The sequence below is a fragment of the Ambystoma mexicanum genome, chromosome 5p (assembly GCF_040938575.1).
Source record: "Ambystoma mexicanum isolate Mex_15411 chromosome 5p, UKY_AmexF1_1, whole genome shotgun sequence".
NCBI classification, from domain to species: domain Eukaryota; kingdom Metazoa; phylum Chordata; class Amphibia; order Caudata; family Ambystomatidae; genus Ambystoma; species Ambystoma mexicanum.
In genome coordinates this window covers 50,925,577-51,171,700 of record NC_090930.1, presented here as the reverse complement: position 1 = coordinate 51,171,700, position 246,124 = coordinate 50,925,577, and the positions used below count along the sequence as shown (strand labels likewise).

General features: G+C 48.0%; 1 protein-coding gene across 1 annotated transcript; it reads left to right on the top strand.

Moving 5' to 3' along the window:
- The first annotated feature begins 3,009 nt into the window (after positions 1 to 3,009).
- SLC7A3 (solute carrier family 7 member 3) lies at positions 3,010 to 121,931 on the top strand. The gene is made up of 12 exons (XM_069612422.1): positions 3,010 to 3,253; positions 57,271 to 57,673; positions 59,276 to 59,434; positions 66,213 to 66,387; positions 69,111 to 69,223; positions 77,488 to 77,710; positions 85,781 to 85,920; positions 87,171 to 87,273; positions 95,837 to 96,042; positions 120,251 to 120,417; positions 121,037 to 121,145; positions 121,303 to 121,931. Exons 2-12 carry the CDS (start codon positions 57,295 to 57,297, stop codon positions 121,440 to 121,442), a joined length of 1,914 nt encoding a protein of 637 aa, XP_069468523.1. The 5' UTR covers positions 3,010 to 3,253; positions 57,271 to 57,294; the 3' UTR covers positions 121,443 to 121,931.
- The last annotated feature ends 124,193 nt before the right edge of the window (positions 121,932 to 246,124 follow it).

The window sequence follows — 246,124 nt, the reverse complement described above, 5'->3', positions numbered from 1 at the left end:
GAGGGGAAAGAGTTGGGTGTGGTAGATGTTGAGGTGAAGGGGGGAGGGGAAAGAGTTGGGTGTTGTAGATGTTGAGGTGAAGGGGGAGGGGAAAGAGTTGGGTGTGCTAGATGTTGAGGTGAAGGGGGTGGGGAAAGAGTTGGGTGTGGGTAGATGTATGAGGTGAAGGGGGAGGGGAAAGAGTTGGGTGAGGTAGATGTTGAGGTGAAGGGGGAGGGGAAAGAGTTGGGTGAGGTAGATGTTGAGGTGAAGGGGAGGGGAAAGAGTTGGGTGAGGTAGATGTTGAGTTGAAGGGGGAGGGGAAAGAGTTGGGTGAGGTAGATGTTGGGGTGAAGGGGAGGGAAAGAGTGCCTAGGGAGTGGGTAGATGGGTAGAGTTGAGGTGAAGGGGGAGGGGAAAGAGTTGGGTGTGGTAGATGTTGAGGTGAAGGGGGAGGGGAAAGAGTTGGGTGAGGTAGATGTTGCGGTGAAGGGGAGGGGAAAGAGTTGGGTGGGGTAGAAGTTGAGGTGAAGGGGAGGGGAAAGAGTTGGGTGTGGTAGATGTTGAGGTGAAGGGGGAGTGGAAAGAGTTGGGTGAGGTAGATGTTGAGGTGAAGGGGGAGGGGAAAGAGTTGGGTGTGGTAGATGTTGAGGTGAAGGGGATAGGGGAAAGAGTTGGGTGTGGTAGATGTTGAGGTGAAGGGGGAGGGGAAAGAGTTGGGTGTGGTAGATTTTTAGGTGAAGGGGGAGGGGAAAGAGTTGGGTGAGGTAGAGGAGGTGAAAGGGGAGGGGAAAAGAGTTGTGAGGTAGATGTTGAGGTGAAGGGGAAAGAGTTGGGTGAGGTAGATGTTGTGGTGAGGGGGAGGGGAAAGAGTTGGGTGTGGTAGATGTTGAGGTGAAGGTGGGATGGGGAAAGAGTTGGGTGTGGTAGATGTTGATGTGAAGGGGGGAGGGGAAAGAGTTGGGTGAGGTAGATGTTGCGTTGAAGGGAGAAGGTGAGTCGGGTGAGGTAGATGTTGAGGTGAAGGGGGGAGGTGAAAGAGTCGGGTGAGGTAGATGTTGAGGGGAAGGGGAGGGGAAAGAGTTGGGTGAGGTAGATGTTGAGGTGATGGGGGAGGGGAAATAGTTGGATGAGGTAGATGTTGAGGTGAAGGGGAGGGGGAAAGAGTTGGGTGAGGTAGATGTTGAGGTGAAGGGGGGAGGGGAAAGTGTTGGGTGAGGTAGATTTTCAGGTGAAGGGAGGGGAAAGAGTTGGGTGTGGTAGATGTTGGGGTGAAGGGGGGAGGGGAAGAGTTGGGTGTTGAGGTGAAGGGGGAGGGGAAAGAGTTGGGTGGGGTAGATGTTGGGGTGAAGGGGGAGGGAAAGAGTTGGGTGGGGTAGATGTTGGGGTGAAGGGGGAGGGGAAAGAGTTGGGTGGGGTAGATGTTGGGGTGAAGGGGGAGGGGAAAGAGTTGGGTGGGGTAGATGTTGGGGAGAAGGGGGAGGGGGAAAGAGTTGGGTGGGGTAGATGTTGGGGTGAAGGGGGGAGGTGAAAGAGTCGGGTGAGGTAGATGTTGAGGTGAAGGGGAAAGAGTTGGGTGAGGTAGATGTTGAGGTGAAGGGGGAGGGGAAATAGTTGGATGAGGTAGATGTTGAGGTGAAGGGGGAGGGGAAAGAGTTGGGTGAGGTAGATGTTGAGGTGAAGGGGGAGGGGAAAGTGTTGGGTGAGGTAGATTTTCAGGTGAAGGGGAGGGGAAAGAGTTGGGTGTGGTAGATGTTGGGGTGAAGGGGGGAGGGGAAAGAGTTGGGTGTTGAGGTGAAGGGGGAGGGGAAAGAGTTGGGTGGGGTAGATGTTGGGGTGAAGGGGGAGGGGAAAGAGTTGGGTGAGGTAGATGTTGGGGTGAAGGGGGAGGGGAAAGAGTTGGGTGGGGTAGATGTTGGGGTGTAGGGGGAGGGGAAAGAGTTGGGTGGGGTAGATGTTGGGGAGAAGGGGGAGGGGAAAGAGTTGGGTGGGGTAGATGTTGGGGTGAAGGGGGGGAGGTGAAAGAGTCGGGTGAGGTAGATGTTGAGGTGAAGGGGGAGGGGAAATAGTTGGATGAGGTAGATGTTGAGGTGAAGGGGGAGGGGAAATAGTTGGATGAGGTAGATGTTGAGGTGAAAGGGGAGGGGAAAGAGTTGGGTGTGGTAGATTTTGAGGTGAAGGGGGAGGGGAAAGAGTTGGGTGAGGTAGATGTTGAGGTGAAAGGGGAAGGGAAAGAGTTGGGTGAGGTAGATGTTGAGTTGAAGGGGGAGGGGAAAGAGTTGGGTGGGGTAGATGTTGGGGTGAAGGGGGAGGGGAAAGAGTTGGGTGGGGTAGATGTTGAGGTGAAGGGGGGGAGGTGAAAGAGTCGGGTGAGGTAGATGTTGAGGTGAAGGGGAAAGAGTTGGGTGAGGTAGATGTTGAGGTGAAGGGGGAGGGGAAATAGTTGGATGAGGTAGATGTTGAGGTGAAGGGGGAGGGGAAATAGTTGGATGAGGTAGATGTTGAGGTGAAGGGGGAGGGGAAATAGTTGGGTGAGGTAGATGTTGAGGTGAAGGGGAAAGTGTTGGGTGGGGTAGATGTTGAGGTGAAGGGGAAAGAGTTGGGTGAGGTAGATGTTGAGGTGAAGGGGGAGGGGAAATAGTTGGATGAGGTAGATGTTGAGGTGAAGGGGAGGGGAAATAGTTGGATGAGGTAGATGTTGAGGTGAAGGGGGAGGGGAAATAGTTGGGTGAGGTAGATGTTGAGGTGAAGGGGGAAAGAGTTGGGTGGGGTAGATGTCGGGTGTTAGTGGGGCTGGGGAGGGGCAGGGGGTTGAGGGCGTGCGAGTGGGGGATGGTGTGTACTGTGTCACGTATGGACGGAATCTGGTGGAGGAAGGCCGGGCACTCTGTGTATTATTTGTTAGGGAGCTTAAGCTACGTTCCACACCACCCCCCCTCCCCACCCCCTGCGTCACTGAGAGTCTTACGTCACGTGTTCTCCGAATACTTCCCGCTCACAGCGTCACAGGCCACGCCCCCCGCCCCCTCGGTATGAAAGACTGTACTGGGCGCTGGGGCGTTAGAAGTGGCGGGACGGGGAAGAGCGCGCGCAGAAGGCAACCGTCACCAGCAGCAGCAGCACGCGAGCAGCCCGGGCTCGCGCAGAGTCTCTCGCCTCGCGCTCCTGCTGTCCACGCGCCGCTCGCCCGCCCGCCCGTCACCCGTCAGAGCCAGCGGCGCGCGCCACTTCCGCCGCCCGCGAGACCCACGCCCGCACGCACGCACACACTCCGGTGAGTGAAGGGAGCAAAGGGGCGCCCTCCGCGCAGTAGCCTTACTGGGGGGCGCGCTGTGATGAAAGTGTGACGCCGGGGAGGGAGGGCAATCCGGGGACGGGGGGACCGGCCCCCACGTGCGCGATATAGCGTAAACTGCCACCTGGAAGGGGCGGGGCAACATGTGGGGACCGCATCGTGGCGCTATATATAGTGCTTCTCAAGGCCCCCCTACTGGGACAAGCCCACAGAGACCAAGGAGAGTCCCAGTCCACGACTACGCACTGTCTCCACCCCAGTGGATGGGGTAACGAGGCTCCAGCCTCGGCTGATGGATAAAATATCCCAGCCTGAACAAGACGGGCAGCTCGGGGCATGGCATGGTGCATGCATGTAAGAAGACGGGCAGCTCGGGGCATGGCATGGTGCATGCATGTAAGAAGACTCGGGGGCATGGCATGGTGCGTGCATGTAAGAAGACTCGGGGCATGGCATGGTGCATGCCTGTGGCATGGTGCATGTAAGAAGACTGGCAGCTCGGGGCATGGCATGGTGCATGCATGTAAGAAGACTCGGGGCATGGCATGGTGCGTGCATGTAAGAAGACTCGGGGCATGGCATGGTGCATGCCTGTGGCATGGTGCATGTAAGAAGACTGGCAGCTCGGGCATGGTGCATGCATGTAAGAAGACTCGGGGCATGGCATGGTGCATGCCTGTGGCATGGTGCATGTAAGAAGACGGGCAGCTCGGGGCATGGCATGGTGCATGCATGTAAGAAGACTCGGGGCATGGCATGGTGCATGCATGTAAGAAGACGGGCAGCTCGGGGCATGGCATGGTGCATGCATGTAAGAAGACTCGGGGCATGGCATGGTGCGTGCATGTAAGAAGACTCGGGGCATGGCATGGTGCATGCCTGTGGCATGGTGCATGTAAGAAGACTGGCAGCTCGGGGCATGGCATGGTGCATGCATGTAAGAAGACTCGGGGCATGGCATGGTGCGTGCATGTAAGAAGACGGGCAGCTCGGGGCATGGCATGGTGCATGCATGTAAGAAGACTCGGGGCATGGCATGATGCATGCATGTAAGAAGACGGGCAGCTCGGGGCATGGCATGGTGCATGCATGTAAGAAGACTCGGGGCATGGCATGGTGCGTGCATGTAAGAAGACTCGGGGCATGGCATGGTGCATGCCTGTGGCATGGTGCATGTAAGAAGACGGGCAGCTCGGGGCATGGCATGGTGCATGCATGTAAGAAGACTCGGGGCATGGCATGGTGCGTGCATGTAAGAAGACGGGCAGCTCGGGGCATGGCATGGTGCATGCATGGTGCGTGCATGTAAGAAGACGGGCAGCTCGGGGCATGGCATGGTGCATGCATGTAAGAAGACTCGGGGCATGGCATGGTGCGTGCATGTAAGAAGACGGGCAGCTCGGGGCATGGCACGGTGCATGCATGTAAGAAGACTCGGGGCATGGTGCGTGCATGTAAGAAGACTGGCAGCTCAGGGCATGGCATGGTGCATGCATGGTGCATGCATGTAAGAAGACGGGCAGCTCGGGGCATGGCATGGTGCATGCATGTAAGAAGACCCGGGGCATGGCATGGTGCGTGCATGTAAGAAGACGGGCAGCTCGGGGCATGGCATGGTGCATGCATGTAAGAGGACGGGCAGCTCGGGGCATGGCATGGTGCATGCATGTAAGAGGACGGGCAGCTCGGGGCATGGCATGGTGCATGCATGTAAGAAGACGGGCAGCTCGGGGCATGGCATGGTGCATGCATGTAAGAGGACGGGCAGCTCGGGGCATGGCATGATGCATGCATGTAAGAGGACGGGCAGCTCGGGGCATGGCATGGTGCATGCATGTAAGAGGACGGGCAGCTCGGGGCATGGCATGGTGCATGCATGTTAGAAGACGGGCAGCTCGGGGCATGGCATGGTGCATGCATGTAAGAGGACGGGCAGCTCGGGGCATGGCATGGTGCATGCATGCCTCCGTTAGTTGCCCGGGCCCCCTGCCCATGTGGCAGGCTCATGCTGCCAGCGCTGGGACTCTTGCGTCAGCTTTTACAGCTTCCTGGCACTAAAGCGCTGGTGTAACCCGCCCGCCTCTTGCATCAGCCGTGGAGGAGGGTGGCTGCACCCCCACTCTCCTGCACACCCTTTAATCCGGCCGGACTCTGCCTGCTCCGCGCACCCGGATGGGCGCTGTTCGGGGTTTCCGGCTCCCAGTCGCCAGATCTGCTTTCTTAGTTTTGCAGCAACAGCTTTAGGAACTCTGCAGATGGAATATATATATATATATATGGCGAGCCAGCGAACTAATGCCGCGGGGTTCTTACTGGTGCTTTGGGTCGTGCCCCCCTGCTTCTGTGGCGCGTGTCCTGGGGTCCATCTGGAAGCGGCGTCTTCTGAAGTTCCAGTGGTAGAGGCCCGGGCTCGCCCTCGGCATGTGGGGGGGAGGAGGGGGCATGTACGCGCCCTATAATGCCCGCCGTGTCCTCGGGGGAGCAGAGAGTGGGTGCTGAAGTGTATCCCCTCATCAAATCAAATGGCCTTTCAGACCCCGGGGAGGCAGGGGGGGGGGGCGAATAACCATGTGGACTTCATTATCACATCGGATGATGATTACCCACGTACAAGCTCAGTGGGCTAACGCGTCGGTTGCTGAGGTCTTCCTCTTTTCCAACGTTTCCTAAAGTGGAGGACTGGCTGTTCTAACATGGACTAAGCACAGCCTGTATATTGCGATGGTCGCAGGGTTGCTTGCATGCCGGTAGTGTGATGGTTGCAGGGCTGCCTGGATACTGATGGTTGCCTGGATACTGATAGTGCGATGGTTGCGGGGTTGCCTGGATACTGATGGTGTGATGGTTGTGGGGCTGCCTGGATACTGATGGTTGTGGGGCTGCCTGGATACTGATGGTTGTGGGGCTGCCTGGATACTGATGGTTGTGGGGCTGCCTGGATACTGATGGTGTGATGGTTGCGGGGTTGCCTGCATGCCGATAGTGCGATGGTTGCAGGGTTAGCCTGGATACTGATAGTGAGATGGTTGCAGGGTGGCTTGGATACTGATGGTGTGATGGTTTGCGGGGCTGCCTGGATACTGATGGTGTGATGGGTGTGGGACTGCCTGGATACTGATGGTGTGAGGGTTTGTGGGGTTGCCTGGATACTGATGGTTGCGGGGTTGCCTGGATACTGATGGTGTGAGGGTTTGTGGGGTTGCCTGGATACTGATAGTTGCGGGGTTGCCTGGATACTGATGGTGTGATGGGTGTGGGACTGCCTGGATACTGATGGTGTGAGGGTTTGTGGGGTTGCCTGGATACTGATGGTTGCGGGGTTGCCTGGATACTGATGGTGTGAGGGTTTGTGGGGTTGCCTGGATACTGATAGTTGCGGGGTTGCCTGCATGCCGATAGTGCGATGGTTGCAGGGTTTGCCTAGATACTGATCGTGAGATGGCTGCAGGGTGGCTTGGATACTGATGGTGTGATGGTTTGCGGGGCTGCCTGGATACTGATGGTGTGATGGTTGTGGGGCTGCCTGGATACTGATGGTTGCAGGGTTTGCTTGGATACTGATAGTACGAAGGTTACGGGGCTGCCTGGATACTGATGGTGTGATGGTTGCAGGGTTGCCTGGATGATGATAGTGCGATGGTTGCGGGGTTGCCAGGATACTTATAGTGCAATGGTTGTGGGGCTGCCTGGATACGGATAGTGCGATGGTTGCGGGGTTGCCTGGATACTGATGGTGTGATGGTTGTGGGGCTGCCTGGATACTGATGGTTGTGGGGCTGCCTGGATACTGATGGTTGTGGGGCTGCCTGGATACTGATGGTTGTGGGGTTGCCTGCATGCCGATAGTGCGATGGTTGCAGGGTTTGCCTAGATACTGATCGTGAGATGGCTGCAGGGTGGCTTGGATACTGATGGTGTGATGGTTTGCGGGGCTGCCTGGATACTGATGGTGTGATGGTTGTGGGGCTGCCTGGATACTGATGGTTGCAGGGTTTGCTTGGATACTGATAGTACGAAGGTTACGGGGCTGCCTGGATACTGATGGTGTGATGGTTGCGGGGTTGCCTGGATGATGATAGTGGGATGGTTGCAGGGTTTGCCTGGATACTGATGGTGTGATGGTTTGCGGGGCTGCCTGGATACTGATGGTGTGATGGTTGCGGGGTTGCCTGGATACTGATAGTGCAATTGTTGCAGGGTTGCCTGGATACTGATGGTGTGATGGTTTGCGGGGCTGCCTGGATACTGATGGTTGCGGGGTTTGCTTGGATACTGATATTACGGGGCTGCCTGAATACTGATAGTGCGATGGTTACTGGGCTGCCTGGATACTGATGGTGTGATGGTTGTGGGGCTGTCTGGATACTGATGGTGTGATGGTTTGCGGGGCTGCCTGGATACTGATGGTGTGATGGTTTGCGGGGCTGCCTGGATACTGATGGTGTGATGGTTACGGGGCTGCCTGGATACTGATGGTGTGATGGTTGTGGGGCTGCCTGGATACTGATGGTTGCAGGGTTTGCTTGGATACTGATAGTACGAAGGTTACGGGGCTGCCTGGATACTGATGGTGTGATGGTTGCGGGGTTGCCTGGATGATGATAGTGGGGTGGTTGCAGGGTTTGCCTGGATACTGATGGTGTGATGGTTTGCGGGGCTGCCTGGATACTGATGGTGTGATGGTTGCGGGGTTGCCTGGATACTGATAGTGCAATTGTTGCAGGGTTGCCTGGATACTGATGGTGTGATGGTTTGCGGGGCTGCCTGGATACTGATGGTTGCGGGGTTTGCTTGGATACTGATATTACGGGGCTGCCTGAATACTGATGGTGTGATGGTTGTGGGGCTGTCTGGATACTGATGGTGTGATGGTTTGCGGGGCTGCCTGGATACTGATGGTGTGATGGTTTGCGGGGCTGCCTGGATACTGATGGTGTGATGGTTACGGGGCTGCCTGGATACTGATGGTGTGATGGTTTGTGGGGTTGCCTGGATACTGATGGTGTGATGGTTGTGGGGCTGCCAGGATACTGATGGTTACGGGGCTGCCTGGATACTGATGGTGTGATGGTTGTGGGGCTGCCTGGATACTGATGGTTGTGGGGCTGCCTGGATACTGATGGTGTGATGGTTGCGGGGTTGCCTGCATGCCGATAGTGCGATGGTGGCAGGGTTAGCCTGGATACTGATAGTGAGATGGTTGCAGGGTGGCTTGGATACTGATGGTGTGATGGTTTGCGGGGCTGCCTGGATACTGATGGTGTGATGGTTGGGGGCTGCCTGGATACTGATGGTTGCAGGGTTTGCTTGGATACTGATAGTACGATGGTTACGGGGATGCCTGGATACTGATGGTGTGATAGTTGCAGGGTTGCCTGGATGATGATAGTGCGATGGTTGCGGGGTTGCCAGGATACTGATAGTACGATGGTTGCGGGGTTGCCTGCATGATGATAGTGGGATGGTTGCAGGGTTTGCCTGGATACTGATGGTGTGATGGTTTGCGGGGCTGCCTGGATACTGATGGTGTGATGGTTGCGGGGTTGCCTGGATACTGATGGTGTGATGGTTTGCGGGGCTGCCTGGATACTGATGTTGTGATGGTTACGGGGCTGCCTGGATACTGATGGTGTGATGGTTGTGGGGCTGCCAGGATACTGATGGTGTGATGGTTGCGGGGCTGCCTGGATACTGATGGTGTGATGGTTGTGGGGCTGCCTGGATACTGATGGTTACGGGGCTGCCTGGATTGTGATGGTTGCGGGGTTGCCTGCATGCCGATAGTGCGATGCTTGCAGGGCTGCCTGGATACCGGAAGGGTATGTATAGGTGCTCAGCCGTGAATTGTTACCCGGGCATCCAGAGGGTAAGCTGGAGAGCTGTGCAAAGGGTGACGTCCTGATGTGTTGTGGCTAGCAGGACAAGCAGACGGGTAGCGTGACTGTCGCGGCCATGCACCCTGTGTACGCGGGGTACACAGGGTGCACAGCACTGATGGCCAGTTTGCGGGTGCCAATCCTCGGGTCCTCCGGTTCCTGTCACTCCTTGCGTTGAGGGGAGGGGAGGGGGATAGTGTATGCTTCCCTATCTGCTGATGAGGTCACCTGGCAGCCGTTTCCTGCTCCTGGTGATGCGTGCCATCACCTTTGCCTTCCAGCTGCAGGCGTTTAAACTCGTAGCTTGGGTGGGGGGCAATGCGATGCCATCGCGGGCGTTACCTTTGAGGGACGCTGTCTAGTAGGCCATGCGTGTTATTAATGACCGTCTCTTTCCACCAGCATTGACGGTGGTGCTTGAATCTAACCGAATGCTTTGTCTGGGACAGTTCCCTTCGCTATTGGTTTGGCTGCTCTAAGCCTTTAAAGAAGGGGACCAGCCATTTGCAAACACGTTTATGTTCTGGCTGAGCCAGCCACGTGTTTCATCCTTTCCAGGCGGTGCAGCCTTGAGTTGGCGTGTGCTCTCTTGTCGGTGGGGCAAGCAGACCTGAGCTGCAGCACTATTCAACCCCGTGGGAGCAGGGGCCTTTCTGGGTGAGTGTAGTGCACACCTGGTATAGTTGCTTCTAGGTGATCCCAGGTGTGACAGCCAAACACAATAGGTTAAGCGGTGCGCCCAAGATCACAGTGGCGAGGCCTGGCTGTGATTCCAGGTTTTCGCATTGCACAGCTTGCCATCTATTCGCTTGCCTCTTTAGTCTTGCACGCAGTGTTGTCTGCATGGATGTTTGGCAGGTGTTCTGCCCTTTGCATGGGTGCAAACAATTGCATTTTCTATATTGTGGGTTGAGTGTTAAACTGTGAGAAGCGTTTGACTGAGTCACTAGCGACCTCACTTAAAGTGAAAGGTAGGAGTAACTGGGGAGGGTGGGTAGCTCGGGGGTAGATGGGTCAAACGTTTCAATCTTACAGCATGGCCAAACTTAGCCCTTTATTCTTCTGAGGTGCATAAAGTCAGTGGCATGACTTGGGGCAATACTACCTGTTATTACAGCGCTTAGAAGCTAGCGGAATCCGGAAGGAAGTGGGAAATGTCAACAAGCTATTGGTATCGGAAGAAAGTCGGACTAGAGGCTGCATTTTAAGTTAATTCGTTTTTGGCGCATTTGATGTCTTTTTATTTGACACACCAAAGCGTTTTGTGTGTGTGCAAGTCACTGTTTAGTTACATATGGCGCATGCCTGGGAAGTTTAATTGGCATTTTCTGTCTAGTTTCTGCTTTGGGACAAGCACTAAATGCACTCGCTCAGTATCAGCGGTTTCTTTATTTTCTTAAGGAGCATCCACTGCTTAGTGCACCTCAATGTGACTTGGCACCTTGACCTGGAAAACAGGGTTCATTATGTGTCACCATGCACAAAGCACTCCGAAGTTAATCGGTGCGCTGCCCAACTCAGCACCCTGTTGCTCAATGGCGTCTATGTGGTGCTCCTCTATGTAACTGCACATATGTCTGTTTTTCTCCGATGTGTCCCATGTCCATTCAATAGCACACAGGAATGTTTTATGTATGTGGCTCTGACGAGTGCCATACTGTGCTCACTCTTAAACACATAAAGCAATCCAAGAAGTTTCCTCAAATTGCTCATCCCCTCGAACAAACACCCTTTGTCAACTGCCACACCATAATGTTCACTAGCTGCAGGCTTGTCAACTGCCACACCATAATGTTCACTAGCTGCAGGCTTGTCAACTGCCACACCATAATGTTCACTAGCTGCAGGCTTGTAGACCGCCGCACCATAATGTTCACTAGCTGCAGGCTTGTATACTGCCACACCATAATGTTCACTAGCTGCAGGCTTGTCAACTGCCACACCATAATGTTCACTAGCTGCAGGCTTGTAGACCGCCACACCATAATGTTCACTAGCTGCAGGCTTGTCAACTGCCACACCATAATGTTCACTAGCTGCAGGCTTGTAGACCGCCGCACCATAATGTTCACTAGCTGCAGGCTTGTATACTGCCACACCATAATGTTCACTAGCTGCAGGCTTGTCAACTGCCACACCATAATGTTCACTAGCTGCAGGCTTGTAGACCGCCGCACCATAATGTTCACTAGCTGCAGGCTTGTCAACTGCCACACCATAATGTTCACTAGCTGCAGGCTTGTCAACTGCCACACCATAATGTTCACTAGCTGCAGGCTTGTAGACCGCCGCACCATAATGTTCACTAGCTGCAGGCTTGTATACTGCCACACCATAATGTTCACTAGCTGCAGGCTTGTCAACTGCCACACCATAATGTTCACTAGCTGCAGGCTTGTAGACCGCCGCACCATAATGTTCACTAGCTGCAGGCTTGTATACTGCCACACCATAATGTTCACTAGCTGCAGGCTTGTCAACTGCCACACCATAATGTTCACTAGCTGCAGGCTTGTAGACCGCCACACCATAATGTTCACTAGCTGCAGGCTTGTCAACTGCCACACCATAATGTTCACTAGCTGCAGGCTTGTAGACCGCCGCACCATAATGTTCACTAGCTGCAGGCTTGTATACTGCCACACCATAATGTTCACTAGCTGCAGGCTTGTCAACTGCCACACCATAATGTTCACTAGCTGCAGGCTTGTAGACCGCCACACCATAATGTTCACTAGCTGCAGGCTTGTAGACCGCCGCACCATAATGTTCACTAGCTGCAGGCTTGTCAACTGCCACACCATAATGTTCACTAGCTGCAGGCTTGTCAACTGCCACACCATAATGTTCACTAGCTGCAGGCTTGTAGACCGCCGCACCATAATGTTCACTAGCTGCAGGCTTGTATACTGCCGCACCATAATGTTCACTAGCTGCAGGCTTGTCAACTGCCGCACCATAATGTTCACTAGCTGCAGGCTTGTCGCCGCACCATAATGTTCACTAGCTGCAGGCTTGTCAACTGCCACACCATAATGTTCACTAGCTGCAGGCTTGTATACTGCCACACCATAATGTTCACTAGCTGCAGGCTTGTCAACTGCCACACCATAATGTTCACTAGCTGCAGGCTTGTAGACCGCCACACCATAATGTTCACTAGCTGCAGGCTTGTCAACTGCCACACCATAATGTTCACTAGCTGCAGGCTTGTAGACCGCCGCACCATAATGTTCACTAGCTGCAGGCTTGTATACTGCCACACCATAATGTTCACTAGCTGCAGGCTTGTCAACTGCCACACCATAATGTTCACTAGCTGCAGGCTTGTAGACCGCCACACCATAATGTTCACTAGCTGCAGGCTTGTAGACCGCCGCACCATAATGTTCACTAGCTGCAGGCTTGTCAACTGCCACACCATAATGTTCACTAGCTGCAGGCTTGTCAACTGCCACACCATAATGTTCACTAGCTGCAGGCTTGTAGACCGCCGCACCATAATGTTCACTAGCTGCAGGCTTGTATACTGCCGCACCATAATGTTCACTAGCTGCAGGCTTGTCAACTGCCGCACCATAATGTTCACTAGCTGCAGGCTTGTCGCCGCACCATAATGTTCACTAGCTGCAGGCTTGTCAACTGCCACACCATAATGTTCACCAGCTGCAGGCTTGTATACTGCCACACCATAATGTTCACTAGCTGCAGGCTTGTATGCTGCCACACCAGCTGCAGGCTTGTAAACAGTTCATTAGCTGCAGGCTAGCACTAATAAGAAATGGTAATGCCTGCTCTGTTAGGTAAAGCATTGGCCTGCTCTTCTGTTTTTGCAGAAATAACCCCGGAGGCCTGCCTAATGGTGAGGAAGTAGTTGCTGAGGAACTGTGGACCCTTTACCATGCGTTAGAAGTAGTTATTATTAAAACGGTTCATCAGCTCATTACTGGTCAGGCTGAAGTTAGTAACTGGTACAATAATTTCCGTGTATCCTTTTTGTGCTGCTCCTCATCTAAAATTCTCCAGAAACAAGAAGCAACAGAGCCCTTGAGTGTCCGATGTTGCAGCCATTTAAGATGTCTGAAATGAGTGTATTGTTCATGGTTACAAACCTTTTAATCTTAGGCTGAGTGATCTGAGCACCAAGCCATGTGTCTGTTATGCCTTTAGAGATTCACATATACAACCCTTTGATCACAGGCTTGTTTATCAAGTATAGAGATCTCTTATCACTGTTATATTTATGAAATGCTCTGATTTAATGCAAAGCAGATATGAACACTCATTGGTGCTATTTTTCCCCGTTCCACTCTGCGGCAAGGCCTTTCCTAAAAGTAAGTGACAGAAGAACCATTTACTTGTGCAGCAACAGCAGTGTTTTCGCATTATATATAATTTCTAAAGTACTTCTAGTAGTACAATGTAATGAAACAAGCTTCATTGTATAGCAATGATGTATTGATATTGAGGAGGAGAGTTTGTCATGCAACAGAATAGTTTGAGAGTGACGTGTGCCAGTAAGAGGGCACATTCTAGTGTTTCTTCTTGTGCACCAAGTTGGCTAGAAACTGCCATGAGTGTGCCACAAGGCATACATTCGTTTTCAAAAATAAATTTGCAGAGTTTGCTAATTAAAATTGTCTTGATTAGCAAACACACTCATTTGATTAGCAATGTTCTACTAATGTTATCAGAAGAATTTGTACCCAGCACATAAAACGAGCAACAGTGCAGCAGTTGTGTGTACCACTGTAGACATTAGTGAGATGAGTCAGGCCTTGCAAGTTTGTTAAAATTGTGCTGGTCCTGATGGTCAAGTAACTTAGTTTACCTACTCGACTTAAGAGAAATGCACACGGCCCATGGGTGACATAAAATGTAAATGCACTTTCTGTAAAATGATACATGTCACCACAACTCCACTTTGTTTGGCGCAGCCACACAGAGGTCATCCATGCACAGTGAAGCATGTATTCGACATTTACTGCAAACAATGTAAATGTTTTTCAAAGATCCCCTGCAAATGGTACTCACCCCTCATAAAATCTACCCGACTATTTGAGTGGGTGAAAAGACTGCGCGAGCACTGGTTGAGAGCCTGTAAAATGTAAACAATTAGCTTCATGAATGGATGCAAATAGATATTGGCTCTGTGTGGCCAGCGCTCTCCCACAGGTGCTAATAAATAATTCAATCATAAAGTAATGCAGGCTCTAGAGGCTTAGGGTAGTACAGTAAGTCTGTAGATGTACAGACTGGATGGAACTATTCATCACTACTTTGCGCAAACATCTGGTTAGCTTTGTGTGTCCATTATGTGAGAAGAAATAAAGTCGGAGACTAAGCAGAGTGAATGGTGTAGCGGGCAGAGAACTGGGGAAACTAGGTGGAATATTTTAGTTTGCTGCCAGCCCCCTTTCAGGATAGCTGGTATAAAGCAACAAGGTCTTAAGATAGAATGTCAAGGAGTTTAGGATCAGCTCACGGATTGAGCACCATTTGCCCCAATGTATGCAACTAGCAGGTTACAGAACCATGTATGCAACCAGCAGGTTACAGAACCATGTATGCAACCAGCGGGTTACAGAACCATGTATGCAACCAGCGGGTTACAGAACCATGTATACAAGTAGCGGGTTACAGAACCATGTATGCAACTGGCGGGTTACAGAACCATGTATGCAACTAGCGGGTTACAGAGCCAGGTTTACCATCAAAAGCATTGGACAGTTATCATGTACATTCAAAACTGTTCACTCTGCAATATAATGTGTCTTCTCAAACAAAATGAAATATAGTTAACACTGAGATTTGGATACACTAACCTAAACTTTCCTGTGACGCATGGAGACAATGCAGTGTTACAGTAGCAATACTGTAATTATGCATTAGCAACAACTTAACATTTTAGGTACTGAATCGCATGGCTGTCTTAAAAAAAATAAAAGAAGTAAACACACCACATTCTGTTCTATCACCCCAATTACTTCTGGTCTGCACTCTCTCCATTATCCCTTTGAACTTGCAGAGAAAGGATGGTGGAGAGATCCATGTGGGCAAGAGAGGTATGCAGGGCGAGCTGTGCTTTAATAGAACGGGATAAATGAAATAGCTAGATTTGCTAACTACAGAATTGCATAGCAAATTGCTATGCAACACTGCTTATTTTGTGCCTTGTGTGTCCCATTTTAAAATCACTTGATTTCTTCCTATTCGGACACCATAGTGATCCTTCCACTGCTGATTGGTCACCCCGTCCCATGGCATTCAAAAGACTTATGGTGTTGTGAGGTGAGCTGTATCCGCACAGGACCTTTTACGGCCTAGTACACTTCGATCGCCATCATGGCATGTATGGGAGTGTTGAGGGGATGGAGCTGGGTTGTGATATAAAGTCTAAGCAGATTGGGACCGTTCATTCCACTTGTAAAGCGTGTGAATGTGAACAGTTTTCCTTTTGGTTTGGCTTCACTTGCCGCCTGGGTAACGTGGGCTTTGTAATGCAGCACTAGTTAGATTAGAAACAGGCATACTTTGTTTGGCTGTCGACGGATTTTTGAATTAGACCTAGCATTTGGTTTGGCAATAGGCTCAAACGTTTTTTACACTGAAATTCGAGAAGTTCAGTGTAATTGAATTAATTAATAACTTTGGAGAAGGTGTGGGGTAGTAGCCTTGCGGGATCACAGGCCTGCTGAGATCTTGCGAGACTACAGCCACCGAGACGCGCACGGCACAAACAACGTGCCAGACTCGGACCGGGAGACAAGCAGACGCTGCCCGGCACTCCTCTAAGTTCATGCAAGCGACCTGATTCCATATGAACTTTCCACAATAGTGACATTACAATGGAGTATAATTCCACAGCAGTGAAGTAACTGCAGTGGTTGCTCACAGGACTAACGTGTAACAAATTATCCATCTGTGTTGCCTTATACAATAAAGCCCTTCCCTTAACAATCTGGTCTTCAGCGCTTCATAAGCTACAAGCTAATTGGCGACGATGACCAGGGAATACGTTCCACGCTGCCGTCTTGCAAGGAGCTATGCCGCTTCCTGCGTTTCTCCAGTCACCAGGTAGGCCTGGGATACCTTGGCTGCAATGGGAACCATTATTCAATACTTATCTGGAAGCCTTGGGAGGCACGGGTTATACCGCAGGAAGAAAGGAGGACATGTTACTTAATGCCATGGGTGTCGAAGGACAGCATGTATTTGCAGGCCTCAAGCCAGAGCCCGCTGAATGTGACAGGGACAATGTGTTCAAGGAGGCGGTTCGTTGCATCGTAAAACGATTTGCCAACAAAGAAAATGTGGTCCTGCACCAATTGAAGTTCTACACCAGGAAACCGGAGAACGGTATTTGTGTTTTTTTAATTTGTATAGCGCACCAGGCCCAGGGGCAACCGGGCGCATCACTTAGTTACAACATAAGAAAATCAGAACCATAATTACAAAGTTTACAAGTATAATACAGAATTTACAGGTATAATAATAGCAATGATGAACCTGAACTGGTGGATGAGAGAGTGAGCAGCTCAGTGTGGATTTGGAGATAATGCTGAGAATGTCATCTGCGACATGTTGGTGGTACACACACATTGCAGAAAAGTCCAGAACTAATTCATACTGGAAAAAGAGTTTACCTTGGACAAAGCCATCCAGATTTCAAGAGCGGAAGAAGAAACCTCATGCAGTCAGAAAGAAATGGCGGGAGCTGCGTTGGCCTCCGAGGTCTCTGTGGTACTGTGGAAAGTACACCATGAAAAGCCCAGCACGGGATGCTCACAATGATGCAGGCGTGAAAAGTGGAGAGCCCCTGAGCAGTCATAGGTGCACCCAACATCTGTCGAATGACAAGGAATGTCCCGTAAGGAACAAAGACTGCTCCAGCTGTAGGAGGTTCGGTCACATCGCAGTTGCATGCAGATGGAAGCTGATCACGATCATCGGAGTGGAAAGATGCACAAGCGAAGATGAGGAGGAAGACGTCAGACCGACCGTCATCCTGGTGAATTCCTCCTGAGTGAGAATGGAACAACCCTATTGCGTAATAAGTGGACGGCAAGGAGACCCGAGTGATGGCTATCTCAGGCTCTGGCTTGACGACCATTCCTATCCAGACGTATAAGAGTATGGTGGGATAACAAGCTGTAGGGTGACCAGATTTTAGAGAAAAAAAAACCCGGACTGGCCATTGAAATAGAAGTAGGACTAAACTAAATACACATATATAACTTTAGTCCTACTTCTATGTCGCTGGCCCGTGGCGGGAGGCGCGGAGGGGGTGTGCTAACCTGCACACTCCTCTCATTGGAGGAGAGCGCTGGGGAGGGGAAGAAATGGGGGCGTGCATTCGCGCAGGAAGAGGGGCGCCGGGACCCGATTTCGGGATTCCGAAATCGGGTCCCGACAAAAAATTGCACAGTGACCAAAACCCCGGACGGGGTTTATAAAATAAAAAAACTATTGGGACCCCGGGACGGAGGGTGATTTCCCCGGACTGTCCCAGGAAAACCCAGACGTCTGGTCACCCTAACAAGCAGGGGAGCCGACTTGTGAATTTCCCGGGGGGGGAGGGGCCAAATACAGGAAGTGACATCACTGGCAGTTATATGACTGCAAATTTGCATGTAGTCACCAACTTGGTGCAAAGGCGCGCGGGGGGGTGTTGGCGCGCAGCGCAGAACAGTGGAAACATTGGCTAGCATGCACTGCATATACTAAAGTCAAGAAAGAAGGAGATTTAAGCCTTCGAGTTGCATTCCACTAAGACATCACTGCCCCTAGTCCACCGCTCTATAATCGTCCAGCAACACAACTAGGATGGGAGAATGAAATGCTTGCTAAACAGAAGGTACAGCTGCAAGGTGGAGTACCACCACCACCACCAAAAAAAAAGTTCCCAATTCAAGGGAAACGAGAAGTAAAGACGTTTTCCGATTAAAAACTACCAAGCAATACGTGTGTGGTGCCATAGTTCAGTAAAACATCAACAATTCAAACTTACAATAGTGCTGCTGTAGATTGGCCAGCCACAAGTTAAATTTGCTAAGATGTTACCTCTGGGTAACCAGATAGAGTTAGGGATGTAGCTTAATCTTAAACCTTTCAGTGGACACATCAGATGTGCTGCTGAAGTATAATGCAATCCTGGCTGAAGTATAATGCAATCAAGTGTGGTTTCAGACTTGGGGGGGGGGGGGAAGAGTTTTAACTGCTTTTAACATTGTAGTTTACTAGAAATTCTGGTAAAGTAGTGTACAATGTTAAAAAGCAGTTACCCAAGCTCACCCTGCACCCAGGTGATGTTTGGGACTGATGGAAGCACTTGCGTCTAAATGTTGTAGCCATGGTTGTCTCCATGTTTTAAAAACTCCTGCTTTCCGGGTTTTCAACATTCATTTAAAACACCCCTTATTCAAAAAATGAAGGAGTCAGTAAAAAAAGCCAATGCTGAAAAGCCTATTTCGCACAAGTAGTAAGACCCAAAGGGTAAGAACGACTGTATAGCAGACCATGCCAATGTAGGATACTCCAGGATTACCCTGAGTCAAAATTCACCCACTGCAATGTTCCTAAATTCAGATTGCAGAGTAGTGTCCGACTGAACCTCAATCAGCTCTTCCTGGGCATCAAATGGATGATGCACCACCTCCTCTGCCAGAAAAGTCTGCATCACCCAGTCATTAATGCCAGCATTTACTTCAGGGAAGTATTCATCAAAGCTGGACCTTAATGTTGCTAGGTGGCTTGCCCAGCTCCGACTGTTCTTTTGCAAACGTCTAGCTTCCTCTTGAAGGCAAATACTTTTTTATTCATTCTTTCCTCTGTGTTCTCATATCCACAGGAATGCCCCCAAAGGTGGGATTGGGAGTGTGTGGGTGGTGAGTTCTAGTGGTCTTAGTTTCCTTTATAAAATACACAAATCACATAGTATGTCAACCAGACAATGTATCATTGTGTACAGCTTAAAGGGGGCCACCTGACCCAAAGCAGCACACTAGGAGATGTATTTTGGAACAATCAACATTGTAAACACACCTCTAGTTTAGATTGTAAAGAGTGCTTGTGCTGCAATTACAAGCACCCAGTTAATAAAGTCCAGACTTAAAACACTTGATCAGCATTCAGTGAGTAAAATAACCTTATAAAAATAAAATGCAGTTTTGCATAAAATTACAGAGAATTTTGGGATTATCAGGCACTGGCAAGCGGGCTCTGCTGTTGCTGTGGGAGAAGTGAGACTTGCAATGGCGACAAATTTCAGGTTAATAGTTGCCGTTTATCACAAGATGGCAGGCCAGAATAGATCTTAACCACTGAATGCCCACTGAACAGCTATAAACCCTTCTATGTCAGCAAGAGGCTGATGTAGAGGAACCAGTGATAGAAAGCAATGAGGTAATTATACTGTACAATATCCCGTGGGAGGTGATGACCCCCAAGACTCAGTGAAGGCCCCTCGTGTCAAAAGGTTGAAAAGTCCTGCCGTCTCAGTCCCCACAGTCCTAACTTCTCCTCCGCTTAGAGTGGAAGCAGTCTGCGGCGCACAGCTTGTAATGCAAATCGCACATTTTAAGCGTCAGGACAAAAAACAGAACTAAATACATTACTGAGGTAAATGAGTTCTGACTGGCAACACTGGTAATACCGTATAGATCCACATTATCGCACCGCCCAACTATGAGTTTGAGGGCAAAGGTGGAGGAAAATCCTCCAGCAAGAAGCTGGAGGTATTTCCTCCACCATACCGCCCAAAATAGAACAATTTGGGATATTACCACCAGCAAAATTACTACCAGCACTAATACCGCTGAAATCCACCATGGAGTCCTCTGGACTCCAATTAATGGGGACTAACACTGCCTACCACCACTTGTAATCCGGCAGTAATACCGCCAGACCAAGTGGCAGTAATGGTAGTACAGTTTGGTGGTATCTCGGCAGATTTACAGGCCACACAGAGACATCACCTCTCTCCATGTTGTCTTTTATTGTAAAGTGGATTACCAGGTTTTAGACCTGTAAGATACCCCTGTCTCCTCAGGTGACTAAGACCCCCCACCATTCCATCCTACATAAACTTGATGCCCCCAGGCTTTTCTTCTAGTCTACTTTTATTCTACCCATGTAGATCCAGGAACGTCATACTCCTGTTACTTTCATGGATTATTTTACTTCCTGTTCCTTAAAGCCAGGGGTCTTAAACATGTGGCTCTCCAGATGTTTTGGACTGCGACTCCTATGATCCATCACCATTGACTATGCTGGCTGGGGCTGATGAGCATTTTAGTCCAACACATCTGCAGAGCTAAAGGTTGCAGAACCCGGCATCCAAGCAGAGGCCTGGAACACCATACTGCCACAAGCACCTTATCATTTGACTCTGGCTCTGAAATAGAGACTTTATGCCGGCCCTTTACCCCAAACACAGGTTGTTAATATTAAATCTTGGAGCTGCACGCATTAATAGCACTAGTGCAAGAAATGTTCAGGACGGGCGGTAAAAAGACTTCTGTGGTTATTATGCGGCCTTTGAGTTCAAAGGGTTTGATTGGCCAGGGAATAGCACACGAGGCATGGAGTTGGGACAGGATGGCAGGTTAGCTGCTGGCAACCTTTCAGGTGGCAACCGTAAACCCATGAAGAGGGAGCGGAGATGTGCAGTGCTTCTTTGCCCCACTGATTTGTCAGAGCTACATTTTCAAAGCCTCTCTCTGAATGGAGCATGAGTGCATTCATCTCTCAGTTGACTCACCCAGTTATTGTTCTGTCTGCGTCTTCAATTTGTTATAAAACAGCACCCAAGGTTGGTGGCTCTCAGGGGGTAGGAAGCCTGGGACACTCCAAGGACAATGAACTGGCAGCCAGGGGGTTTTAGCAATGTGCTACTTTTGTAAACAAAATGAACCCCCCAAAAATCTTTTTTTTGTGACTGCACCAGTAAATCATCAAGAATCGATGACTGGGAGAGGCTGCAGGAGAGCGATTTCCCCCTAATTTGTATGGTACAGTAGCACAGATAGGAGAAAGAGGTTGGTTGGCTCTCGACTTACATCTACCTGTTCAGTAGCACACCTGGTAGTGGGTAGTTGAACTAGCTTTGGGGTCCCCGTTTCTCTGTGATAGCATTCTCTTGAGGGCATACTTTTTTAATGAACATTTAATTGCAACTGCATGTGTATACCAAGTGCTTAATTTGTAAAACAGTAGGTGCCTGTGCCTAAATATGTTCTAGCACTTCTGTGACACTTGGCCAGTTCCACACCACTGCTGCCACCCAGGGTCGGACTGGCACAAGAAATCGGCCCGGTCACCCCAAAAAAAGTGGCCCACCTCACGACACTTGACCTCTGATATCACCGGAAGTGATGTAATTTGACCCCACACCAAAGTGACATCCCGGGAAGCGATGAAACACAACCTTTCACCCCTTGACAAAATAGGAAGTGGCATCAAATAGCATTGTTCCTAAGTAAACTACACTACGAAAAATATGGTTATGATTTCACTAAGGTGATATACATTTCATACAAGAATGGATCACCATAAGTATCATTAATATCTGTGTGTATAGATCCATATTGTCAAAATACTGTGACTCCAAGCAGACGTCCAAGGCCACATGATAATATGGTATTATATAGCACTTACCCTTAAGCTCTTTTTTTATAGAACAAATATGCATACAATATAACCCAACCTGTGTTGGTACTCATATCGACCCAAGAAGGATGAAAGGTTTTTGAAGAATAAAAAATGAATTTTTCCCAAAAAATGTTTTCAAACCGGCCCAAGCATGGCCTGAAACCGGCCCTTGCTCCCCAGGGACGTTTTCAGCCCGGCCAGGGGCCTATCCGACCCTGCTGCCACCACCCATAGTGCGACAGAGGCCGGGCCTTTGTGGGGCCTCAGGCTCCATTAGGAGCCTATTCATGAGGACAAAAAAAAGCACACACCTTCTTTTGCCGCAATGACCATCATCAAGGCAAAAGAAGGTGTGCACTTTTTCTTTTGTCTTTATAAATAGGCTCCTAATGGAGCCTGAGACCTCACAAAGGCCCTGGCCCTGTCGCACTAAGCATGTGTGGCAGGGGCAGTGGATCGGGCTGCTGCTTGTTAACGAAGCAACAGCCCAACCCTTTGGTCATTTATCCTTTTTTTTTTCTTTTTCAAACTGTGGATGCGCGCCCCTCCTGGGCGTGAGGCTGCGGCCCACCAGAGGGGCGCGCCCCACAGTTTGAATACCGCTGCGCCTAAGCCCTCCCCTCCAGGACCATACACCAATGAGTCCGAGAGGGGAGGGCTTAATCGCACATTTTCCCGATTCTACCCGACCGGAGAGAAATGATGCAGTGATGGAAAGGGCCATCGATGCTGCATCACTTCTCTCCGGCCGGGGGGATGAGGGGGGCTCAGCCCCGACTTGATTTTGCCGGGGGGGGGCTCGGGCCCCGGAGCCCCCCCCCTGTACTCGGCGCCCCTGCTAACAAGCTGTGAAGGTCAGAAGGACTAAACTCAAGCTTACTGTCTTTGGGGGAGCGTCAGTGGATCTCTTAGGCTACATTAATGCCATGGTAGACACAACAAGACAAAGTGTATTTTTCAGATGAAGTGCCAACTGTGTTGGTGTTTGGTGATCAGCACGAGTTAAACATACTTTTAGTCAAAATAGGAGAAGCGGACGGATGTCAAGGAAGGAGACCCAGTGAAAATAAAACTGCCCCTCAAGGATCAATTGACAGGGTCCAAATACAGCCAGCCAGTAGAAGTCGCACAAAAAAGGCACCAGATCTACACACAGGATGGGAAAAGATGGAATTTAGAGAGAGTGGCTGTCTCCCCAAGAGGTGAGAATCAATCGGATTGAAACCACCAGCAGAACCTACATGGAGACCTAAGTGAGGAACTAGAGACTGAGGGCTAGCTTAGATGGGAGTCGAGTAGGATGCATTCTCAAGCAAGAAGAAGGTAAACATCATAATGCTAGGATACGTCAATCACAAGGCCTAGAAGGAGACCACCCCACGAGATCCTCACCCAGCGGGAGTTGACCCCAGCGAGAGAAGACCCGCCATGCACAGAGACCTTGTGATGGAGTAGGACCCAGCTGCTTGACAAAAGGAGGTATGTGGGGAAGTCTCCTCGAGAGAATCACGGGCCAGCCGAGATCTCGCGAGACTAGAGCCCCAGCAGCGCGCCAGACTCTGAGCGGCCCAGGAGACAAGCAGATGCTCCCTGGTGTTCCTCCTAAGGTCAGGCAAGCGGCCTAACATGAACTTTCCCAATAGTGACATTACAAGTATAATCCCACAGCAGTGAAGTAACCGCAGTGGTTGCACACAGGACTAACCTGTATGAAATTACCCATCTGTGTTAAAATAAAGCCCTTCCCATGACCATCTTGCCTCCAGCGCTTTGTGAGTCACAACCGAAGGGCCATAGTGTATGAACTGGGCAACACTTGACCCAGGCGGATAAACTCTTTGGATTGTATTTACCTGCACTTTCCCTTCCCGGGGGGAAGTTGAAGTTGTGCCCGTGTTATGCGGGAGCCAGCCATGCCCCTTTGTTAGAAGGAAGAGAGATTTGAACGCCCTGAGGCTGTTCATTGGTTCATTCGCCCAGCGTTTCAGACGGGGTTTTCTGTACGACAGATTAACTCGGCTGCAAATAGGCACCGTAACCAGCACAGGTCTTGTTGTTAACACCCCGAACGCGGTTCATTTTATCATTCCTATTGCATAGGTGCCCCGAGGTGCCTGCTCCACGCCAGGAAGTGGGGTACACATGCAGAGGCGCTCCCTAATAGCCCCACGTATAACTTCAAAGCCAAGAGGGCTGAACCACAGGCCTGTGAGCCCACAACACGCACCTGCCCCAAGATGAAGAGGTGATGTGCAGAGATGGGAGGGATGGAGAGCACATAGTGTCAACGGCAACCTCCCCAGGGAGCGGGGGAGCGAAGCTCAGCCATGAGCCCCCACCGTGGGGGCAGGGGCAAGAACCACAGCCCACAATTCCACCGTAATCCTGCCCTAGAATTCAGCATACATGGTTCTTTGGCGACACTGGGCCCCGAATGGACACTGGCTGGAGCGCCAGAGGCAGTAGACCATGCGCACAAGAAAACGCGACTCCTCTTCTATGTGGGCAGCGACATGCACACACTACTGAAGACTACCCCAGGCGAGGGCTCCTCCTATCATGATACAGACAGAGCCCAAATCAGCGGCTCCACTCCAGGGGTTCTCCGGCAAAACGTGACACTGCTTCGCAGAACAGAGTTACCGGCGGCCGTGTGCGGCTGAGCACACATGGGCATTACTGGCGGCTTTGCGTGTGCCCTTTAAGAAAGCCAGGGCGGAACTCCTTGTGAAGGAGGGTAGGGAGGGCCCTACTGCCATCCCGTGTTTCTCAAAAAGGTACAACTTGGCTTGAGTTGAAAGAAGGCTGCAGCCAGTCCCGGCCTTACAAGGTCCAATACATGAGGCAGAAATGCACGCCAAGGTGCACCCTGCTGATTTATTTCAAGGCCTGTTCTTCCTGGCACACCTTGGGTAGCCTTTGTTACTTACAAACGCTGCTCTTGAGACCTCCCGTTGGTGATGGACCTCTTGGTTCCAGAAGTTCAATGCTCCCCGCCCTGGTACTTGGGTAGGCAAGAGCTTGGGAGAAGCTGGTGTGGCTAGTACCTCCACATCCTCCTCGCCACAGAGAATACCCTCCTGGGAGGGTGCTTGTTCCCCACCACCACCAAAAAGATCCTAATGGCTCGAGGCCAGGCCGTCCTTGAGACAGACCGATTTACGCAATCCCACCTCGTGTGACAGGAATTAAAGCTCTGAGAAGGGCGAAGGACTCCCATCCTCCCACTTGCTCACCCTAGAGTTCCACATTTGGAGGGGGCAGTTTGTCTTCTTTGATGCGCTCCTGGTTCTGGCGACGCAGAATGTCCATAGAGTGGTAATGCCCATGTATGGACCCGGGCTCTCTGAAATGGGATCAGCGCTGTTTCATACATGGCTTGGCTGCACCACGGCCTGCCCAGCCCCTTTTTGAAGTTACTTGGTTGACCTGATGTGCTCATAAAATGAGCTAGTGTACTGTTCCCGAGGGGGGCGAGATTCTGAGCCTCGCCGCACTGCCCTGTCGCCGTGGACACTCTTCTTGTGCGGATGAGTATGGGAACGGAAGGGTTTGTGCCTCGCAGGGAGACAGACGATGTAATTTTTGTGAGGCGGACCTTGGGCTACGAACATGGCACATTCAGCGAAGTGGGAGCTCCTATGCCTGTTGCTGCCGGCTCTTTTTTTAATTATGGTATTTATTGAGCGTGCACCTAGCTCCGAGATGCAATGGAGTGCTTTACAGAGGTATACACCAATACAGATACATAACAGTATTTACAGAGGTGTACAACATTACAGATGCATAACTGAGAGGGTAGGATACAGAGGGGACAGAGGAGGGGTAGAGCTATACCGGGAGACGAGGGAGACGGGGCGATGTGATGGCCTAGGTGTTGAGGAGGAGAGACCTCCTTGAAGATGTGGTCTTGAGTTCTTTTCTGAATTGTAGGAGCGAGTTTGATGCCGACGTAAAGGAGGTTCCATAGTCTTGGGGAGTAAGCGGAGAAGGCTTGTTTTCTGGTCCTTTCCTTTTTGCAGCAGTGGATTTTGTGTCCTGACGCCTGGTGGTGCGCTGTCCACCGGAGATGCAGAGTTACTCTGCGAGGTAGCTGGGCGACTTGAGGGTGACTGCCTTATAGATGATGCAGCAAGACTTGAAGTTGATTTGTGCGTGCAGTGGGAGCCAGTGAAGGCTGATGAGGGCCGGGGTGATGTGGTTGTATCTGCGTAGACCCTTGATGAGTTGTGTGCGGCCACATGTAGGACACTTCTCAGGGGTACCGAGGGAGGATGACGGGAGGCCTTCGGGGAGTGCATTGCCCCCATCCAGGCGGGATAGGACCACTGCTTGAACGGTGGCTCTAAAGCTGTCCGCAGTGAGAGCTGAGTTTTCTTAGCTATGTGTGTCTTGAAGGAGAGGTGTATGTCGATGTGGAACCCCAGGGACTTGGCACAGGAGGTGAGCTCGCATGTGAAGCCCTCATAGTTCATGGTTGATAGGCAGGTCTGTAGGTCTGGGTGTTCAGTGTTGTTGGTGAGGAGTAGGAATTCGGTCTTGTGTGTGTGGGGGGGGGTTGAGCTTCAAGTATGCTCTGGACATCCAAGACTGGATCAGCGAGAGGCAGGTTTTGTGGCTGTCCTTGATGGAGTTGATCTTGAGGTATACCTGTGTGTCGTCAACGTATTGGCAGATGTGGATATTGTGTTTTTATAACCTTTGTTATACGCCCAAACCTGTGGGTATCACGGCGTAGGTTACAGGATGCTTCAATTCTGGTTACAGTGGAGTAATAGTTGTAGGTTACAAGAGGGGGAATGAGGGTACAAGTACATAGCACATCATGATTAACAGCATTGAATCATTTGTTACAACAAAGGACTCTGAGTTGCATTAAGTACTGATTTCCACATTATAGGAACTGGACAGTCCAAGTACAGTTGTCTTGATATCTGTTGAAGAGCCAGGTTTTCAATATCTTTTTGAATCTCTGGTGGGATGGCTCATTTCTGGTAGTATAGAGGAGGGAGTTCCAGGTTTTTGGGGCCACTACTGGGAAACTGGTCCCTCCCGACCTTGTACATTTGAAATGTGGGATGAAGAGGTGGGTACTGTTGTTGGATCTCAGAGTTCTAATGGCTTTGTTGTGGATAATGGCATTGTGTGTAGCTTGGAGGACTCCCATCTGCTCCATGTATAGATTGTAGATCACTGCGGAGAGGATGGAACACTGTGGTACTCCACAGGTAAAGGGTAGCATTGGCGATCTAGAGGAGTCCATCTGAACAAACAGTTAGCGGTTGGCGAGGTAGGAGTTTAACCAGCATAAGACAAGGTTGCTGATGCATGCACCGATGTAGGGTGTCCATAAGCGCATGGTGGTCTACTGTGTAGAAAGTGGTAGAGTAGAACCTGGAGGCAGGGGTGGCTGTCGTCCATGATGTTGAGGGTGTCGTCGAATACCTTTATGTTTGCTGTCTCCATGCAGCATCTGGGTCTGAATCCAGTTGGTAGGTTTGGAGGAGATTGTTGGTGTTGATGTGTTGCTGCCGTTGTGCAGCTTCCACTTTCTCAATTATCTTCTCTAGGAAGGGAAAATGGGTGATGGGCGATAGTTACCTAGCTTGTCGGCAACCGAGTGGGTTTCTTTAGTGGAGGGAGGATTTGTCCTGTTTTTAGGGTCGATAGGAAGGTGCCTTGAGTTAGGGAGATGTTGATGATCTCCAGGTAGGGAAGGAAAACTTGTGGGGAGGTTCTTGAGGATGGATGCTGGGAGGATGTCATCTGTATACAGTGTGGCTTTGAGGGCAGCCTGGGTTTCCCCCAGGTCCTCTGTAGAGAGTGTCTTGATTGTTCTCCATGTGAGGTGTATCTGTGGATGCACAGCTGGTATCTATGTGCTAGCAAATCTTGCTGATTTTGTTGAATGGTGAGAGGGTGCCCCTACTACCACGAGAGGATTCTTATCTCTAGACCAAACCTGGCTGCCTGCCACAATCGGCACCTTTAAACCAGCCTTTTGATTCTTCCAGTAGGAAGAAATTTCTAGCAGTGAAGGCCGGGAAGGAGGACTCCCCTCGTAGAATAAATAAGGACTGTGATGAGGAAGACTTGGACTTGCCTCTGCTAAGCACTGCAGCCTATTCTATATCCAAATTCTTGACCTGTCCTCTGCCTTTGACACTGCTGATCACTTGGATCGCCTTAATACTCTTTCTTCTTGGGATTTGCAATCAGGCCCTTGCCTGGATTGAATCATACCATGCACCTCTAATTCTGTCTCCTGGAACAACACCTCTCAACTCTTCTAACTGTTGTGTTCCACAAGGCTTTGTCTTGGTTCCGCTACGCTTTACGCTCTACACCTATGCACGTGTGGGGGGGGGGGGGAGAATTCACTTTGAGGAAGAAAGAAAATGGCTATTTTTTATTGTATTTATTTAAACCCATTTAGCTGCATATATATGCAGGGTGAGACATATCCCCACATGTATTATCACCCTAAGCCACCCATATGTATATCCAGCATTATAAATTTGGCATTTTGGGCGTTGGTATTTTCGCCCGTGCAGTACTGGGGCGGTACTCTATTGGGGGCACTATTCTCCTCCTTTGTAGTCTCATACCAACTCTTTTTCGGACAACGTCCACATCTTCTCTTTTTCGGAACTCTATGCCGTTAAATATTGGATTGCTTTTCACACTCTGATATTAAAGTCTACCAAAACGAAGGTGCTCTTCATCCCTGCCAAAAGCTCTCTCTTATCTCTCCTCTGCCTATCCAGTTCCCACCCGACCCTCTCCCTTACTCTTCAGCTAGAAACCTGTCATCTATGACACTTCTCTACTCATCTCCAAAATGGAAACAGCAACTAGCCACAACCTCCTAAATATTAGAAAACTCGGGCACCTCCTTGCTTCAACACTGCCAAGCATATCTTAACTACTCTTCTCTTTTCTAAACTGGACTATTGTGCCAGAATACTCTTTGATCTCCCCAACTATGCTTTATGTCCTGTCGACAAGATCGTTAACTTTGCTACCAGGACCCTTTGAACTCAACACCTACTTCGTTGTACCGTCACCAGGCTGGATGGCTGACGATGCAAAATAGGACAAGATTTAAATGTCTTCTCCTGGTTCACAAATCTACCCTCCTCTGTCCATCACTACAAGCCTCGTAATCTCCGATACGGCATGCGCAACTCCCCTTGTGCTTCCTTGCCCTCTTTGTGCTTCTGCCCTTTCTCTCTTCTTGCTCCACTTGCATGGAATTCTTTCCCCAGACATCGGAGAAACAGTCCACTTGGATTTGTTCAAAACCAAACTAAAAGCCTACCCTCTGCCTTCGAGTTACCTCTTACCTTGCCTTTCATCTTCTTGCTTGCTAACAGTTTTCCCTTGCCTCTGTCCGTCACTTCCTCTCCCCCACACCCCTACTCCAGCACTTCACCCATCATGGTCACATCCCAAGCACAGCTGTCCGTACCGCCTACCTAAACATTTTGTATTGTTCTTATTGTCCCTAGTGACTGTTCTTCCACAACCTGCTCAGAATGTCCCTCAAGCTCACCCCATTGTAAGAAGCCCACTGCTTCCCTTCAAATCTGATTTCTTGTCTATTGTATGTTCTTTTGTGATCAAGAGCTTTGCTTATCCTGCATATAAATAGAGTATATTACCAGCAGGTAATAGTGCCATTTGCCAAAAATGAGAGGGCCGCCACTGAACACAGCAAAATAGCCTGCAGGCATGGTGCAACCAAGTTTGAGCTCATTGTACTTGGCTCGCTCCCACCTAACCTGAGGCAGGGCTAGTATGGTCGCTGAAGAGAATTTACTTTTCATGCTGGCGCTTTGGTGCATAGGTTGGTCTGAATGGTACACAGATTAGCAGCTTTGGGGCTCTGATCCAGAATGTTGTGGTTGTAAGCAACTATCCATATGAAATTGGCTCACACTCCCAATAGAGAAAAACATTGGCAATGCCAACGGTTTGGGCTTTTGAGTAGGCATGAGAAAGGCATTTGCCACACATTTAGTGGAGTATCACAACATTTGGGGCCCCCCTGCGAGCCATGCTGTGCCCCCCCTTAATAAAGCACAGGGCACTCTACTTCGGGCCGGTCCAGACCATGTGCGCAATGTCCATGATGATTAGGCTGCCGCAGGGGCACGCACTGCCTCAGCTGAAAGACGTTTTTTAATCGAAGCTTAAATGGTTCACCTGCCGTAGAAAGATGGGGATGGTGCCTGGTCCCCAAATATACCAGACACCATTCGAGGGTGTAAATATTTGCCACAAGTATCCGATTGCGACCAAGCAAAGCGAAGGAGCCCAAAACAACAAGTATGCAATTGCGACCATGCAAAGCGAAGGAGCCCAAAACAACAAGTATGCGATTGCGACCATGCAAAGCGAAGGAGCCCAAATCAACAAGTATGCGATTGCGACCATGCAAAACGAAGGAGCCCAAAACAAGTATGCGATTGCGACCATGCAAAGCGAAGGAGCCCAAAACAACAAGTATGCGATTGCGACCATGCAAAGCGAAGGAGCCCAAAACAACAGGTATGCGATTGCGACCATGCAAAGCGAAGGAGCCCAAAACAACAGGTATGCGATTGCAACCAAGCACAGCGAAGGAGCCCAAAACAACAGGTATGCGATTGCGACCATGCAAAGCGAAGGAGCCCAAATCAACAAGTATGCGATTGCGACCATGCAAAGGAGCCCAAAACAACAAGTATGCGATTGCGACCATGCAAAGCGAAGGAGCCCAAAACAACAAGTATCCGATTGCGACCAAGCACAGCGAAGGAGTCCAAAACAACAAGTATGTGATCGCGACCATGCACAGCGAAGGAGCCTAAAACAACAAGTATGCGATTGCGACCATGCACAGCGAAGGAGCCCAAAACAACAAGTATGCGATTGCGACCATGCACAGCGAAGGAGCCCAAAACAACAAGTATGCGATCGCGACCATGCAAAGCGAAGGAGCCCAAAACAACAAGTATGCGATTGCGACCATGCAAAGCGAAGGAGCCCAAAACAACAAGTATGCAATTGCGACCATGCAAAGCAAAGGAGCCCAAAACAACAAGTATGCGATTGCGACCATGCAAAGCGAAGGAGCCCAAAACAAAAAGTATGCGATTGCGACCAAGCAAAGCGAAGGAGCCCAAAACAACAAGTATGCGATTGCGACCAAGCACAGCGAAGGATCCCAAAACAACAAGTATGCAATTGCGACCAAGCACAGCGAAGGAGCCCGAACCAACAATTATGCGATTGCGACCAAGCAAAGCGAAGGAGCCCAAAACAACAAGTATGCGATTGCGACCAAGCACAGCGAAGGATCCCAAAACAACAAGTATGCAATTGCGACCAAGCACAGCGAAGGAGCCCGAACCAACAAGTATGCAATTGCGACCAAGCAAAGCGAAGGAGCCCGAACCAACAAGTATGCGATTGCGACCAAGTACAGCGAAGGAGCCCAAAACAACAAGTATCCAATTGCGACCAAGCACAGTGAAGGAGCCCAAAACAACAAGTATGCGATTGCGACCATGCAAAGCGAAGGAGCCCAAAACAACAAGTATGCGATTGCGACCATATACAGCGAAGGAGCCCAAAACAACAAGTATCTGATTGCGACCATGCAAAGCGAAGGAGCCCAAAACAGCAAGTATCCGATTGCGACCATGCAAAGCGAAGGATCCCAAAACAACAAGTATGCGATTGCAACCAAGCACAGCGAAGGAGCCCGAACCAAGGAAAATGGGTTAAGAAAACATGTCGACACTGATTCCAATGTAGTCCAGTCTAGACAGGAAACAACACTTATCATGCCTGCATTATCATAGATTCACAGTAAAAAAAAAGTCATGCCACAGTAAGAAATAGCTAGGCTGGCTGCACCAAAATGGTAGTCTCTAGCAATGGCATACTTGCTTGCATAGTCATAGATGCTGAAAATAAAATGTAATGCACAGTAAGCAATGGCTAGACTGGCTGTACAAAAATGCCAACTTAGCCAAGTAATAACACATGAAGTTGGCTTTGACCGAAAATGCCAGTAAATCATGCCATGTCACTGAAAGAAATGTCCAAAATGCTTCAGTGATCCCTGGCCTCCCGGAACCCTACAAACACACACCTAGTCACTCACCCATATACCTTTGCTCACTGCATTTTCAAGACACCCACCCGCACCCATTCACACTAACACCCACATCCATTCACACAAACGCACCCCCTATTCAAAATCACCCCCTATTCAAACACCCCTTTCTCACCCCCATTCTCACACACACACCCACATTGCCAATACATACAGCCACATTCCCAATCCATTCACCCACCATAAGTCACTCATGCACCTATCGTGTTCGACAATGGTACTCCCTTCCATAAACATGACTTCAAGATCTTCCTATCTCGTTTGGACATAGCCCACCAAGGAACCATCTCCTGCTGGACATATGTACATGGATACAGGAGGAGACATGGCGCATAATGCATCAACTGTAATAATACATAACATTGGCGATGTCGTACTTCATCTGTGAATACTGTACCATGCTTCACTTTTCAAGCTGAGGCAGACAGGCAAGTGCAGCTGAGTTGGATGGTGGTCTCTCCAAGAGAGCCATGCAGCAAGCTCTATAGCAGGGGTCGCCAAATGGTTGATTGCGCGCGACCAGTAACTCGCCTGAACCTTTGAAGTAGCTTGTGCTCGACATTCAGGAAACAAAACCTACTGTTTGATGCAAAGAAGTGCTCTGACCAATCACAGGGCTGCAAATCTCTATAGCATATCGAAAGGGTCAATAACTCAAGGGTGGAGGTGAGCATCTGAGGCCCTCCAAGGTGCCATGTGTAAGGTTTCTGTCCAGAGAGAGTCAATGAGCACGTGGATGAAAGCTTCCTATTTCAAGTACGCCCCTGATTCACTTAGCCTTGTACTGGGAAATGTGGGAAAGCAGCGATATTTATGAGTGCATTCAAGTTGGAGCGTAAAGGCCGGCCTGTTGCGCTCCATACCACTTACCCATTCTGATACCATCGCTATAATCGCATCAGCTGCTCTCCTAGAAGAGGGGCCTGGGGGTGGGGGCACTCTGGATCCATGATACAACGTGCTAGCCATGGTCTGCCGCTCTGAAAACATGTGATGTGCAATACAACTCTGATTTCCCTTCAATGACAAACTGTACCTCGCCGTACAACAAACAAAACCAAACGTATCTGCACCAAAGCACAGTTTCTCACATCTTGCTCTACTTTACCCCATTAACCACCCCACTTTTGTGGGATACAAATTGCCGGGGGCGCTGCTCAAATGGCAAAAATTAGAACCGTCCCCATTCGGTGGGGGAAGGGGGCAGACCTGATACAGAGTTTGAAATTAAGATTTGATGAGCAGGAGATAAAACCAATTCCTGGGTGTCGACCAATACCCAGTAGGCAGAAGCTACCATTGGGGAACCAGGGCTGAGTACCCAATGCACTGCAAATTTAACTGTCAAACTTGATGCACACTTTCACTTTTTGCTCATTATGCATGATTCATTTTCTTTAAATGTGTCCTAAATATTCTTTATTTACATTGTGAAACACTCATATGTATGTGTGTAAGGCAACAGTTGGCCTGGGGAGCCAAAAGTAGCTGTTGGTTTTAAGCTAACAAGGCTTTCCTAGGCTAGAAGCAGGAGCTAAATATCTCCTAGCAATTTGGAACCCTGTTGTACAGGCTGTGGTTGTTTTGTCGTTGAGCCTACCTGTATAATAGCCCCCCTCCCTCTCAACGAACACTCTCAATTCCGTTTTGCAAAACTGCTCAGCACTGGTAGATTAGTATAAGGGTGCCCTGTGCACACCTAGGTTATGGATTTCCTATATCATTGCCGTCAGACACCGCCCCCTTCTGATCTGAAAAATCAAGGTGCCCTTTCCTTAAGAAGAAGGTAGTGATCTTACATTGGCTTCCTGATCTTACATTGGCTTTAGTTTCCAGGGAGTGTCTGTGAGTTCCTACCCATCAGAAGTCCTGATCTTACATGAGAGAGAGAGAGAGAGAGAGAGAGAGAGAGAGAGAGAGAGAGAGAGAGAGAGAGAGAGAGAGAGAGAGAGAGAGAGAGAGAGAGAGAGAGAGAGAGAGAGAGAGAGAGAGAGAGAGAGAGAGAGAGAGAGAGAGAGAGAGAGAGAGAGAGAGAGAGAGAGAGAGAGGAGAGAGAGAGAGAGAGAGAGAGAGAGAGAGAGAGAGAGAGAGAGAGAGAGAGGTTACTTTGTTCGTATAAAATGCCAAATGATGCATTAAACAATGGGATCTTTGCATATTCAGTGTAGGAATGTGCTTTGCCGCGATTCCTTTAGTTTGAAACGTAATCATTGCGTTTTATCTGCATGCCTGTGAAGTTACTCCTTGTGCCAGACTCTTGGCCAGCTTGCAACATCATATGCTGGCACGTGTACCCTGCTTTCCCTGACTCTATTAACCCTACGCTGTCTCTGATATCGCTCTGTACCCCGTAGCCCTTCCCTGCTCTCACGGCTAGAGGCCTGCCTTTCTCCCTCAATGACCCACAATGCAGGGGCATATACAGTGAGGATGCAGCTACAAGGCAGAGACTAGGGAGACGAGTCAGTGGAGTCCATATAGTGGAGGAATGGGCGACCAGACAGGGCTGGGCGGGTGTCATATAGGTGATAAGGCAGAAATTAGGGATATGGTTAATGGAGTCCATATGGTGTCTCCTATTTCTTCACTATATGGACTTCTACATGCGTCCTCATTCTCCCAGTCCTGCTGTGTCTCCTTCGCTATAGGGACTCCAGTGACCCCCTCTACCCGTGCCATGCGTCCTCGTTCTCCCAGTCCTCCCTTTTATCCTTCGCTATATGGACTCCAGTGACCCCTCTTCCCATACCATGCTTCCTGGTTCTCCTAGTCCTCCCTTTTCTCTTCGCTATATAGACTCCAGTGACCCCTCTACCAGTGCCATGCGTCCTTGTTCTCCCAGTCCTGCCTCGTCTTCGCTATATAGACTCCAGTGACCCCTCTACCAGTGCCATGCGTCCTCGTTCTCCCAGTCCTGCCTCGTCTCCACTATATGGACTCCAGTGACCCCTCTTCCGTGCCATGCGTCCTCGTTCTCCCAGTCCTGCCTCGTCTCCACTATATGGACTCCAGTGACCCCTCTTCCCGTACCATGCGTCCTCGTTCTCCTAGTCCTGCCTTGTGTCCTTCGCTATATGGACCTCCAGTGACTCCTCTATCAGTGCCATGCGTCCTCCCAGTCCTGCCTTGTGTCCTTCGCTATATGGACTCCAGTGACTCCTCTACCAGAGCCATGCGTCCTCCCAGTCCTGCCTTGTGTCCTTCCCTATATGGACTCCAGTGACTCCTCTATCAGTACCATGCATCCTCCCAGTCCTGCCTTGTGTCCTTTGCTATATGGACTCCAGTGACTCCTCTACCAGAGCCATGCATCCTCCCAGTCCTGCCTTGTATCCTTCGCTATATGGACTCCAGTGACCCCTCTACCAGAGCCATGCGTCCTCCCATTCCTGCCTTGTGTCCTTCCCTATATGGACTCCAGTGACTCCTCTATCAGTGCCATGCGTCCTCCCAGTCCTGCCTTGTGTCCTTCGCTATATAGACTCCAGTGACCCCTCTACCCAAGCCATGCGTCCTCCCAGTCCTGCCTTGTGTCCTTCGCTATATGGACTCCAGTGACCCCTCTACCAGAGCCATGCGTCCTCCCAGTCCTGCCTTGTGTCCTTCGCTATATGCTATATGGACTCCAGTGACCCCTCTACCAGAGCCATGCGTCCTCCCAGTCCTGCCTTGTGTCCTTCGCTATATGCTATATGGACTCCAGTGACTCCTCTATCAGTGCCATGCGTCCTCCCAGTCCTGCCCCTGTGTCCTTCGCTATATGGACTCCAGTGACCCCTCTACCAGAGCCATGCGTCCTCCCAGTCCTGCCTTTTATCCTTCGCTATGTGACTCCTGGGCCCCCCCTCTACCAGTGCCATGTTCATGCGTCCTCCTTCTTCTAGTCCTGCCTTTTTATCCTTCGCTATGTGGACTCCTGGGCCCCCCCTCTACCAGTGCCATGTTCATGCTCCTTCTTCTAGTCCTGCCTTGTGTCCTTTGCTATATGGACTCCCAGTGACCCCTCTACCAGAGCCATGCGTCCTCCCAGTCCTGCCCTTGTGTCCTTCGCTATATGGACTCCAGTGACCCCTCTACCAGAGCCATGCGTCTCCCAGTCCTGCCTTGTGTCCTTCGCTATATAGACTCCAGTGACCCCTCTACCAGAGCCATGCGTCCTCCCAGTCCTGCCTTGTGTCCTTCGCTATATGGACTCCAGTGACCCTCTACCAGAGCCATGCGTCCTCCCAGTCCTGCCTTGTGTCCTTCGCTATATGGACTCCAGTGACCCCTCTACCAGAGCCATGCGTCCTCCCAGTCCTGCCTTGTATCCTTCGCTATGTGACTCCAGGGCCCCCCCTCTACCAGTGGCCATGTTCATGCGTCCTCGTTCTCCTAGTCCTGCCTTGTCTCCTTCGCTATGTGGAGTCCAGTGACCCCTCTACCCGTGCCATGCGTCCTCCCAGTCCTGCCTTGTGTCCTTCGCTATATGGACTCCAGTGACCCCTCTACCAGAGCCATGCGTCCTCCCAGTCCTGCCTTGTATCCTTCGCTATGTAGACTCCTGGGCCCCCCCTCTACCAGTGCCATGTTCATGCGTCCTCGTTCTCCTAGTCCTGCTGTGTCTCCTTCGCTATATGGACTCCAGTGACCCCTCTACCAGAGCCATGCGTCCTCCCAGTCCTGCCTTGTGTCCTTCGCTATATGGACTCCAGTGACTCCTCTATCAGTACCATGCGTCCTCCCAGTCCTGCTGTGTCTCCTTCGCTATATGGACTCCAGTGACCCCTCTACCAGGAGCCATGCGTCCTCCCAGTCCTGCTGTGTCTCCTTCGCTATATGGACTCCAGTGACCCCTCTACCCGTGCCATGCGTCCTCCCAGTCCTGCCTTGTGTCCTTCGCTATGTGGACTCCAGTGACTCCTCTATCAGTACCATGCCTCCTCCCAGTCCTGCCTTGTGTCCTTCGCTATGTGGACTCCAGTGACCCCTGTACCAGAGCCATGCGTCCTCCCAGTCCTGCCTTGTGTCCTTCGCTATATGGACTCCAGTGACCCCCTCTACCCGTGCCATGCGTCCTCACAGTCCTGCCTTGTGTCCTTCGCTATATGGACTCCAGTGACTCCTCTATCAGTACCATGCGTCCTCCCAGGTCCTGCCTTTTGTCCTTCGCTATATGGACTCCAGTGACCCCTCTACCAGAGCCATGCGTCCTCCCAGTCCTGCCTTGTGTCCTTCGCTATATAGACTTCAGTGACCCCTCTACCCAAGCCATGCGTCCTCCCAGTCCTGCCTTGTGTCCTTCGCTATATGGACTCCAGTGACCCCTCTACCAGAGCCATGCGTCCTCCCAGTCCTGCCTTGTGTCCTTCGCTATATGGACTCCAGTGACCCCTCTACCCGAGCCATGCGTCCTCCCAGTCCTGCCTTGTGTCCTTCGCTATATAGACTCCAGTGACCCCTCTACCCAAGCCATGCGTCCTCCCAGTCCTGCCTTGTGTCCTTCGCTATATGGACTCCAGTGACCCCTCTATCAGTGCCATGCGTCCTCCCAGTCCTGCCTTGTGTCCTTCGCTATATGGACTCCAGTGACCCCTCTACCAGAGCCATGCGTCCTCCCAGTCCTGCCTTGTGTCCTTCGCTATATGGACTCCAGTGACCCCTCTACCAGAGCCATGCGTCCTCCCAGTCCTGCCTTGTGTCCTTCGCTATAATGGACTCCAGTGACCCCTCTACCAGAGCCATGCGTCTCCCAGTCCTGCCTTGTGTCCTTCGCTATATGGACTCCAGTGACCCCTCTACCAGAGCCATGCGTCCTCCCAGTCCTGCCTTGTATCCTTCGCTATGTGGACTCCAGGGCCCCCCCTCTACCAGTGCCATGTTCATGTGTCCTCGTTCTCCTAGTCCTGCCTTGTCTCCTTCGCTATGTGGAGTCCAGTGACCCCTCTACCCGTGCCATGCGTCCTCCCAGTCCTGCCTTGTGTCCTTCGCTATGTGGACTCCAGTGACCCCTCTACCAGAGCCATGCGTCCTCCCAGTCCTGCCTTGTGTCCTTCGCTATGTGGACTCCAGTGACCCCTCTACCAGAGCCATGCGTCCTCCCAGTCCTGCCTTGTATCCTTCGCTATGTGGACTCCTGGGCCCCCCCTCTACCAGTGCCATGTTCATGCGTCTCGTTCTCCTAGTCCTGCTGTGTCTCCTTCGCTATATGGACTCCAGTGACCCCTCTACCAGAGCCATGCGTCCTCCCAGTCCTGCCTTGTGTCCTTCCCTATATGGACTCCAGTGACTCCTCTATCAGTGCCATGCGTCCTCCCAGTCCTGCTGTGTCTCCTTCGCTATATGGACTCCAGTGACCCCTCTACCAGAGCCATGCGTCCTCCCAGTCCCTGCCTTGTGTCCTTCGCTATATGGACTCCAGTGACCCCTCTACCCGTGCCATGCGTCCTCACAGTCCTGCCTGTGTCCTTCGCTATATGGGACTCCAGTGACCCCTCTACCAGAGCCATGCGTCCTCCCAGTCCTGCCTTGTGTCCTTCGCTATATGGACTCCAGTGACCCCTCTACCAGAGCCATGCGTCCTCCCAGTCCTGCCTTGTGTCCTTCCCTATATGGACTCCAGTGACTCCTCTATCAGTACCATGCGTCCTCCCAGTCCTGCCTTTTGTCCTTCGCTATATGGACTCCCAGTGACCCCTCTACCAGAGCCATGCGTCCTCCCAGTCCTGCCTTGTGTCCTTCGCTATATGGACTCCAGTGACCCCGCTACCAGAGCCATGCGTCCTCCCAGTCCTGCCTTGTGTCCTTCGCTATATGGACTCCAGTGACCCCTCTACCAGAGCCATGCGTCCTCCCAGTCCTGCCTTGTGTCCTTCGCTATATGGACTCCAGTGACCCCTCTACCAGAGCCATGCGTCCTCCCAGTCCTGCCTTGTGTCCTTCGCTATATGGACTCCAGTGACCCCTCTACCCGAGCCATGCGTCCTCCCAGTCCTGCCTTGTGTCCTTCGCTATATGGACTCCAGTGATCCCTCTATCAGTGCCATGCGTCCTCCCAGTCCTGCCTTGTGTCCTTCGCTATATGGACTCCAGTGACCCCTCTACCAGAGCCATGCGTCCTGCCTTGTGTCCTTCGCTATATGGACTCCAGTGACCCCTCTACCAGAGCCATGCGTCCTCCCAGTCCTGCCTTGTGTCCTTCGCTATGTGGACTCCAGTGACCCCTCTACCAGAGCCATGCGTCCTCCCAGTCCTGCCTTGTGTCCTTCGCTATGTGGACTCCAGTGACCCCTCTACCAGAGCCATGCGTCCTCCCAGTCCTGCCTTGTATCCTTCGCTATGTGGACTCCAGGGCCCCCCCTCTACCAGTGCCATGTTCATGCGTCCTCGTTCTCCTAGTCCTGCCTTGTCTCCTTCGCTATGTGGCGTCCAGTGGCCCTTCTCCCCGCACCTTGTTTCCTGCTCCCTGGCCCTTCTGGGCTCCGCACTGGAGGTCGTCGCGGGAGACCTCTGAATTGCTGTCCTGCCCATCAGCTGCGACGCGGGACTGACAGGGGATGGTTGGCCGCCTTCCGGGGGCAGCCGTGATTGACAGCGGGAATATGAACATTGTGCGCCTCCGCTTGGATGTGCAGCTGGAATGGAAATTGTGGGCTCTGCCGTGCCCTGCTGCCATGCCCTGCTGCTCTGCCCTGCCTGGAGACGAGCAAGCGCCGCTGGAGATTGCCATCAGCCCTTTCGGGAAGCTGTCTGATCTGCTCAGGAAGTCAATTAACCACCATAACATATCTAGACATTCAAGCCGGAAGAAACGATCTCTTCCTTCACATGGGAGATTTTAATCTAACAAGCTGCTGGATTCAGTGTTAAATGTGAGACCAGTGCAAATATGTGTTCTAACGATGACATCATTAAACTCAGGAAAGTGAACATAAAGTTTGGAAAAGCCGCCCCCTGAGTCTTGGTTTACCCAAGGAATATAAGCAGGCAGACTATAACGTGAATACGTCTAAAGAAAGAACTGTCTGCAATTCTCAGGGAGCTCGAAGGAACAACAGGTCAAAAGTCTAATATTGACAATGCCTGGTGCCAAGACATACAAATGAATTCATGAATACAATCTCTAAACCTCAAGCGGTGATGACGGCGGCACACTGCTTGACGTCAGCGCCTCCTGTTCTTGGAACGTCTTCTGTGTCATATCCGCTCATGGCTTCTCTTTTTCTTCCGGGACCCGGAAAATGAAGTCCGTGCCCTAATTAACGATATGAGATCTACTGCGTGCCTGAGTGCTGTCTGCCTGGCACATATTTTGAAAGATTACTTACATTTTCTTCTGCCTTCAATCACTCCAATCGCTAACACCTTTTTCCTGGTGTTAAGTGTTCCTGTCTGCCTCAAGGAAACCTGGATCACACCCCCCTTCTCAAGAAGGACAACCCAGACCCTGCAGTTGCTAGTAACTACAAGCCTATAATGAAAGCTCCTTTTTTGATGAAGATCTTGGATCGCATCGCTATGTGCAACTGCAGAAGTTCATTGAGACTCGCAGTCTTCCGGGGGCCCGTCAGTCAGGCTTCCAGGCTAGACATGGAACCGAAACTGCGCTGCTCGAAGTGAAATCTATGATCAATATGATTGACATGGTCAGTACTGCTCTGTTGATGTTAGATCTCTCAGCAGCTTTCGACTTAGTTGACCACTCAAGAGACTGATCGAGGTAGACGGACGCTCGGAGAGTGCAGCAAGGTAGATTAAGTCCTACTTGGGACCCCGTTTGGCAAGCATCGCTTTGAATGATTCCGAAGCTGGCCCTGTTAACTGAATTGATGTGTTCCACACGGTCATGGTAGCCAACTGCCCTTTTTCATATTAACAGTATACCTCTGTACGACCTACTGGACAGTGATAGCATTGCTTTTATGAATTATGCCGACGAAACACACATTTTAGAAGAGTTCTTGGGCAACTATGACCAGAATTCTCTGGCAATTAACCTGATCTATTCCTTGGTGCTATCTTGGATGTCAGCCAATTCATTGGCGTTAAATGATCACAAGACTGAGCCACTTATTGTTGGGTCTGGACATAGGTTAAGGGATATGGTCCTCCGATATAAGTCATTTGTGATTGCAGGTTGTCCCATCTTAGTGGCCCCCTGTGTAAAAACTCTGGGAGTTTACTTTAGTGGACCCCTAATGACCTCAACGCAAGCAGGCCCATCACCTGAGGAACACGTGCATGTTTTGTACGCAACGCAAGTTTATTGTACAGTCGTCTAAGGAGCCGTTGGATGGTGGCGTCTGGAGTCTTAACAAACTACATACATTGACTCTCATTACGAGTCCGAAATTGTAACATCGCGCCCAGTTTGCTGCACCACCAGTCACAAATATGGCGTGCGTAACAAAAAACCCTCTTGATGGTGGTGACCTTTCCTGACCACCCCAACACTCCCAGTTGTCTTTTTCCAAACATGTTGATCAGTTGCGTTCATCTTGGTTTGTATATCAAAAGTTGACGTTTGTCTAGACATCACCTTGGAGAATAGAGCTCTCGTGGGAACGGCATTGGTGAATTCCCAGATAGACTATTGCAATAGCCTTTTGGCTTGGACATCAAGACCAATTTGAACAAAATGCAGCTCATACAAAATGGGACTGTTTGGGCCATCCATGGGCTCCACAGACGCAAACTTGTAACGGTGGCCAGACTCTCAGACACACTGGATGCCTGTTAAGCACAGGCTTATGCGCAAAGTCCTAACTCCAATGCAGAAATGCATTCAGGGTACCCCACCCTGTTATCTCCCCGACCGCCTGCAACTTAAGCAGCACATGAGAATATTACGTTCCAATGACAGCACCTTGCTATGTCAGCATCTCTTTAAATTAGTAAGTTTGGTGGCATCTGCTTTGACTCCTGGCCACCAAGTGCGTGGAATGCTCTTCCATCGTCGCTTCGGGACATTATTTGCCCGTCCTCTTTAAAATAAGCTCTAAAGACCTATCTTTTTGATAAAGGTTTTGAGTGATATTCTGATATTTCTAAAAAATATATTTGTTCATGTTTTCTAAACCTTTTTGTCCCTTAGATGTTCCATCTGAGTGTTCTGAGGCCGTTGGGCGTGTAGCTGCGTTTATTAGAATATATAAATGGACCTAATATGTGCCCCTGTTAGCACAAGTTCTCGGGAGTCTCCTGTTTCCCCCTCACTCCACCACACGCCCCTCTCCGCAGCAATTTGCTCTGCCTGTAGCGCTTCTCTTGTAGGGGTCACCTTGAGGCCCAGTGTATGCGGGGCCCTTTTGATTCTGTGAGATGACAGCCCACGGCCACCGTTCAGCATGTTCAGGTCACCACCCCTTTCCCCCCGGCTCTCCGCTGGCCCCTGAGCGCTGCTGTTTTTCTTAAGGTCCTGTCCCAGAGGCCCGATAAGCAGCGACCCAGTGTGTTGCTTGTTGGACGCTTGTTACATCCTACACTGAATGAGTCTGCGCGGGCTGCCGTGTTGCTGCTAAGTCAAAGCTTTGCATTTGCCTCGTGCACACTATAACAGGGAAACTAACCGGGCTGTGAGGCTATAGGAATACTAAGGCAGCTCCTTGCTTGCAAAGCATATTTAGGAAATGTACAGCCTGAAGGAGAACCCTACGAATGTGGTGCCCTGAAGCATTCTTTACGAGGATTGTTGCAGTGCAAGCAGAGAAGCGTGTCATGTGACCCTGGTAAAGTGTGTGCTTCTCTTATTGGTGATTATGCCAGACGCGTTCTGTTGCTTTACACAAGATTCAAGCCACTACTAAACTGCTATGGATCCCACGGAAGAAAGTGGGCAGAAACTGGGCACACCTCCATTCCTTCGTGGCACGGTCGCATGTTTTCAGCAATGATGGCCTAATGCATGGAAACCAGAGGACTGCTGAGGCGCCACCCTTGCCACAGCAGCGCTGCTGGGTTACTTCTCTTCATTGGCAGGGCTGGCTGTATCCGACAAACATTGCATACATAAATGTACAGGGATCCGACAAGCATTGCATAAATAAATGTACAGGCAGCCAACAAACATTGTGTGAATAAATAAATACCCCTATTAACATGGAAATGATCACACACGATGCAGCCACCCAACTCCTTTTGGAGGGGAGCTGCAGGAGCTGTGCCGGGTGGGGTCAAGTTAAAAAAATCACACTGTTTGGAATAATACCGAAAAGGAATTTTGTAAAATATAAAATGGGAAACAAATTGTGAATTTTAAAGAATATTTACTGGGCAACACTGGTCAAAACTATTATCCGCAGAGTGAAGGAACTCATCACCAGGGCCATGGAAGTGGCTTAAAGTGGAATAGATACATATATATATTTTTTTAAATTTGTTTATGGTTAAAAAAAACCTTTACAAAGAGGTCAAATATATACAACAAATCAACATACAGCTTTCTCTGAGAAAGTATATGAAAACCTTTACATATTATCTAAAAACATTTCATATTACATATTTCATCATCATCTGAGTTCATGCATTTCTTTCACAATGAAGTTATGGGGTGTTTATCTCGTGATCGATTATATATTCCAGGAAAGGTTTTTGTACATCATTGGCGTTTCCAATGCTTTATGATAGTGCTAATCTAGTACGATTATTGCTGCAGTTTGATATATGCCCCACAGTCTGTTTGCAAATTCGCCAAATATAAAGACTTTTAAGACCAGTCAGGTCTAGTTAATATACACCACCTCTGGTGCCTTAATAATCTATTCGTTTTAAAATGTTCAATAATACCAATTTAAAAGCAAGTTTCCTGTTCCATTAGATCTAAGTGCAAGGTAAGATTCTTTCTACACTGTATTCATACATCGAATACAAAGCACATTTACAGAGCAGATATTACATCCACTACACTGGGTTATTATTGATCTATTACTGGGGTTATCTTTAAAGATTCGTGACTTTCCAATTCACTTTCAATATGTTTTAGCATCTGGACCAATGCAAAAGATAAGAGTCTATGGTCGCCAAGCATCCTCCTTATCCATAGGGATTCAAGGCAATCTTTCAAGTCAGTATTGGCAAATCTCATTAACAAATTTGTTCTCACGACTTTGAAATAACAACATTCCAACACTAGGGGCCTCATTACGAGTCTGTCGTTCCGGCTCGGTTACCGCCAGACTCGTATTACCATTCCTCATCCGTGATTCCCGAATTACCGGGGCATTACAACCCCGGTGACCCGGGAATTCCGGAGGCGGAATTCGGTAAATCACCACTCCCATTGAGACCCGTAGGACTCAATGGGAATGGGGACCATGGAAACACCGGCACCATCTCGTGATGGTGCCGGTGTTTCCACTTCCGCCTGCAGGCGGGCGGTGTTAAACCAGCCTGCCCTGGTGGGATTGACGCCTCCGCCTGCAGGAGTCGTGATCACCCGGTATGGAAACAACAGTGGCGGCGGGTTTACCGCCACTGTTATTTCCATACCGGGTGACTCGTAATGAAGCCCTAGGTGTTTAAGGGTTTCGCTTGGTTCACTACAGACTGAAAAGCGACATTTCACTACATATTCCTCCCCTTTTAGTCTTTCCCAGTGTCTTGTCCTTTCTTTTGTATAATATCTGCGTGTGATATTGCATGGAAATACACCAAGATAACTACATTGCAGAACTCTTATTCTAGTGCACTTAGCATATCCTTTATAAGTGCTGTAACTGCTTATTTCATCTATTGTTCTGGACCAATCTCGTTCAAATATTTTATTTTTTAGATATCTAATTTTGAAAAAGAAGCAGCATGAACGAAATTGTGCCATTTTAACTTATTTTGGACATTTCCTTTGATCGGAGGTGAACTGCCAGCTCTGTCCCCCTAAACCCCGCCTCCTCGGCAGCGCCCCCAAACTCCGCCCCTTGTGGTATCCCCCACCAGTTATTTTCCATTTCCACCACTGTTCATTGGTCAGTCCTTTGCAGGTTCCTGCGAGTATTAGCTATACAAATGAGCGGAGACACCAACGGCTGGGCATGCCTCTTTGCCCTTGTAAGGTAGGCCATGACTTGGCACCTGGTTCTGATGGCCTTTCTTCTGGGTAGGTCCCAATGATTGGCCCAGCTGCCCCTGTAAAGTCTTCCCGGTTACCCCCCACATCCAGCCAAATCCCAGATAAATGCAGATGATGTAGCGTAGTGCCTAGTAATTAGAAGGGTCTATAAACTGTGGGCTGAACAAGCTCTTGGATATTGAGGGGGCTATGACTTACTACAAGAATTTACTGGTGTCTTTCACCTAGACTGGGCTCAGGCTGGGTGGGGAAGGCTACCTCTGGCAACTGTATGGCACTCTGCCACTAGTTTTAAAGAGAATTTGAAAAAAACAAATATTTTAGAAAGAGCATGGAATTGCAACCAACCTTTAAGACTTCTTTTTGCACTAATCCCTAAACCTGTGTGCATGTGGATTAGGAACCAATGAGAAGTGTTTCAGACCTCCTGGGCCACTTAGGTACACCACCTGCAATTTGACCCCTAAATTGGGCGTAGCTGTCATATGCTGACTGTCTTGCAGTCTTTGACACCACCTGAGCGTGTCTCCTCGCTGTCTTTTACTCCCCCCTTCTTCTTGTAAGCTGAGAGTTGACATAAAGGAAAGGTTCTAAGTTCCACCTGAGCGGGTCTACTCGCTGTCGTTTACTCCTGCCTTCTTCTTGTAAGCTGATAGCTGACATAAAGGAAAGGTTCGGATTACCACCTGAGCGGGTCTACTCGCTGTCTTTTACTCCCACCTTCTTTTAAGCTGAGAGCTGACATAAAGAAAAGGTTCGGATTACCACCTGAGTGGGTCTACTCGCTGTTTTTTACTCCCACCTTCTTCTTTTAAGCTGAGAGCTGGCCTAAAGGAAAGGTTCGGATTTCCACCTGAGCGGGTCTACTTGCTGTCGTTTACTCACTCCTTCTTCTTGTAAGCTGATAGCTGACATAAAGGAAAGGTTTAGATTTCCACCTGAGCGGGTCTACTCGCTGTCGTTTACTCACGCCTTCTTCTTGTAAACTCAGAGCTGACATAAAGGAAAGGTTTGGATTTCCACCTGAGCGGGTCTACTCGCTGTCGTTTACTCACACCTTCTTCTTGTAAGCTTATAGCTGACATAAAGGAAAGGTTCGGATTTCCACCTGAGCGGGTCTACTCGCTGTCGTTTACTCACGCCTTCTTCTTGTAAGCTGATAGCTGACATAAAGGAAAGGTTCGAATTTCCACCTGAGCGGGTCTACTCGCTGTCGTTTACTCACACCTTCTTGTAAGCTGATAGCTGACATAAAGGAAAGGTTCGGATTTCCACCTGAGCGGGTCTATTCGATGTCGTTTCCTCCCGCCTTCTTCTTGTAAACTGAGAACTGACCTAAAGGAAATGTTTGGATGTCCCTTCTTATTTAAAGGGAAACAACATCCCGAGTGTGGTTCTTCGAAACCCATCAAGTATATCATTTTCAACCGAGATGTAGTTTTGGATCGCCGTACACCCTGAAAGTCAGGAAGCCAATTCCGAGTGTGCCAAACCAGAAGAGACTGTTTAATTCTTGCAGGGAAAGGTCCCCTTGCAGTGAATCTGCCTTGACTGGGCTCCCTGCTTCACTTTGGCTGAACAGGCTACTCCCTTTTGACCCCTCTTAGCCATCAGATGATGAAGTCCAAGTGAAAGGACCCCTAAATGAGGCAAGTAGGGGGTGCTTCTCGCCATTCCTGGTTTCTCCAACCCAGAATACCAGAGATGCCATCCTATTCAAACCAAGGGATTGTGGATCTCGGTAGGATAGCTCAGCGGCAACGTGCTTGCCTTGGAAGCAAGACGACACGGAATAACACAGGTTTGATCCCCGGGTCCACGCTTAGAAACCTCTGGGTATTAAGGGTGTTATAAATAACCTAACAACCTATCATATCATCCGTCTGGTTGTATCCATCCCCACCCTTTCATTGGCCAATCTCCCTCCCCCGCACCCCACGATGCTGTTTTGCTGGGGAACATGACCTGCTTTGATCTACATACGAGGGAAGCTTGACATTCCCGAAGCTTCCAGACTGTTTATACCATACCATAGATAATTGGAAACTATGTTTTATTTGCATGTCCTTGTTTTAAAGGCATTTCAACATACAAACACAGCCTTAGGTCAGAATCTTATATGGGCCAGGTGCATGTGGGGAACAAGCAATGCCATCATTTTGGCAACTGTTAGACTCTTGCGGACCTTAGAAATAGCCCCCTCTGCAACATTGGCAGAATGAAGATGACAGAAAAAATCAATGCCCTGAAATCTTAATTCAAACGCAGCTTTCTCTTTGCATGCTACAGTGATGTACAATCTATATGGTGCAGACAACAGCAACTCTTGTTGAGGAATTAGAGAAGTGTCATTGTTAGATCTAATATTATTCTTTCTCTTTTTCTTAATGTGCACAGATTAATGAAGTTTTGTAAAGATGTTATGCACCTTTATTAATTTTTAATTGGTATGTATATTGATATATTTTAAACACTTCTTTTGATGTGGCAAAACAAACATATGTTTTACTTTGTAACATTTTTTGCTTTTTTTTGTAAAGGTGCGTAAGCACCAAAAACAAAAATAAAAAGGGCCTCCGTCCTGTGTTTTATTAGCCCCCCCCCACCATTTGAGGGTCGGTGCAGCCAGACAGCTGGAGACACACTTGTGTAATAGACTCCACCACTCTCCCCCCATTTCCATCTTCCTTTGGTCTAAGCCTGTTCAATGTATTGGAAAGTTTGATGGACTGGAGCGCCATGCCCCTTGCCACCCACGTCACGGGTATGTGTGGTGGTGGCGGCACACTGTGACGCAGAGCGCACTGTAGTCGTTTTGCAGAGGTTATTCTGACTGATTCATCCAGGTTTAGTTCAACCTTTATCTCCACATCCTGTTTCTGCGAGCAGCAGCTGCCTGGCACTGGGTCACAGTCTGCGACATCCCGAGTGGACGCTACTTGGCTGCTTTATGTCTCGAGTCCGGCAGGGTGGCAGCTTGCAGGCACTCGGGCTGAAGCCTGAAGAGTACCCACTGGGCCTCACCAGCCTTCACTCTCCCACCCCCCAAGTGCTCTCCAGTCTCCCCTTCTCCGAATTACACCAGTATGACGGGTGATTTCCAAATGAGCCTTGAGCAAGCTTGAAAGGACTTCCTTTTCTTAACTGCTGTTTTAAAATTTTATATTTTATTTTTAGTCTCTTAGGCCCAGCTAGCCCATTACTTTTGCATGCCGTGCAGAGAGACTGCTACAGGTGGGATCTGAAGACCTAGAAGCGACAGAGCTTCCGCAGGCTAACTTGATCTGTGTGCTGGCATGACCAGCAGAAGGCCCAGCACTGTCACCTTCTGGCACATAACTGATGAACCCATATGCATGCATCATTTTCGGCCGACCCCGAACCCTCACCTGAAATAATTTGTCTCACAACATTTGTCAAGTGTTGGCAATAAAAGGCAGTAGGATTTTATTGTACAGATATGGTTATGCAGATAACAGTAATCACATATCATCATAATATACTTTTGGGCACCGGGTCCTGAGGTTACCCCCTCAGGCCCGTGCCGCCTTCTCATGTCCCACGACTCGTTGTGGACACTGTACAGTGCCATGTACTTCTTTTCCTTTGTCTTCTCCCTTGTTTGTAGGGTGGGAGGGTTTTGTGGTAAAGAAGCAAAGTGTGGAAGACGCTGAGTGAACAGTGATCCTCCTGTTAGTTTGGGTCCCCGTTCATGGTCCACAAACCAATTGTGTTCTCTTAGAGCAGTCTGCTCTTATTTATAAGACCCAGGGGAGCCCTGGATGTTTGATGTGTATAGTAGTGGGGGCTGTGTGCCAGCCCCCGGCCGGATAGGCGACATGTCTGGTCCCCTGAGGAGGGGGCAGGTCTTTGAACCTGGGACCTGCCTGACAGTTGGTTTTCCTTAGGTGCTTAGGACCTTGTTTTGAGGAAGGGTGCGGCGATTGTTCGCACCTCTCCCTTCCTCGGCTTTGTGTGACAGAGACTGCGTGTCTTCGTGGCTTGTGGGGAGAGGAGCCGGCGTTGCGGCGGGAGTTGCCCCTCTCCTGGCCTGCCGGATGGTAACATCTGTTACTCTGCCTAGCCTTGGGAGGCCCTGCGGCATTGCCCAGAGTTGTGCGCGTAGCTTAAACTGCTCGTTGTGTCTTGAATACTGCATGACAGTTCAAGAAAATGGAACTGATTCGGAGACAGTAAGCATTGATGCTGTGGGGTTTAGCCCTGCCAACACTCCCACAAATGAAGCACTGCCCCACTGTCATGCAATTCAGGAAAGGAATGCAAACTCTCCTTCAAGGAGAACCTTGTTCTCTCCATGTAAGAAACACCCCTTTCCCTGCTAACCCAGCTGGCATTTCATGTTCTGTTGGCGGGCAGATGAATACTTCATTCAAAGCTACTGCCACTCCCCCACCCCAATATAGCATAGGTGAGAAACGTCACTCACTAAGGCGACCATACCGCCCTCATCGCAGGCAGGTGCAGCAGGAAATGGACCTAACGTAACTAAAGATGGCGACAATAAGCAAACTGACACGTGCATGCAATAGACACGAAGCAACAGCTGAATGCAACATGAACAACTCGTATATAGCTCACTAACATAGCAACGCGAAAGTACTGAGCAGCCATTTCTTTCAAAATGGAAGCAGTAGCACGCATTGAAGTAAACTAGCGGCCTCAGGGCTTCATGAAAACCCAAAATGCTAGCTAGACGCACACAGCCTAGGTTTCTGAGAAATTAGGGAAGGTCTGGACGATCAGAGAGAACACCAGATAATAATTCCCAAGGCACATGCATTACATTCTTATATTCATTAAAAGAACAAACAGTGTTGGAAGGCCAGGTGCAGAATATTGTAAGCCAACAACCTCATAGGGAACTGATCAAGCAGGTCTAGTGGTAGTGAAAACCCTGGCACTCATAATAAAATTGGCTAGAATCCCATAAATGCAGGGTAAAATAAATCAAAATGCAGTCTCCTCACACGTGGCCCAAATAGAAGAGCACTGTCTATTCATTGCCCCCTGGTGGCCCAACTAGAAGAGCACTGTCTATTCATTGCCCCCAGGCACAGATGGAGCACCTGCCTTACTCGTCACACGTTTGCCCCCAGGCACAGATAGAGCACCTGCCTTACTCGTCACACGTGACCAAACTAGAAGACCACTGTCTATTCATTGCCCCCAGGCACAGATGGAGCACCTGCCTTACTCCGATAGAGCACCTGCCTTACTCCTCACACGTGACCCAGCTAGAAGAGCACTGTCTATTCATTGCCCCCAGGCACAGATAGAGCACCTGCATTACTCCTCACACGTGACCCAACTAGAAGAGCACTGTCTATTCATTGCCCCCAGGCACAGATAGAGCACCTGCCTTACTCCTCACACGTGACCCAACTAGAAGAGCACTGTCTATTCATTGCCCCCAAGCACAGATAGAGAACCTGCCCTACTCCCCACACGTGACCCAACTAGAAGAGCACTGTCTATTCATTGCCCCCAGGAGAGCACTGTCTATTCATTGCCCCTAGGCACAGATAGAGCACCTGCATTCCTCCTCACATGTGACCCAACCTGCATTCCTCCTCACATGTGACCCAACTAGAAGAGCACTGTCTATTCATTGCCCCCAAGCACAGATAGAGCACCTGCATTACTCCTCACACGTGACCCAACCAGAAGAGCGCTGTCTATTCATTGCCCCCAAGCACAGATAGAGCACCTGCCTTACTCCTCACACGTGACCCAACCAGAAGAGCGCTGTCTATTCATTGCCCCCAGGCACAGATTGAGCACCTGCCTTACTCCTCACACGTGACCCAACCAGAAGAGCGCTGTCTATTCATTGCCCCCAAGCACCGATAGAGCACCTGCATTACTCCTCACACGTGACCTTACCCCCAGGCACAGATAGAGCACCTGCATTACTCCTCACACGTGACCCAACTAGAAGAGCACTGTCTATTCGTTGCCCCCAGGCACAGATAGAGCACCTGCATTACTCCTCACACGTGACCCAACTAGAAGAGCACTGTCTATTCGTTGCCCCCAGGCACAGATAGAGCACTTGCATTACTCCTCACACGTGACCCAACTAGAAGAGCACTGTCAATTCGTTGCCCCCAGGCACAGATAGAGCACCTGCATTACTCCTCACACGTGACCCAACTAGAAGAGCACTGTCTATTCGTTACCCCCCAAGCACAGATAGAGCACCTGCCTTACTCCTCACACGTGACCCGGCACAGATAGAGCACCTGCCTTACTCCTCACACGTGACCCAACTAGAAGAGCACTGTCTATTCATTGCCCCCAGGCACAGATAGAACACCTGCCTTACTCCTCACACGTGACCCAACTAGAAGAGCACTGTCTATTCATTGGCCCCAGGCACAGATATAGCACCTGCCTTACTCCTCACACGTGACCCAACTAGAAGAGCACTGTCTATTCATTAGCCCCAGGCACAGATAGAGCACCTGCCTTACTCCTCACACTTGACCCAACTAGAAGAGCACTGTCTATTCATTGCACCCAGGCACAGATAGAGCACCTGCCTTACTCCTCACACGTGACCCAACTAGAAGATCACTGTCCATTCATTGCACCCAGGCACAGATAGAGCACCTTTCATTGCCCCCAGGCACAGATAGAGCACCTGCCTTACTCCTCACCCGTGACCCAACTAGAAGAGCACTGTCTATTCATTAGCCCCCAGCCACAGATAGAGCACCTGCATTACTCCTCACAGGTGACCCAACTAGAAGAGCACTGTCTATTCATTAGCCCCCAGGCACAGATAGAGCACCTGCCTTACTCCTCACACGTGACCAACTAGAAGAGCACTGTCTATTCATTGCCCCCAAGCACAGATCCCCACACGTGACCCAACTAGAAGATCACTGTCTATTCATTAGCCCCCAAGCATAGATAGAGCACCTGCCCTACTCCTCAAACGTGACCCAACTAGAAGAGCACTGTCTATTCATTGCCCCCAGGAACAGACAGAGCACCTGCCTTACTCCTCACCCGTGACCCAACTAGAAGAGCACTGTCTATTCATTAGCCCCCAAGCACAGATAGAGCACCTGCATTACTCCCCACACGTGACCCAACTAGAAGAGCACTGTCTATTCATTGCCCCCAGGAACAGATAGAGCACCTGCCTTACTCCTCACCCGTGACCCAACCAGAAGAGCACTGTCTATTCATTGCCCCCAAGCACAGATAGAGCACCTGCCCTACTCCTCACCCGTGACCCAACCAGAAGAGCACTGCCTATTCATTGCCCCCAAGCACAGATAGAGCACCTGCCTTACTCCTCACCCGTGACCCAACCAGAAGAGCACTGTCTATTCATTAGCCCCCAAGCACAGATGGAGCACCTGCCTTACTCCTCACACGTGACTCAACTAGACCAGCACTGTCTATTCATTGCCCCCAGGCACAGATAGAGCACCTGCATTACTCCTCACACGTGACCCAACTAGAAGAGCACTGTCTATTCATTGCCCCCAAGCACAGATAGAGCACCTGCATTACTCCTCACACGTGACCCAACTAGAAGAGCACTGTCTATTCATTAGCCCCCAGCCACAGATAGAGCACCTGCCTTACTCCTCACGCATATGCCCAGACTTGAGGTGCCATGCAAGGCCAACTATGAAGGAATCGCCCGGGCTCATGGCCTAGGAATAAGGGATAGTATCTTGCCAAGGTTGGTCAGTAGAAGCCAACCAATCAGCCGTCAATTTCAAGCCGCCCCTTGCATGTTGCGTTAACCAATCGTATATTGTAGAGATGACATGTATTTAGTATTATCAATTTAGAGGTGGCCCCAGGGGGAGCCAGAAGATAGGTGTCACCCAATTAGAAAGCCAACCCCTATAGCGATGCATATGTATACCCTAACCAATCCTGTACCCTGTAGGTTTTTGTAACCAAGATAGTGGTATGACGTCAGTAATGATGACAATTGGCTCGAGCCTTTGAGAGTTATGAGGTTCTTGATGCTTGTCTGCTGTCCCTGCTTTATGATGGATTGTTCATAAAGTGGGTTTTTCTCTTTCATTTCCACTGTCTGTTATTAAGTGCGGGTTTTCCGGTGCTCTCATTTCTGCTTGAACTGGGGTTTCCAGACCATCTTCATCTTAGCAGCTCAAGGTCTGCATCACTGTGCCCTCGTAACTAATTTGTTCCTGTAACCGCAAGTGCTGCCAGACAGCACAGCAAGCAATCTTGTGGTGTTCCTTCCTCGCCTATTAACCAAATCAAAAAGACTATGAAAATGGTAGTATTAAAAAACCCAATAACCTACCATAAATTCCCAAAAGTAGCGACTGCAGTGCCCCTTTCCAGCCGAACACTCCTGCCTGGCCACCGGAACACGCCAGAGCCACCTTTGCACAATCGTGGGAGCCGCACCTGGGGAGACTGCGGCGCTGCCAACCGAGGCGTCGTGGCTGCAGGTGTTACTTGTGCACCAGAGCGGACTATTCTGCCCAGTGCGGAAGCTGCACCCAGGCCCGGTCACGGGGATTCGCGGGGCCCTTCGATTTAGTGACGGAGTGCCAGAAATTGCTATATGGCGGGTAGTAATCCGCTCACTCGCTGCACAGTTTGTTTTTGGGGGGAAGTGGGGAGAAATAAGTAGGTTTCATCAGTAACTGCATAATCGCCATTAGGTGACCACAGCGGGGGCTGCGGGGCGGATTGAGCTGCATAATGGCTGTTATTTTATTTATTTATCTCAGGGTTCCGCCCCAAGCACTGGTAGCGCGTGGGGCGCACGTCGGCAATATTCCATATACTTCACTCCTGTTTAACGTGCTCTTGTATATTCTCTAAAAGTCTGGGACAGCCCCTCTGCTTATGGCATTGCTGCTTCTCGCATAGGGCACCAGCTGCGACGCTCTTACCTAGGCGAATGCGTGTGCGTGGGAGACATCAAAGGCAATATTCCCCTAGATATTGGAAATGGAGCGCGCAGCTGGGCCGCGCCAGCTTTGGCACCCAGTGATAAATGGACTTCGACATTCGATTTCCCAGTCTATTAAAACCCCATCAGGTGTGATCTAGATGGCGCTTCAGTCAGGCCCTGACAGCCCATTTATAACCCCCCCCCCCTCTTGCATCAGGGCGTCTAAATATCCGTTAGTGTATTGATCCAGGTGCCAAGGAGGAACATTACATGTGCCTTGCAGAACTTCCAGAGAGGGACGTTGGCAGGATCCCTGGGCACCCGCCCAATGTTTCCTATTTATGTGCCACTTGTGTTTAGAGCAAAGTTTGCAGCATGGTGTATTGGGCAGAGTTTCAATCACTGTTGGTCGGGCAGGAGGATCCCTGGTCAAGGTGGCACCAGGACAGCGGGCAAATCCCACTGTGCAGGTGGTCTGGCTCAAGATCCTGTGTGATCTGGGTAGTTGGCATCTGGCACTACTGCACGCAGCCCGTTTCTCGGTCACCCCGTCCTTTACAAACCATGGCTCCCTCTGGTTGGTCTGGGTTGGCCTTTGTGTGTGTGTCTCTCCCCCCGATCCTATAATGAGACTGGGTTACCTGGGCAACGCATGCTCCATGTTCCTCATGCAGTCCCAGGGTGACTGGCTAGGTGGAAGGGCACGGGGCATTCAATCCATACTAGAGGAGGCCCACTTGCTTAAGCCAGGAGTTGTAACTGCTTCCATTAAGTATCCACTAGGAAAGTGTTTTAAAGAAAAGCAAATGTACAGTGGGTAGGAGACCCAAAGCTTTGCTCTCCCTCCCGCAGACCGTGCATTGGCAGAATGTGGTGCATGTGACTGTATTCAGGAAGGGGCGTGCTGTGCCTGCAAAGGTTTCCATTGCTCTTGACTCCCCTGGAGCCCTGCTTGTATTCCTCTGATCCGAATCGAATTCTCATTGCATGGCTTATGTATTTCTTTTAAACATTTCCATCCCTACAAAAACGGCGCAATGTGAAAAATGCCCTTACCATGTCCACCCCTTTTTGGCTTTTCGCTGGAAATGTGCATCCTACCTGGTGCGCACTGGAGGACAATGGGTATGTACCAGGACCGCACCCAACACTTGCATGTACCTGGACGGCCTGGCTGAGAGTCCTCAAGGTACTTTCAGGAATCGTGGAATTGTGCGCAGGGAGATGCGTGGGCAGAACGTGAGATTGCGTACCTTTGTGAACAGTTTCCAGAATGTGTGCACTAGTGGTTTGCAAGAAAGGAGACCCTTTGCAGTTCCTGGTCACAGAAATGAATGGTGTAAGTGTGCTGTTCAGGTGCTGAGCCCTGTGTCATCACGCCTGCCTGTTGTGTTATATAATTTATAGGGCTTAATGTGTTGGTCTTTTCAGCTCCCACATCCCATCACATCCCTAGTGAAGAAGGAGGATGCTGCCAAGTAACTAAGGCGATGCTGGGCAGTCGGCTGCCTGGAGTAACTCCTCAGTACATGGCAATGAAGAGCTAGAGCTTGTGGCTCCCCGCTCCAATGTTTTGTTTGCACACTGAGTTTTCCATGGCAACTTCTCCAAGGAGCCCTGCTCTGGTTGGTTGAGCTCTAGCCCCAGATCATCTTAAGAGTTTAATTTCCATTCAGCGCTGTCCTGGACCTTCACTCGGGTGCTGTTGAAGATTAGGCCAGTTCCTCCTCTTATATAGTGGGTCTATAGTACTGTGTTTAGACTCTCAAGAGTTAGTCAACCTGTCATTCCCTTCACCCACCCCCCCCCCCCCCCCCCAAGTTGCTTTGGTCTATAACTCACATTATGGTGATCTGGAAAGGTCCACACGATCAAGAGGGGCTTATGTTGCGAGTGCCATAGCTGTGACTGGTGATGCAGCGACAGGGGCACAATGTTGCAATTTCATATGTATCAAGTGTAGTTAATTATGAACGGAGTATGTTACATTAGTGTCACTTTTTTGTTAAAGTTGATACATATTAGATTGCACGTGCATAGAAAGATAAAATGCTGAAACCCCACAATGAAATATAAACACAATTTGCGTGCACAGAAGCACGCAATGCAGAGTTTTTATAATGCACATGCGAGAAAGGGGGCCTGTCCTGCAAGAATCTACTGTAAAGGAAAGATAGTATTTATCAAACATGCATGCACACTGAGAAAAGAGCACACATATAAAGGGGATTTATAAATCTGTATGTAGTGGGTTTTTATTCATTCAGACTCTGGGGGCAGGGAAGGGTGTTGTCTGAGTCATTGAGCTGGACAGGGTTTATGGGTTAGTGGTTCCGCAGGGAACAGGTTAGTGGTTCCGCAGGGAACAGATGGAATCTCGTTCAGTGCATTCTTTTCTCAGTGGAACTGGAGGGGCCATGCGTGATTGGATTGGTAGTCTTATAAATTAGAATGTTTCAATGGCGTTGGTAAGCCGGGGCGGATGAGATAGCCATTGCTAGTTCCCAGAGAACCGGTTTACTCTGCATTCTTCACATCACCTGAAGTATCCACGCAAACCATGTGCAATTAGGGTTATGGTTGAAAGGCTCAGGCCAGTTGTTACTAGTAATGATTTATGTTTGCACACACATGGTCTGTTTGATGATGTCATGATCTACCACAGACAAATCCTAAAAGGAGGTGTGATTTACACATGAGCTGAAGATGGCAGTTAAGATAACGGCCACCAATGAGAGTGTAGGAATTGGAGAAAGATGGGATTTCTTTGAGCTTTTGTCCAATCACATGTGGGGGGAGGATTGTAATAAAATATATGGGAGTGTTTTAATTGTTGCAAAACGTATTTGGTTCATTGAGACGTGGGTTAGTTTGATCAATAGTCATCTAGCTGCTTCCCGGACGATTGTACAGTAAACTTGCTTTACGTACAAAACGTGCACTCGCTTTGGGTTAAGGTGAGTAGGCGCCCGCCGTTATGAATTCTCTGCTCTAACGGAGTATGGCTGGGGCTGATTATAGGGTGAATTGCAGGCGGTTGGGGCTGGTACTGTTACCCTCTACAATATTCAGTCCTGAGCTGCCAATGCGGGCTGGTGGCTCTCAGAACCACGTCTGATCATGGGGATTCCATGCAGCCACACTAACCTGCCTCCTTGAAAGGGAAGTATGAGGGTGCTACAGGCCATATGCCCAACTTGACTAACCTCAGTAAACAATGTGATGACCCTCCAGAACCGTTCCAATGCAAAATTCAGCGTTTCCATAGCACCAGCTTCTGTTTCAGACACTGTGCCAAACCGATACCTGACTCGTATGTCTTCTTTCTTTCAGACACTGTAGCCAATCCGTCAGAAAATGACCACAATGTTGAAGGAGACCTTGTCTGAATTTGGGAACAAACTGATCCGCCGGAGGGTGGTGGACCTCAGCACGCAAGATACCCGCTTCTCTCGATGTCTCGGCACCCTGGACCTCATTGCCCTGGGGGTGGGCAGCACTTTGGGGGCTGGCGTCTATGTCCTGGCTGGTGGAGTTGCCAAGGAGAAGGCCGGGCCTTCCATCGTTCTTTGTTTCCTGATTGCTGCTCTTTCCTCTGTACTGGCCGGACTCTGCTATGCAGAGTTTGGTGCCAGGGTCCCCAAAACCGGATCCGCCTACCTCTACAGCTACGTGACGGTGGGAGAGATCTGGGCCTTCACCACAGGCTGGAACCTCATACTGTCCTATGTTTTAGGTAGGCTGGCACGGGCAGAGCACCCTTCTTCTTGCCCATCCACATTACTTCGTATGATTGTTGTATGTTTAAGGTAGGCCGGCACCTGGCACGGGCAGAGCACCCTTCTTCTTGCCCATCCACATTACGTCGTATGAGTGTTGTATGTTTTAGGTAGGCCGGCACCTGGCACGGGCAGAGCACCCTTCTTCTCGCCCATCCACATTACTTCGTATGAGTGTTGTATGTTTTAGGTAGGCCGGGACCTGGCACGGGCAGAGCACCCTTCTTCTTGCCCATGCATATTACTTCGTATGAGTTTTGTATGTTTTAGGTAGGCCGGCACGTGGCACGGGCAGAGCACCCTTCTTCTTTCTTGCACATGCATATTACTTCGTATGACTGTTGTATGTTTTAGGTAGGCCGTCACCTGGCACGGGCAGAGCACCCTTCTTGCCCATCCACATTACTTTGTATGAGTGTTGTATGTTTTAGGTAGGCCGGCACCTGGCACGGGCAGAGCACCCTTCTTCTTGCCCATGCATATTACTTCGTATGAGTGTTGTATGTTTTAGGTAGGCCGGCACGTGGCACGGGCTGAGCACCCTTCTTCTTGCACATGCATATTACTTCGTATGAGTGTTGTATGTTTTAGGTAGGCCGGCATCTGGCACGGGCAGAGCACCCTTCTTCTTGGCCATGCACATTACTTCGTATGAGTGTTGTATGTTTTAGGTAGGCTGTCACCTGGCACGGGCAGAGCACCCTTCTTCTTGCCCATGCATATTACTTCGTATGAGTGTTGTATGTTTTAGGTAGGCTGGCACGGGCAGAGCACCCTTCTTCTTGGCCATGCACATTACTTCGCATGAGTGTTGTATGTTTTAGGTAGGCCGGCATCTGGCATGGGCAGAGCACCCTTCTTCTTGCCCATACATATTACTTCGTATGAGTGTTGTATGTTTTAGGTAGGCCGGCATCTGGCACGGGCAGAGCACCCTTCTTCTTGCCCATCCACATTACTTCGTATGATTGTTGTATGTTTAAGGTAGGCCGGCGGCACCTGGCACGGGCAGAGCACCCTTCTTCTCGCCCATCCACATTACTTCGTATGAGTGTTGTATGTTTTAGGTAGGCCGGGACATGGCCCGGGCAGAGCACCCTTCTTCTTGGCCATGCACATTACTTCGCATGAGTGTTGTATGTTTTAGGTAGACCGGCATCTGGCACGGGCAGAGCACCCTTCTTCTCGCCCATACACATTACTTCGTATGATTGGAACTCCTTTAGTCCCGAGACTCGTGCGGCTGTAGCTTCCCAGAGAGGCGCTGCTCCGGTGTGACGCGGGCCCACACAGCCGTGTTCCTCATGCACTGGGGAACCCACAGCTTATTGTATGAGGCTTGGAGTGAAATGGCCTCCATGAATGTAATGTTCCTTCAGATCCGAGAATGCCTTCTGCTATGCTGGTTCATGCCCTTTTCCGCGCCACAGCTCCACCCACGTGCCTGTTGGTGCTCCCACTGATCACGGTTCGTGCTTGGATGCCCCCAGCAGAGGGAGTGAGCTATTGAAGCTGGCATGGGCTTCTGAATGTCTCTAATCCTACTTCTCTCCACGCAGGTACGGCCAGCGTTGCCCGGGCCTGGAGCTCCACATTTGACAATCTCATTGGGAACCAGATCTCTACGTTTTTCAAAGAGCGGGTTAACATCAAAGTGGAGCACGTGCTGGCAGATTACCCCGACATCTTCGCCCTGATTATTGTTTGCTTGCTGACCGGTGAGGAGGGGCATGGGGGGACATATCATGCATTATTCGACAACTGATACTGTGGCGCTCTGAATGGGCAGCTTTACTCTGCAGTGCACCCCAGGAAAGTGAGCAGATCTTTTTAAACATGCAGTTCCTTTCCCTCACACTATAGTGCTTGGCCAGTATACAAGCGGCGAAGCGCCTGCGGGCTGTTATGGGCTCGTGTTGCCCCTTGTGCTCTTAATCTGAAGAGCGGGGGATCCGGCAGTGCAGGCAATTGCACGGTTTGAGCACATTCTCATGTGTATCCACTGGGAAAGTGTTTATTTTTTATTTTTTAGGTTTGATTAGTCCATTGGCTTTGCATTGGATCCTCGCACACGCGCTGCATCTGAAGCAGTGCCTGTGGGAGGAATGCAGTCTTTCCCCCTTCTCATTCAAGAGTGTGGCTACACATGGAAAGAGCTATCAGAGACCTAGGATTCCTCAATGCTCTTTAAACTGAAACCCATAGCTTCGACTTTCCTCTTAAGACCTGTAAGAACTGTAAATAGCCCTGCTGGCCACTGGTCTGACTTTCTGAATTCCCGAGTGTTACAACACACACGCCTTACAGGGCGGTCAATTTGTGTCAGCCATTTTTGCTGTGCACTGTCTGCATTGCCCTCTGGAGGTTAAACATAGGCACTGAGTCATTTGCACAGCCCTGCTGTGTTGGGCAGAGTATGGTTTTCACCACTCTTGCAGTTGCTCATTCAGTTCCATTGACACATTGTTGCAGTTGAGTGTGGCCATTGCTCTATATAATCTTCCACTTTACCCCCCCAGCCCCCCGTCCCACTAGCAGTGATGTTGATAATCTTCCGCTTTCCCTCCCTCTCTCCCTCTGTGTTGTCCATGGCCTACCTGTGTAATCCCAGTAGCAGTGATGTTGATAATCTTCCGCTTTCCCTCCCTCTCTCCCTCTGTGTTGTCCATGGCCTACCTGTGTAATCCCATTAGCAGTGATGTTGATCCCTCCCTCTGTGTTGTCCATGGCCTACCTGTATAATCCCAGTAGCAGTGATGTTGATAATCTTCCGCTTTCCCTCCCTCTCTCCCTCTGTGTTGTCCATGGCCTACCTGTGTAATCCCATTAGCAGTGATGTTGATCCCTCCCTCTGTGTTGTCCATGGCCTACCTGTGTAATCCCAGTAGCAGTGATGTTGATAATCTTCCGCTTTCCCTCTCTCTCTCCCTCTGTGTTGTCTATGGCCTTCCTGTGTAATCCCATTAGCAGTGATGTTGATAATCTTCCGCTTTCCCTCCCTCTCTCCCTCTGTGTTGTCCATGGCCTACCTGTGTAATCCCAGTAGCAGTGGTGTTGATAATTTTCTGCTTTCCCTCCCTCTCTCCCTCTGTGTTGTCCATGGCCTACCTGTGTAATCCCAGTAGCAGTGATGTTGATAATCTTCTTCTTTCCCTCCCTCTCTCCCTCTGTGTTGTCCATGGCCTACCTGTGTAATCCCAGTAGCAGTGATGTTGATAATCCTCCACTTTCCCTCTCTCTCTCCCTCTGTGTTGTCCATGGCCTACCTGTGTAATCCCAGTAGCAGTGATGTTGATAATCTTCCGCTTTCCCTCCCTCTCTCCCTCTGTGTTGTCTATGGCCTTCCTGTGTAATCCCATTAGCAGTGATGTTGATAATCTTCCGCTTTCCCTCCCTCTCTCCCTCTGTGTTGTCCATGGCCTACCTGTGTAATCCCAGTAGCAGTGGTGTTGATAATTTTCTGCTTTCCCTCCCTCTCTCCCTCTGTGTTGTCCATGGCCTACCTGTGTAATCCCAGTAGCAGTGATGTTGATAATCTTCTTCTTTCCCTCCCTCTCTCCCTCTGTGTTGTCCATGGCCTACCTGTGTAATCCCAGTAGCAGTGATGTTGATAATCCTCCACTTTCCCTCTCTCTCTCCCTCTGTGTTGTCCATGGCCTACCTGTGTAATCCCAGTAGCAGTGATGTTGATAATCTTCCGCTTTCCCTCCCTCTCTCCCTCTGTGTTGTCCATGGCCTTCCTGTATAATCCCAGTAGCAGTGATGTTGATCCCTCCCTCTGTGTTGTCCATGGCCTACCTGTGTAATCCCAGTAGCAGTGATGTTGATAATCTTCCGCGTTCCCTCCCTCTCTCCCTCTGTGTTGTCCATGGCCTTCCTGTATAATCCCAGTAGCAGTGATGTTGATAATCCTCCACTTTCCCTCTCTCTCTCCCTCTGTGTTGTCCATGGCCTACCTGTGTAATCCCATTAGCAGTGATGTTGATCCCTCCCTCTGTGTTGTCCATGGCCTACCTGTGTAATCCCAGTAGCAGTGATGTTGATAATCTTCCGCTTTCCCTCCCTCTCTCTGTGTTGTCCATGGCCTACCTGTGTAATCCCAGTAGCAGTGATGTTGATAATCTTCCGCTTTCCCTCCCTCTCTCCCTCTGTGTTGTCCATGGCCTTCCTGTATAATCCCAGTAGCAGTGATGTTGATAATCCTCCACTTTCCCTCTCTCTCTCCCTCTGTGTTGTCCATGGCCTACCTGTGTAATCCCATTAGCAGTGATGTTGATCCCTCCCTCTGTGTTGTCCATGGCCTACCTGTATAATCCCAGTAGCAGTGATGTTGATAATCTTCCGCTTTCCCTCCCTCTCTCCCTCTGTGTTGTCCATGGCCTACCTGTGTAATCCCAGTAGCAGTGATGTTGATAATCTTCCGCTTTCCCTCCCTCTCTCCCTCTGTGTTGTCCATGGCCTACCTGTGTAATCCCAGTAGCAGTGATGTTGATAATCTTGCGCTTTCCCTCCCTCTCTCCCTCTGTGTTGTCCATGGCCTACCTGTGTAATCCCAGTAGCAGTGATGTTGATAATCTTCCGCTTTCCCTCCCTCTCTCCCTCTGTGTTGTCCATGGCCTACCTGTGTAATCCCAGTAGCAGTGATGTTGATAATCTTCCGCTTTCCCTCCCTCTCTCCCTCTGTGTTGTCCATGGCCTACCTGTGTAATCCCAGTAGCAGTGATGTTGATAATCCTCCACTTTGCCTCCCTCTCTCCCTCTGTGTTGTCCATGGCCTTCCTGTGTAATCCCATTAGCAGTGATGTTGATAATCTTCCGCTTTCCCTCCCTCTCTCCCTCTGTGTTGTCCATGGCCTACCTGTATAATCCCAGTAGCAGTGATGTTGATAATCTTCCGCTTTCCCTCTCTCTCTCCCTCTGTGTTGTCCATGGCCTACCTGTGTAATCCCACTAGCAGTGATATTGATAATCTTCCGCTTTTCCTCCCTCTCTCCCTCTGTGTTGTCCATGGCCTACCTGTGTAATCCCATTAGCAGTGATGTTGATCCCTCCCTCTGTGTTGTCCATGGCCTACCTGTATAATCCCAGTAGCAGTGATGTTGATAATCTTCCGCTTTCCCTCCCTCTCTCCCTCTGTGTTGTCCATGGCCTACCTGTGTAATCCCAGTAGCAGTGATGTTGATAATCTTCCGCTTTCCCTCCCTCTCTCCCTCTGTGTTGTCCATGGCCTACCTGTGTAATCCCAGTAGCAGTGATGTTGATAATCTTCCGCTTTCCCTCCCTCTCTCCCTCTGTGTTGTCCATGGCCTACCTGTGTAATCCCAGTAGCAGTGATGTTGATAATCTTCCGCTTTCCCTCTCTCTCTCCCTCTGTGTTGTCTATGGCCTTCCTGTGTAATCCCATTAGCAGTGATGTTGATAATCTTCCGCTTTCCCTCCCTCTCTCCCTCTGTGTTGTCCATGGCCTACCTGTATAATCCCAGTAGCAGTGATGTTGATAATCTTCCGCTTTCCCTCTCTCTCTCCCTCTGTGTTGTCCATGGCCTACCTGTGTAATCCCACTAGCAGTGATATTGATAATCTTCCGCTTTTCCTCCCTCTCTCCCTCCGTGTTGTCCATGGCCTACCTGTGTAATCCCAGTAGCAGTGATGTTGATAATCTTCTGCTTTCCCTCCCTCTCTCCCTCTGTGTTGTCCATGGCCTACCTGTGTAATCCCACTAGCAGTGATATTGATAATCTTCCGCTTTTCCTCCCTCTCTCCCTCCGTGTTGTCCATGGCCTACCTGTGTAATCCCAGTAGCAGTGATGTTGATAACTTTCTGCTTTCTCTGCCTCCCTGTGTCCATGGCCTACCTGTGTAATCCCAGTAGCAATAATGTTGATAATCTTCCGCTTTTCCTCCCTCTCTCCCTCTGTGTTGTCCATGGCCTACCTGTGTAATCCCAGTAGCAGAGATGTTGATAACGTTCTGCTTTCTCTGCCTCCCTGTGTCCTTGGCCTACCTGTGTAATCCCAGTAGCAGTGATGTTGATAACTTTCTGCTTTCTCTGCCTCCCTGTGTCCATGGCCTACCTGTGTAATCCCAGTAGCAATAATGTTGATAATCTTCCGCTTTTCCTCCCTCTCTCCCTCTGTGTTGTCCATGGCCTACCTGTGTAATCCCAGTAGCAGTGATGTTGATAACTTTCTGCTTTCTCTGCCTCCCTGTGTGTTGTCCATGGCCTACCTGTGTAATCCCAGTAGCAGTGATGTTGATAACTTTCTGCTTTCTCTGCCTCCCTGTGTCCATGGCCTACCTGTGTAATCCCAGTAGCAGTGATGTTGATAACTTTCTGCTTTCTCTGCCTCCCTGTGTCCATGGCCTACCTGTGTAATCCCAGTAGCAATAATGTTGATAATCTTCCGCTTTTCCTCCCTCTCTCCCTCTCTCCCTCTGTGTTGTCCATGGCCTACCTGTGTAATCCCAGTAGCAGTGATGTTGATAACTTTCTGCTTTCTCTGCCTCCCTGTGTCCATGGCCTACCTGTGTAATCCCAGTAGCAGTGATGTTGATAACTTTCTGCTTTCTCTGCCTCCCTGTGTGTTGTCCATGGCCTACCTGTGTAATCCCAGTAGCAGTGATGTTGATAACTTTCTGCTTTCTCTGCCTCCCTGTGTGTTGTCCATGGCCTACCTGTGTAATCCCAGTAGCAGTGATGTTGATAACTTTCTGCTTTCTCTGCCTCCCTGTGTGTTGTCCATGGCCTACCTGTGTAATCCCAGTAGCAGTGATGTTGATAACTTTCTGCTTTCTCTGCCTCCCTGTGTGTTGTCCATGGCGTACCTGTGTAATCCCAGTAGCAGTGATGTTGATAACATTCTGCTTTCTCTGCCTCCCTATGTGTTGTCCATGGCCTACCAGTGTACTCCCAGTAGCAGTGATGTTGATAACTTTCTGCTTTCTCTGCCTCCCTGTGTGTTGTCCATGGCCTACCTGTGTAATCCCAGTAGCAGTGATGTTGATAACTTTCTGCTTTCTCTGCCTCCCTGTGTCCATGGCCTACCTGTGTAATCCCAGTAGCAGTGATGTTGATAACTTTCTGCTTTCTCTGCCTCCCTGTGTCCATGGCCTACCTGTGTAATCCCAGTAGCAGTGATGTTGATAACTTTCTGCTTTCTCTGCCTCCCTGTGTGTTGTCCATGGCCTACCTGTGTAATCCCAGTAGCAGTGATGTTGATAACTTTCTGCTTTCTCTGCCTCCCTGTGTGTTGTCCATGGCCTACCTGTGTAATCCCAGTAGCAGTGATGTTGATAACTTTCTGCTTTCTCTGCCTCCCTGTGTGTTGTCCATGGCCTACCTGTGTAATCCCAGTAGCAGTGATGTTGATAACTTTCTGCTTTCTCTGCCTCCCTGTGTGTTGTCCATGGCCTACCTGTGTAATCCCAGTAGCAGTGATGTTGATAACTTTCTGCTTTCTCTGCCTCCCTGTGTGTTGTCCATGGCCTACCTGTGTAATCCCAGTAGCAGTGATGTTGATAACTTTCTGCTTTCTCTGCCTCCCTGTGTGTTGTCCATGGCGTACCTGTGTAATCCCAGTAGCAGTGATGTTGATAACATTCTGCTTTCTCTGCCTCCCTATGTGTTGTCCATGGCCTACCTGTGTACTCCCAGTAGCAGTGATGTTGATAACTTTCTGCTTTCTCTGCCTCCCTGTGTGTTGTCCATGGCCTACCTGTGTAATCCCAGTAGCAGTGATGTTGATAACTTTCTGCTTTCTCTGCCTCCCTGTGTCCATGGCCTACCTGTGTAATCCCAGTAGCAGTGATGTTGATAACTTTCTGCTTTCTCTGCCTCCCTGTGTCCATGGCCTACCTGTGTAATCCCAGTAGCAATAATGTTGATAATCTTCCGCTTTTCCTCCCTCTCTCCCTGTGTGTTGTCCATGGCCTACCTGTGTAATCCCAGTAGCAGTGATGTTGATAACTTTCTGCTTTCTCTGCCTCCCTGTGTGTTGTCCATGGCCTACCTGTGTAATCACAGTAGCAGTGATGTTGATAACTTTCTGCTTTCTCTGCCTCCCTGTGTGTTGTCCATGGCCTACCTGTGTAATCCCAGTAGCAGTGATGTTGATAACTTTCTGCTTTCTCTGCCTCCCTGTGTCCATGGCCTACCTGTGTAATCCCAGTAGCAGTGATGTTGATAACTTTCTGCTTTCTCTGCCTCCCTGTGTCCATGGCCTACCTGTGTAATCCCCGTAGCAGTGATGTTGATAATCTTCCGCTTTTCCTCCCTCTCTCCCTGTGTGTTGTCCATGGCCTACCTGTGTACTCCCAGTAGCAGTGATGTTGATATTTGCCTGATTCCACTTTCTGCAATGATGCTGAATATAATTGTTCCTGCATTGGTGGCTGCCTGTGTTCCAGGGGGTCCAGAAGGAGCTGCATCTGTTCCCTTGTTTGTTGACAACAGTTTGCGCTAGGCCAGACCCTAATCCTGACATTTTGTCCCCAAAGCGCTCTTGTCGTTCGGTGTGAGCGAGTCGGCACTCGTGAACAAAATCTTCACTGCAGTGAATCTAATGGTGCTGGCCTTCGTCATTATTGCCGGCTTTGTCAAAGGAGACTCCAAGAATTGGAGCCTCACCGAAGAAGACTTCAAGAACAGCTCTGATGCAGCGAACGGTTCCAGGTTAGAACAGTCTGTTATTTGTGCTGTTCTATTGTAGAGAGTTGTGCACTGTGCTGATTTCTGCATGGACGCCTTATTGCACAGTCCTAACTCTTCATCAGTTTGTTTCGGCTTATTGAACTGTCTTAAGTGAGGCCGCCTTTAACTGGACTCCATGTTTCATACATAATGGCATTGATTGTATTTCTGTGTACTTGGTTATTCATTTCAGACCTCCCCCTCACCACTCCTCTCTCCTGGAGTGATCACTTTCTCCTTTCCTTCCTCTCTATGCCTCAGGCGAAACCAACTCCAGCACTGCCACCTACCTTCTCGGTCATCCGACCCATGAAGCTTGTGTCAGTTGAGGCTTTCGACTACACTTTCTCTCCCCCTCCTCCTTCTCTGGCTGACTCACACCCTGACACTGCCCGTTCCATGCTCCACTCTTCTATCTCTGATACTCTTGATATTCTTGCCCCTGACATGAGGATCCGCTTGAAAACCAAAGCCAAGTGCATCTGACTCTGACCTTGTCCCCCATAACACAAGTGCAGGGTGGCTGAGAGGAAATGGTTAGCTTTTTGCACATCCTCTGACAATGGCCTGCCGCCTGCTCCAAAGGTAATACAGTCTCTGTCCGCACTAAGAAGAGAGCCCACATCCAAGCCTGTGTCTCTGCGGCATCTTAGCAACTCGGCCAAACTCTTTAAAATCTGCAAGGAGCTGGCCAATCCTGCTGCAGTCTCTACCTCTCGTGTCACCTTCCATGCCCTCTGCACGGCCCTGGCTTCTCATTTCATCACTAAAACCCAGGCCATCCTGCCCACCCTTTGTCCTCTCCTCCTCCTCCCTCTACTGTCTCTACCTCCGCCCCCCCTGTGGCCACCTCTCCTCCCTCTTTCTATTCCTTTCCTCTGTTCTCCCCTGATGAGGTTATTAGACAAGTCCAATCTATGAAAGTCTCGTCAAAACAGGTTCTTCCAAAACCATCAAGGACCACAGTGACACCCTCCCTCCTGCCCTGGCTGACTTCTGCAACCACTCCTTCGCTAATGGAGCCTCCCTTGGCCCTCTTCCTGCTCCCACCTGTGAGGCTAAGACCGTCAGGGTCATCTTCGACTCCACACTCTCCTTTTCTCCTCACGTCTCTAACAAGTCAAACTACCAACAGCACTTCCTCAGGGGTATTATTCCTTTCCTCTCCTTCCTCCAGAAGCTCACTTTCTCTAGAGCTCTGGTTCTCTCAAGGCTGGACTAGTCCAACAGCTTCTTTCTAAATCTGCCTGCTTCTCCTCTCTGCCCTCTGCAACTCATCCAGAACAGGACTGTGAGACTTGTCCTTGGCCTCAAGCCCAGGGATTGTTTCCCTCCAGTACTGAAATCTCTTCATTTGCTCCCAGTGGCTGCAAGGAGTAAGTTCAAGACCCTCTGCATTGTCCACAAGGCCTTCTGGGGCCTGTGTCCTCAATACCTCCAACTCTATCTTCGTAAATACCTTCCTACTCGAGCTCTTCGCTTCTCCACCTCCCTCAGGGTCAGTCACTTCTCCAAGCAACGAGTTGGTGGTAGATCTCTTTCTTCGACTGGGGCCTCTTCTGGAACAGCCTCCCTGCCTTTCTGAAACTTGAGGAGAACCATCTCCAGTTCCGGAAGCACCTCAAGACCTTCCTCTTTGCTTCTGCCTTCTCTCTTCCTCTCCCCTGCTTATTTCCTGTCTGATACTGCACTGGTCACCTGGCTATCCTCGGCCCAGGTCCCTTCCTGCCCAGTTGCACACCCGCATTGCCTCCCGGAAACCCTTGCACTTGGGTCTGTATCTGTAACCCTCCCGACCCCCTACCTGCACTTTTGGACACCTGCTGTCTGCACTTACCCTCGCACCTGGTGGCCGCACTTGTTTTGATCCCATGTACAGCACTGCCCTTTCCCCTGGCACTTTTCCCTTCCCCTCTCCCCTAACTTGCTTAATCTCCATGTCATTTGGCCTAATAAGATCGTTGTCTCTGTCCTCCCTCTGTTCCCCCTTCCTTGCCTCGTTGCGCCTTGAAACACTTGAGTAGAGGCATGTTACAGAAGCCATATCATATAACTCGATCCCGATAGGGTATTGAGCACAAACTTACCACACTGGGCTCTTGAGTTGAAGGCTTAACACATAACTGGATGTGGATCTCCTTTTTCTGCCTTCTAGACGCACCAGCCTGATATGTAGATGATAGTGCCACCACTGACATACCGAGTTTCAACTGGACTGACCTTACCATGACTGGCGCTTTCCCACCCCTTCTACCTTCCTGAGAGCACTAGGTGTGACATTCCACGAAAGCTCACATAATTAACGTATCGACTTGTTTTCTTTTGGATCTTCACTATATATAATCCTCGAACAGTCAGGACTCTTTCTTCTCTCCCTGCAATCCACATCCTCTCGCTTCCTCGCCCTAATCCTGTTTATCGTTTTCATTCCCAGTAGTCATGAGCTCTGGTACCTCCCAAATGTTTACACCCTTCCCCCCACAAGAACTCGTTTTTCACTTGTCCATGCCGCTGATTTGGTAGTCATTTACGCCTCCACGGAATGTCCTGCACATTTTCACAGTTACTCCGTGTCTCTTGCTCTTTCTCACCCTTCAACGTTTGTTCTGTCGCTTCCTTTTCCACACCTGCTTCTTTACTTACTATCAGAACACTTAATAAATGTTCTCTTAAGCTAAGCGTAACTGTGTTTTTCTTATTTTCAGCCTTGTGGGGTTTGGCTCTGGAGGTTTTGCACCCTTTGGATTCAGGGGCATCGTTTCGGGGGCTGCCACATGTTTTTATGCCTTTGTGGGATTTGACTGTATTGCCACAACAGGTAAGCTGGCACATGCCACTCCCTTCATTTCAACTGTACTAATGGGTAAGCTGGCACATGCCACTCCCTTCATTTTAACTGTACTAATGGGTAAGCTGGCACATGCCACTCCCTTCATTTCAACTGTACTAATGGGTAAGCTGGCACATGCCACTCCCTTCATTTTAACTGTACTAATGGGTAAGCTGGCACATGCCACTCCCTTCATTTCAACTGTACTAATGGGTAAGCTGGCACATGCCACTCCCTTCATTTCAACTGTACTAATGGGTAAGCTGGCACATGCCACTCCCTTCATTTCAACTGTACTAATGGGTAAGCTGGCACATGCCACTCCCTTCATTTCAACTGTACTAATGTAACACTGTAGGAGATATTTAAGCCGCAACCACCAATACAGGGCGTTCAGTCCTCCCCACCCCCCGACCCCCAATCAAAAGCAGCGCACCAATGAAGTGTGCCAGAGGCATCAGGGGTTTGCAATTACAAAGTTCTCAATCAGCAGAGTAACTTAGGCCCATTATAACTAAAAAACAGAAGATTCAGCCATGGGGCAAAGTTCACTGGCTTTATTTCTCCAGTAGACCGGGAATCATACAGTAGAACACAATTCTCCAGGAACATATGTCCTAATAACGTCATAAACATCAGGTCCACCTCAAAAACCTACCAGGTTTCCCCATTGGTTAGTTTGTGCTAATCACCTTTATAAGTCCCGTATATTCATTTATCCCATTGGTCCGCCATGTCAGGTGGCTCCGCCTGAGACTACCCCAAAAGCTGCCCACTACATTGTTTCAGGGTGGCATGAAGACCATTCGCCCATGCAACATTTTATACCATCTTACAAATGGAGCTTCTGGATTGACTAGAGCGGGTCCTCCCAGGCATGGGACCCTTTTCTGGTCACAGAGCTCCGTGTACCTTTTCAAGCTAATGGAAATGGCTCTGTAGTGCTGTGTGTTCCATATTCTTGCTACTGGTCTGATCCCCTAGCCTTAGAGAGTGCCTGCGGGTCACAGGGCAACACTTGTCTTATTTCTGTCTGACTTGCTGGGAACAGCTTCTCTTCCCACCACGAGTAAATAGGCATTGTCTTTCTTGGGTCACGTGGGAAGGGACCGCAAAACAGAGCTCTTCTGTCTGCAATTATGAGGGTTTGATTCTGAATTCTTGCAAATCGCTTGCTGCCTCGGGAATCCATCCGCTCTTGTCCTTGGCTGTGAACACCATCTCAGTGGCTCGTGCTGTAGGAACCGTACCTCCCCTTCCATGTACCTGAGGCGTGTTTCCAGCCTCATTCACTTCAGTGACCCTATAGGTTCCCTCTGTGTTTCTATGGTTAGTTGCAACAAAGTGCATGCAAGCTTGGTCCACGTATACTTTGCTGTCTGGCGATTCTGCTTCGGCGAAAGAATGAAAAGGTTCTTGGCATTATGTAAATGTATCTGTCCTCTACCTACAGGAGTTATATGCATGTTTTTCATGTCTGCAAGCAATATAGTCTATGTCTGTGTAGCTCCATGCATGTTTGCAGATTTATGATATGGCATTTATAACGCGCCTATACACAAGTGTTTCTAGGCGCGATGAGGCAAGGGAGGGGGACATAGGGAGGACTGAGACAACGATCTTTCTAGGCCAGGTGACATTGAGATCGGGCAAGTGCAGGAGAGGGGGAAAGTGCAAGGGGAGGGGGCAGTGCAGTACATAAGATAACAGTAAAATAAAGACAATAAATAAAAAGTGCAGCCAGCTGATGGCAAGTGCAGGGTAAGTGCAGACATCGGGTGTCAGGTGCTGGTAGGGGGCTGCAGGGGATACAGAAACAGTCCCAGAGTGCAAGAGTTGCCAGAGGGGCAGCGCAGGTATGCAACTGGCAGGGGGGGGGGCTGGGCCCGAGATCAGATGGTAGCCAGGTGACCAGTGCAGTTTCTGTTTTAGCCAGGAGATCAGCAGGGGAGAGGAGGAGAGAAAGCAGAAGCAAAGGGGAAGGTCTTGAGGTGCTTTTGGAACCAGAGATGGTTCTCCTCAAGTTTCAGGGAGGCTATTCCAGAGGGAGGCCACGGCCGAAGAAAGAGATCTACCACCAACTCGTTGCTTGGAAAAGCAACTGACCATGAGGGAGCTGGAAGCGGATGAGCGAATAGCTCGGGAAGGAAGACATTTAGGAAGAGAAAGTTGAAGGTATTGAGGCCCCAGAAGGCCTTTTGGACAATGGAGAGGGTTTTGAACTTTCACCGCCACTGGGAGCCAGTGCAGAGATTTCAGTCCTGGAGAGATACGATCCCTGGGCTCGAGGCCAAGGACAAGTCTCGCCGTCCTGTTTTGGATGAGTTGCAGAGGGCGGAGAGTAGAGGCAGGCAGATTTAGAAAGAGGCTGTTGTAGCAGTCCAGCCTAGAGAGAAACAGAGCCCTGGAGACAGTGAGCTTCTGAGGGAAGGAGAGGAAAGGAAGAATACCTCTGAGAAGGTGAAGCTGGTAGTGTGACTTCTTAGAGACGTCAGAGATGTGAGGAGAGAAGGAAAGTGTGGAGTCGAAGATGACCCAAAGGTTTTACACTCACAGGTGGGAGCATGAAGAGGGCCAAGAGAGGCTGGCCAGAGTGACAGGAAAGGAGGGAGCAGGAGTGCTGATGAGGAGAATCTCAGTCTTACTGGCATTAAGGCAGATATCATTGGCGGCACACCACTCATGGATAGCAGACACACAGTAAGAGATGAGAGAAAGAGAGGAGGTGGCGGGGAGAGCCTGAAAATGATTGTCATCCGCATAGCACTGACAGTTGGGGCAGAGAGCGGCAATGCGGAGCGAAAGAAGTGCCAGGTATTGGTTGAACAGCCAGGGAGAGAGGTTAGACCCCTGGGGAACACCATAGGTAGAGATAGAGGAGAGGAAGGACCCAAGTTGGACCAGGGATGGTCGATCACAGAGCAAAGAGGTCAGCCATGCCAGGGCCTGACCTGTGATACCCAGGTCATTCACGGAGACGGTTGAACAGGATGGCATGGTTGACCGTGTCAACGGCAGAAGAGAGATCAAATAAGATGAGGACACAGGGGGTGTTGGAGTCAAGGTTGGAGAGCAGGTCTTCACGGATGTTCAGGAGAACATATGTTCAGAGCAGTTTCCTTGCTTCCTTTGCCGAGGAAAGGAGTGATGGAGATTGGGCGACAGTTAGCCGGCAGGAAGGGTCGTCAGAGGGTTTCTTAAGAAGAGGGTGCACAAGGGAGTGCTTCAGTGGGAAAGGGAAGACTCCAGTGATGGAGTGATTGCAGAAGTCAGCCAGAGCAGGAGCCAGGGTGTCAATGTGGTCCTTGATGATTTTGGAGGAACAGGGGTGAACCTCTTTTGACTAACCTTTCATAGATCAGGCTTGTCTAGAAATCTTGTCTGGGGAGAACAGAGGTAAGGCAGAGAATGAGGGGGTAGAGGTGGCCGAAGAAGGGCCAGGGGAAGAGCAGGGAGTAGAGGGAGGAGAGGGAGAAGAGAGAGAGGACAGGATGTTCTTGAGTTTTAGAGATGAAATGAGAAGCCAGGGCCGTACAGAGGGCATCGGAGGCGACAGTAAAGGTAGAGACTGCAGCAGGATTGGCAAGCTCCTTGCAGATTTTAAAGAGTTCAGCCGAGTTGTTAGATACAGCAGAGACACAGGCTTGGATGTGGGCTCTCTTTTTGGTGCGGCCAGAGAGCCGGTATAGCTTTTGGAGCAGGCGGCAGGCCAATTTGTCAGAGGATGTACCGGAAGCATGCCATTTCCTCTCAGCCACCCTGCACTTGCTTTTAAGGGTATGAGTTGTACCAAGAGTTGCACCTGGCTTTGGGCTTCAAGCGGATCCTCATGACCGGGGCAAGAACATCGAGAGTATCCGGTATAGCAGAGTGGAGCATGGGATGGGCTGTGTCAGGATGTGAGTCAGCCAAGGGGGGAGGGGGATCAAAAGTGGCGGCAAAAGCCTCAACTGACACACGCCTCATGGGTCGGATAACCGAGAAGGTAGGTGGCAATGCTGTGGTTGGCTTGGCCTGAGGGGGTAGAGAGGGTGAGCGGGGAAGAAAGGAGAAAGTGATCACTCCAGGAGAGAGGAGTGGTGAGAGCGATCGAGAGGGTAAGGTCTGAAAAGCGCAAAACATCCAGAGTGTGCCCTGCAGAGTGAGTCAGGCCAGAGGGGAGAATAGAGAATCACAGAGGTTGTGAAAGAGTCCAGATGAAGCACAGGAAGCATCCAGGTGGATATTGAAGTCTCCAAGAAGGAGGAGTTGAATGGTCAAGACCAGAGGAGAGGTCCGTCCACTCAGAGAGGAAGGAGGAGATCTGACCAGGTGGCTGATAGATGGTAGCCACAGTAAGGGAATGGCCAGGAGAGGGAGAGAGCATGCAGACCAGGCATTCGAAAGATGAGTAGGCCTGCGTAGGAATGACAGAGGCAGGAATACACTCGGGGAAGATCAGGGATACACCCCAACTGGAACGGTTGGATCTGGGTGCGGAGAGGTTCTTGTAGCCATCAAGGAGAAGAGTGTCAAAGCTTGTGACAGAGCTGGCCATGAACCATGTCTCTGTGAGACTGAGGACATTGAGGTCAAGTTCCTCAAGGAGGAGGAAGATGTCAGGAGTGTTTGACAGTTGAGCAAGAGTTTAGAGTGGCAATATAGAGAAGGCTGCCATCCTTGAAACCCCTCCGGGGAGGGGTACAAATTAGAGGTACGGCCAGTGGAGGTGTAGAAGAAGCCAGGGGAGGGCGGGGGGCAGAAGAGTGGGCAAGGTAGCCAAAGAGGAGACATCAGGGGGAGGCAAGGAAGCCGTGGAGGAAGGAGAGGGGACAGCAGGAGATGAAAGGAAATGGATGAAACGCGGGAAGCGTCTATCAAAGGGGAGAAAGTTGTCTTGAGGGCCTTGGACCAAGACGGTACCATTCAAGTAAACATTAAGGATGACCTTAGAGGAGTGGAAGGAGCCCAGGAGGGCCTCCCACCGGGTACCACCATTTATGGGAGAAGAAAAGAAAGAAACGAGCACAGAGACCATTTGTAGAGTCCATAGGTCTGGCGAGGGAACGACAAAGAATGTTGGTAAGGTTTTGCCTGGAGGAGGCACTGTATAGGTGTCAGCGATAGGGAGGCCTGGGTTGGCGACCAGGATGTCCTTTTTAAACTTCCTCTTACCATATTTAGTCAGGAGGGCAGGATGGCCGATAGAGAAGCAGTTAGAAAAGATAGGAGAGACAGAGAGCACCGTAGAGTAGGTAGGGAGAGAGGAAGAGGAAGGGGCGGGGGGGAGGGGGAACACTAGGGAAGGACACACGGAGGAGCGCAAGCAGACGAGACAAGTAGACAGTTTGGACCAGACGACAGAAGCTTAGACAATGGTAGAGAAGTTTGCTAGATGAATGCTTTGCTAGGAGGCAAAACCATAGGACAGCACTACTTTCACAATGCAATTTAAATGCTGGAGAAAAACACACTTGAGTCTGAGTCTGCTATGTGGCCAGGCTATTAGGGTAGAATGATGGCTCTATTCCTAACTCGGGCCACTCCTACCATACTAGTCGCTGATGGTTGACGGCTGGTCGCTGGCTTCCCCTGCTGACACTTGGAGACACGATCAGGAGCCGCCCTTTGCCTTTGGGGCCCTTAGCCGCAGGGGCTGCCGGGCAGAAGGATGCTCTGGAAGGGTCTGTTAAGACCAGAGAACTGGCCAATCACGTGTGGAGGGCGGGAGGAGAGAAGGAAGTGGAAGGAATAGAAGAGCGGTATCCGGGATGGGAGTCGCTGCACGCAGGGCCTAGGGTGGGGGTCACAAAACGTGCAAGTCACCAGAAAATTGTCCCAGGAGGGTCACAGAGTCAGGGCAGCTAACCTGGGTACGCCGGATTAGAAAAGTGTGAGACCACAGTGCCGGCGTATAGGCCAGGCAGGGAGAACACAATCAACCAATCACTGATGGAGGGCGGCCTGGAAGACGGGAGGGAAGTGGAAGGAATGGAACAGTGGGGTCGGGATGAGAGCCGTTGCACGCGGGGCCTGGGTGGCGCACAGCGTGGAAGGCACCAGATAATTAGAGGCCCAGGAGGGTCAGTCAGGGCAGCTCACCTGGGTATGCCGCAGTAGAAAAGGCGCAGACCCACAGTGCCAGCGACTAGGCCAGGCAGCGGGAAACACAATCAATCAATCACTGGTTTGCTTCATGACCAACGCTGCTATGTCGTGATGGCTGTAATGACATCATCAATGCATGTTTTTTCTGTCAGTCGACTTGGTCCATTGATGAGACCCTGTCTGCTCAACCATCATCTGGATATGGCTGTCTGAGAGAATATCTCTTTCCGTATCTTTGATACATTGGTGCAGTCGGTGACAGGCCAAACAACGAGGTACACCTTTCATTCTGCGGGTTGACAGTCTTATTGGGGACATGAGGGCCATGCCAGAGACCCTCTCTTCACCATCATTCCTTTTAAGCTCAGTCTAGCCTTGTCTGTGATTCATATAGAATCACGCAGGTCCCTTATCCCTGTGCCACAGATAAGCCAAGAACCAGGCCGGTGTACAGAAAGAATATATATTCATTACAGAATTGGAAAATGTATATTTGTACAAAATCACAGATCACGCCCTCTCACTCTGTGCCTCAAATGGTTTTCTTTCCTAATAATTCTTTGCTCCACAAATTGAAAACACAAGTTGGTTCAAGATAACAAAGATCGCAAACTCTTTATCCCCACAACAAATACAGTCAAAACACTTTTCCTGGGCTTCACTTTTAACAGCTTGTATGTAGCACCTTGAAACATGACAAGATCAGAAGCTGGACACTCTACTTTATGTGAAGTTTAATAGAAATAATCTGCAACACTTTTTATTGGCAAAAACCTCTTCAAACATACAGCGCTCTTTTTATCTCCCTGCACACTTGGAAATGCTAGCAGTTTTATTTAACAATCACATGTAAAATGAATTTTGACTGGCGCTGAAATCATAGCAATGCTGGAAGTCTTATAGCACAACAAACCTTTCAGTACAAACACTTTCCATTTACATTTTAAACGCTTTTTCTTTCACCACTTTGCAAGGCAAAATCTCCTTTCTCTCAGGAGCCACTTACTCACTTTCAGTAGAGGTTGTGCTTTTAAATCAGTGACTCAACTCTGTTTAACTTTGGGAAGACACTGTACTGTCACAACACACAAAAACCTGGGTATTGAGTGGAACGTTTGGAACCCCTCTGCATTAAGGTAGGGTTCAGGGGAATGGGAAGCTGTAGGGAATTTCGTTTTTAATGCACCCCTCCCTTTAGGGAATTTTGGTCGTGGCAAAAATAAATAGGAGTACCCAATTACTGTACAGACTATTTTTATCCGCACCAGAAGGGATGTTGTTAACTTCCTTATCACCCTGTGTAATTTGGCTATGCGGTAATTAATTAAATAGATGTTTAGTACAAATACTAAGGATCTACTTTGTGTGAAACCCACCCAACCCAATCAATGATGAGAACACTATTGCCCCTACAAGATTTGGTTTTGTTGGACACGTTAATTTACATAAACCTCTCTGGGTTTGCTGAAACGGTCTCCCATGCCATGCTGGACCCAAGTCCTGTGACTGCACAAGGTTGTAGATTCGAGCAGGCCTTAACCCCCCTTCCCCACCCCCTCAATGTGTTCCTGTTTTCACCTTAAAATATGGGACCCGGCCTGGATTTGGGGACTGCAGGATGAACTGTAGGTGTACGTATGACAGTGGGCACGAAGGGCTGAGCAATATTTACATTACTGTGCTGGCAGTGAAGGGTTTTAGTGGTACCTTTTTGTTATTTAATTGTGATTAAGGTGAATATTCCTGAATGTCTGTTTGGGGCCTGTTTTCTATTTGTTTTTCTTTTTCTGGGCCATGCCCCACTAGCACTCAAGCCCTGAACATATTCATATAGTGGGGATGCTGGTGGAAGATTGCTTAATTATTTTGGGATCAAAACATAAAAAGCAAGATGTTGGTGCGTTAGCTGGAGCCTCCATCTTTACAGTTCCCTGTTATTTGTGTGTGAATTGTGTTCTTCACGCGTTTTGTGATAATTGTGTGTTTTGTCCTGTGGCCTTTGTGAGTAAATGTGATGTGCAGACTAGATTTTCTTCACTGGAAAGCAGGAGAGCTTTGATCTTGTATGTTGCAGGTCTGTGCTTTTGGTGTTTTGGATGAGACGGTGTGAGGCAGGGTAACCTGTTTAAGCCAATTCCTCACCGCCAGTTCTTTCTTTTTTGTAGGTGAAGAAGCCAAAAACCCAAAGCGATCCATTCCTATTGGCATCATAGTGTCCCTCCTCATCTGCTTTGTGGCATACTTTGGGGTTTCTGCCTCCCTCACCCTCATGATGCCTTACTACCTGCTCAGCAAGGAGAGCCCCCTCCCGGAGGCCTTTTCTTATGTGGACTGGCACCCGGCCCGCTATGTTGTTGCCATTGGGTCCCTCTGTGCCCTCTCCACCAGGTAAGAACTGCACCGGGACACAACCTTTCAGAGCTGGATGCGGAGTGGCAGGGCCCTGGCTCCTTGAATTGGATTTAATCAAAGTGGTACATAAAAACCCCAAAGGTTTTAAATTGCAGCCTGCCCTTTCTTTCCAGGAGATGGGTCTTTCGACAGAACTGCATGGTATGGAGATCAGTAGTGTTTGCTGGTTAGTGTTTTAGCCTTACTGCTGTCTTTGTGTCTGGGTTGCGAGTTGTGATACCGAGTCTTCCTCTTACATTATGCTACATGGTTTTGAGAAGTACCCCTTCTATGCCAACCTCATGGTACTGATGATTTTGTGTGATTGCTGAATCCTGAACTTTTTTGGGAAGTTAAGCTGCGTCCGCGAGTTTGGGCCAGGGATTGTGGAAACCTAGCCTCTGCCCTCCTTTTTGCCAGTTTAGGTTAGATGAGTAATTTGTGAGATGGCTGCCTGGGTGAGCGGGGGATGAGAACTCATCTGTGGTGCACAGGTATGTTAGTAGTGCAACCGGTTTACAAATAATTACTGCAGACTCTTTAAAAAAAAAGTAGAACAGACTTTTTTCCTCACCCCACAATAGTCCCTTTTAATTGGACCTCTTGGCCCCCAAGGTGTACACAGGATCTTTGGAGATCTTATTCAGAATAAGGCTCTTTCTGGCTTTGGTTGCTTTAGATTTTCTCACCAAGGTTTAAGTTATTGCCACTATGCCTCATTGGTTCATGTCGTTGAGTCTGTACTAGGTCCTGGGAGTATCGGGGCCAAATCCCCCGAGCAAGCAAGTTTCAACGACGTCTATTCCGTGAGTAGTGTCATCACTTTGTCTGTATGACATGTTTTCCACAATTATCAGTCGGTTGTCTTCTGTGGCTCTTCCCTGATCGTTGCTGCTCAATTCCCACTCCCAACAGTTCAGGGGAGATGGGGTATCTGCTTCTCTTGGCATTACCAGTCACAAGGGCCCAGAGTGCGACTGTCTCTGTTCATGGCACTTTGCAAGGGACTTTGGAGTGTTGGAACCACAATGCAATGTATCTGTTGGGTTTTCCACCTAACTTCTCCATGATCAGTCGGGTACCTCATCCTTGTCCGCTGCTCTGCGAAGAGCCTTTCTCCTTTTTTATTTATTTATTTTATTGTGATTTTGGTCAGCAAGCAACCTACACAAAAATACATTATTTATACAATAAAATAAAAAATAGTCTAAAACCACAGAAATCACATCTTTAAAAAAACAATTAAGCATATCCCATTTGCAAAGCCTAGTAATTCATAGTAATTGTGAAGTAATTAGATTTTAGAATCAAAAGTATATAGTGTGAACTCCTTCAAAGCTGTCACATTATAATTACTAAGTACTGAATTACTCAGTGAATTCATCATTTACACCGATCTTTTGACTGTCCATGTGCACTTTGATTACAGTTATGATACTTTACCATCTTTCATAAATTCACAGCCTCAGATAGCAGACTTAAATCAAAATAGGTAGGGCATACTCATTGCATAACTGTAGATTCAATAGAAATTTGATTGCTGGAATATTGAAAGAAATAGGGTTAGCATTAAACATCATACTCTGCACCTTGCATGGTTAAAGTTTGAAGTGGACAATATTTATAAAAGTATTCTGTCCTGCGGTGGGCAAGACTTTTGCAGCTAGTCCTAAGATGCTCCGACGATTCTTTTGCAGTTGAGTGCTTACAGAATCTACGTGGTATCTCATCATTTAGTTGTTTGTTCTAAGGGGCACAGACCTCTCTTGTGGGCCACAAGTTAAAGCTTAGCCTCATGATTTGAGCTCTATACTGATTATCAGGTGCATAGGAATATGATCCCTTTCTTTCATTTTAGAATCACCCATTTGAAATGCTTTATACACACGACATGCGTCCCATTGGACTATCCATTCATAGTCTCTGAGCTTCTTCTTAGCCTGCTCCAGCTTCTCTAAGAGTTGTACTACATCGATATCTGCTCTTTTAAACAAAGTGTCACATTCTGCTTACCAGCTTTTTAAAGAGACATCTTGGTTAGATTGCATGGCTACAGCCAAGGCTGGGAGCACTGATGCCCCCATGGGATCTGACATTAAGCATTTTCTATAGAGAGCCATCATTTGCCATGTTATCGCCACTTGGATAGGCAAACGTCCTAGTTCCAATCTTATTATTTGTATTGGAAACCTTTAGGAAGAAGTGACAAGGATTTCCAAAATATTCCCTCTAAGAGATTAATTAGGCTGATTAGCTGAGACTTTCACCTGAGTGCCATAGGTTACTATAGACACTACTTTTTGGTTGTAAAACATGATCATCGGTTTAAATGAAAATTTGCAATACTTGGTTTGAATAATTTTGGCTTGAGATGTTAGACTCCATCTTATGTTGTGCTTTGTTTTTGTAAGCTAAATCTTTTGCATGCTTAACTTTTGACCCAGATATTTATCTTCTTGTATATTTTCTAAGAACATTCCTCCTATGCTCCATTTATCGATAGCCTTACTTTTTCTCCCTCTAGCAATAGTTTACGTGTTTGATTTTTGAATATTTATTGGTTAAGAGGTTCTGTTTCGCATATAATTGGAGGGCCGATCTGAGGGCCGATCTGGTTTCCAACTTTAGGGGGAAATTATCTAATTGCTTCAAATGCCTTATTGATATCGCTTATATAGAAATTAAAAAGGGTAGCCGCAAGGATACGCACTTGTTTAAGGCCCCTATATGTTGCAATGTTTTTTGAGAGCAAGCCAGCCTGTTTCTGTTTTATTTGTATAGAGGTGTTGGTATAAAACTGTTCAATTAAACTAAGGAGATATTCCGTGCATTGTGCTTTGGCTGGTTCTTCCAAAGTAGTTCCTGTGAAATCGAATCAAATGCCTGCCTGAAATCAATAAATACAAGATAGACCAGCCGATTTTTGGCAATGGCCTGACTTTTTAACGCTGATATGGTTAGTAAATTGATTGTCGTACCAAGTCCTGCAACAAACCCTGATTGAAATGTGTCAGTTAATACTTGCTCTTTCAACCAGATCTGAAAGTCCCGTAGAATGAAACCCGTAACTATTAACCCCGGCACATGAAGCAGTGCAATTGGTCATTAATTGACCAGATCTTCTCTATTGCCTTTTTTAAAAATAGGAATCAAAATAGACTTCTTCCATGTAGCAGGATTAGCTTGATTTCTTTTTTTTAGTTTTAGTATGTATTTATTTTTATGATTTCTTGCAATACTGCTAAAAGTATGGTAGCCCAGGTCTCAGAGTTGGCCTTCAAGGTCGTATTAGTGAGCCCATCCGGGCCAGGGGCTCGTGAGGAACTTTATTTTTGAATGAGTAGAAATATATCTAAATTATCACATTTTAGATCTTTTCAGTTGCCTTAGAGACATGAGTCATTGGGACATGTTCGGGTTTAGTAAATAGCGCTATAATATGGCTGCACCAAATGGCTTCTGTGATTATACTGATCATGCTTGTCATGGTTACATTGAATTTAACCCACCTTTAGACATTTCCAAATTTCGCCACTAGATTTGTTTTTAATTGCCCTTAGCATATATTCCGCGTCGGATTGCTCTTTTTGCTTTCTGTACTGTTTTATTCCGTTTTTATATTTGTTTCTTAATTTACTGTGATCTATATTAGTCAGTTTGCACATACTTCTAATTTGACTCCGCATTTGTGTTTACATCTTCTGAATAGTTACATCATAAGAAACTTTTTCCACTGTTACTCGCACCCCTTTAGGTTTGTGATCAACAGAAACATGTAGTACTTCATTATATGGTAAATTCCCCGACTTCCTAGAGTGCGGCGTTGCCCAGGGGACCTAAGCTGCACGAGTGGACAATTTAATTGCTCTTATCATACCAGCAGCAGCTCTACTTTTAGATGCTTGATGGCTGGTAGCCTGGCCAAGCAGGCTGATTCAATATCCAAGTTTCCTGTAGAATCAGTATATCATAATCAGACAGCAACAGTTGAGAGTTTGTCAACATCAGCTGTTTGAAGCCTCGCGTATTCCAAATGTACATTCTCAGTTTTGCGCGCTTGCGGGACAGGTCGCTCTAGTGCCTATTTGTCTGCTTTGTATCAGTAGGTGCTTTAGAAATCCATGCCCATTTTGATTTATTATGAGCTGGGGGGGTGGTAGTTACTTCTCTATTCAACTGACTTGTGTTCCCCAAGTAGTTAATTGTCAACAGTTTATAATGTGGAAAGTTATTGGTCATAACTGGCTCTCTTGCAGTAAGTTTGTATTTTCTATTTTCAAAATCCCTAGGCTTGTGTAAATACTAATTTTCAGGCCTATATCACACAGGGTATCTTTAGCATCCCATATTATCTCCTTAACAATTAAAGCTGGAATCATTATATCAACTGAGTCCATATATTTATTGTTGGTATTTTTGAGATCCTGACTGCCTCTTGATTGGATGAGCTGTAAACTGGGTATTAATTTAAACACTAGTATTGTTGTTCTGTTCGGGTATGGGCCGTGTTCTTTTTCCTATGAGGAGTACTTTGTGGCAAGCTGAGATCAGTCTGAGGCCTGCCAGCCTTTGTTTGGTGATTTCTTCAGCACCCTAATGCACTGTGAGTGGATTTAGCATGCAGCACTTTTGTTCTTTTTTGTTCTAATGTAAGAAAATGCCTCTCCTAGGACGCAGCATGTGCTCTGTTAAGAATGTCTGTAATTACTGAAAGATCACCATGCGCTTCCCGAGGTGATTTTGAATCGTTTCTTTAGGGTCGTAATAGAAGAAGTAGACAATTCATAAGTTCATCCAAATCAACAGGGCCCTTAGTTGCTGTCGGGGAAAATCGAGGTTAGTTGGATTATTTAATTAAACCTCTTTAGTTGGCTGCTCGTCTCTGCATGGGATAGATGACCTCTCGATGCAAGCTTTCTTCACTTTCCCATAGAGTTAATTAGTTTGAGTTGGGGTTGTCAGGTTACTTATACATGTTTTAGTCTTACTTTTTGCAACAATAATTAGATTTTTCGGTTTGTTTTTTGTTGCAACTAGCTTTGCGCCTGTTGTTGAGCTGTTAGAATTTGATTACCTCTTCTTTTTTTTTATCAACATTATAAAGACTTCATACATTCAGGCTCTTCATCTTCCGATGGAATTATTGCTTTTTCAACAATTGAGTCTATACGGAACTATACATGGAACATCATTCGCAGCCATGGGCTCTGATGTGCAAGTTTCCCCCATGGCGATTCTCCCTTGGGAGTCATCCACAATTTGGATGGTTTGATTGTGAGTACTTTGGCTAGGGCAGGAAGTACATCTAAATTCGATGGAGGGGAGCAATTGACGCGGTGCAATTCAGTCGCAACCCAATGGACTTTACCATCTAGTAGAGTTAGCATAGTGCTCTGACTCTACGCTTTTTTTTTTCAAGGATTTCAAACATTTTCAGAAAACTATACAAACGGGTGGTGATAGCATTTAAAGCTATTTCCCAGGACACCAGAGGATGTGGTTGGGTCTTGCCATGGGTTTACTCTATGACATTGGTGTGGAGCTGGTGTTGTTAGGCCAGGATTCTGGTGATGCTGGGTGAAGTATCAGAGTTTGTGATAATGAAATCAGCAGACTTTTGGATTTTGCCCTCCCTTAATCCCCTGACATACTATGAGCTTTCTCACAAGAGTCATCACAGCTATGAGCGGGCATGATGCAGTCTTGTCTGGAAAAGCTTGTTCCGCCCGCCATTAGCAAGGGCTCCATTACTACGTTTTGCAGGGAATCGCCTGCATCTGCCAATTAAGCTGCTGCTTGAGCATAGGACAGCGAGTGGCTGAAGAGTGGCTGCTTCTTTGGAAATGACTCGCAGATGGAAGTTTCATTCTATGGAATGTTACTCTTTTGGTTTCCCTTTGTAGCAATTAAGGCAGAGAGGATTTACGCCGGTAACGTGTGTAAGAATTGTGGGCATTTGTTATTTTCAAAGAGCTCACTTTGAGAAGCCTTTTCAAGGTCTTCTCTTTGAGTACTCGTGTGTGATGCTTTAGCAGGACCCGCTAAGGTCGCAGGGGCCCACAAGGCTCGAATGTGCCTAGATATTGATTTTGAGCGTGTTTTCAATATTGCTTTCTGTTTTGAGACAGACATTCCTGCCTGACCTGTGGAGTCGTAAGTGAGGTAAGATACGGCAGATGTCGCACCTTCATCCATTAACTTGACCGCCCCCACGGGCATCACTGATGTCAGCGTATATGCGGCCATCCAGCTGTCAAGCCGCTAAACAGGTTACTTGCTACGCATGCAACTGGATTCAAGTCGAGGGCTGCCCGCTGTACAGCTACACAGCTAACAGCAAACTGCACTCGACGCACGCAGCCCCTTAAGGGAGATTGCGTTGTAAGTGGGCGTGGCCACACTCAATCTGCAAATGAAGGACTACCATTTGCAGATAAGTTAGAAGATGAATTCAGAATTAGAATAATCAGTCAATGTTCCTGAAAGAGTAAATCAGCAGAGTAGCAGAATAGCAGTGGTCGAGTGTAGCTTCAGCTGAGGGGACTTGCAGCAAACAGCACTTGGCGCACTCCACAATGCCTTTCTCCTTCATTTCCAGCTCTCTGCCTGTCTACCACTGTGACCACCCTGGTTGCTTCTCTCGCGTCACGTGGAGACCAAAGTGCGGGATTACTTTGTCCTGGCATATTCCAGCTCTACCCCTTGGCTGGGGCAGAAGCTGTCTTGCTTGCTATGCTTTGAAGGCGACTCTAAAAAGGTTTGTCTGTGGTTCGAAGTACAGGAAGAGGAGAGTGTCTCAGCTTGGTGCTTGTGCCTGGGGGGGTAGGAAGGTGGTACCTAACGGGCAGCTTGTCGTTGCCAGATACCTCTGGAGTTGGTATGCACATCTTTTGTGTTCTGATGTCCTGAACAGACATTGAACCAGCCGTTGAACTTGCCCATTTTGGAAAAGTTCCCTCTTGCTCTCTGTGTTCACTTTGAAACCGCAGGGCTTGAGGCTTGAGGCAAGTGCTGCTTTTGTACTACGGTCAAGTATCAGAACCACATACTTAGTACAATCCTTTAGTAAATTGTATGATCAATTACATACTAAACATGGTCATCACTTGCACAAGACAGCCCTAGAATCGTTCATCTATCCTTCCAGCATGCCACACTTTTCCCCCAAATCCCGTAAAAGGCTTTTGCACCAGAACAGACAGTGCATCAAAGCACACAACCTGAACGCTCATCCGCTACATACCACGTGCAGGGCCTCTGCTCTGGAACGCAAAGCAATCGCATGGAGTCCAAGATGTATTCCTATGTGTGTGTAATTGTTCATTCTTCCAGCACAGCATCCTAATGTAACATAAGCAGGTAAATGCAGCATCTCTGGACGTGGAGCAATAGGATAGTACCTGTGCCTGATATGCCCTGAGCTTACTGCCTGCACTACCTACAAGGCAACCACTGTTTGCCATCTATCAACCCAGCTGCAAAACCGTGTAGCTCTGGTGGGTTGTCCTCCTCCAGAATCCAGGCCCACGCAGTGCTTGGCCTCTGTGAACACTACTCTTAGCATTCCGGACCTTGTCAACATTCTTAAAGTTCAGCAAGGAACGCTAGACCATACTCTTCAATCAATACCTAGACTCATTGTGTTCCTGCACACCATCCTACCCCCATACCAGGAACATATTGCAAATGACTCCCCACCCCCCAAATCTCATATGTGCTCTGCATTACACGCACAACGCGCTGTTGCTTTATCCCTATGTCTGCTCTATGTAAAAACCCAAATCTAAATACTAGTTGTAGAATAATGTGGTCTGATACCCTGTAGTGACTCTTGTCATGGTGTCCCTGTTTCACATGTGCTGCTAGCGGTAGGAATGGCTTCATAGCCTGATGTACTGGAGTGATTGGTCGCTGCCTGAAGTGGCTTAGTGTGTGACACGTTGTGGGGGAGGAAGGGTGTGCCTCAATTCGTGGCATAGCACAGTCAGCTTGATGCAGTTTTTGGTTGGGCGGATGTTTCCCTGATGTGGCTCTGCCTTCTGTAACCCTTTCATGTCTTCTGTTTAGTTTGTTGGGCTCCATGTTTCCGATGCCACGTGTCATCTATGCCATGGCTGAGGACGGCCTTCTGTTCAAGTTCCTTGCCAATGTAGACAAGAGGACGAAGACTCCCCTGGTTGCCACCATTGTGTCTGGTATCATCGCTGGTAAGTGCTGACTGAGTTGCTTGGTTGGCATTCAGATGGGTTGGTTGCTGTTTATACAGTGCACGATTGTAGCTGCTTCCACGGTATGGAACAGGGCGGACTGAGTTATGATTGTCACACTGGAGCTTAAGCTTTGCTGAAGAGTCGGCTCTGTGATTCTAAGTTCAGTTTGTACCTGAGAAGGCAAGCTGGAGCTACAACCATGAATGGTGAAGCGGACCACATCCAGACCTATGTAGCCATGGGTTTTAAGACTAAAGAGCATTCTGGGCAGGGGGAGACGGTGGAAGAAAGGAAGCGGCTTGCAAGAAAGGGTGCTCTTTGCAAAGCTGGGATGTGAGAAGGGCAGGCTTTAGAGCAAGATGAAGTAATGGGTTTTATGTTCTTGGATGCAGCACTGTGAACAGTCTCCCTGGCCTTTTGAAGAACTTGCATTTTGTAATGGCTTCAAAATCGCTTGTCCTCTGGCATCTAGTGCGTTCTTTTTTTGGCACTTCATCCTGCCTGGGACTGGTAACCTGTGGAGACAACTTCTGTTTTACTAAGACGATTCCTATTGCGAAAACAAATACGGTCAGACTGGCTCCCGCATTCTGTGAGTTTGCCACTTGGAGTTTGAATATATATATTGATTGACTGGCCTTGCAGGATCATTTGGCAACTGGAATTGTTCACCGCTGACTTACTTTGGCCGTGACTTGTCATTGACCTGGATTGCCTCCACAGGCTATGGTAGTGTTTGGGTACAAGAAAGGTGAGGAGGACCATTAAGTTGGTAAGCAGCTTCTTTTCAGCTGCTATGAAAGTACGAAAGCAAGTGCTATGTGTTAAGTGGGGTGAAACGGGGAAAGATTTGGACTCCTAACTGAGCATTTGTGACTTTTATAATTCTATATCCCCTCTCGCCCAATGGTTCATTACCATAAGGAACCAGTTGATGAGCATGTTTTTTTATTTGTGGTGCTTGTGATATATTTCAGCCACTTGGTGATGGCAGTGAGCATCTCCTCGTTGCCTGCAGTGTTCTTCGTTACCCTGCCATTGCAATGCTCAGCTACCTTCTCTGAAGACCTAGACTCCAATCACTTATGCTTCCAGACCTTCTGTGCTTTGCCTTGTATTGTGTAGGAGTGACCGACTGTGTCGAATGTGACTGTCCCAAAGCCCAGAATAATTGTGTGCCATTCTGGAGTATTGCATGCAACACTGATACTTTGTGAGCCAGTGCTGAATGCTTCTTTCTTTTTCAGCACTGATGGCTTTCCTCTTTGAACTGAAAGACCTCATCGACTTGATGTCCATTGGCACTTTGTTGGCGTACTCCCTGGTTGCTGTCTGTGTGCTGATCCTCCGGTAGGTGCTGTATGCATTGCAGTGGTTAATGCTTCTGCAGGGACTTAGGGGCTCATTCTGAGTATGCCGGTATCCTGGCAGTAGAGGATACCAGCATCTGGTACTTACCTTTACCAGCACCTGGTCCGGTGGCATCCATGAGGAGATTTGCTGCAACAAGGGCTTTTTTGGCCAGTAGGGCACTTGGCTTACCTCCAGCATGTAGCTGGAGATAATCCAGATGCCCCACCACACTCCTATAGTCGGGCGGTCCAGTAAAGTGCTGGTATCCTCGGGTACCGGCACTTCTTTACCGGACCGCCTGACTCGGAAAGAGGCCCTTAGTGTCTTATCTAACGTGCTCTTGGTATGTGGGTGGAATCGCCTGTAGCTGCCGGCCTTTAACTTTTGAGTACTGCTAAGTAGTAGCCAGAATAGTCCATGGAGAGAGATCATGCCCAAAACACCTGGACAGCTGCAGGTTGCAGATCCCCCTTCCCATGTCCATTGGAAAATATGGAAGCCATTATGGACTAATAACTGCCCAGAATGGCTTCCCGCGTGTGAGACTTAGTGCTTGATGCAGTAGCTGTAATTCATAACTTCACGTTCCCAGGCAAATATGCGTTGCGTCCCAGGGATCCTGGCCCTCGGACTGCAGGTTCTAGGTCTGTCGGATGCTATGATTCCTGAGCTGACGCTGGCATTTCTGTTTCTCCAGCATGGGGTCTGGCGTGGATTCACATGCTCATGAATATTCCGCGTCGTCAGGCTGGGAATCCTCGGTAAAGAAAAAATCAGTTTCAGTTTAGTTTCTAAACTGTCTTTCTACTAATAACCAATCACTGGTCTCTGGGTCGTACGGCCCCCAGCCAATGACTGCCCGCTACCCTAGCCCCTCCTCTGGCAGCCATCTTCAGATTTTTACCACACGTTGAAGTGTTGGGAGTCCTCGTGCTATAGCTCTCGAGCTTCTACTGCGTTTTGCGATTTTTCAAGGAGTTTACTCTCATTTTTTTAGTCAATCGAGCCTCAAGCTCCACCGATTCTACTTCCGATCATCGGGGACCTGTTTTGGAAATTTCTACGCCCCTCAAGGGTGGGTTTTCGTCGAGTTTCGCTTCTTGGAGGATTCCGGAAGATCTTTGAGGCCTACCTCGCATGGACATGGCCCAAGACAAAGGAAACGCAACGCCCGGATACAAGCTTTTTGGCTGAAGGGGAAGAGCCGAGCAGCAGGTGCAAAGAAGAAGTCTGAGCGGTCTTCTAAGACCTTTGAGGGTGCTCCGGCGACAGGGGCCCAACAAAAGGCAAAGCACCGGGAGCACCGATCGGTCGGGCTCCTCGGCTGCCAGGCAGGGTGCATTATCACCGAAGCCATCAACCACAAGCCAACGCTCTGGCTCGGTGAAGAGGAAGTCGGAGAACACGGGTAAGCTTCGGGAGAAGCCCCGGTCGATCCCGACGGAGACAGCTGAAGGGGAGCGTGGCGGTGACCCTCCCCCCAAGGTGAAGGCCTCAGGCACGCCTAAGGTCGTGAAGGCCCTGATTCACCCGACTAAAGCCTCGATTGAAGGAGTCATGGCCCTGGCGAAGCCTGCGGAGGCTATCCCAGTGGAGATGACCTCCGGGCCTAGAGTTTCCCTGCCACCATGGAGGGAATCCTCTTTTCAGCCTAATGATAAGACCCCCGTGAAGCCCCGGGCGGAGAAAAGGGGGGGGGGCACGGTAGCCATTACGGACACAGATACCACCTATGAAGAGGAGCTGGCTGGTGTCGCAAAGATCCTGGACAAGAAGTTTGAGGAGGTCCGGTCCTACGGGCGGGATCTCGACGAGGCGGATGAAGAAAGCGACAGTGGTGCCGACAAGGAGCAGCAGGCCGTGGATGAGATGGAGGATCCTACTCCCCAACCGTCACTCCTGTCGCAACTGGTGCCTATGCCACAAGATAACTCAGGAGCGATCTTGATGGCTATTCAGACCTTGTGTACGGAGACAAGGACAAGGTTGCCCTTCGACCCAGCGGAGCCTGGACCATCGGGAAGCCCACCGAGCAAGCAAAGGCGAGTCCCCCAGCCCCCTCCCTTCCAGCCTTCTCATCCCTCACCTCCTTCCCCTCCACCGAGGGATGAGACAGGAACGGAGACGACGGGGACGGACGACGACGGTGGTGACGATGGAATGGACCCCCCTTCACCACCTCCTCGGGCCTCTCCCCGACCCCCCGACGAGATTGGCTCTTTACACGCCATGATCGCCAGGGCATCTGAGCTCTTCCAGCTCTGCCCCGAAGAACAGAAGAAGGAAGGTTTTCTCTACCAATGGCAGGAGGCCAAGAGGAAAACTCTCCTCTCAGTCCTGTTACTGGATGACATCTGGGACGAGTGGCTAGCGCTCCTGAAGAACCCGTCCACGGCCCCTGCTAACAGAGACCGGTACGAGAAGAAGTACCAGGTCCCAGACTCCGCCCTTATGTGTGTTGAGTTGTGTTTCAACAACGGCGGCCAACCTTTCGAAACGCCGGAGGCAAGCAAGGTGCCTCCAAAGGATTCGGCGGCGGTTCCCCGTCGTATCGCCAAGCGGCCCGCTCCTCGTCACAGGAGGCCTACAGAGGAATCGGCAAGACAGGAGGATTCCGTCGTCGGCGGCAAGGCCGCGACGAAACCGGATTGAACCAGCCGTGGCATCAGGCCCCCACCTGAACACCCTGGTGGGAGGCCGGCTGGCGAAATTCGTCAGTGTGTGTGAGTCCATCTCCACTGACAGCTGGGTGCTGGATGCCCTGGCCCGCGGGCACACTCTGGAATTCCAAAAGAGGTGTCCCCATATTCCACCCGTGGCCAGGAAGAAAAACCACGTCCCTCAGCTGCTGCTGGAGGTACAGGCGATGCTAAGAAAGGGAGGCATCGAGCTCATCCCAAAGAAGCTCCGGGGCTCCGGGATATACTCTCGGTACTTCCTCATCTGGAAGAAGACCGGCGGTTGGCGACCCATCCGGGACCTTCTTCGTCTAAACAAGTACATCAAGTCCCAGAAGTTCTGGATGGTCACCCTCCAGTACATGCTGAGACAGCTGGAGGAAGGCGACTTCCTATCTTCGCTGGACTTGGAAGATGCCTACTTCCACATCCCCATTTTAAGGGGACATCGAAAATTCCTACGATTTGTGGTCCAAGGGCGAAACTATCAGTTCAAGACCATTCCCTTTGGATTGAAGTCGGCGCCCAGGTTATTCACAAGTGCCTGGCACAAGTGGTGGCACGGCTGCTCTTGCATGGGATCCACATCTACCCCTACCTGGACGATTGGCTCATCCGAGCAAGGTCAAGAGAACTCGCCGTCGATCACACAGCGAAGACCGTCCAACTGCTCATGGATTTGGGATTCCCACTTGGTACCGTTGCAAGTCGCCCTGTTTCTGGGAGCCAGGCTGTAACGCTCACCTTGTATCCACAGGGACGCCACCCGACTGGTCTGGAGCGCTTGTGGGACGGATGCACCCCCCCCCCCAGGGACTCGCGCTGCCGTGGGCTTAGTCTGGAAGACAGGAGTTCAGTTTTAGCCACAAACACCTTCTCTCGAGGCCCACCTCCCAAGTGTCTCTCACCTTGTATTTTGATTAGGTGCGCTCTCCGTCCTGCCGTTTTGTGCAGGGGCACGTCGTGGTTGGGCACCTTTCCGCCGAGTTACTTCACTGGCGTGGGCCCGGGAGTCCAGGCCGGCTGTGACTCCTCTCTTGAGGTAAGTTTTTACTCTTTTTAAGAATAAGTGTCCGCAATAGTTGTCGCCCTGTTGACCTTCTCCTTCTCTCGTTGATGCCGAAGGCGTGATTGAGACGTCGAGCAGATGGAGAGGACAGTGCTCGAGTAGGTAAGAGAATACGCGAATCGCGGCGCTATGAGCGTCTTTGAAATAGGATAACCTGTGCTATCCTTCCTTGCAGGTTGCCGAGAAGTTCTGGAAGAAATGTGGCCAGATGGAAGCAGAACATAGAATGGAAGATGTCCGGTCGGCGATGGAGTTCGAGGAGAGCTTTGGTAAGTAAGCGGAGCCTGGAGGCGATGGAATCGGAAGATGAAGGCTTACTAACTGTCCTTTTCTTGGCTCTCCTCTAGGATGTTACTAGTGGAAGAAGATGAGTACCAGGAAGGTTCCGGATTGATCGAGGAGCTGGAAGCAGAACAGGTAAGGATGAATAACAGTGTTCTTCTTCACCCTGGAGATGCAGGCCAAGGATTCTGCGAGCAGGTCTCCGTGAACGTCACGCTGCAAATGCAGAACAACGCAAAGCGCGTGCCTCAGTTCGGGCGTTGCTTAAATAGCCAGCAGGTACCACGCCCTGGATGCTAGACTGCATGATGCAGTTCCACGTTGATCCTTGTGGGTGCAGCCATGTTGGTCCATTGCCCAATGGAAACTCTACCAGCTGTATGAGCCTGGCTCCAGGACAGCCAAGAGGGGAATGATTGGGCCTTTGGGGCCATGCAGGAATACTGTGGCGAGGGCCAGAGGCCCTGAGGTCCCAGGCCAGGGGTTAAGGTTGTGACACAGGCTCGACACAGTGGTGCGACTGGCTTCGCCGTTGGAGGAAAGAGCGAAGGCCATCGTGGGCATGGTACAACAGCTGTTGACCATGGACGTGGCCAGGGTGAGGTCCATCAAGTCCCTACCCGGCATGATGTCCTTGTGCATCTACCTCGTGTGCCTATGCAGACTGCGGATGCGACCACTGCAGGAGTTCCTCGACGCCCGTTGGAGGCAAGCGGCGGGCAGCTTCGAAGACAGGATCTCACTCAACAAGACTTTCCGCCAGGCGATCCGGTGGTGGGGCACCCGCGTGCATCTGGTGGCGGGCATGGCCTTCCAGACCCCGGCACATCAGGAAACGGTGATGACGGATTCCTCCCTGGAAGGATGGGGAGCTCACACCAGAGTTCTCCACGCAAGAGGCCCTTGGCTCCCGGAGGAGAAGTCACTACACATCAATGTCATGGAGCTCCGAGCCATGTTCTGGGCCCTCTGGTCGTTCCTTCCGTCCCTCAAGGGCAAGGTGGTAAGAGTTTTCACCGACAACACCACCACGATGTTCTACATCCGGAAACAGGGGGGGGCACCAGATCTCCAGCCCTATCCAAGGAAGCGCAGAATCTGTGGCACTGGGCCGTCGCCCAAGGGATGCTTCTGGTACCCTTCCATCTGGCAGGAATCAAGAACACTATCGCCGACTCACTCAGCAGAGAGCTGCGCTCGTGCCACGAGTGGGAGCTGCGGCAGGATCAAGTGGATCTCCTATTCCGACGATGGGCAATCCCCAGATCGACCTATTCGCGACGGCGATGAACACCAAGTGCCGGAGGTTCGCCAACAGGTTTCCCCAGCCGGGAAGCATGGGCGATGCCTTCTCATTCCCCTGGGACGGCCTGTTCCTGTATGCGATCCCACCTTTGCCGTTGCTGCTGCGACTCATCAGTCAACTCAGACGGTCCCGGTGCAAGATGATCCTCGTCGCACCTGCGTGGCCGAGGCAGATTTGGTTCCTGGACCTTCTGGACATGTCAGCGTCCCCACACCCCCCAGTCAAACTGCCGGCGGATGCGGATCTTCTCGCCGGGGAAGGAGGCGCCATCCTCCACCAAGACCCGGGGTCGCTGAACCTGCAGGCCTGGCTCCTGCAGCACTGAGTCTGGAGGATACGATATCCCGGCGGACTGCAAGGAGGTGCTTGCAAAGGCCAGGGCATCCTCGACTCTCAAGTGCTATGGACACAAATGGAAGAGATTCTCTCTCTGGTGCCGTGCACAGAAGATTAACCCTCTGCGGATTACGGCCCCTCAAGTGCTGCCCTACTTGCTGTCGCTGGCCAAGGCGGGGCTGGCACATGCCTCCATCAAGATCCATCTGGCGGCTATCTCCCGCTACACCAGAACTCCGGGGTGGCCATCACTGTGGTCTCATCACCTGGTGAAGGAGTTACTTGAAGGGACTGTTCCGATCGTTCCCGCTGGTGAAGGCTCCGGCATGGGAGCTCAACGTGGTGCTGACCAGGCTCATGGGGCCGCCATTCGAGCCTCTGCATTCGGCACCGTTGAAGTTCCTGTCGTGGAAGACAGCGTTTCTTGTGGCCATCACCTCTGCACGACGAGTGGGAGAGATCCAGGACCTCTCCTGTAAACCTCCATACCTGACATTCCACGAGACAAGGGTGGTGCTGAGGATGCACCCCTCCTTCATGCCCAAGGTGCCATCTGACTTCCATCTCAACGAGCCCTTGGTGTTAACCTGTTTTCTTCCCGTCGCCGGTTGAGAGGACTTTACACTCTCTGGATGTGGCTAGAGCGCTGAAGTTCTACGTGGACCTCACAAAGAGTCTTCGGAAGACATCACAGCTGTTTGTGAACTTTGGACCTGTGAACCAAGGGAAGGCCCTCTCGAAGGCTGCATCATGCACTGTCATGGGTTGGCAAACCGACCCTTGCCCGGCCGTCCGAGAGCCCATTTGACCAGAGCGATCGCTGCTACCACGGCGTTCTTGTCTGGTGTACCCCTGCTGGACATCTGCTGGGTGGCTACGTGGAGGTTGAAGCACATCTTCACGAGATTCTACTGCATCAACTGGGATGCCAGGGAGGAGTCCAGAGTTAGCCAGGCAGTGTGCGCAACCTGTTTGCCTGAAGGTGGGCCTGGTGAGGAGGTAAGAGATGCTTAATGTTGAGTTTTGTAATGCTTAATGTTGAGACTTGCCACCTCCCGCGGTTGTGCATGTGTGTACTGCTGTGTATTCTTGTATTCATGAGCATGTAAATCCAAGCCAGACCCCATGCTGGAGAAGGAACAAGTTACTTACCTGGTAGTAACTTGTTCCTTCTCTACCAGCTGGTAGAGTTTTCATTGGGCAATGGACCAACATACCTTACCTGTAACTTGTTCTCCAGCATGGGTCTGGCATGGATTCACATGCGAACCCTCCCACCTACCCCTCTACGGCTCTTCTCTAGGTCCTACTGCCACTTTACATGCTATCTGAAGATGGCTGCCAGAGGAGGGGGCAGTACGACCCAGAGACCAGTGATTGGTTATTAGTAGAAAGACAGTTCAGAAACGAAACTGAAACTGATTTCTTCTTTACCGAGGATTCCCAGCCTGACGACGGGGAATATTCATGAGCATGTGAATCCATGCCAGACCCATGCTGGAGAACAACAGTTACAGGTAAGCAACTTGTTCATTCTAGTGTCTCTTCCTTCAAGAGGAAGAACAGCAACTTCATTTGACCTGGGTCAGTTAGTGCTTCGCCTTGAACCGGTTGTGCTGTCAGGGCATCTGCTCCATATTGCTGCCCACATAGCAATGTATATACCCAAAGGTGAACAGACTACACTATTAACAATTGGGGACCAAACCACCAAGTAGGTTAGTCTGGGACGTTGGCGCCAGCATTATCTGGGGGAGGATACAATATGCTTCATTAGGCTAACTAGGCCTGTGGCAAATAAATATTACTACCAGGAAAAGCTGTGCACCTCCTAATCTCTAAGATTTATAGTAGATTATAGAGGAGTATTGAAACCCAAAAGCCATGAAGTACATCCCCCCAAAACCGTCGCCCCACCTTCAGCATTAGGAATGTGCACACTCATTGATGGCTACTTTCAAACCTTTGGATCTCTCCAATGGACCATAATGCAAGAATAGCAAATCACCATGGTGACCTGCAAACTGCGCCTGGCAAAGCTATTCTAAGAATTGTTCTCCCCACTGCCCATATCTTACGTTTTGAGAGCAGTCTGTAACTGAGCCTTGACCTCTGGCTGGGGGTCGTACCTATGTATGCCAACCTTCTTAAGGCCTCTCCAGTGGACCCCCTCTGTTTGGCAATTGTAGATACACCCCCTACAACCCTCCTCCCCACCCCCAGGAGCACCGTTATGCCCATCAAGTTCTTGTTTCCAGCAATACTTTGGCGAGGCCAGTGAGTCAACAGTTGTAATCCTTAAATAATCAATATAATAACTTACTCTGCACAGACAGGCCGTTGCCTCATGGACAGCACCTATGTAGTCGTCCCTCTCCCCCAAGCTATGAGGTGGGTATTTGATGCAGACAGAGGTGGGCACTGGTCCTACTCTATTGACTGCTTCGCGTACCAGCACTTGGATCTACAAAAGGCGGTAGGGGTCTTCGATCTGTGACTGGTGGCTCCTGACTCTTCATTCTTTGGATGGTGTTGCTCTACTTTCACCCATCAAACAAGTTGCCTCTTGTTGGCTTCCATGAGCTTGCCATCAAAATATCTATTTTTTACACGCCTCAACCTGAGACTTCACAGTCAACAAGTTGAGGATTATGCATGAGAGGGGTTGAGATTGTCTGTCTCTTATGTTTTACATCATTTTCCCCTAGGATGTTTCCAGCATATAGTTAAAGTGCTAATCTGCATGAAATTACCATCTAGGGGGCGAAGCAGGGTTGCTTATTCTTGTTGCTTTTGTACCATGCTGCAGTGATCTGCTTGTTTTATTTAACTCTGGAATTGTAATGGGTTTACTAATCTGTTTTTTCCATTCCTTCTGACGCTGCCTAGGTATCAGCCAGGCCAGGTGACCTCTTACAAAGCTGCAGATCTGGACATCAACTGCCCGGAGACAGAGAAAATTGCCATGCACACTAGCAACCATTCTGAAGCGAGTGTGCCATCAAAGTACACCCTCGAGCAGCTTTTTGTGCCCCACAAAAGTATCCCCACAGATGTCTCCGGGCAGATTGTATATAGCTGTGTCTCTTTGCTTGGTACGTGTACTTGGTGTGTTAAAGGACCTCTTTTTCTGAACTGGTTGGTTTGAGGTGATCACTTGGCTGGCGACTGAGGCATGGTGCACTTCAGACCTCTGGTGGAATGCATTGTTCTAGGTAGTAGCCAAGCTTGGTCACAGAAGGCTTAAAAAAAAGAACAGGTCTTAGATGTGGGCTTTAATGTTGGATATTAGTTGGGTGTGCACAATATTCTGAGTTGGGCCATGAGCATTCAGGGCTCGCAAAATGAAGGTTATGAACGTTGAGGACCATTTACATCATCTTTGACCTTCATGTCGAGTACATGAATGTGTTTTTCAAAACTTTAATTTACTACACATAAATATCCTTTTTTTTTTTTTTTTTCTCCTCCCACGCACTCTGTTCACATCAGGAACATGCTCTTCATTTTGTTGATTGCCCAACCCTACTAAGGCCTTGCGCAATTTGGGGCTGACAGACGTTGATATTTGTCTGTACTGCCTGGGGGAGAAACCTTACATCCACAAATGTGGCTTGAGTCCATCCATGCACCCCAACGCCCTCTCGGAAAGGGCTGGGAAAGGGCAGCAAAACTCTTCATGTACTTGCACAACAAAAGGATTGAAGGGGCTTGGTAATGTGGTAGAGAGTGTCAATCCGAGGACAGGAACCCCGCGCGTAAAGATAGAAAAATAAAAAAGCACTGCAATAGGTCTTGCTACCGCGTGGCTCTTCTCATTACCATTCTTTGTCATCGAAGGGGGAGTCCTCATTCTAATGACTCATGAGTCGGCACCACAGGTACAGTTTACTACCCAGCCCTCCACCCCAAAATAAATGGCAGGCTTTTCGTTTGAAGATGCTAGACATCTTCTGCCCTAGTGCTATTTGCTCCAGTAGGACCCACCGTGTTCTCAGCTGGCATGGACTCCATAGGGGAATACTCAGACGCCTGTGATCTGGATCCCAAGGGTGATGATCTATACCTGGTGCCGACAGGCACCACCTTCAGGTATCGAGGCTTTGGTTCCAGCCCTACCCTCTGGAATATTCCCCATTCCCGATGAGGCCATTTATGTCAAAAATGAGCAAATATTTGATAATGGGGAACTTGTTCCCTTCAGAATGTAACGTGTGGGAGCTCCAGAGAACAGAGGGACTTCCTGGAGGAATTTGTATGGGAATGTTGAAGGCCTGCAAGGACTGGCCTCATTCCTTCAAGAAGCCAGTGGGCTTCACACTTCCAGAACTGTATATTTTACTATCTCTGTTCAGGGAAACCTCGGGCATCATTCCAGAGGATAATGGCCCAGGTTTCTGGCTCTGTCCTGACCAAGGTCCTTTTTGACCTAACATGCCTCCTGGGTGAAGGACCGGAGAAGGAGACCTTGCTGCTATTTACTGCAGGTTTGGAAGCTTCAGTGCTAGAGGTGTTGGAGGTCCGCCTCTGCAATTGACTGGAAGCTCACATCAAAACACTGCCTAGTCCTCTCGGATCTGACTTTCTTGTCCACTCATTCCTTCCCCGAGAGCTTGGTGCAGGCTACGGCAGCAAATTTGGAGACGTCCACCTCTCACTAACCCGACTGGATCAGACAGGGCATGTGCGCATGAAAGTGTCCACCTTGGGCAGCGGGTAGACTGTTCCATAGCCACTAGTGCAGTGGTATGGCGTCGCTCTTGGGTGACGTCTGACTTTGCTCAGGATGTGTAGACAAAGCTCCTGGGAGTGCCCTGTGATGTGCATAAACATTTTGGAGCAAAGGCTGACCATGCCTTGCAGGTTTGTCCTTCAGCGTGATGGCTAACTCTTTGGGTTTGCCCCACTCCTTCCTACAGTGGTAAAAGGTTTTTGCCCTCTGCTACATATGCTGCCCCTGGGAGAGGTAAGACTGTAAGGCAGACTCCTCCTGAGAGGTAAAGCAGATGTGTTATTAAGAGTGGCCTCTCAGCAGCCAGTGTCCTCTGACACCCAGGATGCAAAGCCTGTTTGAAAGGACCTTCTACCACGAGTCCCCAGTGGGGAGAGGATTTCCCAGTTCGGCTCGGAATGGTTTTGCACCACCTCCGATGCTTGGAGCTTGTAGGTTGCTCTCCAGATCCTTCCCGTCATCATGCTGCTCTTCTTCCGTACTCTTTGGAGGAGGTCTGTCGGCTTCTGATCAAGAATGTGGTGGATCTAGTACTGTGCTCAGAATGAGGGGATGGGTGGTACTTATTTTCTGGCCTTGACAGACGGAGGAATCTTGCGTCCTGTGACTGCTGATCTGTTCCTGTGAAAGGACAAATTTAAATGGTCTCTCTAGGTGATATTCACAAACTCCTTCCATGTGCCCATCCACGTGATACACAGGAAGTACCTGAGGTTTGTTGAGGGCCAGCATCAAAGTCCTGCCATTCAGTGTTGCTTCACCACCCAGGGTTTTCACCCTCTGGCATGATTCCAGAGGCCAATGTCCATGGGTTGTGGGCCCTGTCGAGATGAAGGGCCAATTTGACGTTCCTACCTGCATGACTGGCTTGTACGAGCGCACACCCGGACCAGGCGTCCGCACATACAGTCGTTGCACATCTTAGACTTTTACCTGAACTTCTAAAAGTCTATGATTTCGCCAACCCTGTCCCTCTGATTTATCAGGCGGTCTTAGCTTGGGTAGTGCTTTACTGCTCGAGGATAGGGTGGCAAACATTTCTCAGATGGTGCATGTCCTCCAATTCCTGGTATGAATTCCAGCCTCAGCTGTCCTCCGTCTGCTGGATCGCATGGCTGCCTCATTCTAGAGGTCCTGGGTGCTTTGTTGTTAAGGAGGGTGCGTCAGTGACTCCTCTGTTGCCAGTGGTCTCAATTTCAAGGGAACATGTAAAATCTGCAGAAATGCAGTTTCTCGAGACCTTGCTTGGTGCTCCCTTTGAGACAATCTGATCAGGGTGTGTGTTGTTTTGGCAGCCCTGGCTTCAAGTGATGGTGGTCACCTATGTATTCCTGAAGGGTTGGTACACTCCTCTCGCAGAGCTGACAGTTTACGGACTGTGATCTCCCTTGGAATACCAGGAGCATATCAACTTGCTGGAGTTGAGGGCTACTAGGCTGGTCTTGTTGCCATCCTCTCCTCTATATAATACACAGGTTAGTGCTGATTTTGACGAACAATAGTGGCCATGCACTACCTCAACAAATGAATCGGGGGGGGGGAGGAGTGGCGTCCTTGCCGCTATGCAGAGTTGCAATGTGACTGTGGTTCTGGGCTCTAGAGAATGACACGTCTCTAATGGTGGCTCTGACCTGGAAAAGAGAAGGCCACAGCAGATGCCTTGGGCAGACTGACTTCAGCCTCCCATGAGTGGGAGCTCTTACAGGAAGTCCTAGAGGAGATTTGGAGGTTCACATTTGTTTCCACCTCCAGCCCCCAACCTGGGTGGCTCCTCAAGTGGACCTCCTCACTTCAGTGTGAACAGGAATTGCAGGTTTTTTCTGCTTCAGGGAATTTCCTTGGCAGAGGGCTCTGGGGGATGTTTCGACCTCCACTGTGTGGTCCCGTCGATCACTATTATACCGCTGGTCCTCAGGTGACTCTGCCTGTTTTGGTTCACATTGACTGGCTCCAGAGAATGTGGTACCCTACTATGTTGCTGGACATGTCTATCTGCCGCCCTGGTGCCATATGTTTTTTTTTATATATATATAAATTAATTTATATATTTATTTTTTTATTTATTGAACATTTGTATACCGCCTATACAGCAACAAGTGTTTCCAGGTGCCACAAAAAAGGTGGGTGGGGGGGAGAAACGGGAGAAAAACAACAATAACTGTCCTACTAGGCCTTGTGACATTTGTATTTTGCAAGTGCAGTAAAATGAAAGGTAAGGGGAAGGGATGAGAGAGGGAAGGGGTTGAGGGAGAAGTGCAGGATGGACCGAAGCGCCAGGGGATGGGCAAGTACCAGGGGGAGCCGAAGAGGGTGGGTACCAGCGGAGGAAGGGGTAGGGGTGAATAGTACAAGGACGGGGATGACCAGACTCAGTGACTAGTTGGGGAAGGGAGCCCGAGGGCAAGTGCTTGTGAAGGGGAAGACTGGTTAAAGGAAAGCCTGGCCCTGGAAGGCTCATAGGAGTCACAGGCAACCAGTCACAGCGGCAGGTGGAGGCTAGCAAGGGAGGGGGAGAGGGACGGAGGAAGAGAAAAAGAAGGTCTTGAGAAGTTTCTGGAAGTTAAGGAGATCCGGCTCAAGTCGTAGAGGGGCAGGGAGACCATTCCAGAGAGAAGTTCACGCTAAGGAGAGGGAGAGATCTACAGAGAGTTGGAGCTTGAGGACCGAATGGAGGTATTTAGGGAGAGAGAGTTGGATGTAGCAAGGTCCCCGGCCCCAGAAAGCCTTGTAGATGATGCAGAGGGTCTTGAATTTTATCATTGCAACCAACGGGTAGATTTGGATAGATTTTAGGGCTGGAGAGATGTGATCCCTGGGCTTGAGGCGAAGGATAAGTCTTGCAGTCTTATTCTAGATTAGTTGAAGGGGGCGTAGAGAGGATTTAGGCAGATTGAGGAAGAGGCTGTTGCAGTATTCCAGCCTGGAGAGAACCAGAGCTCTGGAGACATTGAGTTTCTGGGCGAAGGTGAGGAAGGGTAGAATGCCTCTGAGCATTCTTGGCAAGGCCAGCAATGTGATGTGAGAAAGAGAGAGCGGAGTTGAAGATGACATCCTGATTCTTAGCCTCACAAGAGGGTGAGCAGAGGGGCCCAAGGAGGGCGGCCATAGAGTGGAAGGGAAGGAGGGGGCCGGTGTCCCAATGACACAGGTCTCTGTCTTGCTGGCATTGAGGCAGGCATTGTTACCAGCACACCATTTATTTCTACTTTTTTTTTTAATTTGTGTAAATCCCAGACCCACGGATATCACAGCGTTTGTACAGAGAAGGTAAGTCAGTCCAGGCATTGAAGAAGAGGCGGTGGGATCCTCACACAGCACATGGTTATAGCAGAAACGTTAGTTCTATTAATTGAACAGCCGTGCTTTTAGCAGTCTCTTGAAGGCTGGGTAAGACTGTTTGTTCCTGATATGAACAGGCAGTGTTACAATAGTTGGGGCTGTTGTGCTGAAGCTAACACTGCTTGCTCTGGCAAGTTTGAAATGAGGGATTGCCAGGGAAAGGTGATCTGAAGAGCAGAGGGAGTGACTGTTATGTTTTTTGCTGATGCGATTGTTCATGTATTGTGGGGCTTGGCTGTAAATGCAACAGTGTGCAATGGTAAGATATTTGAAGTCAATATGGGCTTTTATTAGCAGCCAGTAAACCTCACGCGTTGTAGTAGAGATGCGGTCGTATTTGCAGAGGCCCAGGCTCGCACGAGGGCTTTGTTTTGTAGAAGTTGTAACTTGGCCAGCTTAGCAGCAGAAGTGCCTTTGAGCAAGACATTGTGGTAGTCCAGTTTGCGCAGGATAATGGATCTTGAGGCAGTTGTTAGAACTTAGGACCTGTCTGCTAATCGAAATTAGCTTGGCAGTGTAGGCTGTTGAAGAGGTGGGTGCATTGATATGTCGGGACATAGTTATCTCGGCATCAAGATGGACTCCACGGGTTTTGGCATCTTTGAGGACGGGTATGGTATTGCCGTCAATGAAGAGGGCAGACTAGGAGGGGTTGAGAGATTTTAGACGGGAGGGGGAGCCTACTATGAGCAGCTGTCTTCTCGTCATTGAGACAGGTCGTGTGTGGCCATCCAATTTTGGAAAGTGCAGAAGACATTGTTGATGGCATTTGTGTCAGTGGTGTGGTTGCCAGAAATGGGAATGAGGATTTGTATCATCTGCAAAATTGGTGTAAGTAATACCAAGTGAGTGAAGGATGTCGAAGAGGGGCTTGGTGTAGGTGTTATAGAGAGTAGGGGACAGACAGGAGCCTTGGGGTATGCCAAGAGGGACAGGGGTGGCATCAGCAGAGTCGATGAAGACTCTAAAGGTGCGATCATTAAGAAAGGATTTGGTCCATCAAACATACATCAGGCAGGACCATGCCTGGATAGCAGTCAGACAGTTGGGAATGAGAGAGGAAGGAGAGGAGGAAGAGGAGGGAAGCTTGAAGGAAAGCGGTGTCGTCAGCATAGCACTGAAATGAGTAGAGAAGGTGGAGCTCATATGAGCAAGAGTGGCAAGGTAAATGTTGAAAAGCCATAGCGAGAGGATAGAGCCCTGCGGTACCCCACAAGTGGCTGATGTGAGAGAGAGAGAGAGGACAGAAAAGGGCCCAGTTGCACTTGAGAGGGCCAATTCATTAGGAAGGAGGTGAACCAGTCCAGTGCCTGGTTGGTCAGTGGTGACCAGGGTACCATGGAGTAGATTTATGAGGGTGAAGTGATTGACTGTGTCAAAGGCAGAGAACAGATCAAGGAGGATGAGAACGTTGGAGTCAAGGTTGGCGAGCAAGTCATCACGGGGGTTCAGGAGAGCAGTTTTCGTGCCTGTGGCTGCTCTGAAGCCAGACTGGTGGTCGTGGAGACTGCCAACAAATTCTGTGTGATGGATTAGTTGGGAGATGACCAACTTCTCCAAGAGATTGCCCAGAAAAGGGGTAGTGGAGATAGGGCGGTAGTTGGCCGGGAAGGAAGGTTCCGCAGATGGATTTTTAATGATGGGTGCGCAGGGGAGTGCTTGAGGGGTAATGGGAAGAGTGGTTGCAGAACTCCGCCAAAGAGGGAGCAAGAGAGGCAATATTGTACTTGATATTTCTAGAGGAGCAGGGAAGCACCTGTTTGGAGCAGACTTTCATAGAGCAGGCCGTCTTGGTGACCTCGTCAGGTGAGAAGGAGGAGAGTAGGGAAGGAGAGAGGAGGTCCGAGGTAGGCCTGCGTGCAGAGGTGGGAGGGAGGGGAAGAGGAGAGGGAGGAGCGAATGTCCTGAATTTTGGAAGTGAAATGGGAAGCCAATGCTGTGCAGTAGGATTGGCAATTTCGTTGCAGATTTTGAAAAGTTTGGTAGTGGCCCAGAGATGCAGGTTTGTATATGGGCCCGCTTCTTGGAGTGGATGGATAGTCTTTGTTGTATTTGGAGTAGGCAACGGGCAGGTTTGTCAGGATGTGCTGGAAGCCAGCCACTTCCGTTCTGCAGATTTGCACTTGCGTTTCCGTGTGGCAAGGTTGGAATCATACCAACTATTGCACTTGGAAGCGGGCTTCATGTGGATTGTCATGGCAGGGGCAAGTATCTCCAGGGTGTTGGAGATGGAGAGGTGAAGTTTAGAAAGTGCCGAGTCAGTGTGAGAGTCAATAGCAGGTCACAGATTAGGATGGCCATGATCTCCCAGCAAGAGGGCTGGGTCCTCCATCCGAACCTCAGCAGCCTGAACCTTCATGCATGACTGCTTAGAGGCTGAGATGCAAGGAGTGGGATCTGTCGAACGTCTTGGACGTACTCCTCTCAGCACAGAGGCCTGCCACTAAGTCCATTTGTGCCTACAGGTGGCATCCATTCTTATCTTGTGAGTGGGAGAGGGATCTGGACCCCTTATGTCCTATAATATTGTTTTGGAATTCTTGCTGTCCTTAGCCTGGATGGGCCTAGAGATCGGCACTGTAAAAGTGGTGCCTGGCTGTTATTTTGGTCTTTAAAAGGACTTGAGTAAAGTTTTTTCTTCACAATTACAATTTTGTTTATTTTTTCTAGTTGATTTTCTTTTTTTGTGTGGTGATTGTGCAAGCAGTTGCTCCCCTCTCCACTGTGTTTCTGGTCTGGGATTTAAATTTGGTTTTGACATTTCTAATGGGCGGTCGTTTTGAGCTCTATCATTCATGTTCTATTAGAATTCTCACCCTTATTTTCTCGGTTGCCCTCACATCTTTCGAATGAGGGACATCAGAAACGGTGTGGCCAGCTTTCTGTGGTGCTATGCTGATGCCCGTGCTGGCAGGGTTGTGACCAAACAGACCCTGTTAAGGTTGATCATACTCTGAATCCTATGACTTGGCTGGTAAGGAAGTGCTCACGAAGGTCTGGTGGCCACCTCTGCTCTGGTTGGGCCCTCGTCTTGGGCATTTGGCGGCAAGTGGCTATGTGGGCTTCTCTGCCCACGTTTGCCAAACGACTGCTTGGTCTCCCTCTCAGGCTAGGGCCCTTGCTTCGACAGGGCGTCCATCCAGAGCTTCCTTGTTAAGATAATCTATTGTGGTCTCCTCCAGATTCCTCCTCTGCTATAGGAGTCTATCCTAGATGACGAGTCTGTGGGTGAAGAACACATGCCTTGCCTCTCAGTATTGCTCTTTCTGATGGGTGCTCCTCACTGCCTGCCTCACTTGTTGGATAGCTAGTACTCCTATGGTTCTGTGATTCCCTAGGCCCCATGCTAGGAGGAAAAGGGTTTTTTTACTAAGGGCATGGCGCCTCAATATATACTTGCCATGATGTCATGTCCAGCGCATAGGGGAGCCACTCAGCACTGTGCCCAATGGTGCCAGAAGACGTTTCCAAAGAACAGTTGTGCTGTAAATAGAATATCATCGTAGATGAGGATTCTGTGGTAGGAAAATCCACCAGAAAAAACAACATTACCGAGAGGTAAGTCATTTTGTTCAAAACAAGTATCTCTGTGCAAAGCTGCCTATGGGTGGCAGTATTTTGCCAAATATGAAATTGTCTTAAGGTGAAATGTACCATTTTACAGAAGGCACTGGTATAGTATATTTAATTATTTTTTTTAATGGGGCAAATGCATTGTCTAGTAGGTAAACTAAGTAGTAGACCAGCAGGTCCAGTGGCATTTTTTAAGAACTTTTGCTGCCTGGTATTGCATGTCAGTGAGGGTGGCCATGATTCCAGCCACGCCATAGAGACTCCAAATGACTAACTTGGCTAGAACTCTATGACTGACACACTGCTAAATTCTGCACACACAGAAGAGTGGTACTATGCTACGGGTTGACCATGAGCCTGATTGCATGTAGTCTTGATGGCCTGTGCGCAGCAGCTTGACATGGCTCTCCTTACTTAGCATTCCTGCTGTTGTCCAGATTCTTTAGTGTCAGCTGATGGCTTTTTCAAGCTTGCACAACTAATGTTGGTTTGAGCGGGCCCTTGTAGATGCCCAACAGGCACACGTCAATAATCTTTGTAACACCGATTGTCTACTTGCTTTTCTGTTATCCAAGTGCTGGGTCCAAAGCACTTTTGATTTGCTTGAGTTTAGTTCCACTGTTCTCCAGCATGGGGTCTGGCATGGATTCACATGCTCATGAATATTCCCCGTCGTCAGGCTGGGAATCCTCGGTAAAGAAAAAACCAGTATCAGTTTCGTTTCTGATCTGTCTTTCGTAGTAATAACCAATCACTGGTCTCTGCGTCATACTGACCACAGCCAATGACTGCCCTCTACCTAAGCACCGCCTCTGGCAGCCATCTTCAGATTTTTACCGCACGTTCATGTGTTGGGATCCTCGTGCTATTGCTCTCGAGCGTTAGTGCTATTTTTTCGCGCTTTTTCACAAAACTTCGATTCTTTCGGTCAAAAGAGCCTCAAGCTCCACCGATCCTACATCCGATCAACGGGGACCCGTGTCGGATTCGTCTGTGCCCCTCAAGGGTGAAGATTTCGTCGAGCTACACTTCGGAGGACTCCAGAAGCTTCTCAGGCCCGGTCTCGGAGATGGCCCAGGAGAAGGGAAGCTCGACGCCCGGAAAGCTGTTCAGGGTCTGCCCTGGATGCCAGCTGCAGAACGTCTTTAAGGAGGACGAACACTCTTTCTGCCTTTACTGCCTTCATGAGGACAAAACGCACGTGGAAGGACTGTGCGTTTTGCGGCAACATGTCGGAACGGACCATGAAGGACCGTCATCAACGTCTCGCCAACTGGCTGGAGGGTAAGAGCCCGTCTGGCGAGAAGAAGTCCGCTGGCACCGGGAGCGCCGAACGGTCGGGCTCTACGGGCGCCAGGCAGGGCGCAACCTCCCCGGCACCATCAACCACGAGCCAACGCTCTGGGTCGGGTAAGAGGAAGGCCAAGCACCCGGCGAAGCTCCTGGAGAGGCCCCGGTCGAGCTCTAAGGCAGAGGAGGAGCGTGGCAGTGCCCCCTCCCTCAAGGATAAGGCGGTGAGCGCACCTAAGGTGGTGAAGGCCTTGATCCATCCGACCAAGCCCTCTATCGAAACGGTCGCGGCGGCCCTGGCTCAGCCTGTGGAGGCTGCACCAGTGGTGGCGACCTCAGGGCCCAGAATCTCCCTGCCTCCTCGGAGGGAGTCTTCTTTTGTGCCCATCGATAGGACCCCCGTGAAACCCTCCGTGGGGAAGAAGAAGGGGGGGCAGGGCGTCGTCGTAGATTCAGCCTCAACCTCAGAAGAGGAGCTGATCGAGGTCTTAAGCCACGGCCTAGGCGTGGAACAAGGCCAGCCCGTCGGAATGGACCCCGACACAGGTGACGACGACGACATCGAGGGTTCCGACGGGGCCCCTGCTCGCCCGTCGGATTCCCCTCTGCCAGCGCCGCAAGACAACTCGGCGGCCATTTTGTTGGCCATACAGTCCTTATGCTCCGAGATAAGGACGAGGCTACCGTTACCGACGGAGGAACCTCTCCCGTCGGGGGATCCAGAACCGGGACCTTCTGGTGTTCCCCCTACCAAGAAAAGAAGGATCCATCCACCACCTCCTTTTCAACCGTCGCGCCCCGTCCTACCCTCCTCCCCGTCCACCCGAGGGGATGATACGGGGACGGACACGGCAGCGACGGGGACGGACGACGAGGATATTCCGTCGTCGCCTCCCACCAGGGCTTCTCCGCCCGACGAGATCGGATCTTTCCATTCCATGATCTCCAGGGCTTCCGAGCTTTTCCAACTCTGCCCTGAGGAGAAGAAAAAGGAAGGCTTCCTTTATCAGCGGCGCGAGGCCAAGAGGAAGACGGTCCTCGCAGTGCCTCTGTTGGACGACATTTGGCATGAGGGCCTTTCCCTCCTCAAGAACCCTTCCACGACGCCAGCTAGAAGAGACCGGTACGAGAAAAAGTACCGGGTCCCTGACACGGCCCCCCTATGCCTCCGGGCGCAGCCTACCCCGGATTCTGTCGTCTCCGCGGCAGCCAGGAAGAAAGCGGGGGGGGGGGTGCGGCCTCCACATCGACTTCCCCGCCGGACGGCGAGGGAAAGAAATTGGATGCTATGGGACGTAGAGTCATCTCGTCGGCAGCGACGACGATTAAAGCGGCCAACGCCTTGGCTATCGTGGCCCGCTACGACAGGGAGCTCTGGTACAAGATAGCTCCCCTGCTGGATTTTCTGCCGGACGACAAGAGGGCGGAGGCCCTGGAGATCCTGCAGGAAGGTGAGGTGGCCTCGGACCATGCCATCACCGTGGCGACGGACATCGCCGACACTGGGTTCCGCCAGCTGGGCAACGGCGTTTGCCTTCGACGTCGTGGATGGCTCAAAGCTACGGACTTCCGGCAGGACGTCCAGACCAGAGTCCTGGACATGCCCTTCGACGGGAACAACCTGTTTGGCAAGACAGTGGACGATTCCCTTCAGGCCATCAAGACGGATACTGAGACGGCCCGGGCCCTTGGAGTCCTGCAGCAACGACGGACGCCCTTTCGGAGCGGCGGAGGCAAGGGCGCCTCCAAAGGTTCCGGCGGCGGTTTCGCTTCCTACCGTCAAGCGGCCCGCTCGTCGTCGCAAGAGGCCTATAGAGGACGAGGCAAGTCTGGCGGACCCCGCCGTCGTCGCCAAGGAGGTCAAGGCGGCAAGGCCGCGTCCAAGCAGGATTGAACCGGCCGTGGGGTCGGGCCCCCACCGAAGCACCCCGGTGGGAGGCCGGCTGGCGGGCTTCGTCAGCGTGTGGGAGTCCATCTCCACCGACCGTTGGGTGCTGGACGCCCTGGCCCGGGGCCACGCGCTCGAGTTTCAAAGAAGGTGCCCGCGCGTCCCCCCCGTGGCCAGGAAAGAACTTCACGTCCCTCAACTTCTCCTGGAGGTAAAGGCGATGCTCAGAAAGGGCGCCATCGAACTCGTCCCAAAGAGGCTTCGGGGCTCCGGAGTCTACTCGAGATACTTCCTCGTGAAGAAGAAGACGGGAGGATGGCGCCCCATCCTAGACCTGCGACGTCTGAACAAGTTCATCAAGGCGCAGAAGTTCCGGATGGTCACCCTCCAGCACGTCCTGGGTCAGCTGGAGGAAGGAGACTTCCTATCGTCGTTGGATTTGGAGGATGCCTACTTCCACATTCCCATCCTAAAGGGGCACCGAAAATTCCTCAGATTCGTGGTCCAAGGGCGTCATTACCAGTTCAAAGCCCTTCCCTTCGGACTACGGTCAGCGCCCAGGGTATTCACCAAGTGCCTCGCACCGGTGGCGGCGCAGCTGCGCCGCGAGGGGATTCACGTCTACCCCTACCTGGACGACTGGCTCATCCGCGCCAAGACGAGGGAGCTCGCCGTGGTCCACACGGCAAGGACCGTCCAACTCCTCACGGACCTGGGATTCTCCGTGAACTACGCCAAATCCCACCTGGTGCCCGCGCAAGTCGCACTGTTTCTGGGAGCGAGGCTCGACACAGTGTCCCGTCTGGCCTCCCCGTCGGAGGAGAGGACCAGGACCATCTTGGGCAAGGTGCAACGGATGTTGGTGGCCGACGCGGCCAAAGTGAGGTCCATCAAGTCCCTCCTCGGGATGATGTCTTCCTGCATCTACCTCATTCCCATGTGCAGGCTCCGGATGCGCCCGTTGCAAGAATTCCTGGATGCGCGCTGGATCCAGACGACGGGCAGCTTCGAGGAATGGATCAAGCTCGACGAGAGTTTCCGACGAGCGATACGGTGGTGGGGCACCCGCGCGCATCTGACGGCGGGCATGGACTTCCAGACCCCGGCCCACCAGGAGACTGTGACCACGGATGCCTCCCTGGAAGGGTGGGGAGCGCACACCGAAAATCTGCACGCAAGGGGACTCTGGCTCCCGACGGAGAAGTCCCTGCATATCAACGTCCTGGAGCTCCGTGCAGTGTTTTGGGCCCTCAGGTCCTTCCTTCCGTCCCTCAAGGGCAAGGTGGTGAGGATCTTCACCGACAACACCACCACCATGTTTTACATCAGGAAACAGGGCGGAACCAGGTCCCCAGCGCTGTCCAAGGAGGCGCAGGACCTGTGGCATTGGGCCGTCGCCCAAGGGATTTTTCTGGTGCCATTTCATCTGGCAGGGATAAAAAACACCGTCGCCGACTCACTCAGCAGGGAGCTGCGCTCGTGCCACGAGTGGGAACTACGGCAGGATCTGGTGGATCGCCTCTTCCGACGGTGGGGCACACCCCAGATCGACCTGTTCGCGACGGCGACGAACACCAAGTGCCGGAGGTTCGCCAGCAGGTTTCCCCAGACGAGGAGCATGGGCGATGCTTTCTCGTTCCCCTGGGAGGGCCTGTTCCTCTACGCGTTCCCTCCCTTGCCTCTGCTAATCCGGCTCGTCAACCAGCTCAAGAGGTCACGGTGCAGGATGATCCTCGTCGCACCTGCGTGGCCGAGGCAGATATGGTTCCCGGACCTTCTGGACTTGTCAGCGTCCCCGCCGATCAAGCTGCCGGCGGACGCGGATCTACTCTCCAGGGAAGGAGGCGCCATCCTCCACCACGACCCGAAGTCGCTGAACTTGCAGGCCTGGCTCCTGCAGCGCTAGAGTTTGGAGGATACGACATACCGGCCGATTGCAGAGAGGTTCTTGCAAAGGCCAGGGCGTCCTCGACTCTTAAATGCTACGGACACAAATGGAAGAGGTTCTCTGTCTGGTGCCACGCACAGAAGATTAACCCTCTACGGATTACGGCCCCCCAAGTACTGCCGTACCTGCTGACGCTGGCCAAAGCTGGTCTGGCACACGCGTCCATCAAGATTCATCTTGCTGCGATCTCCCGATACACCAGAACCACGGGGCGGATGTCCTTGTGGTCTCATCGTCTGGTGAAAGAGTTCATGAAGGGACTGTTCAGACCGTTCCCGCCGGTGAAGGCTCCGGCCCCGGCGTGGGAGCTCAACGTGGTGCTGACCAAGCTCATGGGACCTCCGTTCGAGCCTCTGCACTCGGCCCCGTTGAAGTTTCTATCGTGGAAAACAGCTTTTCTTGTGGCCATCACCTCCGCACGACGAGTGGGAGAGATCCAGGCCCTTTCCTGCAAGGCCCCGTACTTGACTTTCCACGACACGAGGGTAGTGCTCAGGACGCACCCCTCCTTCATGCCCAAGGTACCGTCGGACTTCCATCTCAACGAACCCTTGGTGTTACCTGTGTTCTTCCCGTCGCCTTCGTCGCCGGCTGAGAGGACTTTGCACTCGCTGGATGTAGCTAGAGCGCTGAAGTTCTACGTGGACCGCACGAAGGGTTTTCGGAAGACGTCACAACTCTTTGTGAACTTTGGACCTGTCAATCAGGGGAAGGCTCTCTCGAAGGCTTCCATCTCCAGATGGCTCTCCGGCTGTATCATGTGCTGTCACCGGTTGGCAAACCGACCGCTGCCTGGCCGTCCGAGAGCCCATTCCACCAGAGCGATCGCAGCTACCACGGCGTTCCTATCTGGTGTGCCCCTGCTGGACATATGCAGGGCTGCTACGTGGAGGTCGACGCACACCTTCACGAAATTCTACTGCGTCGACCGGGATTCCAGGGAGGAGTCCAGGGTCGGCCAAGCAGTGCTGCGCAACCTGTTCGCCTGAGGTGAGCCTGGTGAGGAGGTAAGATGCTTAATGTTGAGTTGATGTGATGCTTAATGTTGAGCCTTTGCCACCTCCCGTGGTTGTGCATGTGTGTACTGCTATGTATTCTTTATTCATGAGCATGTGAATCCATGCCAGACCCCATGCTGGAGAAGGAACAAGTTACTTACCTGTAACTGTTGTTCTCCAGCATGGGTCTGGCATGGATTCACATGCGAACCCTCCCGCCTACCCCTCTGCGGCTCTTCACTTGGTCATACTGCCACTTCACGTGCTTCCAAATCTGAAGATGGCTGCCAGAGGCGGTGCTTAGGTAGAGGGCAGTCATTGGCTGTGGTCAGTATGACGCAGAGACCAGTGATTGGTTATTACTACGAAAGACAGATCAGAAACGAAACTGATACTGTTTTTTTCTTTACCGAGGATTCCCAGCCTGACGACGGGGAATATTCATGAGCATGTGAATCCATGCCAGACCCATGCTGGAGAACAACAGTTACAGGTAAGTAACTTGTTCCTTACTCCTTTTTGTTGTTGCTGCGAGTATGACAGGCTTGGGTGGCAAATAAGAGTAACACAAATAGATTATTATGGTCAGTAAGTTGTGTCCCCTGTCATGAATCATTTGTTTAGAGATAAGGATTGCTGACATTTGTGCACTGTTGTGGCCATGCATTATTATTTTTTTTTTGTTTGTTTTATTGAAATTTACTCAAAGTGGTAAAACAAAGAGTTTTATCAAAAACTTCTTCACAGTTTCTTTCTCTTCATTAGGGAAGCACTTTGCGCAAGTCCCCTTCCTCTCCGCGTCTCACAAAGATGGTGTCTCTGTCCCACTGGGCTTTGCGTCTTTGTCTGCTTCCCTATATTGGTTCCAGTCTTGATGCAGGTTGTGGTCTATTCGAAAGTGTGTTGATCTTTTTCATCACTATATCTATTAGTTTTGCCATTGCCACCGTCCAGTTTGTTTTTTCACCTGATATTAATCGGTTCCACCAGTCATCGGGTTTGAGGTGCCATTCATTTTTTGCCAGGGGTTGGAGATACATTTTTCGGATTTCCATAGTTTCTGGGCATTTCAACACTAGATGTTTCAGTGTTTCTATTTCCGCTTAATTGTCACATAGGCGGCATGTCTTTATCCTATTCCAATCCCGAATGGCTATGATTTCTCGGGTTGGTAGTAGGTTTAATCTGGCTTTTAGAAAAAGGTTTCTCAGTTTTTTGTCGGGGAATTTGTGGCAGTAATTTTGAGGTTTGTTCAAACAATTGAAAGTGGGTGGTAGATGCGTTAGAAGTTTATTGCCAGCCGCTTTCTCCACTGTGGTCATCCAATCCCACTCTTTCATTTTTCGTTTGATTCTCTCAGGATTTTCCATTAGATCTTTTTCAGAGCAGGCAATTTTTTTCAGATCTTCTTTTCTAGCCATCGCCCAATTGTTTAGGGATCTGCACTTTCCTGCTTCAATTTCATCTCTCATGAACTCATAGGTAGGTAGCGTGTCCGACATGATTATCTTTCTGAATAGTCTCATCGCACTTTGGTCCACCATGGCTGCCAAGGATACCAGGCCAAGTTCTCTCCTAATTGCCGGCATGGCTGTCGATTTTGGGACCCCTAACAGCGTTTTCCATATATAGCCCTCCAATTTTGTCCACAGCTGGCGTGGTATATTGAATGAAGTTTCGGCTCCGTACACTAAGGTCGGCACTACCTTAGATTTGTAGAATATGATAGCTGGAGATAGCGAGAAAGTTCCGCATTTTTTTTTCCACTGCTCTTGCCTGTGCTGTCAGGCGCTTTTGTTTTCTCCCATAGTTGACTTTGCCAAGCGCTGTCTGTTCCGGAGCTGTCCATCATTACCCCCAAGTATTTGATACTTTTTATGTTTTCTATTTCCATGTTCTCGATAAACAAGGTCTGCTTTTTCTTTCTTGGGTTTTGACCTTTTTCTAATATCAAGACCTTCGTTTTTGATTTGTTTATTTCGAGGTTGTTTTCGCTGATATATCTTGCCAGATTTGTTAGTTTCCGTTGGAGGCCTATTTTTGTTTGATCGATCAAGATTACATCGTCAGCATATAGCAGGCGTGGGATTTCTGTTTTACCAATTTTGGGAGGGAACACTCTTATTTTCTCTTCTGAGTGTTGGTAATCTCCCAGGAAGGCTATAAATAGTGCTGGGGCCAATGGACAGCCCTGTTTTACACCTCTGTTTACTTCGATCTCTTCAGAGAGGGTGCCTTGTAGGTTTAATTTCACTCTGATTTTCGTCTTTGTATGTAGGGCTTGTCCATCACCTCCTCTGGGCACTTCCAGGATTGTAGTTTGTCCAATAGCATTCTTCGATTTATCCTATCGAACGCTTTTGATAGGTCCACAAAGGCCAGGAAGATCCTTGGGGCCCCCTCCTTTACTTTTGCCTTCAGAATATTCAGTAGAAAGATGTTGATCCCCGTACTTCTGTTTTTTTGGAACCCTGTTTGCAGGACGTCTCTTGAAGGGCCGTTTTGTTCCCAGGTGCGAAAGTGAGTGAGTAGGTGAGTCGCAAATATCTTTCCTGTTATGTCTAATAGGGCGATGGGTCTATAGCTTTCAGGCTCATGTCGTGCTCCTTTCTTGTAGATCGGTACTATGACCGCATTTAGCCATGTTTTCGGAATCATTTTTTTCCTGCCGCACTCCTCAAATATCTTGCTGATCAGATTGGACCATTCATTCGGGCACATTTTAAGGTCCGTATTTGATAGACCACCCGGACCTGGCGCGCGTTTTTAGTTTGTTGATTGTTTTTTCGATGTCAGCTTTATCTGATACGTCGACCGAGGGTGTGTTGTTCCTTTTATTCATTGCGCCCTCATCTTGTTCCGGGGACTTGAATTCTGTTGTAAAGTGGCCTATCCAACTTTCTTCCGGGACTGCGTTGCTCTGCACGCTCTTGAGTGTATTATTTGGTGCGTTTATCAAGCCCCAGAAATCCCTGGCCTTTTTTTATTGTAATTTCTTCAGCGTCTTTTTGGATTTGGGCAGCTCTGTGCTGTTTTCTCCAGTTTGTATACTCGTTCTTTGCCTGCTTCCATTTCTTCCAGTCTTCCAGCGTGTTGGTCTTTTTTGCCACTCTTTTCAATCTACGGACAATTTTTCTTTTGTCTACCAACTCTTTATCAAAAGCATGTTTTGGTGCTATTGGGTTTTCGCTGTTTTTATTCACCTTTCTTCGCAATGCCAATAAAAATGGTAGGTAGTTCGGTCTCTCCTCATCAGATGTCATTTGAGATTTGGTTGTCTTTTGGGGCCACGCTATGTTTATTTTCGCTATGTCGGTTTCATTTATTCTTAGACGGGTTCTCTGGGCATTTACTTCAATTATTTGGTCTGTGTCCTTGCCATGAGCACATTAGCAGATTGTGATCGCTTTGTTGGATTTTTATAACTTCAAAATTCCTCATGGCACTTGTCAACCCATCCGAGATAAAAATGTAGTCCAGGGTCGCTTTTGATGCATTGCGTTCCCACGTTGGAAGGTTTTGTTGGGAGGGAAAGAGGTCGGGTGTGTTTTGGATGTTCCTGACTCTGATGACCTCATTCCACGCTTTTCCTCTTTCTCCAGCTGGGTCGTATGTTCTGCTTGCTTGTTTGCCCCCCCGAGTATACCGACTCTATCTTGGAACATTTCGCGTTGAAGTCTCCACATACTACGATTTCGATCCTCTCAAACTCCTCGTATAGCTTATCAATTATGTCTCTAATGTTTGAACAGAACGATTTGGTGGACGTCCGTTGCGGGTTCCAATAGCAGTTGACTATCGCTAGTGGCTTTATCTTAGATTTTTGCTTCTTACCATCGCACTGATTCCATGACGTCAAAACCACCAATAGTTCATAAGCTTCTTTCCATTTTTTTGGTTCCGATAGCCCCTGTCCTGTTTTGATTGCTATTAGGAGACCTGATGAAGGTCTACCTAGCAGACCTTTTACTGCCGGCGAGATTTCGACGGTGTAGCCATCGAACACTGGCCTATCGAGCAACCATGTTTCTTGAAGGCATATTATGTCGTAAATGCCTCTTGTGTTCCAAGACCCTAAAGTAAAATAATCTTTTTCAGGCCTCACCGTGTCACTGCTTTGATTTATCTCGTGGACGCCGGGGGACCCAGGTCGTTGCTATTTTTTTGAGTTTTTGTTCCAGCTTTGTGTTATCCATTTCCATGGGCCTGCTTTCTGTTCCTCCACCACTTTCCTCTCTGTTTTAGATGTTGCTCTACTCTTATCCTCATGTCTCCTTTGCTCGTCTCCTCTTACCCTCTGTAAATCCCTGTCTTTGTCCTTTGCCGGGGAATCTTCTGAGTCTTCCTTCGGTCTCTCCCGGTTCTCCCTAGACAGGCGGGACCGGCTTAATGCTTGGATTTCTGTCTCTTTCTTGTTTCTCTCTTTCGTGCATCTTCCCATCTGATGTTACGATGCTCTCTGCGTGCTTCCACCCTCTCCTGTGGTTCTTTCCAACGGTTTTGATGATAGAGCTCTTCCGTCCTTGATTTGTAGTGCGTTTGTGCTCTTTGGGTTTCTGCCTTTTCCATTACGAGGGTGTTTTTATCGTTTTTCTTGGTTAACTCCGTGAGGTGGAAACCCAAATGTTCGATTTCTTCATAGACTTGTTGGTCAATATGTTCGATTCTTGCAGACTTGAGATGGAGGTAGGCCTTGGCCCTCTTTTCTCTATGATAAGGCTCCACAAGTTTCAGGTCTTCTGTTCTGATTTTTCTCAGGGTTTTCATTTTTTTCATTATATTCAGCACTGTAGGTCTATTCAAGATCAAGAATCTTCCGTCTTTGACTCTGTTCCAGTTTAAACACTCTGGTCTCTTCTTTCTTATTGTCGTGCCTGGCCTTTTCATGGCTTTCCTCTTTCTCGTTCGAATGCGTTTCTGTTCTGCTATTATTGTTTGGGTTTTCCCTTGTATTTCCCAGAGTACCCAGGGGGCCTTTTTTCTGTTGCGGGCCGTCTAAATTTGCCAACTGTCGATCGGAGGCTACTTTAGGCGCCTGCTCGTTCTCCGCCACTCCGTTCCCATCCACCTTGTCCGTTATTTGGCTTGCACCTTTTCTTTTTATCTCACCCTCTCTTGTTTCTTTACTTTGTTGTTTGGTTTCTTCCTTGTGTTCGTGGGTTGAGATGTTCATTAAGTCGGACATCACCATAAACTCCTCTATGGTTTTCGGTGATCTAGCGTCCGGTTCCTTCGTTCGTCTTTCCGTTGGTTTGTTGTTTTTCTCCTCTCCTACGCACCCTGCCCCAAGGTCGATTATTTCTGACGGCTCAGTCGTTTGCCCCACTGATAATGTCACGCCTCTCTTTTCCTCCGGGGTATGCTGTGATACTTCGGTTGTTCTTTTAACGATTTGCTCCCCACTCAGTGCTTTTTTCTTCTCTCTGGGATATGAGGGCGGATTTCCCTTTGTCTTCGACTGCGCTGCCATTTCCTGGATCCTAGCTTTTGTACAGCTCGATTTTTCCATTTGATCCTTATTTAGGGCTTCCATTATTTCAATCTTCTTTTCAAGCGTTTTGATTTTGGTTTCCCACTTGCATGCTTCCTGCGTTGCCCGATTTTCACCCACGATGATATAACTTTCTACATGGCTTAGTTTACTTATCATATTTGCCAGGATTGCAGTGTTATCCTTTACATCTTCCTTTATTGCCTCGTATAGCTTGCAGAATGGTGCCAGCACGATTGACATAGCTGACATAATTGCGATCATGTCTGGTTTGTTGTTAGGCGTCTCTTTCTGCATTGAGGCTGCGATGTCACTTAGTCTTCTCTTTTTTGGAGATTCTTGAATTTTCTCTTGTCTTCGTGTCGCCTTGTGAGGGTCTGACTGTGTTATGTCCACCAAAGGACTATATACTTTGTCCTTTCTTTGATTTGGCCCACCCGACCCTTTGATCGACAGTACTTGGTCCCAGATTGCTTTCGACGCATCCCTTGTTTTGATGGCTGCTTTCATGGGGGAGCCTGTCGTCAGATGTGGTTTATTCCATGCCGTAGACTGCTCTCTGTCCGATGGAGGTACCCCTCTTTGTGTTGTGTTCCCAAGTTGCGGGTTTGCAGAAACCTGCTCCTTGTTGTTCTCCCCCTCCTGCTCAGTTCTTTTCTGTTCCGTCTCTTTAGTCCCATTTTTTGGGGTTTTCATTAGCGGTCCAGGGGGGAGGACACGTAGCTGTTCTCTTTCCGTACCTGTCTCCTGACCACTCATCTCACTGATCCTAGGAGGGGCTATACTCTGAGTTGCCGTCTTTTCCGAGATTGCCTCATTCGCCTGGTCTTGGCTGATGGACACAAACGGACCACTTTCGGTTCTTCGCTGCTTTGGCGCAGATGGCGTTTCCCCGACCGCTTCCAACAATTCAGCATCGGAAACTTCGTCATCAATTAGTAACTTTCTTTTATGATGTTGTAAGAAGAAGTTCTTTAATGGGTGCAATATGATAGGAGCCGGTAAACCTTTCCTTTGGGAACCTCTTCTTTTCGTCTCTTTCGTTCTTGTCTGTTCGATCCCTCCCTTTCTGCCCGTTTTCCTTTCAGTTCTTGCCTTTTTTGTCCCTGGGTTTGTTCCTTTTTTCCTTATTTTCAAACATAGTTGGTGGTTTTCCCCCCTTTTTTCCCCTTTTTGCCCCTTAGCCGGGGTCTTCTGGTTTGCTTCCAATTCCGTTGATCCATTTATTATCTCACCTGAGCCATCAGGTTCGATGATCTCTAGGTCTGAATCTACTGCACTCAGCCCCTCTTCCGAGTCTATGCGACTCGCCACATCCGATTCATCTTCGGAGTCAGTTTCGCTGGCAATGGCCTACTTAGTGGTATTATTTTCATGTGATCTTCTTTTAGTCCGTCTTATTTTTTTTTTAGTACAGCTCTCTTTCTCACTGCTCCTTTGGTGTATCATAGCTTTTATTTCTATTTTACTCGTCTTATGGGCTACCACTCCCCCTGGTTCGTGCTCCAGAGTAGTGGTCTGCTGGCTCCACGGTTTTCCGCGACTCCCTTCTGGGCTGTTTGGTTGGTTTTGCACTGGACAGTGAGTGATCCTCAGTGCCTCTGCCTCTGACTGTCCTGGTCCCTTCATGGGCCCATCGTTGTTTCCTGGGAGGCTTTTGTTGACGGGGGCCCTTTCGTTCCGAGACGAGACCCCCGCCTCTGCGACCGCGGCCTCCACGTCCTCCGCTTTCCCCTCTTCATCCTCCTCACTCCTTCCTTCTTCGTCGTTTAGGCTCCGGCCTAGCCCTTCGCTCCTGAACTTCCGCCTGGCATCTGGCGGGCGCCGTCCTCCGACCGCGCTCGCAGACGTCACTCGTCTCCAGCGGAGAGTGCGAGAAGCCAGCCGTAGGATCGGCCTCAGACACCGGGGTACTCGTGCTGGTAAGTTCATCCCCCCGAGATTCTTCTCCACTCCAAGGACATAGAATCTCACCGTCTAAGGGTGCTTCCACTTCTGACGTGATCCGTTTTCCGAGAACACTCTCGTTATTCTTTGTTTGTTTCCTCACATCTGCCCCACTACTGCCCCTGGGGGTCTCAATAGTGTTAGAATCTCCGACGACCCCCGCACCCCCATAGGTGGTTTCTTGGTTTTCGAAGCTCCTATCTCCTCAAAGGTCGGGGCTGTAGTTTTGGCCCCCGACTTTAGGGCCGGACGGCCAGAGACCTCTTCCTCAACAGGGCTCACTGTCTGTCTCACTGCCTGTCTCACTGCGGATTCAGACTTACTCCTCTCCTTTAATCCGGTCGCCATTACCCATGTGGTTTTTGCAGACTTCTGTGGTTTTACGTCTGGTTCCATGCGACTCTGACTCCGCGTCTGCAGCGGACTGCTGCAGACTGCTTCTCACCTCTGCTTCCCAGCTCCGCTCACCGCTCCGCGGTAGGTGTGGGTAGTTATAGGCTCCACCTCACACAGTTAGGACAGTAGAAAGACTCTCGTGCTGGACTGCTGCAGACTGCTTCTCACCTCTGCTTCCCAGCTCCCCGGTAGGTGTGGGTAGTTATAGGCTCCACCTCACACAGTTAGGACAGTAGAAAGACTCTTGTGCTGGACTGCTGCAGACTGCTTCTCACTTCTGCTTCCCAGCTCCGCTCACCGCTCCGCGGTTGGTGTGGGTAGTTATAGGCTCCACCTCACACAGTTAGGACAGTAGAAAGACTCTCGTGCTGGACTGCTGCAGACTGCTTCTCTCATGTATTATTGTCTGTTGGCTGAGGTCCACACTGAGCTCTGGAACAAGGACCCAATGAAGAAAAGCCTGTAATAAAAGAGGTTCTTGGCTCTGCCAGGAAAAGAAAACTGAAAGATGTGCACTCGTGTAAAGAATCTGGATGTTGTTGGCTAGACAATGTGCTTTGTTATGCATTTAAAGTTGATAGGAAATGGTTTTGTACGAAAATTGAACATTAACTGTGAGATTACACTGTGCACCTTTGCATTTTACAGAAAGCACTGTACATAAACTAAGGAACAACACCTGCATGTCTAGTGTGATCTGCAAGGCCTGCTCAGGTCAATTACACTAGACCTGCAGGGCGATTTCCTTAGTTTGCATTTCTCTTGGGTCGAGAATGTAATCACCCCACAGTGAGTTTAAATGCTTTCTATAAAATGATGTCACCATAAGCGCACTCGTTTGGTGCAATGCTGCTGCCCAAAGGCCCGCCATTCACAGTTAAACTTTTAGTTACCCTTTGCTACAAAGTTTGTTTGCAGTAAATTTCAAATAAAGTTTAACATATCCCCATACTTGCCAGCAAATGGTTTTTCACCAATCATCAGATCTCTTCACCAATGCGTGTGGTCTAGTAGATTTAGCCAGCCCTGCTGAAGCATCCACCGGTCAATGAAACTTGCTGCCAAACATCTGGTGTGTGCTACCAGGCTGGTTGCATAGCTGAAGATGTTTTGTGATTATTATTTTTTTTTTCTGTGTCATCTGGATTTGAACCGCCCATCTGCAGCCCGAATGACTTCTAATTGATAGTTGACTGTCATGCCAGTCCACTGCAGCAAGACAATTATAATGCGATGATTACAAGACTTGGGAAGCATGTCCACATTTCTACCAGAGCTCCCAGTGTGTTGTGTAGCATCCACTCATCCACTGTTGTCAACGCAAAGTAGCTAAACACACCCCATGAAGATTGCACCACCATGGGTAGTCCATTTTTCTTATAATTAAAAGAAGAAAATATATATATATACATATGGCCTATGCCTAGCCTCTGACATGCTTCTTGCTCAATTACAGCCCCTTGTGTACAGTGCTTGCCCTACCCATCACCACATTGGTGGAGACTTGCTGTGATATCTCTTGCAAAAGTGAGTGTGGTGCAATGCCCGTGAAGTGCTTCAACACTGGGGCGGCGGGGGGCTGCTGCATTCATTGAGGTCTAGAGTAATGCGCTAGGAGCCAGCTAGTGATGTCACTTTTCAATCTATACAGTGTTGCAATCTATACACTGATGCCTCTTCAATGCGCTTTGTTTCTTTCAGCTGTTGTGTTCACTGTCCTGTGTATTATCCTGTCTGTGAAGCTCCATGCCCTTCTGGATGGAAGTGGCGGCTGGATTGCAGTTTGCATCATCCTCTTGGTGATCTCGGCCATGATCACGCTTGTGATCTGGAGGCAGCCGGAAAGTGACACTCATCTGTCCTTCAAGGTGAGCGGTGTCTTCAGTTAGCGGCGTGGAGCACACCCTTGCGAAGTCGGCTAGGGCACCTATTCACGGAGGGTTCTCTTTACTTGTGTACTGCGCCACAGTACCCCAATAGTGAATAAGTGTTCTCCCCCATACCCCCCTCTAGATTTGGTGCAGAGATGGGTTATGCCTAGACGAGAAAAGGAGCACAGTGTATTAAGTTTACTTTGGATAAAGCAATCTGAATATTGTCCAGTGAGAGATTCTGTGCTGTGGGACATGGTGCCCGTCTTTTCCACTATAAGCCCAAATTACTTGTATTTTGAGTTTTTGTATAGTGCTGCTTTTATTTCCGCCACATCTCTAATTTGTATGTTATGGAATAAACAGTACTGAATAGCTTGCAATGTTTAGCCAGTAAGGAATTTGTATTACTTTTGCTGCGCTAGTTTGCTCTTGGTAGGTTGCTACACTGCTGTCCATGCTTAAGTGCCTGCTCTGACCAGAGACTGAGCTTTAATATCCTGATAAAGGCTCAGGCTGGTTGGTTGCGAATGTTAGATCTCAAGGGATCATATGTATTCAGTTAGTGCAGAGATCTTGTGGTGGCCTCACCAGTGTGTATTTGTTTGCATTCCAGGTTCCTGCTCTTCCACTCCTTCCCATCTTCAGTGTATTTGTTAATATTTACCTCATGATGCAGCTGGATGCAATGACCTGGGCTCGATTTGGCGTCTGGATGGCAATAGGTAAATCCTATACAGGAAGAATCCTGCTCTCCTCTGTTGCTATTGGTCTGGCTCTGTTGGGCGAGTGGGATGTGGGTGAGGGGCTGTCAAGATTCTCAGTTTTGTGAGCTGCAATAAGTTGCTAGTAACCTTACTCACGGCTGAAATTAATTTCCAGGTTTTGCAATCTATTTCGGATATGGAATACGCAAGAGTGTTGAAGGGCAGAATCGGGAAGAATGTGAAATGAAGCTGACGGCCAAACCACCCATCTACCTCAAGACAGATGGCACAGATGCGGTGGCTTCCACAATATGAACGTGTTTGGTGCAGCCCGTGGGCTGCCGCATTGCTACTGTTTTAGACTCTAGGACTTTTAGTACCGCCACCGGTTTACAGGTGGAGTTGCCAAATCAAGACTGGAGGAATATGTTATGTTAACATAGTGTTGTCTCACTCCATATAATGTATAGGTGCGTATGTTCGACGTGCATCGCATCAGTATCATTCTCTGCTGTCAAAGCGCACATACCCAACGTAGGCGCTCGTCCGTTTCTGTGGCATTTAGATTTGCACTAGCTGGTATTAATTGGTCATGAAGATCATGCTTTTATTCCTTCCTGTCTATCTTAACAATAACAATCTGTTGTATTTAATATTTATCAGTGCTATTAGAATGCCTAAACTGCTGCTACGCCGAGTAATTTGTAAATGGTTTTGAATATTTTATAGCTTTTTTGTACTTTTATTTTTATGGTAAAATATGTGGGAAAAGAGAAGTTTTTGTATAAAACCATCTGTAGTGTATGTTTTGCATCTTTATTTGCAAATCAAACTGCATGGGAATCTTTAGATAGCAACAATGGTTTAAACCAAAGTATGGTGTTCTTCGTTCAAGCTGGGGTGATTAGGGAGGTTTCATTGCAGGAGATTTGATCGAAGCCAAATCCATCAAATGTTATTGGCTGAATTTGGCTACAAATATATGTGGGGGCTGGGTAAAGGTAATAATTAAGGTAGGGGAGGGTTTTCCTTCCCCCCGTGAATATTTGGGGGGAAATGGCTTAAAAAAAAGAAGAATTTAATGTGTTTGGATTTGACCAAATCCTCGATGAAATCGCATAGAACTGATTAGGTCTGAAGCACGAGGATCCTCTTTCCTTGGACGGTATAGGGCTCCTTGGCGAAGTGCCTTTTCCCATGGTACAATTTTCCTGCCTGCAATGGGAGCACCGTCATAAAGGATCAATCTGTGAGAGGAAGGTATCTTTTTGCAATAGCAGTACACTTTGCATCAAGTCCAGTTGATAATGTCAGATTGGTCAGGTGGCTTGGGGCATTTGTGGTACTGATTACATGACAAGGTGTGGTGAAAAGGCAAAGTGTTCTCTGGCAGGAGAGCCTCACAAGTGTTATAAGCTGTAGATTTAAATACCAGGCATTGTCTCACTTCTACAATTCCTAGGAAAAATAAATGTCAGGTTCCATCTTCAGCTTTCTCTGTAAGCCCATGGGACTAGATACGTGAGGAATAAAGGGCAGTCCCTAGGAAGGGAGGCAACAAGAAGATGAAGAAAAGGCACAAGACGGAGGATCAAAGCTTGGGGAATGCTTTTGTGAAACTTGATTTCTAAAGTTGTATTTTTTAAATTGAATTTATATAGTGCTTTGTGCTTATGCAAAAAAGAGTAACGCGATACAAGATAAAAGATGAGCGAATGCATTCAAGGAAGAAGATGAGGTGAGATGAGGGCAGATAACAGCTTTGAGATTAGTCTGAAAAATCCAAAAATAGCTGAAAAAGAACAATAGAAAAGGGAAGAGCGTGCCAGTGTTTAGGCGCAAGAAGAGCAAAGGACCGAAAGTAAGAAGATGAACTTGGAGTTTTAGGGAAATAGAAGAAACTGATTTTGAACGGATAGGCTGTGAAGGGCAATAGAGTAAAATAGGTAAAGCAAGTTTGAGGGGCGAGACAATGGATACATTATTCGGTGAAAATGAAGAGATGAGTCGAAAAGGAGAAGCGATATCGAAAGCAAAGAAGATGTGATCGAAGATCAAGGAGAAAAGAGGACAAACACAAGATTTATAAATGGGGCGAAGAGAAAGAAGATGAGCAGCAGGAAGACCAAAGAGCAGAGCTGAACAATAATCGATACAGGAGAGGACAAACAAGAAAGAAGCTTAGTAGTGTGCAAAGAAAGAGAAGGTCGAGCACTACGAATATTGAAAAGAACATAGTGACAGGATTGAGCAGTAGAGAAAATATGTAAAGCAAAGAGAAGGGTTGAAGATTACACCCAAATTACAAGGAGAAGGGGGAAAGGGCGGGGAAAGAGTAGGAGGAATCGTAGTAGCAGGGAAGAATAGAACCTCAGTCTTAAGATGAAGAATGTGGGAAGGCATCCAGTTTTGAACTGCAGAAAGACAGTACAATGTAAAGTGGCATCAAAAGGAAAATGTGGGTGTCATCAGCATAAAGATAAAAGATAGAAGGATAATAAAGTAAAAACACTGAATTTTGCCTAGTATGGAAGAGATCTCAAACAAAGCTAGAAGTAATGACATTACCTAACTTGTCACCAGTAGCCATAACAAACTATACCTATAAGGGCTAGTAAGTCAGATCAGTAGTCACCTTGATGGATGAATGCATCAGTTCAGGTCATATGTGCAGTAGATGAGTGGTTGCATGTGGTGGGGAGGACAAAAGGGATCCAGCGAGTTTGAGGTCTGGGAGGGAAATTGTTTGTTTGCTGAGTCGACATCTTACCTATATAAACATCATCCTGGATCGTCTGACTTAAAGGTTGATGAGAGATGTTGGCTGATAATTGCTGCATTGCAGAGCATCTTGAATGACAATGGAGCACTTCATTGAATTTAAGAATTTGCTTGCTGCAATGATGGAGTTTTCAAGGTATAGAAGAGGTGGCCTGTTTGTAGAGGTTGATCCTTGGCTAGGATCCTTTCCCAGGTTTGAGAGTCTACTTAAGCAGTGACTGCTTCCAATATTACCCACAGTAGAGCCTTAAGGGACTCGCACAGTATAAGGAGCCTATTATTCTTTATGCTCCTCCAGCACCAACTCTGTGTGTTAAGCGCTTCACTAAACAGTGAGGTGGTGGCTGATCACTTTGCTCAGCAGGCTTCCTCCTATGTAACAGCCTCCCACTTTGCCTTAAGCCTTATCTCCTCAAATTCCGGAAGCTTCTCAAGACTCCTTTTCACGTCCTCCTTCATGTCCTCCCTCTTCTAAATACCACAGTTGCTGAGATTGCTGACCAAGGCCTTATGTGTCCTCCTGGGTCCTGGCCTCACACACCAAATCGCCTTCAGACTCTACCCCTCCCAGCACTTCGCCATAGCACACTCTGGCCTATGTCACTACAGGCCTACACTTATTTATGTTTTATTACCCCCCGCTCTTTCTCTCTGCACTTGCACCTTCTGAATGCTCACAAGGCCTAGTAGGTGTGCCTCTATCTGTCATTGTTATATTTGTTTTCATTTCCATGTTCCCTCCCTGTTGCCCTGTGGGCGCTTTGAAACACAACTTTCCTTGATGTATAAGCGCCTTACAAATGCAAAATAAAATAAATAAGAAACATTGTTGTGTATTAGCACCCTGTGGTGGGGAGCCAGCCAAACAAGAGGCTAGGATTTCCGGCTGATACTGCCGATCTAGCCTGCGTTCCAAGCTGCCTGATGACCGGTTCCCCGTCAACCAACCCCTACACCCTCTGTCAGGGGCCAGCTCATTGTTCTTGCAGGTGTAGATGACGATAACCCTCCAGAACCGCTAGTCACGCTTTCCCCAACAATCTTTAAATAAAAATTACTGAGCAAGCAAACTGGAGGGGAAAGGGGAAGAGGCGAAAATAATAAACACGTCATGCTGGAAGCCCTTACAACTTAGACCTTCTTTCTGAAGAACAACTGCTTAACTGACTTACAATGAAACACACAATTTGAAATTCCTATAACTCAAATGTCTTCTGACTGACTACACTGTAAACCCCTTTTTTAATATCCCATTTACCTGTCGCCTTTGCTGCTTTGCTGAAAGGCTTTATTTTCTTCTTGAACTGAAGATAGCTCTATGCAGATTTTCACATGGCACACTAAGCCCTTAACTTGCCCAGTGTGGAACTTTTAAAAATTCTTGCATTCTTAGATGCTGGTAGTAACTTGAAACCTTTTTTGTCTACTTAAAGAATGACTGAAAGTCTTTATTAAACTGTTAAAAGAAACAAAATGAATAACCAAAAAACGATCCCAACTCGTGGTAATGTGTATAACCGCTCCTTTTACTGATCAGTCTCTCCTGCTTGATGTAAGAAAAAATGGGCAAATGCTGGGTCTTTTTCGCGCGCTGTTTCCTTAACATCGAGATCGCATGAAAAGTCCTTATTTACTTTTCCATCAGATGACGTTTCTGGAATCAACGCGTAACACACGCACCTTGAAAGGTCCTTTACTTGAAAGGCCTACGAGAGACTGAACTTTTCGGAAAGGTGAATACAGCTATACTCTTCAGACCTCCCGTGCGCTAGGATTAATGCATGCTGTACCCTTTGCGCACCTTAATTATTTATTACGACGGTATCTCTCACGCTTCAGTTAAATAATGTTAGTACGCGCACATGTTACTTTCTAAGCAGCTTCCTTCTGAAAATAAAATCCATCTTTTTTTTCGCTGTTCTTCTGGTTATCTTGAGACTTTGTTCAACCGAATAACCTGTAACTTAACCTGGCTAATTAAAATAAACCTGACTTCTTAACATGACCATATTAAAACACATTCTTCACAGAGTTTTAGAAAGATGGTATTTTCTCAGACTTCCTGGTTGCTTACTGCTTTCTCAAATTCTACTCTTTGGTCTTCTCTGGGTCTTTGTTTTCTGAAGATTACAGGCGCTCAAAACCACTGTGACCTGCTTTGGCTGTAGTCTGAATGAAAGGCAGTTTAGAATATTTTGCAAGATTGCATACCACATCACAGATACCTTCCAGGCAATCAGTGCTGCATGCCCCTAACTCCCTCTTGGGCTGGGATTACACAGGATTCCTACAAATAAGTTTAAGGAAAAGAACTAACCATATACCCACTCTAAGCACTCACATTCAATAGACCGCACATCCCCTTCCTTGAACACCCTGACCCTGCTTCTAATCTGACACCTTTGAGGAAACCTGACAGTAGCCCCTGTACCCTGTCCCAGGGCCTTGTTTCTTGGGCCTAACATGAAACCGTCTAACCAATCTGGGGGCATGCACATTTTCAACTCCTTCCCATGATCTCTCTTCCAGACCATATCTCTTCCAATCGCCTAAGTATTGTAGCTTTCCACGAACCATTCTAGAATTGCTTGCACTTCATATTAATTCTCTGATATCAGAGAACACCAGGCCAGGAACCGCCAGCAACCGAGGATTTTTGACTTCAAAAGAGTTAATGGAAAGTGGGAAGCTCCTTTAAACCATGTGGCAATTTCAATCTAACTGAAACTGGAGAGAGAACTTGTTTGATTTCAAAAGGTCTGATATAACGGGAACTAAACTTGTTCTTTGATATGATAAATTATATCTTTGATAAATGCCATATCATATCATGGTGATATTCTTTGTAGACACCCATACCTGAAAATTGGTTGCCTTCCTACGCTTTGTCAGCAAATATTTTGTAGCTCAATTTACTCTTTTGTAAAGCTTGTACTGTCTTGATCAAATTCTCACCCATAGCTTGGATCCTTCCTTCCACATCCGAACCCCTACTTCTGCCAAAACCACTCACAAATCGTGGGTGAAACTCCTGATTAAAAAAACATGGGGTTAGAGAAATGGAATCTTTGGTGGTGGTGTTGTAACAAAATTCTGCTAACCATAGCAAATCCTGCCATCCCTCTCCTGATCCCATACTACATTGTTGATACTGCTCAAGCTCCTGGTTCATTCTCGGTCTGACCATTAACCTCAGGATGATAATTTGTGGTTAAATTTATTTTGATCTTCAAGTCTGAGTTTATGGCCTTTAAATTAGTATCTCGTGCAGTAGATGGGATGCAGTGTAACTCTTACACCAGATAATCAAACCAACTCAGGAAGAAGGCAAAGTCGTTTTAACTTTTATTATCAATTGTCTAAAACAGGTACAACCGACATCAACGGATGTCACACAGCATAATCTTACTCGTTCAACTCAACGCATTTCATATACAATATATAATAAAGATTTGTCAAACGTGACATCATACTACGTGGCAAGCTAGAACAACCTTTAAGGGGTTGTGGTTGGCTTAAGGGGAACATGAAAGTATACTTTCTATAAGGGATCGGGTTGTGATTGGGTCTCTACAGTCAGGTGGACAACTTATGCCCTCCTACCCCCGGTGCAAGTCATCTTCACCAGTCATTTGACACACAGTTCATCATTGGCTATCAAACTATAAGGCTCTTCTTTGTGTGGCCTTCTGTAATTGGTTGGCATGCTCGTGCCCTTCTGGAACATTCGGCTCACTATCAGCACGTAACCTAGTACTCCAGGTGTCAGTGGGTGACTTTGACCGGGTTTCCTCACCCAATTAGCCCATCATCTCATCACCCCTGCCTTCTGCTATGCAGATTGTCTTTGAAGTTGACCTTGCAATGTATCCTTGCTCCTGGGAATCTATGGGAGTGTGAGTCTAGAGCTGCATTCCCAAATTCTGTAGCCCACGTGACGAGACCGAAATGCAGCTCATTTTCTAGCATTTAATGGTCTTGAATGAATATCCTTGGCACTCATGGTGTTCACCTTCTCACATGTGCAATATTCATTTTGCATATGAAAGTTTACTCGATTCTTTACTTTGTCATCAGATTCCATAAAGTCCATACATCCTCTTCTTCAGCCACTCTTCTCAGTGCGTCACGCTCATCTCTTGTGACGTCACCATCTCCTATCTCTTATTTTTATATTCCTTCGGGGGTTGTCATCTCTACGGGGATACATCAGATATGGTTTTCTTAGTGGATTCCTTTTCTCGAAGGCGCTCCGCAGAATAGGCTCAACCACTAGTGTCATGCATGGCAATGTTTTCTGGCTTTCAGCATATAGGAAGGATGGGGGCGGAACTGCAAGGCATTTGGCTGCTCCTCTACACTCCCCCCTCTGGTTGATTCATCAACCACACCTTCATTTATCTCCACATTTTGATTTCTTCTCTTGAAGAAGTGCTTCTTCGGGGTCCAAGTCTTCATCACCCCCTTCAGAGATCCTGCTGATTTTACATGCTCATCTACACAATAGTTCATGTAGCTGCACTGTCCATTCGGATTACAATAGACCCATCGTCCCACATACTTCTTGTGATTCCTTGAATGCAAGAACTTTGTTCCCTCAGGTGCTAAGATGCTGGCCTCTATATATTTTCTGATATCTTCATCTGTCAACTCCTTGGGTCCAAACCCTGATTCAACATCGCTCCTTATCTTATTTCCTACTGTCTTCGAGCTCCTGGAGACCAACTCCGTTGGTGACGGAGCACTATATAAATACCTTTAACATTCTTTGCTGTCTTCCTGCACTGTGTAATTATTATCCTGATCACACAGAATACAAACATTATCATCACCAACATTGCTCCAAGATACTTGAAGATGTACGCCATTCACTGTGGAACCCATGAAAAGATAGACGCAAACCAACTGTTATCTGCAATGGCTTCTGTCTCATCTTCCATCTTATTGTGCGGGTATGATAGCAACCTCGTCTGTCTCCTACTTGAACCCCCGCCCCTTCCAGCACTATCTGAAATGTCGTAAGTCCTTGTACGATAGTTGCTTGTTTTGTTCCTCCCCTCCCTTTCTGCACCCCTCTCCTTCACCTTTTGTTTTTCTTCGGCTCTACCAGAAATGTTGTCAGGCCTAGTACGGTAGTCGCCTGTCTGTTTCCATTTCCTTCCCACTCCCCTCCCTTCCTTACCTATGTCTTAGCTCTTGCACTATCTGAAATGTCGTCAGCCCGAGTACAATAGTTAATTTCACATCCTTACTGTTCATGGCCTGTAAGAATGTCATTGCTTTGAAACACATTATGTATAGGCGCTGTATAAATAGACTATCATATCAAGTTTGTCAGCAATATTATGGCCTCTGTCAAGGTCCCATTCTCGTCATGAGAAGGTATGAACGTGCAACATTGCTGTGATCATATCAAGGACATATCTGTTCTGTAGGGTCATCAGTCATATGGTTGTCAATTCCTCCCTGATAGCATTGAATCCCTTGATGGTGGTGTTGATTGTCTGTAGGAGCTCCCAGTGAGTGATTTGCAACCACTTCGCATTAGCCATCGTCTGGATACCAGGCATAAAGATAGTTGGGAAGATCGCAGAAGTCTGGCTGAACAACCTCTGGTCATATAGAATAGCATCAAAGGCTTCTATCGATTGAGGAGTAATTCTCCCTCCCTGTTTTAAAAGAAATGTGAGTGTTCTTCTCAAATAGGCATATGCTTTTGGAGACTCCAATATTCAGGTCACTGCGAGGAATCAATAATGTTGGAACATGGATAAGCCCTAAGGAACATATCCCTATTTTATTTATTTGAATTTATATAGCACACTTACAGCCCTGGGACATCGAGGCACTGTTACAAGGTAGCTTAGTTACATAATACGGCGTTGCTTACTGGTTACAGTAGGTGTAGCAATGTGGTTAAAGGACATGGAAATTGCTTACTGGTTACATTCGAGTAGCAGTGTTGTGGAAGGTTACAGAGGTGCTGATGATGCATATAAAGTATACAGTGTTGGATCAATCAGGTTGCAAGGAGCTATGAGCGGGAGTGACAGGAGTTAAAGATCAACAGACGAGTTTTGATTTCCTTGCGGAACGCTAGGTTTGATAAAATGTTTCTCGGACTTGGAGGGAGTGCCTTCCATTGAGTTGCTGCAATGAAAGGGAAGCTTGATCCTCCGGCCCGCGCTCTATTAACTTTGGGCACGACGAGGAGGTTGGCATAGGGGGTTCTGGTAGGTCAACCAGTGGCGGGTCTAGTGATTCTCTGTGTGAGGTAGTCTGGTGCTGTGTGGTGGAGACATTTGTGAGTGAGGGAGAGTGTTTTGAAGAGAATGCATTCTTTTACGGGTAGCCTGCGGGCTTGTCTTCTGGCAGCTGAGATGTGGTCTCTTCTGGGAATGTTAATGGCAGCCCAGAGTGCTTTACTATGGACAGTTTGTAGTTTGTCTGTGTTCTTCATGGAAGTACCAGCTAGGAGGGCGTTGCAATAGTTAGTCATGAGCCGATTATGGCTCTAGTTATAGTAAGGCAGTTATCCTTCGTCAGGTAGGGCCTAGCTGCAGTGATGAGTTTGGAATAGTATGCGCAGGATGAAGCAGTGGAGTGGACTTGTTTTGTTATGGAAAGGTTGGAATCTAAGTAGACTATGAGTAGTTCTGTTTTGCCTCCATTGAGACAAAGCTAGTTTTGGGCCATCCAGGTTTGGATTGCGGAGTAGACCGAGTTGAGTGCTTTGGAATTGGCTTCATAATTGCCTGTGAGTGTTAGAAGGACCTGTGTATTATGAGCGTAATTGGGGTTGGGGTGTGCAGAAACTAGAGCCAAGAAGACTCTCATCGCTCTAACTTTGAGAAATGAGATTATCCAGGTTATAGCCATTGGTGAGAAGTGTGCAGAGGTTGACAAGTTTTTGCATAGGGTTTCATGGTCGACAAGATCGAAGGCCGCAGAGAGGTCAAGGAGGAGTAACAGTTCTGGTTTCCAGAGTCTCTGATGTCGTCTACTTGGTTTTTAAGATCTAGTAAGGCTGTCTCGGTTCCGGGACCGAGTCAGAAGCCCGACTGTCTGAGACCAAGAAGGTTATTGGTTTCTAGAAACCGCTGGACTTGCAGGTAGGATGCTTTGTCTATTATCTTGAGGAGAAAGGGGACCGTTGTGATGGGCCTGTAATTTCCTGGAGCGGAGGGGATGTAGTGATGGTTTCTTTAGAATGGGGTGGACCCATGCTTCTTTGAGGCAGGGTGGAACTGTCGTGAGGGTGGATGTGCATTCTTTAATGGGTTTCCCTGGCAAGAGATCTCCTTTGCAATTCGATGGTTTGATGGACTTCATGAGTGCTATGATTTCCTTTTCAGTGACTTCTCTGAAGAAGGTACAATGTCCTTTCGTTGTCTGCAATTTCATCCCCTGCCATTTCAAGGTGAACATTCTAACGAAAACGCTCATCGATTTTTTTTTTTTTTTGGGTGGGTGGGAAAAGGTAGAAAAGGAGTTGGGGTGGTAGGGAATAGCTAAAAATGGATGGGGAGGAGGGTTTGGGGGGGTAACGCCCCCTCCCCCCCACGTTGAAATCACAGGGGATGAAATTGCAGGCGATGAAAGAACATGGAACCAAGGAGAATAGGGGTGGGTTTTCAGGGGTATCAGTATGTGTTTGACAGTCTGGATGTGAAGTGCTGCATTTTTAAGAGCCTGTTGGCTGGTTTGGTTTTTATTATGCAACATGTCAAGTTTGTTAAGCATGGTGTCTTGGATGCTGTTGCACCAGGGTTGGTCTTTATCAATGACTTGGGGGCGGGGGATGTGGGTGTTTCTAGCTCCCTGAAGATGAAGAACATGAAGAACATCTCTTCTCTTTGGTATTGGAGCTTGCTGAATCTATCCTGGTGTTGAATGAAGTTGCTTTCACTTCAATTAAGTCTCTTGTATTTTTTTGAGATTATGTTGAATTCATTTTTATTGGCGTTGCAAGGGTTTGCTTTCCAAGTGGAAAGTGCTTCCCTTTTTTTGGAACGAGGTTTGAGGAGGTCGGGAGTAAACCAGACATTGGCTTGTTTGGTGCGCTTCGGTTTTCATAGTATGAGTGGGACAATGGTGTCTATGGCTTGGGAGATGATGGTGTGGAACGTTAGGATCAGTGATTCAGGGTCTTGCGAGAATGGTGGTCTTAAGGCAGGGACTGCGATGAGGGGTAGGAGTCTCTCCTTTGTTAGTTGGCGGGCGCTTCTTGGGTGAGGAGGGATGGGTGTTGTAGGTTTATGGGCTGTTTTTGTTGTGGTGCTATCAAAGAGGATGGCGTGGTGTCCAGGGCAGAGGGTAGGTTTGCTTTAATGGTGATTTGCCAATTGTGCTGGGCTATCCAATCGGGTGCGTCCTTTGATATGGGTGGGATCTGAGCTGACTTGTTCGAACCCTAGCATTTTGAGTGCTTTGTTCAAAGTTTTTGCTGCCGGAGCTTTCTGGTCATACAAGCCAAGGTTGCGATTGCCTAGGAGGATAGTCTGATAGAAGATGGGTCAGGGAATCTTGGAAGTCTGATATGAGTCAGCGAGGGCGGTAAACTATGTGGATGGAGATGGTGCAGTTAGGGGATTGATTGAGCTTGAGGAGTAAGTGGTCACTTGTTTTCGGTCGTTTTTTTTTCTACCTTTCTGATGGGGATGGAGTCTTTTACAATCAAGGCGACTCCGCCGCCTTTGCGTATAGGGTGATCCTGTCTGAAGATGGTGTAGCCAGGGGGGAGGGCAAGTGACAGGGCGGGATCAGAGGTTTCGTGTAGCCAAGTTTCAATAATAGCTAGGAGGTTGAGATTATTGGCAGCGATGAGATCGATGGCATGGGCTGGGAGTAAGCGTGCGTTGATGAGGGCGCAGTTGAGTAATTGGGGTGGCTTATTGTGTGCAATAGAGATGTGGGGAACGGGCTTGGTGGTGATGATCGAGGGTGTCTGGCCCTGTAAGAGTGGGATTAGGGTGTTGGTTGGTTGGTTCTGCTTTGTGTTGGGGGAGTTGGTTGTAGGCTTCTCCGAGGCACAGATGGCCGGCCTGCTGAAAGCTGAGAGGGTAGGTGCGTTTTTTTGTGGGCCATTAAGGAGTGCTGTGTGTCTTTCAGTAGGGGTGATGGCTGTGGTAGAGGTGTTGCATGGTTGGCGGCAGGTGAGAAGGGGGGATAACGGATGGTTTGGCCGCGGCTGGAGTAGAAGGGCGGATGGGCCTTCTTAGTGGGTGATGTGATTGTCTAATTTAGATGTCCCTGGACTAGGTATGGATGGGGTTGCAAGAGTGAAGGGTCTGGATCTGAGGTGAGAGTTCCTATTCTGGCCTTGACAGGGGTGGCCAAGCTAAGTTGATTAGGGGGTGGGGGGGAAGCTAGTGGTTATGCTGATGGCTGTGGGAGTGGAAGGTGAAGTGAGGGTGGTGCTGGGTAGGAGGGTGGAAGGAAGGGGGTGGGACAGGGGAGTGGGTGCTGACGTGGACATCCTGGATGGGTGAGGCCATAGCCTATATATGCAAATGTGCCTGCTGTGCAGGGTAGGGTATGGGCCATGGTCTGGGGGTGGGGAGGGCTTAGATGAGTGGGTGGTTAAGTAGGTGAGGGTAGAGAGTATAGTGCACAGTTGGGTAACTAGCCTGGGATAAGTGGCTGGGCTCGGCGTGGTGCGGCTGAGCTGAGTGTACAGCCGAGTTGTGTCAGGTGTGCTGTGATGATACGGCAAGTTTGGTAGATTTAAGCTAGGCTAATAGTATGTTTTGCACTTTGGTCTGAGCAGCGATAAGAGTGGTGAGGTGAATGGCAGGGTTACGTGGATGGGTGAGCGCCTGTGGAGAGGCTAAGCTAAGTGTAAGTCAGGTATGGCATGCGAGGTGGCGAACGTAGGCAGGTTATGCAAGAGCAATGCTGCTGGCAACGTGTGTTCAGCAATTTAGAATAACACAAAACGCAGAAAATGAATGGCGAGTGCACGAGTACTGTTTGTTAACACATTAGGCAAAAACAATACAATTTTAGGTGCACACTGGCAGTAGGCAATTGGGGTGTTCAACAATGTTGAATTGCGCAGTGCGTCTCCTTAGGGTGGTGAGGGCATGTGTGCAGTACAGTAAGTAGCAAGTTTTATCCGAAAGCAGTACAGTACTAACTGAACGTGTAGGAAAATGCCGGAGGACCTGGGCGGCGTACCGTGCAGTCAGTGAATTAGGTGCGCCAATGCACGAGGTACTAGTAGATTGCAAGCATATGGTGGGGCAATTTCCTAGGCACAGATAGGGGTGCTTAGCAAGTATCAGGCATAGTGGAGGTCGTACAGGGGAGCTTGGGGCTTAGCAAGGTGCTGTGCACTATGGAGGGATTTCTGTGATAGAACAGGGACTGCTCCCGAGGAGAGTGGGTGGAATAGGGTCGCTCTGCGGGCAGAGGTCGTTGCAAATGGAGCTGAGGTAAAGGAAGCAAGAGTTGGTTGATGCAGGCAGAAATGATAAGAAGGGATTCTGATTAGGCTGGTTCATAGGCACGCAGCATTGAGCATGGGTTTATATTAACATGGGCAGTTAAAGTGCTAGACGTTTACCACCAAGTAGATGGGACAGGTAGCTATGACAAAAAGATTTCAGGGCACTTTTGGAGGTCTTGTCAGAAGTCGATTAAGGTTCAGGATCACAGTCTAAAGTTCTTAGGGAGGTTAGTTTGGTGGGCAGAGAGTCTGGCCGACGGCACACGATGTCTCGGACAGTCTCAGACAGGGCATTTTAAGAACAGGCCTTCAAATGAACAGGTCCGGCTTCGGCTGGCCAATCAGCTGTGCAATTGGATCTCTACAATCGTAGATGAGATACGGTGGCCATTTTCCACATTGCCATGGACACAAAGGCACGGAAGGAATTTCAGGTGCCGCGTGTTCGGATGAATGCATTGGAGGTGGTTGAAAAGCACGCACGTAGCAGCTTATGAGGGATACATTGTTTTCATCAGATTGCTGGGCTGTGGATGGGCGTCTCGCCATGTGTGTCAACGTGGTCCTCCTGGACCGTGCTTTTCGTGGTGAGGTTAGCTGGGTGCTGCTGAGAGAGCGCCTGCCCTCTCATGAGCGTTCCCCAGTCCCTGGGAAGCTTCATGTAGGCTGTGGACCCACAAGCCCAATAAAGTTCCATCAGGACAGCTGTCCCTGTCTTCATTTCTGCTACATCAGAAATTTGGCCACACTGGTGATTCTCGCCAACCTTCCTCGTGCCATTACTAAAAAAATAAGGACGCACCCTTTAGAGGTAGCATCTTCAATTGTCATCCCTTATCATCGACACATGTCAACAATTTTGCAATCTTCGGCCATTGATCCTTAAATTTTTTCTACATTTAACACATTTTCCCACCATCCAGTTAATGCTGCTGCCTTGCACACAACAAATCTGTCAACCCATGCTTCGTGTGTCAATGCTGTTCCCTTAATTTGCACTCTTTCCCAACATATCCGTATCTCTTCGTTATTCTTGCCTTGGCAATTTAACATCTTGTTTTGTTCATTCCTGATTCCTGCTTCATTAATTCAAGGTCATTCATATTTTATTATTTGATGCCTTGTTTCTGGCCTCTCTCTTGTTACATCTTGCACATAATTATCTTCTCTTTCAGATAGTGCTTTATTCATCCACACTGTGGATGCTGTTTGGCCCTGGAATTGTCCTCTTGTCAGGCAGAGTGCGAGATGTGTCAGGCAATGGGCTCTTTTCACTGGCACTGCTGTAGCTATGAATATTTTGGAAGTTCCCATGGCATAGGTTCTGAAAGCTCAGATGTAGCAACTCTCCTTAGATGTGCTCTCTCCCACCTCTTTCATGTGCTGGTACCACATGTAATTACCCAGGTGTGCTGCATTATTTATATAAGTGTTTATCCCATCACTGTCTTTTGCATTTATCTTACGTCTCCCAAATGCATGCTTTGTTGTATAATACTCATGAAGGAAGTCAAAAACAGTTATCTTTGTGGGGAGAACCACAGCGGTCTCTGTCTTAGTGAAAGTAAACAAGTCAAGAGCTGATCTTGTAGTAGGAGAAATCATAGTAGTCTCTATCTGAACAGGAGCATAAATATAAGAGGGAGTGGTAAACAGAAGAAACAGGATAGTCACTCTTGTGGCATTCTGGAATTGACTGGGCTTGCTCATTCCCTAAATTCATACCAGCTTCAACATTCCTCATTTCTACTGTAATCATTTAAAGAAGAAAAAACACTTTTAATCCAGCAATTGCAATAGGTCTGGCAGCTGTAATATTTCTAATATTGCTATAAGCAGTCTTCTGATTACAGGGCCATTCTTAGGATCCTGTAAAAAAGTGTGAATATCAACGTCTCTACTGACAAGAGCAGGATAAGCGGTAAGGATAAATACAAAAACAGCAAGTATAAGTCTGGGCTTCCCCGTTTGTTAAGACCAGATTCATCCAAACAGAAACACAGTGAGTAACAAGTCTGGAAATTGCTTACGTTTCCAGTCATCAAATTCAAAATGCAGATCAGGCATATTTGTGATACATCAACACCTTTCTAAAGTTCATTTTCAAAAGATTCCTGTGACTCTCAGCAAAGATTTGCACGTCTGCTATGTTATCTATAAGGAGTGTACAAGGTGAGTCACAGTCCAAATGCAGTCTGCATTTAATCAGCTAGTAGTTTTATCATCCTTCTTCATTGTCATCGATAAAGTCTGCACACACTGAAATTCTTCTTGTCTTGTTTCTGAATTGGCAGCGGTGGAAGGAACGGTCTCGCTGTGGTATGGTTTAGTGTCACTTAAATGAAGCCGCGCTCGTCTGCCTGGGACTTTTACTGCTGAAGGGGTTATGTTTTCAACGATAAAGGGGCCATTGAAACGTGTCTCATGCCACTTATGAGTAAAATTTCTAATCGGGACACGATCTCCACAAAATAATTTAGTTGCTGATAATAGTTCACTTGATCCGGTTGCTGAATGGTTTTCATCTGTGTTCTCAGACCGACCCCCTGGCGCTTGAGTTGATCTGAAATTAGAGAGATGCTAGAGGTCATACCTGTTAACTAATTGTGCAGCTCATCACCTAGCAATTTTGCAGTACTCTGGGCATCACTTCTACTCCTCGATGGAGGAGTCAGAGGCGTTCTCATTCGCTTACCTATTACTAGTTCATGTGGTCTGAGGTAGTGGTCTGACCCAGGCTGATTCCTTAGGGCATATAAAGCGAAGGGCAAGCAATATACCCATCCCTTGTTAGCTTGACAATCCTTTCTTTGGGGAGGCTGTTGAGTCTCACAAGTGAACGGGATATGTGCAAGTGATACGCAGAAGAAAACCTGTGCTTAATGCTCAACAATAGTCCTATCTGTTTGAACACTTCATTATCAAAACGTGGCCAATTATCAGATCTCAGCATTTCACACACACCCCATCCTGGAAATACTTCTCATACTAAAAACGTTGCTGCGCAAGTGGCGCCAGGGTGTGTACACAGACCTGCTTCGATCCACCTAGAGAAGGGACACCCCAACACTATCAGGTACCTGTATCCATTACACACCTGCAGCATATCAACATAGTCAATATGTAAATGCTGAAAAGGACCATTCTGTCGAGGATTAACACCTCTAATCATTCTCAGTGTATGCCTAGCTGTACACTTCTGACATACAATGCATTTCATTAAATAGTATGCAACGTGCTCTAACAGATTCGGAATGAACCAGTCTTCTGCAAGTGTTGCAGCAAGACTTTTCTTAGCCACATGCGCGGGGTAATGGAGCTGTTCAAGCCCGATATTTAATAATGCCACTGGCTTTCCAGTGCTATCCTGCCACCATAATGCTTCTGTGGGGGATAAAGAACACCCCCTTCGTTTCCATAATTCCTGCTCTTCCTGTGGTGCACTTCCCTGAATCTCCATTCATTGGGTTTTAGGTAAATGATTAAACCCTTCTCGCATTACCATAATTGTGACTACTTTCTCTTTGGCATTTAGTGTGTCAAAACTTAAAATATCTGGGGAATATTGAAAACTTTTGGCATCTGCGGCTTTGTTCCCGCAAGAAATAAAGTCTGCGCTTAGTGTGAGAGGCACATTAAACGACAGCTACTGGGAGTTGTATTGCCTTAATAAGCCTGTCCAATAAGGGTGCATGCTGCACTGGAGTACCGTCTGCTCGGAGGTAGCTCCTCCTTTTCCAACTTGCTAGCCCCTCCTTTTCAAAGGTACTAGCCCTGTGTGTACGGTTGACGTCACATAGGTGGAGTCGCTGTACAGCGTCACTTCCTTCCCTTCATGATTCTCGAGTGTGACAATAAGCACTACCAATTCTGCTGCTTGCGCTGAAAGGTGAGCTTGTAGCCTGGCACTTTCTACAATCTCGAACTCGCCATTTGCTCTATGCCTCACTACTGGTGCGCCAGAATGCGTCTCTCCACTTGTTTGATACATTTTGGAAGAACCACCAATAAAGAGAATTTCCCCTCTTGACAACGCATATTCTTTTACGCGCGGTATATCATAAAAAAATTCAACATAATATGCACATGCTCGCCCTCTGCCACTGGTTCAGCTAGAAATGTGGCTGGATTCACTATTCTACATCTGACAATTTTGATTGTTTGGTTCAAAATCATTACTTCATCGGCAAAAGCTCTCTGTGATTTCAACTTACCTTTGGGTTTCTCTAAAATGCCAAACAAAACATGCTCCACAAAGAGTCATAGAGCAGCCCATGACAATACTTGTCGACTTCTCAATTGCGAATGCGGCGGCTGCCAGCGATTGTTCACAAGGAAAGTGTCCTTTCATAACTGGGTCTAAAATCCCACTATAATACGCTAGAGGTTTGTACCGTAATGTAGACTTCTGTGTAAGCAATGCTGCCTTATCTGTCCCATATGTGTGCAAAAATAAGTACATTTTCTCAGCATATTTAGGAATTCCTAAAACAGAAGCTGTACAAATTGCTTTCTTCATCTCTTCGAACCCTTCCTCCATTTCCTCAGTCCATTCTATTGTAACACCTTCACCTGTGCTTTCTTTAAAGCCAGCAAAAGGGTTCTTGTGTACGAACTATAATCAAACACCCAGGCTCTATCATAATTGCATAGCCCCAAAAACTGTTGCATCTGTTTCACTGTGTGCGGTTTTTTGGTTTTCATAATCGCCTCAGTCCTTTCTGGTGTCATCTTTTTTCCCTTATGTGAAATCAATTGTCCTATGTATAACACCACTTCTTGACAATACTGCAGTTTCCTTTTGTCTACCTTGTATCCCTTGTCTGCAAAAATAGTCATCAACTGAATTGAGTCCTGGCTGCACTCATCTTCTGTAGTGCTTCAAATTAAAATGTCATCTACGTACTGTATCACAGCACATTTCAAATCAACATTGCCTAGGTCCATCTGGAGGACCTTGTTAACGATCGATGAGGAATCACAGTACCCTTGAGGCAGCCTAGTGTGTTTCAGGTGAGTCTGGCGGAATGTAAATGAAGTCAAGTGAGTCCTTGTGCAAAGGGATTGATCAATCACCGTGAAATCTCGTGCTTCTGCTGGGATACTACATAGTATCGTCACCGGAAAAGGAACTAAAGAAAACTCTGCATCTGCAATCTGGTTAATCAGTCTCATGTCCTGTATAAATCTCCACGACCCTCCCTTTGATTTTTTCGCAGGATATACTGCGGTATTGCACGCTGATTCTGATGGCACCAGAATACCTTGTTCAATCGTTGCTGAAATAGTCTTGAAAACACACTCATCGGCCACTCGAGTCATGGGGTACTGATTTGCTTGAGGTAAAATCGCTCCTGCTTTCAACTTTATTTTGACTTCCCCTATCCCCTTTAATAGTCCTACATCATAAGGACCTGTAGCCCATAGGATGCTTGGCACCTTCTCCAAGTCTTCCTCAAAAAATGCTTGGTCCTGCCGCATTATCGCCATTTGCTGTGGGATTTCCCTCTTCTCTATTCTTATTCAATATCTATGCTCATAAAGAACACTAATTCATTGTCTGTTGGATCGCTCTAAACATGGCATCGTCAGTAATATCAGTTAACTTGCACCCTTCTTCGATAGCTATCACTGTTCTCCAGGGTCTACCCTCATCATCCATTCGACATTTCCCTTTGTACTATCGCTGCTTCGAATTCAAGAGGGATTGTCTGTGCTCCCTCTTCATCCATGGGTATCTGTGGTCTAAACAAAGATTTGTCAGGTATCCTCATAGTTCTTCCCACTAAACCGGGTAGCCATGTCAATAGAATGCTCATGCAACCAAGAGACCAAACTGTGTTCCAATGTAACCCTTGAATCAAGCTTACGTACAATTTTCTGTAATAGCGCCTCAATGCCTTCGGGCTGTAGTACGCTCTACAAATACACAAAATAAATAAATGAATCACATGAAGAAAAATCTCTGGCTCTACTGGTACCCCTTGCATAGTGACTTGATGTGTAAATGCCAGTATAAATTCACCCTCATTCATATAGTGTATTCCGGGAGTGGCGCACACTATCCCTATGTCAGTAAAAGAAATTGTCATGTTAATTTTTGTCTACAAATCTCTTCCCAAAATATTAACTGGTGTCTGTTGTGAATACAACAATGGAACAGACATGTCACACTCTCCTATAGATACTGGTAATTTGTCAGTAAAAGTAACTTGATTTGTAGCTCCACAGAACCCTTGAGCATTCATGGCAATTCCCGACATTGGTTATTTTCCCTCTCATATACATGAAAAAGTAGCCCCAGTGTCTACTAAAAAAGAAAAAGATTTGCTGCCTATCGCCACATCAATCCTTGGTTCCTCTTGGGGGTCTGGTGTCACTGATAGTACTGAACACATCAAGTCACCCTGTGAGTGTCAGGTAGAATCACCTGCAGTGCCCTTTGGGAACACTACAGGCAATTAGGACTACAACTGTAAGCACAATTTCACCTTTGGTACAAGCCTGTACTACACAGTAAAGTGGCAGTGATGGCTGAGCAGCCAGACATCTCAAGAGTTTAAGTGAGCAGTAGAAAAAGTTACACAAAGGACCAACAAATACAGTGATTCAAATAGACACTTACCCAAGGTTTCTTGGTAAAAGAATATACATATATTTACTCAGTCAGTTAGAAAACATTACACTAGCATAAGCAGCTCAATATCACACACTAATAAACCACAAAAATACAACCGGTAAGTAAATGAACAAGTTTAGCTCCAATGAAGTGGAACCAAAATGGCACTTCACATACTTAGTAAAGGAGTAAAAAGACATGGTTATAAGAATAGACAGCCCAATTACATTCATAGGCAGGGCAAAGGGTTTCAGTTAAATACAACCAGCAATTCTTCTCAATATGCCTGGGCCAAATTCAATGGTTCAGAGTCTTTTGTATAGGATATCACAGTTCTGGTAAAAAAACGGTTAAGTCTTTGCCACGGAGTTGAGAATAATTTGGCTAGGCGAAAAGTTTGACAAATGTTTAGGGAAGGACAAGCCTTCGTAGTTGAGTAAACTTTCATGCACTTTCTCGATGGCCGAAAATATTTCTGGACCGCGTTTGCATAGTACCTTGTCAATGAAGAAAGCTGTAGCTGAGGCAGTTGTTCCTGGCAGCTCTAGCAGATCTCGCTGTTCCTGAGCTTCAGTCGTGGGGACAAGAAGGAGGACGTCAGGAGGTTCCTACACTGCCCTGGGATGAGGCCAAAAGCTGTAGCAAAAAGTTGGTTTAAGGTGTGAGTGCCTTTAAGTCCACAAGCTGGTTTCCTTCCCTCTGGCTATCCAGTTTTCAACAGCACTATGATGAAAATTCAACCAGATGGGGATGGTGTCCAGGTGGCTTGCGAGTTGGTTCCTCCCACCAAACTCAAGGGAAGAAGTTAACCCTGAAGGGCTTCACCGGTCATCCAGGAGTAGCAGCAGTCCTCTTCCTTCAGCTCGTCTTCAGTTATTTCGTTCCAGTGGTCGACTCTGCTTTCCAAGTCCCAGAGATCTTCTTTTAAACAGTTTTCCCCCATTCATTCCAGCCTGGCTGTCACTCACACATCAGGGTGGCTGTCCTTGCCGGACAGCCAGCCGGCCAATCACGCCACAGTGTATTCAGGTCTGCTAGGATACTAAGCACAGAGTTTCGGGCACTTCCCTCATATCCTGTCCACCCCAGACACTCACGCTTCAGCACTGAAGCCCGGCAAAGGCCAACGAACAAAGGGACCAAACCTGGTTTGGCGCACAGAGACAAACACAAGAAGGACCTTTCCTAAAAGAAATGGCAAAAAAAGATGACCGGAATCTGTTTTTACAGATAAGTCTTGGGTGCCATATTGAAAAACATGGCTGACCCTATTTTTAGCTACCCTTGTTAGCGGTCAGGAAAAATCATGGTTGCTTGATCTAAACCACTGCCACCAGCCATTTAAAGTAGGAAAGGGTAACACTTTACTGTTACAAGTGTTTTGACTCAGGGGAAGCTAAGCAACCCCTCCATCATTCTACAGGAAGATAGTGTGTGCTGGGTTAGTAAATTTAAAGAGACTAGTAAAGTCAATTTAACTTTACACTCTCTGGGAGACAGTAGTCAGTCCCAGAGAAGGTATTTAAACCTTGGGAAGTCTAAAAGACATCCCTGTGCCACTGCACTGAAGGTGCTGTGTGACACATAGAAAAAGATGATGCCATTGGAGTTGTTTCAAAACTCCATAACCAAAGAACACAAAAGTGAAACACACATCAAAATACATGGAAGAGTGGGGAAAAAAGGCTCACACTCTTCCCAGGTAAATAAAATCAAATCCTAGAAATATAGCAAAGTTTCTGGGGGTCTCAAAAGGTAAGGGAAATCAGCACATATTGAGAATTCTCCCTAACACTGAGCTCTCCTATTGTGGATATATGCATACCCCTATACTTGTAAAAGGATTCCCTCCCACTACAGTGGCACCTCCTATTCTGGGTGTCAATAATTGTCCCGTGTTTGCATACTGTTACGTCTGCATGGGGGTATGCAGTGACTGCCATTGCAGTGGATTCATTTGCACTTGCGCTGTTTGCTATGTTTGTTGCATTCACAGTGCTTGTGTCTTATACACTGTCTGATCTTCAGCAAAAACCCTTCCCTAGCTTGTGAGCTATATGATGGAGGATAAGCTGTCCCCCCCCCCTCTTGAGACCTGGCCATTCTGTACATTCCGATGGCCCCCACGTATGCATGCAATGTGTCCTGGCATCCCACAAGTCCAACATACAGGTGGAGCCTGTCTGACTAGTCCCCCTTGGTTGAATCCTCCTTGGGCATTCTGATTCTCATTCTGTGCATTTTGAAACCGACCTTGATTGTTTTGGAATCCACCCTTCCTCTACAGCCCATACCTCTGCCTCGTGGCATGAACTAATTCCCTCCTTGGTCTATTGGGTTCTGATTATTCATCTGCAATCTACCCACTGCTTGCTGTATTCCTAACCCTTCTGCACTTGTCAATACCGCCCCTTCTATGGCATACTTTGACAATGTTTTCTGAACTAATTTAGCTTCCTCAATTTTCCTCGCCTCATCTTATTTTTCTCCTGCAACAACCAACAGTGATGCACTATTGCCAACTATATTTCAGCCCATGGCTTCGCTTCCATACCTACTTGCTTCTTCATTTGCCTCTGTACTTGCTAAGGGTAATACTTGACATAGAATGTGGTAAAATAATGCCACAGTTTTTTTTCCCACAACTCCCTCGTTTCAAGAGTCCAATGCTCTTGAATATCCTGAATGTAAGCAAGAGGGTCTTCATCTTCTTTCATTTTATGTGTCATAATTGCACCCATGTCTGATGTGTCAGGATACTGCACCCTAAGAGCTCTCCAAACCTCTGGTCTTCAATTATTAAATGGTGCTCCATTGTGCGCTGTGTTCTGTGCTGACACACTTGAATAGCCTGCTCTCCTCCATATGTCATCAGCTCTTTCCCCAAGGATTGCTGCTAAAAGTCCCTTATGGCCTGTATGGCCAATGTATTTCCTCCTGTCATTTTTTCCAACTCATAAATCCATTTTCCTGCACCCGATGTCAAACTTGGGAGTTTGCATCTTAAATAATCCTTATCCATCTGTGGCCATGGAATATACTGCTGTCTTGCCCCCCTTTTTCCAATAAGGAAAACTGCTTAAACCTTAACCTGCACTCGGCTCCCATCGTCTGCTTATCCATGGCAGGGACAATGGTCCCTGACCATCTCCTTGCTGGTAGCGACCTTAACCTGCTCCCATATGACAGTGATTCTCCTTTCTCACTATACGATCGATCGTCCTCTGGGACTCTCTGGATATGCTATGGGGTCTGGCGTCCTTTCCTTAGGTTGCTCTAGATCAGACCATCTTACTTCCTTCCCTCAGGGGCACATGCACCTCCTCCCTCTTCCTAACGGAAGGATTCTCTCTCCACATCTGACATGTCTAGTCACCAACCAGTGTGACTCTTGTCCCCTTCACCTTTAAGGTCAGTCTGCTTAAAGATAAGGCTCTGTGTTCAAGGCTGAATGGATTTTTTTCCTTCGTCTCATAATTTAAATACTAGTGATTGATCGCACTCCCTGGTTTCCTGATTTGCTACTTTTCTTTAATTCTTGAATTCTTGGTAGGCTTTATCAATCCTGTCTCCGATACTTCCCATATCAAAGGTCTCTCCGTCTAGTGCTACCCTAGATGCCCCTGACGTTGCTTCTTTTAACAGGAGGAACTCTTGAACTCTTCCATTGTACCCCTTCGTATTGCTGGACTTGCCCCATTAGCTCCTTCAAGCTCCCGTTGTCTCCTCTTATGTTCTAACTCTTCATCTAATTCTCTTTGTTTTCTCACCTCCCTTCTAATTCTCTCCTCCACTTGCTTTTGTTCTTCTCTCCTTGCTTCTGCTCTCCTTTCTTCCTCTTCTCTTTGTCTCTGTATTCCTCTTCCCTTAATTTCTGCACTTCCTCCTCCTCTCTCTTCCTTTCTCATCTGTCCCTATCTTCTATTGCTCTCTGTCTGTTGTCATACTTTTCTTGTGCTCCTCCTGAAACATCTGTTCTCATAGCTCTTTGCTCTTTCTCTTATTCTCGTCTACCTTTAATCTTTTTTCTCGTTCCCTGTCTTTTCTATCTTGTTCGTCCTGATCTTCTCTTTGCCTTACTTCCTCAATGCTTTTCCCATCTAACTTGAGTAATATCTGTCCTCCCATCCATTTGTTCTGTACGAGCTTTACCTTGTCAGCTTTATCCTTCTCTCCTTTCCATCTCTTGATCTCTCTTTCTATTTCTGTTGATACATTCGATTGCTCACTTTTCTTTTCATTGTTTTGTATGATCTTAAAGATCTCCTCTTTCCTCTTACTCTCCTCTGGACTATCTTCACTGCTATAAGTGGCCGGTTTGTATATCGGATTACTATACCCCGTCACAGCTTTCAATTCCCTTAAAGGATACAATCCTTCTTCTTCTGTACTAACGCTTTGTACTTCAGGTGCGGTAGGGGGAGCTGAGGTCTCAACACCTTCCTCCTTACAGTGACTAAGCATCCACTCTTCCAGTCAGCGGATCTTCTCTCTCTTCCTGATACATTTAACAAAGCTCTCAAATACCTAACCATTTCTCCAATTTCATCCCCATGTACGCAGTGTGCAAGTATGTGGTCATGTTGCAATACTGCTTTTGACAATGATCCCCTTGTGGCCATGGGGATCATCTTATCTGCCGTGCCTTTCACCCATTCCGCAGTATACTGTTTGGGCTTGGGCATGTGCATATGCTTTGGCAGTGTCTTACATAAATGCATCAAAGGAGTGATATCTCCCATTGTGATGAGTCTCAATTGACTGTCAATACTTACCAGACTTTATAAAAATACCTTTAGAAAAACAACAAATATGAGCGCGTGCCAACAATCGCCGCTCAAGCCTCTATTTTTCAATTATCCCTGTCTCTCTTTGGATTGGTATCAACCACTTCCCTAGATAGACAGTATAACTTCTTGACTTTATCTCAATTCTTTCACAACTGTTCGTATCGCTCTTCGACATCTTAATTCAACATAAATACATAAACAGACAGTCTAGTCGACTTTTCACATTTAAACTACGATGAGCACCCTTTTTTCTCTTCGCCCCTAATCAATGCTCTGATCACAGAGTGTAGCTTGTCTCCTTATGAAAACCTGTTTACACGTAGCTTAGCGACCCCGACTGGAGTGTGAAACAACCTCTTCTGGACCCCCTTGGGTCAGGCTTCTGGCGCTATCTCTCCCTCTTTCTTTACACAATATTTCCCATTACTCCTGTTACTTCTCGTTACTCTTGTTATTTTGAAATTACCACAACTCCGTCCCTTTAGTTTGCCATTCCCCTCAGTCTACTCACCATTTGCTCGTTTGACTCGAAGCCCACAGTGTCGTCTCCTCCTCCAACCGACCACTTTTGCCTTCTGTCCGCAAAGTGCCTGTGGAAACCAGGTAGTGATTTTGTGAAAGAGGGACTCTGCCCACCATCTCGATTCTTCTTGCAAGATTTCTATTCAGCTGCTCTCCATAGGAAACTCGTGATCTTCCGGCTATATGGCGGAGGATGTCCGATCATCCGATATAATGGCGATACTTAATCAGTGGTCTAACCATCCTTTGACTGTTACCACATGAGCTTATGGCCCTTAAATAAGTAGCATCTCATGCAGTAAATGGGATGCAGAGTAACTCTTACATCAAATAATTGTAATATCTCAACTAACTGAATGATAGGAGGGTTGCCTGGTTGGAGAGAGACATGCCTGACCCAACCATGGCAGCATGCGTTCACGAGCAAGGTGGAGGAGTGACACGGGCCCTTCGCTCGGGTCGTGGAATGTGGAACGCTGGTTGAAGGGCAACAGTTTCGAGCTTCGTATGGCGCAGCTAGCTCCCTCCTTTCTTTCCCGTATATTAATACTTGTTATCATAGTTAATGTAATTGTAATAAATATCTATATAAATACAAACAAACTTACCATCTGTATCATTCATACGCCAACCTCCACACTACAATAATCAAACCAACTCAGGAAGAAGGCAAGTCATTTGAACTGTTTTATTATCGATTGTCTAAAACAGGGAATTACAACCGACATCAACGGACGTTGCACAGCATAATCTTACTCGTTCAACTAAAGGCATTTCTTAAAAAATCACATTTATATAGTAAAAATTCAACACACGTGACATCATACTACATAGTAAACAAATAAAACCTACAAGGGGTTGTGGTTGGCTTGAGGGGAACGTCTAAGTATGCTTTCTATAAGGGTTTGGGTTGTGATTGGGTCTCTACAGTCAGGTGGACAACTTATGCCCACCACTAGTGCAAGTCATCTTCACCAGTCATTTGACACACAGTTCATCAATGGTTATCAAACTACAAGGCTCTTCGTTATATGGCCTCCTATAATTGGTTGGCATGCTCGTGCCCTTCTGGAACATTTGGCTTACTAGCATGTAAGCTAGTACCCCAGGTGTCAGTGGGGGGACATTGACCGTCTCTCACCACCCAATCAGCCCATCATCGCTCATCACCTATGCCTTCTGCTATGCAGATTGTCTTTGAACTTGACCTTGCAATGTATCCTTGCTCCTGGGAATATATGGGATTGTGAGCATGTGCTATCTTAAGTCTAGAGCTGCTTGCCCAATTTCTATTTCCATCCCTAGCCCACTTGACAGGAGACCGCAATTCGGCTCCTTTTCTAGCATTTAATTGTCTTGATTTATTATCCTTGCCACTCATGGTGTTTCTTTGTTGCCCCTTAACAAGAAATGAGTCAACCTCTCACGTTCACTGTTCTTCAAGAATAGATCATCAGTTCCTGGCTGCTCCAACCTTTGACATCAGGCCAGACATCCTTTCTCGATCCTTCCGCAATTCCAGCTGCTTTCTTGATGCGACACAGCTTTTGATCCTTCTTTCTATGTGGGTCTGAGCTTATAAATATGTGACATTGATGTCCAACTTCTATATAATGGTGACCCTGCCTGCAGTCTATCCACTAGGTATAGCTAGCTTCTATGATTACTTACTCTACTTGCGTTGCTGCATCTTTACAGTTATTAAATGTCTTGCAATTTCTGCAGTGCTCTTCACTTGTGCAATCTTCACTTTGCATATGAATGTTTACTTGATTCTTTACTTCACCATCAGATTCCATAAAATCCATACATCCTCTTCTTCAGCCACTCTTCTCAGTGCATCACGCTCATCTCTTGTGACGTCACCAACTTCTCTTTCTCTTATTTTCATATTGCTCCAGGGATTTCTTCCAAGAGATTGTCATCTGTATGGGCATACATCAGATATGGTTTTCTTAGTGGATATCTTTTCTGGAAGGATTTCCGCAGAATAGGCACAACCACTGCTGTAATGCATGGCATGATTTCTGGCGCCCAGCATATATGAAGGATGGGGGCGGGACTTCCTGCAGAGGCATTCGGCTACCCCTCTACACTGGCTGCTCCTCTACAGCTCCTTGCAAAAGGCTTGCTAAAATGTAGAAATAAATTGGGACCTCTGATCGGAAATCACCCGACTCTGCAAACCCATGTAGTTTCACAAAATTCTGTAAGAAAGCTTGTGCCAAATAATTTGTGGTTTCCGTGCCCTTGACTGGAATAAAATGGCCAGCTTTAGTTAGAACGTTCACCAACACTAAAATGGTAGAACAACCTTTGTCTGGAGGAAGATCCACAATATAATCCATGGAAACTGTGTGCCAGGGATGAGCAGGTATTGGCAAAGGAACAAGCAAACCGGCTGGATTTTGATGATCTGACTTTGCTCGGGCATGCACCTCTCAAGTTGTGACGCATCCTTGTTCCAGACCACCACACACATAATGAGGTCCAATGTCTCCATTCCCCAAACGCAGTCTTGACTGCTAAAAGTTCTCTATATGAAATGGTGGAATTCCTCTCAGCTGCGGAGAACCTCCTAGAAAAGAGCGCTACCGGATGAAGCTGACCTGTCTCACAATGCCTTTGAGATAGCACTGCCCCCATGGCAGCATCTGAAGCATCCGCTTCCACAAAAAATGGTTGGTCAATGTCTGGGTGAAGCAGAATTGGTCCAGTGATAAACTTCTCTTTAAGGAAACGGAAAGCTTTCTCCAGTTCATCGCTCCATGCAAACTTCACTCCTTTCTTTAACAGCCTGGTGATGGGGACCACTACCTGAAAGAAATTGTGGATGAATCACTTATAAAAGTTTGCAAATCCTTTGAAACATTGGATCTCCTTCACATTTATTGGCGTCAGCCATTCCATCACTGCCCTGACCTTATTCAAATCCATTTCTAGGCTTTCAGAGGAGAGGACAAATCCCAAAAAATATACTCTGGATGTATGAAATTGACTTTTCTCTAGCTTGGCAAACAATTGATTTTCTCTCAACTTTGTTGGCACCTTAACACCTTCTGAACATGCTCCTTGCGTTGATTCATCTGTTTAGAAAAAAAACATGATATTGTCTATGGAAACCACTACAAAACCATCTAGATGTTCACAGAACACTTCATTGATGAAATGCTGAAAGGCTGTTGGAGCATTTCATAGATCAAAGGGCATAACCTGGTACTGAAATATCAATTCAGTCTTCCACTCGTCCCCCTCCCTGATCCTTACTAGGTGATATGCCCCTCTTAGGTCAAGCTTCGTAAACAACATTGGCCCCCCTGAATTCGGTCTAGCATCACTGATATCAATGGAAGAGGATAACAATTTTTAACTGTGATTTTATTTAAGGCTCGGTAATTAATGCAAATTCTTAAAGTTTTTTCCTTTGGCACAAAAAATAAGGGGGATGCTGCAGGAGATTGAGATTGCCGTATGACACCCTTGGCTAAGTTCTCTTCAAGATATTCTTTCAAATGCTCATTTTCCCCTCTCTTAGTGCAAACATTCTGCCAAAAGAATCAATGCCCCATCCTTGAGGTCTATCTTACAGTCATATGGATGATGCAGAGGGAGTTTAGTGGCCTCCTGCTCACTAAAGATGTCCTCGAAACTTTGATAGCATTCTGGCAATACCCCAGCTACGGTTCCCACCACGTGCTCTACCAAAGCCCCACTGGCTAAACACACTCCCAAAAACCTTTCTGCATCTTGTTGTGACCACTCCAACCCCTCATTACAGCATTGTTCAATACAAAACTCAGATTTTAATTCTACAGATCTTTTTCTCCAGTCAATTGAAGGATTATGTAAGGTCAACCATGGAATTCACAGAATAATCTGTAATTGGGTTGCATCAATGAGCTCAAAGACTATTTCTTCTCTAGGTCTCTCAGCAATCTTCATTCCTTACTGGCTAGTAGTATATGTGTTTGGGCCGGACGAAAGCTGTGTGCCATCCACAATCTCACTTGTTCTGGAACTTCCTTGTCAACAACTGGAACCTCTAATCGATTGTCTAGAATTGTATCCATGAAGTTTCCAGTTGCTCCTGAATCTAACACACATGGACCACCACACCTAAGTTGCCCTTCCCAGTGTTAGGATACATTAAGGGTTATATGCAGCACTGCCGTCTGAATCGTGTTCTTCAACACCTGACCTCTTCCGGCGCTTGCTGGAAATCTTCTGGGAGTGTGTGGACACCTGCCCACAAAATGAGTTCTAGTCCACAGTATAAGCAGAGATTCTCCTTGTGTCTTCTCTTCTTTGGTGAGAGGTGGCCTGGCCTGCATTTCCCTCAAATGTCCCCTGATTTCTCTAGGTACGGACTCACCCTTTGATCACTCACCCCTACTCCAAGTCCTACTCTCAGAAATTCCTCCTGCACTCTGACTTCCTTGCCAATAACCTGGCATCTAACCGCATAACAAAAGAAATTAACGCTGGAAGTTGATCTCTCCACTGTCGCTGTTAAAGCATCCTTTAACTCCTCACGTAGTCCCCTATGAAACAGAGAGGTGCTCTTTTCTTCTGGCCAGCCACTCTCAAGAACCAAGACGCTAAACTGAGTAATATAGGTCACTAATTCTCTGCCTCCCTGCTGTAACTCAAGCAATTCTCCATCTACACTGCGAGAGGGTACGCCTGTCAGACGTTTTCTAAGCTGTACCTTAAACTCAGTCCAATCATGCAGCTCCAAAGTGTCCGGTTTTACCAATGGAACTGATCAAGGTACTGCTGCCCCTGTTAAATATGAAATCACAAACGCTACCATAGATCTTCCTGTCGGGTGGGAAAAGATTCTGGACAACACATAAAATGGAGTTGGAGTTCGCACTACATTTAAGAAGGATTTATATTTGTGTGAATCCCGACTAAAACTCTCCGGCGAAGCTAAAGGTGTTGTAACCAAAGATATTCTTGGGGTTAAACTTACTCTTGGCAACCACTGAATCCTGCTTCAAAACACCCAGTGCCTGTTCAGGATACAACACTGGCGTTCTTCCTCTACCTCTCTACTCATGGATGACGGCCCAGCTATCTCTGTTGACTTTTGCACCGTCTGTACCCTTTTTTTCCAAACCCCTCTCCCCCCAGTTGTTCACAAAGGTTTGTGTTGTAATTGGCAAAGGCTTGATTGATTTGAATAAAATTCCAAACTGCGTTTGTTTGACTCTTGAGTGGCATGGATCAATATGCAGCTTTCAACCTGTGCCAATCAATTTCCCAGAATACTGAAATTTTGGTGTAATATAAGGGCCTCCCACACTGGGCCAATGCCTTGGGCATTTGATACAAACCGCTGAACCAAGAGATCAATTCCTGCATCTATTAGGTTGACCAGAATTTCCATACGACAAATCGGGATGACCAGCAACATAAAAGGAGGACAACCCCCCTCACAGCCCACCGCTCAACCCTGCATCCCCCGTCAAACCACCCCCTTTCCGCGTTTGCTTCATCCTACATTATTTCCAGCACTGCTCCTGCTCCTATAAATTGCACGCTTTTGACTGTGGATATAAAATGACTTTTGCTTGGATTCATGTTCCAAGCCTTGCTGTTAATTAATTTACCAACTTGTCTGTGTGGCAGAATCAACTAATGTGTGTCCCTGGAACCTATTAGGTTTGGGGGTCGGAGCCCAGCCTACCATGACAACATTATGTGTGTAGTTTAATGTATACCTATTTTATAATTGTTGCCGAATGCCCTTTCCACAAAAACCAGGATTGGGTTAAGTAAAAAAAAAAAACTGTTGGGTAAGTGGGACAGAGGGCCTAATTCTAGGACTGCCTGGCAAAACCGGGACGTCTGGTCACCATAGCATCTGTCCACTACACATTGGTTAGATGAAAGGATGGGGTCTTGACCCCTTGACCTGGCCTTTATGTCTACTTTGGGGAGGGAGGTTGTTATGTGGATTAGAGCCAATTGGTCAGGGATTAATCATTCAGGGAATTATCAGATTGCATTAAGGAATTCTGCCTGTGAGAAGGGGATGTGTTTCATAGTGGTAGTGTTGAAAGGTTTTCAGATGTCTTGGCCATTAAGTTTCATAAAGACCCAGTGCTTGCCTGTCTCCACCTTGTCTGGGCTCTGAACCACAAAGAATAACATCTGGAGAGCCAGGGGTTGCATATTGGCCATCACTACGGACTGCCAGGTAGGGCTGATGGCATTTATAATTGAAAATATGTAGAAATCCAAAGGTTGCAGACCACTAAACACAGTTGGCTTGAGTCTTTGCTGTCTTATCAAAGAAGAGGCCGATGGTTACATTGTGGTTCCCCTTGCCCTGCAGGTTTCTGTGGTTTTCAGGAAAACGGTGAACACTTCTGCAGAGCTGAGAACCCTTTTGTTGTGATCCAATGGGGGGGAATCAACACTGAACTACTGTTCGTTTTTCGAAGATTAGGAGTATGAACAGTAGACCTAAGACAAAATAAACCTTCCCCCCCCAAGATCACAGCTTGCAGGACTAAAAACACCTGACAGGCCGAGCTTTTGGGTGAAAAGTCAGGAGCAGCAACAGAGCTAAGGAGAAAACACAAAGATTACAAATACCATAAATGAAGGTTCAAACCAATGTCTCCCCGCCGCACCGCCCTCAGCAACCCCACTCTTACCTGCAGTGGTTGTGAAAAGAATGGAGAATCTACTAAATTCCAGAAGTGAAGAAAGCAACAAATGGGCAACTGTTCCACAGTTCCCAGAAGAGCAAAAAGTCCCAAACTAGCTAACCCAGGCGGCACGAGGGCACGACTAACTAGCCACTTCCATTAACAGGTATAACAGCTGAGCGTCCCAGAAAGAATCCCCAAACCTCAAAGAAGTTTACTCAGTTAATATCAGAAATCCTCAGCAAAGCGTCCATGTAGTGTCCCAAAATCACGGAGAAGTTGAAATCCAGGAAACAATAGAAAAAAATAGTGACCAAGTATCAATTCAGCAAAGTGTCCCAAAGTCACTTGGTAGAAGATTGACTAGTGCGGTTTAAGAACCGAAGTTTGTGAAGTGTTTACTAAACAGGCACCAACAGGGATAAAAGTAAAAAGAATTCTTGAGTCAAAGAAGACCTGTGTTATCAACCGCTTGAATACGGTGTGCAGGACTGGAGTTTCCAAACACAGCAGGCTACCCTCACACGCAGTAGAGAACGAGCCAAGACTTAGAGCAGAGCTTGGCTGTGTTCGGCGGATAGGCAAAAGTCTGAGGGAACAACAATCCGATTGGAGCATAAGCGAAAATAAAGTCGGTGGAAGCGCTGGAGTTCCGATAACCAGGTAAGCAGCAGGAGGGGAGCAGACTGGGCGTCCGGAAACAATGAAGGGCAACCCAAGGAAACATAATCAAAGTAGAAAGCAGGATTCGGATAACAGGAAATCAGAATACAAAAGTGCGACTTAACAACACAAAAAGCACTTGTTAAGGAGCACTCGCGTGGTGTCCCAGAGCCGCATATAATGATGCAGAGGGACGCAGACGTTGCCTTCGAATCACGTGACCTTTCTTTTTCCTGGAATGGCAGGAAACATAGTTTCTTCTGTATTGACGCTGTGCAAGGCGCCAGGGCACTTTCCATGTCTTCCTATGGGAGGTAGGCAAGATGGCACAGGGCATGACACCTTTAGAGGTCCATGCAGAGAAGGTATATGTCTGCAGTGGTGCATTCTGCTGTCCAAATTGCCACATGAGTTATCAGTGACCCTCTTTATCATAATGGGCAGACAGTATGGATACCCTCACCCTTTAAAGGGTGTGTAGAGAAGCCCCTCAATGCTCACACCAGAAAAAGTACAATCCACTAGGGAAAAAGGCACAGCAAACCTCTTGCAAGGAGAACAAGGTTTATTTCCATGAAATAAAGACGCTCCAGCAAAGAACTCTGCTGCAACAGAGCTCTCTGATGAAATCAACATGGGCGATAGCTCATAAAGGAAAAAAGTGTCACAACTGACTTACATCAAATAGGTTACAAATCCAAATTGCTGGTTGGTGCGACCCTATACATAGGCGACCTGCTCCATATTGGATGCCAGGTCATTGGGCCCATCTTCTCCTGTCCGTCTTCTTCCATGTGGGGGTTCTTCTCAGAGCGTCATTGGGTACAAGGATCCTGACTGCCAAATCATAGCAGCCCTATCTGTGGCGTAATGTGCACCTGTTACTGCAGACATGTGCGTAGAGGATACTTTCGAGGTCACACTTATCTTGCAAACCCCTGCTCAATCCCAGACTCGTCGGCACTGTTCCAGCTCTTCCCACCCCGGGCTTAGATTTGTTACTTTCCCTCCCTGACATGGCAGACCAAATCATAGGGGCATAGTGTACTCTGCTATGATCTTTCTGATAAATTGGTGATCAAACAGCTTTATGGTCAGTGGTTTGGGACTGACCTGTACTCTGGAAGGTTGGGGCCTTCGTGCACGGGCATCAGGGCACTAAAACCAGGGGTTTGGGATCTCCCTCTTGTGGGATACCTGCTCACAAGGAGCCCTCTGCCCCCACATGGCCTTCCAGGGTGCATTCTTTCCGGGTTACACATGCTAATAGTATGAGACAATGAGAGGTTTATGAATCCCCATGAACTTGGACGTTCCCACTGCTGCCTAGGCTGGAACCTGCTCCTGCATACACACACATATTTCTTTGTTTTGTGCCTGGGTATACTGTCCTGACTGCAGCACAGCGCCAGGCATTGATTTTAAGATTGCTGCTATTTTCTAAATTGGCATTTCGTTTTCTAGTGAAATCTACACACAGTCTCAACAATCTATCCATAATGCAGCTTCTCCCTCACCAATCATCTATAACACCGTAGGCCTTAACTGCATTCAGATCCACTTGAGGGTCTGGGGTGATCGCCCCTGCTTCCCAATATTCCCCCTTTCGTTAATCCCACATTAACAAACTGCCATGTAAGCCTCTCTCTGTCCTCCTTCTCTAATTTCTCCCTTTCCAATCTCTCAGCTTCCAAATATGGCAATGTTACTTCTTTGGATGCCCATGCTTTGCACACAGAACGTAAACTTTCCCCTGTTTGCGTCTACTATTCTTGGATACATGTGTATTTATACACCCTGTCTCCTGCTAGTTCGCCCAATGTTCTTTGTAATTCACGGGGTCTGGTGGGGGAGTTGTGATGGTGCCTGAGGGGTGAAAGCGTTGCTCTAATCTAATCATGCCTGGCTTGTCAGGGTCATCTGTTTGTACTGCACGTGGTGCCCTATGTACCCCAATTGAAACCATGATCATTGTACTGCTAAGCATTGCTTTGGCACAGCATCAAAGTCCAATTTAGACGGTGCAGATGATCACAACACGATCACTGGTCCCAGTAGTTTCACGATCGCCCCATTCATGATGGTGCCCAAGAGAAAGGTTGTTGAACCAGTCGCTTCTTTCAATGCCGGCCTCTGTTTGCATGTGGGTGCCGAGGTTGTGCAGGACCTCTGTTATGTGCGTGAAAGACCCATTGGCAGTTTCGATTGGGGGCATGTATGTGCAGCATGAATCCCCAATCATTTTGCACACCCCGCCTTCCATCACTGTAAGTCCAGCCCATAGCAATTTTGCAACTTCATCAACTTGATTGCTCACATCTCCATCTTTATGGCATTGATGCCTTGTTCAGTGTCATTTGCCAGCTGTAACACCTCCCAGCAGATGACCTGGAGCCACTTGGCATTGGCAGCCACTTGTACTCCTGGTAGTACCAATTATTATGAAAAAGATCTCTTCTTTGCTATACTATCTGTATTGATCTGGTTTTTCATTGAGCAGCTGTGATGAGTCTTGGGACAAGTAGTAGGATCTCTGTTTTCACTGCAATTTCTCTTTCTTTTCTGTTTATGGTGGGATACAAAATATGGGCCGCTGTGGCCGAACTGTGGTAGGGACATCCGTCACTAGTGCTGTTGTTGGGGTGGACAAGCCCCCTGGTGCCATGATTAAGTGTTCTTCAGAGACCACCAGGAGAGCTGAGTACAGTGGGGCCAGTGAACAGGTGCCCTCAAGTGGCGGGAGGTGCAGAAATGCTTGTTGGTCGCAGACCCAGTAGTTGTACATCACTACTGCTGTCCTTTTTTGAGGTCTGGGTTATACAATGTCTTGTTGCACTTGTTGGCCCCCACAAAGTCTGTTCCCTCGGTATGAAAAAACAGTTCATATTCTTCTTGCTTCTGCACCTTCACTGGCTTCTCCATTGCCTTGATCCAAGTTAACTTTGCCACATGCTCATTCCAGTACTCCCGACACACATCGTTCACCTTTTCAATTACTTCTTCACCGAATTCCAAAAAGTGGGTCCTGCCATGAAGCTCATTTTAGTCTCTTGCCACCTGTTTGCCACAAACTCTACACCTTCCAGCTTCAGATATGGCCTTTGTAAACACTGCAGGCTTCTGAGGTTGCCGACACACTGCAATTCGTCCTGATCATCATCACAGGTTTAGTGCTCCATGCCTGAAAAGGGCTTCCAACCTGCATAATGTCAGATGGACCAAACATTGAGCTCCCAAAAGCGGAGTTTCTTATGACATTCATACCTTGGGGGCTCCCGACACGTGTGGTATCAAGTAACAAATATAGCATGTCCAATTAACCCACTTTTCTGCCACCAAGCCCATGTCTGTGTGCCAGCTATTACTTAATTCTGGATGGTGCACATCTTCTATCACATCTAAAACTTGACTTCTGTGCTCATCAAACTTTGCGCTGTTCAATTGTCTCTTAAATCGTTTCGATGCAGTGACATGTTGTGAATCTAGAAAACGACCCTAACCAAGCATATAAAGTATATTATGTTGGCCGTAAACCAATCGCATCACATAACCAACACCGCAACCACAGATTTGCCAGTGTAACCATAGGGCATCCATCTTGTGTAACAATCGCCATCTTGCTTTTTTCTTTTCTGTCAAACGCTTTTGCAAAACGTATAAATGCTCTGAAAACTCATACACGGTACGAGGCCACAGCTTGCATGTTGATAGATCGACCCAGACAGGAATGCTAAGCAGTGTAGAAATACGTTGTTTTCCTCCCTCACTAAGTCCTTCAGAGCAAGCAGAAATGGCATTTAATCAACAGACCAGGTGCCGGCCTGTCTCACTAGAGCTGTAGCAATAGGCAGTTAAAGGCATGAATTATACTTTTCTAGCGGTCCTCCTTCGCGGATCTTCCTTAGAACAGGCTGACTCCTAGGACACAAATAGAAACTGATAGATAACGTGCTTTGGAATGTGTCTCTCTTGAGAACACGATATCCTTGATGAACAAGTGCTTGTGTTCTTAATAACAAAGAACTAGTCTGCAACTGTTGCTAAGTATAAGAAACTTGTCGTAATGTGTCATCATTGTCATAATTGTCAATCACCGAACCCTAGCTCAAGAAGATACATTATGGGCAGTTCTGATGTGCCTCGAAGGCTGTTATTTTGTATATATGTAACTGTTCATATGATGTTCGCTCCCCTGCGTCTCACAAGGTCTGGGTGACACACGTTGCGAGACGTTAGACCCCAGTCGGCCGACTGAGCATACTTTTTTGCAAATAAACCATAGTACTTGGGAAATCGAACCTCGTTAGTATATGGTGATTGTGCCTAAGGGCTTCATTACACGGATGGCGGTGGAACAAGGTGCTATTAGCACCTTGGTCCTTGCCAGTAAAATACCGCCACTGCCTTGGTGGAAAGGGGAATTACCGCCCTATTCCAAGGTTGGTGGGGTGGTAATTCCCCCTTCCCCCATTGCCCTTCCCCATTCCCATTTTTGCCCCATAGGGCTCTATGGGAATGGGGAAGGCGCTAATTACGGTAACGCAAATTGCGGTACCGTAATTAGCTTCCTGGTCCCTTTGCGGGTTGGTTTTTAATGCCTGCAAAAAGCAGGCGTTAAATTCCCCAACCCGCAAAGGGACCTCGTAGTAAGGCGGTAAGGGTTTACCGGTACCGGTAAAATACCGGTACCGGTAAACCCTTACCGCCTACCATGTAATGAGGCCCTTAGTCTCCATATGCGGAGGGTCTTCAGGGCCTAGCAAAAAATGGCACCCGAATAGGGACCCTCCCCGTTTTGCTCCATCATATACGTTAAGTTTGAAGAAGGCGAAAACGAATCGAGGACAAGGCTTTCGAGCCGGGATCGAGAGGTGTTCGGGGCGCCCCTGTGAAAGTGATGAGAGACTCCTTTGCAGATCTGCACACAGCCGATTCCTGATCGACAAGCAGCGTCCAGAGAGCATCGAGGCGAGGGTCCCGAAAACGAGGCAGATTGAGCCATGATACGCAGTCACGACGGTTCTTGGTTGCGTCTCCATACGGACGAATTGCGTCTTTTGTGACAAACTGATTGATCAGGTGAGTCGTGCCCCGATTCTTAATCACCCTGATATTGAGTGTTGTTCTTGTAAGATCAAACTCCCAGGGTAAGGAAACGAGTTAAGATCAATTATGCCTGGGAAATTGTCTTCCTGTCTAGTGGGTTTCTTCCGCTGCAGTAGACAATCTTTGGAAACTGGCCAGGTTGCGCCACCCATAGGGTCGCCAGCGTTTGAAATGTATGTGAAATATGGAATAAGGGCAATAATGTTTAACAAGATTTGGCATAGGCAGACCAGACATGTAGTAGACTTGCTGTGGCCGAACTATGAGACTTTTGAATTGGCATTTACAGAACACTTAGAATCAGTATTGCTACGCAAGGAAGCACGCCCAACGGCATTCAATGTCGTGAGAGATTGCAGGAAGGAAGCTAATCTCCGTCTGAGAAGTAGGGAGAAACATGCATGTAGACACAAATCAAACACAGAGAAAGCGCTAGAACTTGATGAGCTTAAAGTAACAGAGGATCTAAGAAGAATGGATGGGGCATTTCAAATAGGTGTACAAAAGATATATCCACAACAAGATTTGCATACATCAGATGAGCTAATAAATAAAATTCTGAATGAACGAAGAAGTGAACGTCCTCAGGATAGTACTGACCCTATTGCACCTTTACCCATTGCTCCTCCACCTCTGCTGCCACCCCCATTCCTGTTGTTCCATCTGCAAGAGCTCACCCTGTACACATGACACAATTTCCTCCGCTGCCGCCAGAGCGTGAGTTAACAGCCACCGCAGGAGGCAATTCTGCATAGGTGGGGCCTGTGCTGAAAGGAAGCACGAGAGTAACACGTAGTACGGTTAGCAGAGAGAGGAAAGAGCAGCTGAGAGAGTGGGCAGAGATGTATATTGAAGGCAACAATGAAGGATCTGTGCAGAGTTCCATGTATGACTATAAGAAGCTTTGCGAACAACAGGTATTATTAGAATGCATGGGGGAGTATCTTGTGGAGGAATGGAAAAATTGACTGGTACATCGACTCTGCAGGAGTTGCGAGATCTAAAAAAAAATTCTCGTATGCGGGATGGTACGTCAGAATTAAAAGAACATGTAGGTAGGGTACTTGAGTTTAAAAGTGAGCTTGATCTATTGACTGAAGGAATGTAGGAATGAAGAAAGGGAAACAACAGGTAGTGCCATATGTTTGGCAACGATTTTTGCCACCATTAAGCCATTAAAACCTGTTAGTGAAGAGATGAAGATTTGTAAGCGAGAGGCGCTTAGATGGATTACAGACGTCACCATTACCCCAATAGAAGTGCATGATACATTTAGTGAGTATACACTAGAGATGCAAAGGAAGGTATTGCAGGTAATGGTTGAGTATTTGCAAGATGAGTGTTTGAGAAAAAATTCATGTTGCCCCCCCCCGATTTAATGACCATATACAAGAGAGCATTTTTGCCTGAAACTGGAAAGGCTGCTCTTTTCCTCGATTTAACTCTATTGCTTGGCAAGCGAACAGCTGAAGAAGCACCGAGTTTGCAATTACCCATGAGAGAAGTGCCCCCTACGTTTGTCCTGAAAGTAGAGATAGCTGCCGCTAATGGAAATGCAGCGCAGGTAATAGAAGCCAATTATACTGCACAGTTCGTGCATGTCCCTTTTTCTAGACAGGAGGTAAATAATATTAAGCAAACAATCCCTGATTTTAGGAAAAATCAGGCAGGATTTTATAAGGAAATTGAGTCTGTTTTGAATTTGTCTGTTTTTACAATGAGTGATATTGACCTATTATTTCCCGTGATTCTTCCCGTCGACATATGGAAACAGATTAGGAACACAGATGACATTGATATTTTGGGTGATACATGGCAAAATATGATGCGGACATGAATGCTGGCGAAAAACCGCCACTGGTCATGTTGGCCTTACCAGCTCGAATAGTACAGAAATTGAAAATGTTAGTACCTGAGAGAAAGATTGTGTGGGACAAGTTAACGGCTTGTATGCAGGGTAAAGATAAAGTTGCCACAGATTATTTTAATCGATTTGAAGAAGTATTTGCAGATTTCAGTGGTCAAGATTTGAGTACTGAACCCGGGAAGAGGTTGTTTTTGACAAGTATGTACGAAGGTTGTTACCAAAAAATTCTAAATTTAATAATGACATCTGAGAGTGCGAGGCAGGCAAAATCACAAAGTGAAGTGTTACACATGGCCCAATATTATGAGAATAAAGTAAATGCAGAGAAGGAGAAAGAAATAAGGGACAAAGGGAATTTGAAAACAAGGGTATTGATGCAACAAGTAGCAAACAATAACAGAGGTGGTGGGAACACACAAACAAGATCTAATTTCTCCAACATGCACAGGGGTTCAATTGGACTTAATCAATGTGCCTATTGTAGACAAGAAGGCCATTGGCGAGCACAATGCCCGCAGATACAGAATCGGAATGGGTATTTCCCGAGAAGACAGAATAGAGGTCGCCCGGGAACAGAATAGAAACATGAGAACGCCACAAAGCCAGAACAACCAGTGGAATCACAACCAGAACCAGCAGCAGCAGAATAGTACGGGAGATGTAAATATTTTCAATAACCTGGCGATTTTATATCTGATGATGCATTATTTTACTAGGACAGCCCAAGACAGGTGTTTGAACCAGTGTCTTTTCCCGTAGACCAGAAAGGGCCCTATGTAGAAATGAAGGTTGGGAATAGGGAACACACTTTTCTGGTGGACACAGGTGCACAGAAATGTTCAATTGACCATCAACTGGTTCCAGATATACCACTGTCAGGGCAAAATAAGGTCTCAGTAGGGTTCGCAGGTACACCAGTAATTAGTCCAGTGTCACAGTCAGTACCTAGAACACTAGGTCCATTCACTGAGTCTTGCCCGTTTCTTCTGACACAAAATTGCGGCAAAAATGTATTGGGTTTAAATTTGTTGAAAAAATTGAGTGTGGTTATTCATTGTTCCCCTGATGGAGTATATTTGACAATATCACCACAAAAAGCTCCAGTATCACAATTTCTGTCCAAACTATTACCGACTGAATTGAGTAGAGTACCAACATGTATATGGGCAATGAATGATAATGATGGTGGCTGTTTAAAAATAGAGCCAGTAAAAATTGAGTTGAAAAAAGGAATTACATTACCACGCATTCCACAATGTAAGATCTCGGTGGAAGGGGAGAAAGCATTGAAATGCATTGTTTCTGATTTGATTGAACAAAAAGTGATTGAAGAGATTACTGGTAGCACTTGCAATAGTCCAATTCTTCCAATTTATAAGGAAGGAGGTAATGAAATACAGTATCGATTCATAATTGATTTGCGCCGATTGAATAAAGTAGTTGATCCCCAATTTCCATTGGTCCCAGATGTGACTACCATTTTGACTATGATTCCAGCATCTGCATCATATTTCAGTGTTGTAGACTTGAAGAATGCATGTTTCAGCATTACGGCACATCCAGACAGCAGATATTTATTTGCTTTTACTCTAGGAGGACGTTCATTCACATTCACATGAATTCCACAAGGTTACTCTGAAAGCCTGAGTATTTATAGCAGAGGATTGAAAGAACAACTAGACATGCTAGAGCTACCAACGGGTTGTGTATTATTGCAATACATTGATGACCTATTAATTGCAGCAGACACAGAAGACATTTGCAAGGAAAGCACAGTTCCATTACTGACACATTTAGCAGCACATGGACACAAAGCATCATTAAAAGAATTCCAGTATTGTCGAAAGGAGGTAGCCTATTGGGCTTTCTATCCTTTCCGGCGTCAGTCTCCTTCCCTACATTTGAAGGAGGGAAGGAGACTGACGCCGGAAAGGATAGAAAGCATCTCTGGTATGCCTTTTCCAAAAACACAGAAGGAAGTCAGAGCTATAATAGGCATGGCTTCATATTGTAGGCAGTGGATTGCGAATTTCGCCATGATTGTGAAACCAATGGTGGCATTAACAAAGAAGGATGTTTCTTTGCCCTTGCCATGGAGCATGGAATGTCAAGAAGCATTTGATTTGTGTCATGATGCCTACCCACAGGCATCCGGACCAAGTCCATCAGCCCCGGGAGCAGGCATCTAGACATTTAGTAAAACCTCAGCAGCCCCGGCTAGGGGATATCTGGGTTCAGTCCTGGCGCCTTAGGCACCAGGCTCATAGTAGGAATCAGTCCTGGCGCCTAAGGTGCCAGTCTCATAGTCATTACTTACCTCAGGCAGACCATGCTGCAAATGACTCCAATCCAACATGAAGCCTGAAAGGGACTTTTTTTCTACAGGGACTATTTTTTACTCGGGTGTGGTTCTAGGGACTTCTTACCTGGGACTACTTTTGAGGCTATTTAAACCACACCCGACCAGTAACACACGCTTCGCATTATTCTGCATCCAGCAGCATAACACTCACCGTGCCTGCAGCCTGCATCCAGTCTTCTGCCACGCCCGCCTCGAATCCGGAGCTCCTAAAACAAAGAGGAAAGAAAGGGACAAGGTTAGAAATCAAACTTATTTCTATTCCAGACCCGATTCTGGATCCATCTTGTCTCCGGACCTGTAAAGAACATCATTTCTGCACGCGCCGTACCTCCAGCTGCAGCGCTGCGCCATACTCACCAGTCTTCACAGCATCCTTCGGGTCGGTGCTGCCTCCATCATTTCTTCGCCGAATTTCGGCACCTAGGAGACAAAAGAAAACCACAAGGTGAGCCGAGGGAACCAACAAATATAATTCTTACCACCATAGTCTTACCTGATTTACCACCGGAGGCATCCTTTTGAGACTCTCCATATTTTCACGTGCCGCATCTGTAAAGAGAGACAAAACAACACGTTTTCCTCATGCAACATTTACCGGACAGCGCCGGGTAATACAGACTCTTACCTGAGCGCCACCAGCTGCCACAAGAGCATCTTTTCACGAGCCAGCTGCAAGACAAGTAAGGAAGGGTTGAACAAGAGTGAACATCGGATATTTTGACCTCTATGAACTTAATACTTACTGGTCCTCACCAGGAACCTCAGAATCAATACTCTCCGGAACTCTCCCGAGCCTTCAAACCAGTGAAGTAACTGGAATCGACGCGCCCCTGCAAATCCACGCAGGATGGAGAGCTCATCTTTCAAGAATATAAGATGAGATTGCTGTGAGGGCATTTCGGAGGTGATTAGTTGGGGAGGACTGTGGGGGTGCCATCACTTGAATCCACAAGTGGCTAAATCCATCTCTCCACTTGCAGGAGAATATTTCTACGGGTTAAGCAGACAAGATTAGGAGGGCAGATCCAGTCAGTCATCACTGCACTACGCATCAAGTGGGTGGAGACCGCAGCTGTCCGGGTCCGACCGACGCCCCTGTGGGAGCCAGGTGAGCGTAACAGAACGCGAAGCCTATCTACAAATCCCCACCCGGGCTTTATGGAAACCTCAGAAACCGACCAACTAGCCCTATTGTTAGGGGAATTTAGGGCAGAAGTGCGCTCCGCGTGCCAAGAGACTAATGCCCTCAGGAGAGAACTGATTGTGTCAAAGGAGTGCACTGATCTTGCTAGACAATTACTGCAAAACCAAGCTGGGCAAACACCATTAGCTGGACTTGGGGGGAATCCAACTCCTGTTTCATCGAGCAATCCTGTGCAAGTGGTTCTACCAGGGAGCATTCCTTTAGCTCCACCCGAACGTTTTGCTGGGGACCCAAAAAGGTTTGCCGTGTTTATGAACCAATGCCGCTTGCACTTTTTATGCAGACCTGGAGCTTTTCCGAACGACCAAACCAAAGTAGCCTTTGTACTATCATATCTTAGTGGCAGCGCAGTGGATTGGTCAATTCCATTAGTTAACCCGGATGACCCTCTTCTTCGGGATTTTCAAGGTTTTAAATTGATCATGGAAAGACTATTTGCCAGACATTCACATGGACAGGCCCTGGATAACAAACTTTTATCATTACGACAAGGTAACCAGGATGTACTAACCTATATCGCCACTTTCAATAGGTTAGTGGTGGAAACCGGATAGCCAGAGGTAAAACGAATTACATTATTTCACTGTGGACTTCGGGGTGAACTCAAAGACGTTTTGGCCCGAGTTGTGAACCCACCTCAGGATTGTGCAGAATATATAGACTTAGTGGTGCAAATCCACGCAGGATGGAGAGCTCATCTTTCAAGAATATAAGGTGAGATTGCTGTGAGGGCATTTCGGTGGTGATTAGTTGGGGAGGACTGTGGGGGTGCCATCACTTGAATCCACAAGTGGCTAAATCCATCTCTCCACTTGCAGGAGAATATTTCTATGGGTTAAGCAGAAAAGATTAGGAGGGCAGATCTTGTCAGTCATCGCTGCACTACGCATCACATGGGTGGAGACCGCAGCTGTCTGGGTCCGACCGACGCCCCTGTGGGAGCCAGGTGAGCGTAACAATTTGCTGAAAGTTGCATTGTGCTCAGCTCCAGTTTTGGGCACACCAAATTATGAGAAGAATTTCAAGTTATCTGTGCATGAAAATAATGGATGTGATTTGGCTGTTTTGACCCAGGAACAATGAGGGAGAAATAGAGCATGCGGTTATTTTTCTTCCATGCAGGATCCTGTTGCATGCGCTTTGCCGCGCTGTTTGCAAACTGTTGCTGCGGCTGCCGTGTCAGTAAAACAAACCGAGGGGATGGTTTCCAGTAGACGTTCTTTTAAATAGAACGCAGACACAACACCTCACATCAGCCAGGCTGACGAGATATGAAATAGTTCTATTTGCACCGCATATTCAAATTATGAGATGTTGTGCTTTAAATACGGCTGAGTTAATGCCCCCTCCCATGAAAAGGCAGGTGAAAAAGAATTCCCCCAGGATTGTATAATGGTTACAGAGCAAGAAACAAAAGGAAGAATTGATCTAACGGATACATCGCAGAAAGAGCCAGTTGAGAACTTTTTTGTGACGGTTCTTGTTTCAAATTACCTGATGGTACATCAACTTCTGCATATGCCATCACAACACTAAAGAGTATTGTTGAGAGCAAAAGAATCCCATACAATTCAGCACAGGCTGCAGAGATAATAGCATTAACAAGAGCATGTGAAATTTCTGAAAACCTAAATGTAAATATATACACTGACAGTCAGTACGCATTTGGGGTGGTACACAATTTTGGTCGACTATGGGCTGAGAGGGGTTTCCTGACATCCCATGGAACAAATATTCAACATGGCACTTTGATAGTCAGACTGTTGTCTGCTCTTGCACTTCCTAAATGATTAGCAATAATAAAATGCGAAGCGCATAAAAAAGTAACGTGTAACGTTGGAAAAGGAAACGCATTTGCAGACAAAATTGCAAAACAAACTGCCACTGATTTACATACAGAAATGTGTATAAAAAGTTCAAAAGTGGTACCTTGTATGGTAGAAAATGGAATTGCCACATTTAAAGAGATGCAAACAGAAGCAACTGCAGACGAAATAAAAGCTTGGTCTGAGGGTACAGCAGAACTAGACATGGAGGATTGCTGGGTCGACAAAACAAGTAAAAAATGGATGTTGCTAAATACCTATGTAACAGCGATGGTCACTATGGCCCACAGCCCCACACTCATATGTGCTAAAAAAATGATTCAGCATTTAGATACAGTATGGCAGAATCCGCACATTAGAATACATGCCGACAGATTAGTCTAAAATTGCATGACACGTTTGCAACACAACATTGGAAAAGGAACCACGACTCCTGTAGGCAGTTTTGTCCCTCCCCCCCCCCATGCCATTTGAAGTAATCCATTTTGACTTCATAGAAATGGAAAAGTGTCAGAATTTCAAGTACCTCCTTGTGGTGGTCTGTGCATTTGGCAAATGGGTGGAGGCCTATCCACTTAAAGATTGCACAGCAACAACCACAGCAAAAGTGATGCTAAAAGAGTACTTTTCCCGTTATGGCCTGCCACGTGTCATATGGTCAGACAACGGCCCACATTTCATTGCGGCCGTGATATTACAAATTTGTGCAGGCCTCCAGATTGATAAACGATTCCATTCGGCCAGACACCCGATGAGTGCCGGTCTTGATGAGTGCCAGAACGGTATTTTGAAGAATAAAATTAGCAAAATATGCTCAGGGAGTCAGTTGAAGTGGCCTGATGTGCTGCCATTAGCTTTTTTGTGCATGAGAATGTCTGTACAGGCAATTACTGGACTCTCCCCATGCAAAATCGTGATGGGGAGACCCACAAATGTTTGGAGCCGCAGCCTAAACGTCTGAATGAGATTGAATACCCTTTGCTCAGCACTTATTGTAAACTGTTAACTCAGAAATTGTATTTGATTCATCAGCAGGTGCAGGAGGGTCTTCCTTTCAGATATACTGGCCCGGGGCATTGTCTGCAGCCTGGAGACTGGGTGCTGACTAAGAATTTCGATTGAAAGTTCTTACTGGCACTGAGGTGTAAGGGCCCGTACCAGGTCCTCCTGGCAACACAGACTGCAGTCCGAGTGGATGGTCGCAAGGTGTGGGTCCATGCGACGCACACAAAGAGAATTCCATTCCCTTTGAAAGAGCTGCCTGATCCAAACGCCGAGAAAGAAACAGCTGCACTCGATCGCAAAGACATGATCGCCAGTTCTCTACCAGAAGTGCTTCCTAAGTCCGAGGAAGGGTTCGGGGAGATTGGAACAAGGATCAAAGGGCCAAAGGTGCCTCAGCCCTGCCCGACCACTGTTGCATCATCACTCATTGCATCACAGGGGGGCACTAAGCCTGTTACTGGAAATGAAAATGCATTATTCATTGATCACGCAGTACCAGGAGCTTTAAGGTACAACCTACGTTCTCATAGTCGGAAGTGATCTGATCTCCGTGTTTGTTTTGCCTATGTTCCCAACACAGATGGATTAGGAATCGGAGGCCTAGGGAAGTGGAGCGTGGAAGCTGTATCAATCTGCATCAAATTGAAAGCTCCGGAAGGCGGCTTCCCGGTGCTACCGTGAAAGAAAAAAAAAAGGAATGGCCAATGTGAGCCCGTGTGGACAAGCAGGGGAGGCATACTGTCATGATCTCTGCTTCCAAAAGGTCAGGGTTTTCCCAACTCCCTTGGAAGCAGATCCATAACCCAGGTTCCGAGTGCCAACCAGTCCCAATTGGGACCTTTTCGACCCAGTCCTGGCGCCAGTGGCACCAGGCTCATAAATATGCCCAGTCCCAGCCCTGGAAGCGCCGGGCTCATAATGCTTGGGTGGACTTACCTGCAGCAGACCATGCTGCTTACTTGCCTGCCAGTTGAGTCTCTGATCCTCTTCTGTTTGGAACTACTTTTCCTGTTGGGTGGGGCAGGAGCCACTCCCTAGATTCAGAACACTGGAACTCTTCTGGAAAGCAGGAACTCTTTTCTTACCTAGGCGTGGCTGTGGAAGGAGACACCTAAGCACTACAGGAGGCTATTTAAACCACACCCGATGGATGAATCTTGCTTTGCGTTATTCTGCATCCTCAGCAGCAGAACGCTCATCGTGTCTTCTGCATCTGATCCTGGGCCTAAGGAAAAAGGCTTACCATCCTGAATCCAGTCTTCAGCAACACCTATAAAGACAAGAAAGAACAGGTTAGCATTACGGTCTTCAGTGACAGCTCTTCACTTACCTGGTCCATCGGCTGTCACCAACGCCTCGCGCTGCATTCCGGCATCTGAAAGACAAAGGCTTACCTACTCTTCGTGCGCTCCGGAGGTCTTCACACTGCATTCCGGCATCTGAAAGACAAAAGCTTACCAACTCTTCGCACGCTCCGGAGGCCTTCGGCGCTGCATCCCGCATCTGAAAGACAAAACAAGGTGCGTTTAAAGACATTGGGGAACTTTAATACTCACGTGCCATTACTCCTTTCCACATCTAACCCAGTGGGTATTCCGGCACCCTGCAGCCGCCCCGAACTTGTACCTGCAAAATAAAAAGACAGTTAGAGCGCATCGTGAAGCAGGCAACAAGCGCTTACTTACGTGCTTCCAGGCGCTTCTATTCATCACACGGGCTCCATCTTCAACTCACTTCAGCCCGTCATCCGCCATCGCCGGAACCCTGCAAAACAAGAGACATCATTACTAAAGACTTTAAAGACATTAGAATTACTCGAAACTTACCGTTCGTGCAGTAAACGACGGACAGCAGTCCTCTGAAGTCAAGAGGCCTGCTCCCCTTATCCAGTGAAGAAACTGGTTACAGCACCCTGCCTCGAGGCAGATGGAGAGCACGGCGTTCACTTACCTAAGGTGAGAGCGTTAACCTTTGGGGTTCTACAGGAGAAGAGAAAGGGAAGAAGAGAGAGACATTCAATAACCCAGTTCATTAATCCCACATTTTCTATCTGCAGACATCTTACCCTTCGAGCCAGACATACAGTGCACAGAGGTCCAGCCCAAAGAGCCAGCCGTGTGTTACACATCACCTTTGAAGATACGGTATACGCCCAGTCAAGACCGGCGCCTCTAGGGGAATCAGGTGAGCGTTACAGAACGCAAAGCCTACCACAAAACTCCCGTCCAGGCGCTATGGAAACCTCGGATACCGACCAGCTAGCCCAGTTACTTGGGGAACTAAGGGCAGAAGTGCATGCAGCCCGTCAGGAAACGAACGCTCTAAGAAGGGAACTGATTATTTCCAAGGAGCGAACAGATGATCTTGCTAGACAATTGCTACAGTCACAAGCCGGACAGACCCTGTTACCCGCATCTGGGGGAAATCTTCCTTCTACATCCTCTATGAATCCAGTGCAGATCAACCTACCTGGGAGTGTACCTCTGGCTCCGCCCGAACGATTTTCTGGTGACCCAATGAGGTTTGCAGTATTTATCAATCAGTGCCGGTTGCATTTCTTATGCCGGCCAGCAGCCTTTCCAACTGATCAAGCTAAAGTAGCTTTCGTGCTTTCGTACCTTAGTGGCAATGCGGCAGATTGGTCGATCCCTCTAGTAAATCAAGATGATCCGGTCCTCTATGATTTTCAAGCTTTTCAGCTCAGTATGGAAAAACTGTTCGCAAGACATTCACAGGGGCAGGCCTTGGACAATGAGCTTCTTTCGTTGCGACAAGGTAATCAAGACCTTTTGGCTTATATTGCGTCTTTCAACAGACTGATAGTGGAAACTCACTGGCCTGAGGACAAAAGGATTACGCTGTTTTATAGAGGTCTACGCGGAGAGCTCAAAGATGTGTTAGCCCAAGTAGTGAATCCCCCACAAGATTGTTCGGACTATATAGACTTAGTCGTTCAAATAGATCACAGACTGCAGAACAGGAAGGCCGATCGTTCCAAGTTTGATGCTCGAGTATTTTCCAAACCGCCAACTCCTTCCAAAGGAGTAGACTCCGGGGAACCCATGCAAATAGGGGGTCTGAAAGGTCCTCTAACACAAAAGGAGCGGGAAAGGAGAAAACAGTTGCAATTATGCCTCTATTGCGGAAACTCAGGGCACTTTCTTCGAGACTGTCCGGTGAAACCTGCCAAGAAGGCAGTAGGAGCTGCAGTTACCAAAGTTACAAACTCTGAGCAGGGAAACGACCTCGCCCGACAAGAATAGAGGTCCTCTTGCCGAGCGTGAAAACCAGTTCCGTGACCTCGCATTTCGTGATACCTATGGTCCTCATTAGCCCTGATAATCCGGATCGATTACATGCAATTGAAGCTTACGTCGACAGCGGTGCTATCGGCAAATATGTGGATCATGAAATGGTTTTGAGGATGAATCTAACTCTTTGTCCCAAGGCTGTAAAGGACGTCATTACTACGGTGGATGGTACGGAGATAGCCTCCGGGCCAGTAACGCATACCACTCAAGAAGTGACGCTAGTAAGTCAAGATGGACACCATGAGAAGATTGTGTTCGATGTGATCAAGGCCCCTCAGTTTCAGATTATTCTAGGAATACCTTGGTTAGAGAAACACAATCCTCTGATCGATTGGCGAGCAAGAACGGTCCAGTTTCCAGAATGTGTCTCTACTTGTCACCCTCCACCTGGTGTTGCAATGGCAGCAATTTCTTCAGAGACTCCCCAGTTACCTCCCGAATACCTAGAATACCAAGATGTTTTCCGGAAGGATCAGGCTAACTCTCTACCTCCTCATAGGTCTTATGACTGCCAGATCGACCTGATACCTGGATCTACTCCTCCTTGTAGTAGAATTTATGCCCTCACCGAGCCTGAGAACCTTCACCTTCGACAATACCTGGATCAATACCTGGCAAATGGGTTTATTCGTCCTTCCAAGTCCCCTGCTTCTTCAGCTTTGTTCTTCGTTCCAAAAAAGGAAGGAGACCTTAGAACTTGTATAGATTATCGCTCCCTGAACCAGATCACCGTTAAGAATAGATATCCGTTACCTTTGATCCCTGAACTCCTGGACCAAGTCAGAAAAGCATGCATATATACAAAGCTGGATCTTAGAGGAGCTTACCACTTGGTACGAGTAAAAGAGGGCGATGAATGGAAGACGGTCTTCCGCACCAAGTATGGGCTATTTGAATATCAGGTCATGCCCTTCGGACTTTGTAATGCCCCGGCCGCCTTTCAATATTTTATGAACGATGTCCTCAGAGAGCTCATAGATGTGTGTGTTGTTGTTTACATTGACGACATCCTCGTTTATTCTTCATCGGAATCTGAACATCGGAAACACGTGAAAATAATCCTCGAAAGATTGCGTCAACACAAACTTTTCGCTAAGTTGGAAAAATGTGTTTTCAACGTGACTGAAGTTGAATTCTTGGGATTCATATTATCACCTGGCGGAGTGCGTATGGATTCAAAGAAGGTCGATGCAGTTCTCAAATGGCCATCACCATCCTCCGTAAAAGGTGTGCAAAGCATGTTAGGCTTCGCTAACTTTTACCGCAGCTTTATCCCCGAATTCTCTCGAATAGTCCAGCCCATCACTGCCTTGTTAAAGAAAAACAAACGTTTTGAATGGTCTACCGAGGCGGAACAAGCTTTCCAGGATTTGAAGACTAAATTTATCTCTGCACCAATCTTAAAACACCCTCGCCCCGAACTCCCCTACATCGTGGAAACTGATGCTTCAAGCCTTGCCATGGGGGCAGTTCTATCACAAAAGGACCCGGTAACCAATCAGTTGCATCCCGTGGCATTTTGGTCCCGCAAATTCTCGCCTCCTGAAATCAATTACACGATTACTGACAAGGAACTTCTGGCTATCAAGTCTGCCTTTAAGGCTTGGCGGCATTATCTGGGGGGGGCCCGACACACCGTTACTGTGATTACAGATCACCGAAACCTGCAATATTTGAAAACCGCAAAAGCCCAATCCTCTAGACAACTCCGTTGGGCATTATTCTTTGCCGAGTTTGACTTCATAATTACCTATCGACCTGGTACAAAAAATGGTAAAGCTGATGCCCTTTCTCGGATGGGAGTGGAAGAACACTTGACCAACCCTAAATCTGTACCAATCATTCCCGAACAAAGAATTCTGGGTGTAATCGCCACAGAATCCATAGAGGAAGTTAAGGATAAAGCCAGGCAACTTGTAACTCCAGCAGACATACAGAATTGGCATCTGCAGGGAAAGGACTTTGCAGTAAAGGACAACTTATTGTATTTCCAAGAACGATTATATCTACCCAGCACAGATTTACAGAAAAAAGTAATCTCTTGTTATCACGATTCATTAATGGAAGGACATCCCGGTATGGCCAAGACCTCAGAAAAGATCAAGCGCTACTTCTGGTCGCCATCTTGGAAAAAAGATATCAGAGACTTTATAATGTCCTGTGGAGTATGCGCCCAAAACAAGAGTCAAAAGGAAAAACCAGCAGGCCTCTTACGCCCTATTGACATCCCACCTCGCCCTTGGCATACGCTTTCTATGGACTTCATCACCGATCTACCTCCATGCTCCGGATACAATACGATTCTAGTAATCGTGGACTTATTCTCCAAGATGGCGCATTTCATTCCGCTCAAAGGCTTGCCAACAGCAGCAACTCTGGCCCGAGAATTTCTCGAAAACATCGTCCGACTGCACGGTTTTCCTTCGGTTCTAATTTCGGATCGAGGTAGTCAATTTATTTCTCATTTTTGGCGAAGTTGCTGTCGGTCGGCTCAAATTGATGTGAGGCTATCGACCAGTCACCACCCTCAGACCGACGGACAAACCGAGAGGACCAATCAAACTCTGGAACAGTATTTACGCTGCATGCTGCAACAAACTGAAAAAACTTGAAAGACATCCTTTGGATAGCCGAATATGCCTACAATAACTCTGTCCATTCGGGAACTGGGAAAACCCTGTTTTTTCTTTTGTACGGCAGTCACCCTCGAACCTCGGAGTTGGATCCCCTCCAAGATCTTGAAACACCAGCAGTAGACTACCTGCATTCTACAATCACCCAAGCCTTTAAGGAAGCTGTTTCTCACCTTCAAAGGGCTAAAGAACAATACAAGAAAGGAGCAGATCAACATCGGAAGGAAGCCCCTCAATATCAAGTAGGGGATCAAGTCTGGTTATCCACCAAATATCTACCTCTAAAAGGGCCACGCACATTCAACCCAAGATACCTTGGTCCCTATTCCATCACTACAATAGTAAACCCAGTAGCGGTCAAGTTGGACTTGCCCCCGCACATGAAGATACATCCGGTCTTCCACGTCTCTCTATTAAAACCCGTGCAACCTCAAACCCGACTAACCAAATCTCCAAAACCTATCCTAGTTGATGGAGAACTCGAGTTTGAAGTCAAAAGCATTCTGGACTCCAAGATCTCCAAATCTAAACTATTCTACCTAATTGACTGGAAAGGCTACGGCCCCCAAGAGAGATCCTGGGAACCTGCTGAATATGTCCACGCTCCTCGCCTAATCAAAAGATTTTACCGAACATTTCCTGACAAGCCAAACCCCCAGAGAAGCCCGGTTTGGGAGGGGCCTTGAGGGGGGGTACTGTCATGATCTCTGCTTCCAAAAGGTCAGGGTTTTCCCAACTCCCTTGGAAGCAGATCCATAACCCAGGTTCCGAGTGCCAACCAGTCCCAATTGGGACCTTTTGGACCCAGTCCTGGCGCCAGTGGCACCAGGCTCATAAATATGCCCAGTCCCAGCGCTGGAAGCGCCGGGCTCATAATGCTTGGGTGGACTTACCTGCAGCAGACCATGCTGCTTACGTGCCTGCCAGTTGAGTCTCTGATCCTCTTCTGTTTGGAACTACTTTTCCTGTTGGGTGGGGCAGGAGCCACTCCCTAGATTCAGAACACTGGAACTCTTCTGGAAAGCAGGAACTCTTTTCTTACCTAGGCGTGGCTGTGGAAGGAGACACCTAAGCACTACAGGAGGCTATTTAAACCACACCCGATGGATGAATCTTGCTTTGCGTTATTCTGCATCCTCAGCAGCAGAACGCTCATCGTGTCTTCTGCATCTGATCCTGGGCCTAAGGAAAAAGGCTTACCATCCTGAATCCAGTCTTCAGCAACACCTATAAAGACAAGAAAGAACAGGTTAGCATTACGGTCTTCAGTGACAGCTCTTCACTTACCTGGTCCATCGGCTGTCACCAACGCCTCGCGCTGCATTCCGGCATCTGAAAGACAAAGGCTTACCTACTCTTCATGCGCTCCGGAGGTCTTCACACTGCATTCCGGCATCTGAAAGACAAAAGCTTACCAACTCTTCGCACGCTCCGGAGGCCTTCGGCGCTGCATCCCGCATCTGAAAGACAAAACAAGGTTCGTTTAAAGACATTGGGGAACTTTAATACTCACGTGCCATTACTCCTTTCCACATCTAACCCAGTGGGTATTCCGGCACCCTGCAGCCGCCCCAAACTTGTACCTGCAAAATAAAAAGACAGTTAGAGCGCATCGTGAAGCAGGCAACAAGCGCTTACTTACGTGCTTCCAGGCGCTTCTATTCATCACACGGGCTCCATCTTCAACTCACTTCAGCCCGTCATCCGCCATCGCCGGAACCCTGCAAAACAAGAGACATCATTACTAAAGACTTTAAAGACATTAGAATTACTCGAAACTTACCGTTCGTGCAGTAAACGACGGACGGCAGTCCTCTGAAGTCAAGAGGCCTGCTCCCCTTATCCAGTGAAGAAACTGGTTACAGCACCCTGCCTCGAGGCAGATGGAGAGCATGGCGTTCACTTACCTAAGGTGAGAGCGTTAACCTTTGGGGTTCTACAGGAGAAGAGAAAGGGAAGAAGAGAGAGACATTCAATAACCCAGTTCATTAATCCCACATTTTCTATCTGCAGACATCTTACCCTTCGAGCCAGACATACAGTGCACAGAGGTCCAGCCCAAAGAGCCAGCCGTGTGTTACACATCAACTTTGAAGATACGGTATACGCCCAGTCAAGACCGGCGCCTCTAGGGGAATCAGGTGAGCGTTACACATATGGTACCAACACAATTGATGCATGCTCTAACGTTTGTTGAGCACTGTGCAGAGTCACAATAAGCTTGCTATTCCTTCATAGAGCAGGCTAATGAGAACTGGTTTGGACGCTTTGCTGCTATTTAGACACTTTGCTGCTTAACGTGTGCTGCTGTGAAGAAATTATTCACGACGAACATTGCCAATATAAGGATTACAGACAATGCCTATACTTACTCCTATTCCCTCCTGTACCAACGCTGATGATATAATAGAGATAGAGACTCAAGGAATACATAAAAGAATCTGCTGTAGGAAACATATGTTAATAACTATGACATTACTTTGCATTCTGATTACACCGATCCCAATATTTTGGTACTTGGAAGCTGTGCATCCCTTAAGCTCATTTTTGCCTGCTACTAATGCTCCTGGTACAAACAGTCCGGTACATGTGCTCTCTTATACTCTCCCTCCTCTAGAAGAGAGACACAGAAGAGGATATGAGCTCCTTTCTCCTGGCTGCCGGAGAAGCCCACAGCCAACGTGCTCGCATCCCATTCCAGAGATCTGATCCGCTGAATGCCCGCATGCCACAGCACCCCGATGCCGACCAGAAGAGCACACAACGCCAACATGGCCGCCATGATCGCACCGAGCACGGTTGCTGATCGCTGACCTGATTGGTCCTCCCCGCCCAGCGTATCCACTTCTCTGATCCTGTGGGACCGGCAGGCGTGAGCCGGCCCACAACAAGGCGCACACTAAGGCGCCTGTCCTGTGCCTGTCCCTGCCCGAACACTGCCCACTGGCCAGGAACTCTGCCCGTCAGCCACTCCACCGAAGGTACTGTACAAACTGTTTCCTGATCGCCTACTATGTCGACCTCCATCCAGCCAGACCTGCAAACTTCCTCATAACACTAATTCTAAACGTGCGCGCCATAGCGCCTCGTGTACTTATGCATGTACTATCCTAATCCCACTCGCATTTGCTGACTCCCCCTGTGCATTCGCATACTGTGCTCCAGCCACCCCTTGCAAAATTCAAATCTACCCACTATTTAATATTCTGTTATGCCTATGGTCCCATCCCTAGTTGTGCCTCAGATCTTGCCCCACCTGTATTTATGATTCTATTGTGCCGTGATTTTGCTGCCCACACTGCATTCTGATTCTAGTTGTGCCTCAGATCTTGCCCCATCTGTATTTATGATTCTATTGTGCCGTGATTTTGCTGCCCACACTGCATTCTGATTCTAGTTGTGCCTCAGATCTTGCCCCATCTGTATTTATGATTCCATTGTGCCGTGATTTTGCTGCCCACACTGCACTTTGATTCTATTTGTGCCGTGTTGAACGATACCCTCGCCATGCCTCATCCCCAATCCACCAGCTCACCAGCTGCCCCACTGGCATTCCTCTCCAACATTCCTCCTACTTACTTCCTACCATCATTCTTCACTGAAAGCATCCCCACAGCACGTCATCCTCCACCCAGCATAACCTCCTACACTAGACCCATCCACATCAGGAACCAACTCCTAGGTCTCCGTTCTAGATACCCTAGACTCACCCACCAAGCACCTCCCATCACTCTTCACACGCCTAATACGCCAGCCCTTACAGTCAAATCACCCTTACCTAAACCCGCCATGCCGCACCCCATCCCGGCGGCACCACTCAACACCACCCCTACCTCAGCCCAACACACACACAACCTACAGTGTGCCCTCATTAATGCTAGATCCATCCCTGCCCATGCCACTGAAATTCACGAACTCCTAATTAACTTGGACCTCGACATCCTAGCCATCACCGAGACATGGCTGCACAGCGCTGCAGGGCCAGCCCTCAACCTTACTATCCCACAAGGGTATGCCATTATCCGGCAAGACCGCCTCTCCTCAGTAGGTGGTGGGGTAGCATTCATCCTGAAAGATCACCTCGAGGCCAGACAAATCACCTCCAATCTAGGTGACACCATAGACTCTCTAGCTAAAAAAATTGCCCTCTCCCCTAACTCCACCATCACCTTCAACCTAGTCTACCGCCCGCCCGGCCCACTAATAGAGTTCCATGAGAACCTTGTACACCGCCTAACAGAAAACCTAAAACTCACCTCCAAAAGCATCCTTCTAGGTGACCTTAACCTGGGGTATAACGACAAAAAGGACAAGCCAGCTAAATCTCTTGCACTAGCCTTAAAAGAACTAGGCTTCGACCAAAAAATAACCTCACCCACACACAACAAAGGCCGTATCCTGGACTGGATAGCCGACCACAACTGTCACATCGACATTAGCTCCATCACCCCGACTCCTTGGTCAGATCACCACCTCATTCACTTCTTCATTCCCGCCGTATATAACACAAACAAACCTAACCCCATCCCCCCAGCACTGGCAAGATGTGCAAAAAATCTCACTAAAGAGAAAATTACACCCCACCTTCACATCCTCTCCACAGACCACAAGTCATCTGACCCGTCAGAATTAGCAGATATCTACAAGAGCACCATTAGCACCGCCATTGACGCCATTGCCCCCTTGCAGACCAAAAAAGCCAAAACTATCAAACACTCAAATACCTGGTTCTCCACTGAACTCAAAGAACTCCGCTCACAGAAAAGAAAAGCACTAAACTCCTGGCAGAAATCGCCTTCCCCAGCCACCCTATCCTCCTACAAAAAAATCACTGCCCAATACAAAAAAGCCATAATCACAGCTAAATCAGTCTCTTATAATGATAGAATTGCTAATGCAAGCTCCGAATCTAAAGAACTCTTCGCCATTTTCAACGAACTCACCACACCGGCCACCAAATCACAAGACATTGTTAAAGACCAAATCTGGTGCAACTCCATACAATCTGCCCTGTTAAATAAAATTGAACTCCTACAAACAAAAATTAAGGAGCACCACAAAAACCTATCACTGCACCTCAAATCTCCCACCACCACGAGCCACATGCCCACCCCTAGCTCGGGGACCCCATCCACCAAAGCCCCCACCACCCCGTTCAAATTCAGGGAAGTCACAGAACACGAAGTTATTGAGATAATGAACAAGATCAAACCATCCAATTGTAAAGGAGATCCCTGCCCCGCCAGTCTGATCAAAGACTGCACTGAAACACTCGCCCCCTTCCTTAAATCATTCATTAATGCCTCTTTCAATACCAATACTGTCCCTGACAGTCTAAAAGAAGCCTGGGTGCGCCCGCTTCTAAAAAAACCTACCCTCGACCCAGAAGTAGCTACCAACTACAGGCCCATCACCACTGTGCCTTTCCTGCTCAAGATTCTGGATAAAATTGCCTACACACAAATCCAGGATTATCTCGAAACCAACCATATCCTAGGCAAAAGACAGTCAGGCTTCCGACCAGGTCACGGAACAGAGTCAGCCCTACTTGATCTGAAAATACAACTTGCAGACACTATGGATAAAGGCAAACCGGCACTCCTTCTCCTACTGGATCTATCTGCCGCCTTTGACCTTGTCAACCACGATATCCTACGCATGCACCTAAAAAATGAAGCACACTTCTCCCCGGAAGCCATTGCATGGGTGGCCTCATTCCTAAATGGCAGACTCATGAAAGTCTTCTCAGACACTGCCTCGGCAACCCCTACTACCATCCACTGCGGCGTCCCCCAAGGTTCCTGCACCGCCCCCACTCTCTACAATATATTCACCCTTCCTCTCTTCAATGACCTCGACTGTCGTAACATAGCATACACCAACTACGCAGACGATACGCAGGTACTACTCCCGCTAACTGGGACCTACGAAGAAGATGCGACAGCATTAACCAAAATCTACACAGCCATCCAAACTTGGATGGCGGCCAACGGCCTCTGCTTAAACGGGGACAAAACCGAAATCCTCATAGTAGGGACCAATGAAATTCTCAACAAACTCCCCCCCCAATACAAATCCTTCAACATCGACAACTCCACCATCACAGTCTCCAAGACTGTTAAAACCTTAGGTGTTCACCTAGATGCCTCACTATCTATGTCTCGCCAGGTCAACGCCATAGCCTCTTCCTCAGCACTCACCACCAAGGTGATAAATGCTGTCAAGCCTTTTCTCTCCACTAAAAACTGCCTGTCCATCGCCAGAGCCACTATAGGTACAAAACTAGACTACTGTAATGCCCTGTTCCTAGGCACCTCCGCCCACAACCTAAAAAAACTCCAAATCACGCAAAACAACGCGCTCCGGGCAGCGCTGTCCATTCCAAAAAGAGAACACATCTCGCAAGCAAGGAAAGATACTCACTGGCTACCCGTGAAAGAACGCATACTTTTCAAAGCCATGACCATCACCCATAGATGCCTCTCCCTGGATGCCCCACCCTATCTCGCAGAAAGAATCACACCGAAAGCCTCCATCAGACCCACCAGAGCTCACCGCACCAACATGATTGATGTCCCCACGTTTCAAAGATCTAGGGCGGGAGGAACCAGCTTCCAACACCTCGCACCTAAAAACTGGAACTCCTTACCTACCTCACTAAGGAACGAAAAATCATACCACACCTTCTGTAAAAACCTCAAAACCCTCCTATTCCGCTAAACTCCTCCACATGCACATTCATGCTTGCATTGTAACCACAGCATAGCATAACCTCTAAGCTCAATGTTTATTACCAATGTGAAACGTACTCTGTAACTCGGTTTTCATCTGTAAACATAGTCCTATGTTTGTGTTCAAGACTAAGTCTGCTGTTACAGAGCCACGATGCCCCAGGGCAGTTTTGTGCGCTTTATAAATGCAAATAAATAAAAAATAAATAAATAAACACATTGCTTTTGATTATGAATATGACTCACACTATCCTGAATAGAACAAATTGTTGGGTCTGCTCCCATTTACCCCAACATGGTGGAAAGGAAATGGGTTGGTACGTACAGCCATTACCTCTTAATACGGCATGTTATGCATCATTGAGTGCACTATTTTTTGGGAAATGGAATAAGAGTAATACGGGTCAATTGGATAGAACAAACTTGGATGAGTTTGAAAGAGTGGTAATGGAACCAGTAGGCTGTTCCATATTTAACAGGGAAAGATTAATAAAACCAGTGGTAGGACCAGTAGATAGACTCTTTGTGCCTTATAACTAATCTGTAATCACTTTGCACATGAATCCAGTAGGGAGCAAGGATGTTGTGCCCCCCTCCTGTACTATCAATTACAGTCCATGTACTGTCTCATTCTGCTTACGAAAGCAGGGTTCTTATTCATTAGGAACATTCACTAGATGCATGAATATTGCAGTACCTGAGAAAGAATAAGAACAAATATATGTAGGCGATCCCGTTTATTTTATATGTGGAGAACAAGCTTATCCCTGGCTGCCTAGAAATTGGGGAGGGACGTGTTACTTAGGTATCCTTTTTCCTGGTGTATTCCTTTCCAAAACTTCGGACATATCCAAATTATCCAGATCCAGGCCACGGCGGGATGATACAGCATTCATTGCGGAAGATATAGCAAAATCATTTATACCATTCTGGGGACAAGCAATAAATTAATGGAATATAAGGAAACTGTCCAGGGTGTTAGAAAAAATGATAAATGGAACAACAGATATATTATATAATATGACATTAGAAGAGAAGGCAGTTAGATTAATGACACTTCAGAATAGAATGGCTCTTGATATAATTCTGGCTGATCATGGAGGTGTGTGCAAAATTGTGGGGTCAGCGTGCTGTGTATTTGTAAGTGACTCCTCCCCTACGATTTTTGAAGCAATCAAGAAATTGCACATTCTGAGCTCGGACATTCATACACAGACAGGCGGTTGGGATTTGAATATAAGTTCATGGGTTTGGGAGCTACTGCGTTCATGGGGATGGAAACTAATTGCAATCGTAATAACATTACTTGGACTCCTCATGTTCTGCTGTTGTTGCATTCACTGCCTGCCAATCTTTTGCTCTGAAATAACGAATGGTGTACATATGATGACGGTAAAACGAACTCCCAGGTTGGATAAGGATGTAAATAAGGAAATGGAAACAATAAAAGAATTCATGTCAATTAATATTGAAGATGACGTCTACAGTAGCATGTGTAGTTCAGAAATATATACATGGTCAGATGGAGATGAGATGTATGGATGATGCTCTTGGCTTACGGCCAAAAGGAAGATTTGTAAATCTAGAAAACGACCCTAACCAAGCATAGAAAGTATATTATGTTGGCCGTAAACCAATCACATCACATAACCAACACCGCGGCCACAGATTCACCAGTGTAACCATAGGGCGTAACAATCGCCATCTTGCTTTTTTTCTTTTCTGTCAAAAGCTTTTGCAAAACGTATAAATGCTCTGAAAACTCATACATGGTATGAGGCCACAGCTTGCATGTTGATAGATCGACCCAGACAGGAATGCCAAGCAGTACAGAAATGCATTGTTTTCCTCCCTTACTAAGTCCTTGAGAGTAAGCAGAAATTGCATTTAATCAACAGACCAGGTGCCGGGATGTCTAAGTACAGCTGTAGTAATAGGCAGTTAAAGGCATGAATTATACTTTTCTAGCGGTCCTACTTCAAAGATCTTCCTTAGAACAGGCTGACCCCTAGTTCACGAATAGAAACTGATAGATAACGTGATTTGGAATGTGTCTCTCTCAAGAACACGATATCCTTGATGAACAAGTGCTTTGTGTTCTTAATAACAAAGAACTATGTCTGCAACTGTTGCTAAGTATAAGAAACTTGTCGTAATGTGTCATCATTGTCATAATTGTCAATCACCGAACCCTAGCTCAAGAAGATACATTATGGGCGGTTCTGATGTGCCTCGAAGGCTGTTATTTTGTATATGTGTAACTGCTCATATGATGTTCACTCTCTTGCATCTCACGAGGTCTGGGTGACACACGTTGCGAGACGTTAGACCCCAGTCGGCCGACTGAGCATATTTTTTTGCAAATAAACCATAGTACTTTGGAAATCGAACCTCATGTCTGTCGTATCACTAGTATATGGTGATTGCGCCTTAGTCTCCACATGCGGAGGGTGTTCAGGGCCTAGCAGTGTGAGAAATTCAACCTTGCAGCAATGTCAAAAAACCCATTAGGACATAATAATGACTGCCACTTTAGTGTACTTCTCCATTTTCTCCCTGGTAGCATTTGTGCTAAGAGCGGATGTTGTCTTTCCCAGTTTCTCCATAGGATGAAAAGATATTAGCGCTATTGGTTTATGATGAAGACAAATTGGAAGTATTAGTAGCATCCCGTGCCCCCCTTTTTATATTCCCTCCCCATATAAAACAAAGTCGTAGATAAATCCCCAATCCGAACATGGACAAAGCAAACAGACCAGTGACCCAATGCATAACACATATATATGTAGATATGATATGATATGGCATTTGTAAAACGCCTATACACAAATGTTTCAAGGTGCGATGAGGCAAGGAAGGAGGAACAGAGGGACGACAGAGACAATGATCTTACTAGGCCTAGTGACATTGAGATCGCGCAAGGGGGGAGGTGAAAAGTGCCAGGGGAAAGGGGAGGGAGCAGTGCTATACATGGGATCAAAACAATAACAAGAAGTGCGGCCAGCAGGTGGCAGGTGAAAGGGTAAGTGCAGACAGCAGATGTCCAAAAGTGCAGGGAAGGGGACTGTAGGGTTATAGATACAGACCCAAGTGCAGGGGTTGCCGGGAGGCAGTGCGGGTGTGCAACTGGGTGGGCAGGGACCTGAGCCAAAATCAGAGGGTAGCCAGGTGACCAGTAAAGTATCAGGCAGGTAAATCAGCAAGGGAAAGGAAGAGAGAAGACAGAAGCAAAGAAGAAGATCTTGAGGTGCTTCCGGAACCAGAGATGGTTTTCCTCAAGTTTCAGAGAGGCAGGGAGGCTGTTCCAGAAGAGGTCCGCAGCCGAACAAAAGAGATCTACCGCCAACTCGTTGCTTGGAGAAGCGACTGGCCCTGAGGGAGTTGGAGGTGGAGGAGCGAAGTGCTCAAGTAGGAAGGTATTTGCGAAGAGAGAGTTGGAGGTATTGTGGTCCCAGGCCCCAGAAGGCCTTGTGGGCAATGCAGAGGGTCTTGAACTTAATCCTTGCAGCCACTGGGAGCCAATGCTGACATTTCAGTGCTGGAGTGATACAATCCCTGGGCTTGAGGCCAAGGACAAGACTTGCAGTCCTGTTATGGATGAGGTGCAGAGGGTGGAGAGTAGAAGCAGGCAGATTTAGAAAGAGGCTGTTGCTGTAGTCCAGCCTAGAGAGACCCAGAGCTCTAGAGACAGTGAGCTTCTGTGGGAAGGAGAGGAAAGGAAGATTATCTCTGAGGATGTACAGTTGGTAGTTTGACTTCTTAGGGACGTCTAAGATGTGAGGAGAAAAGTAGAGTGTGCAGTCGAAGATGACGCAGAGGTTCTTAGCCCCACAGGTGGGAGCAGGAAGAACGCCAAGGGAGGCCGGCCAGAAAGTGACATGAAAGGAGGATGCAGGTGCGCCGATGAGGAGAATCTCTGTTTTACTGGCATTAAGGCAGAGATCATGGGCAGCACACCACGTCTGGATAGCAGACAGACAGTCAGAGATGAGAGAAGAAGAAGAGGTGGCAGAGGGGAGCCTGAAAACGAGCTGAGTTTCATCCACATAGCACTGAAAGTTGGAGCAGCAAGCGGCAATGAGGTGTGCGAGAAGTGCCAGGTATTAGTTGAATACCACAGGTAGAGAGTGAGATTGAGGAAAGGAAGGACCCAAGTTGGGCCCGGGAGGGTCGATCAGAGAGGAACGAGGTCAGCCAGGCCAGGGCCTGATCAGTGATACAAAGGTTGTCATGGAGATGATTGAGCAGGATAGCATGGTTGACCATGTCAAAGGCAGAACAGAGATCGAATAAGAAGAGGACAGAGGGGAGATTAGAATCAATGTTAGAGAGCAGGTTTTCATGGATGTTCAGAAAAGCAGTTTCCATGCTTCTGGCTGCTCTGAAGCTAGACTGATGGTCATGGAGAAAACCAACCGATTCAGTGTGAAGATTGATCTAGGAGGTGGCCAGCTTTTCCAGGAGGTTGCCCAGGAAAGGAGTAATGGAGATCGGGCGATAGTTAGCCGGGCAGGAGGGGTTGGCTGAGGGTTTCTTGAGAAGAGGGTGCACAAGAGAGTGCTTCAGAGAGGAAGGGAAGGTACAGTGGCAAAGGAATGGTTACATAGGTCAGCCAGGGCAGGAGCAAGGGTGTCAATGTGGTCCATTGTGCATAGCGGCGTTAATAATATGTAAATAGGTTGCACAAAATAAAATGAAAGACTGATATCAGAAAACACCATGTAGTTGCAACTTGTAGTTTGTACATGATCTCAGGATCAGCAAAGTATGTAATAAATCAGCGTATGTCGCAGTTCTCGCACATCTAACGTCTATTCAACCTGTGTGTGGCCGGGTTCCTCTAGCAGTCAACCCGATTATTCACAGAGTACACAAGGGCCCCTCAGAAACTCCTAGCCACAGCGATGGAGGACTCAGCAATGGGCAAAGTTATTGTTGTTTATTAGCAAATAAACGTAACAGGGATCACACCAGAAAAACAATGCTCATGTAGAACTCTCAGCTTCTACACACGTGTCACCCGGTTTTATTCTGGCTTGACAACATAAATCCAGGTTCCCTCCTGGAAACCTATCAGACATTTATATTGGTCAGTTTTGGTAAGTTATGTACAAGGAATGTATTGGTTAATTTTGTGATTGGTTAGCTATGTCCAGTGACTCCTCCTAGGACCACCTCTATAAGCACCCGTCTACAATGTTGCAGGGTCGCAGAAAGACCATTGGTCCATGCAAAAAATGATTTCCCCGCACAAAAGGTGAAGTTGGATTGGGCAGAATGTGTTCTGCCAGCCCTGGGAGCCTAGACAGTTCTCAGACTGAATGTACCTCTTCAAGGTAAAGAGGAATAACATGGAGGTGTGAAGGGTTTCCTAATGTTGCTGTTCTCTGATCACCCAAGCCTGTGAGAGTGCAGTCAGTTAACCACTTGTACTTTCTTCTCTCTGGTTCTCTGGGAACAGTCTTCTCTGTTGGGTCATGTGTGTCGACACCAGGAAATTAAGCCCTTTCGTCTGTAATTATAAGGATTTTAGCCTGTATTTCTGCAAGTGGCTTACTTCTCGGTAGATGTAATCTTGTTGCTTCCCCTTTGCCCTTGGCTAGGTGTTCTGTTTCTGCTCGCCTCGAGTTGCAGCGATTGTGTCAGCTTGTCTTTGCAATCAGAACCTGTCTCTCCTTTTTTGTTCGTTTCAGAGGCCTATAACTTCTATAGTATTTCTCATGGCTTCTCCATGTTAGTAGCAGTTAAGTATGTGCAAGCTAGAGATATGAATTCAGTGCATCTCACGGTCTCAGCTTTGGTAAAAAGATATGACTATAGAGATATGTATGTGTGTTCGTCCCCTGCCCAAGTGGGTCATAAGCATGTGCTTTGTGTCTATATGCAATAAATGAGTACAGGTTTGTGTAGCTTCATGAATGGATGAATATGTACTTCATGTATAAACATGGCTATGTTGTGATGTCGGAGATGAGGTCATTGGTTTCTGATTTCCCAGTCAGTCAACCTGATCGATTGATGTTGATTCCATGTTATCCAAATCATCAATTGGGTATGGTCTGAATGATTGTCTAAGGGAATACCGCTTTTCACACCAATGATTGCGGTGATGGGCCTAGGAGTGAGGCAAATCTATTGTTTCTCTGTATTTGTGTCGAGAGTCGTGTGGGGGGCATGAGGGTCAGATTTGGCCCCTCGTCTACAATCTCCCCTCTGGTTGATGAATCACCACACTACAGACGCTCTCTGCTCATCTGCAGTTTTGGAAGCCATACTTTTGTTATTCCTCCGAGATCTCCCTAGTACTTGGCATGGTCATCCAGGCTTCATTTAATATAACTGCAGTCTCCAAAACCCACTTTCCCCAATAGCCACATTTGTTGTAAGGGAACTCGAACATTGCTCCTGCCGGGAACACGGGGGAACTGCGTCAGTTGTGTTTTTAATGCAGTTTGTGGTTTTGTCTCCTTATCTTCTTCTGTCTCTGTCAATCAGCACCTTCATCCCTAAAGTCTTCTTAGTTTTTCTACACTGTACTATTATTAGCCTGATGACACTAGTAACACAAGTACTAATTCTGCCACCAGTACATTCTCCATTCCTGAGCTTTTACAACATTCTTCGCTTCTGACTCCATCTTCGTATGACCTTCAGACAGCCTGTGTCAACGTCCCATTATCTTCATCATAGGCAGGAATTAATGTTCAGCAAGAAGAACGGATCTTGGTGCAATCTCCTCTGTCCATGGCTGTGAGGAGATCCAGAACATATTTTACCATCAGTCTTACCGCTCTCAGCTCTTGCTTGATGGCGGTGAGCACTTTGACGATTGAGTTTATTGTCTGCATCAGCTCCCAATGGGTAATCTGGAGCCACTTGTCATTCATACTTGTCTGTACTGATGGAACAATGGATGCAAAGAACATCTCAGTTCTGCTGAACAGCCTGTGTTCTGTGGTATCGCATCCAGACTCGCGTCTCTGGAGCATCTAAGAACACAGCTGAACTCTTGAAAATCTGCAAGGAACTAGCCAATCCTTCTGTAGTCACCACCTCGCCTCGTCCCTCAAAGGGTCCTCTTTACTGCATTGGCCACCCACTTCACTGCAAAAACTCAGGACATCCTGAGCACTCTTTCTTCCTCTGCTTCTCCCTCCCATCCTCCTGACACCCCTGGCATTACATGCTTCCTCAGCCTTTCTCTCATCCTTCTCTCCTATCATGTCAGACAAGGTCACTTAGGTTGTCTGCTCTATGAAGGTCTCCTCCAAACAGGTCTCCACCTGTTCTTCCAGAACTATCCAGAATTATCAAAGACGACATCGGCTCCCTGGCCCCAGCACATGCTGATTTCTGCAATCACTGCTTGCTACTGGGCTTTTCCCCTCTTCCCTCAAGCACTTTCTTCTACGCCCTCCTCTCAAAAAAGCCTTCCAACGACCCCTTGTGTCTGGCTAACTAATGCCCCATCTATATCACTCCCTTCCTTGGGAAACTCCTGGAGAAGCTGGTCTTCCCCCCAACTAACCGAGCACACTGAGCTCGTTGGTTGCCTACACAATCATCAATATGGATTCTGAGCATCCAGAGACAAGGAAACTGCTCTTCTGTAGATCCGTGAAGAACTGCTCGCATCTCTTGACTCTAATTCTTACACTCTTCTCATTCTACTTGATCTCTACTATGCATTTTATACGGTCAACCACTCCATACTCATAAAATGTCTCCATGATACCCTTGGTATCTCGGAGCAGGCACTGGACTGGTTGACCTTCCTCATTGACCATCCCTCCCAGGATATCCTGATCTCTTTCTCCTGCCCTACCTCTATCTCCACCTGTGGCTTTCCCCATGGCTCCAACCTCTCACCCTGGCTATTTAACGTCTATGTCACTCTGGTTGCTCATTTTATTTCCACTTTCTTCCCTCACTTCCAGTGTTATGTAGATGACACTCAACTCTTCTTCAAACCTACCTCTGATCCTCTGTGTACTTCCTCTACCATTCCTGACTCCCTATCTGCTATCCAGTCCTGGTGTGCCTCTAATGATCTCTACCTCAATGCCACCAAGACAGGGATCCTTCCTATTGGGACTCCTACCCCCATTTTCCCCCACTTCTGTCTGGCCATCCTCTACGTGCATCTGAAGCCAGAAACCTTGGAGTCATCTTTGACTCCTCTCTCTTTTTCCTCACTCACATCCTGGACCTTGCCAAGAAGCCTGTTTTCAACTACACCTCCTCATACGTATCCTTCCCTTCCTTACGTTTCCCCAGAAGCTCAATATCTCTAGAGCTCTGGTACTCTCTAGGCTGGACTACTGCAACAGGCTAGATTACGCCTGGACTTCCTTAATCTACTCTCTTCTTCGCTCTGCCCCCTCCAGCTTATCCAGAATAGGGCTGCAAGACTTATCCTTGGCCTCAAGCCCAGGGACCGTATCTCTCCAGCCCTAAAATCTCTCCAATGGCTTCTGGTTGCTGCAAGGATTGAATTCAAATCCCTCTGCATCATCCATAAGGCTGTCTAGGGCTGAGGACTACTCTATCTACAACTTGCTGTCACCAAATACTCTCCCTCCAGCTCTTTGCGCTCATCTGGCTCCAACTCTCTGTGTGTTAAAGCGCTTTTCTAAGCAGCGAGCTGGTGGACAATCTCTCTCCTCGGCTGGCTCTCCTCCTCTGGATCAGCCTCCCCTTTCCCTTCTTTCTTGAGCTGGATCTCCCAAAATTCTGAAAGACTTTCCTCTTCGACTCCTCCTTCCCCCTCTCCCTCCTGTGCTAAAACCCCACAGTTGCTGAGATTGGCAGTCTGGGACTTATGTATCCTTCTGGTCCTGGTCTTCCACCCAATCGCCCTCAGCCTCCCACCCTCTCCCAGCACTTGCCTTTGGGCTCCCACTGGCCTTTGTTCTCACAGACCTGCACTTCAGGCATTTAACTGTTTCTCACAACTGGCTCCCTGGCACTTCCCTCTGGAATGCTCATAAGGCCTAGTTGGACCGCCTCTTTCTTGTTCATCAGTTTATTCTATCTGCCTTTTGTTCCCATGTTCCCTTCCCGTTTGCCCTGTGGGTACTTTGAAAGACAATTTCTTGTTGTATAAGCACCGTACAAATCCACAATAAATGAATAAAATAAATAAATGCCCTGTGTACAGGCGCATTATAAATGCTGTATCTTATCATATCATGTCTGAAGAGGCATAGTTCCCTCTTCTTATTCTTGTCAGCTCTGCAGACCTCTTCCTTCTTTTGCTGTTATCTATCTTAGGGAATCCATCCATTTTTCTGACCTTCTGAGGCACAACTAATGCTAGGGTATTCAGATGTACGAGTGAACATATTCTCCCCCCATTTGGGTGGCAAGTGCGGGTATGCTTTCGACCCACAAGCCCAGTCGTGATCCATAAGCACTGTGGTTCCGACCTTCATGCCTGCTATCTTAAAAATCTGTTTGCATGCTTCATTCTCCCCAACCTCTACTTCTCCATCATTCTGGAAACATAAAGCAGCTCCTTTGAGCTTCTTTGAGCGGTATGGTGGGCATGAGCCCTGCTTCGCTTTCGACCCATGTGAGTAATCTGGCGGTTGCTTTCCATTCCTTAAGGCACTTTTTCATTTTCCTGCTCTGCTATTTCCACTGGAACCGTTAGGAGAGTATGTGCTTTGCCCCCAACTACTCCATCTTTCCATCCTTCTGAGGTGTATAGTTGTCCATACACCTGCACCTGCGGTCTTCCCCAACATTCTGGTATTCCTCCTATCTCTAGGTGCCCTGTCTTTGGACACTGTAACTCCTTTTGTGTCACTGTCTGTATGTCTCCTTCGGCAGTCCTTCTGTGATATATTTGACAATTTTATCTGTATTTCAGTAATCGTCTAACATTTCTTCAGCCTTTATATAGTTATCTTCGAAAAAAGGAACGTTTCCTTGGACATCCAACTTAGTGTTACTCGTTTCTCTTGGAATCGGCCTCTTGTGGTGCAACGTGATCAATGCATGAGGCATTGTGCTTGCGCCACTGGAACTTCAGTTGACACAAGGGTTCTGGAAGCACTCATGGCATAGGGTATGAGAGAGCAGACATACCAGCTGTCCTTGGTTGTTTGTTTCCCCACCATAGTCATGTGGCTATGGCACATGTTATTCGATACATTGGCCAAATTAGTTATATATGAAATCACCCGATTGAAATCTACCTCTGCACTGAGCCTAACTCTTTTTAATTTATTAGCAGTGCTTGTTGCCTGCCTAGAAATGGCTTCCGTAACAGCATGGACTGTGGTCATGTTGGTATGGGTCTAAGCCTGTGCATGTGCAAACATCAATATTCATAAAAGAAGGAGTGTAAAGAAGTAGAAACAGCAGAAGACACAACAAATTATTATGACTGTTTGTATTATATTTCCCATCTCGTTGTCTTGCAATGTTCCGGGCGTCTGCGGGTTGGTGCTGAAAAGCCTCAAAAATGCGTTGTTATGTTGTTAGTATGTGTTAATTCGAGCTCTGCATTGATAATATTGTGCGAGTGCTGCATTGAACAATCTCTCCGCCACTATACTTATTCTCGGGTTCCCAAGTAAAGAAATTGTGGAAGGGTCTCCACTTGTCAATTGTGGATAAGCGTGTGCTACATATAATAAGAAAGCATGAAAAAATAGTCTTGGTGGTATCATTTGCTCTGATTCTTTTTGTATTAAATAATTAATAAAGCATTCCTGGAATTAGTTATGTCTCTGAGATCATATGGAAAAAAAGTTTTTTACCTTCTTGATGAATGCTGCTTGTAAAGAAAGGGCAGTGTACCTAATTTATGTGTATGTATTATCCTCTCTAACTCTCTTGCCCAGAATCTAGTTAGTCGCGGTTGCTGTTCTTCTTTTTTGTCTTCTTTCTTCTTGCATCAAAACATCTGCTTTTATTCAGGAAGAGGCCTCACCTCGGCAGGACTTGACGTCTCTAATAGCGTTCCAAACCTGTTTACCATGCATTTTTATTGCTCTGTCTGTTGCCTTCCCGACAACGAAGGAACCGTCAAACCACAATCTATACCACAGCCGCATACACTTTCTAAGTAATACATTATCCCCCGGGTAGAACAACGGCTGTTTCAGAAGACTCTCAGTCTTGTCAGTGCTGTTGTCTTCACTGTTCTTCGACCTCTCCCCCGTCGCCTGCAGTTGACGAGAAATAAAAGACACACTTGCCATTTTATTTATTTTATTTTATTGTGCATTTGTAGGGTGCTTATACATCAAGTAAATTGTGTTTCAAAGCGCCCACAGGGCAACAGGGAGGGAACATGGGAGAGAGAGGCAATTATAACAATGAAAGATAGAGGCAGTCCTACTAGGGTTTGTGAGCATTCAGAATGTACAAGTGTAGAGAGAGAGCGGGATGGGGCAAGTGCTAGGAGTAACACAGAGGGAAGTGCTAGGGAGTAAGTTGAAAGCAACTGTTAAGTGCCTGGCAGAGATCACTTGGTAAGAGTGGTCAACTGCCAATAATAAGTGCAGGCCTGTGATAACACAGGCCATGTGGTGCCGATGGAAAGTGCTGGGGGTGGGCGGTGGCTGAAGGCAATTGGGGTAGAAGGCCATGGCCCAGGTGGACACATAAGAGCCCTGGTCACCAATCTCAGCGACTGTGAGGTTTTAGCAAAGGAGGGACGGGGGAGGAGGTACAAAGGAGGAGCTTCTGGAATTTGTGGAGATCTGGCTCAAGAAACAAAGGAAGGGGGCGGCTATTCCATTGGAGGGAGCCACCAGAAGAAAGAGGCCACCAGCTCATTGTTTAGTGAAGCGTTTGACACGCACAGTTGGTGCAGGAGGAACATAACAATCTGGAGGGAATGTATTTGGTGAGAGCCAGTTGTAGAAAGCATGATTCCTGGCCCAGACAGCTTTGTGGAGGATGCAGAGGGATTTTAATTTGATCCTTGCAGCAAATGGGAGCCAGTGGAGAGTTTTTAGGGCTGGAGAGATGTGGCCCCTAGGCTTGAGGCCAAGGATAACTATTCTGAATTAGCTGGAGGGGACATAGAGAGGAAGAGGGTAGATTAAGGAAGAGGGTAGATTAAGGAAGAGGCTATTGCAGTAAACAAGCCTAGAGAGTACCAGAGCTCTAGAAACATTGAGATTCTGGGGAAAAGTGAGGATGGGAAGGATTCCTTTGAGGAGGTGAAGTTGAAAGTGGACCTTCTTGGCAAGGTCCTGGATGTGAGGGAGGAAGGAAAGAGGGGAATCAAGATGTCTATAAGGTTTTTGGCTTTGGATGAAGGAGAAGGGGTAGAACCCATAGAGGGTTCCCAGAGTGAGGGGAAGAAAGATGGAGCAAGAGTCCCAATGGGAAGTATTTTAGTCTTGCTGGCATTGAGACAGAGATCATTCGTACATTTCATCTCCACAAACATTGGATGTTGCATTTGCGTCTGTCAATGTCCTAGTGGGAGGAGCCAGGGCTGATTGTGCAATGTGAACAGTGCTAAAGGAATGCAGTGAAGCCAACCTTTTTTTTAAAAGTTACCTTTATCTTGGCCATTGTTTCTTTGAGCAGACCATTTAGGTGCTCACACAGTCTGTTCACTTGTGGGTGATAAGCACAGGAACATTTGTGCTGTATCCCCAGCAAGGATGTGATTTTATCAAAAGTCTCATTCATGAAATGAGTTTCATTGTCAGACCGCAAGACCTAACCCACCCCCCTCCACCCCCATCGTGGGAACACCTCTGTAATGAGGAATTCTGCAGCCCTGTGGGTGTTGGGGTTTGAACAGGGACCAGCTTCTATCCATCAGGAAAACATACACACGACCACTATCATGTAGCAGTAGCCCTGGCACATCTGGATCATATCAACATAGCCTATATGGAGATGTTGGAAGGGACCAGTTGGCCGTGGTATGGCTCCTCTCATTATACGTAAGGTATGTCCGGCAGCACATTTTTTACACGTTACACAGTTCTCCATAAATGCAGCTACATGCTCTGCCATATTAGGACAGAACTACTCTTCTCCCATGTGTTCAGTAAGTACCTCTTTACCCATGTGAGTAGGGTAATGCAATTGCGTGAGTGCAATTTGAAATAATGCTTCTGGGAGTACTAGTTTTCCTGGGCTTTCTTGTCACCACAAGACATCGGTGGGGGAAATGTATCACCCCCCTTCTCATCCACAACTGTTTCTCCTCTGCCAGAGCCCTCCTCTGAAACTCCAATTTTTGCATAGATAGTAATGTGTTGTTGCCTTCCTTTAAAATCATGTTGCGCACATGAATACGTGTGTTCGTTGGGGTATCAAAGTCTGTTATTTCTGAAAAATATGCTGCATGCTTTGCTTCTGCATCTGCTGCTTTGTTGCCTCGGGAGACTGCGTCCTCCCCCCTTGTGTGGGCTTGGTATTTCATGACCGCTATGGTTGCTGGGAGTTGATGCACCTTTATGAGTCTGGCCAATTGGGGTGCATGCTACACTGGTGTGCCATCAGCACGTTGGAAGCTCCTCATCAGCCATTGTGACAGTCCAGAGTGTACTGTAGACATCACATACACCAAGCTGGACTACACTGTTATCTCTTGGCCCTTACATGCTTCTAATGCTATTATGAGTGCTACTAATTCCACTGTCTGCGCTGAAAAATGTGATGGCAATCTCGTGCTTACTATTGTTTCTGCTGTACCGTCTGCTTTTAATGTCACCACTGCCATCCCTGTATGTCTATCCCCCGTTGTCTGGTCTATTGTCGATGACCCATCAATGTAAAGCACTTCATCCCCATCAAGAGTCTTCTCCCCCACCTTGGGAATGTCATGCTGTTCAATGTATGTAATACAGTTGTGTACATAGTCTCCTTCCTGCACTGGTTCTGCTACAAATGTTGCTGGGGTTGCAGGCCTGCATCTTACTATTTTGATTGCTGGATTTGAGATAATCACCTCGTATCCAGAGGCTATTTGTGTAGTCAACGTACTATTGGGCCTTTCGAGACTAGCACAGAGGGCGTGCTCCACGTAAAGTGTGGTACTACACCCATAGTAATACTCACTGACTTTTCTACTGTGAATGCGGCAGCAGCAAGAGCTTGCTCACAAGGGCAATGTCCACTCATCACAGGGTCTAAACGTCCACTATAATAAGCCAAGGGCTTGTGTCCTAGGGTATTCTTCTATGCGAGTACCGCAGTCATCATCACTCCGTTGGTGTGTGAGAAAAGGAAAAATGTGTCACAGTAGTCTGGAATCCCTAATACCGGAGCTGTGCATGTTGCTTTCTTCAGCTCTTCAAATACATCAGTCATTGCTTGTGTCTATAACAACTTGCCATTCCCTTTCTGCGCTTTCTTGAATCCGCTTAACAAAGGTCTTGTGTATGTGCTATAGTCAAACACCCACGCTCTGCAATAATTACAGAGGCCTAGAAACTGCTGCATCTCCCTCACTGCACTTGGCATCTGTGTTCTGCGAATCTCCTCCGCCCTTTCTGGAGTCACACTTCATCGATCCTGAGATATCAATTGTCATATGTATAGCACTTCCTTTTGACAATATTGTAATGTTGCCTTGTCCACCTTGTATCCCTTTTCTGCTAATACTGCCAGTAAATACAAAGAGTCATTTCAACACTGCTCTTCTGTCTTGTTGCAAATCAAAATGTCATCTACGTATTGTATGACAGTGCTCTCTATATGTATGTTGCCTAGATCCATTTGATGGACCCTATTGAAAATAGACGGTGACTCGCAATACCCTTGCAGTAATTTTGTATGTTTCCACTTCCGGTTTCTATATAGGAACAATGTCAGGTCTTGTGATTCTTTATGAAGTGTTATTGAAAAGAAGGCATTCTTCAAGTCTATCACTGCAAAGTGCTTAGCTTCCGTTGGGAAGGTGCACAGAATTGGTGATGGATTTGGTACTAATGGAAAGTCTGCCTCTACTATCTGAGTCAGAGGGCAAAGTCCTGGATAAAACATCAAGACCCCCCTGTCACCTTCTTCACAGGGTACACAGCTGTGTTACACTGTGATTCTGAAGGGACCAATATTCCCTGCTTCACCAATGTAGGGATTGTCTCATAAATGCCCTCATCTGCTTTGCTTGATACGTGATACTGTCTTGCCCTTGGTAAAACAGCTCCTGGTTTGAGCTTTATCTTTACCGCTCCAATCCCTTTTAACAAACCCACGTCATAGGAACTAGTGCTCCATAAAACACTGGGCACCCGCCCTAGGTCTTCTTCGAGAAATGTTGGAGGTTGCTTTCGCAATATGCCCTTTCTCTGTGGTGCTTTCTTATAATGAATTGCCACCCAATGTGTAATACTCATGTCAAATTTCCTGTGTTGTCTGTCCCATGCAATGTTATCATCTCGTTTCTCACTATGGCTGCCCCGATTTCTATTGGAATCAGCTTTCCTTCCTTCTCGTCTAAGGGAATCACTGCTCTAAATAAGAACCTGTTCGGTATTCATAGCAGCCTCCCCTGTATCCCTGGAAGCCATGCTATTAATACTTCCACCTCATATGAAAACAGTGCAATGTCTACTGGCACCCCCCCTTATGTACAGTTTGCCCACAATAATCTTACATGAGTTCCCTCTTGTTCATGTAATCAATTCCTGGTGTTGAGCAGACTATCCTTGTGTCAGAGAATGAAATGGTCATGTTCAGTCTGCTTATCATGTCTCTAACAATTATATTTACTGGTGCCTGTCGGGAATATAACAGTGGTATGGTCATGTTGTGCTCCCATACAGAAATCGATAATTTGTCGGTAAAAGGAACCAAATCTGATGCTGCAGAAAATCCCTGCAGATTCATGGAAATGTCTGACATTGGATATCTCCCCTCTCGGATACAGGATCTAGTCAGCCCCGAATCCACGAGAAAGAAAAAAGCCTTGTCACCTATCACCACCCCTACATATGGCTCCTCAGCCGGATTAGGTGTAACGGATAGGATGGGCATATCAGGTCTGTCTGTGGGTTGTCCTATTGTGGATATAGTGACATCCCCGTCCCCGTAAATGGATTGCCACCTATGACAGTCACCCCTCCCAGTCTTTGCACTGGAGTCTGCATCTGCATCGTGGAGTCTTCATGTGTCATTGCTATGGTGTTCTGTTGGATTGGTGCTTGGTGCATTGGTTGTGACTGCTCTGTATGCCCCTGTGTCTGTAATGCATGTGTCAGGGACTGATATTGTTGCGTTTGCATGTCCTGTGTATGCATCTGTTGTGGTGCGTATGCCTGTGCTTGCATGTCTTGCGTGTGCTGTCCGTTCTGCTCAGTCTCGTACAAGGGTTGTTGTTGCATTCCCCCATTTTGATACTGCGGTCCTCTCTCCCTGCACACTCGGGCTATGTGTCCTTGCCGTCCACAAAACCATCATACTATGGGACCCCCCATTTGCCTTTGCTGTCCCCCTTAAAGGCCTCCCATGTTCTGCTGCATTGGTTGTCCGAACTCTCTTGCCTGAGACATCCCTCCTCATCCTCTTGACCACTGGTTCATATCCCCTTGTTCTGGGAAACCTCCCCCAGCCATTTGTGGCCTGTTCTGCATGTGCTGGGTAACTACCCCTTCTCCGTTTGTTAGCACCACCCCTTTCATAGTATATTTTAATCATTTGTTCTGCTCTCATTTTGCTTCCTCCTGTTTCCTCTACTCTTGCTTTTTTCTCACATCTCTTGCATTAATCTACAACAGTGCCCTATGGCAGCTTGATCTCTGACCACGGTGTAGCCTCCATCCCCACTAGCTTCTTGAGCTGCTTGTACACTTGGTGTGGTAGCCCCTGACATAAAATATGATAAAATAACCCCACTGTTTTGTCCCACCGTTCTCTCGTCTCTCTTGAATCTGATGAATGTATTGAAGTGGGCCTTCGTCCTCATGCATTTTGTGTGCCATAATCGCACTTATGTCTGAAAATTCGGGATATTTCACCCTTAGAGCTTGCCATATGGCGCTCAACAATTATAGAAGGGCGCACCGTTGTGTGCTGTGTTTTGTGCTATCACTCCAGGATACCCTGCTCTTTTGCATAAATCGTCAGCTACCTCCCAGGAATGGCAGAAAGAGGTTTTTCATGTGTCCCACCACTAATGTCATCCCTGCTGTTAGTCTTTCTATCTCATCGATCCACTTGCCAGTCCCAGCCGTCACCCACCTCCCTTCTCCAGTAATGGAAACTGTTAGTCTCCCTCCTCCGTCTGTTCCTCCTATATCTTAAGTGGCTGTGAACACCCTTGCCATCCCTTTGCTTTTCCATCCGGGCCGTGCCCTAAGTCTCTGCGCATATGGTGTGATATCATCTGTGTCTCGCAGCTCCCGTGGCATGCAACAGTCACCCTTCGATGTCTCCCTCTTCTCTGCCCAAGCCTTCCTCATTATCCCATACTGTGTCTCTGTCTAGGCTCACTTCCCTGGAGCAGTGAAAGTCTTTTCCCTCCTCATCATTCTCACACACGTGAGTCTGACCCCATGGTTACGATGCTACTGTCACTGTCCCCCTGTCTGTCATCGCTGAAACTAAGGGCCTCATTACACGGTATGTGGTAACCACGGCGCTATTAGCGCCATGGTTGCCGCTGGTATTTTTACTGTGTCCGCCTTGGTGGATGGTGGAATTACTGCCCTACTCCAAGGTGAGCGTGGACGGTAATTCCCCATTCACCAAGGCACTTCCCCATTCCCATTTTTGCCCCCATAGGGCTCAATGGGAATGGGGAAGGAGCTAATTACGGTACCACAAATTGCGGTACCGTAATTAGCACCAAGGTCCCTTAAAACCAGCCGTTAAGGTCGGGTCCCGCAAAGGGACCTCGTAATAAGGCGGTAAGGGTTTACCGGTACTGGTGCCCTTACCGGTACCGGTAAACCCTTACCGCATTCCGTGTAGTGAGGCCCTAAGTCTCCTTAAAATTAGGTCGTCCCGCGGATTTCCCTTTGCTCAATTTGTAAATTTGCGTACCCTTCTAACCAAGGGTTCAGCACTCATGTCTGCCCCTGGGGGAGCTCTGCTGTTCTCCTGCTCTTATTGGGATCTCATAGCCTTCTCCATTTACCTTCCCATCCTCATCATTTAAACATGCCAAATCCATCTTAATTCCTACTACTTTGGTAGGGTTCTTCTCTTTGCTCTCGTCTCTGTCTCTTTCATTTCTTTGCTCTTCTTCTTGCTTGCGTCTGTGTTCTTTCATGATCTGCTCGACTTCTAACCTCCTTTTTTCCTTCTTCAGCTGCCCTTGTCTTTCCCGCTCTTCTTCTGCCTTTCTATTTGCTATATCTTCTAGCTCTCTCTGTTTTTTAACTCCTACTCTTCTCTCTCTCTCTCAAGCTTCTACTCGCTCTATTTCCTTTTGTAATCTTTCAGTTTCCTCTTTTTCTTCCCTCTCCCTCCTATGCACTTCCTTTTCCACATTCCCTGTTTCACTTGCTGGGTCTCCGTCAAGTTTGAGAAATATCTGTCCACCTATCCATTCGGTTGATGCTACTAACTCTTTTCCCGTAGCAAGTCCTGTCTTCCCTGCATCATTCTCCTGTAATTTCGCTTGCATCACGCCGCGCTTTCTGTGTTCGCTGCTGTTGTCTTGTGCCGCCTTACTCGCTTGTGTTGTGCTATCGAGTGCATCTTTGCTACTGGTGTGAAAGTGGGATTTGTGTATCCTGACACTGCTCTTAATTCTTTCATGTTTGTGTCTACTATTTGAGGAGGGAGGGAGCCGAGTGCTGTTCGCTCTCTGCATCCCATTGGCTCAGCATCCAATGTCGCTGAGTCAAATCCCCTTCCTCATCCTGAAACATTTTCCACAATTCTAGTATGGCCAATCGGTTGCTTAATTTATTCCTCTTATATGCTGTTAGTAGATAAGTGACCATTTCTTGTTGCACGCATTGGGAAACATTTCCGTCTCTGGGCCATGGCTTTGCCAACTTGCCCTCTGTGTCGCTGGTCCATTACGAGTTGTACTTGCGTATTTTGTCTTTATACCGCAGAAGGGACTTGCATAAGTGTTGGAGGGGCGTATCCCCAATTGTGTTATTTTAAACAATACTTTGTCAAATACTTGATCTCAAATTTAGGTTTTCGGCATATCCTATTTTAATCAATACAGTATAACATATCTTTTCTCAACCTCTCCAGCTGCACACCATTAACACAGGCGTGCTCCTCGCCCTGTCCCTTTTGCATCCCTCCGCCCTGAAGGGTTATCTTACAATTCCACTCGCATGCTCCTCACGCTCCACCCCAATGGCACAGCACTGATTCTCAACCACAATCAACAAATTGCCTACCGAGTTTCACCACATTTCGCACTCTTCAAATCCTATTAAACAACCTCATTTGTGATGTCACCACCACCACAGAGGAAGAACTGCTGCAACACAACAACAAGACACAACATAACATATACATGGCCGCCTTGCTGCTTCTTCTAACAGGGTACACAATCCAATCCTGGGGTACTTCTTCTGTAGCGTCGCCTTACAGGATTATATCTCAGAGAGAAACTTAAGAAACCACCATTCCGTAATATAAGGTAGCCTTTTCGGCTAACTAATATACCCAGGTAAACCGCCATATACTTTTTTTCTTTTTCAACGTTTTTCTTCTTTTGCAAGCTAAGCTGACTCTCTAAGCATACTGCTCAAACTGACTGCCTAACAGACAGGTATCCTTACACCATCCCAGAAAACCTCACCTGAACCACTGAACAAATCTGTTCTCCCCACATTTGCGGTAAAGCTGAGTCTATACTTATATTCCGTGATCCGCTGAGGTCTCTCGGGCACCGGCTCTTCCACAACCTGCCCCTATGCTGTCTGGTCTGATAGGTGTCCCACGGGAAGCGGGCAGGAATTTTCCAAATGTGGATCATGTCATCCTCTTTTGCGTTCACACGATTTCCGTGGGTTACTACACAGCCCCTCTGGCATGCGGCAGGATGAGGCAGTTTCTTGCTGAAGAAACCTAGCGACCTCCTCTGCTACCTCTTTGTATAGCATGGCAGGGTTCCTCTAGCAGTCTCCATGATTATTCGCAGAGTACACTTGGGCCCCTCAGAAACTCACAGCCACAAGAAAGGAGGACTCAGCCATGGGGCAAAGTTACTGTTGTTTATTAGCAAATAAACGTAAAAAGGATCTCACCAGAAAAACAAGGTTCATCTAAGCATGTGTCTCCTGGTTTTATTCCAGTTTTGCATCACAAATCCAGGTTCCCTCGCGGAAACCTATCAGACATTTACATTGGTCAGTTTGGATAAGTTATATGTAAGTAATGTATAGGTTAGTTTTGTGATTGGTTAGCTATGTTCAGTGACTCCTCCTAGCACCACCTCTACTAGCACCCATCTACAATGTTCCCGAAAGTTCTCAGACTGAATGTACCTCTTCAAGGTAATGAGAAAGAACATGGAGGTGTGAATTGTTCCTGAATGCTGCTATTCTCTGATCACCCAAGCCTGTCAGAGTGCAGTCACTTAACGAATCGTGGGCAACACTTGTATCTTCTTCTCTCTGGTTCTCTGGGAGCAGTCTACTCTGTCTGGGTCAAGTGTGCTGAGACCATGAAATGAAGCCCTTTAGTCTGTAATTATGAGGATTTTAGCCTGAATTTCCACAGGTGGGTCTCGGTAGCTGGAATTTTCCTGCTTCCACTTTATCCTTGGCTGGGTGTCCTGTTTCTTGTCGCCTCGAGCTGTAGCGATCGTGTCAACTTGACTGTGCAGTCAGAATCTGTCTCTCCTTTTTTGTTTGTTTCAAAGGCCTATAACTTCTATAGTATTCCTCATGACTTCTCCATGTTCGTAGCAGTTAAGCATGTGCAAGCTAGATATATGAATTCTGTGCTTCTCGCGGTCTCAGCTTTGGCAAAAAGATATGAATATAGAGATATGTATGTGTGTTCGCCCCCTGCCTTAGTGGGTCATAAGCATGTGCTTTGTACCTTTATGCAATAAACTAGTGCAGGTTTGGGTAGCTTCATGAATGTGCTACATGTATAAACGCGGCTGCATTGTGATGTCAGTGATGATGTCATTGATTTCTGATTTCCCAGTCAGTCAACCTGATCAATTTATGTCAATTCCATGTTGTCCAAATCATCAATTGGGTATGATCGGAATGGTTGTCTAAGAGAATACCACTTTTCAAATCTGCGATACATCAATGATTGCGGTGATGGGCCTAGGAGTGAGGCACAGCTATCGTTTCTCTTTCTTCTTGTAGAGAGTCCTGTGGGGGGCATTAGGGTCAGATTTGGCCCCTCGGCTACAGAAACAAAGGGAAAGGGGAAAAGATGGCGAGAGAGAGAGATGTACTACAAAAAATCAGGGGAGTGGCTGAGAGTGCAAATTGTGCGTAGCAGCATTAATAATTTGGTTGCAAAAAAGAAAAAATATATCAGATGACACCATGTAGTTGCAACTTGTAGTATGTACATGAGCTCAGGAACAGTAATATATGTAATAAATCAGTTTGTGTTGCAGTTCTCGCAGATATAATGTCTATTCAACCTGTGCATGGGGTGCAGCATGGGGGGCCTTGCGGACATCTGAAAGATGTATCCAATACTGCAGCTCCCTTACTTTTACCGCCAGGGGAGTGGCATAGACAAAAGTGAAGGGACCGTTGTACCTAGGCTCACTCCACAGGCTTTCAAAATTAATGATGAAGATCTGGTCGCTGGGTAATAGCTGGAATGGTGGTGATGTCACTGAGGTAGATGCATCGCTTGTTGAATGTTCAGAGTGTGGTGGTGCTATCTGTTGAGAAATACATGTTATTGCTTTTTTTAGGGCAGAAAGATAATCCCTGAACTCATCCCGCGCGAAGGATGTAGCCATGGAGCATCTGAAGCTCTTCTGATGGGAGAGAGAGGCGTGTACATTTGCCGTCCGTTACCACCTCATGTGGTGATAAATGGTGATCCTTACAGGGCTGTGTGCGCCTGCTAAACAAATCCAGGGGCAAACAGTGCACGCAGTTCTACTATAACATGGTGCACAGTTTTAACAGTTTGTTTTTTAATAGACAGATTATTCGCTCTACAATTCCATCGGCCTGGGGGTGGTAAATTGTGCACATTAGATGCTGATGCCCAATAATGCTGTTATTTCCTTGAACAGCTCATTGAAGAAATGGGTGCCATTGTCAGATCGTAATACATTGCAAATTCCCCAGCAAGGGAAATCCTCTCTGATCAAAAATGTGGCTGCATGTTTGGCATCTGGATGTGCACAAGGACCTGCCTCCACCCATTTAGAGAAGGGACACACAATCACAATTATATAGCGGTACCCATTACATCTTTCAGCCATTTCCACGTAGTCGATGTGCAACTCGTGAAATGGTCCAATTGGGCCGGGCAGGGTACCTCGAATAGTTCTCAAGCTGTGCACGAAACTGTAAGATTGACAGGCAATGCACTTTATTACCATTTTAGTCAGTATCTCCTGCAAATTGTGGACAAACCAGTCCTCCTGTAAATCCACAACAATATGATATTTCGACACGTGAGATGGATGGTGCAACTGGTCGAAAGCCAGTACCAGTTTGTGTGGCTTAACCGCTTTGCCTGTTATTTCCTGCCTCCACAATAAATCTGTCTAGGATTGCTTGCACCCTCTTTTTTACCACAGGCCCATCTTCTACTGTGGGGCACGGCCCTGCCATTCAATAACCTGTGCAATTGGTAACGTGTTGTAGGATTCAATAATTGCACTCGTCCCTGTGCTATCACTGGATATTCTGAAATACTTGGCACAGGGAGACATGCTGCTTGTTTGGCTGCTGCATCCACAGCAGCGTTACTGAGTGAAACCTTTTCTGTTTCACTGGTATGGGTAGTGCATTTCACCACCGCCGTCATAGACGGTTGGGAAAGCGCTTCTATTAGTTTATCTAACAATGATGCATGTTGTACCGGGGAATTGTCAACTCTCTTAAACCCTCTCTGCCTCTATCGTGCCAGCCTGAATGAACCGTGGTGGTGACATAGGCTCAGTCAGAGTAAACAGACACTCGCACCTTTGGGATGCTAGCAGTGCCTCAATAAGCTCTGCCGTCTGAGACGAATAGTGCATAGGCAGTCTTTTTTGCACAATCACTTCATACTCTCTGTCAACTAGGTGGACAACCGCTGCACCAGTATGTGTCAGGCCAGTACCCTAGTCAATAGTTGCTGACCCGTCAATGAAGAGTACCCCTCACCCCCTCGAGCAGGCTATCTTTTTCTTTTGGTATGTCCTCTTCTTCCCCACTCAAATGTCACACATTCATGCACTGCAATGGTCCTCGTCAGTGCACAGTTCTGTGTAGAAAGTGGCATGGTTTCCAGTCTTGCATCATACTATTTGTATGTGTGGGCTGGCCAAAATGACCTAGTGTGCGGCTGCCTACTGTGTGGTGAGAGTTGATTTTGATCGCTCAAGGATGTTAAACACTGAATACTCTACGTCCAATGTTATGGAGCACCCCATAACAATGGTGGAGCTTTTCTCAATTGTAAAAGCCGTGGCAGCAAGAGCCTATTCACAAGGGAACTGGCCCTGCATCACTGAGTTTAGCATCCACTGTAATAGGCCAATTGCTTGTGGCCGATTGTAGTTGTTTGCGTGAGCACTGGTGTCATCATTTCAGTGTAGCTATGGGGTTGCTAGCACTGGGGCAGTGCAGATAACCTGTTTTAGGTAATTGAAGCTTGTAAGCATGTCCTTTGGCCATACTATCTTCTTGTCAGTCTTTTGTGCTTCTTCAAGGCCTTGTATCAGGGGCCAAGTGTAGGCCGCGTGATCTAGCATCCATGCCCTGCAATAATTACACAACCCGAGGAATATCTGCATTTCTTTGACATTTTATGTCTGTGGGGCATTGCACACTAATGCGGCGCGTTCATGGAAAGAAAATCATACGAGAAAAGATATCAATTGTCCCAAATTAAATACTTCTTGGAGACAGTACTGTAACTTCGCTCTGTCTACTTTGTATCCCTTATATGCTAACAGCTACAAGAGAGTGACAGATTCAATCCGGCACTGTTGCTCACTGCCACTGCACACTAGTAGAGGGTCCACATATTAAATAACAGTACTGGCCTCTTGGATATTTCCTAAGTCAGCATGTAAGTATCTATTGAATATGCTAGGAGATTTGCAGTAGTTTTGTGGTAATCTTGTGTGTTCGAGCTGTATACCACCTTGTGTAAACGCTGAGAGGTATATTGAGTCTGGTGGCAGGGGTATGGAGGAGAAGGCACTTTTTCAAATCCACCACCGTGAAGTGTGTTGCTTGTTTGGGGATACTGCACAAAATGGTCGCAGGGTTAGGAATTACAGGAAATTCTGCCTGCACAATGTCTTTTAGCGGGCGTAGGTCCTGGATCATTTTACAACTCCCCCTTTTGCCTTATTTATCAGTTATATAGCTGTGTTACATGGGGAGGTGGAGGGCACTATCATCCCCTGATTGAGGAGTGTGGAGATGGTGTCTCGTATTCCCTCCTTTGTTTCTTAAGACCACAGATATTGTTTTGCCCGCGGCAACCCGCAGGGTCGGATTGACCCATCTCCCACTCATATGTGTAGTCCCTGGGGGCAGGTTTCTGGTCACGCCTTGGCCGGTTTGAAAAAAGAAAGAAAAAAAAGTTTGAACATTTTCTTTTGTTTTTAAACCAACAAAAAGCACCTGCAACGGCATAATTCATCAAAGCAAGGTAACAGATGTTATCTTGCTTTGATGGTTGATTTGCATGCATGATGTGTGCATCATAACTTATGATGCATGCATCATTCACATGCTGCTGCAGCATTCAGCCAACTTTGCACCAGACCTGCAGATGAAGTTAACTGGTCTGCTGTTAAATCTCAGTTACCAGTTTCATGGTATCCACTACAGAATAATTGCTCATTTTACTATGGCCAATATGATAGCTCAGTTGGTTGAGCGCTTGCTGCTGCGATATGTGTGTGTGATCTGCAGGTTCGAATCCCAGCAAGGCCATATCAGCCTTTCATCCTTCTGAGGTCGATAAATGAGTCTCAACACAGGTTGGGTGATATTGTATGCATATTTGTTACATAAAAAAGAGATTAAGCATCAGTGCTATACAATAACGTATTATCATTTGGCCTTGGACGTCTGCTTGCATTCACAGTAATTTGACAATATGGATCTATACACACAGATGTTAATGATACATATGGTGATCCATTCTTGTATGAAATGTATATCTCATTAGTGAAATCATAACCATATTTTTCGAAGTGTACTTAAGAACAATGCTATTTGATGCCACTTCCTGTTTTGTCAAGGGCTGAAAGGTTGTGTTTCATCACTTCCCGGGATGTCACTTTCGGGTGGGGTCAAATGACATCACATCTGGTGATGTCATCAAAGGTCAAGGGTTGTGAGACGAGGGGTGGCCCACTTTTTTGAGGTGAGGGGTGGGCCACTTTTTCTTGGGTGTCCGGGCCTATTTATTGTCCCGGTTCGACCGTGGCAACCATGCCCGCGTTTCAGTGTTATTCATACGGGTGCTACTCCCTGCAAGAGCCCTACATCGAGTGCACTGGTTGTCCATAACCTCTCTGGGACCAGCTCTAGATCTTTGTCAGTGAACGAGAGCAGGGTGACAAGGGTCATCAAAGAACATTGCACTTTTCGATACTGCACCATAATCTCAAAGGGGATGCAAATAGCCAGCACTATTTCACCATCGTCAACCCGGTCTTGAAACATTTCTGCATCCATCACTTCTTTCAGAGGTACTGTCAGATCATTACACAACACAGTGTGCCATTCTCACCCATCTGAATCTCCCCCCGCACCAATAGGCCTATAGATGAAATCAGATGGTATACGCCAACATGCCTTACCAGTTTGGGGCACTGCATCAGTAAAACTGTGATCCCATACACAAACATATCAGTGCGAACAGGAATGCCATGAACCACCAGCTCCTCTGGCCTGTATTATCACCATCGCCCTTATGGCACACATTCATGGGGTAGCACACACTATTCCGCGATCTGTGAAGAAAATGGTCATGTTCAATTTCCTCATCAGATCGTGGCCCAACAACTTTACCAGGGAAGTTTCTGAATGCAATAAAGGTGCATGCACCATTGTGACAGCACAAGAGAGGCCTGGCATATCGAGAGTTTGACCTGATAGTGGGAAGTTTCACTTAGTGATGTGTGCTTTGTAGGCAACTGTGATTATCATAAAGATGAATTGCTTGTTATCTATTTCAGCGCCCACCAAGGGTTCCTCGTCAGAGTGGGTAGTCATGGACTGGTCCTAGTCAGGATATGTATTGGTACCTGGGAACGTGAAAGGGTTTCCCACCACAACACTCACCCCCCGATACGGTGCCACTGTCCCATTTGGGGGTGCGGTCCCCCAGTTTGATTGGGTTTGCGGCATTGCTTGCATCTGGACACTGGATGGGGCAGACATCTTCCAATGTGGGGGCGGTGGAGGCAACTGTGTATTTCTGGAGTATTTTGTATGGTATGGACATGGCCATAGGGGGCGCGGGAAGAGTGGCTGTTGTTGCAGTGGGCCAGCAGGGGCATATGGATTGTACCCCGCTCCCATCCAACTTCGGCATTGCCTTGTGAAATGAACCCACTTCTGCATCCCCAACACTGAACTGGTCCCACTCCTCCTCTTGGGCCCATCCCTCCAAATCCCCCTATACCTCTTCTGACCCCTCCTCCTCTGTGCTGCTAACCTCTTTGATACCACTCAGGATACTGTTGCTGAGGCCCTCCATTCTATTACCCTTGCCCTCCGCCTGACCAGCATGCGGCTCTTCTTAAATCCATTTGTGCTGCCACCTGCTCTGCCGACTCTGTTTGTGTCACTGCTGTTACTGCCCCTTGAAGTGCTATTTTTGGTAGTTTCTTCTGTACCAGTTTTGCTTCTTCAGCCTGCACCCTTTACGTTGTTTCCTCTTTTCTCTCTTTAATCTGCTTACAGTGATGTAAAATTATAGCCTGTATTTTGGCCCACCCCTTTGCCTCGATGCCCACTATCTTCTTGAGTGCCTCTGTACCTCTTTAGGCCATCCCCTTTTGATGACAAAATCAAAACAAGGAACTGATTGGTCTCACTGGTGTCTTGTCTCCACTCTCCACCTATCCTGCACCTTTAAAATGTACTGAGCAGGGTCTTCATCATCCCCCATTATGGACTTCAAGTCCAGCGTGTTGGGGTACCCCGCCGCTATGCATCCCACACCTGTGCTCTAATATTATTAAAGGGTGCCCAATCATGTGTATCTTCATCTAGTTTAACGCCAGGATATCCTGCCTTTACCCATACGTCTCCAGCCTGATCTCTCACAATTGCTACAAGCAAACTTTGAATGTCTCTCACAGCTAAAGGGATCCCAGTGGTTTGCTTCTCAAATGCATATATCTATTTCCCAGCCTCTGCAGTGAGGGGTGGGAGCGCTTTAATCAAGATTTTCCTATCCATTTGGGCCCAGGTTAAATACTGCACCCTCACAGGGCCTTTATGCAATAATGGCAAATGCGTGCCCATTCCTTGCTTTGCTTTCTGTCTGTTACTACCCTTTTTCCTGGCTACTGCTACCCACCCAAATCTGTTCCTCAACTGCGGATTCCACAAACTCTCTACCCTTTTGTAATTTCTGGTGCCTCCTGCGCATCTACTTCATCGTCTAATTCATCCATGGTGTCCCATTGTCCTTCCCACAAGTCTCTGCCTGCATCCCCACCCAACCTCACTGTCTGATAACCTACACTCTCTGCTCCTCGGTTGCTACTCTTCCCCTTCCCAATATGCACATCCTTTATTGCTGTGCTGTCCAATCTAAATAAAATACCTCTGGCCCTCCACTCATACAGGTAACACCCCAGTTTGCTTCCCCCTTCCCTGAGGGCCCTCAGCCATGCCAATTCTGTTTGGCATGCTTCTCACGCCTCCGATAAGTCCTTCTGCTGCTTGTTATCCTGTGGTGTTGTAGGCTTAGGTATCACTTGAAATGAGGGTGATGCTGTGGCAGGTGAGTGTATGTTGGGTTAGTGTATTCTTTGGCTGGAAGGGTGGTGAGCGGGTAGAGCCGTCCTCGGGGTGAGGGCGGTTGTGTTCCCTCTGGGGCTGTTGGTTTTACTACACTCAGGGCGGGGATGCAGTTACACTGGGGCTTGTACTCCTCATTGTCGGCTACCATTTTCCATCACTGTAAAATTTCTTTCCACCTCTTGAGTTTTTTACCTTTGTATTTGTCAGGTAAAATCATGGACATGTGATCCAATATTCCTCCATCATTCGTGTCCTGCTCTGGCCATGGGTGGAACATCCCCCCTTGTGTCTCGACCACCCACTGTTTAATTTTTCAATCTTGTCCCTATATAATGGCAATGCAGTGCACATATACTCCAATGGAGTCCTCACCCCCATACGGACACTTGTTATATCCACAGAATATCAGACCATAGAAGAAATACAACTTGTATTGAACGTTCCTACCAGTTCCTGTTCTCATTCCCCCCTGTCATCCCCTACCCTTGCTCCCTTCTCCCAGGCTCACTCCACACACACTCACACTCGCTCTCGCTTACAGCGCACAATACTCATGCTGCCTCTTCCACAGGCCCTCCCTCGGCCTCCACCTGTTACACAATAAAATGTAATACACTAAAACAGCAAACTAAAATATTAAGCTAAAACAACAACCACTTCTTTGTCTTTTTCCCCCACCTGGGATATATTGGGCACAGGAATCCGAGGTCTCTAATTACACAGAGCTCCTACCTTTTTATCCTCTTTTCACATGTACAAATATGGCACCATCTTCTCTCCTAGCTCGGAAAGGATCCCACTCTTCTGTTTCTTTGCTTGTATACTTATTACAATAATACAAGAAAAAATAGAAAACCACCATGTGGTCGTTGCATACCTCTCAACTCAATGCATGCCAATTCACCACTCACTCTCGCTCACCTCTACTGCATTAAACACACACACCGTTGTCCCTGTTCTCCCACTTTACTCTTAACGCCAACCCCCGTTGTTGTCACCCGCAAGAGGCGTACTTCGATCTGCGTGTTCACCCACGCTCCTCCATCACAGGGTCCCAATAACGGCCTGCACCTTCCTAGGAGCCGTGCCCGCTCCAAAGAGCAGACAGGAATTCTGTGAAAATGGCTCCTGTACACCACTACGGGTTGCACGCTTGGCACTGGTCACTGCAGGTGGGCGCGGCCCCTCCAGATGTGAGTCCTGGAAGCCTCTGTCTTTGTGGAAAATCTGGGATCACGGTGGTGTCACTAAAAATGTAGATAAGCCCCGCAACGCTCATACCGGAAAAAAGACAATCCACTAGGGAAAAAGGACATGCACACCTATTGCCAGGAGAACAAAGTTTATTTCCATAAAATAAAGACGCACCAGCAAAGAGCTCTGCTGCCACGGAGCACTCTGACGAAATCAGCGAGGGCGATAGCTTATAAAGGAAAAAAGCGTCACAACTGACGTACATCACATAGGTTACAAATCCACGTAGCTAGTTGCTGCAACCCTATACATAGGCAGCCTGCTCATATGGGATGCCAGTGTGTCACATAAGGGGGTAGCCACCTAACAAAGTTACGCCATACTCTAACTTGTGTATGTGGTGGGTATTATAAAATCGGTGGTCTATGCAAAAGTTAACCTATGATTCATCCTAGTGATGTAATCTGACATCCCCTGGGGGTTGAAAACAAGACAATGGGCCTCATTACGAGTCCGGCGTTAACCGAGGCGGTAAAACCGCCTGGTTAACGCCGGACTCGTATTACCATTCCGCCTCCGTGATTCCCGGAATTACCGGGGCATCACAACCCCGGTTTACCGGGAATCACGGAGGCGGAATGGTGTAAATCCCCATTCCCATTGAGTCCTATGGGACTCAATGAGAATCGGGATCATGGAAACACCGGCAGCATCTTGTAATGCTGCCGGTGTTTCCTCGTCCGCCTGCAGGCGGGCGGTGTTAAACCCGCCAGGTCAGACCTGGCGGGAACATCACCTCCCGCCTGCAGGGGTCGGGATCAGGCGGTCCGGAAACAACGGTGGCGGTGGGTTTACCGACACCGTTATTTCCGGACCGCCACGGTCGTAATGAGGCCCAATATACTTTGTATTGTATAGGCAAATTCTATTACAAGCAACCAGTTTTATACGGTGCAGTTTATTTTAATGCACTCAATATTCTTTAACAAAACAACAAAAACAGAAATGCAGTGTTCTGATACAAAAGCAAAAGAATGTTTCAAGGCAATAGTAGAGCATCAGTCTCAAACCTAAAAGAAAAATTACTTCTAGCATCATCATTTGCATGGTAAGGTTCTCTTACCAGCAACAACAGGGTAACACTTGTTTTAGTTACAAATAAGGTTTGACAGATTGTTTAACAAATTGTTTTCCCAATTGGGGAGCTCTGTAACACCAGGTAAAGCAGGACAGAGTGGTGAATGTTAGTAAAGTTGTGTACATTTACATATAGGAGGGCAACAGTTTGCCTCACAGTATTAATGGTGAAACCTATAAAATTGTACACTAGTATACAGATCTATAGGTGACCAATCCTCAGTCGGATGGGATGCCAGGTCATTGGGCCCAGCTTCTCCTGTCCATCTTCTTCCACGTGGGGTTCTTCTTACCGCATCAACAGGGGCACGGCTCCGAAAGGACAATTAAAAGCACAAATCATAGCATACCCCATCTGTGGCCTAATGTGCACCTGGTACAGCAGACATGGGCGCAGAGGATACTTTCGAGGTCACACTTATCTTACAAAGCCCGGCTCGATACCAGACGCGTAAGCGCCGTTCCAGTGCTTCCCGCTTCATGCTTAGATTTGCTCATTTCCCTCCCGGGCCCCTCACAACACAAATCATATGGGCCTAGTGTATGCTGCTATGAACTCTCTGATAAATTGTTGATCAAACCGCTTAGTGGCTGGTGGTCTGGGAATTACCCGTACTATGGAATGTTAGGGTCTTGGGACAGGGGCATCTGGGCACTAGATCCTGGGGTTTGGGCAAAAGGAGGTCATAGGCTTGTGCCCTCCCTCGTGTGGGATAACTGCTCACAGGGAGCTCCCGGCTCCCTCGTGGCCTTGCAGTGGGTACACATGCCAATAGTGTGAGACAATGAGAAGTTTATGAATTCGGACTTTCCCACTGCTGCCCAGGCTGCAACCCGCTCCTCAATTCATAAACGTTTTTCCATGTTTTGTACCCGGGCCAACTGTCCTGGCTGCCGCGCAGCGACAGGCCTTGATTTGAAGATGGCTACTATTTTCTAAGATGCTGTTTCATTTTCTAGTGCAATCTACACCCAGTCACATAATATACCCATAATGCAGCTTCTATTTACAGCCCCTATCCTCTATAAGCTCCCAAGCATCCACAACACACTTTAGGCCTTTGCTGTATTCAAAGCTTCTTAGGGGCTTGGTACGATTGCCCCTGCTTCCCAACAGGTGCCATACGGCATGATTTTATCTAAATATATATATATATAATTTTAATTCCTTTTTGAAAGAGCAAGGTGTAGGGTAAGCCTCCAACAACCAGACAGAGACCAGACCCTCTAGGGAAAAAGGCTCGATGCATGCTTTTGTGAGAAGAACAAGAGCTTTATTTGTGTAAGAAAAGGAAATGGAGACATGGTGTTAAAAGTACACTGCTGCAGAGCTCTCTCTCTTCTTCTTCTTCAAACAGCACATCATAACTGCACAAATCATCATCTGTGATGCACAGAATATACAGTGTTCATCCCCCACCCTCCATGGCTGCTGCCTATCTACATACTATTGATTACATATGGACCCCCCAATTCATTGGCCACATCCTCTCTGACTCCAACCTCTTCACACGTGGGTGTTGGTCTCGTTACCTTGGATTGCTGTTATAAATGATTGGTCGGGTGACTGAAATCACTGCCCTGAGACCTAATCACACGATGTGCACCTGGCTGTCAACATGAGCTCAGTGGACTACTTGGAAGTTAGTCCGGACCTTGCGAATAAAGGAACTCTTTTCTCATCCCAGACGCACAGGCACCCCCACCATGCCTCCCTGCCGCAATCTTAGAATATCTGGCATCACCCATTGCTCTCCCTGGTACAAATCACAAGCTAAGCTGTCCTGTGCTGCCCCCTTATCAGCTGCCCCTCACGGGGGCAGGCCTGGTTTTCCTGCAGGTCCCACTAATCAGTCTAGTTTGGGAAGGACTTTGGTGTTTTGTCCGTGGGCATCTAGCAGTTCAAATGGAATGGCCATTGTCCTGGGGGCCAATGGTGTAAATCTCAACTTGTGTTTTGGCAGCTCAAGACCTCTACCCTGGCTCTGATGGGTTTCTCCTTCACAACCGGCCGCAGCCTTACTCGTATTAGGCCGCTCACATTCCTTCCTAATTTCGCAAAGCTCTAACAGGATACATTTGTGTGTGTATGTGTGTTTTCCCTGCCGTGCCTCGGTTGGGGGTGGTATATTTAAGCACAAGGCCTTATTGTTGTGTTCTCCGTGGATGTTTACACTTCTATGGGCCTCATTACACGGAAGGCGGTAAGGGTTAACAGTCACCAGTAATGGTACCGGTGACCGTTAACCCTTACCGCCTTACTATGAGGTCCCTTTGCGGGCTGGTACTTTCACGCCTGCTTTTTAGCAGGTGTTAAAAACCAACCCGCAAAGGGACCAGGTTGCTAATTAGGGTACCGCAATTTGCGGTACCGTAATTAGCACCTTCTCCATTCCCATTATGCCCTATGGGGCAAAAATGGGAATGGGGAAGTGCAATGGGGGAATGGGGAATTACCGCCCCACCAACCTTGGAATAGAGCGGTAATTCCCCTTTCCTCCAAGGCGGTGCCGGTATTTTACCGGCATGGACCAAGGTGCTATAATAGCACCTTGGTCCACTGCCTACCGTGTAATGAGGCCCTATGTCTCTCGTCTTTGAACAAGGATGTATGCCATGTGTGATGTGCTTATGCACTGTGTCTATCCAACACTCTATAAAGTAGTTCTTAGTTTACCTTTAATCTATGTAAGTTCCTACAATGAACACGCCCCACACTATTCATCTATGCCCACAGAACTCACCCCTTTACCCGCTGATGTGCATTTCCTGTGTATTAGTGTATTTTTCACAGTCTAAATCATTTGTGAGGGACCGGGATCTCAATGCACATCCCAACATTCCCCCCTTTAGTTAATCCTCTACTTACGAATCCCTTCTCTCTCCTATCCGCTTCATCCTTAGGGACCCATACCCTGCACACAAGGCGTAAACTTACCCCATCGCAGGCATACCTCTGTAGACTCCCAGGTAAGCGCATCCCCCATAGAGACCCTCCCTAGGCCTCAATCAGCCCAATCCACCACCCTCTGTTGGCCCAGGCCCCCGTGCCTCTCCGTAGCCCCAACCCTCCCTCGCATCCCATCTCCTGCTCAGCCCGCCCCCCCTGCATCCCTGATTGGCCATCTGAGGCCCACAACACCGGCCCTGATTGGCTGGGACCTCGCCATCTGGGCCTAGAGACTCGCGCTGTAGGCACCTCTCACACTGCTCACCCGGACTCGCAGGTAAGTGCATCCCCCATAGAGACCCTCCCTGGGCCTCTCAGCTTTCTCAGCTTTCATCACTGGTCTTCCCAGGGCAGCCCTCTGCCCGGCAGCCTCTGCAGCTAAGGGCCCCAAAGCCAAGAGCGGCTCCAACCGAGGCGGCTCCAGGTAGTGTCAGCTGGTGTCTACAGGGGAAGCCAGCAACCAGTCATCAACCATCAACTACAAGGACCAGTAAGGTAGGAGTGGCCCTGGGCCAAGTGCAGAGCAACCACTCCACACTAGAATCCAACCCATATTAAGCAAGGTGACGACTCTGAACTGCATCTCTCACCCTCTTCCTCTAACTTAGTCAAAGTTCAAACATTGCTTAATATTGGACTATTCTGGCCTGCTCGTCCTGTCTCTAAACTGCATGGTATGATATTTAGACTGCACTGTTGGGCCTCTCTGCCACTGTACCTGTCTCCCAAGTCTAGCTGGGGTTCTGTCTACAACTACACTGTGTGATATTAGACTGCATTTATAGGCCTACAAACTGCATTGTATGATATCTAGACTGAATTGACAGGCCTCCCTCCCACTATACAAGTCTCTCAAGTCTAGCTGGGGTTCTGTCCCCAATTGCACTATGTGATATTAGACTGCACTAATAGACCTACAACCTGCATTGTATGACATTCAGACTACATAGATAGGCCTCTCTCCCACTATACAGGTCTCCCAAATCTAGCTGGGGTTCTGTCCCCAATTGCACTGTGTGATATTAGACTGCATTGATAGGCCACAAACCCCATTGTACGATATTTAGACTGCACTGATAGGCCTCTCTCCCACAATACAGGTTTCCCAGGTCTGGCTGGGGTTCTGCCCCCAATTGCACTGTGTGATGTTTAGACTGCATTGACTGGCCTCCAAACGACATTGTACAATATTTAGATTGCATTGCTGGACCTCTCTCCCACCATACAGGTCTCTCAAATCTAGCTGGGGTTCTGTTGCCAATTGCCCTATGTGAGGTTAGACCGCATTGTACGATATTTAGATTGCATTACCGGGCCTCTATACCCACTACATAGGCCGTGCGAATTTAGAAGACTTCTGTGTCCAGACTGCATTGTGTGATACTTAGATTGCATTTATTGGACACCTCACCCACTGTGCAGATATCCCAGCTCTAGCAGGGGCTCTGTCTCCATTAGCACTGCTCGAAATTAGATTGCATTGATAGGCGCATCCACCACTATAAAGATCTCTCAAAAATGGTGCTGACCGACTCTCCCTAAAGTGAGACAAACCCACTAGTGAACTACTGTGGAGTGACACTCCAATTAGGGGCCCACGCCTCATAAGTCGTTATTCCTAGCAGCACCCCCCAACCCACTCTTCAATTAGGAGATACCCTTCTCAAACCCACATATCTAGCTCACCACAGTGAACCGCCTCCTGGGAGATGGTCACTAAAGAGCACCACCGACTAATCCTATAACCCATAACCACCTCCCCTCCCCTCTAAAGACAGCGACTGAACGAGTTGGTAACATCAACCAGAATACCACCTACAGACAAAGCCCAAACTAGTAGCAGACAGCCCCCCACACCCACTACTACACCACAAAACAACCAGACCAAAATAGAACCAACTGGACATTACCTAATAAACAAAGACTAAACAACTTCCAACTTAACAATGCTGCGCAAACGTCCCATTCCAAGGGAAAGAACAAGAGAAGAAAGAACAAACACTCTGGAGAAACAACTAAGAAAGAAAACTACAGAACGTACCCCCACAGACAGGAACAAAAATGGAGACAAAAATGAGAGAAGAGACAAATCCCTCTACTTAACTCCATACCTCGCTGACAACTGGGCACCACAGCAAACCAACCCGACACTAGAAGCAGCAACATCAAATAACCTAACACAAGCACAGAGAAGAAGGATGAACAATACAAATACAACAAACACACGACCGATGCGATAACACCCTACATCACCAAAACAAGAGGAACTTCAAATCAACAAATACAACCCCCGGAAGACGACCCCGATGAACACAAAAATCCAAGACAGAACCTAGAGGAACTCTTCGAAGACGCAGACACCCCAAAACCAACTGCGCAACAAGAGCTTGACCAGGAAGGAAACCTCAACACTGATCAGAAGACGACCTCTACTAGAAAGTCCCAACCAAACAACAACACTTCCAAACTTCACTGAAATTTAATAAACGGAAGATCCATGTCAAAACACTCAACAGAGATCTTCGACCTACTCGATAACAACAGCATTGACATCCTGTTCATCACAGAAACATGGCTGGATGACAACTAAAAAATCACACTCCAAAGCTGCCTTCCAACCGACTTCAAATGCCTTCAAATCAACAGGAAAAACAAAAAAGGGGGAGGCATTGCAATAGCATTCAAAGAACACCTGAAATTAAAAACCGATGAACCTCTCAACATCCTCAACTGCGAACCCATGGTAATACACCTAACAACGAGCCCAAAAACCAACATTACATTTATCCCGGTGTACAGACCACCGACATATGATGCAACCTTCGTCGACAATTTCATAGAAGCTATCACCAACATAGCCATCAACCACAAACACCTAATCATCCTAGGGGACTTAAACATCTGGTTTGAAGACAGTCACCTCAACTCCCATAACTCACTGACTGAACAACTGACTACCATGAAACTACGACAACTAGTCAAAGGGGCAACACACTCGGCAGGACACACCCTCGATGCAATTTTCGCCAATGAAAAACTCATCACCACAGCACCGCCAATACAAATACTGTGGAGCGACCACCTCATCATCCCATTCGCGATCACCATACTGACCCAAGTATGCGTCCAACCTCCTAAACTCACAGCCACCAAAAAAATAAACTGGAACCACGTCAAAGAAAGTAACCTATTTGAACAACTGGAATTAACCAAGCCCTCAAAAGCAGAACTAGAGTTAGCTGACATAGAAAGGAAAGCGGAACTACTACACAAATGGATTGCAGACACAATAGAAAAACCATTCACCCCATCAAAAAAAAGAGCAACGACAAAATGGTTCACCCCACTATTAAGCAGCATGAAAAAGGAAAACAAAAAGATGGAACTGGAATGGAAGAAAGAATACAACCCAGACAAAAAAACACTGTTCCAAAAACGAATCCGCGCATACAAGAAGGAAATTCAAAAGGCAAAGAGAATGCATTATGATGACAGAGTCACCAATGCCACCAACACACAAAAAGAAATGTTTAACATCATTAAAGAGATTAGACCAGGCTGCGATAATACCCCAACCCCCTCAGAAAAACTTTGCAACGACCTGGCAGACCACTTAAAAAAAAAATCAATGACATCCGACAAACCATACAAGAACAACCAACCAACCACAAGATACAACCAAAAGAACCTAACACAGAACCACAGCTCAAACTCAAAAACTTCCCGGAAATTTCACCAGAGGCATTCGCAATGCTGGTAAAACGCAGCAAGAAAGCTGGATCACCCATGGATCCCTGTCCCCCGGACATCTACAAATCAATCCTCGCACAAGGAATGCCAGCAGAATACTACAGAAACCTTCTAAATTTATCACTAGCAACAGGAACCGTCGAGGATCTTCAAATCGGCATATAGCAAGCCACTTCTAAAAAACACAAGTGGCGATGTAGAAGACCTCTCCAACTACAGGCCGATCTCAAACATACCCTTACCCAGCAAAACTCCCGGAAACCTACGTATATAAACTTACCCAAGAATACATAGAAAAACACCACCTGCTGGACCAAGCTCAAGTCGGTTTCAGACCGGCAAGAGGAACGGAAACAGCACTACTATCCATCTGGGACGACCTAAAAAAAAACGCAGACTCCAACACAACATCAGCCCTCATTCTGCTGGACCTCTCCGCAGCCTTCAACACAGTTAGCCATGACACCCTGACCAAAAGACTAGAAGACATAGGCATAACAGACACGGCACTACTCTGGACAAAATCATTCCTAGCAGACAGAACAGAAACCGTATGGATTAAACCCTTCAAATCCACTCTACGAGATAACGACTGTGGAGTGCCACAAGGATCTTCACTGTCACCACTATATTTCTACATCTACCAGACTCCGGTCATCAAAATCTTCAAAAAATACAACATTACTTGCTACAACTACGCAGATGATACTCAAATCATCTACAAAATCAAAGACACCGAAGCAGATCATTCAGCTTTAATCGACTGTCTAAAAGAAGTCCTCAACTGGATGAATGCCAACAACCTGAAAATCAACCCAGGAAAGACAGAAATCATGATAACATCCAAAGACCAAGAGAACGAAACTGCCATCCTGTGGCCAACGGAAATGGGAACCGCACCAACACCATCTAAGGTAGTAAAAAATCTGGAAGTCCTAATGGACAACATCCTAACCTTAGAACCACAAATAAATGCAACAGTGAAGAAATGCTTTTTCCTCCTCCACACAGCAAGAAGAATCCTACCTTTCCTCTCCTTCACACACAAAACACTCACTATCGTCGTCCTCATCATGTCAAGAATCAACTATGCAAACAGCCTATACCACAGAACACCAGAATTCCTCCTGAAGAAACTGCAATGGATCCAAAATGCTGCAGCCAGCCTACTCCTCAAACTATCCAGAAGAGGCCTGCCCTAAAAACACTACACTGGCTCCCAGTAAAACATCGCATCACCTTCAAAACTATGTGCATAACGCACAGGGAAATCAGTGGACAAGGTGCAGAATTCCTACAAAAGAAAAAAACAATCTACAAAGCAAAGATGCCCCTCCGATCCAGCAAAGAAATCCGCCTGGAACTAAAACCATACCTTAAGAAAAAACTTGGAGGCACCTCCTTCTACCACTTAGCCGCAAAAACCTGGAACAACATCCCAAAAGAGATTAGAAACACTGAAGATCACCACAAATTCAGGAAATTACTAAAAACCTGGCTCTTCAAGACCATAGACTCAACCTGAAAAACGAAACAACAGGAAAAAAGGATGATGGGACAGGAAAGGGCACTAACATCCCTAGACACGACAGGGAAGCTCCCTCAATGCCAATCAGGTGACACAGGATAGACTAAAACACAGGTGACACCCATTGAGACAGAGTCAACTTCCCAGCCAATCCCGCCTCACTCCACGTCAATTGCTACCATGTACCAAAATATCAATTGGATTGCAGAGACACTGGCAATCACCACACTAGCTGAATGATGGACATTGGCAGGTGCACTGGCCACATGAGCAGGTAAGGAGGACAGGAGGGGTTGTGATAGAGGCTGGTTGAGGTGGGGGCCAGGTGTGAAAGGAACCCTAGTGCGAGATGGGCCCAGATCAGGACAGAGGAGCACCAAGATAGACTTTGCAAGCCCAGAGCCTCAATTCAGGATAGAGATGCAACTAACCAATTCTACTACCAATTTCCACCTCTGCACACACCTCTCAAACTCAAAACAAAACACAACCACAAATCTACAGCACAACAAACCACACAAACTTCACTACACTGCAACAACAAAACAAAAACACACATAGACCTCCACAACAGTACACAACGACTACCGGCTCCAAACACCCCAGGCCCAGCCAACGGACCCACCGGGCTGTGGCTGCCAATAGCACATCACTACTCTCTTGCACTTTTCCTGCTTCCTCCCACTAACTGACCCTCCCTTCCTCTTTCAGAGCCGCCAGCGCCAGGGGACCACACCGGTGGTGATAGTGTGCGGTACAAATGTCCTTTAACATTAACATTAACATTAACATGTGAGGTAAATACAATCTCCGTCACCCATTAAATCAACCAAATGCTCCATATAATTTTCTGGGTCTGGTGGGGGGAAGCTCAGGGTCCCCGGTGGATGGGGGGTCTATAGGCTTTCAATTCTAGCCATACGTGGCTTTTATGGGTCCTCTGTCTGAACCTGCCTATTCTTTGTACCAGAGAGAGCCCTTCCTGACCCTATTGTAACAATCATCATTGCACTGTTTTGGATAGTCTTGGCTTAACATCGAAGAATAATTTGGCACGTGCAGAACATCACCACCAGGAGCACCATGATAGGGACCAATATCTTCACCACTGCTCCAAGCCATGTCGGTGCCCACGAGAACGTGTCGAACCAGTTTTCAGCCTGCACCCCTGGTTCACTTTCCGTTTGTCTTGCACTTGTGCAGGGCCTCGGTAATGTGTGTCAGGGATCTATTTCCGGCATCATTTGTGGGCTGTATGTACAGGAAGAGTCTAACCTTTTTACACATGCCCCACTATCGACGTCAGAAGGTCCAGGACTTACGGTTCTGGAGTGTCATCAACTGGATCGCCCGCAATTCACTCTTCATAGTATTCAGGCCTTGTTCAGTATCATTTGCCAGCTGGCTCATCTCCCACCTCATAATCTGCAACCAGTTGGACTTTGCTGCGACTTGAACCCCTGGCACCAGAAGAGAGGCAAAAAACACCTCCATTTTGGTATACAGAGGGTATATGTCTGGAATGGCTTCAAGCGACTTGGACAAATCTTCAGACAAATAATTCAATCTCTTCTTTCATATATTCAGTGAGCGCGTCTTCTTTTTTGCCTGCAGGGTTGGGCCAGGGCCTGGTTCTGCTGCCCTATGGCTGGCTTGGGTGCACTGGTTAGGTGTGCTTCGTGCACCACAAGAATGGATGAGTGCAATGTACTCAATGTATAGGTGCCTCGCCAAGATGGGGGGAGATGCAGGTATGCTTGCTGACCGCATACCCAATAGAGATCCATAAGAGCCGCTGTTCCTTTAGAAAGGTCTGGAATGAACAGTGTTTCATTGCATTTGCAGGTATTCCCAACAGGGACTGTCCCATGTCCTTGAAAGCAAAACTCTTATTCTTCAGCTGCTTAAACTTCCGCTCAGAATTCGTGTGTCTCAATCCATCTCAGTTTTAACACGTGCATGGCCCATCTTGTAAAACAGTTCTTATTGATATGAAATGATATAATAAATTATTCATTACGCACCTGTACACAAGTGTTTCTAGGCCTGACAAGACACGGGAGGGAAGACAGAGGGAGGACAAGACAAACAATCCTTCTAGGCCTTGTGTCATTCAGATCGTGCAAGTGCGAGAATGGGAAGTGCAAGGGGAAAGGGAAGGGGGGGAAGTGCAAGGGAGAGGGGTGGAGAAAACAGGTCTGCAATGCTCTGAGTTAGTGCAGCCAGGGCAGTGCGGCTCTGGGTAGTGTAAGGTGAACAAGAGACTGTAGGGTTACAGTTACAGCCCCTAAGTGCATGGTAGGCTCGGAGGTAGTGCGAGGGTGACTGATCAAGAAAGATTCTGGTACCAAGTGAGACTCTGAGGGTAACCAGGCAACGGTACAGCAGACAGGAAGGTCAGGTAGGTCATCAGGGGAGGGAGAGAGAGAGAGAAAGCAGAGGTGAAGGGGCAAGTTTTTTAGCTGCTTCCGGAACCTCAGGTGTGCCGGCTCAGCTCTGAGAGGGGCATGGAGGCCATTCCAGGGGAAGGCTCCTGCAGAGGAGACAGACCTGCCCCCCGCCCCCAGAGAAGGTATTTTGGAAGAGAGCATGCCCCACCCCCAGAAAGCTTGTGGACAATGCAAAGGGTCTTGAACTTGGTCCTTGCAGCCACTGAGAGCCAGTGGATGGATTTCAGTGCTGGAGAGATATGGTCCCTGGGCTTGGGGCCAAGGATACGTGTCATAGTCCTGTTCTGGATTAGTTGTAGAGAGCGGAGAGTGGAGGAAGGCAGATTGAGAAAGAGGCTGTTGCAGTAGTCCAACCTCGAGAGAACTAGGGCTCTGGAGACAGTGAGCTTCTGGGGGAAAGTGAGAAAGGAAAGAGTCCCTTTGAGGAGGTGCAGCTGGTAGTGGGACTTCTTGGCGACATACGAGATGTGAGGAGAGAAAGAGAGAGTGGAGTGGAAGATGACACCAAGGTTTTGTTCCTTGCAAGAAGGTGAAGGAAGAGGGCCCAACGTGGGCAGTCAGAGTGAAAGAGGGAAAGCAGGGGCAGGGGTTCTAATGAGAAGGATCTCCATCTTACTGGCATTAAGGCAGAGATCATTGGAGGTGCACCAATCCTGAATTGCAGATTGAAAGTCAGGAATGAGCGAGAGAGGTGAGGAGGCTGAGGGGTACCTGAAGGAGAGATGAGTGTCATCTGCATAACAGTGAAAGCTAGAGGAGAAGGTAGAGATCAAGAGGGTCAAAGGGGCCACTCCATATTCTGTATTTCCAAACCAACCATGCCAACCCCCCTGCTGTGCAGCTCACCACATCCTTTTCCCATCTGTTTGACACAAACAGCATCCTTCCAATTTCAGCATGGGTCGTGGTTTACTTTGAAGAACACTATCTTCTTTGGCACATGTTTCTTCATCCATTAGTACAACTTGTGCCAGATTTATAAGGGTGGCATCTCCCGGAATACTAACATTTTGGGTGTCCCGTAGCGTGGGGGGTGAGGGATCAGACATAACAGCTCCTGTTATACCTGTTTCCCCACTGTGCGCATGTGGCTGCATTACACAATGCTAAATTCTGGATGGTGCACATCAGACATTGTATCAAAAACAACTCCTTTGTACTGAGCATATTCCTTTCCTTCATCTACACCTCTTTTAAGCCGCAACATCAATTGCCATAACATTGTGACCTGTATACATGTTCTCTTGACATTTACTACACTAGTCATAAAATCATCGGTCGGTGTTGTGCAATCATAAAATTCCATATCTACACATCCCCCTATACTACAACCCCCATTATATGTCACAACCATATAACCTCACTTGACACATACAAAAATATACCAAACAAAAACCCACAGCAAAGATAAAAAATAAACCTAGTACAGCAATACTTGTAAAACAACTTGATTGTGTTGGAAAAAGGAGAGGTAAACAGTGTAATATCAATGGGAGAAGTCATTTTTTGTTAGAATGAAAATAACTAAAATAGCAGTGTAACGATATTCTAATATACAAGCACACACATATATTGAATCAATAGCTTGATGACGCAGGTGTGAAAAATCTACAGCAAAGATCAACAAAGGACCACAGATCTTGTTTCCTTCTTCATATAGTAACTTACAAAAGACATTCAGACAGTATGCTCATAGAAGGAGGTGATGTTTGAGGTGCCCTCCTGACATCGGAACGGTGCAACCAATACTGCAGTTCCGTCACTGCAAATGGTGTGGCATTCACACAACCGTGTAAGGTCAGTTATAGCATGGCTCATGCCACCTGTGGACACAACTACGCACATTAACAGCATCCCCTCGGTGTAGCGAAGTAATGGCAAGATCGCAAAATCCGATGTAATGCTGTTTTTTTCCTCCATTCGTCGTGGTGCTATCTGTCGAGAGTGGCGTTTTATTAATTTTGTTAATTGAGTCAAGTACAAGTTAAACTCATCTAGAATTGCCGCAGCCCTGTGAGCATCAGAAGCACTCAGCACAGGTGATAGCGGTGTGTGCATGCTTCTCCCCGTCACTATCTCGTGATGCGAGAGGAGATGGTCCTGGCAAGGCTGAGTCCTTAAACTGAAAAGGGCCATAGGCAAGCAATGGACCCAATTCTTTTTAAGAGTGACACATCATTTTGATAGCTTAGCCTTCAAAAGGCTGTTCACCTTCTCGACAACGCCATTGGCCTGGGGGTGGTAAATGGAGCACATCTTACGTTTAATCCCTAAAAGAGTTGCAATCTCTTTGAACAGCTCATTAAAGAAGTGGGTACCGTTATCACTTTTAAGAGTTTCACACACTCACCATTGGGGAAACACTTCTCTTAACAAAAATTGAGCTGCTGATTTGGCGTCAGGATGTGCGCATAGACCAGCCTCAATCCAATGGGAGAAGGGGCACACAACAACTATAAGATAGCGAAAGGTGTTGCACCATTCTCCCATGTCTTCAAAATCGATATGAAGGTCACGAAATGGACCACTTGACCGGGGCAATGTACCCTGCAGGGTCCTCAATGTATGCCCAGTGCTATATGTTTGATATACAGTACAGTTTGCTGTAAACATATTAAATAACTCCTGCATATTTGGCAAGTACCAATCCTCCTGTATATCAGCAGTGATATGCTGTTTAGACACATGCGAGGAATAGTACAACTGATCAAATGCTACTTAAACCAATTATTGAGGCATCATGAAGTTCCTGTACTAAGCTGCAAACTAGGCTGTAGGAGACTGCACAGACACCCTCCTTTGCCACAGTAGCTTCTCACTCTGCAGTGCTCGAGCCTGCAATTCTATGGGCCTGATTCATGGAACGCTTTCCTATGGGATTGTGCCATTATAAAACACTTCCATGAATCAGACCCTATAACTTCAGTAATGTGCAGTGTATGGAACCTGTATTTGCAACTGCATACTAACACATGCTGGGTGTTCAGGGATATCTGGCACTGGTAAATATGCTGCCAATTTTGCGGCCGTGTCTGCTGCTTTGTTCCCGAGCGAAACAAAGTGCCCAACATTGGTATGTGCAGCACACTTGATGATTGCAGCAAGTGTAGGCTGTGAGAGAGCATAAATCAGTCTGCCTAGTAGGGCTATATTCTGCTCTGCGAAACCCTCTCCTCATCTACCTTGACAATCCTGAATGCACGGTTGTTGTCACATATGCTGAGTCCGAGTAAATCATTACCCGACATCCCTGCACTGCCTCTAGCGCCTCCAACAAAGCTATCAGTTCTGCCGCCTGGGCAAAATAATGCCCCAGTAGTCTCCATTGAATGAAAACATAGTACTCTCCATCAACCAACTGGACCACTCTGCAAAGAGTATGTTGTTGGCCTGTCTCCTGGTCAATAGCCGATAACCTGTCAACAAAGAATACCTCTCCGTCATCTAAGGCATAATCTTGTGCTTTAGGTATGTCATCATCCGGGTCTTCGTATGTGGCACAGTTATAAACATCGTCGGACTCAGTAATAGGCTATGTCAAAAAGGTACTAGAAGAAATGCCTATTTCAACCTGTCAGGGATCCAACTGACCAGAGAAGAAACATCACTGTTGGCTAAAGGACTATCCTTCATTCCAACCCGTTCAACAGACTGGTTTCAATTAGATACGGAACTCTCCTACTTCTGTACAACTATTAGGAGAAAAGTGTATTTCAAAGACAATAACTACACCCCACAGCAAGAAGATTCAGGATTAAGGACCAAATCCGGCTTCAACCGAAGGGATAATAAGATACCCCCGACAAATTTAGCATTTGAAAAGTGTATCAAACAGGAAATAAAAAAACTGCAAGAAGAACCACAGCAGCTAAGGCAGAACCTGACAGCAGTGGAACGAGATGCCCTCAAAAAACTTCCCACCAATAAATCCCTGGTGATAAAAGCTTCAGATACGGGAGGCGGAATCGTGGTCCAGAATACCAAACAATACAAAGAAATGGTGATGGCTCTTCTTAATGAAGAAGGTAACTACAACAAACTCAAAAAAGACCCATTGGGTGAAATTAAAATAGAAATACAAGAGATTACCAGATTTGCATTGGAACACAACTGGATATCTGATAAAGAAGAAACTTTCCTCAATACTTCAGAGGAGAGAACACCGGCATTTTATGCCCTCCCAAAACTCCACAAAAACAACATATCTCCGCCAGGGCGTCCTATTGTATTGGGCTGTGGTTCCATCTTAGAACTGATTGGAAAATGGATCGATCATTTCCTCAAACCACTGAGTCAGCAAACCCCGACTTACCTCAGGGACACTATGTCTACCATAGTTAAATATGAACAACAACCGTTCAACTCAGAGGAAGACGCCCTGGTCACCATGGACATTTGAAAAGCCTCTATACGACCATCCCCCAAGATGCAGCAGTAGAATGCATAAGACATCACCTTACTCATCATATGACCCAGAGGAGGGTACCTACAAATTTCATTGTTGAATTGTTGGACCTAGCACTCACTAATAACTTCTTTTCATTTGACGGTGTGTTTTATCTCCAAACTTGTGCTACAGCCATGAGTGCAGCCTTTGCTCCCAGCATGGCAGTGATCTTCATGGCTGAATTTGAACACAGCCACGTACTCAACATAGCCAACCCGTTCCTGGACAATATCTTCCTGTGGCATCGTTACATAGATGATATAATCTTTATTTTTAAAGGACAAGATGAAAACTTGTCAACCTTCTTCAACTGGATCAACCAATGCACAGAGGAGATTAAGTTCACTATTAGTAAAAGCAAGCTTGCCATTAACTTCTTGGATCTATCCATCAGGCCTAAAAACAATCTCCTGGAATGCACCATTTTTAAGAAAGAAACAGATAGGAACACCATCCTGCACTATAGCAGTCACCATCCTAAAAATCTACGAGATAATCTGCATTATGGGGAATTTTTAAGAATTCTTAGAAACTGTACTGATTTGGAACAATTTAAGAGTCATGCCACTATATTGCAGAAGAAATTGGCCGCAAGAGGGTAGCCCAAGAAGCTTCTCAAAAACACCAACAAGAGGGCATGCTATACGCCTACAGAGGCCCTATTAATACCGAAAGTACATGATAACACGAATGAAGAGGTCATGACATGTGTCTCAACCTTTGGGCCTACCACCACTAAATTGAAGGGTCTCTTGAAGAAATTCTGGCCACTGGTACAATTGAGTTTTCCAGAAGACCCGGCACCCACAGGAAAAAAGACCAAAAGATCTGAAATGTGGAACTTGTGTGAGATTTGTGGACACCCCTGTGGCACTTGTACAGCTTGCAAATTTACTCAGAAAATGTCTTCCTTTTTCAAAGACAATAAAGAGTGACACCTGCATCACTTTTCTAATTGCAAAACAACAAATGTTATTTATGTCATTGAATGCCCCTGCGGACTACTACGTTATATGAGGCAGACTACAAGGCAGATTAACAAAAGAATTGGGGAACATAGGTCGAGGATTCTCTGTAAAACACACACGGAACCTCTAGTTTCCCACTTTCTCTAATTTCAGCACGGCCCAGGCGATCTAACATGTTGGGTGGTAGATACAGTACTCAATACCACCAATGCTACGAGCGCTTTGAACTACAAGGAATCTTGGTGGATATATAAAATGAAGTGCACAACCTTGGGCCTCAATGAAGCCACACCCAGCGGCCCCTATACATGACTTCACTCCCAGTTTTATTAGGGGGTTTCCATCCTTCATTGGTGGTCCGCTACCGGGTGGCGCGGTTTGCTCCATCGGAGCCTCTGGCTCACTGGCCCCCCGCTCTGAAAAGAGGGTGGCTACTGGCTTTCCCCCTGCCCACCTCCTACCACCCGGGGCGCCCCCACTATTGCACATAGACCGGATACAATTATGTTCCGTTGTCTCTCTCACCAACCTGGCAGGGGGTTATGCATTAGTCATAGTTAGGCCAACTTCGGTGGCTTTTAGTTTCTTGAGTTTAGCGCACGCATAGGCCTCCTATTGCGCCCCACTCTGGCGAGCCGACCTCTGGTCATCACCCTCCCAATACCAGGGTAACTTACACCCTTGTAGTTTTCAAGCAATCTGTTGGATATTAGTACTTCCTCCTTCCCTGTGCCTACCCGGAATAGTGTAGCTTCTCTCCTTTGGGATCTCTGCACTACGATGCTCGCAACTAGCTCGTTGCCATGACTTCGGGACGCGGTCCTCACCACGCATGTGCACATCTCTACAACACTTACTCTGTAGACATGTGCGGCAGTTGCAGTGACACAGCTCCAGCATACAGAGCACCGACACTAGCCGCAGCTCTTCTGCCCGCTACAGTCAAACTCCAGATTTACTCTGCATCCTCATAACTCAAGGTACGTTCCGTTCTCGCTCTACCCGTGGTATGGTTTTACAGTAAGAGACTTCTCCCTGAGCACTTTCCCATGCAGCCGCCTTTCTGACACAGGATGTTTTGCCCTTTCCCTATAGGCATAGGCACGGGCCCATGCATTACTACGCGCTCACTTGGCTGCCTACCCTCATTCACTTGGGAACCGCCTGCGAAAGCAGGTAATCCACGTTCCGTGGCTCCACTTTACTTGACTTTACTCTTACTACATGTCCTCCGTCCAACGGCTGATGTTTAGGTCTGACACATTTTTATTCTCTCCTTCCCTAGCTGTCCCATCATTTCTTTTTTTTTTTAAACTTGTTTATTTATAACCAGCACACAGGAAGGATAGGGTTAACAATGAACTACAACGCAATCCCCCCAGCTCAAAGCAACAGCATGACCCGCCCCCACCCCTATGTTCCCATGAGACACAGATCATTCTCAGTCCTGTAGGGCATGACTGGGTGCGCCCTCCTCCCCGTCCGAGTGCAACGCCCTCGTAATTAAGCATGGTTTGTAAGTCAATGATGGGAAATCGCGGTCATAATCCAGAAAGGGTGCCTAAATGTTCAATAACCGGTGAAGAGTGCCTGCCTTGGCCGCTGTGATTTTCTCGGCTATCAAAATATCCCAGAGCTTAGTCCACCAAAGCGGCATCAGGGGGCCCTCGACATATTTCCATGTACAGGCCACTGTAATTTTTGCCGCCAGCAGAAGTTGGGTTATAAGGGCGGCCTTCCTACCTGTTCTTGGATATGAGCCCGGGACCGAGACTCCTAAGAGGATAGATTCGGGGACCAATGGGATCGCTGCTTGGGTAATATTGTTTATTGTGGCAAGACATTGGGTCCAGAACTCTCTGACCTTTGGGCATGTCCACCACATGTGGAAGTATGACCCTGGGAGGCTGCAGAGCCGCCAGCATTGGGGATCCAGGGTCTGAGGGATACGGTGTAGACGAAGAGGGAGGTAGTACCACCGTAGAAGCAGCTTGTGGGCACACTCCCGGTTGGTAATGCAGGGGGAGAATGAGCGAGTCCTCGACCAGATATCGACCCAAGTCTGGTCCTCCATGGTGAGCCCTAGGTCCACCTCCCATTGGGTCATATAGGAGGCTTTCGTGACAAGGAGGTTTTCCTGCATCAACTTGTAGAGGGCATACATCTTCCCTCTGGCTGGTAAGTCTTTCGCAGTGAGTTCCAGTGGGGTCAAGGCTCAAGTTGCTGCCAGTCGAGTGGGTGGGAGCACCAGTGGCAGAGTACCAGTGGTGGAGTTGCCAATAGGTGAACCTGTCTGTTTCCGCTAGCTGGAATGCTTCTTTGCATTGTTCAAAGGAGCACAGACGCCCCTCCTCGAAGAGCTGTTCCAGGGATTCAAGGCCTCCCACCACCCGACTTCAAAAGTTCGCGGGGCAGGCTCCCGGCCAGAACACTGGGTTGTGAAAGATTGGGGACGAGGGGCCCAGTCCCATCGGGATGCACCCTTGTCTCAGGGCCAGTCCCAGGCCCTCACAAGGTGCTTAGTGGAGGACAGTACCCCCGGCCAGGTGCGGCGCAGGGGTGTGGGGATGTGCAGGACAAAAGAGAGGGGAAGAGGCAAGCAAGACTGTTCTATCTCCACCCATTTTGGGGAGCCCTGAGGTGAGAATCCATGCCTGAATATGGGCTAATTGTGCTGCTGTCCGATATCTGCGAGGGTCGGGGACCCCCAAACCGCCCAGCCTGGAGCTGCCCACCATGATTCTCTGGGGAATTCGCAACCTCCTGCCTCACCAGATAAACATGAGCATTTTCTTTTGGAGCCGTCTTAATGGAGGGAGGGGGATTGAGATGGGTAAAGATGAACAAGCATAAAGGATCTGCGGGAGCAGGTTCATCTTACAGGCCGTTATGCAGCCCAGAAGTGAGATCTCCTGTGGGAGCCAGTGGTCCAGATCCCTCTCCAGCTCCCTGAAGAGGAGGGGGGGGGAGTTTAACTGGTAAACATCTGCCGGGCCGGGCGGGAATCTAAACCCTGAGGTAAGGGATCGCCTTAGTGCTCCATTGTATTGTGCATTGCTTCTCTAACACTTCCCTCTCCCCATGAGCCAGCCCAATCCCCAGGTCCACTGACTTCGCAAAATTGATGGCAAAGCCTGCTACTCTCCCAAAGCTGTGAATCTCAGCTAGTGCCGGGCTCAGTGAGGCTGGAACCTCTGTGATGGTCAGTAGCACGTAGTCAGCATAGAGCGCGATCTTGTGCTGGGAGGGGCCTACCTGGAGGCCCTTGATCTGCAGGTTGAGACAAATGCGTTGTGCAACAGGCTCCATAGCCAAGGCAAAGAGCAGGGGAGCTAGAGGACACCCCTGCCTAGTGCCGCAGAACCTGGGAATTGGACCTGACAGGAGGCCGTTGACCCTTAGGAAGGTCTTGGGAGACTGGTAATTGGCCAGAACCAGTTTTTGAAACACGGGTCCAAAGTGGAAGGATTGAAGGGCCTAACGCATGAAGGACCAGTCCAGTCGATCAAAGGCTTTGGTCGCGGCAAAGGCCAACAATGCCAGCTCTCGTGATTCTTGATTAGCAACCTCAATTAAATTCAGGGCTCTGCGGATATTGTCACTCATCGACCTGTGGGTTATGAACCCAGTCTGGTCCAGGTCTATAAGGCTGGGGAGGACACCTGCCAGGCAGTTAGCCAGAATCTTTGAATATATGTTGGCATCAAGGTTTAACAGTGAGATGGGCCTATACAAGCTGTTGTCCTTGGGGTCCTTACTTGGTTTGAGAATGAGGACCGTAATTGATTCCTGCATGGAAGGAGAGATAGTCCCAGTGGCAGCAAAGGAATTAAAAAGAATTGTTAAGGGGGCATCAGCTGGGGATGGAAAATTTTGTAGAAGCGAGTAGAAAATCCATCTGGGCCGGGGTCTCTAGGTTTGAGACTTCTGATGGCCACTTCGACTTCCTCACCTGAGTTGGGGGGCTCCAGAGCTTCCCTTGCAGGGGTCTCGAGTCGTGCAAGGGCAGCACCCTGCAGGAAGTTCCTCTGCTCTACTTGGTCTCTCGGAAATGCCGTCATTATTACTGAGTGGTGGGCTATGGCCAAGCGCAGTTTGTCCTGCTCCGCGAACTGAGTGGTGCCGCAGGAGTCACGCAAAGTCAGAATTAAGTTTCGCTTCTTGACTTTGGCCAATTTGTCAACCAGCAATCTGTTCGCTTTATTACTTTTAGCATAGTACTATTGTTAGGTTTCAAGTTAGCATGTGCATCGTAGCCTCGGCGTAGTGTACCTCTAGCCTCTTTTGTGCCGCCTGCAGTGTCCGATAGGATTTGAGGGACCAGCCCTTCCTCCTGTGGGCGGCCTCGGCTTCCTGAATCTTCTTCGCCAGGGGCGTGTGGGCATCTCGTCTGAGCCTGTGGAAGGCTGCTCCGTGGGCGATCAATTACCCTCTCACCACCACCTTCATGGCATCCCAAGTATTAGCCGGGGATGTGTCCTCATTCCGACCATCCATGAAGAAGTTCTTATTTGACTTGGCTACAGAGTCCCTCTCCCGACATGTCATTCAATATGGGGTCATACAGGGTCCACCGGCAGCGGGGCGGAGGGTCCGGGTCATGAGTTCTGAGCGTCAGAGTCACTGGAGCCTTGTCAGAAAGAACCCTGGGGCCAATACTGACATCATCCGTGAAGGCAAGGATTTTGGGGCAGGCCAGCAGTAGGTCAATCCGGGAGAAGGTTCTATGCACATATGAGTAGAAGGAGAAATCCTTCTCTGTGGGGTGGATTACTCTCCAGGTGTCCATGACATCCAGGGTTCAGAAGAGATGAAGAAGACTCTCTGCCAGTCTCAGATCCTTGAGGCATGGGGGGTGAGACCTGCCCATGAGCGGGTCCGGGACTCCGTTGAAGTCACCTCCAATGACGACTTGGCCCTCGATGAACAGAAGGAGCGCCTCTTCTAGGTCCCCGTAGAATTCCTCCTGGTTATCATTGGGGGCGTAGGCAGAGACGAGGGAATAAAGCTGGCCGAAGATGAGGCATTTGACTGTGGTAAAGCGCCCCTCCGGGCATTTTAAGGTGTCTAAGATTTGCGGCCTAACATTTTCGCAAAAAGGATCGCCGTGACTCCTTTCTTAGTACCATTAGAAGCAAGAAATTGCAACAGAAAGAGTCTGGAGTGGAGGCGGGAGAAGACGCATGGGATTAAATGGGTCTCTTGAAGAAAGTTCACTGAGGCTTCCCGTCCTGTAGGCGCTGGATCGTGGATTTCCTTTTCGGGGGAAGAGTTCAAGCCCCTGACATTCAATGTGACAAATTTTAATTTCTGATGGGTGGGGGGTGCCTCCTGAGTCATTACAGAATCCGGGGGTGGGGGTTGGGGGAGGGTGGGATTCAACCATTGTCCGGTGGTGCATTCATGATGAGGTCTTTCAGTGGCTGAGGTTTTATATGTAGCCTTCAATGGGAGGGTAAAAGTTCCAACATCGGCCTCCAATGGGAAGCCATAACCTGGGGAGCCGCAAACATTCCATTGGGGCTTCCCCTAGCCAATAGGGCTACAACGGATAATAAAGGTTGGGTTGCACTCCAGGGGAAATACAATGGCATACACCCTGGAGTCAGGCATGGGGCACACGGGGCCCGCAGCAAGGGTTAGCGGTTGATGTGCTCCAGTGCGGTCTAACCTTCAGGAGAGACCCGACCATCATTTCACCCTCCGGTTCCTATGTACTCTTGACCAGGATGAGTGCTTTCGTTTGGGAGGTGTTTTATTGGATTCCTCTTCAGTATCATCAATTGCGGCAGACTTTGCCCCTCCGGGGGATCCAGGGTATAGGATCGCTGCAGCTCCTGTACCTGGTCCTCCGTCTCCCCCAGCCTTTACTCCAAATTGGTAACCTTCTGGTCTGTCTGCTTCAATTTAGAGGTAAGTTCCGACATGCATGAGCGGAATTCTGCCTTAATGTCGGACATAAAGGCTTGGAGATCTTCTTTAGTTGCCAGGGTCCCTCTGTCTTCGAGGGGCATTTGGGGTGTTAGTTTTGGGGGTTCCGCCTTCTTCCCTTTGTCTGCCGAGAGGAGCATAGTTGAAATGTCTGCATGCTTAGGAGGTTTAAGCTGCTTGGCCATCCTCAGGAGTTGACAAAGAGGGTCTGAGGTGACGGGAAGGTAAGGCACTGGAGAAGGGCTCCTCCAGAGAGGGCCAAATCACCACAAGGGTGTGCAAGGCGTAGGGACTCCCTCGACTCCGAGCTAGTTAGGGTGCCCAGCCAAGAAGGAGCAGGGACAAACAGTGCAGGATAGGGGGCTCCGGATTCCACTGTGGGGCAAGTTGCTGATCGTTGTGGTTGGTCACCGGGAGCCCAGCGGAGATACCTCTCTCATGGGGATGAGGGATCAACAGGCGCCAGAGAGAGGAGGATGCCAGACCCAGGAGGCCGGTGCAGCTCAGAGATTAAAGTTCCCAGTGGGGGGTGGGAGGGTGCTAAGGAGGCAGTGGCCCCCAGTTGTGGGTACGGTCCAGCGGTTCAATCCCCAAGGAGACTGGCGTGACGTGGCCAGTGGCTGGGGGAGTTCCGGAGAGGGTTGCCCCCACCCTAGAGGCACAGAGATGGCGAAATGAGGAGGGGTTAGGGGAGGCGACAGGAGCTCTGGACTGGAGCCTGAGTTATGGAGTGCAGGTGGCCCCCCTCCTGAGGGGACCCACATGGGAGCTGTCCTGGGTCCAGGAGTGCCGGAGTGGCGAGGAGCAGTTGCGGGAGCTTTGGGCCAACGGGGGGGAGTCAAGAGGCACCACGGGGAAAGGACCACATCTGGGGCGGCCCGATCCGATCAAAATCCCTCCCCCCGGGTACCTTCAATGCGGCGTCGGAGGCTGGGTCCATAGTCCTATCTTTTTTTTTTTTTTTTAATCTCTTTATTAGTATGTCATTAAATTAAATCACAGAAGAATCAAATACAGAAAGGAATAGTGAACCAGAGAACACAAATCAAAATTATTCAATTAAAGAACATATTAATAAACAAACAGTATAATCAAATGATCCCTCAATAAAAACATTTAACATAGAACATACACACAAACACCAACAATACACAGACACCAAACCAAATCCCCCAAAAAGTATAATAGTGAGAAGAAAAGAATATCTTTCCTCTCTTCTTTTCCCCTTCCATATCTCTTTTCCTTTCCTTTTCCTTTTACCACTACACCATTTCTACCCACTCCTCCTACTAATCCGCAGCCTATATAGTCAATCATACAAGGCATTGAATAGACCCCAAAACAGATTGTACACCTCTTCCTTGTCTTTCACTCTAAATGAGAACTTTTCAGCCATAGTCCTATCTAGGAGTATGGAAACAAGTACCTTGTTAACTTTAAATGTTTCGAAATCTGACACATTGAGAAAGATGTGTGCTGAGAGAGGTGTTTCCTCTCAAGGCACAAAAGTAGAAATGATCCAGAGAATCATGGATTGGCAAGAAGCTCAGCTTAGAGCTATAGCTTCTGAGGACAGTGCAGAAGGAGGTGGGGCTGCTCTCACTGGTAGAACTGATGGTTCTACCGCTGCACTGGTCCACAGCAACCATGAGGACATGGAGGATGTAATGTCGAAAGTTTCCTCTGCCAGTGCTGATGGGGAGGCCATACTTGAATTCAAGAAACAAGAGCTGATGTTTAGGCAGAAGGAGCTTGAGTTCAACATGGCCAAACTATAGATGGAGCAGGCAGAAAAACAAAAAGACAGGGATCACCAGTTGGAACTGGCCAAGCTTCAAGTTGCCAATGGATGCAAGGGTCCTGGACATGGGACTGGGGCCTCTTCTCATCCAAGGTTTCCAAAAGATCTGCTCAGTGTGTATGAGGAAAAGAATGACATTATGGACTGGCTGAATACATTTGAGTATGCATGTGAAGTTCTACAAGTTGACAATGCTGATAAAATTGCCTGGTTACTTAGCAGACTACCCCATTCTGGCTGCAGTGCCATTATGGAAATGTCGAAAGCTGAGAGAGCAGATTTTACAATGTTGAAGCAAACTCTCATCTTAAAGTTTGGAAAGACTTCTGCCCAATACTTAAAAAGATTCAGAGAGTATAAGAAAAAAGAAGGTGGTACTTGGGAATCTTATGTAACTGAATCCTTTAAAACTTGACTGGCTGGGTCAAAGGTTATAAGGTTTCTACCTTTGAAGGTATGATAAGTCTTGTCATGCTGGAACATATTTTTGCATCTTCTTCCCCTGAGCTTAAGCAGCATTTGGCCGATTCCAAGGAGATAGATCCTAAGAAGCTAGCCATTGCAGCAGATTTATGGGTGTCACATCGAGTGTCCCATAAGGACAAGACTCATCCTGGCAAGCAGGAGGAAGGGAAAAAGTCCATAGATAAGGAGGGTGGGGAAACTGATAAATCTTCTTCCCAAAAAGGCCACAAAAAGAAAAATAAGGGTAAGACACAAGAGAACTCACAGGGTAGTGGAGGTCAGCCTCCGAAACCGAACTCAGGTTATAGTAAGCCTCCCTATGTGAACAGACCCAATGGATCTTGTTTTGCTTGTGGAGCAACTGACCACATGAAGGGGGATCCCGATGTAATGTCAAAACCTTGGGGGTCCACTCTGCTAATCTGGCCTTCTCCTCCTACGAGGAAGAAGAGATTACCGGAGCATCCTTCTCCTCCGACTCCTTCCCTAGTGGGATAGAAGCTGAGGTAGTTTTAGTTTCCCTGGGTTCCTGAGAGCCTAAAATCTCAGAGGCTTATGCTAGGATTCCAGATAACACCAAGCACTACTTTAAGGACAGTGTGCTGATCAATGGAGTAGATACTCCAGCTCTTAGGGATAGTGTGTGCAGTCGGACTGTAGTGTATTCTACCTTGGTAGACCCAGAGGAATTTGCCAGAGCTACTCTGATGCCCACTAAGTTGGCTGACGGCCCACCTCTCACGTTCCCAGTAATACCTGTAAATCTTACTATCAATGGTACAGCAGTCAGGATTCCAGTGAGCATTCAGAGGAGTGTCCCAGGAAAGGTCTTGTTGGGCAATGATCTCAGAGGTTTAGGGCTTGTGGGAGATACTGCTGACAGACCCTGCACAAGGTCTCAAACGAGGGCAGCACTGGCCAAGACCAATGCCCTGTCCCAGCCAAAGAGGTCAACTATTTAGTGGACCTTGGAAGGCTTGGGCAGGCTCCAAAAGTGTTCCATGTAAATAGGCTGAAGGCTTTCATCCCAAGAGTTGAAATCGCAGCACTGCTATTGGCTTCAGATGTTGAGGAAGAGGAGTCTGAACCTCTTCCTGACCTATTCCAAAGCAGTCCTTCAGACAGCTCCATTGAGGGTGTCCGAGTGGCCCCTCACCTGACTTCTGATCAGCAGGCTGAGGTGAGAAGTTTGCTTAGGCAATTTTCTCCCCTGTTTTTACAGTCCCCTGGTTTGACACCTTGGTGCAAACATAACATAGACACAGGAGACAGTGTACCTACCAAAAGTAGGGGATACAGAATGTCAGACAAAGTACAGTCTTACATTAAGACAGAGGTCAACAAAATGTTGGATCTTGGGGTGATTGAACCTTCTAGTAGTCCTTGGTCAAGCCCTGTGGTTTTGGTTCCAAAAGCAGGTACTTCTGAATTGAGGTTCTGTGTGGATTACAGGGCTCTGAATGCTGTCACCAAGACAGATGCACACCACTAGCCTAGAACAGATGAGCTGGTGGATACCTTGGGCGCCTCCAAGTACCTCAGCACATTTGACCTCATTGTAGGCTATTGGCAAATAGCCCTTGCAGAACATGCCAAGGAGAAGACAGCTTTCTGAACGCCAGAGGGCCTTTACCAATTCAGGGTAATGCCTTTTGGGTTGAAGAATGCACCTGCCACATTTCAGAGGCTTGTGAATCATGTGTTGAATGAGTTGGACGAATTCTGTCTCGCATATCTGGATGATATAGCAGTTTTCAGTGCCACCTGGGAAGACCATGTGAAACACCTTGGGATTATGTTACAGGCTCTTCAGAAGGCCCACTTGACCATAAAGGCCAGTAAATGCCAGATTGGACAAGGCTCAGTGGTTTACCTAGGACATGAAGTAGGTGGAGGGAGGATACAGCCTCTACCCAGTAAAGTACAAGCAGTACAAGACTGTCCTACCCCCACTACACAGACCCAAGTGAGAGCCTTCTTAGGACTCACTGGGTATTACAGAAATTTCATGGCAGACTATGGCACCATAGCTGCCCCTCTGACTGCTCTCACCACTCCAGAGAAACCCAAGAAGGTAACTTGGACTGAGGAGTGTGTGAAAAGGCCTTCCGTGGCTTAATTGACTCCTTGTGCCAGGGCCCTCCGCTCAGGGCTCCTGATTACCAAAGACCTTTTATTGTGAAGACAGATGCCTCTGACACTGGGATAGGAGCTGTACTATCACAAGTAGATGAGAAGGGTAAGGAACACCATATTGGCTTCATTAGTTGTCAGCTTAAGGACAGAGAGCTCAGATGGTCTACCGTAGAGAAAGAATGTTTCTCTGTTGTGTGGGCCCTACGGAAGCTGAGGCCCTACCTCTATGGGACCCACTTCACACTTCAAAGTTGATTAGGTGGTCCATAAGTCTGCAAGGCTTTGACTTCACTATTGAGCATAGGCCAGGTGTCCAACATAGCAATGTTGATGGGTTGTCCAGAATGTTTAACCGACCTGAACAAGAACCTAATCCAGGGGTGTATTTGTTCCCCCTGTCCTTAGTCTGGGAGGGGCGAGTGTTAGGTAAGATTTCATATTTGAATGTAATTTTCCCTCCATGTGTCAACCCCCAAACATTTTGCTGCTGTTTTACACTCTGATCTAACCTTTGCCAGAAAAGCACAGCCCTCCGCCGCACTCCTCTGGGCTTTTGCTCACTTCTCATGGGGAAACTGACATACCCTTAAGACAGTCAGTACTGGGAGACTCAGTTTCCCTTAGTCCTTTCCTCATGTTGCAGCTTTTGTGCAACATGTAACAAGAGTGCAATGTAACTTACTTTACCGCACTCTTGGGTCTCTAGTCATTCCAAAGGCCCTAGAAACTCTCGCTGGACTTATTATGAACTGTGCAGGTGTGTCATGGACAGGACTGGTGGCAGCTATCATTTATCTTATGTTTTGAACCCTTTTTTGCCATGTTATCCGCGCTTACCTCGTTTGGCGGGTCAGTCCTTATTTGGTCATGCACTTTCCCGCAAAACCCAAAGCTTTCGCTGGCTTCTGCATGCCTTGTGTGTGTGCCTCCAGGATGTGGGCTGGGATATCTGTTCCCGATACACATCCTGGGTGCCAGAGAGCCTGGAGTGTCCTGAATGCCTGGGACCACCATGGTCTGTGATTGGTCCACATATGGGGTGAGTGTTTGTGAGCAGATCTCCCATTGGGTCCTCTCCATTTTGGCGCGAAGGGAAGTTTGGATAAGAGGAGGCCGAAAACACCACTACCATGTCGATCTCCTGAGTTCACACGAACAAAGGATAAGGAGCCAAGTATCTGCAACAAGAAGCCCAGTCGAGGAACCGCTGGTAACCCGCTGGAATTTTTGGTACCCTGAGCCCGCTGTCGTCCTGCGAGACCCCTCTGCATCTGATTGTCCTAGGTCTGTGAAAGCACTTCAAACCATTGGAATAGTGGGACCAACTATTCTCGGCACCTTCATCAACCCCTGCAAGTAAGCCTCTTGGGAAGTGTCCCTAGGCCAACCAGTGGGCTGACCAGCTTACAAGGGACGTTTGCTCTGTCACCGCCGCCGTTTTGAGGAAGCCCTCGAAACTTGGTATCCTGCTTGCTCTGTGTCCCCGGCACCCTCACACCGAATTTTGTACACTTGGCATTCCCAGGTCTGAAGTGAAAAGAGTGCGCCCGGACCGGAGTAAAGGTGGTTACTGTGTTGCCCTGCTGCGGAAACGACCTGTGCAAGTTTGCTGCACTTGTGACCCCCTTGACCCTGAAAACTGCTACCGCGGAAACTACACAGTGTCGAGACGTCCTGCTTGTCGCATCCAAATCTGCCAGCAAAGTGAACTGAACTGGCAAAGTCTGGGTCTGCCTGCGTCGGGGACCGGTGAGTAGTCCATACCCCAACCGGTGGCCCCTAGCGCAGGAACCCATTTCTTTTCTACTGCTGTTGCGAAATAGCGGCTCTATCCCGCACTCTCACCCTGCCTCTGCCTGCAAGTGGAGGTCTTGCTTGAGTAGTGGGGACTTGTTCTTCATCTCCTCATCCACCTTCCTGAACTGTCAGAGACCCTTGAAGAGACCCTATTTTGTCCATTGGCACAAGGCGTGCATGTACTATTGAGCATAAGGCTCCTCTCTTCGTAGGGCTTGGACTGCCTCTTAGTTAGGTGTATATCTGATGTCGAACTGGGTCTAATGATTACTTGCACTGCCTGATTTCCTCCCCATCTATGTGGGCTACATATTTTGTGCTTTTAACTCCTTAGACCCCTCGGTCTTGTATACATATTGTATTGATAGTGATGTGTTGGTTTACTTCAGTATTATTGTGATTCTTTGCTATGGTCGATGTTACAAAGGCCTTGTAATAAATGTGTTTATATTTTTAATATAAGACCTGTCTGGAGTAATTTGTAAGTGTCCTTGCTTTGTGTGCTCATCGAGGTCTTTCAGTCACCGTCACCCCTCTTGAGACTTAGGCCCTCATTACGACCCTGGCGGAAATCGAAAAACGATGGCGGAAATGTAATACCGCCATCGAATACCGCTCGTTGCGATTATGACCCGTCACCGTAAAGTACGATGCCATTAGCGACACCGTAGTGAACGCCAACGCTAACTGCACCAAGTACGCGCACGCGCGCCTTGCAAAACCGTAATTTCCGCCATGGCGCAACGGTACGCGAATTCTGACCCTAGCGGACATTTACTTAACGTCATCAAGCATGGCGGAAAGTACCATTCCGCCATGGTGAGAATTATGGCATCGCGAACCAACCGTAAATGGCCCTACTGAGTGCCTGTACTCCACTCCCTGCCCAAATTGCACAACTCCTCGTAGGCGCAATGTAGTCACACTATGCAACCAGTGAAATGTACAAGTCACCCATGCATGCCAACGAACAAATGCATGCAGGGGCTCCAAGTGCCTTGTGAGTGGCCATCCATATTTGGCATGTCACCATTGCCGTACTGATGCAGCACAGGCATGTGAAGGTTCAAGTATACCAAAATGAACTGAAATATTCCATGAGACAAAACAACAATAGTCCCCCATCGCCTGCCACCAGTGTAAATCAACATTCAAAGCAGTATCCTGAGGGAGACTGCACCAGCCCTGTACTCTTCCCAGTAGACAAACCAACCATCAGCATAAGCATGTACCACACAAGTTGGCAGAGTGACTGAGCAGCCAGGCTCATCTCAAGAGGGGCCAATGGGAGCTGTAGGGCACAGATGGCACGAATACAGAAGCAATTCCAATGGACCTGACCTCAGTCTCCCTCCAAGAAACGCACGCAAACACAGGCACCTGTGACCAGCCATTTTCTGATAATCCCATCATTCCACCAATCCACCTGGCTGACCGGCATCTGTTGCACAAAAGCTAATCCCCCGCCCCTGAGCATGACATCATAAAAACAGTCATAATGGCAGCCCCTATCCCTGACCTTACTGGGCTTCGTAGGCAAACGCGGCCAGTACAGTACCACACAACTCTACTCAGAAGCCGGAACCCAATGCAGATCATCTCACAATACATCGCGCCACAAATCGGAATATGCTACATTACTAGCAAAGAATAACGCTACACGGTTAATATCTGAATATAAATTTACTGCACATCAAAATCACCAAGCCCATACAGCTATTTGCTCATAAACTCCCAAATAATTTCCATTACTGTGGGCTGCATCCGCAAGAAATGACCAGCTTCTTCTTGTGTGACGCCCTGTTCCTTCATGGTACACAGGGGCTACATTTACGTCCAAAAAGGCAACATGGAAGCGCCTAGAACCGCAGGGCCGTCCCATGAAGTAGGCACTAGTCCAGCTGAATGGTTGATATGTTGCTCCTAGCCACTAGTACTGCGTAAGGGCATGTGGCCCATTGGCGATCGTCCCATAAGATCGTAATGGTGCTCCACTGATTAACTCGAAGCTGCAGGTGTCAACTGTAAAAGCCATCTGCAGGAGTGGCGTACAGATGGCAGCGGCAAAAGGGGAGGAGATACCTGTCACCCAAATGAAAAGAAAAATAATAGTATGGGCATCCGAACTTCATATGTATTACTCACTTCATTCAACACACTAAATCTACAACCATATGCATGCTAGCCCACTCAAAAGGATTAATTTCACCCAAAAATCACTTGCGAATCATAACGATAAAAATCGAGGTGAATACACTATTACAAACGAGTGTTTGTGTGCATGCGTCTGTTAAAACAGAATCCATGAGATGGGATTAGGAACGTGCATAGACACAAGTGTTTGAAGGCGCGTCGAGACAGGGAGGGTTCAACAAGGGCAGATAGACGATGGCAGCTTTGCATCACATAGCGCAGGGGAAGGGGATAGATTCCAAAAAGCCATGTACATGGCAAACTCTCAATTAAATCATCTGTCCATGCATCCATTCATCATTCCCTCATCCCGGTATAAAAACGCCTGAATATTTACTCACATAACATTTGAAATTTCCATTGAGTCTGTGCGTAATGCAGTCTGCAAAATCCACTGTGCTCCTGCCCGATTTCTAGTGTAGTGAAGTAACATGTATTTGGGAACGTCCTGCCTTATCGTCCACTACGCTATTGCGCATCCCATTCAATTCATATCAATCATTGCATTCTCGTCATGGGCCCTGTCCCAAGGACATTCAACAATAGAACGTTATATTTCCAGTCAGACCTGTGGGCGTCTCCTCGCCGCTAGTTGAAAACCAAAAGCGCTGTCCTTCGAATTCCTCATTTGCAACATCACGTCGAAAAGGCATCTGTGAACGCTTGAATTCACAAATACATCTATGTAGTGCGGCTGTGTGTGAAAATGGTAACTGGCTTCAATCACTAATGGGACTCCCCGCCCGTCGGTGAACGTCGGTACAGTGCTGCATGAGGGTCCACCGTTGATCGAGTACTACATTCCACTGACCCTTCACAAGTTTGTTCGCGACTGCAAATTTAGTATGTGAAACAATGGGACCATAGCAGAATTAACATATAAACCAATATTTCACTGCCATCGGGATTAAATACATGATTGTAATTGCAAGATGCCATGCGTCAAATTGCAGCGTTGTGTGCGGGACGTGCTCGCCCAAAAGTTACTGCAGCTGGCACAGGTGGAATGAATCACCACAGGTGGAGGCTATACAGCCTGAAAACACATAAATTGCACACCCAACCCCCTCCCACAACCACACCCACTCCAAAATGCTACCGACAGGACTAGCGATGTTGGGCCTGGGGGACCTGATAGCACTGCAAGTACTCCAACTTCAAGAAGAAGACGAACACCAACTACTACAACAACCGGCCGCACAGAGGAGACGCAGGAGGAGGAGGAGGAGGGCAAGGCAGGGGCAGCAAGGCCCACCAGCACAGCCACTACCACCACGCAGGCAGCCCGCAATCCCACGCCTCCGAGCTAATCCGTTCAACCTCACTGCTGAGCAGATCCACACCCTCTACCGTTTGGACCGGGACACCATAACCGCCATTGTCAACATGACACACGCTGACCTTGTCAGCATGATAGATAGCCCAACCGCCATCCCACCCCTACTGAAGGTGGTGTCTGTACTCCACTTCCTGGCCACAGGCACCTACCAGCACACAGTCGGACAGTTGCATGGCATTTCACAGCCACTATTGTCACGGACACTATTCCAAGTGCTTGATGCCCTCCTGAAGCACACAGACGACTACATCTCTTTACCACGCTCGGAGCAGGAGATTACAAACACAAAAGTGGGATTCCATGCACTTGGCGGCATACCGGGTTGCATTGGTGCCATCGACTGCACCCATGTGGAATTGGTTGTCCCACATGCCATGGAGGTCCAGTACCGCAACCGGAAACAATATCATTCTATCAATGTACAAATGGTGTGTGACTCCAACAGGATCTTTACACATTGTTGTGCCCGATTTCCAGGATCAACCCATGATTCTATGGTCTTGAGGAACTCTACAATACCACGCTACATGGAGCGACACGCAGGGCACTGATCCTGGCTACTCGGTGAGTCTCATTTAATGCATGAGAATGTGGGGTAGGTGATGCGTCAATGACCTGGCAGGAAGGGGGGGGATGCGTACGTAGCAATGTCATTCCACAAACATCCTTTATTGTCCACATACAGGTGATGCCGGGTATCCACTGAAGAGATGGCTCCTTACACCAATCCGGAACCCACAGAACCAGCATGAGGAGGACTACAACCATGCCCACTCACGTACCCGTGTAGTCATAGAACAGGCATTCGGCCTACTGAAGGCTCGTTTCCGCTGCCTCAGCAGGTCTGGCGGGGCACTCCTGTACCGCCATGAGAAGGTTGCAAAGATGGTCATGGCATGTGTCATGCTACACAACATGTGCGTACGTAGAAATGTGGCCATGCCCCCTGACGCAGAACTGCAAGCACCTGAAGATGGTCATGATGAGGGTGGGGATGTGGCAGCACCTCAAGGAGTCCGCGAGGCACAGGAGGCCCGTGAAATTCGTCAGAATCTCATAGATGCATGCTTCTAGCACTCACGCCTGGTGGCTGTTACATGGACACGGGACTTGTGGCACTGTGTGTGTCTGGAACATGCACAATGTGGCCTGTACGCCAAGAAAGGCCTCGTACACAAAGATCAATGTCCACACATCTCATTGGATTAATATGAATATATGTATAGCAAATGTGAAATGGTATTACACACCCAATCGACCCGCCACCCAAAAAAGCCCAACACACCCCCTCCACCCTCCTACCTCCCACCCGAACACCAGTGTCCAAAGATGCTCATTGTCAGTGGGCAGACGCTATTGCAAGCCCCCTCTCCGGGTATCAGGGGCACCCCTGCCTGTGGAGCGCAGGTTCCTCCCAGATCTACGTTGGGGGCTGCCCTGGACGGAACTTGCAACGGATGATGTCTCTGCCTGCTCACGTCCATGCATGTCCCTAAGGGTTTGTGTGAGCTCAGTGAGCAGACGGCGCACAGCGGCAAGTTCACCACATACGTCTTTGGACGTCGCATGCAGTTCCCCCCTCAGGCTCTCGGTGCTTCTCTCCATTTGTCCCCTCAGGCTCTCGGTGCTTCTCTCCATTTGTCCCCTCAGGCTCTCGGTGCTTCTCTCCATTTGTCCCCTCAGGCTCTCGGTGCTTCCCTCCATTTGTGCCCTTAGTGTCTCGGTACTTCGCTCCTATTCTGCCCTAAGTGTCTCAGTAGATGTTTCAATGGCTGCCTTAGAACCCCCACATTCAGCAGCATGCTCCTTGAGGAGCGTGGCCAGTTGCTGCTGTTGCACAATCATCTGCTCGAGGGACTGTTGCCTCTTCTGGGCCATGCCCATTTGCGGTGGTGTCACAGAGGGGCTGATCACCTCATGTTGCCTTGCCACAGGCCTTGTGGGGGTTGGCCAGTCGTCGTCTTGTGGGTGCCCCTGCGTGGTTTCCTCATGGTGTACGGGATGAAACAAACAGGGGGATTGAGACAGGTCATGGATGGGTCCTACATCGACAGCACCGTTTTCTGTGTCGGAGCATGCTGGCGTGAAAGCAGTGTCACCTATGGTGCTGCTGCCACCAGAAGCAGTGCCTTCTGTGGCATCCATTGGGGGGACCTGTGGTGCTGCTGTTGTGGACATGCTGGCTGCTGGGGTGCCTGTTGAAGTCCCCTCAGTGTGCTGCCACTTGATTTGTGCTGCTGCCGTGTCTTGATCCGTGCAGCTGAGGTGGAGGGTCTTTGGCCGTTGGTCTTGGCCCTCTTTGCAGGTGTGCTGGTAGGGGTGTCCTGAAGCTCGTCGTTTGAATCGGACCCTGTGGTGGAGTAAAGGAGGGCGAGCGTTATTTATGGGTCTGTGGAAATTGGAATGGCAATGTATCACATGCATTGGGGTGGTACCTGAGGGTGATTTGGGTCAGGGCCTTGGAGGTGGTCTCATTTTTGTGTGGATTGAGGATGCAGTTATTTTGCAGCCTGCAGTTAGGGTGTGCATGCTGCACATGTAGAGGGTGTTTTTAGGAATTTTACTTATTTATGTATTTAATCTGACTTTTAAAGGGCGGTATCATGGCAATGTATGTGGACGTTCTCCTGGACATGTGTTTCTATTGCACTATGGGGACACATGTAACTTCACATGATTGGACATTGTGGATTTAGCATTGTTTTATTTGGGCCACCTACCTGATTCTTCGGATGTCTGCACTCCTTTCTCCATCCCTCCGACTCCCTCTATGCTCCCCATTCCAATGGTGGAGGCACAGATTTCTTCCCAGGGGGTCAACTTGATGGGTGATTCCGATCCTCCCCCGGTAGCTGTGGCAATGTTTCGGTTGGCAGAAAGTATGCTCCGGACGCGTATCCGCAAGTCGTCCCATCGCTTTCTGCATTGCTGTGGGTTGCGGGGTGTGGTCCCCACCGCACTTACCCGCTGTGCCACCTGGGCCCATATGGCCTTCTTGTTCGCAAGTGCCGTCCTGGTCATTTGCGTCGAGAAGACGACGGCAGCATTCTCCTGGAGGGTCTCTGTGAGCACGGTGAGTTCCTCATGGGAGAAGTGGACCTGCCGCTTGCGATCGCACGCTTTTTAGCAACTTTTCCCATATTTATGTTTTTTAACTGGGGTGGCTAACGGGTTGGGATGTGTCTCAGGGTCGGATTTTTAATGGTTGTGTTGGGATTCTGATTTTATAGGTGTACGGCGTGCTGTTTCCACTTCCGGCACCATGTTTTTACTTCCGTTTCCGTATATTTACGGTGACCGTAATTTGCGCTGACCGCTCATTACGGTGACCGCTGAGATGGGTGGTGGAATTGCACCTAGGGCGGCGTACGACGGCGGTAAGGGGCGTTTTGGGGTCATTTCCGCCATCGCGGACTTTGCACTTCCGCCATGGCGTAATGCTCGTGCCCGATGGGTCAGAATTAGCCGCACTTTACTCCATCGTGCAATGGCGGAAACGCTATTTACGCTATGGCGGTCATGTCAGTTACTTTCCGCCAGGGTCGTAATGAGGGCCTTAGTCTTGACTGCCACCATCATTACCCTGATTGGTCTGGCTTGTCCAGAGGTTACCCTGTTCCAAGAAACTACGCTGGCCTTCTCAACCTCTGCCTCTCGAGGTCAGAGTTCAGAAATCCATCTTAACAACGCCGCACGCCGGAGAGTGCACCTGCTGAGATCTCAGGCTCTAGTAGGAGTCGGGGGCTTAGTCTAACATCATATGAGCCCCCGGTGTTCAGCAGTCAGGTGCCGTCGTCAGCAGTGCTGATGGGCAGCGGGAACCAGCATTATTGACACAAAGCTGCGGGACCCGTGCAGAGGCCACTAGAGGAGCTACCGCATCGTGGAAGCTTCAGGCCACGCCCCTGTCCCATCATTCCTGAAGACAGCCTGAGTAACAACATTTTGCCCTGTTACTCCCTCATTCCTAAATGGGGAGTACACCCACAGGATTGTTTTTAAGGTCAGTGCTTCTTGCTTCATGGCTCTGCCCATGGTATTTAACATCTTTGTACATATATAGTCACAACTAGGCACCTATACCTCTCATAACCTCAACTCCTTGTTGTTGCTTTTTCCATATGCCCCTTATACAGGGAGACCTTGGCCCTTGAAGAAGGCTTCCAACTCACCTAGCCAAAACGTCTGGGGGTGCCACACTCCACGTGCCCTCGGAATCCCCCACACAGAACATCTACCTTGATTCACCATCTAGACGTCGACTTACCATCAGGTCCCCCTTCGGCCTGGCAGCCCTAGACATCTTACCAGGTCTCGGGCC

Coding starts and splice junctions, on each gene's coding strand:
- SLC7A3 (XM_069612422.1), top strand. CDS start 57,295: ATGACCACAATGTTGAAGGAGACCTTGTCTGAATTTGGGAACAAACTG. Junction 69,224..77,487: donor TGACTGTATTGCCACAACAG/GTAAGCTGGCAC, acceptor TCTTTTTTGTAG/GTGAAGAAGCCAAAAACCCA. Junction 77,711..85,780: donor CTCTGTGCCCTCTCCACCAG/GTAAGAACTGCA, acceptor TCTTCTGTTTAG/TTTGTTGGGCTCCATGTTTC.